This window comes from Cynocephalus volans, chromosome 2 (genome assembly GCF_027409185.1).
Source record: "Cynocephalus volans isolate mCynVol1 chromosome 2, mCynVol1.pri, whole genome shotgun sequence".
Taxonomy (NCBI): domain Eukaryota; kingdom Metazoa; phylum Chordata; class Mammalia; order Dermoptera; family Cynocephalidae; genus Cynocephalus; species Cynocephalus volans.
In genome coordinates, this window is record NC_084461.1 from 222,243,024 (window position 1) to 222,531,381 (window position 288,358).

Here is a 288,358-nt window from a genome sequence, read left to right on the forward strand (position 1 = left end):
CATCACAGCACCGTACAGGTGAGTGCTTTGTTTGTTTTCTTTAATCTAGTCTGACAATCTTGATCTTTTATTCTTTACTTAGAGCATATAGTTCATTTACATTTCGTGTAATTCCAGTTATAGTTGGGTTTGTAGCTATCACATTAATATCTGCTTTCTATTTGGTCTACCTGTTTTATATTCCTTCTGTCCCCCTACCTTGCCTTCCTTTGGATTAATCAAATATGTTTTATAACTCCACTTTTTTTCTATTGACTTGTTCTTTGTATGCTCTTGGCTGTTCTTTGAGTGGTTCCCCTAGATATAGCTCTAACCTGGCCATCTCCACACAGGCCAGCCTAACTTCCAGCTGCCAGGGCCTATGACTTCCTTCCTCACGTCTCTGTCCAGCTCTGGGGCCTGCTTTCCCATGCACTGGGCAGGTCGGAGGGACCTGGGCCTCACTGCTCCCCAGGAGCAGCCCTCACCCACTGACTGGGAGGGTCTGGTGGGTAAATAGCCCAGCGGCCTCTCCCCTCCTGTGGGATAGCTGCAGGTGGGTGCTGTGTACAGTCTCCCAGGGTACCCAGCAGGAGTGATCTCCCGGTGCACACAGTGGTAGCTTGCTCCATAGTGCGCTCTCTTCTGGCCCATCCCACCCCTGGACGCTTCCCCACCCTCCTCCAGTGTTTCCTGGGGCCAGATTCCACACTGCTTGTGTGGAGTTGTCATTCCAGGGTCTGCTTCTGGGGGACTGGAGACCAACACACAGTCTAACCTGACACTGCTTGAACCTGACCATTTTAAACCCCATTAACTCCCATCAAGTTCTGCATTAGTGTTGTCATGCATTTATATTTATTGTCATATTATATATATTTTTTCTTGTTCTTTTTAAACAGCTTTAGTGAGATCTAATTCACATACTACAATTCACTCATTTCACATGTACAAGTCAAGGGTTTTAGTATTTCCCAGATAATGACAATCATCACCGCAGTCTAATTTTACATTTTCATCATGTCAAAAAGAAACCCTGTAGCCTTTAGTATCACCTTTCTAAGCCCTCACCCTCCCAGCTCTAAACCATCACTGATCTATTCCTAACTCCGTAGATTTCCCTCTTCTGGACTTTGACACGAATACATCCTGTGTGTGGTCTTTTGTGACTGGCTTCTTCCTCATAGCTTAATGTTTTCAAGGTTCACCTATGACATAGCATGTATCATATTTCATTCCTTTTATGGCTGAATAATATTCTATTGTGTGCACATACCTCATTTTCTTTGCTCTTCATCCACTGATGGATATTTAGATTGTTTCCACCTTCTGGGTATTATGAACAATGCCGCTATAGACAGCCGTGTACATGTTTCGGTGTAGACGTATGTTTTCATTTTGAGGGGCGTATAGCTGTGAGCGGAATTGCGGGGTCATGTGGGTCTGTGTTTAATCTTTTGTATACCTGACAGACTGCTTCGTCAAGTGACTGTTCCATCTTACATTCCCATCAGAAGTGTATGAGGGCTCCAATTGCTTCACATCCTCCTCAACACTTGTCAGTAGCCACCTTTTTGATTCTGGTCATTCCGCTGGGTATATAGTGATTTCACTATGGATTTGATTTGTCTTTGTCTGATGACTAGTGTTGCTAGCATATTTTCATGTGCTTATTGGCTATTTGTATATGTTCCTTGGGAAAATATCTATTTTTTTTCACATCCTTTGCCCATTTTCAAGTTAGGTTGTCTTTTTAACTATTGAATTGTAAGAGTTCTTTGTATATTCTTCATATGAGTCCCTTATCAGACGTATGATCTGTGAGTATTTTTTCTCACTCTGTGGGTTGTCTTTTCCACATTTTCGCTGGTATCCTTTGAAGTACAAAAGTCTTTAATTTTTGTGAAGTGCAGTTTATTTGTTCACTTATTTTATTTGCTTGTGCTTTTAGCATCACACTTAAGCATTGTTTGCCAAATCCAAGAAGAATGAAATTCTGTCATTCACAGCAACGTGGATGAGCCTGGATATAATTGTGGTAAGTGAAATAAGCCAGGCACAGGAAGAGAAATACCACAAGTCCTCACTCATAAGTGGGAGCTAAGAGATAAAGAAAGAAAGAATGACTGTAATGAAATGTTGAACTTTCAAAAGGAGGGAACAGACCTATGGTTACTAGAGGTAACTTCTATAAGAACTACTTTTTTTTTTTTTTTTTTTTTTAGATTTCACATATGAGTGAGATCATCATGCAGTATTTGTCTTTCTGTGCCTGGCTTACTTCACTTAACATAATGGTCTCTAGTTCCAGCCATGTTGCTGCAAGTGACAGGATTTCATTTCTTAAAGAGCTGTATAGTATTCTATTGTGTATACACCACAGTTGTTTTTTTTTTTTTTTCTTTCTGGTCATCCATGGGCATCTCGGTTGATTCCATCTCTTGGCTATTGTGAACAGCGTTGCAGTGAACATGGGAGAAGAGGCGTCCCTTCAATATACTGATTTCATTTCCATTGAGTCTATACCCAGTAGGGGGATTGCTGGGTCATAGGGTGGGTCTATTTTAGTTCTATGAAGAATCTCCATACTGTTTCCCACAGTGGCTGCACCAATGTATATTGTCGCCAATGATAGGAGAATTCCCCCTTTCTCTGCATCCTCACCAGCATTTGTTATTTTCTTTGCTTTTGATAATAGCCATTCTAACTGGGTGAGATAATATCTCATTGTGGTTTTAATTTGCATTTCCCTGATGATTAGTGATGTTGAGCATTTTTGTATGGGCCTGTTGGCCATTTGTATATCTTCTTCTAAGAAATGTCAGTTTGGGTCCTTGGTCCATTTTTAAGTTTTGGTGGTTTTTTTTGTTTGTTTGTTTGTTTGTTTGTTTGCCATTGATGTGTTTGAGTTCTTTGTATATTCTGGATATTAGTCCCTTCTCCAATGTGTAGTTTCCCAACACTTCCTCCCATTCTGTAGGTTGTCTCTTCACTCTGTTGATTATGTGCCTTGCTGTGAAGAAGGTTTCTAGTTTGCTGCAGTCACATTTGTCTATTTCCCCTTAGTTCCCTGTGCCTTTGTGGTCTTGTTCAAGAAACCCCTGCCCACTCCTACTTTGTGTAGCATTTGACCTATGTTTTCATGTAGTAGTTTCATAGTTTCAGGTCTTAAATTTAGGTCTTTGATTCACTTTGTGTTGATTTTTGTCTATGATTTTTGAGAGACAAGGGTTTAGTTTCAATCTTCTGCAGGTACATATCCAGTTTTCCCAGCACCATTTATTGAAGAGACTGTTGTTTCCGCAGTGTATATTTTTGGACCGTTTGTTGAAAGTCCATTGTCTGTAAATGCAAGGTTTTTTTTTCTGGGATCTCTAATCTGTTGCATCAGTCAACTTGTCTGTTTTTATGCCAGTACCATGTTGTTTTGGTTACTATAGCTTTATACTATAGTTTGAAGTCAGATACTGTGATGTCTCCAACTTTGTTCTTTTTGTTTAAGATTGCTTTGGCTATACGTGGTCTTTTTTGGTTCCTCAGAAATTTTAAGATCATTTCTTCTATTTCTGTGATGAATGTCATTTTGATAGGGATAGCTTGAATCTATAGATTGCTTTGGGTAATAGGGACATTTTGATTATATTAACTCTTCCAATCAATTCACAGGAGATACCTTTCCATTATTTGTAACTTTAATTTCTTTCACCGGTGTTTTATTGATTTCATTGCAGTGGTCCTTCAAGTCCTTAAAATTTAATTCCTAGGTATTTCAGTTTTTTTGGTAGCTAGTGTAAATTGGATTACTTTCTTAATTTCACCTTCAGATATTTCATTATTGCCGTATAGGAATGCTATTGATTTTCATTCGTTCATTATGTGTCTTGCCAGTTTACCAAATTAGTTATCAGTTTTGCCCACTCCATGGTGGGGAGGGGGCGGGGTAGGGTGCCGTTTAGCCTCTAAAATTCTGACCTATGTAATTCTTTACAAAATCTTGCAATTGTCCCATAGACATCCAGCTCTCCAGAATATATTCTTTAACATCTGGCCCTTTTTGGGTTCCCAAATTAACAAGCACATTTTCCACTAATATTTGCAAATCTTCAAGCCTAGACACTTCCTCAAAGACATTTTTATTGTGTACCCTACTTCCTTGAAAAGAGGGTTTTATTCCTTTGGGTTTCTCTTCACTGTCTGACACGGTTTTAAGGAAGATTTTATTTCTTTCGCTTTTTAGCTCCATCTATCGTTCAGTTTTTTTGCCGTCTGCCTCCAATCTCCTTCCACCTCTGTAGAAAGGAGAACTCAGGAGAAAAGCGCCCCCAGTATTCCATGCTCAGCAGCCCCCCTGACAGACACAGCCCGGCTTCAGGTTTTTAGGTGAGGGGCCACTAGCGCCCTGTAGTCGAGTGACCACGAGAAGGGGGTACCCGAGGCAGCCCCCTATCCTGCCTGAGCCCTCGGGCCTTCCCTGTACTGACATCCTCTGCCCGTGGAAGGCTCCGGAGTCGGCTGCTGGGCCGTGACCTTCCCCGACATCCTTCACGGTCGCCTGCCATCCTGGTTGTCTTTGGGGCTCCATTTCCATATGTTTCCGTGAGTTTTAAAGAGTTTGGGAAGGTGTGGATGGGAGCTCAGGAGTGGCCAGTGGGAGGCACAACTTGGGCGTCAGTGACACTCGCAGGGGCAGCGTGCTTCAGACTCTTTCCTTGCCGTCTGCAGCCTCTTCCCTTTGTGTGGTGGGAGTGGCAAGAAGGGACCTGTGTCTCCGTCTGTGCCACGCCCCTGACTCTTACCCCCACGGCTCCCTTCCCGGCAGTCCCGCCTCCCCGTGGCCCCTGAGCCCCGCCCCTGCCTTCACTTCTCGGCCCCGCCCCGCGCCGAGACGGCCAATCAGAGGCGCCGCGCCAGGGACGTCACAAAGGCTGTTGCGACCGCGACCTCCGCAGCCCCGCCCAGGACGCGCTGTTTCCATGGAGACGGTATACAGCCTTGGCCGGGCCGCAGCGGCGGGGCTTTCTGGAGGAAGTGGCTGGCTCGGGACCCGCACAGGTACCCGAGGAGCAGGTGGGCGGCTGACGGGCTGCGACTGCGGGGAAGCGGGCGCTGCGAAGCCCTCCTTCAGCTCCTCGTCCCCGAAAACAAAGTCGTTTCTGCCCCCGTCTTTCCTTTCTTCCTCAAAGGAATGACATTTTTCCGGCGTCCTGAGCAAACTTCCCGAGCCACTGAGCCGTGAGATGTCCTTGCGCTCTGTCCGGAGGGTCCCGCAAGCCCTCGTCATTCCTGGCACAGCCGTGCAGGTGCTGTCAGCTGCTGCTGCTGGTCACCCACCTGCGGTTTCCCGCGGCGTCCTCGTCTGGGTGTCCCATCCGGTCCTCCCCACCCTGGCTTTGAGCCGGTCCCGGGTCGGAGGCAGAGTGTCTGCTTTTCGCTCTGAATGGGTCTTCAGGCGAACTCGCAGAAAAGCAGAAACCATCCACGATGGGTCGACCCCGTGGCGCACTGGGGAGAGTGCGGCGCTGGGAGCGCAGCAGTGCTCTCGCCGCGGGTTCGGATCCTATATAGGGATGGCCGGTGCGCTCACTGGCTGAGCGCAGTGCAGACGGTGGGTATTTCACAAAAATGACAAAAAAGAAAAAAAAAAAAAAGAAAGAAAGAAAGGAAGGAAGAAAGAAAGAAAGAAAGAAAGAAACCATCCAGGATGACAAGACGGACGGCCCGGCTCAGTGTGGGCGGTAACCAGCAAGAGAAGGGGCAGGAACAGGCCGCCACTGGGAGGACACCGACACAGCCCGCCCTTCCCACTCACCCCAAACAGTGGCCAGTTCTGCAACCCTTTTATTAAGGTAAAGTTTCCCTGATCTTTGTACATTTTGCGAATACTAAATCAACCTCCGAACGTCACGTTTAGATTTTAGAGCTTTCCCACCCTGTGGATGGGAAACCAGGCCAGCAGGTCAGCTCTCTAACGCTGTGCATATAAGAAATGTGGACCTCGTTCATGGAAAGGATGCCATCCCGCCTGTCGTCCCGGGGCCTCGCTTGCACGTGACTGCCCCGTCAGGGTGCAAAGGGGTGGGAACAAGCCTTTGGGGCTATTGGCTACCCAGGTGTGAACCATGCTGCCGGTCTGGGGTTTTTTCCGGGTGAGTGTCTGATCACAGGGAAGGCGACTTGGGAAAGTCTTGTCTGCAGAGAGATCCAAGAAGAAAAACAGAGAGGAAAGAAAGAAGGAAAAGGGGGACATGTGCCAGGTGACCACCGACCCAGTGTCTGTTTCTCGGGACCTTCAGATTGGGGACGGGGTCTGTTCTCTGGTGTAATCTGGAGCTGAGGGACCAACCTCACGCTCTGATCGTGGTCTGTGTCCCAGTGGTCAGTGATCTTCAGGGCCTCAAGTGCCGCTGTGTAGGTGCTGCCCCAAATGCTCCAACAAACAACTGTCCAGCAAAGGGAGCAGGAAAACTGCAGGGAGGCTGATGTGACCACCCCCAGGCGACACTCACCCTGTGTGGAGATCTGCAGGGACTACCCTGAGGAGTGCCAGGGCCACCTGCACAGCTCATCGTCTGCTCATGGAGGGTACTTTCAGGCCACCTTTATCGGCACAACCTTACTCTCGCAGGAGACAACTTCATTGTGGATTCTAGCAACTTCTGGGAAGACCTTCAACAGAAAACCCTTCAAGAGAAAGCGGGAAGCAAGTTGAAACCCTAGGGCTCTCCGACCCTCGACCTGACGAACTCACTGATCCCAAACTATCACACCTTGACCCTGACCCAGTGCTAAGGAGGCTCTGCATTGGGAGCCCCAGCCTAGACCAGATTCCAGAGCTCAGGATCCTCGCAGTCCGCCCTGTCCCAGCAACGTGCCCAGCCGCATTCGCTGCAGGCCGTGTCCTGCCTTCTCTCTTTCATCTTAGAGAGAGAAGGAAAGGAGGGAGAAACAGGGAAGGGAAGGAAAGAAGGACAAAAGACAGGAAGAAACAGAAGGAAAGAGGAAGGAGGAACGACGGTGGGTATTTCAGATGAGCTGCTTTCTACTCTTGCTCTTCTGTTTATCACGCAGCTAAGGAAGTGACGTCGAGGGAAAAATAATCATCCCAGAGAAAACCATTTGGAGGAATTCAGCGTCTTTTTTCTTCTCCTCTCCAGGGTCTGTTAAAACAGCTGACAATGTAAAATAATCTGAGGAGATGATAAGTAACTCCTTATATTCTCCCAATTTTTAAAAGAAATCAAGATGGAAAATCCTGAAAGCATGTCTGGCACAACAGGATGGACTGCAGGGATGTCCCCTGGTTCAGGAGGGTTGTGTCACCCCTCAGCTTAGTCTGGGAACACAGCGATGATTTCCGTGAAACCTGTGCGTCTACTCCAAACGTCTCCTTTCCAAGCCAGCGCTGGAGCACGGGGTTCATTCAGGGAGGGCTTCCTGATGTCAGTGCCTGGAGGACCCCAGAGGTGGACTCAGCGCGCAGCATCGCCACTCCCCGTGCAGGCGACCGTGGCGCGTGACTTCTCTTTAGGACCCATCCTGATGCTCTGAGGCACCGAGGCGCCACCTCCGCAGCACCTCTCCTCAGTGACAGCACAATGACTCTTGGTGGCGCATGTCCCCTCTTGGGCGTGCACCTGAGAACAACCTTCTGGAAGGCCCCAGTGAAACGTGGAACACGACGAAGCTCCGCATGGGTCCTCAGGCGACAGCTGCTTCTTCCTGTTGCTTCACTTGTTCTCTTTACTAATGTCCTGCAGTCAACAAGCTTTGCATAATCACAAAAAGGAAATTAAAAAGAAAATGACAAAGGGCATCCACAGACAGTTTACAGAACCAGAATGTACACATCGCTGCCATGAAAATAATGTTCACCTGCTTGGGTTATTAAATGCAAACCAACACACTGGGATTCTCTTTTTCAGTTCTCATGGGAACGATGTATGTTCACATGACAGCCAGGCCAGGAGAAGGCACGATATCCACCTGTCATAAATACATACAGAACCCTCCCAGGGAGACGCGGTACACACGGGCGTCAGAGGCAAGGGCTGGGCCTTGAGAACGTGCTCAGGTTCTTCCTGTGGGGAGAAAGAAATAGATACGCTTTAGCTTAAGAAACGAATAAACAGAAATATAGGTCTTAAGGACACTACCATAAAAATAAACGCAGAGTGCATTCCTTTTAAAGCACCAGGGGAAAAACCCCAAAACTTGATCTATCCAATAGATGCAAATAAAAAAATAAACAGACAAAATCTCTTAGCAAACTAGATCTGTAAGAGAACTTTCTTTTCTTGTTAAAGGTTATGAACCCAAACATGCACCTACACTGAAAACTTTAGGAGCATCCCCTTCAAATCCAAGCTCAAGATCAGATATCCACGTCACAGCTCCATAGTTCAACGTAATTCCAGAGCCTGGCCAGAGCCTAAGATGGGATTATCTCAGCTCCAAAAGACAGCTTTTCTATACATAATGTGTGTTTAATAATCTTTGTATCAGTACAAAATAGTATATATATATATATAATATGTGTGACACACACATGCGCTCTCCACACACACACACCCTGAGTGAAGAAGTGCGCACCGGAATCAGAAAAGTATGTGCGCCTGACATGTCGCGTAGTGGGCCGTCAGCTGTCTCTCAGGTTTTACAGTAGAAAGATTAGTAATTGTATAATTGTGTGTCCGCCCCAGAGGAGGGAAAATCAAATTTATGTACGTCACGAGGAAACAACGCCAAAAAGCCTACAACAGCCCAAGGAAACTGATTTGCCTTTTCTGGAGCCTATTCCAAGATTTGCTTTTGTGATTGGAAATTCTAGGCGCAACGCATGACGCGAGTGAGTGTGTCCAGGAACTGAGCCCAGAGGAAGCGAAGGCACTCGCGGTTACAGAAAACCTGGTTGTCGTTCCCGTCGTCAGGACTAGATTTCCTTCCGTTGCCACGTCCTGCTGGTCCACGATGAGCTGAGACACTCCGATGGCATCACAAGTGAGGCACTTACCCTGCGTCCATCAGTTCTCACAACCTCAGATGGCACGAGTGGCCACGTGCTCACGCGGCCAGCCCCTCCAGGACTCAAGGGCGGGAAACCACTGGGCTGTGCCGCTGGGGACAGGACTTTGGGATTTCATCCCGTCTACACGGTGAGCAAACAGACTCTGCTGTCAGTGAACAGGGAGATGAGAAAGAAGCCAAGTTGTTTACAGGCTAATTTACAGCATAAGCAGAATCACTGGAGGGAATAGGATGAAACGAATAGGCCCAGTTGTGAGACTGAGATATACACTTGCTAAAGGATTGTTTAATAAGTGACCCGTTTCATATCACAAGGAATAAAGATGGAGCAGAACTTGGGAATTTCTATATAACTTCATTATATTTTCTGACTTCTTAAGGGTTAGTTCTTATTTGAAAAAATAACAGGAAGGATAAGAAGTGGAAAGCAGGGTTTCCACGGCAATTTCACCTAACGTGGCTCTGTATTCAAATCACCCGGAGGGATTTTTGAACACGAGGACGCCCAGGGCCACATCTAGAAAGGCCAGTGCAGGGTCCTGGGACTGGGCTAGCAATGCATACTTTTAAGTCTCGGGGTCTTTCCATTTAAAGATAGTGACACAAGGTTGGCGTTTGCTTTTTTCCCCAAAATCAGATAAGAACAAGTACGACGATTCCAACAAACCAGGGCTGAGCTGAGACGTGGCGGAGGTGCAGCAGCTGGGCAGGGAGGGAGGACCCAGCAGGGGCTGCAGGAGGAGGCACCTGCTGCCAGCACGACGCACACGCCGTCTCTGCAAGCTCGGGGATGGGCGCAACCGCCTCCTCGCAGGGGAAGAGAACGTTCAGGATGAAACAGACCCTCTGCTGGTGCGTGCTGCAGCACGGACGGGCCCTTAACACGCCCCGTCACGCTAAGTGGGAGAAGCCAGACGCCAAAGGCCACGTCGTGTCTGATTCCCTTTCTATCAAGTGCTCAGAACGGGAAATCCACAGGACAGAAAGGAGATCAGCAGGTTCCCTGGGGACGGGGTGGAAACGGGAAGGAGCACAGATGGGGGATGGGCGTGTTCCAGCACTGGACTGTGCCCACGGTTGCTCAACTCTTCACATGAACTCAAAGCATTCAGTTTACACCCAAACTGGGTGACCCACCCCAGCCCAGAAAATCAGAACCGCTCCCTTCCCCAGGGTTTTGCTGTCATTGTCAATGCCTGTGGCTGTCTCTGTCCTCAGTGGCTCTTCCAAACTATTATTGTAAACACTGTGTCCTTGTAGCGTGTTGTCACTGAAGTCTCTTTTCCTTAGCTTCTGTTCAGCTAGTGTCCAAACAGATATTTCCTGGAATGCCAGACGAGGAAAACAAGCAAATGGGGTGGGAGGCTGGGGGTGGGGGGAGAGAGACAGAGAGAGAGAGAGAGACAGAGAGAGAGAGAAAGAGAGAGAAAGACAGAGAGAGACAGAGAGAGACAGAGAGAGAGACAGAGACAGAGAGAGAGAGAGACAAAGACAGAGAGAGACAGAGAGAGGGAGAGACAAAGACAGAGAGAGAGAGACAGAGACAGAGACAAAGACAGAGAGAGAGAGACAAAGAGAGACAAAGAGAGAAAGAGACAGAGAGGGAGACAGAAAGACAGAGACAAAGGGACAGATACAGAGAGAGAGAGACAAAGAGAGACAGAGATAGACAGAGACAACAGCGAGACAGACACATAGAGAAACAGAAAGAGACAGAGAGATAGAGACAGAGAGACAGAGAAAGAGACGGAGACAGAGAGACAGAAAGAGACAGACAGACACAGAGAAACAGAAACAGAGAAAGAGAGAGACAGAGAGAGCAAGACCTCTGCCAGTCCTTGCAGAGGCCTCTGTCTGGGGTCCTCCTTTGACACTGTTTCCAAAACTTTTTCAACACCCCAAGCAGAAACCCATTGATCAATTTCTCCGCATTCCACACTGTCTCCAGCCCCTGTGTTCTGTCTCCATGAATTTAACTGTTCTAGATATTTCACATATGTGGAATCACATGATATTCATCCTTTTGTGTCTGGCTTATTTCACGTAGCATGTTTTCAAGATTTATCCATGTTGTATCAGTTCATTCCTTTGAATCGCTGAATAATATTCTGTTGTATGCATATAACACAAGTTGTTTATTCATTCTCCTCTTCATGGACCCTTGGGTTGTTTCCACCTTTTGGCTATGATGAATAATGCTGCAGTGCACACAGCAATACAAATATCTGAGTCCCTGTTTTCAGTTCTTCTGGGTATGTACCTAGGATAAAGTTGCTGGCACATGGTAATTCTATGTTTAGCTTTCTGAGGAGCCACCATGCTGTCTACGGCATTGCCTGTATCATTTCAGATTCCATTCAGCAGTACACAAGGGTTCCAATTCGTATACATTCTCACAAATATTTGTCACTTGTCATTTTTCAAAGTTCTAGCCATCATGGTAGGTGTGAAGTGGTATCTCACAGTTTTGATTTGTATTTTGCCACTGACTAATGATATTGAGAAGAGCTTCATGTACTTATTAGCCATTTGTGTATCTTCTTTGAAGAAATGTCTATTTAAGTCCTTTACCCATTTTTAATTGGGTTCTGATAGAGTTTGGATGTGTTGTGCCCCCAAAACTCATGTGGAAATCTGATCCCCACTGTGGCAGTGTTGGAAACTGATTGAATCATGGGAGCAGATCCCTCAGGAGTGGATTAATGCTCTCCCTAGGTGGGGGGATTAATGAGTGAGTTCTCGCTCTATTAGTTCCCACAAAAGCTGGTTGTTTAAAAGGCACTGGCACTTCCCCTCTCTCTCTTGCTTCCTCTTGCCATGTGATCTGCTTGTAACCACCAGGAAAACTGCCTGCCGCTTTCCAGCATGAGTAGAAGCAGCCTGAGGCCCATGCCAGATGCAGCTGTCCCAGAATCATAAGCCAAATTAAACCTCTGTTCTTTATAAATTACCCAGTCTCAGGTATTTCTGTTATAGCAACACAAAACGGACTAAGACAGGAAATTGGTACTGAGGAATGGGGTGTTGCTATACAGACACCTGAAAAGGTGGATGCAGCTTTGGAACTGGGTGTTAGGCCAAGGTTGGGGGAGTTTGGAGGACTTAGAAGAAGACAAAAAGATGAGGGAAACTTTGGAACATTTTAGAGACTGGTTAAATGGTTGTGACCAGAATGCTGATAGAAATGTGGACAGTAAAGACAATGCAGAAGATGAGGTCTCAGATAGAAATGAGGAACTTATTGGGAATTGGACAAAAGGTCACACTTGCTACACCATAGCAAGGAACTTGGCTGCATTGTGTCCATGCCCTTGGACTTTGTGAAAGGTGGAACTTAAGAGCTGTGAATCAGAACACTTGGCCGAAGAAATTTCCAAGCAGCAAAGCATTAAAGAAGCTGCATGGTTACTTTTAACAACCCACTCTGAGTTACAGTGGCAAAGGCATGATGTAAAACCAGAATTTAAAAGGGAAGCAGAGCACAAAGATTTGGAAAATTTGCAGCCTAGCTATGTGGTAGAGAAGCCGAGAACCGGAGAAAAACGCAAGGGTGAAGCAGATAAACTGGTTGCTAAAGACATTAGCTTGGTGATGAGGCAGCCAGAGGCTAATAGGCAAGACAATGGCAGAAAAGCCCTGAAGACCATTTCAGAAGTCTGGAAGGGTGCTTCATCCATCACAGACCCTGAGGCCTAGAAGGACTGAGTTGTCCTGGAGGACAGACCTGGGGCACAGCTGCCCTGGGGAACCTGCTCCCTGCATCCCATCTGCTCTGGCTGGAACAGCCCTGCCTCAAGCAGCCCCAAGTGTGATTTGTGCAGCACCTCTGGAGACTAGAATCCTGAAACCTCGGTGGCGTCCACATTGTGTTAAGTCTGCAGGCCGGCAGGATGTGAGAGCAGTGGAGGCATGGCAGCCTCCACCTAGATTCCAGAGGATGTATGGAAAAGCCTGGGGGCCCAGGCAGAGACCTGCCACAGGAGCAGAGCCATTGCAGAGGCCATATACTAGAGCAATGCAGAGCAGGAAAGTGGGGTCTGAGCCTCCACAGAGAGCCCCCACCAGAGAAATGTCTAGTAGAGCCAAGGTAGCAGGACTGCCTCCAGGACCCCAGAACTGCAGGGCCACTGGGAATGTGCAATGCAGGCCTGGAAAAGCCACAGGCACCAGCATGGCCCACTGGGCTGCACCCAGTAGAGCCGTGGGGGTTGGGCTGCCCAAGGTTTTGGGGGCCCAGATGCCCAATTATGCCCAGGATGCAGGACTTGGAATCAAAGATTATTTTGGAGCTTTAAGACATAATGTCTGCCCTGTGGGTTTCAGACTTGTTTGGGGCCTGTTTCTCCATTCTTTTGGCCTATTCCTCCCTTTTGGAATGGGAATATATACCCAATGTCTGTTTCACCATTGTATCTTGGCAGTAGATAAATTTGGTTTTGTTTTTACAGGTTCACAGCTGGAAGGACTTTTGCTTTTAGTCTCAGATGAGACTTTGGACTTCGGACTTTTAAGTTGGTGCTGGAGCAAGCTAAGAATTTTTGGGAGTGCTGGGATGGAATGATTGTATTTTGTATGTGACAGTGACATGAGTTTTGGGGGTACAGGGGTGGAATGATGGAGTTTGGATGTGTTGTCCCCCCAAAACTCATGTGGAAATCTGATCCCCAATGTGGCAGTGTTGGAAACTGATTGAGTCATGGGGGTGGATCCCTCATGAATGGAATAATGCTCTCCTTAGGAGTGGGGATTAATGAGTGAGATCTCGCTCTATTAGTTCCCACAAAAGCTGGTTGTTTAAAAGACCCTGGCACTTCCTCTCTCTCTCTTGCTTCCTCTTGCCATGTGATCTGCTCATACCCACTGGCTACCTGCCACTTTCCAGCATGAGTAGAAGCAGCATGAGGCTTGTGCCAGATGCAGTTGTCCCAGAATCGTAAGCCAAATAAACCTCTGTTCTTTATACGTTACCCAATCTCTGGTATTTCTGTTACAGCAACACAAAACAGAATGATACAAGTCGTTTCTGTTTTTGTTGATTGTACAAGTTCTTTATATATTCAGTATCCTAGACACTTATCAGATTTGCAATTATTTTGGTTGTCTTTTCACTTTTTTGATGTCCTTTGATGCACAAAAGTTTTTAATTTTGATGGTTTGTTTACATTATATATATATATATTTTAACTGTCCGTGCTTTTGGTGTCATATCTGAGTTCATTGCCAATCCGAAGGTCATAAAGATTTACTTCGATATTTTCTTCTAAGAGTTTATGGTATTAGCTCCTATATTTAGGTCATTGACCTATTTTGAGTAAATTCTTTTTCTTCTCTCTTTTAAATAAAAAAAAATTGGATTACAGGGTACCAATTGTTTTGTAACTTTTTTATATGTCTATTGTGAACATCTTTTTACTTTTTTTGTTGTGCTGAATTACACATAAAAGATCTACCATCTCACCCATTTGTGAGTGTACAGTTTGGTGGTATTAAACACGGTAATAATATTGTGTAACCATCACCACCACCAATCTCCATAAGGCTTTTCATCTTCTTAAAGCTGAAACCGTAGCCACTAAATATAACTCTCCATCCTGCTCTGTCCAACCAGGCAGCCGGCATTCTTTCAGTTGTTAGAATCTCGACTACTAAATATATAAAAGTGAAATTATAAAGCATTTGTCTTTTTGTGACTGTATTATTTCACTGAGTATAATGTCCTTGACATTCATCATGTTGTAGCACATGTCAGAATTCCCTTCCTTTTTAAGGCTATATAATAGTCCATTGTATGTTTATACCACATTGTGCTTATCCATTCGTCCGTCAATGGACACGTGGGTTGCTTTCCAGTTTTAGCTCTTGTGAATATATACTCTGCTCTTGGTGGTGGAGACTTCTGTAAGTGTCTATTAGATTCTGATGGTCAATGCTGTTTTTCAGGTCTTCTACATCCTTGCTGATTTTTTGTTTAGTAGTTCTATCAATTGTTGAAAGAGGGGTGTTAAAGTACTGACTACGATTGGGGATTTGTCTATTTCTCATCTCAGTTCTATCAGTTTTTCTCTCCATGTATTTTGAAGTTCTTTTGTTAGGTGCATAAAATGTAGAAATGTCACGTCTCCTAATGTAGTGACCCTTTCATCATGTAATGTCTCTTTTTATCTCTATTTTCTTTGCTCTGGTGCTCATTTTATTTGATATTAATACAAGCATTCCTGCTTTTGTTTGTTTGTTTGTATGATATACCTTTTATATTCTTTCAATGTACATATATTGCTATACTGTTGATTTTGAAATGAATATCTCATATACACAACATCACTGATCATTTTTTAAATATCCTACACTACCAATCTGTTTTGATTGGTATGTTTGAACTATTAACATTTAAAGTAATTATGGGCATGTTAAAACTTAACACTGCCACCTTATTATTTTCTGTTTGTTCATTCTGTTTCTCCTTCCTGTTTTCCTTGTCTTGCCTTCTGTGGGTTACTCAACATTTTTAAGAATTCCGACTTTGAGTAAAGTGTAGAAAACTTACTTCCATTTAGAATCTTCTACCTTACCCTGCTGTCCCCCAGGGGTGGAGGACAAGGTTAGGGGTAACCCCCTTTTATTTCAACCTTTTAGGTCTGAGACAACTGAGTCCCCATTCTTGTTCTGCCACCTACAAGGCAAATGGCATTGGGCAAATGTCCTCATCTCCCAGGCATTGTTTGGTTTCATCATTTGGAAATTGTGGATGATATGTCTTTTTACCAAAGGAGTATTTATTGAGCTCTGACTGTGTGCCAGGCCTTGCTGCTGATGCTTGCATGCAGTGGCCAACAAGCCCTGCCCTCGTGGGGCCTGGTGTTCCAGGTGACTGTGCAGCCTCCTGAGCTGTGCAGAGGGTCTCACAAGACAACACTGGGGAAATAGATGCCTGCCCCACCGGGACCATGATGGCTGCTTGGGAATACAAATGTCATCTTCTGCATCCTCCTCCTCCTCCTCCTCTCCTCCATGTCATCCCTCCTGGGACACGTGGAATAAGCATGTTCCCACAAACAATGATGCCCATGAGTCCCTGAGACAGGGAACCTGAGCTTCAAAGCAAGAGTTTGAATCTGTTGGGACAAACAAAGAGAAGGATGAGCTGGGAAACAAGTAAGAGCATTTCCAGTGCACCATCACCAGTGCTATAACCACTTAAGGACAGTTAGGTCAACCATGAAATTAACAAGGAACAGAAATCCGTGTTCCTTCCACACAGTCACTTTGGGTATACCATTCTCATTGATGCTGTTCAGAGTGCAAGCTCCCATACAATCCTGCCCCAACAATCTGTGACTGAGTGACAGTACCCCCTCCTCCAGACCAAGGCCTCCCGATGCCTCCAAGTCTCCTGGCAAAGCTCAGCCTGGCTCTGGCCAGCATGCCCTGCTACCAGGACACCTGTGGAGGAGCCTGGGATAAGAGCAGGGATGCAGGTCTCCTCCTGTAGGTCTGCCCTTCTTCCAGCTCATCCTACCCACCACTGCCCAGTGCACCAGGTCTCTGGCCTCTGCCCTCTGCCCTCTGCCCATATCATCCCACAAGTGCTCTGGGACCTGCCTTCAGCCCTAGGCCTGGGATAGCTGGCTTGGCCTCCAGCTGCTCATCTATAATAGCGTGCTTGACCCCTGCCCCCAATAGACACCCACGGAATTCTATCATTACTGAAAGCCTTGGGAGATGAGGAATGGTACCACATTTACATGGAAACACGGCCACAAAGGCAGCATCACTGGGTCTTTCCAGGTTTTCACTCCACAGCCCCAGTGCCTCCAGACCACACCATTAACTCACTCCCGCTGCCAGGGATCAGAAGAGTTGCAGTGGCCCAAGCCTACAGGATACAGGCACAGCCCCAGGCTGACGTCCAGGCCCCTCTACTTGCCCCCATCAGCCGCTGCCCTCCCCACTGCTGCTCCCAACAGGGCTTTGCCCCTCCTGCCTCTGCACCTTGGAGGATTCTTCTTTCTAATTCCTTTTACCGAGCACGAAGAACTCTGCATCTCTAAGGGGAGATGGCGAAGGACCCACAGGTCCCAATGGACCTCTGTGTGCTCACATCAGTCAGCGCAGGCTAAGGTGTATTGCTGTAACAAATGGGCCCAAATCTCAGTAGCTGTGACACGGAGGTGTTTCTTTCACCCACACCAAGAGTCCACTGGAAGCTGGCCTCAGCTCTGCTTTGTTTGCTCCAGATGGGGACCCAGGAGGGAGTGTGGTGATCACAGGAGTTGAATGGGGTGACCACAGATAGAATGGATTGACCTCAGGAATGGGAAGGGCAACTACAGGAGAAGTGCGGTGACTACAGGAGGGTATGGGGTGATCACAGAACACAATGGAGTGACCTCAGGAGGGAATGGAATGACCATAGGACCTCAGCTGAACTTTCATTGCCCTGCTGGCAGCAGCCTCTCATCTCTGGGAAGTCCACCTGTGCCCCCAAGCCTCTCACAGGAGTAGGTTGCAGGGACCTGCTCATCCCATTCCTGTGTCTCCCAGCATGATCTAGGGCTCTCAGAAGGTGGGCAGCTTCCCCCACGTAGGGACAGGACCAGCTCTCCCCAGGACAAAGGCTCTGGCTCACAGGTGTTCCCTGGACCCAGAGGACTGTAAGGCTACTTCCCCTGCTCAGGCAGGGTCACCTCAGTGGACTTCAGTCATTGGCCAGGCACCAAGTCCACTATCCTCAGTCTGGCCCCTCGAGCTCATCTCCAGGGAGAGGAAGATTCGCCTCACATGTTTTTTTCCCTGAAATTGCTCAGGCCCAGAGCTGTGGCCCTTCGGGACCTCTCAGACACCCTATAGCCCAGCATGATGTCTCTTAAAGTTTCGTCTCTCCGGCCCAGGCAGGAAAAGTTCCAGAGCAAGGTCGCAGCTGGTCAGGGCTCCAATGGGACCAAGCAGGCCTCCTGCAGCACAGCCTAGTGTTCAGGCCCAGGCCAGGCTCCTACTGGCCCCAACAGTGCCATTTCTTGGTCCTGGGAGCAGGGACAACCACGCTGTCCCTCTCAGGAATTCACAGGGAACTATGCACACAGCCCAAGCCCTCCAGAGAGGCTCCCTGGATGCACAGCACAATAGAGTGAGCACTGGGTGGAGAGCCACAGGTTCTGAGTTCAAGTCCTGCTTCTGCCATTCATCGACTGACCCCAGGGGATAGAGGACCCCTTTCAGCACCTGTGACATGGGGCTGGAGCTGCCGCCACCCGTTGAGGGGTGACGGGAAGACTGCACTGCCCTCCCCTACACACTGCTGACTTCACTGGGCGTTGGAGCCGATGGGAGAGAAGCAGCACGTTTCATCAGTTCTGAACAGCACGTTTTCACATCTCACCGTCTCAGAAACCAGGACACTGCTCTCCATCGATAGAGTCTTACCTTTCCGTTGGCAGGTGGCAGCCCTGAAGGTAGTGTTACTTCCTGCATGTCTCATTCCTTGGAGCTCGGCTGGACGACCAAAGCCCTCAATGTTCCCATCAACAAACCACTGAAGGATCTTGAGGAAGAAGCCAGAGTCCAGGATGGTGTCTGAAACATTCTGCTGACACCTTCTGGTAAGATCAAGAAAGTGCCAGCATCAGCCCTTGCAGAATGGACATGGAAGAGAATCTGGATAAGGATGTTCACTTTACATATTCTGCCCCTTCCACGCTCCTGCTGGATCAGAGGACATCGTATGCGAAGATCTGGACGTTGATGTCTCAGTCAGAAAGAGGACATCAGCTCCTCTCTCTCCCACTCCCTCACACACACACGCGTGCACACGCACACGCACTCACACACGCGCGCGCGCGCACACACACACACGAGTCTCTCTCCATTGATATTTCTAAGGAAGAGAAACATGTCTTTGGGGAAAGACGAGGCAACTATGTCTTCTGCCCCAGGGGCAAGGTACCTCCCTTGACTGGGCAGAGCACTTGAGTTCTCGCCTTTTCTTTCTGCCTCCAGGGGATTTCGTGACCTGGGCAAACAACCCAGGAATCCCTGTTGAACAGCACTGAGACCCAGCAGGGGCTTTCAAATGTACACCTGTTCTTTGCTTTGAACCAAAGCAAATCGTTTCTATTCACATTTAACTATATTCCAACTCTAACTGCACAAATAACACACAAACACGTTCTGTCATTTAAAGCAAGGAAACCTTACAGATGCAGCAGAAGTCCTCCTGCTGGCCACCGACCCCAAGACCCTCCCCAAAGGTGACATGGTAACTGCTCGGGGTGTGTTTCCCTCCTGACAGTTTCTGCCTAGTGGGCTTTTGCGTACTCTGGCCTTCATCTGTGAGTTAATGCAAATGGTTAGCATAAGTGGTGCCCAGTGTATCCATGCCTCTGCAACATGCGTTCTCTACTTAATTGGGAGAACATTCCTTATTAATACACAGAGGATGTCTTCATTGCCAAATAGTGATCACTTATGCACACTTTCCATGTTGATTGACATTGCAGTTGTGTAATTTATTTTACACGTTTGCATTGCTATTATAAGTAATGCTAAATAAACATCCTTTTACAGCCCATTGATGCACATGTGTAGGAAGTGCAATTTTTGGTCTGAGGGATTGTAGACATTTTAATTTTAGTAGTTATGGCCAAACTGTCCTGCAAAAATGCTGTACCTGCTTACACTCCTGTCACTCCTAAATATGACCAGTATTTACAGTTTTGCTAAAGTAATGAGTGAAAACGTCCCATGCATCTCAGGGCTGCACGTGTCTCGTGCCTCGCGTCTCTTGGCTGTTAGTCTTTCTTCCCCTCGGGCTTGCTGGTTCGCATCTTCTCACCGCTGAGTTGTTGAATTTTCCTTACTAGCGCATCACAGACCACTTTGCCAGTTATGGATGTGGCGTATGTTGTCTCCACACTGTAACTTGCCTTTGAAGTTTGCAAAGAGTGTCTTTTATGCTAGAGAAAGATTTTGTTTTCAATACGATGGGTCAAACTTATTACTCCTTTATTTTGTAGATTTTGTAAGTTACGTTTTTTTGTTGTTGTTGTTTGTTTTTTTTGTCTTTTTCGTGACCGGCACTCAGCCAGTGAGTGCACTGGCCAGTCCTATACAGGGTCCGAACTCGCGGCGGGAGCGTCGCTGCGCTCCCAGCGCTGCACTCTCCCGAGTGCGCCACGGGCTCGGCCCTGTAAGTTACATTTTAAGAATGACTTTCCTACCTCAATATATATTCTTTTATATTTTCTTCGCTTATAAATATATTTTTAAGTATTTTCTTAAAACTTTATAATTTTGTTGGTATAGTTTAGATAAATGTATCCTCTGGATTTGTTTTAGTGTTATGAGATAGCTATCTTCCTTCAGTATGTTACAAACGTAGTCAGTCAACCCAGTACTATGTTTTGAATATTTTACACCCATTTAGTTTATAGGAAGTGACTAAGTGCATGGGCCAGTTCCAGAACACTATTCTCTTTCAGAGTGAATATCTTTGTTTGTTTATTCTTACATATTGTTTCCATTAAAATAGCTTATTATATATTTTTGTATATCACAGAGAATTTCTACCTCATTGCTTTCCTTTTTCATTATTGTCTTAACTATTCTTGTATATTTTCTCCTTCGAATATTAGAGGCTGTTTATCAATTTCATAGGGAAAACCTTGTTTGATTGTAGTTGATGCTGAATTTAAATTCTACACTAATTTGGAGGAAAAACTGACATTTGTACCATATTTAATCTTCCCATCAAGAAACATAGTATGTTTATTTATTCATGCAATTTTTAATTAATGGCACATTTATTGGGCTGGCTGGTTAGCTCAGTTGGTTAGAGCATGTTGCTGGTAACACCAAGGTCCGGGGTTCAATCCCTGTACCAGCCAGACACCCCTGCCAAAAGAAAAAAAAAAAAAAGCATTCATAGACACTGTACCTTGTAATTTTCTCCATCTAGGTCCTGCCTATTTTCTGTGGGGCTTATCCCTAGCTGTGTTGTAACAGCTTTGCTACCATGAATGACATTGCTCTTTTGTATGTCCTAATTCATCATTGCTGATAGCTAGGAGGGCTTGGTGTAGACAGGTGGGTCTTGTCAAGTATTAGATCATATTCTGTTGCATATAACAGAATACATGAAACTTGGTAATTTATAAAAATACGAAATTTACTTCTTATAGTATTAGAGGCTGGGAAGTCCAAGGTCCAAGGGGGAACACTGGTGAGGGCCTTCTTAGCGGGAACTTTCCTCACAGTCTGTTGCAACACAGGTTATCATGTGGTGAGAAGGAAGAACGTCATGATTTTTATTTATTTATTCATTTATTTTTGTCTATCTCTGCAATTCAAAGAAGCATTTACTAATCTGCTCACTTGCTCTCCTTATAAAACCACCAGTCCACACCCACGATAAGCCATTAATCCATAACCTATTGATGGTTTAATCCATTCAGGAGAGAATAGTCCTCACATGATCCAATCACCTCTAAAAGCCCCACTTTTAAAATACCATATTAGAGATTAAGTTCCAACATGACCTAGGAGAGGCATTCAAAGCAAAGCATGCTATTTACTCATATTTCTCCTAATTATTCTTCTAATGTGTTAATTCAATTTCCAAGGTAAAAAGTCACATTGTATGAAAAAATGACTCAGTGTTTTAGGGTAAACCTTGTACACTCTTGTCCATTTCCTTCCCTTTAGTTCATAGTGTATGGAGATTTTATCCCTCTTCGTGGTAATTCATATTTTCCTATATATGTATATGGTACTGCGAGAGCTGGATAGCCACACTGCACACGAAAAAATATATCCGTGTATATGTTTGTGTAAAATAATTAGAGAAGGATCAGAGACTGAAATGTGAAAGCTAAAACAACAATTCAAGCATTTAGTAGAAAACATACGGGGGCCAGCCCATGGCTCACTTGGGACAGTGTGGTGCTGACAACATCAAGTCAAGGGTTAAGATCGCCTTACCGGTCATCCTTTAAAAGAAAAGAAGAAAACATAGGAGAATTCCTTTATGAGTTTGGGATAAACAATGATATTTTTAAACAAGACACAGAGAACACTAACTATAAAAGAAAATGATAAAAATTCAGAAGAAAGCTCAGGCTCAAAAAGATATGTGCAGTACATATATCTGACAGAGGACTCATATCTAAAACACAGAAAGAATTCCTGTAACACAATATGGCAGAGACAAATTACCATTTTATTTTTAATGAGCAAGACTGAAACATACACTTTGAAAAAGATATCAAAATTATCAGGAAGCATGAAAAGATGCTCTACATCATCAGTCAATACAGCGATGCAAATTATAACCTCCGTGAGACGACACTACACTCACCTGCTTAATACTAAAAAAGCAAAAAAAATACAACATCACTAACAATATAAGTGCGGATCGGGCTGTGGTGTAACAGGACCTCGCACACCCGGCTGCCAGAGTCTCAAGGGGTGCAACTGCTTTGCAAAACTGTTTGGCAGGATCTATCGAACTTAAACACATGCACGTACTACACCCCACTGATTCCACTCCCGGATTTCTACCCCTCAGAAATCAAGTGTGCACATACACCAAAAGGCATGTACAAAAGCCAGAATTAGAAACAGCCCAAATGTGCACATAGAACACAAAGGGCAAACCGTAGCATATTTCATACAGAGGGAAAAAAAGCAAATTACCACTACACACAACAGCACGAGGGATCTCACAGACATAATGTTGAGTAAAAGAAGTCAGACACAAAAGAATATAGATTGCATGTTTCTATGTACATGAAGTTTAAAATCAGACAACACTAATATATTTTAACAGAGATCAACATAATGGCTAGAGAGAACATAAGGCAGACTCTGGCAATGAAAAAAAATGCCCCCATCTTGATCGGGATGATAGTAATTCACGTACTTAGGATATGAAAATTCATCAAGCTGTGCACTTAGGATTTGTCTCTTAGGTTGGGTGACAACTGGGTAGGGGATACAGGGTACAAAAGTAATTTCTGTTAGTGCGTATGTCCACACTATGAATCTGGCCCTCACATCATGAGCACAAGAGGCGACAAATACCTTTGTATTTCACGAATATTCACAATAAATAAATCAATAAATAAACAAACAAATAAAAGGATTGGTGCTCTTTACCTCAACTGCAAAGACAGACAAACATATTAACAATTCAAAAGTCCCAACACTTAAAGGACAGCAGTGACGAGCTGGATGATGATAATATTCCATGGGAGGACTGTAAATAAAAACGCTCCCTTGGGACCTGTGGAGTTTGAGGGGCCTTTGGAAAAGATGTCAAGCAGAGGGCTGGCGATTAGGGTCTAAGGTAAGGGAAAGGTACGGGCTGGAGCAAAAGGGACAAGCACCCCAGCAAATAGTGCATCCACAGACAGGAGAGGAGAGGTGCAACCCCAGAGAGGAGAGGAGAGCCAGCAAGAGCACGAGAGTGAGGACAATAAGAGAGCAAGAATGGACACCCGGGAAACAGCGATGACGACAGGCAGGAAGACGACGGCGACTCCGTGGAGAAGACAGAACAGAAATCATCACCGAGGGAGGAACAGACCAGAAGCCAACCCAGAAGACATTCTAGGAGAGACTGGACATTGTCAGCTGGATAGAATGCTCACGGAAGGCAAGCACTAAAGATCCACGGCATTTGCCATAATAAGATCACTGGAGTCCCTGACCAGACAGATCCAGCAAGTGATGTGGTAGGAACAGTGAAAGGGAAATGGGGAGACATTTGCCAGAAAATACAACTTTAACCTATTAGCCGTACGTACCATTTATACACAATCTTTAAGGACATTATCTGAGCGTGATACAGTCTATTCTTTCTTACAGATATCCCAGGTTTGACGCCTGGATCAAGCGGGACCATCAGAAAGGGGTCTAGGGGACCAGGCTGTTTCGGTCTCCTTTGGCACAAATGGTCTGCTTCCCCTGACGAGCGCTTACACGCAGCAGGCCGCACTGATTTCCGGGAGTCGCGGAAGGACGACTTACTATGGCACCTACAGGAAGATCAGGAAGATCAGAGTTTTAGACTCGGTTGCTAAGAACTCTTAATGTCTCATGAGGAATTCTTGATGGTTTCTTTCACAGGCCAGTGCACATCACATAACAGAGAACATCTGAATTTTTGCTATGACCATCAGAAAGATCAGACAAATTTACTGAAAGATCACAGAACCTACCTATTTCTCGATGTGCTCTTGTATATTTTCCCCGAGCTTGATTTTCATCTATTTCTACATTTCCATTCCAACCTAACACATTATAAACAGAGTAGGAAATAAAAAGTAAACAATTCACCTGAGATCGGCTTATTTTCTGCTGCTCTAGGAAATCTGTAGAGAACCAGGGAGGTGGAGCTGGGGGAGAAGAAAGAAAGAAAGGATCACAAGAGACCTGACCTGCCTTGGACCTCCTGCCTATGAACTTCTACAGGACAGGTGCATAAAATGTCCTCCTGTAGGAGACTGTCCTTTGGCTCTTAACTACCTTGGCAGTGGTTTCTCAGGTTTTCGATAGAAACCGGTTTTGACTTAACTACGTCCGAAAATCCAACTACTGGCCAGAGCACTGATGAATAGGGCGACCGGGACATTCACCCTCTGGAGCTCAGTGGTTTTCATCTGTCATGTTAGGCACAAACAGGCAATCCAGGAAGCTCCTTCCTGCCCTTCTTTCTGAGTTTGCACATGGGATGCAAGAAGCGCCCCCATCTCTCAAGACCACCCGCGCGGTAAGGGGCATGGTCTGAGCGCAACTTGGGATCCGGACACAGTGCAGACCGGTCAACGGAGTCCCCAGCTGTTAGCGGGCTCGAGATACAATCTGTCTCAGCGGTGGGGGCATTTCTCTGCCCCAGACTAGACTCTCAAACCCTCCACTGAACTGACACTTCCGGGGCAGAGCCGGCCCTCGCCTCGGCCCCAGCTCACCTCGCTCCCCTGAAGCTTGGCGCAGGCTGGCCGCTGTCCCAGTCGGGGCGGCCGGCTCAGCGCAAGGATCCCGCGGGGGCCCTCGGGCCGGCGCCCCGGCTCGGACGCTCCGCGGAGAGGTCCCCGTTGACGCGGGCCGTCCTGCGGGTGGGATTCCTCTCTGCCTCACCACAGCGGCTCCGTCCTTAGGAGCCAGGATCGGGGCCCAGGGGACAAGATCATGTAGTTACCATGGAGACCTTGGAACTCCCTGCGCCTCACAATCTGGGGCTGGCCCCTCCAGAAACCCCAGTCAGGACAACTGAGGACACCCAGGCTGGACGGTCGCGAAGTGGGACCGAGAGCCATGAAGAGACACCACAGCTGTGACCGCCAAGTGCCCCAGGACACAAAGGGGGTCCACGTCGCGCTTGGCAACGCCGGGCGTGGGCGACACCGGCCCTGCGCAGGAGGCAGAGTGGCGTGGCCCGTGGCCCCCGGGAGTTCACCGCAGACCCGCCCCGCCTCCGCGCCTCGGCTCCCTCCAGGCCCGCCGCGCGCGGACCTGGGCCGCGCATGCGCGAGGGCGACCGCCCGACCCAGGCTCCCGCGCGGCGCGGACCCGCACCGGCCCCGACCAGCGGGGGCCCTTCCCGTCAGGCGCCGCGGCGGTAGTCTCGCCCCCCGAGCGGGCGGGGGTCCGGGCGGCGTCCGCCGGCCCGCAAGGGTGCGTCAGGCGCTTCTCTGCGAGCGCAGAAGCGCACGCGCGCCGGGCACGCGGAGGACGCCAGCCACGCAGCCCTCGCAGAGGAGGACACCCGGGAACGACAGGGCTGCTCCCCCCAAATCAGAGACTCTCGGTGCTGGCGGTCTTGATCGTACTAGTGACGGTGACAGGAACAGGCGACAGGGCTAGCTCCTGGAGGTGAATGAAAGTTCACACGAACCGAAAAAGGAGCGACCGTGCCCCGCGGCCTCACCTCCCTTTCTGACCGACCCTTGCAGGAGCGGGGGTGAAGCGGCGGAACTGCGATCGCGAGTTTTCACGGGACACTCCGAACGGTCTCCCTGTCAATGTGTGTGCCAGCTCTTTCTTTCTCACTGAAAATTTCCAAGAAATAGAAACCAAGAATTCAGTGAGCAGGCAGTTACGCCCCGCCCCGAGCCAGCAACGGTTCATATTTTGCCATGATTGCTTTATCCGTATGTATTTATTTGTGCTAAACCGTTTGAAAGTAAATTACAGACGTGACCACGCTTCAGCCCTAAATATGTCGTCGTGTATCGTCCAAAAACACACTCCTACCTGATCACGACACCGCTGTCACACTTATAAAACTTGACAGTAATTCCGTACAAGCCATCTAAGATCAAGCCCATATTCAAATCTCCCCACTTCTCCCAAGAACGTCTAATATGGAGGTTTAGTTAAGATGTTTGAATCCGTATATCTTTTTAACCAGGATGCAACAAAACCCACCTACTACAGTACACCGCAGTGATGTGAGGAATGTCTAAGTGAAGACTTGGCAAGATTCACTCCCTACATAATCCAGGACTACTTCTCCCATTGGAATAAATGTAGACAGAAGGTGTTCTTAGCGTAAGTCTACAAACCGGTTAGAGAAATCTTGTTTTAATTCTGCTTTGTATTTTCTCAGCATGTCACTGACTATTCTCTACCAATGTGATTGCACAGTGCATCAAAATAAAATTTTATTAAAAACCAAAATTGTATTCCAGAGTTACCGATTTTCAGGCATCTTTTACAACACAAGCATCAACACCATGCTAGATGAAGACTTGGGTTACATAGTCAAAAAAAAAGACTGACTTTTAACAATGCTGAATATTAAAATAGCGCAAGTCAGCAGATCTTTCACAAAAGTTTCAAAGCACATAGAAAGCATTTCTGGGAGACCGACAACTGGTGGAGTTGAATTTTGTGTGCCAGTGAGTAGGGACTCTGTACAGTAATAACAGACACTGCCCCCAATTTACTGTCACTGACAATGTCTTAAAATATTAAGAGAATTGCATTATTTCAAACTTTGTGTGTGATGTACAAATGTTAAATATTTATTCACATTATTCAAATTTGCAGGATTTATACTCCCACAAAGTGTGACAGTGCTGCACTCGGCAGGCAGCCCTTGCTTTCCACGGTTCTCATGTGCATGAACTTCTGTCAGCATGGTTTAGTAAAACACCAGTCCCCCAACAACATAATTCAAACTTCAGTTACCACACACAGTATGTTAACCATGAGTAACGCATCAGGTACAAACTTGGCCGCAGGCTCTCCAGTCTATGCATCACTACCTCAATAGCAGATGCACATCATGATCCGCTCACATCACTTCCTTCAAGGTCTCTTGGCGATTGGTCACCGTAACTCTGTTATTTAATTCACGCAGAGACAGCAAGATGTGTGGTTGTGCGGGCTTCCTGTCTCCCAGTGGTAGACTGTTGTGGTTACCGAGAGCTGCAGAACTCTTGGCACATTACACATTACAACTCTGACAGAGAGACAAATCCTGGCATGGCTTCCAGCCTGTGCCCCTCAGATGACCCCGCGTCCCATTAGAATGCCTGCCTGAGAAGGCTCAGTGCTGCCTGGAGGACATACTCCTGATGGTAGGTCCCCGGCCTCCCTTCTCACAGCACTTGCTAAACGGGACTTACGATTAGGAATCCTTACTCTGTTCCTTTGAGGTGTGTGTGCGTGCGCGTGCATGTGTGTGTGTGTACATATATACACACACATGTATATATTCATATATATGCACACACACATATATATGCAGAAATGTCTTTCCCAAGGAGAGCCATTCCTTTGAAATATAATCGGCAGGAAGGACAAGGCCCCAGTGTCCTCCTTCAGAGCCAGAGGAGGGAGCCGCTGGGCTTTCCTATGAGCTGTCCAGATGGGGGCCAGAAGGGAAGGGGAGGTGGAGCTTGAAAGCTGTCAGCAGTCAAAGGATAGGTGTGTGTCAGGTTCTCTGACACATGAACCCACAAGACATGTTACAAAAATTGGGTCCCTGAAAGAAGGAACTGGCCAGCAAAGTTGAAATTGCAGCAAAGAAAGAAAAGTGCCGTGACACAGGAAGTGACATTCAAATTAAACTGATGGGGGACATGCTGACACTGCCACCGCTCACCGCTCCAGAGACTCTAGAGCTGCAGCAGGAGGGACTCAGTGAACGGGCCTCATCCACATGGAGGAGGAAAGTGGTTGTGGTGAAAAGGACGTCCCAGAGGAAGGGATGCCGTTTTCCTCTTTTGTTTCCTTCTAAATTAACCGTGTTACTCCTGTATCAGATCTTCTAATAATAGTCTGAGGTCCAAAACCTCAGGAGTGTCCAGCAAACTGTTTCGGCATCTGTCAAAACAGTGGCACCAGCTGTCCTTCTCCAATTCAGTTCTTAGGAAATTGGTAGTCACAACTTTTGCCAGTGTTTTTGTAGTTAACTATTGCTGCATGACAAATTAGGCATAATTTAGTGTCTTAAAACAACACAGATTTATTGCCTCGCACCATTTCTGAGAGTCAGGACCAGCTCGGCTGGATGGTTCCGGCTCAGAGTCTCTCACGAGGCTGCACTTTGACTCTCAGCCGGGAGTGCAGTCATCTCAAGGCTCGATCGGGGCTGTGGATCTGCATCCAGGACAGCTCCCTCACATGGCTCTTCCCAGCGGCCTCCATTCCTTGCCACGTGGGCCTCTCAACATGGCAACTAGCTTCCCTCAGGGCAAGCAATCGGAGAGAGAGACACAGACACAGAGACAGAGAGAGAGGGAGAGATACAGACAGACAGACAGAGACAGAGACAGACAGAGAGAGAGAGAGAGACAGACACAGAGAGGCAGAAGCCACAATGTCTGTCATAGTCTGGCCCAAAAGTGATGTGCCATCACTAATATCCTGTGGATAGAATCGGCGACCTGACACAGTGTGGGAGAGGACTATCCAAGGATGTAAACACCAGGGGGTGGGGTCAGCGAGGGCGGCAAATTACCCAGAAGGGAGATGACAGCGGTGGTGTCCTCTGTAAGACACAGCTGGGGCCCCGTGTGTGTGAGGTGCTTCGCACCCAACCGTACTACTTTTCTTTCCTGTATGTCTTCCTGCGTCTTTCTTTCATTCATACACTCTTTCCTTCTATTCCAGTTTTGCTCTTTATCGTTGAAAAACTGGTTCAGACACGTTTTTATAGTTGAGAGGATTTTAAATGAGTTCGAGTTCCAGGTTTGGTGGGTTTTGCTAATTTTTGTTCGCACTACCAGTGGGAGGGAGGCAGGCTTTGTGAGAGATCAAATGCGGGAACTCTGTTTTTAAACACAGCAGGGGGAAAGGGTGAGGGTGCCCACATGTCACCACCAGCATAAGGCACATGGGAGGATGGAGGGAGGGATTCTTTGTCCCAGTCATAGGATGGGAGGTCACATGCTCCCTGCCCTCTGCTCTTAGAGGTCGTCAGGGGACCACACGTTTTGGCTGGACCCATCACTGGTAAACATGGATATTACCACCTAATGCGGCACAAAAGCCCATGATTTATATTATGTGAGACTCTAAGGTCCTCTCATTTCCAGTACATATTTAAGCAAGTATTTTAAATGGGAGGTTATGCCCCTAGTCATCTATACAATGTAGTGTCTGCATATTTCAGACACTACCCAGATGCCTAGCCCTGAATACGACGGGAGAAGATCAAATTCAGAAACAGAAGTCCAGGTAGGAGGCCACGGCAATGACTCATGTACGAAATGGTGGTGGTGGTTGGGGTCACGTTAGTGGACAGTGAGAAGTGGTCAGGATCGCAATATATTTGAGGGTAGAACTGAGAGGATCTTCTGACAGAGTGCGTGAGAGGTGTGAGAGAAAGACAGGAGTCAAAAAATGATGACGTTTGGAGCCTGAGGAACCGGACGGATGGAACTGTCACTACCACGGGGAAAAGTCAAGAGGACAGGTCGATGGGGGAAGATGAGCGATGGAGTTTGGATATGTTGTACCCTCCAAAATTCAGGTGGAAATTTGATCCCCAATGTGACAGTGTTGGAAACTGGCAGAGTCGTGGGTGTTGGTCCCTCATGAATGGATTAATGCTCTCCCTGGGGGAAGGGGGGATTACTGAGTGAGTTCTTGCTCTGTTAGTTCCTGCGAGAGCTCATTGCTTAAAAAGACCCTGGCACCTTCTCTCTCTCTCTCTTGCTTCCTCTCGACATGTGATCTCCTTGTACCCGGCGGCTGCCTGCTGTTTGTCCGCCATGAGTAGAAGCAGCCTGAGGCCCGTGCCAGATGCAGCTGTCCCAGAATCGTAAGCCAAATAAACCTCTTTCCTTTATAAATTACCCAGTCTCAGGTATTTCTGTCATAGCAACAAAAAACGGACTAAAACAAGGAGTAATGTACTGGCCATACTGATTTTACAATGCCTGCTGGACCGACAAAAGGGGCTGTGCAAATGTTTGGATATTTGAGTTCTGGATATCAGAGTAGAGGTCTGGATTGGAGATCTGAGTCTGGATTCTTTAGAGATAGAGGTCTTCTCTAATGCCATGTGATTGGATAAGATCACCTAAGTAAGCAGAGACAGGGAAGAGAAAAAGGTCCAAGCACGCACCCTGATCTAAAGGTTTCGTTACACACTAAGCATAGGATGACTGATTTGTCATCCAAAGATGAACACTTTTGCAAATAAAAGTGAGCGCCACTTATCTTTAGGCCTGCACAGCAGGAGGAGACTGAGACTATCCCTTTCAAACCACTAGGTGCAGCCTCCCTAGCTCAGAGGCAAGGGGAGCACATATTGGACGTTGAAATACTTCAGGCATGAAATCATCGTCGGAAGCAATGCAAGAGTAATTAGACCACACACATGGTATGACTGAGGGAACACGTGAAGTGGTCCTGAGTTGGAACAGTGAACCAGCGGAATGCTGGTGTGTTCACCCGAGTCAAGCGGCATGGGCAGAGGTACATCACAGGGAAAGTTAGACAGGTTTGGGTTTGACCACGAGGTGAAGCAAGAGTGGAGGGATTAGTAATGGTCAAGCATCCACATTAAGCGGAGCAAGCAGGGAAGGGGGCTGTGAGGGATGAAGTCAGTAAGGACCAGGTCCCAGACAAGACAGTGACTGTGAGCAGCACACACGGGAGGTGGGGCAGAGGAGGGCAATGGGATGAGCATTCAGAGCGTGCGACTCGCCCTCTACTTGGGTACTGAGACCGCCCAGAGTTCTCACCCGGTGGGTGGGGGAGAGGGAGCCAGCAAGCCTGAAGTTTGCAAAGAAGGAGAAATGACCAAAGACGCACTCGGCACTTGTCAAAGATCCCTTTACAACTTGACAAACTAAGGTTTAAGAATCTATTGTCGCCGATTTATTCCAGTTCAGGGTTGCTCTTTCAACTCCAAGCTCTGTTCGTCACGTCAGCTGCATCTCTTCCAGCTCTGTGCCTTTCTGAGCACTGCCACACTTAACAGCAGTGCTAGGCAAAATAAGACTCAACTGGAAATGTATGATATTTTCTACTTTTGTCATTTTCCTGCTGGCCATGAACATCAGGTGAAAGCAGGGCAGTTTTTCCTTCATGGATTGTCCCTAAGTTAGGAGGAGATGGAGTGGACCTCTGCACTTAAAGAGATTTATTGGACAAATTTTCATTGTGAATACATACTTTTGAAAGGTCCATATCTATCATGAATAGACGGACGCACTGGCGCAGCCTGTAGTCCCTGCTACTCAGGAGGCTGAGGCTGGAGGATCGCTTGAGCCCAGGAGTTCTGGCTGTAGCACCATGCCGATCGGGTGCCCGCACTAAATTCGGCGTCTAATCTCCGGAGGGTAAAATCTCCGGAGGGGGGACCACTAGGTTGCCTAAGACGGGGTGAAGTGGCCCAGGTCAGAAATGGAACAAGTCAAAACTCTCGTTCGTTTCAGCGGTGAGATCGTGCCTGTGAATAACCACTGAGATCCAGCCTGGGCAACACAGCAAGACCCTGTCTCCAAAGAAATAAAGGGATCAAGCAGATACACAGGGCTGACTGACTGTACAAGTGTCTGAGGTTTTTGTGTCTTTTGTTGAGATCAGACGAGGATAATGTTAAAGGCATCACTCTCATTCATGTCTCCAGTGCCTGACACAACTCCTGATACAAGGAGGGGCTTGGGCAAGTTGCAAATTTAGTGATAAGACAAGTACTGCAGTGGGATGCCCGAGTCTTAAATCGTGAAACCTGTGAAGGTGACTTTACTTGGAATAAAACTCTTTTTGCAGATGTAATTAAAGTAAGGATCTCAAGATGAGATTACCCTGGATTAGAGTGGGCCCTAGATCCCATAAGGGTGTCCTTATAAGAGACAGAAAAGGAGAAGACATACAGACAGACAGAGGAAAAGACCAAGGGAAGATGGAGGCAGGGACTGGAGGGCAGCCATAAGCCCAGGAGGGCAAGGATTGCCACTAGCTGCCAGAAGCTGGGAGAGGCATGGAATGGACTACCCCTCAGAGCCTCCAGAGGGAGCCAACCCTGCCAACACCCGGACGCCGGATCTGGCCTCTAGAACTGTGACAGAATAAGTTGCTGTTGTTTAAACCCACCAGGTTTGTGGTAATTTGTACAGCAGCCCTGGCAAACTAACACAAATAGTCTGTATCACTACCATGGATCATGGATCATGCCAGGAGGCAGAAATTCTCAGTCGAGGTGACTGAAATGGTAAATCTCCTCCCCAGATATTATTAAGGTGACCAAAAAAAAGGGCTTTTGTGACTGGAACACAGACAGTACGCCATGACGTTCTGTACGTGATTTTAGAAAAGAGGCAGGGACATAATAAAATCTTGTAACAGAACTAAAGGTTTTAAATCATCCACATAAAACATTTCACCTGATGATGTAACACAAAAAAACTTCACCAAATTAAGTTTGCTAACAAGGGTACTTAATATCACTGTTATTATTTAATATGGCCCCCAAATTCTTATCAATATAATAAATAATTCAAGAAACAATAGTGGAATCTCTATTAAAAAATATTACGTTTACAAAAACTTAATTGAGGACCAAGAAAACCAAAAATATACATATATACACATATAGATGGGATATTTGAAATATTTAAGCAAATCACCTGAACTCCAGAAACATGCAAAATCAGTAACTCTCCTGTTCACCGATAAAAAATTTCGTATGATCCAATTCAATTCATATGGCAACATATAGATATCAAGGTATAACTTTAATGAGAAAAGTATGACTTTCTAGAGACAAACAAGAAATGGTTGTATAGAAATATAAAACAGAACTTGTTAAATGGGGACACCTTCCAGACAACTCACTCTTTGGCTCCCCCAGCAGCAGGTGAGGGCAGGGCAGGGCACCTGAGCAGGGGGCAGTCTAGCAGGGTCCAACCCCAGGACAGCTGACACAGGCCCCAGGGAGGGTAGAACTTTTCACCTTCCCAGTCCATGTATCCTGGTTTCTCTTTCTAGGCAGTGATGCCAAGGAATGGAATAGGCAATACCATACGGATGGGCAACTATGTGATTTATAAACAGAATCAGCAGTTCCCAATATCCAGACATTCTCTTGAGAAAAAGAGAGTCTCCTAAAACATTTGCTTCTTACCACATTCTGGATCATGTTTTTGCTCACACAAATTCCTCATAAACCATTACTGCAAGGCACATCTATTAGCTGTGTGCCCTTCAGCTACTGATCTTCTATCTCCCTGTTTTCTCACTTGTAAAAGAGCGGTGGTGACAATACGAAGGTTATACACGCACCAGGAGGGAGGTATTCTTAGGATATGTTTCAGTTGCTGTCACTTTGGCATGGTCCTAAGGGAATTAGCCAATAAAAAATTTCATAGCTTTATATTTGCATCTGTGATGCATTCTGAGAAAACATGCAAGGTGTGAAGTTTCATTTCGGCCACAATTTATTTGCATAGGGATATCAAATTGTTCTAGCATGTATTTGTTGAAGACTATCCTTTTTCCACTCCGTGCCTCTGTGAATGACCCCCAATAAAGACCCTGGACTCCTAGCCTCAGGTGAGCTTCCTGGGTAGACAACACTTCACAAATTGGCCATTATCTGTTGCTAGGGAAACTGACTGAGTCCTGTGTAAATCCACTGGGAGAGGACTCTGGAAATCTTCTCTCTGGTTTCCTTTGGATTTCACCCCATGAAACTTTTTCCTTTGCTGTCGCTGCTCTGCATCCTTAGGTGGTAATAAATCTCAGCAGTAAGTCCAACTATATCCTGATTCCTTCTGTGAAAAAGAACTTATTTCATTTTTTAAAAAATTGAGTTAAAATTTCCATTTAGCAAACAAAACACAGCACACCCTTCAACAACACGGGTTTGAATTGCACAGGTACAATTCTACGTGAATTTTCTTCAATAAATATATTAGAAAGCTTTTTGTGAATGGATGACAAACCTAACAGTTAAGTGGCCTACCTAACACTACACTATTAGTAGGCTACTAGTAGTTAAGTAGCTAAAACTGAAGTAATGACAAGATATGGGGGCTGGGGCCGCACAACCCCCACGCTGTTCAAGGGTCAACTGTACATGTCAAATTAAATAACAGTGATAACAGGGTTTTAAATCAGGCTTCAAAACGTCATATAATTACAAAGACCAAAACCCTACAGTATGATGATGATAATGTTTCAATTTCCAAATTTAATGTTTTAAACTCTTTAACTTACCTTAAAGAAGGATTAATTTTAAAGGAAGGTTAGAGGCCGGCCCATGGCTCACTCGGTAGAGTGCGGTGCTGATAACACCAAGGCCATGGGTTCGGATCTTATATAGGGATGGCCGGTTTGCTCACTGGCTGAGTGTGGTGCTGACAATACCAAGTCAAGGGTTGAGATCCCCTTACCAGTCATCTTATATAGGAAATAAATAAATAAATAAATAAATAAAGGAAGGTTAGAATGAAAAAATGTAAAATATTTTAAAAATCATGAATCTAACACCTTTAACCAAATTTTTCAAAAAACCATGCCTCTCAAATGTGTTCAGTGCAACATGGTACAAATTATTTCACATAATTGAAATTACTTCAACGCTTGTACGTATATAACTGCTGAGGTCCACTACTACACTATAAATGGAAATAAGATCAGGATGCAAGAAGCATTTTGAGGTATTACAATATACTGAAAAGGAATTTTTTTTAAAAAAAAACTGATTTCACAAGCTCAGAGTTCTACTTCTGTAACAACAGCTGTTCACTGTTTCTTGGTTACATATACAGTGTCAGACTAAAATTAGTTAAGTTGGTAGAGAGCACTAACACTTATAAAACAAATGTATTTCACAGGGCCTAGCCTCCAAAGCCCTGTACGTTCAGGTTTAGCCTCCCTTTTTAAAATTACATATAGAAATGTTAACCTTGCAAAAGACAGGAAACTTTCCCCAGGCTAAAGTCTCTGATATAGATAAAGAATTGCACCACAGCACAGTTGCTGGCTCAAGGACAGATATCCTTGGAGCGGGTTAACCTACTGATTGATATGTTAAGTTGCTTTACTGTTAGGTAAACATACTAAGAAAATTGCAGTAGGGAAAGAAAATGTCTGCTAAGAACAAGCTTTTGTTGGTGGATCGATTTAACCTTTTGCAAATTGCATTATAGAATGTCACTCTGTTATCTCACTGATTTTACCAGCTTCTACTATTAAACTAAACTTAGCCATAACTCCACCTGTGTTCCTTTTCTGTAACTTTCTGTCCTGGAGAATAAACACTGAGACAGAACTCCAGTTCAGGGTTAATTTTTCCAAGGAGGAATGCGTCTCTCTTGAGGGTTTCTGGAAAATTAACCCCTTCGGGGTGTCTCACTGCTCAGAAGAAATGGGCTTTGAGTAATCCTTTTTGCATCTCCGTCACCCCGTGTGAGGCAAAGCAACAAAGTTTTCCTATTAAACTAGCTTCAAAACTTGAGCCGTTTGGACTAATACTGACGGCACCACTGTGCTTTAACATCCAATCATTGTGGTTCTATGTGACTTGACCGTGTCAACATACCTATGTCCCATGGTTTCTCTGTCGTTTTTTATGGCTATTCATATACTCTTAAGATTAGAGTTCAACAGAAGATGAAATGAAAGTCTGGTGCCCGTCTCTAATTTCCACTTTTGGGTAAGATGGATTGCGTATCAGGGACCAGATTAACCTTCCCACCTGAAACCATAAACAAAAGCAACAAAATGTAAGGAAACAATGGTCTCCAAGACCCTGGACATCAGGCAACAATGGAGGGTATTCCCCAAGAGATAGGAAACAAATGAGATGAGCCCCCCAAGTGCCCCTGCTTACCCCTTGGAGAAGTTTTTAGAGAGTGCTGCAGGAGAAAACAATGGAGCCGGATCCTGGTGGACTTCCTGAGTTGAAGAGTAAAATCTGAGAGTCTGCGAAGACCAAGTCAACTAGAGTTCATAGAACACAGTACCAGAGAGGAGCTGCGTGGAGAGAAGACCCCATGGATCGGCAGTGACCCCCTTCAGGGTCCAGGAGAGTACTGATAAGCACATGAGTGTTAAGGAAATTACCCACGTTTGTGAAAAGAGCCATACCAAAGGATGAGAGGAACAGTGCCCAGTGCTTACACGGGGCCCGGAATAGTGGCTATTCCTACCAGGCAGAATTAAAAAAATGTCATAACTCATGGTTCACTGGGAAGAGTACTCAGAAAGATCTTTCCTCAGTAGTGGGGAACTATCAGCCCTACACTGAGCAGTGCCCTGGACATGCCTAAGAAATCCTAAAAAGAAGTCAAAGACCAAAAAGGAGTAAACTGCTTTCGAGTCACTTAACTATATCTCTGAATAAAGCTCATGAAGATTTATATGAATACAAAAATGCCCAGCATCAAACAAAATAAAATTCACAATGCCTCACATCCAGTAAAAGATTACCAAGCATGCAAACACACAAGAACACATGACCTATACTAAGGCAGAATGATCAAAACTGATCAAGCACCAGCACAGATATTAGTATACCAGAAAAGGCCATAGAAATGGTTACTATAACTACATTCTACATGTTCAAAAAGTTAGGTATAAGCATAAAGGATATAAAAAGACCCAAACAAACCTCTGAGAACAAAAACTGTAACGTCTGAGATGAAAAATACATTGGATGGGATGGAACATCAGCTTAGGCCTTAGGAGGAAAAGATTACTAAACTTGAAGGCAAGCAAGTTTGAGTTCATTCCTAAAAAAAAAAATCCAAAGAAAGGTAAAGAACATCGGCGAGCTACGTGATAACTTGAAGCAACCTAAAATATACATAATTGGGTCCCGGAGCCTCCAGCCCTCCTTTGCTCCACACGCCCCGCTCTCAGCCTAAGCCCCAGGGCGGCCACCTGCCCACCAGGGCACCTCCGGGGGACTGTGCGGCTCTGCGCCACAGGCTAGCTGTGTGATTTTGGGGAAGTTACTTCTCTTCTAGGAGCTTCAGTTTCCGTATCTGTACAGTGGGAAGCCCGATGCCCACTTAGCGAGGAAAAAACCTAACAGGTCATTTCTTTAAGGCGAGAGGGCAAGCCGAGCCTGACCTGTCCGTAACAGGACAGCTTCCAGAAGGAAGTTATCCAAGTTGAGACTGCTGGGGTCACCTCAGGCTGGTGAAAACTTCCACGTAAGGACAATACTCCTCTCCAGCCTTTGAAACTCCATTTCGCCAGCGGTAGCGGCAGCAGCAGGGGAAGCGGCACCAGCGGTAGCGGCAGCAGTGGCAGGAGCGGGGGAAGCGGCGGCAGCGGAGCCGGCGGCAGTGGTGCCAGTGGCAGCGGCGAGAGCGGCGGCAGCAGCGGGGGAAGCAGCAGCGGCAGGAGCGACACCCTGCGGTACCAGCCAATAACCCAGCAGCCCGGCAGGGTCCAAGCGGACCAGAGAGGTGGCTCCCCAGAGAGGCCCAATACCCCAGGCAACCACACACGCAAGGCACTACTGGCCAACTGAGTAGTCACTGAGGTAGCCATACCAAATTGGCAACCACAGCAACATCTTAGTCAGTCAATAGTGTCAAACCTGTGGACTGTGAAACTCCCTGCCACAATGAATAAACATCAAAGAAAAGATACCAGAAATACGAAAAATCAAGAAAGTACACCACCAAAAGATAATAAATCTCAAGCTCTAGATCCTATAGAACAAGAAGCCCTTGAAATGACTGACAAGGAATTTCGAGTGATAATTCTAAGGAAACTGAATGAGATACAAGAAAACTTAGCTAGACATCATGATGAAATGAGGAAAAGTATACAGGACCTGAAAGAGGAAATGTACAAGGAAATCAATGCCCTGAAAAAAAATGTAGCAGAACTTGCCGAACTGAAGAAGTTACTCAGCGAAATAAAAAACACAACGAACAGTTTAACCAGCAGGCTTGTGGAAGTTGAAGAGAGAACCTCTGAACTTGAAGATGGGCTGTTTGAAATAACACAAGCAGACAAAAAAAAAGAAAAAAGAATCAAAGGCATTGAAGAAAATCTGAGAGAGATATCAGACAACCATAAGCGCTCAAATATCGGAGTCATGGGTATTCCAGAAGGGGAGGAAAAAGGAGATTGCATTGAAAACATATTCAACAAAATAGTGGCAGAAAACTTCCCAGGTATAGGAAAAATCACAGATCTTCAGATCCAGGAAGCTAAATGATCTCCAAACGTATTCAACCCAAAAAAGTCTTCTCCAAGACATATTATAGTCAAATTGGCAAAACTCAAAGACAAAGAGAGAATCTTAAAAGCTGCAAGAGAGAAGCGTCAAATCACCAATAAGGGAGCCCCAATCAGGCTAACATCAGACTTTTCATCACAAACCCTAAAAGCCAGAAAGGAATGGGATGATATATTCAAAATACTAAAAGACAGAGATTGTCAGCCAAGAATACTCTACCCTGCAAGGCTATCCTTCTGAAATGAAGGGCAAATAGTATATTTCTCAGACAGACAAAAACTGCAGGAGTTCACCATCACACAACCACCCTTACAAGAAATTCTCAAGGGAGTACTGGGTTTGGTTCCTGAAAAATAACTACCACTGCCATAAAAACCCAAGAAAAATCTAAACCCACTAGTATAATAAAAATGGCATTCATGAAGAGAAAACAAACAAACAAAAAGGCTATCTACAACCTAAGGAACCAACAAACACAGAAAACAAACAGTAAATCAGAAAGCAAGGAACAAAAGACACCTAAGACAACCAAACAACAATCAATAAAATGCTAGGAATAAATCAACACTTTTCAATAACAACTCTTAATGTAAAAGGCTTAAATTTCCCAATCAAAAGACACAGACTGGCTGACTGGATTAAAAAGGAGGCCCCAACTATATGCTGCCTTCAAGAGACCCACCTCACCCATAAAGACTCACAGACACTAAGAATGAAAGGATGGAAAAAGATTTACCATGCAAACAGAAAAGAAAAACAAGCTGGAGTAGCTATTTTTATATCAGACAAAATAGACTTTAAACTAAACACCATAAAAAGAGACAATGAGGGACACTACATAATGATAAAAGGACTGATCCATGAAGAAGACATAACAATCATAAATATGTATGCACCCAATGTTGGAGCAGCCACAGTTATAAAACAAACTCTACTAGACCTAAAGAAGGAAATAGACACTAATACCATAATAGCAGGGGACCTGAACACCCCACTGTCAATATTGGACAGATCATCTAGGCAAAGAATAAGTAGAGAAACACAAGATCTAAACAATACTCTAGACCAATTGGACTTGGCAAATATCTATAGAACATTATATCCAACAACCTCACAATATTCATTCTTCTCATCAGCACATGGATCATTCTCCAGGATAGATCACATATTAGGTCACAAATCAAGTCTCAACAAATTCAATAAAATTGGAATTATCCCATGTATTTTCTCAGACCATAATGGATTAAAACTAGAAATCAATAACAAATGAAATTCTGGAAACTATACAAACACATGGAAATTAAACAGCATTCTACTTAATGACATATGGGTCCAAGAAGAAATCAAGCAGGAAATCAAAAAATTTATTGAATCTAATGAAAATAATGATACATCATACCAAAACCTGTGGGATACTGCAAAAGCAGTATTAAGGGGGAAATTTATTGCATTAAATGCTCACCTCAGAAGAATGGGAAGATGGCAAGTGAACAACCTAACACTTCACCTTAAAGATCTAGAGAAAAAAAAACAATCCAAACCTAAAGTTAGCAGACGGAAAGAAATCATTAAGATCAGAGCAGAACTGAATGAAATTGAAACCCAAAAAACAATACAAAAGATCAATGAATCAAAAAGTTGGTTTTTTGAAAAGATAAATAAAATTGACAAACCATTAGCACGGCTAACTAAAAAAAGAAGAGAGAAGATCCAAATAACGAAAAGTAGAAAAGAAAAAGGTGATATTACAACTGATACCTCTGAAATACAAGGAATCATTAGAGACTACTATAAACAACTATATGCCAACAAATTTGAAAATCTGGAGGAAATGGCATTTCTATTCTCCAATAGTGAACATGCAGAAAGAGAAATCAAGAAAGCCTGCCCATTTACAATAGCCACCAAAAAAATAAAATACTGAGGAATTGAGTTAACCAAGGATGTAAAAATCTCTATCATGAGAACTACAAACCACTGCTGACAGAAATTAGAGAGGATACAAGAAGATGGAAAGATATCCCATGCTCATGGATTGGAAGAATCAAAATAGTCAAAATGTCCACACTACCCAAAGTGATATACAAATTCAATGCAATCGCCATCAAAATTCCAGTGACATTTTTCTCAGAAATGGAAAGAACTATCCAGACATTTATATGGAATAACAAAAGACCACGCAGAGCCAAAGCAATGCTGAGCAAAAAAAGTAAAGCTGGAGGTACAACACTACCTGACTTTAAACTATACTCCAAAGCTATAATAACCAAAACAATATGGTACTGGCATAAAAACAGACACACTGATCAATGGAATAGAATAGAGAATCCAGAAATCAAACCACACACCTACAGCCATCTGATCTTTGACAAAGGCACCAAGCCTACACACTGGCGAAGAAACTGCCTCTTTAGCAAATGGTGCTGGGAGAACTGGATATCAATATGCAGGAGAATGAAACTAGACCCATACCTTTCACCGTACACTTAACTCAACTCAAAATGGATTAAAGAATTCAATATACACCCTGAAACAATAAAACTTCTTAAAGAAAACATAGGAGAGACACTTTAGGCAATAAGACTGGACACAGACTTCATGAATACGACCCCAAAACCACGGGCAACCAAAGAAAAAATAAACAAATGGGATTATATCAAACTAAAGAGCTTCTGCACAGCAAAAGAAACAATTAACAGAGTTAAAAGACAACCAACAGAGTGGGAGAAAATATCTGCAAAATATACATCTGACAAAGGATTAATATCCAGAATATACAAGGAATTCAAACACCTTTACAAGAAAAAAAAAAGCAACCCAATTAAAAAATGGGCAAAAGAGCTAAGTAGGCATTTCTCTAAGGAAGATATACAAATGGCCAACAGACATATGAAAAAATGCTCAACATCACTCAGCATCCAGGAAATGCAAATCAAAACTACACTGAGATACCATCTCACCCCAGTTAGGATGGCTAAAATCCAAAAGACTCTGAACGATAAATGCTGGCGAGGTTGCGGAGAAAAAGGAACTCTCATACATTGTTGGTGGGACTGCAAAATGGTGCAGCCTCTATGGAAAATGGTATGGAGGTTCTTCAAAGAATTGCAGATAGATCTGCCATATGACCCAGCTATCCCACTGCTGGGAATATACCCAGAGGAATGGAAATCATCAAGTCGAAGGTATACCTGTTCCCCAATGATCATCGCAGCACTCTTTACAATAGCCAAGAGTTGGAACCAACCCAAATGTCCATCATCGGATGAGTGGATACGGAAAATGTGGTATATCTACACAATGGAATACTACTCGGCTATAAAAACGAATGAAATACTGCCATTTGCAACAACATGGATGGACCTTGAGAGAATTATATTAAGTGAAACAAGTCAGGCACAGAAAGAGAAATACCACATGTTCTCACTTATTGGTGGGAGCTAAAAATAAATAAATAAATTCACACACACACAAAAAAAAACAGGGGGGGGCGGGGAAGAAGACATAACAACTACATTTCCTTGAAGTTGATACGACAAGCAAACAGAAAGGACATTGTTGCCTGGAAGGAGGGAGAGGGAGGAGGGAGGGGGGTTTCGGTAAAGGGCCACAATAATTAACCACATTGTGTATCGACAAAATAAAATTAAGGGAAAAAAAATAAAAACAAAAATAAGGACATTTGTCATTACATTTAGGGCCCACCAAGATAATCCAGGAAAAAAAATAAAATTAAATTAAAAAAAATATATATATATATATATATACACATACATAATTGGAGGGATGTCGGGAGAACAGAAAAAAATATTTCAAGAAATAATGGCCTAAAACTTTCCACACTTAAAAAGAGAAAGTATGGGCAGGACCGCGGCTCACTCGGGAGAGTGTGGTGCTGATAACACCAAGGCCACGGGTTCGGATCCCGTATAGGGATGGCCAGTTAGCTCACTGGGTGAGCGTGGTGCTGACAACACCAAGTCAAGGGTTAAGAACCCCTTACTGGTCATCATTAAAAAAAAAAAAAAAAAAAAGAAAGTATGAACATACAGTCCCAAAAAGCTCAATGAAACCTAAACAAAACAATGGTGAAAACAACACCAAGGAACATCATAATCAAATTGCTTAAAACAAGTGATTTTTTAAAAAATCTGAAATCTGCCAGGAAGAAGCAGACATGCTACATAAAGCACATGGATTAGGATGACCCCAGATTTTTCACTGGAAGCAATGCGTGCAAGGAGACAGTGGGTTAACATCTTTAAAGCACTGAAAGAAAAACTACCAAACTCCAATTCTAGAGATAGCAAAACTCTTTTTCAAAACTGAAGCCAAGACCTCCGGATCCGGACAAGACAGAGCAGACACTACGTCATATTCCTCCCACTAAGTACAACTAAATACCCTGGACATTATATAAAGATAACACAACACACAGGGAAAGGTGGAGAGAAAATGGCAGATTGGCAAAACACCTTGGATCCCAAAGAATGGCACAGTGCTGGGTTCCCTGGGTTTTCTTTTGGCCTCAAGTATCTCAGACTGGGCGTTACAGAAGCCAGCCATCTGATGAAAACGTCAATGGGTACAGATTTTAAAAGCCTAGAGAAGCCTGCTCTTCCTAGTCAAAGGACAAGGGGTGGGGCAGCCTTGGAAGACAGAAAACTTTTACACAACCACCACCCTACTCCAGCCAAACTCCACGGGGAAGAAACTGTGAGGCTACCCACGGCCATGTCGGCAAAGGCCTCATGTGAAACCCTGAGTTCCGCCCTCATTTGGTTGCCCTCATCCTCCCAGCCAAGGTGCTGTCATTGAAGATCCAGAGAAGAGAGCCTGAACAGCCACCCCTGCCCACTAGTAACAAGGCACCTCTTCCAATCCCCATCCCAGACTGTCAACGGAGGCAGAGTTACCTGGACTTCTACCCTTACTCGGCAGTAACGAGGTGACAGCTCCCCTTTCCAACACACACAGTATCAGAGAGGACTTACCAAAACTAGGAGCTGTCAATAAGAGCCAGAGTCTCATAACACAATGCTCAAAATGTGCAGAATCCAATCAGAAAACCAATAAATAAACATGCACATCATACCAACAACCAGAAAAACATCCACTTGAATGACAAAATAAAATCAATATACATCAACACCAAATGCTGGAATATCCCACAAGGATTTTAAGGCAGCTATCGCAAAAAATGCTTCAGTGAGCCATTACGAACATGCTTGAAACAACTGAAGAAAACAGAACAACTCACCAAAGAAACAGAAAATTTAAAGAGGAACCAAGCAGAAATTCTGGAACTGAAATATAAAATTCCCACTGGATGGGCTCAGAAGCAGAATGGAGCCATCAGAGGCTAGAACAAGAGAAATTACCCAATCCGAGCAACAGAGAGAAATATAAAATAAATACAGCCTCACTAACCTCTGGCACTATAACAAAAGATTTAATTTCATCTTACTGGAGTTCCAGAAAGGAAGGAGAAAGAATACGGGGCTGGAAAGTACACTATTCAAAGAAATAATGCCTGAAAATATCCCGATTTTGATGAAATGACAATAAAGAACTCTGTGCACATAAATTTGGCAAATTAAACGAAATATACCAATTCTTCTAAATACTGCCACAACTCACCCAACATGAAATAATTTGAACAGTTCTATAACTATTAACAAACCTGAATTTGTAACTTAAAAACTCCCTGAACATCTCCAGACCCAGACGGTTTCACTGGAAAATTATACCAAGTGTTTAAGAAAGAATTAAAACCAATTTTATAAATCTCTTCTAGAAAATGCAAGAGGAAACACTTCCCAATTCATTTAATGAGGTCGGTATTCTACGGAGATACCAAACCCAGACAAAGATAGATTAAAGGGAAAAAAAAAATTTTTTTTAAATAAAACCCTAGATCTATATCTGTCATAAATATATAAGGGTACTTCAAAAAGTTCACGGGAAAATTCATCTTATCTTTCAATTGCATTTTCCCACAAACTCTTTAATGTGCCCTCATAGATGCCAATAATTACACAGCATGACCAAATGGAGTTTAGAATAAGAAAGGCTGGTTCAACATCTGAAAATCAATCAATGTAAAGCAGCACACCGACAGGCTAAAGAGGAAAAATCATATGATCACGTGAACTGACGCAGCAAAGACCTTTAACAAAAGCCCACACTAGTCCTTTGTGATAAAAACTCTCAGCAAGTTAGAAACAGACGGGAGGGGAACCACCTCAACTTCATGAAGAGCATCTACGAAAACTACATCTATCGTCACACTTGATGGTGAAAAACTGCATGTTTCTCCCAGACACTGAGAACAAGGTAAGGATGTCCCCTTCACCATCGTATTGTCTGAGTCGGCAAAGTGAGACAAGAAAAGGAAATAAAGGGCATACAGATTGTGACAGAGCTTGGACATGTTGTCCCCCAGAGCTCATGTCCAAATCTGATCCCGGGCTGGCCAGGCAGTTCAGTTGGTTAGAGCACGGCACTGGTAACACCAAGGTCAAGGGTTCAGATCCCCAAACAGGCCAGCCACCAACAACAACAACAAAAAAGAGTAAATTTAAGGCTGCCCAGTTAGCTCAGTTGGTTAGAGCACAGTGTTGTAACAACAAGGTCAAAGAGTTTGGTTCCACTTACCGGCCAGCCACCAAAAAATAAAAAAGTAATCTGATCCCCAGTGTGGCAGTGTTGGGAGACTTTTGGGTCTCGGGGGCCAGTGCCCTCATGAATAGATTAACGACTTCCCTGAGGGGACAGGGGGAAGTGGGTGAGTTCTCACTCTGTTAGTTCCCTCCAGAGCTGGCTGTTTAAAGGACATTGGCACCTCCTCTCCTTCTCCCTCTCGCTTCTACTTGCCATGTGATCTTGCACCTGCTGGCTGCCCTGCCAATTCCCACCATAAGTAGAAGCAGCCTGCGGCCTGCACCAGGTGAAGCTATGTATGCCAGAATCGTGACCTGAATAAACTGTTTTTCTTTATAAATTACCCAGTCTCAGGTATTCCCTCACAGCAATGCATAAACGGACTAATTCGGAAAATTCGTACTGAGGAGTGGGGTGTTGCTACACAGATACCTGAAAATGTGGAAGCGGCTTTGGAACTGGGTAATGCGCAAAGTATGGAGGAGGCGTTCGGAGGACTCTGAAAGACACAGAAGACGACAAAAAGACTAGGGAAAGTTTGGAACTTCTTAGAGATTGGTTGAATGGTTGTGATCACAATGCTGATAGAAATGTGGACACTAAAGGCCATGCTGATGAGGTCTCGGACAGAAATGAGGAAATTTCTACAAGGAACTGGACAAAAGATCGCCCTTGCTACACCATAGCAATGGACGTGGCTGCATTGTGTCCATGCCCTAGGACTTTGTGGAAGGTGGGACTTAAGAGTTGTGAACCAGAAAGTTCTGCGGAAGAAATTTCTAAGCAGCAAAGCATTCAGACAGCTGGCTGCAAGGCTACTTGCAACAGCCTACGCTCAGTTATGGCAACAAAGCCATGACCGTGATGAAAAGCCGGAATTAATAATTAAAAGGGAAGCAGAGAGTAAGGATCTGGATGACGTGCAGCCTGGCAAGGTGGTTGGTAATGAGAGAGCACTCTCAGGAGAAGAATCCAAGGGTACAGCCACGGGACTGGTTGCAAAAGACATCAGCATGGCTATGAGGCAACAGGAGTGCTAATAGCCAGGAGGATGAGAAGAAGGCCCTGAAGGCATTTCAGAGGTCTTCCCAGCTGCGCTGCCCATCACAGGCACAGAGGCCTAGGAGGACAGAATTGTTCAGGGGGACAGACCCGGGTGCGGCTGCCCTGTGCTGCCTCAGGACACTGCTCCCTGCATCCTGGCCCCTCCGGCTGGAGCTGCCTTACCTCAAGGCACCCCAAGTCTGGTTCCTGACACAGCTCTAGAGAGCGTGGCGAGTCAGAAACTTGGCTGTGTCCACGTGGTATTAAGCCTGCAAGCACGCACGAGCAGCCCTCCACCCAGATTTCAGAGGATGTATGGAAAAGCCTGCGGGCCCAGGCAGAGACCTGAAGAGGGCATCCACTAGAGCAATGCCAAACAGAAATGTGGAACTGCAGCCCCCACCAGGGCAATGTCTGGCAGAGTCATGAGAGTGGGGCCAACGCCAGGACCTCAGAACTGTAGGGCCACTGGCAAGGAGCAATGCCCGCCTGGAAAAGCCACAGGCACTAGTGCAGCCCAGCCCAGAGGGCTGTTCCTGGCAGAGGCGTGGGGATGGGGCTGCCTGACGCTTTCGGGGCCCAAATACCCCACTACGCACAGGACGCAGGACTTGGAGTCGAGGGAGATTATTTTGGAGCTTTAAGATTTAATGTCTGCCCTGCTGGGTTTTGACCTTGTTTGGGGTCTGTTCCTCCTTTCTTCTGGCCTATTCCTCGTTTCTGGAATGGGAATGTGTACCCAATATCTGTTCCACCATTGTATCTTGGAAGTAGAGAAATTTGCTTTTGATTTTTACAGGTTCACAGCTGGAAGGAGTTTTGCCGTGAGTCTCAGGTAAGACTTTGGACTTTAAAGTTGGTGCTGGAACAAACTATGACTTTTGGGACTGTTGGGATGGAATGACTTTATGGTGTACTCGAGAGGGACGTGAGTTTGGGGGGCCAGGGGCAGAATGATAATAGTTTGGATATGTCATCCCCCAAAGCTCATGTCGAAACCTGATCCAAAATGCTGGCAGTGTTGGGAGCTGTTTTGGTCATGGGTGCGGAGCCCTCACGAATAGGTTACAGCCTTCCCTGTGGATGGGGGATGGGCAGTGAGTGAGTTCTCACGCTATTAGTTCCCACGAGAGCTGGATGTTTAAAGGACCCTGGCACCTCCCGTCTCTCTCTTGCTTCCTCTTGCCATGTGATCTTACACCTGCTGGCTGCCCTGATGTTTTCCACCATGGGTAGAAGCAGACTGAGGCCCTCACCAGATGCAGCTGAGCCAGAATCGCAAGCCAAATAAACCTTTTCTTTCTTCTTCTTTTTTTTTTTTTTAAATAAATTACTCAGTCTCAATATTCTATTATACCAACACAAAAACGGACTAATACACATTGGAACAGAAGTAAAACTACCCCTATCTGCAGGTGGCATGATGTGCCGCTAGAAGAAAAATCTCAAGAAATTTACCAAATAGATGAATAAATAAATAAATAAAACTACCCTCCTAGAACTAATAAGTTTAGCAAGGTCGGAGACTATAAGATCAACTACGAAAATCAAATCTATTTCTGTAGAATACCGACAAAATATGTAGAAACCTAAATGAAACATACACCACCATTTATAATAGATCCAAAAAATCAAATACTTAGGTACAAACTTAACAAACACATACAAGACTTCTATGCTGAACACTACAAAATGCTATGAAAGAAATTCAAGAAAATCTAGCAAATGAAGAGATGAACTATGTAAGTGGATTGGAAGACTGAACACAGTAAAGATGCCGATTCTCTCCAAAATGATACATAGGTTTAACGTATTTCCTATCAAAATCCCAGCAACATAAACAACCTTATTCTAAAATTTCTATGGACAGGCAAAGGAAACTAGAATAGCCAAACAATTTTGAAACAGGTGAATGAATAAGTTTGGAGAGCTCACACTACCCAACTTTAGGAATTGGCATAAAGTTAAAATAATGAAGCTGGAACAGTACTGGTAAAAGGGTATACATATAAATCAACGGAACAGAGAGTCCAGATTTAGACCCACACACATATGGCCCTATGAGTTTTCACAATGGTGCAAAGGCAATTCAGTGCACAGAGTACTCTTCAACAAACGACGCTGGAACAACTGGATATCCATATGCAAAAAATCAAAAAGGAAAACAGAACCCAAAACAAAACAGTGACTTAAACCTCACACCTTTGTTTCATAAAAAACTCAAAATGAATCTATGTCTACATGTAAAACATGAAAATGTAAAACATTTAGAAGAAAATATAGGAGAAGCTCTTCAACACCCAGCTTATACAAAGAGTTCTGAGATATGACACCAAAGGCACGATCCATTTTTGACTTCAGCAAAATTAAAAACTTCTGGGCCGGCCGGTGGCTCACTCGGGAGAGTGCGGTGCTGATAACACCAAGGCCGCGGGTTCGGATCCTATATAGGGATGGCCGGTTTGCTCACTGGCTGAGCGTGGTGCTGACAACACCAAGCCAAGGGTTGAGATCCCCTTACCAGTCATTTAAAAAAAAAAAAAAAAAAATTAAAAACTTCTGCTCTATCACACTGTTAAAAGAAGGTAAAGATAAATTACAAAACAGAAGAAACTATTTGCAAACCACACATCTAAATTTGTATTCAGAAACTGTAAAGAATTGTCAAAACTCACCAGGAGACCACCCAATTTTCTTATGGGCAAACCACTTGAACAGATAAGCTCATGAAAAGATAACGAACATCACTAGCTAGCCATTAGCAAAATGCAATTTAAAGCTATGATGAAATATGGGTATACAGCCCAATGGAATGGCTGAAATAAAATTCAGATATTTAAAATACTGACAATACCAAGTGCTGACAAAGATACAAAGCAGCTGGAACTCTTTTACATTGCTAATGGAATGCAAAACAAAAATGGTACAGACGCTCTGGAAAACTTGGGCAGTTTCTTATAAAGCTGAACATACACTTTACTATGATGCAGCAAGACCACTGCAGTTGGGGAGATAAACTGGTACAACTATTTTGGAAAATATCCTCACGTTGTGAAGATGAAAGTGGGCCAACCCTATGACCCAGCGATTCCACCGTAGGTGTAGAGCCTGAAGTGAGTCTGGTATAGGTGCCACAGGAGACACGTGCTTGTTCAAAGCACCACTGTTAACATCCCAAACTAAAAACAACCCATACATCCTTAACACAATAGTGCAGAAATAACGTGTGGTCTGCTTACAAAATGGCATACTATGAAACAGCAAAAAATACTAGTTTTATGATTGTACTTCGAATAGTCCTTTGAAGATAACATTGATTAACAAAAGCAACGCACTCAGGAAAACATATTATGAAGACAACTTATACATAAAACCCAAGGTCATGCAAAACTATTCAATACGTCTTTTTCTGGGATACACTTTTAGCCAAATTACAAAGAAAAGCCAGCAACTGACAAGCATAAAATTGAGGACAGGGATTACCCGCGGGTGAAGGAGGGAGTTCTAACGGGGACTACGCAAAGGGCCATAAAGATGAGGGTAGAGTTTTATTTCTCAAGATGAGTGATGGAGACACAGATCTTGATTTTAGCAGTAGTCTTTATACCTTCCACATCAGGCTTACCATACAGCTGTCGTGTGTCATGTTTCTTGTTTATTCAAGTCTTTTGAGATTAAATACATCTAAAACATAAAATTTACCAGTTAACCATTTTCACGTGACAGTTGAAATCTTCAGTACATTCACATCGCTGTGAAAAAGATATCCAGAACTTTCTCGTCTTGCAACTCTGAAACTCTGGACCCATTACACAACGACTCCCCATTTTCTCCTCCCCACTCCCCAGTCCCTGGCAACCACCATTCTACTTTCTATTTATATGAATCTGACTACTTTAGATCCTCATATAAGTGGACTCACACAATATCTGTCTTTCTGTGACTGGACTCCCTCACTTAACACAACATCCTCAAAATTCATCCATGTTGAAGCCTGTACCAGGATCTCCTTCCTTCGGAAGGCTGAATATTCCATTTCTATATGTGAATATATGACACATTGTCTTTATCCACCCATCTATCAACTGGACACTTGGGTTACTTCCACATTTTGACTATCGCGAATAAAGCTGCGAGGAATATGCGTGTAGAAATATCTGTTCATGTCTCTGCTTTCAGATCTTTTGAATATATACCCAGTGGTACTGCCAGGTCATATGTTAACTCTACCTTCAATTTTTTGAGAACCGCCATAACTATTTTCCCATAGTGTCTGTATCATTTTACATTCCTCACAACTGTCCAAAGGGGGCATATTTCTTACTTTTAAGATGGGGGGGGGGAACCTACGTACGAAAATCTTGATCATAAAGAAGATAATGGCCAGTGAGGTCAGCTGGTTACAGCGCAGCCTTATAACATCACGATCACGGGTTCCGATCCCCGTACACTCCACCCACGACAAAAAAAAAAGAAAGAAAGAAAGAGAAAGGAAGGAAGGAAGGAAGGAAGGAAAAAAAGAAAAGAAAATACATGGATCCCGAGACAAAGTCCTAGACCAACCCCAAACGTACTAAATTCAGGTTCTTTCTAAGGTGAGTTGTCAAAAGGAAACAGTGCAAACTGTATTGAAGGGTATGACTAGAAAAAGGGAAAGAACAATGGCTGACTACACACCCAACAAAAAACTCAGACCAGGAGGCAAAGGAAATCAAAGGAAAACTATTTCAGACCAAAGTCTACAAATTAAGCGAAGGTGATCAAGGAAGCAGCACAGGGAAGAGATGCCGATATGAGCGGAAGAAATAAAATTTCTAGAGAACAAAGTTCAAAGGTTTAAAATGATCTCCTCAAGAAGTAATAAAAAAGGGGAAGATGAAGTTTTGAGTAATAAGGCCATGTGCAAGATTCTGACACTTTAAGCATGTGAATGTATAAAAATAAAACAAACTGCAGGAAAAGGAACCTCTTTGCTCACCACAACTCAAAACCCATGAAGGTGTCCCTGCAGGTGGTGCAGACCTCTCAAGCCTGCAGGTCCTGGGATGTCCACCCGACCAGGACTTCCCCAATATCCCTGCCCTGAGGAAGCCCTTCCTCAGACTCAGTCTCTTCTGGCTCCCCTTGTCTCCCCCTCCCCAGGTTGGGCTAGCCGCTCCCCGCTGTGGCCAAGCTGGGCCCCCTATGCCACGACTCGCCCTGATCCCAAATGTCACCTCCGTGGTCCCCACCCTCCACTGGGCACACTCCCGGCTCGAGCCAGGGTGTGAAGCCGCTCCCCTCGGACCCCGCCTCCCCAGCCCCAAATCCCAGTCCTTTGGACCCCACCCCCACAGGGCCCAGTGCCCGCTCGGTCCCGGATGTGAAGCCCTCCACCGTGAACCCCACCTGCCTTTCCCCACATCCCAGCCCCTCGGTCCCCACCCACGGTGGGCCCAGTCCCCGCTCGGTCCTTGGTGTGAAGACATCCACTCTACCTCACACCCCGCCTCCTCCCTTTCTCCTAATCCCAGCCCCGCGGTACCCACCCTCGGGGGACCCAGTCCCCGCTCGGTCCCGAGTGTGCGGACCTCCACCTGGGACCCCACCCCCCGTGCCCCAGTACCCGCTCGGTCCCACATGTGCGACCCTCCACCTCACACCCGCCGCCCGCCAGCCCGGCCGCCCCCCGCCTGGGGTCCGAGTCGCCACGCTCCCGCTCTCACACCCGCCACCTCGGTCGTCCCTCCGAGCAGCTAGAGGACGGCGGAAGGCGGGGGACTCGGCAGTGGTCCTGAGGCACTTCAGCCTTCTCCGCCATCACGGTGGAAACCCCCCACAGCGCGTCCCGGGCGGGGCTTCCGAGGGCGTGGTCAGGCCCGCGGCGGACCCACTACTGAGTTCGGACCCGCGGAGCGCACGCGGCGTTGACGGAACCGCGCCCACTCCCGGCGCGCCGGGACCCGACTCAGCCCCGCGCCCCGGGAACCCCGCCCCACTGCGATCCCCGCCTCCTTCGGGTAAACGCGGCTCAGGCCGGCCTCCACGCCGGAACCGGATACACGCAAAGTGGCGGAGCGGCCGCGCCTCGGCGGCGGCGTCTGGGAGCGGAGTCTCGACGGCGCCATTGTGACGCGCCAAGGCGGGGCGGGGCCGGCGGCGACCGGAGGTTCGCGATTCGCCCAGAGGGACTCGGGGGGGCGGGGGGGGTTGCCTTGGTGTTTGCCCAAGGGACGCCCGGTTTGAAGGCCAGCCTGCCGGAAGACTGTGAGAGTGCTTTCCCTCGCAGGAAGAAACGGGAGACCGAGAACCCCGGGGCCTGAGGACGCGCCTTGGCGGGACAGAGACGACCGGGTCTCCACTCAGCACCGTCCATACGCTTCACGAGGCCCCCGGTTCCTCCAGGAGGCAGACCTGGCTGTCGTCAGGCCTGTTCCTCAGGGTCATAGTGCAGGGGCAGAGGGTGTCACCACCGTGACCTTCGCTGCTGGAGAAACGCGCGTCCGTTTCAGTATCGTTTGAGTTCCTGCCGCATCCAGGCCTGCCGTGTTTGCGCTTAACACCGCAGACAACTTCCCAGCCCTTCGTGAGGAGTTTTTGTTAAGCACGTGCACACATTCGGAACTAGCAGTATCGAGGGACCAAGAGTTGTCATTTCTGTAGCAGAGCTGCTTTCCCTCTAAACTTGATCGGGTGCGGCACTGGTAAGAAACAAAGCAGTCCTGAGAACACACGGTCGGTAGCTGGCCTCGATGCCCTAGTGAACGTACGCAGTTTCCCGGAATAGTAGCATCAGATGAGGTTTCGCTGTGACGTGACGGAGGAAGAAGAAAATATAAGACCACTCAGTAATGGTGCCTGAACAGCTAAAAACAGGCACTGGGCAACCAGGACAACTCTAGCCCTGCTCCATTCCTTTTACTTGCCAGAGAAAAAAATACTACGGTAGTCACAGAACTGCATTGCCCCTGCTTTGCACAACAGACCCCTGCTTCCTTGGACTCTCCCCAAAATCACCAACCACAAGCTCAGGTACTATAACAGCCCCCCTTAACACGATCGCCTGAGACACCCCGTGGTTCCCTGTGGTGTGAGGTCTCCCTCAAGGCAGCAACGAATCACCCTGAATAACTAATACACGGGGTGGGGAATACATCCATTCACTGAAATATCAAACAAACCGTTGTTTGACCATAAGTGTGTGGACATCTCGAATATGAATAAACTTCTACATTTCCATATCAACTATATATAACACATATATACACACAAAGTAAAACTTCAGAGCCTATGCTCTAATGACAAATCAAACATTTCTAATGTGAATGGTAAATAGGATTGGCGTCTTGGTATATAAAAAGCTTGTATGCTAAAGGCAATGCGGGATTCTGGATTGGATTCTAAAACAGCAGAAGGACATTAGTAGAAAACCTGGTGAAATAAGGTTAAAGTCTGTAGTCTGATTGAGAATATTGTACCAATGTTAACTTCTAAGTTTTAACAAATATGCCAGCCACAGTTATATAAGATGTTAACTATAAAAGAAACCGGGTGAAAGGTATACAAGAGCAGCTCCCTGTGATATCTTTGCAAATTTTCTGCAGATCTAAAATTATTCCAAAACCGAAATTTTACAAAAAACAAACTCTTATGCACAATTTTCTCTCCAGAGAAGTGTCTTCGTGTTTGCTTTTGACAGGGGGTGGGGGGGGTGATTGCATCATAAATGATTGGTATGAGTGACAGAAATATAGTTGTCACACCTCTCTTTCCTCATTCTCAAGCCCCTGGCTCCTTCCTACCTGCCATGTCCCCCCTCACCCCCTCAAAAGGGCATACAGCCTTCAGTCACTGAAAGCGACCACACCTGGTCTAGGTCCCATCCCACTGTCACATACACCCAAATGAGCCCAGGATCCCAACAGCTTTCAGAGTGAAAATCACTCACGCTGTAAGAGGGTAAAAACCAAAATGTACAGAAGTTGTGGCAAGGCAGCCTTGCCAAATCCGAGAAGGAAGGAGTCTCTTTCTGCCGTGCACACATACTAAGACATCTCCTGAGCTTTCCTTGGTGGTATCAAAGTCTGGTGGTATCCCAGACTTCCCAAGGAATGGGAATTAATCAGCACTTCAAGGGAAGGCATTGGGCTCTGATACACCAATAAAATACAGAAATCAGGATGCCCCAGCCTGGACACCAGACGGTCACCATGGGATAGCCCGGCCTTTCCACTGTGGAAAGAAGTGGAAAGAAGTTTCCATTCAGGGAAACCTCCTGTAATAAAAAAAATAAAATAATAAAATTTTAAAAAGACGGATAAGCATGTTCTTTTGACTTACAACAATTGTGACTCAGAGAAGAGTTCCAGAAACTGGTGGCTCTCATTATGTGGTGGGAGTGGAGGCTACCTCTATAGCAATGCTGACCAATAGAAATTTGTGAGCCACATAGGTGCTAGGCACTTCTAAATTTTTCTTTTTTTTTTTCTTGCCACCCCCTACACTTTTCTAGTAGCCACACTGACAAAAGTAAAAAGAAACAGGCTAAATGAATTTTAATTTTTTTATTTGATTCACTATATCTAAAATATCATTTCACATGTAATTAATATAGAAAATTATCAATAAGACATTTTACATTCTTTTTTTTTTTTCTGTATTAAGTGTTTGAAACCTGGTGTGTATTTTCCACTTACAGCACATCTCGATGAAGATGCTAAATTTTCATTGGGAATACTTAGTGTACATATAGATTTCATAGAATTTACTGTTGAAAAGGTAGACTCACATGCCCAGGTTCTTCTCCAATAACAGAACCGAGTCTCAGTTTTTAAATTTAAATTAAAGCAGGGATGTGGGGAAATTTGAGCTGTTGTGTACTGTTGCTGGGAATGCAAAACGGTGCAGTTGCTGTGGAAAACTTCTGGCAAATCCTCAAAAAGTAAAAACTAGAATTACCATATGACCCAGCAGTACCACTTCTGGGCATATAGCCAAAAGAATTGAAAGTGGGGGTTCAAATAGATATTTATACACCCATCTTCACGGCAGCCTAACTGACGGTAGTCAAAAGGTGTTAAGTAACCCAAGTGTCCATTGATAGATGAAAGGATAAGCCAAACGTGCTATAGCCATACAATGGAATAGTATTCAGCCTTAAAAAGGAAAGAAATTCTGGGCCGGCCCGTGGCTCACTCGGTAGAGTGCGGTGCTGATAACACCAAGGCCACGGGTTCGGATCCTATATAGGGATGGCCGGTTTGCTCACTGGCTGAGCGTGGTGCTGACAACACCAAGCCAAGGGTTGAGATCCCCTTACCGGTCATCTTTTAAAAAAAAAAAAAAAAAAAAAAAAAAAAAAAAGGAAAGAAATTCTGACAGAGGCCTACGCCATGCATGAAGTAAACTAAGCCAGTAACAGAAGGACAAATACTGTATGATTGTACTTCTACGAGGCACCTAGACTAGTCAAATTCATAGAGACAGAAAGTAGAACGGTGTTTCTCAGGGGCTGGGAGGAAAGAGTTATTGTTTAATGGGCACAGAGTTTCAGTTTTGTAAGATGAAAAGAGTTCCGGAGATTGGTTGCGCAACCATATGAAGGTAATTATCACTACTGAACTGGACATTTAAAAATGGTTCAGATGGTAAATTTTCTGTGTATTTTACAACTGCAGAGAAATTTTTGTAAAAAACTAAACCAAATAAAAACTCAGGACCTCAGTGCCACTGACCACATTTCCAGTGCTCACCAATGGCTAGAAGGCCCCAGTATCACACAGTGCAGCTTCAGACCAAGAGAATGGAGGATGGAAATCCTCCTATCTTCCACCTGTGGCTCTGTCTCTGCTCTAAGCCACTGCCTTTCTTGACTTAGCCCGGAGGGTTAGGACCCTGTATTAGTCCTTTTTGTGTTGCTCTAACAGAATACCTGGGACTGGATGATTTATAAAGGAAAACAAAATTTATTGCTTACCGTTTCTGAGGCTGGGAAGTCCAAAGTCCATCTGGTGGTGGTGACAGAGACCCAGGGGTCTCGCGTTGCAATATGGTGGAAGCAGAGACAACACAGAACACACAGAGAGACAGACAGACTCCCCTCTTCTTTTAAAGCCCTCAGAACCATGCCCCTGACCACCATTTTTAATCCATTCACTACTGCACACTCCTACAATCCAATCACCTCTTCAAGGCCCCACCTTTCAATTACCATAATAGGATTCCCCACCCTTTTAACTGTCACAGTGAGGGCTAAGTTTCTAATACATAAAACTTGAGGGACACAATTCAAGCTGTGGGGAGTTTTGGGGGTACATAATTCAGTCCACTACGGACGACTTTATCTGATATTCTTGCTTGTTATTCTAATTACTTCATGATAAGCTTCAGTTTGCTGGGGGGAGTTTCACTTGTGTGTATAGAAGAAAGTGCAGCCTTCTAATATATTATCCATCCATTCTCACTCTGTGGATGTAATATTTCTTTTTTCTTTCTTTTTTTTTTTTTTAAAGATGACCGGTAAGGGGATCTTAACCCTTGACTTGGTGTTGTCAGCACCACGCTCTCCCAAGTGAGCTAACCAGCCATCCCTACATAGGGATGCGAACCTGCGGTCTTGGTGTTATCAACACCACACTCTCCCAAGTGAGCCATAGGCCAGCCCTGTGGATGTAATATTTCTCAGAATGGAGGCACAGGGGACCTACTCTAACTCCATTTGTCACCCCATGAACTGGGACCCTGAAATGGATGATTTCACTCCAAAGTCACTGGTTCAACGTTTATATGAGTTTATAGTTCGCATTTTCAGGAAATACCAAATTGCCTTTCATTGCTTTTACAGATATCGATAGACTTTTTTATAGATTCAACATCCATGACTTCATGCTGGTAACACCAAGGTCACAGGTACAGATCCCAGTACCAGCCAGCTGCCAAACAAACAAACAAACCATGTTCAGGACTTCATTGTAGATTGAGTCAGGTGGCCCTCTCAGAGAAGGCAGGCCTGCTGACAGGAGTCAGACTGGCTAGGACACAAGAGGAAGAGTCACACTTAAGACTCCTTATCTCTCTCTAGAAAACTCACCCAGAGAGGAGACGCGACTTTTCCAAAGCTACCCAAACAGTGAATGGTTGCACGGAAAGCCAGTGTGTGTGGGTCCCATTCTAATGATCTTCCCGCCGAGCCAGACTGATTCTTGCCATGTGTGTCTGTGTCCCCTTGCTTTGGACTGTAGTGTAACACTGTAATAATGAACATGCAAGGTGAGACTGTACAAAGCCATTTTAACAATCAACGGGAAAACTTATGATTATTATGGGACCTTCGAAATTTTTTCCTAAAACATTAAAAACTGTCAGTTCTATGCGTATAGGGAAGTGAAACAATAGTAAAATTAACATTTCTTTAGTACTATGTAACTTAATTACATTAGGAATATTGAGAATTAAAAGATTTGTAAAAACTTACCAAGAGCAGTTTAAACAATCCTTGCCTCTTCTTTTTGTCACTTAACTTAAAATACAGAGTGAGCATCTCTGCTTGCCTTGATGAACTATCCTATGCCTGTATAAATTTAAGTTAACTTCCACCATTTTCTTTCCATTGTGAACATCATGGAATATCTCTGAGAATCCTTCATTGTGAATTTTTTGCTGGCTTCACTCCCCCTGGGACACCTTCATCCTTTCTGTCACAAACACTTTCGTCATTTATTGTTATTAAGTTGCCCTTCATCAAGTTCCATTGGTTGCAGATCTACAGTCTCTTGAATAGTGGCAGTGTTAACACGTTCTCAGTCAGTATTTCTTCTATTACTCCCTCTACATTCTATTTGAATTTCACTCTCAGCATTGTCAGTTTTCTCTTATTTGATGCACTTTCATCTTAATTCGATCATCCATTTTTGCAAATGTCACGTGGGTTAATTACTGGGAGACAAGAAGCAACACAACAACATGCTTTTCCTCTCCGCAAGTTAACTGACTAACAGGTGCACAGTGACCAGTCAGTGACAGACTCTCAAAGAAATTACGTGGCTGGTCACTAATCATGGTATGCTTGTATTATTTACACCATGACTTGTGCCCTGAAGAGCCAGCAGCCAAATTTACATTATTTGAAATTGCTCACAGTTAACCTACTGGAGTAACTGAAATTTGAATCATGCTGTTGGGGGACTGGTGTTACTTAAAACCATGGTGAGTGAAATCTGTGCATACCAAGGCCCTCTGAATCCAGGCCTGGCTGTGTCCGGGTGCAATCTAGTAGTGTTTAAGAGGAACACAGGCTTGAGGCTTCCAAAGACTGGTTAAAATCCAGGACCTGCCACTTCCTATCTGCGTGACATTGGCCACATCCCTCACCTGTAAAACTGAGACAGAACTACCCATCTTTAGGACCGAGCCCGTGGCGCACTCAGGAGAGTGTGGCGCTGGGAGCGTGGTGACGCTCCCACCGCGGGTTCGGATCCTATATAGGAATGGCCATGCACTCACTGGCTGAGTGCCGGTCATGAAAAAGACAGAAAAAAAAAAAAAAAAAACTACCCATCTCTTAAGGTTACTATCGAAGTAGTGATCACATAAAGATCTTGTTCCACGCAGCACTGGGCAGACTGCTGCCAGGCATGTGTGGAGGAATAGTAGTGCCTATGGCAACAGAAACAGAACCTACATTTTCTAGGGCCGGCCCGTGGCTCACTCGGTAGAGTGCGGTGCTGATAACACCAAGGCCCCGGGTTCGGATCCCATATACGGATGGCCGGTTTGCTCACTGGCTGAGTGTGGTGCTGACAACACCAAGTCAAGGGTTAAGATCCCCTTACCGGTCATCTTTTAAAAAAAAAAAAAAAAAAAGAACCTACATTTTCTATAGACAATTCCAAAATTGCTTTTCGATTCTGACTGATGTAATTAAACAGAGGAAGATAAAATACTTTATGGAAACGTATCTATTCACCTTCTTGAAACATATCTAATCACCCTCTTAACACCACCAAAGTGTCTAGTTTTGAGGGGATGGGGGGGAAGTTGGAATGTCTAGAGCAAGGTACTGTGTAAGCACCGAAGGAGACTATTGCCTTGTTTCCCAGGAGGAAAGACGTGGACTAGGGGTGTAAGGTGAGGAAACGGATGGGGTTCTGCCAATGTGCTGTGTTTTTCTGAGCCAAACCTGCACGGGAGCTTCATTATTAGGCTCACAATAATGTCTAAATCATTAGCGAGTCTATTTCCAAGTGCGAGAATAAACATATTCCCAAGTGCAAGGATAAACATACTCTGGTAACAAGTTACAGATTACTGTTCAGACATCTGTCATTTTAGTTGTCTATAGCACTGTTCTTTCCTAACAGGGTTCTTTCTTGCCCCCACCCCACACTGTTTGGTTTGTTTTTCGGTTTTTGTTTTTCTTTTTTTCTGGCTGCTGGGCTGGCACAGGGACGGAACCCTGGGCCTTGGTGCCTAACAGTGTTCTTCCTTTGTGGAAGCATACATACAGTAATGAGTCATATGCATAAGGATGACAAAGTCAATGACTCATAGTCTTTTTTTTTTCTTTTTAAAAGATGACCGGTAAGGGGATCTTAACCCTTGACTTGGTGTTGTCAGCACCACACTCAGCCAGTGAGCGAACCGGCCATCCATATATGGGATCCGAACCCGGGGCCTTGGTGTTATCAGCACCGGACTCTACCGAGTGAGCCACGGGCCGGCCCCAATGACTCATAGTCTTTATGATCATTTTTTCCCCGGTGTCTGTAGACGTTCAGGAGGGTGTAAGAACTGCTTGTCTGCAAGTGGGTTTCCAGTCAGATTCTGCTGGTAGCCAGTGAAATTGACACGGGTAAGAGGCAGGGAGACCTGTAGGAGCAAAGAGAGACCATTTATTTCAGGACGGTGCCCAGATGACCCGCAATGACTTTGCTGCAATGAGGCCCCTGAGTATGGAGAAACAGTGAAGGAAGGAGACAGGGCTGGAATAACACATGGTGAGTTGTCCCAATTTTTCCAACAACAGAACCGTAGAGGGTTGGAAATCTCTATTCTAATTTGATTTTTAGAGTAGGGTTCTTATGTAATGCAGGTATGAGGCAATGGGTCTCCAGCCAGGGGGCAAAAGCCCACAGTTAGCATGGCAACAGCCCATCTAATCAACTCTAATCACTGCTTGGGTATGGGATTGTATACTTTAATGATTTCAGAGCTAACAGATGGGTGTCATACCGATCCTGTTAAGAGATTTTAAGAATTGCTGAAGGGAAAGATATGAAAAAATGATAATAGCTAAGGGCAAGCTGTCTGTTGGTGGAAACTTTAGAGACAATTATACTTAGATGTAATCATGACTTTAAGTTTTACTTAAATCATTTGAGGAGAGGTAATATTTTAGATAATGATCGCAGTTGGACCAACTTAGCTTTTCACAAACTGTACTTTGGAATGTCACGTTGTTTATTTTACTGATGTTACTAGTTTCCATTGTTTAAGCTATACTTAGCCTTAGATAACTTTTGTCACAGTGCCCATGTCTTTGTGTCCTTTTGAAATGATTGAATCAACTGATTTTACTTGTGAAACTTCTTTGCCTTTACAATAAAAAACAGAAGCTGACTTTGAATTGGGGCTGTACCCAGTTTTTTCTTTCTAACAGAGGAGTTGCTGAGGTGCAGTCCCTTCCGGCTTCTCATTGCATTCATGCTGCTTTGAGTAATCATTTTCTCATCTCTCTCACACAGTGAGAAGTGTAACACAGAACAGTGGAGGAAACCCACTGTTAACATTTTTAGGTACATCCTTCTAGAACCATTTAATGCATATGGATATATATCGTATACTAAATCACGATAGTGTAATACATTAGGTGAGGAAAATGTACACTGGACTCCTTTCTTGAGAGGTCTAGGTTCTCTCTCCCTCACCCCGCTCCCAAGTCTTCCACATATCAGGAAAGTGGCAGAGTTAACCACGTGTCCCATCCGGAGGTTTACCAGCCAGTGGGTGCTGAGCTCAGTGGTGTTGCTAAGCACCCAGTTAGCAAAGTGTGGAGTAGTACGTAAGTACAACTACTTAACTAGGTTAGCGGCCTTCGGCATCTGTCAAGGTTCAAAGGGAGAAGCAGAATCCCCAGCTGACGAGCACATATGGTTTGTTACAGGGATGGGAGATGGTTAAGCGGTCCCAGTCGGGAAGGGAAGTGGGGGACAGCAAGAACCCGCTGGAACTCACCTCCCATCTCCTTGATCTCCTGGCCTCTGACCTTGGTGGCTCAGGCATCCTGTTGAAAGCGGGTCCTTTCCTCACGGAGCGACACACACCCCAGGCTCAGGAGTCACGCCTGGCCCACGAGTCGGAGAAGTGCAAGGAGGAGCCGGAGCAGGCAGCCCCCTGGCGAGGCCAGTGGCTGTCACACGTCCCCGAGGACGACGAAGGGCGCGTTCCTGCCTCCCCACCTCCGCAGGGTCTCTGGCGGCACAGTCCCCAGTGCAACCTGAAAGCTGCAGGCAGGGACTCGTGGGCAACATGGTTCAGCGCAGCCGGCCCGCGCACCAAGCAGCGGGGCGGCCTGCTGCGGGAAGGCCCTGAGACGAGCCCGGCTTCAGCGGCCTCGGTGGTCCCTGAGTTGAGGCGATGTGAGATGCACACGGGGTTTATGGAGGAAAGTTTTGGTTTCTTCTTCTTTGTCCACGAGGAGTCAGCCCTAGTCCTTCTTTCTCTTTTTTGCCCTGTCTCTCTCATTGCCACCCACACTGCAAACCACTTTTTTCAACGGATCTTCTTTATTTTACGAACCACCCTTTTAAAATTTTTCTGTCCTAGATCAGAAAACTTCAAAGTCCACGCGGTTAAGAACCATTACTATAGAGATATTATAAAGATCTCAAATTCGGTCCAATTTTCCAGGATAAAACTCGGGATCTTTTTTGCATAGAGCGGTTACAAGTAAATGCCAGCAGGACACATTGCTGCTTAACAAATTGCAAGTGATTAAAAAAAAAAAAAAAAAGGAAACTTTTGACAAGCCTAGATAATAGGAAACGCTTAGATTATAGTCAGCTCTCGGAGGGATGCCCGCACCCTAACCCGTCTAGTGCGAACCCTTGCTCTCAGGTGAGGCGAGGCTCAGGAACCATTGGTGGCCCTGGGCTCCTAGCTCGCTTGTCCCCTGCGCCCCAGTGCTCATTGAGGAATGTGGGCCTACTCAGGGACCTCAGTGCCAGGTTCCCTCCCACCCCTCCAGCAGCCATGGTGGTTTTGTTTTGTTTTGTTTGTCTTTTTCGTGACCGGCACTCAGCCAGTGAGTGTGCCATGGTGGTTTTGAAATAGAAGCTGCAGTGGGAAGGAATCGTCTTAACCATATTACCTTGGGTGAGGTACGGTGAGGGCAGATGCAGATCAAGGGAGAGAAACCGGAACGAGTTTTACTTTTGTGGCAGTCACAGCTCCCTAAGGAGAACACAGCACTCGTTGCACGGCCACTGAGGGGGAGCACCCGGTCAGTGGTGAGGCAGAGGGAGGGGAGAAGGGTGGGCAAGCACCTTTATTGTGGCTTGTGCAACAAGGAGAGGGGTAGGCCGGTAAGTAGGTTTAGGATTGGCTAATTTGAGTAATTTCGGGGGGCTCTGGGGCCTCGGGGCTGTCCCTGGCTGTCTGGTACCTGGTCCTGGGGTGATTAGGGTGGGTGTACAATGGCCCACAGTGTGGGAGTCCGATAAGGGAGCCGGTTGCGGGTGTGGACTTAATGGGCTGCTCAAGAAGAGGAACTGACTGGGTCCAGCCAGGGCGTAAAACCTGGGTCAAGACAGCACACACACACATCCTCACACACTATGTCACAGGACACAATATTCTTTAGAGAAATTTCTGTAAGTGGACCACAGATTTTGTTACTTCCCTGATCCTAAAACTTCAATAAAAAGAGTTGAAAAGCACCACAGAGCTGGCTTATCAGCAACCTTTAGTCCAAAAACAGTGACAGGAAATAGGGCAAAATGGCAGCATCTGTTAAATTTGTTATACTACAATCTGTCATTTTCTGTCTGTTTAAAATAGTCCATAATTTTTTTAAAAAAACAATGGAACTTCCTGGGAGAGAAAGAGAGGCTCAGAGAAAGAGAGGATGCAAGCTGCCCCGCCCACCAGCACACGTGGATCCACCTGAAGTTCTCTGACTCTCCCGAGGCTCCACAGAACTGAAGGTATCTAACTGTACATACTTTCTGGTGGGAAAACGCATGACCAGGCTGAAAGCTGATGACTCAGCATGGAGGCGGAGCTAGCGCTCAGCTCACTAACATCCAAGCCCGGGCTTCCGTTGCTGGTCCAGCCTGCTGGGGAAATGGGCAAAGTAAGGACAGCCCCTCTGCCTGCACTGCCCACACCCACCCAACCCAGTGTGGTCTGCTGGGCAAGGGAACCAATTCGAGCAAGAAACCAGCAAGGTCAGCGGGTGACATAACCCCTCTTTCACTATTTAACACATCGTAAAGTGCTGTTTGAAAGAACTGCAAGTAACACAGAGGTCCAGGCCTTCCTGGTGGTGGCTCACTTCCAGAGCAAGCATCGGTGCTGCTTCAAAGGTGCACTTTTCTATATGGGTCAAGGACATTAACCAGACAAGGCTGTGACTGCTGAATTTGCCTGCTTCCCACCTGGGTTATCATATCCCTCGTGTCCGCCTGCTAGAGTACCTAGCCTCGAGGAGGAAAAAGACATTTGGACAGGACCTATATGTGGCTGGACAGTTCAGTTGGCTTCCTCACTTCTTCCAGTCTCTCCTCCTCCCAGATGGGAAAATGAGGCACAGAAAAAGCCTGCAAGCCAGCCTGAAAGATCTGCATCTCACCAGGATCCAGAGTGAGCAGTTAAGAGCACAGACCTTGGAACCAGACGGTCTCAGCCCAATGCCCAGACCTGGCATCGAGAAGCTGAGTGACTTTAGGCAAGTTCCTATAACAACTCCGTACCTGTTTTCTTTCACTAAATGGTGATGAGATAATATAACATGTACTGCCGGGCTGTTATGAGATTTAAAAGAGATTAAGTATTTAGAATAGTGCAAAGCACGATGAAGGTGCAATATGTATTAGCTACTGTTATTGCTATTTAAGATACCATGCTTTTGAGCAAGAGACTTCTCTGAGCCTTGGTGATCCCTGCCTACCTACAGCCACTCTCCTGGGGAAGCGGGGGTGAGGTGGGGTGGGTGGCAAAGCTTAATAGGTAAAGTGATTTTTCAAGGGCTGTGAACTGGAAGATTTACTAGCCTCCAGATGCTCCAAACCTCTGTACCATCTGTTACGGATGAGTGGTCCCTAGAGAGGAGCATATTTTTTTCAAAGTGGAAATATGTATTGAAAGGTATTAGATTTGTGATAATGGTCAATGTAAATAAAAGGAAATAGGCAGCTCGGTCTGTAAGAGGCAACATCTTGGAATGATCTTCATTTGCGGAGAATTCAATTGTTCTTAAACCACGGATCTTAAAGGGGCACCTCTGTATGCGTACTCTGTCAAAAAAAAGAATAACCTGCCTCCTTACATTTCTGAGCTTAGGTGAGAGACGTTTGTGGACACAGAGGTGAAATAAAGGGACACAGCTAAGAAGGTGGACCACGTGTGAGAGAACATTCACCCACTGGAGAGGTGAGACCAGACATTTGTGGAAAAGGCCTGGGACACCAGTTTGAGCGGTGCCGGCCCCCGCTGTGGGAGAAGAGAGCCTACCTGTGACTGCTGTGCTCAATGCCAAAGAGACATCAAAGTGGGAACCTGAGATACTGTCTAGGGCCAGCAGGAGGCTCCTGACAAGGACAAGTCTCTAGTCTTGCCTTCAGAGAAGACCACCTCAAAGACTATTGCATGACTGCCAAGAAAGGGAGAACTGTCAGACGTGAGAGAGGGGATCAGAGGGCCCGCTCGGCTCAGAGGCCCTCTGAATGGAAAGACGGCGCGAACGTGTCTTCTTGGAGCTGGTTTCACGGTCCCTAAGCTCTGAAGCATTGCTATTTCCTGCTATAATTTTCCTAACATTTGACTCAGACCGGCTACTCGCATTGTCTCTCCACAAACACGTCTTTCGACAGCAGGGGCTGTGGAGTCACTGTAGGGTTTCTGATTAAGAATACCTATCCGACTTTTGTAGGCCCTGCTTCCTGTAATTCTGCCTCAGATTATTTAATTTTCTCCTTGGACATTTTCAGCTCCTCTCACAGCTCCTGCTTTTTGCTCTTCCCATTCCCTCTTTCCTGGAAGCAGCTTTTCTTCCCCACAAACTGCTCCTTCCTTCATCATGCTCGTCCACGTCTCACAACCTGACACTACTCTCAGCACTCCTTTCATGTCTCTGGTGATATTTTTAGATAATCCTCGGCTCAACCTGTGATGGCTGCCCCGACATCTTCTCTTCAGGAACGGAGTCCCCCCAAATAAAATGGGAACAACGATCGGCCCTACAACGCGTTAAGAAAACCCGTTCCTCCGCCTCGGGCGGTGTAGCCACTAGCCCCAAGTCTGTGGGCTCGGGGGCTCCGTGACTGAAAACCCCGCACTACTCCTGGGTCTCCCGGGTCACTTTCTGAGGTAACACGTGAGCAACTTCAACCCTCCTCAGCCCCGCCGCCCCGCCTGGGGGCCTTTAGGCGTCCCGCGAGGCTGGCGGTCTCCCCTTTCTTCCTCCGCGGGAAGCCACGCCCACTTTCTCCTCTCACGCTGGCCTTGGAACCAGGCGTCCTGTGGCCTCAGGTTTCGGTGTTCAGCGACGCTTCTCCCGCCAGTGCCACTCAGGGTCCCAGGGGCAGCCATGGTGACCTTCCTCCCCCAGCCCCACCCCTGAGAGGGCTCGCGCCCGCCGAGCCACCGCCCTCCCCGCTGCCCCGCCCCGCGCGCGGCCGTCCAATCCCCGGCTGCGCCTTGTGCGCGTCACAATGGCCTCTTTGCGGCCCCGCCCTCGGATACCCGCCTGCAAGGTCCCGCCGCGCTGCGTCCAGGTTTTGCGTATTTCCGGCTCCGGTGTGGAAGTCGGCCTGCCCTGCTTGTTGGTGAGGAAGGTGGCCTTCTGTGTTTTGGCTCGTGCTCAAGTTGGCCGGTGGACGCTTTCAGCGTGGTTGGGGTGTCGGTTGGTTGGGCTACTGTTTTGGGGGTCAGTGGGCGTGAGGCCGAGGAGGTACGGGAGCTCGGAGCAGCGACGGTTCCGCAAGCGCCGCGTGCGCTGCACGGGCCCAACTCAGGACTGGGTCGGCCTCGCGCCGTACTCCGCCCCGCGGAAGCCCCGCCCGGGGCGCGCTGTGGCTGGTTTCCACGGTGATGGTAAACAAGCCCCAACTGCCTGAGTACAACTGCCAAGTACCCCACGTCCTACCTTCCTCTAGGGGCTCCGAGAGACCACCGAGGTTTTGGATGTGAGAGTGGGAGTGTGGAGCCTCGCACCCCAGGTGAGGGGCGGCCGGGCTGGCGGACCTTGGGTCTTAGATGTATGACCTCACACCCGGGACCGAGCTAGTCCGTAGCCCTCTGGGGGCCGGGACAGATTGGCTGGAATTTGGAGTAAGGGAGGTGGTGTCCGCGGTGCAGGTCTTATTCTGGTCGGAGCAGGATTAGACCCACTGGAGGAGGGGACCGCGTGGCTGAGATTTGGGTCCATGGAGGCCGGTCGCAGCGGAGCGCCACACACCCGAGACCGAGCGGAGACTGGGCGCACTGGGCGAGGGGACCGCCCAGCTGGGATTTTGGGCAAGGGAGGCGGGGTGGGCCGCCACTCGCCACCGAGCGGGGACTGGGCCCAGTGGGCGAGGGGACCGCGTGGCTGGGACTTTGGGGCAATGGACGTGGGATCCGAGGACAAGGGCCGCAAACCAGGGATTGAGTAGGAACTGGTCTCAATGGGATGTAGAGGAGGCACCCAGGAAGTGTTCCTACGTGGGTGCGGACTGCGGGATGATATTTGGAGTTGGGAGCGTCGTGGTTCACGGTTCCAGCTGCCGGGCTATTTCTTGGGGGAGGTTGGTTCGGAGGGTCGTGTGCGGTTGACAGTACTCTAGGCAAGACAGCACGCGATCTGAGGGCTCTTTTGAAATGAAAGCAGCGCGCTCACGTGGCTGCGGGCGGCGGAGCGTTGCTCAAGCCTCGCTGGAGGGAAGCTGACTCCGCCCTCCTCCCACGTCCGGCTCCGCCCTTGGGGCCATTTCTTCCTCAGCGTGGCGGCGCGCGCCCTCCGAGCGCTGGTGTCCTGGTCCTAGAGGTATGATGCTTGCGTTTTGGGTGAAAAACTTCGCCTCGGGAGCACTCTTCGGCTGAGTGAGCTTAGTCGGTTCTTTCCGTCTTTACTTCTTTGTGTCTTTGAACGTATTTTCGCTGGTTGCTCCGTGTTCCTAGGAAACTTGCCGACGCGGCCCGGGCTCGCGCTGCGCCCATTCTCGCCCGCCACGCGGATTCGCGGACTAGGGCTCTGAGGAGCCTTCAGCGGGCTGGCTGGCCGGTCGGGGACTCACCCACCGTCCCCGCAGGCCCGTGGCCTAATGGGGCTCTTAGAGATTCCCGGCCAGACAATCCCCTTCCGCCGGAGGCTCCCCAGCCCGGGCATCCGCGAGAAGCTCGTCCAGGCCCGCCGCCCGCGGGGCGTTCTGTGCTGCGGCGTTTCCTGCCCCAGGCAGCCCTAGCAGGAACGAATGTGAGGCCCCCTAGTTTTCGCAACTACTCGCGGGGCGCCGGCGGCTCCGGCGTGGCTGGACGAGCGCCGCGCGCTGGCAGCTGCGCACGACGGACGGCGCGGGCTTCCCGGAACCGCCCGGAGCTCCCGCGCGCGGGGCGGGGGGGGGGGCGAGCGCCCGGGGCCAGGAACGGCCTCAGGCGGCGCCGACTGGTGGAGCAGACAAGGTCAGCGGAACTGTACTGATTTTACTTTTAATTTTTACTACTATTTTCCTTAGCCCTGTTCTTTAAAAGTTAACTAATTGTTTCTAAATTTGAATTAAGAATGAAAACACCTCGAGTTTTTTGGTTAGACAAAAAACATATTAGGATTTGTCACAGAAAGCTATGTTTTCTGTGTCAATTTCTAGATAGGATTTCTTCATTTTTAAATAAATAGCGTACCATGTGTCCAGCCGCCAAAAAAAAAACAAAACCCAAAATAGATAAGTGTGTAAATTTCTGCTTTTAATGATCATTGGAAGAAATTGCTTTATCGCTAATGCTAAGCAAGTCCATCTTTTACCTTGAAGATCTGGTGTTCCTGTGTACATTTATGTAATTTCATCGGATTTTGTAGTATTTGCTTTTTTGTTAGTTTTTTTTAAGTTGGCAGGTAACTCTGGTTTTCACTTAAGGGTAGTGTTACAAAGCTTTCCTTTAAACATAAAATATTCAAGTAAAAGTGAGACTTGATTTAAGGGGAAATGTCGAGTAAATAGGATAGTGAATTCTCCCTTGTGGCCAAAACCGTGGAGAGCCTCGAGATGGATGGGAGCACAGTTGGGACCCTCTCTCTAAAGGTGACGTCCCTCCACCACGCCTCACCCCTCAATCTGGCTCTGGCATGGCACTCTTCCTAAAAGCACAGTTGATCCAGACACAGAGCTACGTTTACCCCATTTTCTAATCACATGTTCATGATCATCCTGAAATGAGGTTATTACTGTTATCTCCATGGTACAGATGAGAAAATGGAGGCTGGTAGAGGACACAATTGGAACTGGGGACTCAGGTCTTTCATGAACAGCCCGCCTCTGCCATTACCTGGTTGCCCTGAGCCAGGGTTTTGGGGGAGGATAACAGGGTAGGCAGAGGAATAACTGAGCTCAGCCCAAGACCAACCTGGTTTATGTTACAGCAGATCCCAAATCAATAAGATTTCTATTCATAAGGGTTTCTGCTTGTATTTCTACAGACTTAAGTAAAATATAACCTCAAGCTGGCCAGTTACACAGTTGGTTAGAGCTCAGTGTTACAACCCCAAGATCCAGGATTTGGATCCTGTTACCGGTTAGCCACAAAAGACAGAAAAAAATAAATAACCACACCATTGTCCCACCTTAAAAAAAAAAAAAAATCTCCCTTGATGGTATCAAGTACTCAGTGGTCGAATGTCACTATAATTATGAATTAAATATTTTTATATAGCTAGTTGGTTTGAATCAGAATCCCAACAATGTCACACCTTATATTTGGTGGATATATATATCTTATATTTTTAATTCAGAGCAGCACTGTCCAGTGAAATATAATGCAAGCCACATATGTAATTTTATACTCTTCAGTAGTAAAAAATAGATGTGGTTCACTTTAATAATTTTATATATTCAGAATATTGTTTTGCATGTAAAAGTAATTTTAAAATTTTATATTTCATACAAAGCCTTCAAAATCCAGAGTGAGTTTTACACTCAGTAACACATCTCAATCTGTACCAACCACATTTTAAGTGTGGCAAGAGGCCACAGTATTAAACACTAATGATCTGGATGGTCTGCTTTAAAGTGGTAGTTACAGTTTCTAGAGGCTGTTCTGACTCATTCAGAGTTTTTGGAAAGAATACTTCATTTGGGTTGCTGTGCTACCAAAGGCATAGATTGGTTGGTGTTCTCTCAAGTGATGTTGGCAGATGCCTTAGATCCATCATTTTGTTAATGGTTTCCAAATTAGTGATATTTTAATATGTTCTTTTTCATTTATTAACAGGAATACTTCTATGGAGAGGAAATGTCCTTCATAAGTCATTTTATTACTCTAAGATGTACTTTATATGTTAAAGGCAGGTTAAGTTTTTGCTTTATGTTCACCAATATCCAGAATAATGAGTTAGATTCCTGCCATGTGCCAGCGATAGCCAATGATATTTTTCCTGAAGTTGTGGGTTTTAACATGTAAGGTATATTTTAATCCCCTGCCTCTTTTGTTCTCTCAGATACTCAAACTGTCTAATTTTTGGTACTCAAACTGTCTAATTTTTGGCCAGTGGGAGCCCTTCAGACAGGTTCCCCATTCTTTGTTGACACACTCCATCTTAGCATTACTTGTAAAACATTTAAAAATTTTTTCTTACCTCATATATTTTCTGCATCGAGAAATTTCAATCATTGACTTTGAAATGATTGGACTACTGTTGTATTCCTGAAATCCAACTTGGTCATGATGTTGTTACTGCTTTGTGAGTTGCTGGATTTCGTTGGCTAATGTTTGTTTAAGATATTTGCATCTGAGTTCATGAATGAAATTAGCCTGTGAAACTTGATAAACTATTCTAAAACTTTTTGAAATGAAAAATCAATTCTAGGTTGATTGTAGATCAAAATGGAAAAGTACAAATCAAAACAGAGCTTTAGGGGTTGGCCAGCTTGATGTTATGTTTTAGTTAAGTCTGTAGAAATACAAGCTCAGTTGGTTAGAGCACAATGTTATAACACTGAGGTCAAGGGTTTGGATCCCCACAGCTGCCAAAAAAAAAGACCAAAAACACCCCTAAAACTAGAACTTTGTAAGTTAAAAAAATATTCATATGACACAGGGGGAGGGCTAGGAAAAAGATCTCTTAAGCAGAACACACACAGCAATGCAGTGACTTTTTTTCTTGTCATTATTCCCAAAGCAATATAGTATAACAACCATTTATGCAGCACTTAAATTGTATTAGGTATTATAGGTAATCCAGAGATGATTTAAAGTATATGGGAGTATGTACATAGGTTATTTGCAAAATCTATGTCATTTTATATCAGGGACATCCACACATTTTGGTATCCCAGTGAGGTGTTGGGAACCAATCCCCCATGGATGGATATCCAGGGACAACTAATCAGTCATTAAGGAAAAGAATCCCACTTGGTTATGGTGTATAACCCTTTTTATATGCTGCCAGATTTGCTTTGGTATTTTGCAGTATTTTGTTTGGAATTTTGCATATGTATTCATAAGTCTCTAGTTTTCTTGTGCTGTTTTTCTCTGCTTTTGGTTTCAGGGTGTAATAGTTTGCCAGAGCTGCCATACAAAGTCCCACAGATTGGTGGCTTAAATTTATTTTCTCACAGTTTTGGAGGCTAGAAGTTAAAGATCAAGGTGTCAACAGGGTTGGTTCCTTCTGAGACAGGAGAAATAGCAAAGAATAGGAATTTCAGAAGGAAAAAAAGACATGGAGGCAAGAAAAGAGGTGAAGGGGATTTTTCTGGCTTAAGATAAGCTCAATTCTGTATAGTGAAAACTGCTTTGGAAAGAGTATGTCTTTCATATTCTGTTATCTTTCCTCCATTGTTGCTTCTGTTTTTTTCTTTTTAAGATGTTCTTCCCCTTGATTTTCCAGGTGACTATCTTTTCTTTCACTACTAACTTAGAAATTCAAAGCTCAATAGTTTGTAGTACCACAAAGTTGTTATTCTATAATGGAGTATCCGAAAGTGCCCATTTTTTTTCCCTGTTAAATATTTGTGGTTCTGTCGAGCACTTGTTCCCTGAAATCTTCCTAAGTCTGAGGAGTGGTAGATTAACTCTGGGTACTGGAGCCCCTTTCCTCTGAGCTCCGTTCTCAACTTCTCCAGGACAGAATTTTGTGATCCTCTGAGCAGCAAACATGGCCAGCTATGTGGAACCTGAAAAGGTGACAGTACTCCATGGAGACCTCCTGAGGGGGCTATGGGCGTGGACTGCCAAGGTCTCCCTGGAGACCGTGAGTAGAAGGCCTCCTGAGCCCTTCTGCCCAGGCCAAGGGTGTGACTGTGTCCACCCAGGGGCTGCTTGGTCAGGGGAGGGAGGTACAGCAAAGTTGGTACCAGAGGTGGTCTGGGAGTCTTACCTTCCTATCAGTTGTACTGTCTACCATAACACACACACACACTCACACACTCACACACTCACACACTACCACCACCACCTTCCCTCTGCCCCCCAGGCTGGGATCTTATTTTCTACTATGAGAATAGAGCTACTATTAATCCAAATGATAAAATTTTCCCCAGTTGAGGAGAATAGATTTAAAGAAACCCATCTGATATGTAATCTTTTTATGTTTTGTTTTCTGTTGTGACCTTTAGATATCTTGATTCTTGTGTCATTTGTAAAATGCTATCAATATCATGAGCCAACCTATGTTGGGTAAAAATTTGTCTCATGTTAATTTCAGTACAAGCATTATAGATATAATTTACCTAATATTACATTACAGTATTTTTGCTGTTTAGTAACACAGCTTTTGAGAAATGAACACTGAGGAAAACAGTGGGTTATTGCCCTAGACTTAGCTACAGTAAGTAAAGGGCCTAATAGTTAAAAGATAGTGGGGGGGGGGGGGCGTGCTGTCCGGTTAGCTCAACTGGTTAGAGTGTGGAGTTGATAACACCAAAGCCTGGGGTTCAATCCCTGTATCGGCCAGCTGACAAAGAAAAAGTGGAAAGTAGATTTCCTGTTGCATACAGATCTCAGGACATATCCATTTGGTGGATTAAAATGTAGTAATGGAATAGAGTAGATATTTAAAATGTTAATAATGTGTAATGATCCATCTACAGCTTCTCAGTCCTTAATAGCTCTTAGGTATTGAACTTAGCATGTTGTGCAAAAGGGGTGAGAATTCTCACACTTCAGATCCATAAGCCCCCTGAAAAGTTAAGTACAATTGTGTTGGTGCATTTTTTAAAAATAACATTGGTCCAGACTTGCATCATATTCTCAAGCGCTAGTCTTTGTCAGCAAGCTATGTTTAAGAGTGACTGAAAATTACTGAGTTGGAAGAGACTTTTGAGGCCATTAAATCCAATTTCTGATACAATTTCTAGCAGAATGGGAAAACATCCATACTGTACCACCACAGTAAATTTTTCCTCCCCAGACCTATCCGTACTCCTCATGTGGAAAACAGACATGAGCAGCAGAAACTATCCAGATTCTCTTTAGTGAATTTAATGAAAACTGAATATAAAGATTAAAAGAATTCAGCACAAAATAAAAATACTAATACATCACAGGTTCAGATTCTCGTACTGGCCAGCTGCAAAAAAAACCCCAGAAGGAATACTAATACAAAGCAACCAACACCAAAACACATTCTAGCAAGGGCTGCATTAAAAAATGTAAGAAATTTTAATAAAATGGGGTGAGGGGGGAGGAAGACACAAATAGGTAATGTACTTTTGCATTCCACTTTTTATTTAGGTTTTTTTTTTTTTAAGTTTATTTTTGGTGGATGGCCAGCATGGGGATCCAAACCCTTGACCTTGGTGGTGGTATAACAACACACTAACCAACTAAGCTCACTGGCCAGCCCTAGGTTCTATTTTTAAGCCCTAGCTATTTACCTGGGGGGGGGGGGAGGAGTTCCCGATCTTAATACATGGGATTCCGTGAGTCTCAGTTCCTACCCCTCACACATGCACTCCCACCCCCTGCTCAAGCTTACCATCTGTTTGAATGTCACCCCCAATCTAAGCTAATCCCCATTTTCTTTTTTAAAGATGACCGGTAAGGGAATCTTAACCCTTGACTTGGTGTTTTCAGCACCATGCTCACCCAGTGAGCTAACCAGCCATCCCTATATGGGATCTGAACCTGGGGCCTTGGTGTTATCAGCACCACACTCTCCCTAGTGAGCCACCGGCCAGCCCTCTAATCCCCATTTTCTATTTTTAGTTCATATCAAAATTTGTCATCATACGTTTGTGCATTTCTTTTCTTTTTTTTTTTTTTGTTGTTGTTGTTGTCTTTTTCGTGACCGGTACTCAGCCAGTGAGTGCACAGGCCATTCCTATATAGGATCCGAACCTGCGGCGGGAGCGTTGCTGCGCTCCCAGCGCCGCACTCTCCCGGGTGCGCCATGGGCTCTGCCCCGTTTGTGCATTTCTTTATTGACTTCCTAGTCCACTGTTCTGTGGACCCACAAAGGCAGGAACTGCTGGTATTTCCCACTAAGCCCAGCCCCTAGCACAGTTCTTGTCTTATGAGTGTACAATATTTATTGGTGAATGAATGATCTCCAAGTTTGGTAACTTCTTTTGCACATCACCACCTCTTCCTGGAGTTGTCTGATTCCATCTTGTCTTTTCTCCATGCATCTGTTTCCACCATTCATTTTCTAGAAAGCATGTAAGCTGTTTTGTTAAAAAGCTCAAATCACACCACATTCCATTTGAAACAATTAAGTGACTTCCCATTGGCCTTAGAATTCAGTCCAAAACACCAAACCTGGCCTTGAAAACTATGAAGGCTTCTGCCTCCTCCTTCCATTGATCTCAGACTTACCTGCAGTTGTTTTCTGTCTAAGCACAACACATTCTGCTGGCTCAAGTGTTATGCACATATTGTTCCCTTGGTGGCAGAAACCGTATCATGACTGATTAATAATTAACACGTGCCTTGCCTGAGTCACAAACCAGTTCGTCAAAGGAGGCATGCCTAAAACTACTTAAGTGCAACAAACACAAGTGATAAAAGGCATGACAATCACATAAATTACCAAGAATATATCTTTGAAGATTTTAAGCAAAGTAAATGCTTATGAAGCAGTTAAGACCATTTCTGTAGAGCATCTTAACTTTCTGAAAACAAGCCAATTTTGTGGCTAATTTTCCTTCAGAATATTGTTTTGTTTCTTGAATGCATGAGTTTTTTACTGTCTTTCTCACTTCTCGGGATGGCTGGATTTTGAATCTTCTGAGAATCCTCATAAGAACAAGCAAGGGGGTACAATTGGTAGCATTTTTATTATGGACTATTTTAAACAAATACAAAAAGCTTCAGCAATTAACAACGTTGAACAGTTTTTCTCTATATCCCTAACTACTCCCCTTGTGGATAATTTCCAAACAAATCCCAACCGTCACACCATTTCATCCACAAATATTTCAGGATGTATTTCTAAAAATTTAATTCTTTATTTTAAAACGTAACCACAATATGGTCACACCTAAAATAAATTTCTAATCACTGTTGAAGTATCTCCTATAGTTTTCTGTTTACCAGTTTGTTAGAATCATAGAATCGAGAGCCAAATACATCCCACGCATTATGAATCCTTCACAAGATAATCTTAAATTTCTTCTCATCAGTAAGTGGTGCCACCTCAGTCTTTCTTGAAACAGATTCGGGACATCAGATATCCGTAAATATTTCTATAAGTATCTAAATAATAACGGTCTTAGGATTTTTTTTACGATAAAACTTACAGTTCCTTAATGTAAAATATTCAGTTACTGCTCACATTACTGCAATTGTATTTTGTAGTTCTCCAGTTCACTTTAATTAGGATTCAGAGGCTCACAAAATGTAATTGCTTTTTAAGGCATTAATTTTAGAAATTGCGTTTTTAAAGTTTTTTGGTTTTGGGGGGGGTTGGCGGCTGGCCGATATGGGGATCCGAACCCTTGACCTTTAAAGATGATTTTTTAAATATGCAAAATATTTACATGAATCCATGGTCAAAGCGTACAAAACAAGATATTGTATGTCCACTCGTTTCCATTCTAGACTCCCTCCTGCAAAGGTGACTTGTTTTTAGTTTGCGAGTTTCTCCTCCACATTGCACTGCCCGCCGTTCCCAACACGGCGGGTCCCCTGGAAGTTGCCAGTCGCCGCTCGCTCCCTGGCCGGCTGCGTGCGAGACGAGTCGCTCAGCGCGGCCTTCCTGCCGCCCTTCTCTCCTCCCCCACTTCCTGCCGGGCGGCCACGGGCCGCACCTGCAGGAGCGCCCTCCCCATTGGTGACATCTTGGCGGGCCCAGCGGAGGCACTTCCTCTTCTGCACCCCGTGACCCGCGTCCGCTGCCGGCCTCGGTCACGCGGCTCCCCTTCCCGGACTCCGGACCCTGCGCCCCTTCGCCCAACGGCCTTCCCGACGTGGTGAGCCGCCGCGCGGGGCCCCGAAACCCTCTCCACCCGGCCCAGGCAACTCTCGCCCTAATCCCGGAAAGGGCCCCGACCTTAGGGGCTCCGTGCGTGGGTCCCGGGGAGCTCCCGCCCAGGCAGCTCCTCCGCGGCCCCAACGCCCTGTGCCCAGGCGACTCGTCTCAGCTCCACCCAATCCTTGTACTCCCTGCACCCCATCCCTACGCCTACCCGCACCCCCGCCGCCAGCCGGGCAGCCCGCCCAGCCCCGCCCCCACCCCCATCCCCGCGGAGGCCCAGCAGCCCGCCCTTACCGCTCCCGCCCCGCCCCACCCGGAAGCGCCCGCTCACTCCCCGGGGCCGTTCTTCCTGCAGGCCGCGATTGCCCCGGCGGTTGCATCGCCAGGTGGATGCCGAGGAGCGCCGTTCCCTCGTTCCCGGATCTCAGCTGTGCTTCCCGCCAAAACGCTAGCGGCGCGCCTCCCGCTTCCACCCTCCGGGAGAGCTTCGCCCGGCCACTCGAATTTTCGTTTCAGGTGCAGAACAAACGGAGCACGCACTTGGACTTTCCCCGGAGCCCTCTGCGTTGTTAAGCCTCGGGTGGAATTGGGGGCTGTGTGGCTGTGAGCCGCGGCGCCTGCTGGATGAAAATAGAAACCAGTCCTGCTCTCCGTGGTGGTAAGTCTTAGAGCGAAAAAGTCCACGGCAAAGTCCCGAGGCCGCGGCCCCTGTGTACTTTGGTTTCAGGGTGGAACTTTGTGAGCAATTAAGACACTTCCTGGCTGTATGCCTTAAAATACACTTACAAAACGAAGGGAGGAGCGGGCTCCTGGTGAAAATGCTTGAGGGGCATCTTCAGACCACAGAGATGTGTAGAGGAGGGTGAAGCCCTGGTCCCACCCTAGCTCTTGTCCTGAACAAAAAAGATAGGTGGTGCTTTTAAACCGCCCTGTTTACTGTTCGTATAAAACCGAGCTAGTCCTAGCACTCAGAGACACGCCCTGTTTATCTTGATGGGATCTACCTGAAGGCAAGGTAAATCCCGTCTAACTAGTCTCACGGTGGTGGAGAGCATATTCTATTGAGCTTGTTAGAAAGGCAGACTGTCAGCCCCATCCCAGGTCTATGGTTTTGGAGTCTGCATCTTAATAAATTCCCTTGGTGATCGTTGTGCACACGTTTGGCAACTGCTTATCTAAAACTTGGCTGGCTACACAGTCAAGTCACCTGGGGATGTTGTGCAAAGTCCTCCCAGCTGCTCCCAATACTGTTAAGGCAGACTCAGTGGGGCAGGACCCGGGAGCAGTATTTTTTTTAGCGCTCTCCAGCAATTGCAAGATGTGTCAGCAGTGAGACCGGGCTGTTCACAGGTGTCTCTTTTACGGTTAGTGTGCCCACAGTTCACAGGTCTTGTCTGAATGGGGTAAGGTGTGTCCGGCTGCCAGTTTGCCTGACCTCAGAGACGCCCCAGGTCTTGGTCTTCGGAGCACACAGGAAGGTGCTGGGCGCTGTATAACCGAGGACAGATGTGGATCAGATCATTCAGATGTCTGGGTTCCATCCTTTAGATTCTGTTTACCGGGAGGCAGAGGCGAGGAAATAGGAGTGGTTGAAGCCTCTTGATCTTGAAAACGTGGTTCAGGGTGTTTTAAACCAGATCAGTGGGTTTCCTCATAACTAATGCCTTCCGTTTGTACAGGGCCCTCCTCACCCACCGAACCGTTAAGTATCTCAGGTAGTATCAGGAAGTTTGTAAGAGTAGATATAATTATTATTAAATCTATTTTAAGACAACAGGTTCAGCACAAGAAACTGACTTTCTCAGTTTGATATTTCCAAAACTAAGAAGGTAGCTTACACTGAAGTATTCCAAAGACTCCAGCCCGTGTTAGGACTGGGTCCTTTAAGGACAGCTATATCACGTGGCTGTTTGTGATGGTAGTGACTATGGTTTTTCCTGCCAAAAAACGTATTTGAACATTTCCTCCCCTTATCCTCTGTAAACTAATTGTGAGATCAAATAATGTTCAGGAGAAATGTTACTAAATAAAACTGGGAGTGTCTCCACACTGCCCCCTGAGGGGTTTTGTAAATTGTAGGTCAGGCAGAACAAACACCCTTGCCCCCTTGCCCAACACAGTGAAGTCCTAGCCACCACCACCACCCCTCCTGCTCTGCCCTGCCCCCACCCTCAAGATTTAAATTTCCTCCCCTCAGAGTTCTTTGTGTAGAATACAGACTCAGAAAATCAGTAAGTCTCATCAAGGCAGATTGGGTGTTTCCCTCCTGTTGTCTGCTGTATTACCCTATGAAAAGATTTAGTATAGACTGGGTATGATATTTTAATTATTTTAACCCAGGGGCGTTTGGAAGGGATTTCCAGCAGCTGGATCCACTCCTTTCCTGGAGGAGATCCCAGCCCATCCCAGCCCAGCCCAGTCCTGGGGATCCACCCTCTCCTGCCACTTCAATGAATGCTGGAGAGCTTATGTCGTTAAGTCAGTATTGCTATGTTTTTTAGGACAATTCGTTACCTACCAGAGTGTCCCCTACTGAAGGCATCCGTGGTGGTTTTTCAAGGTAAGCTATTTTAACAGAAGTCATTTTTTCCCTTATTTATTTTTGATTTGTTACATTCAAACAGATGGGAATTTTCTTTGGAGCCTGAATTTCCAAAAAAATAAAATAAAATAGCACTAGCTTTAAATATAACTTTGAGCAGGACTGCACAGCACTCTTCAACTGTGTTTTAGTTAATGAAACTTCTGATAAATGGAAGAGAAAACTAATTCTGAAGTAAAAATAAGCAATAAATGTTTTCAGTGTAGACATGTGTTTGACAAAGAGTGTTCTTTTCACCTTACATTTAGAAAACCACTTTGTTTCTGAAACTTTTTGGGGGGGGGGAAGCTGGCAGGGATGAAACATTTTCTCAAACAGAGCAGTTCTGGTATGTATGTTGTTAGTAGCAGGGATTTTGAGTATTTCTCAGACAAAGCATTTGTTTCATACTTCTTACATGTTCTTTTCAACCAAGCTAGGCTGCTGCATTCTTAAGGAAGATGTTGAGGTGTTGACCCCACATGGCCAGCTGTTAATCCCTTGCTAATCTTGTGCCTGTCCTGTGCTGAGGGTGGGGTCTCAGTGGCCAACAAAACAGTAACCCCAGTGGGCTCCCAGTGTAGTTTTGAGGACTTTTTTTTTCCTTATTTGAAGACAACTTTTAAACAAATCACAGCAGGAGTGCTGTGCGGGTGTAGAACCAAGAGATTTCCTTTGTGAGGAAAGGGAAGACCTTTTGGAGAGGTGGTGTATTGATCTGAGACTTAAAGGATTAGCAGGATTTAGCTAGATGGAAGGTTGGGCAGAGTATATTTAGAGAGAGAGAATTACCATGTATGTCAGCCATGTGTGTTAAACGTGTGTGTGTCACATCCCAGAGAGAGCAAAGAGCCTGGCCCATTCCAGGCACCCAGGAGAAAAAAGAACAAAGGAAGTGATGTGAGCTAGACAGGAGTGTTACAGCCTAAAGTCAGCCAGGTCTAAGGACCCTGTTAGTCCTGTGGTCCTTGTTCTGAGGCCAGTGGGAAGCCACAGAGCACTTGAGAGAGGACAATGACACATTTCACAAGAACAGTTACTTGAGCTGTGGATCAGGTAGCAATAAGAGCTAGCCTTTACGCTTGGAGAACTTTAAACATGAGATAAAGGTAACCTGGAATAGACTGTTTGCACTAGAATTAGAAAGAAACGTGGGGAAGTAAAAAGGACCTGAGAAATAGGTTATGAGAGAAACACAGAAGGAAACGACAGTTAGCTAATTCACATTACAGAGGAAGGAATTGTGTTCCTACTCTGCCAGGCAGTGTGTTGGGGACTGAGTTTAGGACTGTGAGAAACCTCTATTGTTGAGGAAGTCAAGAGGCAATGAATAGGACTTAGGAGTAAGGGCCCTGTAGAGAATGGCATCACCCCAGAGAGTTGATGATTTGATTGGATTTGAGGGAGCAGTTCAGGGATTACTTCAGTTTTCTTCTAGAGCCTCCGGGTGCAGGTGAGGCCTTTCATGTTGCAATTGGAAAGCTGTAAGAAGAAAAGTGCCCAGTTTATTGCGGTACAGAGGAGGAGCTGTGGAGTAGAGTTGTATATACCAGTCTAGGCCTCAGGGAACCTGAGGTTGGGAACATGGGTGTCCTGAGCCCAGAGATGATTATAGAACGCCAGGGAACAGGTGGGGTGACCTTGAAGAGGACTGGGCCCAAGCCCAGTGATTCCCTACAGGGAGTGGTTGAGGAAGGACTAAGGAATTCACAGGAAAACAAAGAGAGAGTTGCATCATGGGAGAGAAGTGGGGAGAGGGTTTCTGAGAAGGAATGGTTCAATCCTGTTGTGGGAACAAGTAAGATGAAAGTAAGAAAACTTTTGCTCTCTTCTAAGTGGAGGAGCAGCTGGAGGTGAGGCTGGCCAGACATCTGAAGGGCTGTGGTAGGATTGTAGGTGTCATTGACAGCTTGCTCTAAGGTTGGTAACTGTGATTTTCTACAGTAGTTCCTAACTCCGAACAGCTTTATTTGCATGTGTGACCGTGTCGTCGTCCCCCGCCCCCCCCCCGCCCCGAACATTTGAGAATATCTGGAAGCATTTTTGGTTGTCACCATGGGGTTGGGGGTGCTACTGGCATCTAGTGAGTAGAAACCGGGGATGCTGCTAAATTTTAGAATTTGTTGGCATATCCCACACAACAGAGTTGTTTCTGGTCCAAAATGTCACCGGTGCTGAGGCTGAGAAACCCTAGCACCATTTTGCCTGACTGTATAGCTGAGCCACTCAGTACAGCCATGGAACAGTCAGATACTTGAAATCTTCCAGAGCTTTAATTTTACTGATACTACAATAAAGAGAAGTATATACAAGTTCCACTTATTGTGAGGGAGGACTGAAATGATACATGAGGCCTGTGCTGGATCCTGAGAAAAGAGGAGGGAAAGGGGCTGTCGATAAGAATGTTGAGGTCTCTGTGAAGGAGGATAGCAGTTGTGGTGGAGGCAGGAGGATGTGATTACACGGGGGGATTTCCGTAGTGTCGCTCTTAGACTTTAGGAAGTTATTGGTGACAGCATTGCCCAAGGAGGCTCATGGGGAATGGTGAGGTCATTGGAGTTTGAAAGGAGTCCAGGAGAAAATGGTAGGTAGATTATAGTTTATGCTCATGGGCATTGACCTCCCCATCCAGAAGGACAGCTGGACCTAATTCTGGTAACAAAACTTGAATGAAGTTTCTATGAGTGAAGAGCATGACCAGGATGTTGGGCAAAAACAATACAACAAATAGTGCCTGGCCTGACTGGGCATTGGGAGTGGAGAAGCCCAGGAAGCCCCCGCCCTGATCCTAGGATCCTAGACCCATCACCCAGAGAGACATAATAAAAATTTGGCCTGGTGCCCCAGGAGGAGATTCTGAGCTGTTAGCTCATACTAAAATAATTCTACTCATCTGGGTCTACACCAGACCATAGAGATAACAAGAGTGTCATTTGTACACCTGGTTAGAATTAGTATACTAAAGAATTAAAAGACATCTGCATGTCCCCCAGTTAACCGTGTAACGGCACAAATGAGACAGGTCCAAGTTAAGGTCTCCTTCCTTTTATGTTACTGATATGTTAGTACATCCCAACTGTTTTCCAATTCTGAGAAATTCTTGCTCCTTTTGAATATTGCGTCCAAATTCTTCCCCCCTCCCTTCTAAAACCTATGATAATTAGCCACTAGAACTTAGAGTTGCCTTTTTTTGTTTGTTTATTTTTGTTTTGTTTTGTTTTCTGTTTTTTTGGTGGCTAGTGTATTCAGGTTTCTGAACCTTTGAGAATTTATAGTTTCTAGTTTGTGGACTGGCCCTTCCAGATCATTATTTTCCTTTCCAAATTTTATTCTCCATTTTATTTGTCTTTTTTCTTAAGACCCCTAATTCCCTCTAATTGTTATTCAGTCCATGGGTTATATCATATCATTTTTTATAAGAGACTTTGGATTGAATCTTTGCTCTCAAATATATTTGGTATGTTTCTCAGTGTCTTATTTTATTCATTCTTACCTTCCTCACCTGTAAATAGGGAAAACAATATTTACTGCATATTCTTGCTTTTCATATTAAATGAAAAATTATGTAATGTTCACTTTCTTTGCAGCCACGAAAAACTGCACCCAGACTTGTCTGACATCTGCCCTGTCACGTGTCCATGATGCTGGGCCCTGAGGGAGGTGAAGGCTTTGTGGTCAAGCTCCGTGGCCTGCCCTGGTCCTGCTCTATTGAAGATGTGCAGAACTTCCTATCTGACTGCACAATTCGTGATGGGACTGCAGGTGTCCATTTCATCTATACTAGAGAAGGCAGGCAGAGTGGTGAGGCTTTTGTTGAACTTGAAACAGAAGATGATGTAAAAATGGCCCTGAAAAAAGACAGAGAAAGCATGGGACACCGGTACATTGAGGTATTCAAGTCCCACAGAACCGAGATGGACTGGGTGTTGAAGCACAGCGGTCCCAACAGCGCTGACACTGCCAACGATGGCTTCGTCCGCCTTCGGGGACTCCCATTTGGATGCACAAAGGAAGAAATTGTTCAGTTCTTCTCAGGGTTAGAAATCGTGCCAAATGGGATCACTTTGCCTGTGGACCCCGAGGGCAAGATTACAGGGGAAGCTTTTGTGCAGTTTGCCTCGCAGGAGTTAGCTGAGAAGGCTCTCGGGAAGCACAAGGAGAGAATAGGGCACAGGTATATTGAAGTGTTCAAGAGCAGTCAGGAGGAGGTTAGGTCATACTCAGATCCCCCTCTGAAGTTCATGTCTGTGCAGCGGCCAGGCCCCTATGACCGGCCTGGCACAGCCAGGAGGTACATTGGTATCGTGAAGCAAGCAGGCCTGGAGAGGATGAGGCCTGGTGCTTACAGTGCGGGCTATGGAGGGTACGAGGAGTACAGTGGCCTCAGCGATGGCTATGGCTTCACCACTGACCTGTTTGGGAGAGACCTCAGTTATTGTCTCTCAGGCATGTATGACCACAGATATGGAGACAGCGAGTTCACGGTGCAGGGCACCACCGGCCACTGCGTTCACATGAGGGGGCTACCATACAAAGCGACCGAGAACGACATTTACAACTTCTTCTCTCCACTCAACCCTGTGAGAGTCCACATTGAGATCGGCCCTGATGGAAGAGTGACGGGTGAAGCAGACGTTGAGTTTGCCACTCACGAAGAAGCCGTGGCAGCTATGTCCAAAGACAGGGCCAACATGCAGCACAGATACATAGAACTCTTTTTGAATTCGACGACAACAGGGGCCAGCAACGGGGCTTACAGTAGCCAGGTGATGCAAGGTATGGGGGTGTCCGCAGCCCAGGCCTCCTACAGTGCCCTGGAGAGCCCGGCGGTGAGTGGCTGTTACGGGACCAGCTACAGTGGTCAGAACAGCATGGGTGGATACGACTAGCTTTGTAGGGGCGTTGAAGTTATTTCAGTCAAATTTTCACAGGCAGCCAATGAGCAGTGAAGAGCAGTTCTAACTCTAGAGGAAGCTGGGGGACCCATTTCGCACCGAGTTTGTGAAATCTGGATTAAAAGATTACCTCTTCAGTGTTTTCTCATGCAGGCTTTTCTTCTAGCATGTGATAGTGCGTAAGCTAAAACTATTTTCAGCTTTTCTCAATTAACATTTTGGTAGTAGTCTTCAGTGATGTTATCTGAGTTAAAAAAGTTTTAAGTATGTTAAATGTGGATCTTTCACACCGCATCACAGTGAACACTTTGGGGAGATGTGCTTTTTTGGAAAACTCAAAGGTGCTAGATCCCCAGTTCAAAGACAAACTTTTCTCATGTTGGTTCATTCTCGTTTATATTTTCATTTAAAATCTTTTAGGTTAAGTTTAAGCTTTTAAAAGTTAGATTTGAGAATTGAGACACAATACTAATACTGTAGGAATTGGTGAGGCCTTGACTTAATAGCTTTCTTTGTACTGTGATTTCTTTTGGGTGTATTTTGCTAAGTGAAACTTGTTAAACTTTTTGTTAACTAAATTTTTTCTTAAAATAAAGAGTTTTTCACGATGACTGGCGTAGACTGTCTACTCAGCAAAAGGTAGCAAAACGAGTGGGTGGTGGCCGAGAATTCATTTTAATTCTACTGTACTTAGTATGAACTTGAAAATGATTTAACCTTTCATTACTTATTAAAAAGAAAGTGATTTAATACATCAGATCTATTATCTCCCTTGTATTCACATAATGAAGCTTAAGTAAAAGACTAGAAAGAGTCAAATATATGAATGGTGGAAATGGTGGCCAAAAGTGCATCCTGGGAAGTATGAAATAGAAGCACACAGCCCCAGCCACCTGTGACTTCTGTGCACTGTGGTCATAAGCCATTGGCGATGTCCTGCTGGTCAGTTCCTTAATGCTGGAGCCACATCCATTGTTCATAGGAGAGCTTTAGTTTTGAGTGCTGTGCATATGTTGTGAGTTCAATAGTCACAGTTTGTTGTTTTTTATAAAATGTGTCGACTTGAAGTTTTTTTTGTTTTTTGTTTTTGGAACATATGTATATTGCTATCTGATGCATTGCTGCATTAGTGGTGATAGGGTATTGAGACTCATTTCCAAATTGATCTAAAAATTGCTGTTCACCTAGCAGGGAAAACCAAATTCCAAGCACCTCTACACATAGCATATTACCATAATTTGACCTTATAATGTGCACTAAATAAAACCACCAAGACTTGTGAATGAAGATTATTTAAAAAGCATCTTTATTTTCCCACCATCTTTGATAGCCATACAGTGTAAACTATATTTCTAGTCTCACCAGTTTAAGGCTCTTCATCTGGTTAGCTTCTGCTTTCACAGAGAAAATGTTCTTGGATAAACCTGAGGGTTTTATTAAAAGTTAGTCCTAGATAGACTAGTCTTACTCCAGCCTTTTGTGGCTTCACTGGGCTTCATGTACCCTGCTTACCTGCCACCTTACCTCCAGGGTTTTGCATCCACATATGGTTTGACGCAAGGACAGCAAGTTGCCCAAGGGATGCCGGAGGTGCAGGGACACAGGTAGGATGCAGATGTGCTGGGAAGACTGGGCATCTCAGGGAATTCTGGGGAGAATGGCAGGAACCATGCCCAGTTTCAGACCATGTGTGCAGGATCTCTGCTGATCCCTTGGGCCCCCAAGCTCTGAGTTTCCAGCAACAGAGGGAAGCGGAGGCCCACACGTTGTGAGGGAGACCCAGAAATACAGGTCCACTTTTACCCAAGAGTTTAGAAAACTACACTGCGGGGCAAAATGCCGTGGCCATCAGACTCGGGGTGGAGGAGTAGAGGACTACACCCACCCCCTGGAAGTCTTCTGTGCTGTAGTGGGCTCCGGGAACGTGGAATGGGAGATGGGGGGGCGTGTGCTAGAAGACCTGAACTCCCAAGGTGACCCTGAAATCTCTGGGCCAGCTACAGTGGGCCCCTCTTTTGACCACGCCAAGTCCTCTCTTGAGGTGGTGGTTCCTGAGACGATGGGTGCCCTGCTCACAGTTGGCACCAAGTCTTACCTATGAGCCAGATCCATCCTGCCACTAGTTTTTGTATGACCCACAAGCTGAGAATGGTCTTTGCAGATGCATCAGTTTGCAGACAGAACTCCAATTAAACAACACATAATTTCCTGCAAAAGAACTGCATTATCAATAGCCCCGTTCTACAAAAAGTTGTACTTATTTCAAAAAATGTTTTACCAATAAAAAATGTGAAAACATGAATTTTGCCTCTTGGCCTGCAGCACCTGAAATATTTATCTGGCCCCTTAAAAGTTTGCTGGCCCCTGTTGCAGAAAACTAGTTTTAGGACTGAGCAGGGCACAGAGGAGGAGTACCTATTACAAGAGGAATGGATTTGTTACCAAAAAAGCTTTGGTGCCTGATTAATCTTTATGGACAGGACCTGTACTGCATGAGGGGGTCTTGAGGATCCTGCAGGAAGGTTGAGTATAAAACTGGGCAATATTGGGCATCTCCTGTGAGTCAAGATTGCAATTCTGAGCAAAATGCTCAGTGTGTCCTAGTCTGGAGTCAACTGGAAGCTTGGAAACCAGGGCCCATGGGAAGGGGATGGTAGGTGCTGAGAAGGGTTGGAGGACTCAGGTGGGCATGCGAGCAAAGATGGAGAGTGTAAGGCCAGAGCAAACACCAGCTGCAAATGTCCCCTGGAAGGGCCCCAGTACACTAAGCTAAATTGTGGAGGAATGTGCTAGTGTGAGTCCCAGCATCTAGGGAAGCTTCACAGAAGTTGTCCTCTCTCAGCCAGGGTTGGCAATTGGGAAAAAGGGTTGAAAGGATTCCAGAAGATAAGACCAGGTGATGGCACTCACTAGAGGCCAAGAAAGCGAGCTTGCTGTGATGGGCAGCGAGGGTCCTGGGCCAGCCTGGATCTATGGTGAAAGCAACACAGGACAACTACCGAGACTATGGCTAGGCTCAGGTAGCCAAAGAGGGGTAAGAGCCGGAAACAGGAAGGTGATGTTGGCCGTTTTTTATTGACCGTCAGGATCTCATTTATTTCCAGGACAGAACCAGGTCTCAGACCCAGAGGCCAAAGGAAGGGCCCGACAGCGTTACAGTTGTACACAAGAAATACTCTATAAACCTTGCCCTACAGGGCCAGCAGAGAGGGAATGACCCAAGTCTCTTGAGGGCTGTTGGATACCAGGGGACACAGAGTACCATGGTGGCCTCTCTTAAAGTGGGAGCACAGGAAGGCTGGGAGACAAATGGATTCTGGGCCAAGTTGGTCTCCCTGTGGGTCACATGGGATTGCAGACTCTCAGGTTATCTCTGAGTTAATGGGAAAGGGGTACCCTAGGCAGCTGACCCCACACTGGGTGCCTGGCTCGTGAAGTAAGAACTACACAGATAGGAAAGGCCGAGAGGAACCCCTCAGATGGCGCTCCCCATCCAAGACAGCAAATGAGGACAGGTGCTGTAAAGTGTGTGCATCCTCTGAGGTTAGGGCCACACATGGAGACAAAAGGCAAGTGTCCTATGCCCTGTTAAGTTGCCCATCTGCCCATTAAAAACCACAGGGATCCTGACAGATGATAGTGGATGACCCGGAATGTAACCAAGCCTTCGCCCCAGTCATGGCTGCAGTCATTACCAGCATAGATTCACAAGACTGGGATGGTTAGGAAGCTACTGACCTAGAGAACACATTCTTTTCAATCAGCACAAGTAGATTAAAAAACCTTTTATCTCCTCATTACTAGGACAGAAAATCACACTCCCTGTCCTTCTCCAGTGTTCTGTGAACTCTCCCGTTCTCTGTTATGGCAGAGTCTAAGGGACATTGATTACCTGGCGATGATCCACTCTACCAGTGACCTGCTAATTGGACTTGGTGGAGAGGAAGCAATAGGGACTCTGGATGCCCTAGGAAGACACGCTAGAGGGAGGAAGGAGGCAAGGTATTGCATCTTGCATCTCTTGTCACTAAGAAAGAGGCATAATTTTTGGTAGGACGTTTTGGGTTTTGGAAAAAGCTTCTTCAAAATTTGAAAATACTCCTGCCCAATCATCAGGTGACCAGGAGTTTGCAGGGTTCTGCCTGCTGCACTGCCATGTGCTACAAATGACAGAGCAGGTCCCATCATACAGGTGCCTGTGTTCCTAAATGATTTCATATGGGTCTCTGAGAAGGCTCAACAAACATGGTGATGGAGTGTGGATGTTTTGTCCCCTCCAAAACTCATGTGGAAATTTGATCTCCAATGTAGCAGTGTTGGAAACTGATTGAGTCATGGGGTTGGATCCCTCATGAATGGATTAATGCTCTCCCTAGGGGAAGAGGGGCAGTGAGTGAGTTCTCGCTCTATTAGTTCCCAAGAGAGCTGCTGGTTTATAAAACCCTGGGAGCTCCTCCATCTCTCCAGCTTCCTCTGGCCATGTGATCTGTTCGTACCCACCAGCTGCTGCCGCTTTCCATCATGAGTAGAAGCAGCCTGAGGCCCGTGCCAGATGTGGGTGTCCCAGAATCATAAGCCAAATAAACCTCTGTTCTTTGTAAGTTACCCAGTCTCAGGTATTTCTGTCATAGCAACACAAGATGGACTAATACACATGGTGTTCTGAATCAAGGCCATGGCTTCTGCAGGAGAGAGCTAATTTCTGTTCAAGTAGCAGCTCCTGAGCACTAGTGAGCTGAGCAGACACTGGCCCAGAGCCTGAGAGATGAGGCCACCCTGGACTAAGACTGCCCTTGTGGTCTGGGCTGGGAGGTGCACCCAGTCAGGAGGCCGTCTCAGGCTTTTCCACTGTGCTTTCAGTTTGTGTGTGAAAATTCTTACACATGTCATTAGATTGGTTTCTAGATATTTGATTGTGTTATACTGTATATGGCGTCTCTTATTTCACTTAATGAGAGTTTGTTGCTGGGAATAGAAGTAGAAGAGAATTTTTAATAATGACCTTTATGGCTTTCTCAGGTTCACTTATCTCTTCTAATAATTTATACATAGGTTCTATGTATTTTCTACATACAAAAGAATGTCATTTGCAAATAATGACAGTTTTATTAATTTCTGTCTAATCCTAATGTGTATACTTCTTTCTTGCCTTATTGCTCACTCTTAGATGAGTTTACTTTTTATCATTAGAAAATGTGGTGAACAAGGTTGGGGTCAGAGGCATCCTTCCTTGTGTTGTTCCCCACTTCAGCGAGAAAGCTTTCAGTAGTTAATGTGCTTATTGGGGCTGGCCAGTTAGCTCAGTTACAGCACAGCCTTATATCCCCACGGTCATGGGTTCTGATCCCTGACCAGCCACACACACACACACACACACTCTCTCAATGTATATATATGCTTATTGTTTTTAAAGTAGAAAAGTTTGTTTACTTCAGGTTTAGTATGCTTATTTTTTAAAACATTAATGGAAATTGAATTTTATTTAATGCATTTTCTTCCTTATATTGTCTTGATATTTCTCCTTTTCTTTCAGTTCAGTAATTCTCTTCAGCTAAGTCTAATTTATCGTTAAGCATCAGGTATGTTCATATCTTCAGTTAAGAACTTCTAGTTCTGAAAGTTCCATTTAATTATTTTATATGATACAGTAGTATTTTTAATTGAGAATATTTTACCACTTATTTGTACACAGGTAAGGGGTACAGCATGTTGTTTTAATACATGCCTATGCTGCGCAATAATTCACTCAGGGCAGACAGCATGGTTTTGTACCTGTTAGTCCACCACTTTTCCTCCTTCTTCCCTCCCCTTCCATCTCTGGGAACCATTATTCTACTCTCTACTTCAATGAGAACCACGTTTTCTCTTTTTTTTTTAGATTCCACCTATGAGTGATGTCATGTGGTATTTGTCTTTTTGTCCTTGTCTTACACTGCACTAGTTTCTTAGGGCACTGTTACTACTAACTGGGTGGCTTAAAACGACAGAAATTTATTTTCTCACTTATGGAAGCAAGAAGTCAAAATCGAGGTGTCAGCAGGCCTTCCTGTCTCTGAAGTCTCTGGAGAAGACTCTATCCTCGCCTCTTCCTAGCTCCTGGTGGCTGCCAGCAATCCCTAACGTTCTTTGCCTTACGGTGGCATCATTCCAGTCTCTTCCTCCATTGTCACATGACCTTCTCCCCCGTCCAAATTTCCTTCTTCTAAGGACACCAATCAGTGGATTAGGGCCGATCCAAATCCAGTATGACCTCATCTTAACATGATTATATCTGCAAAGTCTCTATTTCCAAATCAGGTTACGTTCACAGGTACTGGGCTATGATTTCAAGTCAGAAAAAAAAAGACCTTTCCTCAGTCCTCTCCTTCAGGTTCCAAAACAACAGCCTGAGTTCTGGTCCCAAACTCAGGAGGCCAACTCCCAGGTACAAGAGGGAAAAGATGGGCTGAATGACTATCAAACTTTCAGCCTTGACTGTTTCTGAGTGCTGGATTAGAAATTATTCTGCTTTCTGCGTGAGATTTCTCTGTATGTTCAACTTTTCTGTAACAAGCATGAAAGATGTTTGCAATCAGAAAAAATATATGACTTTTTTTAAGTAAAACTGGGGGCAGGGATATATAACCACTGAACAGGCATCACTGGGCTCTCTTGGATAGTGCCAAATACCAAAAAAGCACCAGAGCCCAGCCCTTCAACAACATGGCTGAGGAGCAAGACGACCTGGTTTGAGGCTGTCCGTGTACCTTGTTAGCCTGCGAGAATTTGTGGGCACCTCTGCCTCCTCTCATGCACAGAGGGGATAATAAGAGTCCCCATCTCATAGGTTGCTGAGAAAATGAATTGGCTTAACATGTGTGAAATGTTTATAATGGTGTATTGTCACATAAGTGCTCCAGTATGTGGAAATTATCCTTTGCTTCTCTACTTTTTTCACTGGACAGCCTGCATCTGGGAGGATGACAAGGGGAGGAATTGTCACTGATATCATCCTTGGCGGGGGCAAGGGGGGGACTTAAGGACCAGAGAAGGGGTCCTTGAGACACAGGGAGTAATCCCAGAAAGGGAAGTCTGGAAAGACACTTCATCCCATGGCTCCCTATCCCTGTCTGTACTCCGAGGAGGGAAAGAGAGGAGAGCTTGTCACCTTAGGGATCCGGAACTCACCTCCAGGGCTTAGTCTCATCTGTCTGGGGCTGACACTGACTCCATTCTGCAGCGTCCCATGCCCCAGGCGCTGCCCCCATCACGGTCCCTGACTTCTCCCACCCCCCAATTAACCCAGGTCCCGAGACGTCCTCCACACCACAGGGCCAAGCCTGTAATCAATTGGACGTCAGGCTTATTGACTCATGGCGACGAGGAAGCCGCATACCGGGCACTGTGGGGTGTCCCAACCCCGGGTGGTCGCTTATAGGACGGGGGAACTGTGGGATCCCTTCAGGAGGAGTTCACAGGAAGCAGCGTTCTCAGCCTGGAAACAGAGCAGGGCTGCGTGTAACAGGCTGCAGCACGCCGCGGACGCGCTGTGTCCAGATCCACTCCTCCCATGCTGGGCGCCCAGGGCGGAAGTCGAGGCGGCATCTGGTGCCAGTGACTTACGTCGGCCAGGCAAGGGTGGGCTTTCATGCTTACTGATGGGATTTCAAACAGCACAGCTCCGACAGTCTGCCATTGCGGAGCCCGGGTTTCCCAGCAAGTCAGAAGGCAGCACACTGCTTCCTGTCACCTTTGCGGCTGGCTTCCTCCATGTCTGTCACTCCGGACTTCACTTCTTAGGTGGAGCTCAGTTTTTACTTTCTCAAAAGCAGCCACTCACAGCAGCGTCCTCCCTTGTCCAACGAGGAGGGGGACTGTGCACCCCACTGCCCGGGACGGAAAAGCTTGTTGGGATGCCACCTTGTGCAGCAGTGCCGGGTGGCCTCCCCTGTGCACGTGGCTCTGGTGTAAACACAACAGCCTCACAGAGGGGAAAATGGTTGTCCCTGCAGTGCCCGCACCAGCCGCCTCTTTGATTCTATCGCCTACATTCCAATCACGCTGACTTTCCTGGGGTCCTCACCAAGCAGCGAGGCCACTGTCCCCTCGGGTCCACGGCATGCACCGTTCCCTCTACCAGGGCCATGAGTGGCTGCCTCCTCTCACCGTTTGCCTTTGAGGACTGGGCTCAGATCCCACCTCTCGACCTGACCACCCCACCCAGTGCTACCCAGGCACTGGCCACGACAGCATGTTCTGCTGCAAATGCTGGGGCCTTACAGGTCTTACGTCACCAGCGGACAGGTGATAAGTCCCTGAGGCTCCCCGACTACAGCGGCTGGACTTTCACTCTCACTCGACCCCAGCCTGCACCCTCCCTCATGCCCACCTGTAAGTGTCCTGCTTCAAAGACCGCGAGCAGACAGTTGAGTCTGATTTTTACCCTCAGGGTCCCTGCTCTGACCTCTGACCCACCCCACAAGTCCAGACAAGTGCAGGTGGGGGTTTCCAGACCGGAAGATAGGACACATCATACCGCTCAAGGAGCACACTCGGGCCTTCGGAAGCCCTCAAACTCCTACAGCTACCTGTACAGACTGTGATCCACGACAACTGAACAAGTAAGGGGCAGCCCGAACGCCCCGCCCCGGTGTAACCATTCCTAACCGGAAGACGCAGCCCACACAAACTTCTACGCCAGAGAAATAAACACGCAAGGTCGCCGCCTGCGGGGCGGGGCCGCAAAGAGGCCATTGTGACGCGCACAAGGCGCAGCCGGGGATTGGACGGCCGCGCGCGGGGCGGGGCAGCGGGGAGGGCGGTGGCTCGGCGGGCGCGAGCCCCCTCAGGGGTGGGGCTGGGGGAGGAAGGTCGCCGTGGCTGTTCCTGGGACCCTGGGTGGCACTGGCGGGAGAAGCGTCGCTGAACACCGAAACCTGAGGCCACAGGACGCCTGGTTCCAAGGCCAGCGTGAGAGGAGAAAGTGGGCGTGGCTTCCCGCGGAGGAAGAAAGGGGAGACCGCCAGCCTCGGGGGACGCCTAAAGGCCTCCGGGCGGGGCGGCGGGGCTGAGGAGGGTTAGAGTTGCTCACGTGTTACCTCAGAAAGTGACCCGGGAGACCCAGGAGTAGTGCGGGGTTTTCAGTCACGGAGCCCCCGAGCCCACAGACTTGGGGCTGGTGGCTACACCGCCCGAGGCGGAGGAACGGGTTTTCTTAACGCGTTGTAGGGCCGATCGTTGTTCCCATTTTATTTGGGGGACTCCGTTCCTGAAGAGAAGATGTCGGGGCAGCCATCACAGGTTGAGCCGAGGATTATCTAAAAATATCACCAGAGACATGAAAGGAGTGCTGAGAGTAGTGTCAGGTTGTGAGACGTGGACGAGCATGATGAAGGAAGGAGCAGTTTGTGGGGAAGAAAAGCTGCTTCCAGGAAAGAGGGAATGGGAAGAGCAAAAAGCAGGAGCTGTGAGAGGAGCTGAAAATGTCCAAGGAGAAAATTAAATAATCTGAGGCAGAATTACAGGAAGCAGGGCCTACAAAAGTCGGATAGGTATTCTTAATCAGAAACCCTACAGTGACTCCACAGCCCCTGCTGTCGAAAGACGTGTTTGTGGAGAGACAATGCGAGTAGCCGGTCTGAGTCAAATGTTAGGAAAATTATAGCAGGAAATAGCAATGCTTCAGAGCTTAGGGACCGTGAAACCAGCTCCAAGAAGACACGTTCGCGCCGTCTGTCCATTAAGAGGGCCTCTGAGCCGAGCGGGCCCTCTGATCCCCTCTCTCACGTCTGACAGTTCTCCCTTTCTTGGCAGTCATGCAATAGTCTTTGAGGTGGTCTTCTCTGAAGGCAAGTCTAGAGACTTGTCCTTGTCAGGAGCCTCCTGCTGGCCCTAGACAGTATCTCAGGTTCCCACTTTGATGTCTCTTTGGCATTGAGCACAGCAGTCACAGGTAGGCTCTCTTCTCCCACAGCGGGGGCCGGCACCGCTCAAACTGGTGTCCCAGGCCTTTTCCACAAATGTCTGGTCTCACCTCTCCAGTGGGTGAATGTTCTCTCACACGTGGTCCACCTTCTTAGCTGTGTCCCTTTATTTCACCTCTGTGTCCACAAACGTCTCTCACCTAAGCTCAGAAATGTAAGGAGGCAGGTTATTCTTTTTTTTGACAGAGTACGCATACAGAGGTGCCCCTTTAAGATCCGTGGTTTAAGAACAATTGAATTCTCCGCAAATGAAGATCATTCCAAGATGTTGCCTCTTACAGACCGAGCTGCCTATTTCCTTTTATTTACATTGACCATTATCACAAATCTAATACCTTTCAATACATATTTCCACTTTGAAAAAAATATGCTCCTCTCTAGGGACCACTCATCCGTAACAGATGGTACAGAGGTTTGGAGCATCTGGAGGCTAGTAAATCTTCCAGTTCACAGCCCTTGAAAAATCACTTTACCTATTAAGCTTTGCCACCCACCCCACCTCACCCCCGCTTCCCCAGGAGAGTGGCTGTAGGTAGGCAGGGATCACCAAGGCTCAGAGAAGTCTCTTGCTCAAAAGCATGGTATCTTAAATAGCAATAACAGTAGCTAATACATATTGCACCTTCATCGTGCTTTGCACTATTCTAAATACTTAATCTCTTTTAAATCTCATAACAGCCCGGCAGTACATGTTATATTATCTCATCACCATTTAGTGAAAGAAAACAGGTACGGAGTTGTTATAGGAACTTGCCTAAAGTCACTCAGCTTCTCGATGCCAGGTCTGGGCATTGGGCTGAGACCGTCTGGTTCCAAGGTCTGTGCTCTTAACTGCTCACTCTGGATCCTGGTGAGATGCAGATCTTTCAGGCTGGCTTGCAGGCTTTTTCTGTGCCTCATTTTCCCATCTGGGAGGAGGAGAGACTGGAAGAAGTGAGGAAGCCAACTGAACTGTCCAGCCACATATAGGTCCTGTCCAAATGTCTTTTTCCTCCTCGAGGCTAGGTACTCTAGCAGGCGGACACGAGGGATATGATAACCCAGGTGGGAAGCAGGCAAATTCAGCAGTCACAGCCTTGTCTGGTTAATGTCCTTGACCCATATAGAAAAGTGCACCTTTGAAGCAGCACCGATGCTTGCTCTGGAAGTGAGCCACCACCAGGAAGGCCTGGACCTCTGTGTTACTTGCAGTTCTTTCAAACAGCACTTTACTGATGTGTTAAATAGTGAAAGAGGGGTTATGTCACCCGCTGACCTTGCTGGTTTCTTGCTCGAATTGGTTCCCTTGCCCAGCAGACCACACTGGGTTGGGTGGGTGTGGGCAGTGCAGGCAGAGGGGCTGTCCTTACTTTGCCCATTTCCCCAGCAGGCTGGACCAGCAACGGAAGCCCGGGCTTGGATGTTAGTGAGCTGAGCGCTAGCTCCGCCTCCATGCTGAGTCATCAGCTTTCAGCCTGGTCTTGCGTTTTCCCACCAGAAAGTATGTACAGTTAGATAGATACCTTCAGTTCTGTGGAGCCTCGGGAGAGTCAGAGAACTTCAGGTGGATCCACGTGTGCTGGTGGGCGGGGCAGCTTGCATCCTCTCTTTCTCTGAGCCTCTCTTTCTCTCCCAGGAAGTTCCATTGTTTTTTTAAAAAAATTATGGACTATTTTAAACAGACAGAAAATGACAGATTGTAGTATAACAAATTTAACAGATGCTGCCATTTTGCCCTATTTCCTGTCACTGTTTTTGGACTAAAGGTTGCTGATAAGCCAGCTCTGTGGTGCTTTTCAACTCTTTTTATTGAAGTTTTAGGATCAGGGAAGTAACAAAATCTGTGGTCCACTTACAGAAATTTCTCTAAAGAATATTGTGTCCTGTGACATAGTGTGTGAGGATGTGTGTGTGTGCTGTCTTGACCCAGGTTTTACGCCCTGGCTGGACCCAGTCAGTTCCTCTTCTTGAGCAGCCCATTAAGTCCACACCCGCAACCGGCTCCCTTATCGGACTCCCACACTGTGGGCCATTGTACACCCACCCTAATCACCCCAGGACCAGGTACCAGACAGCCAGGGACAGCCCCGAGGCCCCAGAGCCCCCCGAAATTACTCAAATTAGCCAATCCTAAACCTACTTACCGGCCTACCCCTCTCCTTGTTGCACAAGCCACAATAAAGGTGCTTGCCCACCCTTCTCCCCTCCCTCTGCCTCACCACTGACCGGGTGCTCCCCCTCAGTGGCCGTGCAACGAGTGCTGTGTTCTCCTTAGGGAGCTGTGACTGCCACAAAAGTAAAACTCGTTCCGGTTTCTCTCCCTTGATCTGCATCTGCCCTCACCGTACCTCACCCAAGGTAATATGGTTAAGACGATTCCTTCCCACTGCAGCTTCTATTTCAAAACCACCATGGCACACTCACTGGCTGAGTGCCGGTCACGAAAAAGACAAACAAAACAAAACAAAACCACCATGGCTGCTGGAGGGGTGGGAGGGAACCTGGCACTGAGGTCCCTGAGTAGGCCCACATTCCTCAATGAGCACTGGGGCGCAGGGGACAAGCGAGCTAGGAGCCCAGGGCCACCAATGGTTCCTGAGCCTCGCCTCACCTGAGAGCAAGGGTTCGCACTAGACGGGTTAGGGTGCGGGCATCCCTCCGAGAGCTGACTATAATCTAAGCGTTTCCTATTATCTAGGCTTGTCAAAAGTTTCCTTTTTTTTTTTTTTTTTAATCACTTGCAATTTGTTAAGCAGCAATGTGTCCTGCTGGCATTTACTTGTAACCGCTCTATGCAAAAAAGATCCCGAGTTTTATCCTGGAAAATTGGACCGAATTTGAGATCTTTATAATATCTCTATAGTAATGGTTCTTAACCGCGTGGACTTTGAAGTTTTCTGATCTAGGACAGAAAAATTTTAAAAGGGTGGTTCGTAAAATAAAGAAGATCCGTTGAAAAAAGTGGTTTGCAGTGTGGGTGGCAATGAGAGAGACAGGGCAAAAAAGAGAAAGAAGGACTAGGGCTGACTCCTCGTGGACAAAGAAGAAGAAACCAAAACTTTCCTCCATAAACCCCGTGTGCATCTCACATCGCCTCAACTCAGGGACCACCGAGGCCGCTGAAGCCGGGCTCGTCTCAGGGCCTTCCCGCAGCAGGCCGCCCCGCTGCTTGGTGCGCGGGCCGGCTGCGCTGAACCATGTTGCCCACGAGTCCCTGCCTGCAGCTTTCAGGTTGCACTGGGGACTGTGCCGCCAGAGACCCTGCGGAGGTGGGGAGGCAGGAACGCGCCCTTCGTCGTCCTCGGGGACGTGTGACAGCCACTGGCCTCGCCAGGGGGCTGCCTGCTCCGGCTCCTCCTTGCACTTCTCCGACTCGTGGGCCAGGCGTGACTCCTGAGCCTGGGGTGTGTGTCGCTCCGTGAGGAAAGGACCCGCTTTCAACAGGATGCCTGAGCCACCAAGGTCAGAGGCCAGGAGATCAAGGAGATGGGAGGTGAGTTCCAGCGGGTTCTTGCTGTCCCCCACTTCCCTTCCCGACTGGGACCGCTTAACCATCTCCCATCCCTGTAACAAACCATATGTGCTCGTCAGCTGGGGATTCTGCTTCTCCCTTTGAACCTTGACAGATGCCGAAGGCCGCTAACCTAGTTAAGTAGTTGTACTTACGTACTACTCCACACTTTGCTAACTGGGTGCTTAGCAACACCACTGAGCTCAGCACCCACTGGCTGGTAAACCTCCGGATGGGACACGTGGTTAACTCTGCCACTTTCCTGATATGTGGAAGACTTGGGAGCGGGGTGAGGGAGAGAGAACCTAGACCTCTCAAGAAAGGAGTCCAGTGTACATTTTCCTCACCTCATGTATTACACTATCGTGATTTAGTATACGATATATACCCATATGCATTAAATGGTTCTAGAAGGATGTACCTAAAAATGTTAACAGTGGGTTTCCTCCACTGTTCTGTGTTACACTTCTCACTGTGTGAGAGAGATGAGAAAATGATTACTCAAAGCAGCATGAATGCAATGAGAAGCCGGAAGGGACTGCACCTCAGCAACTCCTCTGTTAGAAAGAAAAAACTGGGTACAGCCCAATTCAAAGTCAGCTTCTGTTTTTTATTGTAAAGGCAAAGAAGTTTCACAAGTAAAATCAGTTGATTCAATCATTTCAAAAGGACACAAAGACATGGGCACTGTGACAAAAGTTATCTAAGGCTAAGTATAGCTTAAACAATGGAAACTAGTAACATCAGTAAAATAAACAACGTGACATTCCAAAGTACAGTTTGTGAAAAGCTAAGTTGGTCCAACTGCGATCATTATCTAAAATATTACCTCTCCTCAAATGATTTAAGTAAAACTTAAAGTCATGATTACATCTAAGTATAATTGTCTCTAACGTTTCCACCGACAGACAGCTTGCCGTTAGCCATTATCATTTTTTCATATCTTTCCCTTCAGCAATTCTTAAAATCTCTTAACAGGATAGGTATGACACCCATCTGTTAGCTCTGAAATCATTAAAGTATACAATCCCATACCCAAGCAGTGATTAGAGTTGATTAGATGGGCTGTTGCCATGCTAACTGTGGGCTTTTGCCCCCTGGCTGGAGACCCATTGCCTCATACCTGCATTACGTAAGAACCCTACTCTAAAAATCAAATTAGGGGCCGAGCCCGTGGCGCACTTGGTAGAGTGCTGCGCTGGGAGCGTGGCAACGCTCCCGCCGCGGGTTCGGATCCTATATGGGACTGACCAGTGCACTCACTGGCTGAGTGCCGGTCACGAAAAAACGACAAAAAAAAAAAAAATAAATAAATAAATAAAAAATAAAAATCAAATTAGAATCGAGATTTCCAACCCTCTACGGTTCTGTTGTTGGAAAAATTGGGACAACTCACCATGTGTTATTCCAGCCCTGTCTCCTTCCTTCACTGTTTCTCCATACTCAGGGGCCTCATTGCAGCAAAGTCATTGCGAGTCATCTGGGCACCGTCCTGAAATAAATGGTCTCTCTTTGCTCCTACAGGTCTCCCTGCCTCTTACCCGTGTCAATTTCACTGGCTACCAGCAGAATCTGACTGGAAACCCACTTGCAGACAAGCAGTTCTTACACCCTCCTGAACGTCTACAGACACCGGGGAAAAAATGATCATAAAGACTATGAGTCATTGACTTTGTCATCCTTATGCATATGACTCATTACTGTATGTATGCTTCCACAAAGGAAGAACACTGTTAGGCACCAAGGCCCAGGGTTCCGTCCCTGTGCCAGCCCAGCAGCCAGAAAAAAAGAAAAACAAAAACCGAAAAACAAACCAAACAGTGTGGGGTGGGGGCAAGAAAGAACCCTGTTAGGAAAGAACAGTGCTATAGACAACTAAAATGACAGATGTCTGAACAGTAATCTGTAACTTGTTACCAGAGTATGTTTATCCTTGCACTTGGGAATATGTTTATTCTCGCACTTGGAAATAGACTCGCTAATGATTTAGACATTATTGTGAGCCTAATAATGAAGCTCCCGTGCAGGTTTGGCTCAGAAAAACACAGCACATTGGCAGAACCCCATCCGTTTCCTCACCTTACACCCCTAGTCCACGTCTTTCCTCCTGGGAAACAAGGCAATAGTCTCCTTCGGTGCTTACACAGTACCTTGCTCTAGACATTCCAACTTCCCCCCCATCCCCTCAAAACTAGACACTTTGGTGGTGTTAAGAGGGTGATTAGATATGTTTCAAGAAGGTGAATAGATACGTTTCCATAAAGTATTTTATCTTCCTCTGTTTAATTACATCAGTCAGAATCGAAAAGCAATTTTGGAATTGTCTATAGAAAATGTAGGTTCTTTTTTTTTTTTTTTTTTTAAAAGATGACCGGTAAGGGGATCTTAACCCTTGACTTGGTGTTGTCAGCACCACACTCAGCCAGTGAGCAAACCGGCCATCCGTATATGGGATCCGAACCCGGGGCCTTGGTGTTATCAGCACCGCACTCTACCGAGTGAGCCACGGGCCGGCCCTAGAAAATGTAGGTTCTGTTTCTGTTGCCATAGGCACTACTATTCCTCCACACATGCCTGGCAGCAGTCTGCCCAGTGCTGCGTGGAACAAGATCTTTATGTGATCACTACTTCGATAGTAACCTTAAGAGATGGGTAGTTTTTTTTTTTTTTTTTCTGTCTTTTTCATGACCGGCACTCAGCCAGTGAGTGCATGGCCATTCCTATATAGGATCCGAACCCGCGGTGGGAGCGTCACCACGCTCCCAGCGCCACACTCTCCTGAGTGCGCCACGGGCTCGGTCCTAAAGATGGGTAGTTCTGTCTCAGTTTTACAGGTGAGGGATGTGGCCAATGTCACGCAGATAGGAAGTGGCAGGTCCTGGATTTTAACCAGTCTTTGGAAGCCTCAAGCCTGTGTTCCTCTTAAACACTACTAGATTGCACCCGGACACAGCCAGGCCTGGATTCAGAGGGCCTTGGTATGCACAGATTTCACTCACCATGGTTTTAAGTAACACCAGTCCCCCAACAGCATGATTCAAATTTCAGTTACTCCAGTAGGTTAACTGTGAGCAATTTCAAATAATGTAAATTTGGCTGCTGGCTCTTCAGGGCACAAGTCATGGTGTAAATAATACAAGCATACCATGATTAGTGACCAGCCACGTAATTTCTTTGAGAGTCTGTCACTGACTGGTCACTGTGCACCTGTTAGTCAGTTAACTTGCGGAGAGGAAAAGCATGTTGTTGTGTTGCTTCTTGTCTCCCAGTAATTAACCCACGTGACATTTGCAAAAATGGATGATCGAATTAAGATGAAAGTGCATCAAATAAGAGAAAACTGACAATGCTGAGAGTGAAATTCAAATAGAATGTAGAGGGAGTAATAGAAGAAATACTGACTGAGAACGTGTTAACACTGCCACTATTCAAGAGACTGTAGATCTGCAACCAATGGAACTTGATGAAGGGCAACTTAATAACAATAAATGACGAAAGTGTTTGTGACAGAAAGGATGAAGGTGTCCCAGGGGGAGTGAAGCCAGCAAAAAATTCACAATGAAGGATTCTCAGAGATATTCCATGATGTTCACAATGGAAAGAAAATGGTGGAAGTTAACTTAAATTTATACAGGCATAGGATAGTTCATCAAGGCAAGCAGAGATGCTCACTCTGTATTTTAAGTTAAGTGACAAAAAGAAGAGGCAAGGATTGTTTAAACTGCTCTTGGTAAGTTTTTACAAATCTTTTAATTCTCAATATTCCTAATGTAATTAAGTTACATAGTACTAAAGAAATGTTAATTTTACTATTGTTTCACTTCCCTATACGCATAGAACTGACAGTTTTTAATGTTTTAGGAAAAAATTTCGAAGGTCCCATAATAATCATAAGTTTTCCCGTTGATTGTTAAAATGGCTTTGTACAGTCTCACCTTGCATGTTCATTATTACAGTGTTACACTACAGTCCAAAGCAAGGGGACACAGACACACATGGCAAGAATCAGTCTGGCTCGGCGGGAAGATCATTAGAATGGGACCCACACACACTGGCTTTCCGTGCAACCATTCACTGTTTGGGTAGCTTTGGAAAAGTCGCGTCTCCTCTCTGGGTGAGTTTTCTAGAGAGAGATAAGGAGTCTTAAGTGTGACTCTTCCTCTTGTGTCCTAGCCAGTCTGACTCCTGTCAGCAGGCCTGCCTTCTCTGAGAGGGCCACCTGACTCAATCTACAATGAAGTCCTGAACATGGTTTGTTTGTTTGTTTGGCAGCTGGCTGGTACTGGGATCTGTACCTGTGACCTTGGTGTTACCAGCATGAAGTCATGGATGTTGAATCTATAAAAAAGTCTATCGATATCTGTAAAAGCAATGAAAGGCAATTTGGTATTTCCTGAAAATGCGAACTATAAACTCATATAAACGTTGAACCAGTGACTTTGGAGTGAAATCATCCATTTCAGGGTCCCAGTTCATGGGGTGACAAATGGAGTTAGAGTAGGTCCCCTGTGCCTCCATTCTGAGAAATATTACATCCACAGGGCTGGCCTATGGCTCACTTGGGAGAGTGTGGTGTTGATAACACCAAGACCGCAGGTTCGCATCCCTATGTAGGGATGGCTGGTTAGCTCACTTGGGAGAGCGTGGTGCTGACAACACCAAGTCAAGGGTTAAGATCCCCTTACCGGTCATCTTTAAAAAAAAAAAAAAGAAAGAAAAAAGAAATATTACATCCACAGAGTGAGAATGGATGGATAATATATTAGAAGGCTGCACTTTCTTCTATACACACAAGTGAAACTCCCCCCAGCAAACTGAAGCTTATCATGAAGTAATTAGAATAACAAGCAAGAATATCAGATAAAGTCGTCCGTAGTGGACTGAATTATGTACCCCCAAAACTCCCCACAGCTTGAATTGTGTCCCTCAAGTTTTATGTATTAGAAACTTAGCCCTCACTGTGACAGTTAAAAGGGTGGGGAATCCTATTATGGTAATTGAAAGGTGGGGCCTTGAAGAGGTGATTGGATTGTAGGAGTGTGCAGTAGTGAATGGATTAAAAATGGTGGTCAGGGGCATGGTTCTGAGGGCTTTAAAAGAAGAGGGGAGTCTGTCTGTCTCTCTGTGTGTTCTGTGTTGTCTCTGCTTCCACCATATTGCAACGCGAGACCCCTGGGTCTCTGTCACCACCACCAGATGGACTTTGGACTTCCCAGCCTCAGAAACGGTAAGCAATAAATTTTGTTTTCCTTTATAAATCATCCAGTCCCAGGTATTCTGTTAGAGCAACACAAAAAGGACTAATACAGGGTCCTAACCCTCCGGGCTAAGTCAAGAAAGGCAGTGGCTTAGAGCAGAGACAGAGCCACAGGTGGAAGATAGGAGGATTTCCATCCTCCATTCTCTTGGTCTGAAGCTGCACTGTGTGATACTGGGGCCTTCTAGCCATTGGTGAGCACTGGAAATGTGGTCAGTGGCACTGAGGTCCTGAGTTTTTATTTGGTTTAGTTTTTTACAAAAATTTCTCTGCAGTTGTAAAATACACAGAAAATTTACCATCTGAACCATTTTTAAATGTCCAGTTCAGTAGTGATAATTACCTTCATATGGTTGCGCAACCAATCTCCGGAACTCTTTTCATCTTACAAAACTGAAACTCTGTGCCCATTAAACAATAACTCTTTCCTCCCAGCCCCTGAGAAACACCGTTCTACTTTCTGTCTCTATGAATTTGACTAGTCTAGGTGCCTCGTAGAAGTACAATCATACAGTATTTGTCCTTCTGTTACTGGCTTAGTTTACTTCATGCATGGCGTAGGCCTCTGTCAGAATTTCTTTCCTTTTTTTTTTTTTTTTTTTTTTTTTTTTTTTTAAAAGATGACCGGTAAGGGGATCTCAACCCTTGGCTTGGTGTTGTCAGCACCACGCTCAGCCAGTGAGCAAACCGGCCATCCCTATATAGGATCCGAACCCGTGGCCTTGGTGTTATCAGCACCGCACTCTACCGAGTGAGCCACGGGCCGGCCCAGAATTTCTTTCCTTTTTAAGGCTGAATACTATTCCATTGTATGGCTATAGCACGTTTGGCTTATCCTTTCATCTATCAATGGACACTTGGGTTACTTAACACCTTTTGACTACCGTCAGTTAGGCTGCCGTGAAGATGGGTGTATAAATATCTATTTGAACCCCCACTTTCAATTCTTTTGGCTATATGCCCAGAAGTGGTACTGCTGGGTCATATGGTAATTCTAGTTTTTACTTTTTGAGGATTTGCCAGAAGTTTTCCACAGCAACTGCACCGTTTTGCATTCCCAGCAACAGTACACAACAGCTCAAATTTCCCCACATCCCTGCTTTAATTTAAATTTAAAAACTGAGACTCGGTTCTGTTATTGGAGAAGAACCTGGGCATGTGAGTCTACCTTTTCAACAGTAAATTCTATGAAATCTATATGTACACTAAGTATTCCCAATGAAAATTTAGCATCTTCATCGAGATGTGCTGTAAGTGGAAAATACACACCAGGTTTCAAACACTTAATACAGAAAAAAAAAAAAGAATGTAAAATGTCTTATTGATAATTTTCTATATTAATTACATGTGAAATGATATTTTAGATATAGTGAATCAAATAAAAAAATTAAAATTCATTTAGCCTGTTTCTTTTTACTTTTGTCAGTGTGGCTACTAGAAAAGTGTAGGGGGTGGCAAGAAAAAAAAAAAGAAAAATTTAGAAGTGCCTAGCACCTATGTGGCTCACAAATTTCTATTGGTCAGCATTGCTATAGAGGTAGCCTCCACTCCCACCACATAATGAGAGCCACCAGTTTCTGGAACTCTTCTCTGAGTCACAATTGTTGTAAGTCAAAAGAACATGCTTATCCGTCTTTTTAAAATTTTATTATTTTATTTTTTTTATTACAGGAGGTTTCCCTGAATGGAAACTTCTTTCCACTTCTTTCCACAGTGGAAAGGCCGGGCTATCCCATGGTGACCGTCTGGTGTCCAGGCTGGGGCATCCTGATTTCTGTATTTTATTGGTGTATCAGAGCCCAATGCCTTCCCTTGAAGTGCTGATTAATTCCCATTCCTTGGGAAGTCTGGGATACCACCAGACTTTGATACCACCAAGGAAAGCTCAGGAGATGTCTTAGTATGTGTGCACGGCAGAAAGAGACTCCTTCCTTCTCGGATTTGGCAAGGCTGCCTTGCCACAACTTCTGTACATTTTGGTTTTTACCCTCTTACAGCGTGAGTGATTTTCACTCTGAAAGCTGTTGGGATCCTGGGCTCATTTGGGTGTATGTGACAGTGGGATGGGACCTAGACCAGGTGTGGTCGCTTTCAGTGACTGAAGGCTGTATGCCCTTTTGAGGGGGTGAGGGGGGACATGGCAGGTAGGAAGGAGCCAGGGGCTTGAGAATGAGGAAAGAGAGGTGTGACAACTATATTTCTGTCACTCATACCAATCATTTATGATGCAATCACCCCCCCCACCCCCTGTCAAAAGCAAACACGAAGACACTTCTCTGGAGAGAAAATTGTGCATAAGAGTTTGTTTTTTGTAAAATTTCGGTTTTGGAATAATTTTAGATCTGCAGAAAATTTGCAAAGATATCACAGGGAGCTGCTCTTGTATACCTTTCACCCGGTTTCTTTTATAGTTAACATCTTATATAACTGTGGCTGGCATATTTGTTAAAACTTAGAAGTTAACATTGGTACAATATTCTCAATCAGACTACAGACTTTAACCTTATTTCACCAGGTTTTCTACTAATGTCCTTCTGCTGTTTTAGAATCCAATCCAGAATCCCGCATTGCCTTTAGCATACAAGCTTTTTATATACCAAGACGCCAATCCTATTTACCATTCACATTAGAAATGTTTGATTTGTCATTAGAGCATAGGCTCTGAAGTTTTACTTTGTGTGTATATATGTGTTATATATAGTTGATATGGAAATGTAGAAGTTTATTCATATTCGAGATGTCCACACACTTATGGTCAAACAACGGTTTGTTTGATATTTCAGTGAATGGATGTATTCCCCACCCCGTGTATTAGTTATTCAGGGTGATTCGTTGCTGCCTTGAGGGAGACCTCACACCACAGGGAACCACGGGGTGTCTCAGGCGATCGTGTTAAGGGGGGCTGTTATAGTACCTGAGCTTGTGGTTGGTGATTTTGGGGAGAGTCCAAGGAAGCAGGGGTCTGTTGTGCAAAGCAGGGGCAATGCAGTTCTGTGACTACCGTAGTATTTTTTTCTCTGGCAAGTAAAAGGAATGGAGCAGGGCTAGAGTTGTCCTGGTTGCCCAGTGCCTGTTTTTAGCTGTTCAGGCACCATTACTGAGTGGTCTTATATTTTCTTCTTCCTCCGTCACGTCACAGCGAAACCTCATCTGATGCTACTATTCCGGGAAACTGCGTACGTTCACTAGGGCATCGAGGCCAGCTACCGACCGTGTGTTCTCAGGACTGCTTTGTTTCTTACCAGTGCCGCACCCGATCAAGTTTAGAGGGAAAGCAGCTCTGCTACAGAAATGACAACTCTTGGTCCCTCGATACTGCTAGTTCCGAATGTGTGCACGTGCTTAACAAAAACTCCTCACGAAGGGCTGGGAAGTTGTCTGCGGTGTTAAGCGCAAACACGGCAGGCCTGGATGCGGCAGGAACTCAAACGATACTGAAACGGACGCGCGTTTCTCCAGCAGCGAAGGTCACGGTGGTGACACCCTCTGCCCCTGCACTATGACCCTGAGGAACAGGCCTGACGACAGCCAGGTCTGCCTCCTGGAGGAACCGGGGGCCTCGTGAAGCGTATGGACGGTGCTGAGTGGAGACCCGGTCGTCTCTGTCCCGCCAAGGCGCGTCCTCAGGCCCCGGGGTTCTCGGTCTCCCGTTTCTTCCTGCGAGGGAAAGCACTCTCACAGTCTTCCGGCAGGCTGGCCTTCAAACCGGGCGTCCCTTGGGCAAACACCAAGGCAACCCACTCCCCCACAGTCCCTCTGGGCGATTCACGAACCTCCGGTCGCCGCCGGCCCCGCCCCGCCTTGTGCGCGTCACAATGGCGCCGTCGAGACCCCGCCCCCAGACGCCGCCGCCGAGGCGCGGCCGCTCCGCCACTTTGCGTGTATCCGGTTCCGGCGTGGAGGCCGGCCTGAGCCGCGTTTACCCGAAGAAGGCGGGGATCGCAGTGGGGCGGGGTTCCCGGGGCGCGGGGCGGAGTCGGGTCCCGGCGCGCCGGGAGTGGGCGCGGTTCCGTCAAGGCCGCGTGCGCTCCGCGGGTCCGAACTCAGTAGTGGGTCCGCCGCGGGCCTGACCACGCCCTCGGAAGCCCCGCCCGGGACGCGCTGTGGGGGGTTTCCACCGTGATGGCGGAGAAGGCTGAAGTGCCTCAGGACCACTGCCGAGTCCCCCGCCTTCCGCCGTCCTCTAGCTGCTCGGAGGGACGACCGAGGTGGCGGGTGTGAGAGCGGGAGCGTGGCGACTCGGACCCCAGGCGGGGGGCGGCCGGGCTGGCGGGCGGCGGGTGTGAGGTGGAGGGTCGCACATGTGGGACCGAGCGGGTACTGGGGCACGGGGGGTGGGGTCCCAGGTGGAGGTCCGCACACTCGGGACCGAGCGGGGACTGGGTCCCCCGAGGGTGGGTACCGCGGGGCTGGGATTAGGAGAAAGGGAGGAGGCGGGGTGTGAGGTAGAGTGGATGTCTTCACACCAAGGACCGAGCGGGGACTGGGCCCACCGTGGGTGGGGACCGAGGGTCTGGGATGTGGGGAAAGGCAGGTGGGGTTCAAGGTGGAGGGCTTCACATCCGGGACCGAGCGGGCACTGGGCCCTGTGGGGGTGGGGTCCAAAGGACTGGGATTTGGGGCTGGGGAGGCGGGGTCCGAGGGGAGCGGCTTCACACCCTGGCTCGAGCCGGGAGTGGGCCCAGTGGGGGGTGGGGACCACGGAGGTGACATTTGGGATCAGGGCGAGTCGTGGCATAGGGGGCCCAGCTTGGCCACAGCGGGGAGCGGCTAGCCCAACCTGGGGAGAGGGAGACAAGGGGAGCCAGAAGAGACTGAGTCTGAGGAAGGGCTTCCTCAGGGCAGGGATATTGGGGAAGTCCTGGTCGGGTGGACATCCCAGGACCTGCAGGCTTGAGAGGTCTGCACCACCTGCAGGGACACCTTCATGGGTTTTGAGTTGTGGTGAGCAAAGAGGTTCCTTTTCCTGCAGTTTGTTTTATTTTTATACATTCACATGCTTAAAGTGTCAGAATCTTGCACATGGCCTTATTACTCAAAACTTCATCTTCCCCTTTTTTATTACTTCTTGAGGAGATCATTTTAAACCTTTGAACTTTGTTCTCTAGAAATTTTATTTCTTCCGCTCATATCGGCATCTCTTCCCTGTGCTGCTTCCTTGATCACCTTCGCTTAATTTGTAGACTTTGGTCTGAAATAGTTTTCCTTTGATTTCCTTTGCCTCCTGGTCTGAGTTTTTTGTTGGGTGTGTAGTCAGCCATTGTTCTTTCCCTTTTTCTAGTCATACCCTTCAATACAGTTTGCACTGTTTCCTTTTGACAACTCACCTTAGAAAGAACCTGAATTTAGTACGTTTGGGGTTGGTCTAGGACTTTGTCTCGGGATCCATGTATTTTCTTTTCTTTTTTTCCTTCCTTCCTTCCTTCCTTCCTTTCTCTTTCTTTCTTTCTTTTTTTTTTGTCGTGGGTGGAGTGTACGGGGATCGGAACCCGTGATCGTGATGTTATAAGGCTGCGCTGTAACCAGCTGACCTCACTGGCCATTATCTTCTTTATGATCAAGATTTTCGTACGTAGGTTCCCCCCCCATCTTAAAAGTAAGAAATATGCCCCCTTTGGACAGTTGTGAGGAATGTAAAATGATACAGACACTATGGGAAAATAGTTATGGCGGTTCTCAAAAAATTGAAGGTAGAGTTAACATATGACCTGGCAGTACCACTGGGTATATATTCAAAAGATCTGAAAGCAGAGACATGAACAGATATTTCTACACGCATATTCCTCGCAGCTTTATTCGCGATAGTCAAAATGTGGAAGTAACCCAAGTGTCCAGTTGATAGATGGGTGGATAAAGACAATGTGTCATATATTCACATATAGAAATGGAATATTCAGCCTTCCGAAGGAAGGAGATCCTGGTACAGGCTTCAACATGGATGAATTTTGAGGATGTTGTGTTAAGTGAGGGAGTCCAGTCACAGAAAGACAGATATTGTGTGAGTCCACTTATATGAGGATCTAAAGTAGTCAGATTCATATAAATAGAAAGTAGAATGGTGGTTGCCAGGGACTGGGGAGTGGGGAGGAGGAAATGGGGAGTCGTTGTGTAATGGGTCCAGAGTTTCAGAGTTGCAAGACGAGAAAGTTCTGGATATCTTTTTCACAGCGATGTGAATGTACTGAAGATTTCAACTGTCACGTGAAAATGGTTAACTGGTAAATTTTATGTTTTAGATGTATTTAATCTCAAAAGACTTGAATAAATAAGAAACATGACACACGACAGCTGTATGGTAAGCCTGATGTGGAAGGTATAAAGACTACTGCTAAAATCAAGATCTGTGTCTCCATCACTCATCTTGAGAAATAAAACTCTACCCTCATCTTTATGGCCCTTTGCGTAGTCCCAGTTAGAACTCCCTCCTTCACCCGCGGGTAATCCCTGTCCTCAATTTTATGCTTGTCAGTTGCTGGCTTTTCTTTGTAATTTGGCTAAAAGTGTATCCCAGAAAAAGACGTATTGAATAGTTTTGCATGACCTTGGGTTTTATGTATAAGTTGTCTTCATAATATGTTTTCCTGAGTGCGTTGCTTTTGTTAATCAATGTTATCTTCAAAGGACTATTCGAAGTACAATCATAAAACTAGTATTTTTTGCTGTTTCATAGTATGCCATTTTGTAAGCAGACCACACGTTATTTCTGCACTATTGTGTTAAGGATGTATGGGTTGTTTTTAGTTTGGGATGTTAACAGTGGTGCTTTGAACAAGCACGTGTCTCCTGTGGCACCTATACCAGACTCACTTCAGGCTCTACACCTACGGTGGAATCGCTGGGTCATAGGGTTGGCCCACTTTCATCTTCACAACGTGAGGATATTTTCCAAAATAGTTGTACCAGTTTATCTCCCCAACTGCAGTGGTCTTGCTGCATCATAGTAAAGTGTATGTTCAGCTTTATAAGAAACTGCCCAAGTTTTCCAGAGCGTCTGTACCATTTTTGTTTTGCATTCCATTAGCAATGTAAAAGAGTTCCAGCTGCTTTGTATCTTTGTCAGCACTTGGTATTGTCAGTATTTTAAATATCTGAATTTTATTTCAGCCATTCCATTGGGCTGTATACCCATATTTCATCATAGCTTTAATTTGCATTTTGCTAATGGCTAGCTAGTGATGTTCGTTATCTTTTCATGAGCTTATCTGTTCAAGTGGTTTGCCCATAAGAAAATTGGGTGGTCTCCTGGTGAGTTTTGACAATTCTTTACAGTTTCTGAATACAAATTTAGATGTGTGGTTTGCAAATAGTTTCTTCTGTTTTGTAATTTATCTTTACCTTCTTTTAACAGTGTGATAGAGCAGAAGTTTTTAATTTTTTTTTTTTTTTTTTTTAAATGACTGGTAAGGGGATCTCAACCCTTGGCTTGGTGTTGTCAGCACCACGCTCAGCCAGTGAGCAAACCGGCCATCCCTATATAGGATCCGAACCTGCGGCCTTGGTGTTATCAGCACCGCACTCTCGCGAGTGAGCCACCGGCCGGCCCAGAAGTTTTTAATTTTGCTGAAGTCAAAAATGGATCGTGCCTTTGGTGTCATATCTCAGAACTCTTTGTATAAGCTGGGTGTTGAAGAGCTTCTCCTATATTTTCTTCTAAATGTTTTACATTTTCATGTTTTACATGTAGACATAGATTCATTTTGAGTTTTTTATGAAACAAAGGTGTGAGGTTTAAGTCACTGTTTTGTTTTGGGTTCTGTTTTCCTTTTTGATTTTTTGCATATGGATATCCAGTTGTTCCAGCGTCGTTTGTTGAAGAGTACTCTGTGCACTGAATTGCCTTTGCACCATTCTGAAAACTCATAGGGCCATATGTGTGTGGGTCTAAATCTGGACTCTCTGTTCCATTGATTTATATGTATACCCTTTTACCAGTACTGTTCCAGCTTCATTATTTTAACTTTATGCCAATTCCTAAAGTTGGGTAGTGTGAGCTCTCCAAACTTATTCATTCACCTGTTTCAAAATTGTTTGGCTATTCTAGTTTCCTTTGCCTGTCCATAGAAATTTTAGAATAAGGTTGTTTATGTTGCTGGGATTTTGATAGGAAATACGTTAAACCTATGTATCATTTTGGAGAGAATCGGCATCTTTACTGTGTTCAGTCTTCCAATCCACTTACATAGTTCATCTCTCTTCATTTGCTAGATTTTCTTGAATTTCTTTCATAGCATTTTGTAGTGTTCAGCATACAAGTCTTGTATGTGTTTGTTAAGTTTGTACCTAAGTATTTGATTTTTTGGATCTATTATAAATGGTGGTGTATGTTTCATTTAGGTTTCTACATATTTTGTCGGTATTCTACAGAAATAGAATTGATTTTCGTAGTTGATCTTATAGTCTCCGACCTTGCTAAACTTATTAGTTCTAGGAGGGTAGTTTTATTTATTTATTTATTCATCTATTTGGTAAATTTCTTGAGATTTTTCTTCTAGCGGCACATCATGCCACCTGCAGATAGGGGTAGTTTTACTTCTGTTCCAATGTGTATTAGTCCGTTTTTGTGTTGGTATAATAGAATATTGAGACTGAGTAATTTATTTAAAAAAAAAAAAAGAAGAAGAAAGAAAAGGTTTATTTGGCTTGCGATTCTGGCTCAGCTGCATCTGGTGAGGGCCTCAGTCTGCTTCTACCCATGGTGGAAAACATCAGGGCAGCCAGCAGGTGTAAGATCACATGGCAAGAGGAAGCAAGAGAGAGACGGGAGGTGCCAGGGTCCTTTAAACATCCAGCTCTCGTGGGAACTAATAGCGTGAGAACTCACTCACTGCCCATCCCCCATCCACAGGGAAGGCTGTAACCTATTCGTGAGGGCTCCGCACCCATGACCAAAACAGCTCCCAACACTGCCAGCATTTTGGATCAGGTTTCGACATGAGCTTTGGGGGATGACATATCCAAACTATTATCATTCTGCCCCTGGCCCCCCAAACTCACGTCCCTCTCGAGTACACCATAAAGTCATTCCATCCCAACAGTCCCAAAAGTCATAGTTTGTTCCAGCACCAACTTTAAAGTCCAAAGTCTTACCTGAGACTCACGGCAAAACTCCTTCCAGCTGTGAACCTGTAAAAATCAAAAGCAAATTTCTCTACTTCCAAGATACAATGGTGGAACAGATATTGGGTACACATTCCCATTCCAGAAACGAGGAATAGGCCAGAAGAAAGGAGGAACAGACCCCAAACAAGGTCAAAACCCAGCAGGGCAGACATTAAATCTTAAAGCTCCAAAATAATCTCCCTCGACTCCAAGTCCTGCGTCCTGTGCGTAGTGGGGTATTTGGGCCCCGAAAGCGTCAGGCAGCACCATCCCCACGCCTCTGCCAGGAACAGCCCTCTGGGCTGGGCTGCACTAGTGCCTGTGGCTTTTCCAGGCGGGCATTGCTCCTTGCCAGTGGCCCTACAGTTCTGAGGTCCTGGCGTTGGCCCCACTCCCATGACTCTGCCAGACATTGCCCTGGTGGGGGCTGCAGTTCCACATTTCTGTTTGGCATTGCTCTAGTGGATGCCCTCTTCAGGTCTCTGCCTGGGCCCGCAGGCTTTTCCATACATCCTCTGAAATCTGGGTGGAGGGCTGCTCGTGCGTGCTTGCAGGCTTAATACCACGTGGACACAGCCAAGTTTCTGACTCGCCACGCTCTCTAGAGCTGTGTCAGGAACCAGACTTGGGGTGCCTTGAGGTAAGGCAGCTCCAGCCGGAGGGGCCAGGATGCAGGGAGCAGTGTCCTGAGGCAGCACAGGGCAGCCGCACCCGGGTCTGTCCCCCTGAACAATTCTGTCCTCCTAGGCCTCTGTGCCTGTGATGGGCACCGCAGCTGGGAAGACCTCTGAAGTGCCTTCAGGGCCTTCTTCTCATCCTCCTGGCTATTAGCACTCCTGTTGCCTCATAGCCATGCTGATGTCTTTTGCAACCAGTCCCGTGGCTGTACCCTTGGATTCTTCTCCTGAGAGTGCTCTCTCATTACCAACCACCTTGCCAGGCTGCACGCCATCCAGATCCTTACTCTCTGCTTCCCTTTTAATTATTAATTCCGGCTTCTCATCACGGTCATGGCTTTGTTGCCATAACTGAGCGTAGGCTGTTGCAAGTAGCCTTGCAGCCAGCTGTCTGAATGCTTTGCTGCTTAGAAATTTCTTCCGCAGAACTTTCTGGTTCACAACTCTTAAGTCCCACCTTCCACAAAGTCCTAGGGCATGGACACAATGCAGCCACGTCCATTGCTATGGTGTAGGAAGGGCGATCTTTTGTCCAGTTCCTTGTAGAAATTTCCTCATTTCTGTCCGAGACCTCATCAGCATGGCCTTTAGTGTCCACATTTCTATCAGCATTGTGATCACAACCATTCAACCAATCTCTAAGAAGTTCCAAACTTTCCCTAGTCTTTTTGTCGTCTTCTGTGTCTTTCAGAGTCCTCCGAACACCTCCTCCATACTTTGCGCATTACCCAGTTCCAAAGCCGCTTCCACATTTTCAGGTATCTGTGTAGCAACACCCCACTCCTCAGTACGAATTTTCCGAATTAGTCCGTTTATGCATTGCTGTGAGGGAATACCTGAGACTGGGTAATTTATAAAGAAAAACAGTTTATTCAGGTCACGATTCTGGCATACATAGCTTCACCTGGTGCAGGCCGCAGGCTGCTTCTACTTATGGTGGGAATTGGCAGGGCAGCCAGCAGGTGCAAGATCACATGGCAAGTAGAAGCGAGAGGGAGAAGGAGAGGAGGTGCCAATGTCCTTTAAACAGCCAGCTCTGGAGGGAACTAACAGAGTGAGAACTCACCCACTTCCCCCTGTCCCCTCAGGGAAGTCGTTAATCTATTCATGAGGGCACTGGCCCCCGAGACCCAAAAGTCTCCCAACACTGCCACACTGGGGATCAGATTACTTTTTTATTTTTTGGTGGCTGGCCGGTAAGTGGAACCAAACTCTTTGACCTTGTTGTTACAACACTGTGCTCTAACCAACTGAGCTAACTGGGCAGCCTTAAATTTACTCTTTTTTGTTGTTGTTGTTGGTGGCTGGCCTGTTTGGGGATCTGAACCCTTGACCTTGGTGTTACCAGTGCCGTGCTCTAACCAACTGAACTGCCTGGCCAGCCCGGGATCAGATTTGGACATGAGCTCTGGGGGACAACATGTCCAAGCTCTGTCACAATCTGTATGCCCTTTATTTCCTTTTCTTGTCTCACTTTGCCGACTCAGACAATACGATGGTGAAGGGGACATCCTTACCTTGTTCTCAGTGTCTGGGAGAAACATGCAGTTTTTCACCATCAAGTGTGACGATAGATGTAGTTTTCGTAGATGCTCTTCATGAAGTTGAGGTGGTTCCCCTCCCGTCTGTTTCTAACTTGCTGAGAGTTTTTATCACAAAGGACTAGTGTGGGCTTTTGTTAAAGGTCTTTGCTGCGTCAGTTCACGTGATCATATGATTTTTCCTCTTTAGCCTGTCGGTGTGCTGCTTTACATTGATTGATTTTCAGATGTTGAACCAGCCTTTCTTATTCTAAACTCCATTTGGTCATGCTGTGTAATTATTGGCATCTATGAGGGCACATTAAAGAGTTTGTGGGAAAATGCAATTGAAAGATAAGATGAATTTTCCCGTGAACTTTTTGAAGTACCCTTATATATTTATGACAGATATAGATCTAGGGTTTTATTTAAAAAAAATTTTTTTTTTCCCTTTAATCTATCTTTGTCTGGGTTTGGTATCTCCGTAGAATACCGACCTCATTAAATGAATTGGGAAGTGTTTCCTCTTGCATTTTCTAGAAGAGATTTATAAAATTGGTTTTAATTCTTTCTTAAACACTTGGTATAATTTTCCAGTGAAACCGTCTGGGTCTGGAGATGTTCAGGGAGTTTTTAAGTTACAAATTCAGGTTTGTTAATAGTTATAGAACTGTTCAAATTATTTCATGTTGGGTGAGTTGTGGCAGTATTTAGAAGAATTGGTATATTTCGTTTAATTTGCCAAATTTATGTGCACAGAGTTCTTTATTGTCATTTCATCAAAATCGGGATATTTTCAGGCATTATTTCTTTGAATAGTGTACTTTCCAGCCCCGTATTCTTTCTCCTTCCTTTCTGGAACTCCAGTAAGATGAAATTAAATCTTTTGTTATAGTGCCAGAGGTTAGTGAGGCTGTATTTATTTTATATTTCTCTCTGTTGCTCGGATTGGGTAATTTCTCTTGTTCTAGCCTCTGATGGCTCCATTCTGCTTCTGAGCCCATCCAGTGGGAATTTTATATTTCAGTTCCAGAATTTCTGCTTGGTTCCTCTTTAAATTTTCTGTTTCTTTGGTGAGTTGTTCTGTTTTCTTCAGTTGTTTCAAGCATGTTCGTAATGGCTCACTGAAGCATTTTTTGCGATAGCTGCCTTAAAATCCTTGTGGGATATTCCAGCATTTGGTGTTGATGTATATTGATTTTATTTTGTCATTCAAGTGGATGTTTTTCTGGTTGTTGGTATGATGTGCATGTTTATTTATTGGTTTTCTGATTGGATTCTGCACATTTTGAGCATTGTGTTATGAGACTCTGGCTCTTATTGACAGCTCCTAGTTTTGGTAAGTCCTCTCTGATACTGTGTGTGTTGGAAAGGGGAGCTGTCACCTCGTTACTGCCGAGTAAGGGTAGAAGTCCAGGTAACTCTGCCTCCGTTGACAGTCTGGGATGGGGATTGGAAGAGGTGCCTTGTTACTAGTGGGCAGGGGTGGCTGTTCAGGCTCTCTTCTCTGGATCTTCAATGACAGCACCTTGGCTGGGAGGATGAGGGCAACCAAATGAGGGCGGAACTCAGGGTTTCACATGAGGCCTTTGCCGACATGGCCGTGGGTAGCCTCACAGTTTCTTCCCCGTGGAGTTTGGCTGGAGTAGGGTGGTGGTTGTGTAAAAGTTTTCTGTCTTCCAAGGCTGCCCCACCCCTTGTCCTTTGACTAGGAAGAGCAGGCTTCTCTAGGCTTTTAAAATCTGTACCCATTGACGTTTTCATCAGATGGCTGGCTTCTGTAACGCCCAGTCTGAGATACTTGAGGCCAAAAGAAAACCCAGGGAACCCAGCACCGTGCCATTCTTTGGGATCCAAGGTGTTTTGCCAATCTGCCATTTTCTCTCCACCTTTCCCTGTGTGTTGTGTTATCTTTATATAATGTCCAGGGTATTTAGTTGTACTTAGTGGGAGGAATATGACGTAGTGTCTGCTCTGTCTTGTCCGGATCCGGAGGTCTTGGCTTCAGTTTTGAAAAAGAGTTTTGCTATCTCTAGAATTGGAGTTTGGTAGTTTTTCTTTCAGTGCTTTAAAGATGTTAACCCACTGTCTCCTTGCACGCATTGCTTCCAGTGAAAAATCTGGGGTCATCCTAATCCATGTGCTTTATGTAGCATGTCTGCTTCTTCCTGGCAGATTTCAGATTTTTTAAAAAATCACTTGTTTTAAGCAATTTGATTATGATGTTCCTTGGTGTTGTTTTCACCATTGTTTTGTTTAGGTTTCATTGAGCTTTTTGGGACTGTATGTTCATACTTTCTTTTTTTTTTTTTTTTTTTTAATGATGACCAGTAAGGGGTTCTTAACCCTTGACTTGGTGTTGTCAGCACCACGCTCACCCAGTGAGCTAACTGGCCATCCCTATACGGGATCCGAACCCGTGGCCTTGGTGTTATCAGCACCACACTCTCCCAAGTGAGCCGCGGTCCTGCCCATACTTTCTCTTTTTAAGTGTGGAAAGTTTTAGGCCATTATTTCTTGAAATATTTTTTTCTGTTCTCCCGACATCCCTCCAATTATGTATATGTATATGTATATATATATATATATATATATATATATATTTTTTTTTTAAATTTAATTTTATTTTTTTTCCTGGATTATCTTGGTGGGCCCTAAATGTAATGACAAATGTCCTTATTTTTGTTTTTATTTTTTTTCCCTTAATTTTATTTTGTCGATACACAATGTGGTTAATTATTGTGGCCCTTTACCGAAACCCCCCTCCCTCCTCCCTCTCCCTCCTCCCAGGCAACAATGTCCTTTCTGTTTGCTTGTCGTATCAACTTCAAGGAAATGTAGTTGTTATGTCTTCTTCCCCGTCCCCCCGGTTTTTTTTTTGTGTGTGTGTGAATTTATTTATTTATTTTTAGCTCCCACCAATAAGTGAGAACATGTGGTATTTCTCTTTCTGTGCCTGGCTTGTTTCACTTAATATAATTCTCTCAAGGTCCATCCATGTTGTTGCAAATGGCAGTATTTCATTCGTTTTTATAGCCGAGTAGTATTCCATTGTGTAGATATACCACATTTTCCGTATCCACTCATCCGATGATGGACATTTGGGTTGGTTCCAACTCTTGGCTATTGTAAAGAGTGCTGCGATGATCATTGGGGAACAGGTATACCTTCGACTTGATGATTTCCATTCCTCTGGGTATATTCCCAGCAGTGGGATAGCTGGGTCATATGGCAGATCTATCTGCAATTCTTTGAAGAACCTCCATACCATTTTCCATAGAGGCTGCACCATTTTGCAGTCCCACCAACAATGTATGAGAGTTCCTTTTTCTCCGCAACCTCGCCAGCATTTATCGTTCAGAGTCTTTTGGATTTTAGCCATCCTAACTGGGGTGAGATGGTATCTCAGTGTAGTTTTGATTTGCATTTCCTGGATGCTGAGTGATGTTGAGCATTTTTTCATATGTCTGTTGGCCATTTGTATATCTTCCTTAGAGAAATGCCTACTTAGCTCTTTTGCCCATTTTTTAATTGGGTTGCTTGTTTTTTTCTTGTAAAGTTGTTTGAATTCCTTGTATATTCTGGATATTAATCCTTTGTCAGATGTATATTTTGCAGATATTTTCTCCCACTCTGTTTGTTGTCTTTTAACTCTGTTAATTGTTTCTTTTGCTGTGCAGAAGCTCTTTAGTTTGATATAATCCCATTTGTTTATTTTTCCTTTGGTTGCCCGTGGTTTTGGGGTCGTATTCATGAAGTCTGTGTCCAGTCTTATTTCCTAAAGTGTCTCTCCTATGTTTTCTTTAAGAAGTTTTATTGTTTCAGGGTGTATATTGAATTCTTTAATCCATTTTGAGTTGAGTTAAGTGTACGGTGAAAGGTATGGGTCTAGTTTCATTCTCCTGCATATTGATATCCAGTTCTCCCAGCACCATTTGCTAAAGAGGCAGTTTCTTCGCCAGTGTGTAGGCTTGGTGCCTTTGTCAAAGATCAGATGGCTGTTGGTGTGTGGTTTGATTTCTGGATTCTCTATTCTATTCCATTGATCAGTGTGTCTGTTTTTATGCCAGTACCATATTGTTTTGGTTATTATAGCTTTGGAGTATAGTTTAAAGTCAGGTAGTGTTATACCTCCAGCTTTACTTTTTTTGCTCAGCATTGCTTTGGCTATGCGTGGTCTTTTGTTATTCCATATAAATGTCTGGATAGTTCTTTCCATTTCTGAGAAAAATGTCACTGGAATTTTGATGGCGATTGCATTGAATTTGTATATCACTTTGGGTAGTGTGGACATTTTGACTATGTTGATTCTTCCAATCCAAGAGCATGGGATATCTTTCCATCTTCTTGTATCCTCTCTAATTTCTGTCAGCAGTGGTTTGTAGTTCTCATGATAGAGATTTTTACATCCTTGGTTAACTCAATTCCTCAGTATTTTATTTTTTTGGTGGCTATTGTAAATGGGCAGGCTTTCTTGATTTCTCTTTCTGCATGTTCACTATTGGAGAATAGAAATGCCATTTCCTCCAGATTTTCAAATTTGTTGGCATATAGTTGTTTATAGTAGTCTCTAATGATTCCTTGTATTTCAGAGGTATCAGTTGTAATATCACCTTTTTCTTTTCTACTTTTCGTTATTTGGATCTTCTCTCTTCTTTTTTTAGTTAGCCGTGCTAATGGTTTGTCAATTTTATTTATCTTTTCAAAAAACCAACTTTTTGATTCATTGATCTTTTGTATTGTTGTTTGGGTTTCAATTTCATTCAGTTCTGCTCTGATCTTAATGATTTCTTTCCATCTGCTAACTTTAGGTTTGGATTGTTTTTTTTTCTCTAGATCTTTAAGGTGAAGTGTTAGGTTGTTCACTTGCCATCTTCCCATTCTTCTGAGGTGAGCATTTAATGCAATAAATTTCCCCGTTAATACTGCTTTTGCAGTATCCCACAGGTTTTGGTATGATGTATCATTATTTTCATTAGATTCAATAAATTTTTTGATTTCCTGCTTGATTTCTTCTTGGACCCATATGTCATTAAGTAGAATGCTGTTTAATTTCCATGTGTTTGTATAGTTTCCAGAATTTCATTTGTTATTGATTTCTAGTTTTAATCCATTATGGTCTGAGAAAATACATGGGATAATTCCAATTTTATTGAATTTGTTGAGACTTGATTTGTGACCTAATATGTGATCTATCCTGGAGAATGATCCATGTGCTGATGAGAAGAATGAATATTGTGAGGTTGTTGGATATAATCTTCTATAGATATCTGCCAAGTCCAATTGGTCTAGAGTATTGTTTAGATCTTGTGTTTCTCTACTTATTCTTTGCCTAGATGATCTGTCCAATATTGACAGTGGGGTGTTCAGGTCCCCTGCTATTATGGTATTAGTGTCTATTTCCTTCTTTAGGTCTAGTAGAGTTTGTTTTATAACTGTGGCTGCTCCAACATTGGGTGCATACATATTTATGATTGTTATGTCTTCTTCATGGATCAGTCCTTTTATCATTATGTAGTGTCCCTCATTGTCTCTTTTTATGGTGTTTAGTTTAAAGTCTATTTTGTCTGATATAAGAATAGCTACTCCAGCTTGTTTTTCTTTTCTGTTTGCATGGTAAATCTTTTTCCATCCTTTCATTCTTAGTGTCTGTGAGTCTTTATGGGTGAGGTGGGTCTCTTGAAGGCAGCATATAGTTGGGGCCTCCTTTTTAATCCAGTCAGCCAGTCTGTGTCTTTTGATTGGGAAATTTAAGCCTTTTACATTAAGAGTTGTTATTGAAAAGTGTTGATTTATTCCTAGCATTTTATTGATTGTTGTTTGGTTGTCTTAGGTGTCTTTTGTTCCTTGCTTTCTGATTTACTGTTTGTTTTCTGTGTTTGTTGGTTCCTTAGGTTGTAGATAGCCTTTTTGTTTGTTTGTTTTCTCTTCATGAATGCCATTTTTATTATACTAGTGGGTTTAGATTTTTCTTGGGTTTTTATGGCAGTGGTAGTTATTTTTCAGGAACCAAACCCAGTACTCCCTTGAGAATTTCTTGTAAGGGTGGTCGTGTGATGGTGAACTCCTGCAGTTTTTGTCTGTCTGAGAAATATACTATTTGCCCTTCATTTCAGAAGGATAGCCTTGCAGGGTAGAGTATTCTTGGCTGACAATCTCTGTCTTTTAGTATTTTGAATATATCATCCCATTCCTTTCTGGCTTTTAGGGTTTGTGATGAAAAGTCTGATGTTAGCCTGATTGGGGCTCCCTTATTGGTGATTTGACGCTTCTCTCTTGCAGCTTTTAAGATTCTCTCTTTGTCTTTGAGTTTTGCCAATTTGACTATAATATGTCTTGGAGAAGACTTTTTTGGGTTGAATACGTTTGGAGACCATTGAGCTTCCTGGATCTGAAGATCTGTGATTTTTCCTATACCTGGGAAGTTTTCTGCCACTATTTTGTTGAATATGTTTTCAATGCAATCTCCTTTTTCCTCCCCTTCTGGAATACCCATGACTCCGATATTTGAGCGCTTAAGGTTGTCTGATATCTCTCTCAGATTTTCTTCAATGCCTTTGATTCTTTTTTCTTTTTTTTTGTCTGCTTGTGTTATTTCAAACAGCCCATCTTCAAGTTCAGAGGTTCTCTCTTCAACTTCCACAAGCCTGCTGGTTAAACTGTTCGTTGTGTTTTTTATTTCGCTGAGTAACTTCTTCAGTTCGGCAAGTTCTGCTACATTTTTTTTCAGGGCATTGATTTCCTTGTACATTTCCTCTTTCAGGTCCTGTATACTTTTCCTCGTTTCATCATGATGTCTAGCTAAGTTTTCTTGTATCTCATTCAGTTTCCTTAGAATTATGACTCGAAATTCCTTGTCAGTCATTTCAAGGGCTTCTTGTTCTATAGGATCTAGAGCTTGAGATTTATTATCTTTTGGTGGTGTACTTTCTTGATTTTTCGTATTTCTGGTATCTTTTCTTTGATGTTTATTCATTGTGGCAGGGAGTTTCACAGTCCACAGGTTTGACACTATTGACTGACTAAGATGTTGCTGTGGTTGCCAATTTGGTATGTCTACCTCAGTGACTACTCAGTTGGCCAGTAGTGCCTTGCGTGTGTGGTTGCCTGGGGTATTGGGCCTCTCTGGGGAGCCACCTCTCTGGTCCGCTTGGACCCTGCCGGGCTGCTGGGTTATTGGCTGGTACCGCAGGGTTTCGCTCCTGCCGCTGCTGCTTCCCCCGCTGCTGCCGCCGCTCTCGCCGCTGCCACTGGCACCACTGCCGTCGGCTCTGCTGCCGCCGCTTCCCCCGCTCCTGCCACTGCTGCCGCTACCGCTGGTGCCGCTTCCCCTGCTGCTGCCGCTACCGCTGGCGAAATGGAGTTTCAAAGGCTTGAGAGGAGTATTGTCCTTACCTGGAAGTTTTCACCAGCCTGAGGTGACCCCAGCAGTCTCAACTTGGATAACTTCCTTCTGGAAGCTGTCCTGTTACGGACAGGTCAGGCTCGGCTTGCCCTCTCGCCTTAAAGAAATGACCTGTTAGGTTTTTTCCTCGCTAAGTGGGCATCGGGCTTCCCACTGTACAGATACGGAAACTGAAGCTCCTAGAAGAGAAGTAACTTCCCCAAAATCACACAGCTAGCCTGTGGCGCAGAGCCGCACAGTCCCCCGGAGGTGCCCTGGTGGGCAGGTGTTCGCCCTGGGGCTTACGCTGAGAGCTGGGCGTGTGGAGCAAAGGAGGGCTGGAGGCTCCGGGACCCAATTACGAATATTTTAGGTTGCTTCAAGTTATCACGTAGCTCGCCGATGTTCTTTACCTTTCTTTGGATTTTTTTTTTAGGAATGAACTCAAACTTGCTTACCTTCAAGTTTAGTAATCTTTTCCTCCTAAGGCCTAAGCTGATGTTCCATCCCATCCAATGTATTTTTCATCTCAGACGTTACAGTTTTTGTTCTCAGAGGTTTGTTTGGGTCTTTTTATATCCTTTATGCTTATACCTAACTTTTTGAACATGTAGAATGTAGTTATAGTAACCATTTCTATGGCCTTTTCTGGTATTCTAATATCTGTGCTGGTGCTTGATCAGTTTTGATCATTCTGCCTTGGTATAGGTCATGTGTTCTTGTGTGTTTGCATGCTTGGTAATCTTTTACTGGATGTGAGGCATTGTGAATTTTATTTTGTTTGATGCTGGGCATTTTTGTATTCATATAAATCTTCATGAGCTTTATTCAGAGATATAGTTAAGTGACTCGAAAGCAGTTTACTCCTTTTTGGTCTTTGACTTCTTTTTAGGATTTCTTAGGCATGTCCAGGGCACTGCTCAGTGTAGGGCTGATAGTTCCCCACTACTGAGGAAAGATCTTTCTGAGTACTCTTCCCAGTGAACCATGAGTTATGACATTTTTTTCATTCTGCCTGGTAGGAATAGCCACTATTCCGGGCCCCGTGTAAGCACTGGGCACTGTTCCTCTCATCCTTTGGTATGGCTCTTTTCACAAACGTGGGTAATTTCCTTAACACTCATGTGCTTATCAGTACTCTCCTGAACCCTGAAGGGGGTCACTGCCGATCCATGGGGTCTTCTCTCCACGCAGCTCCTCTCTGGTACTGTGTTCTATGAACTCTAGTTGACTTGGTCTTCGCAGACTCTCAGATTTTACTCTTCAACTCAGGAAGTCCACCAGGATCCGGCTCCATTGTTTTCTCCTGCAGCACTCTCTAAAAACTTCTCCAAGGGGTAAGCAGGGGCACTTGGGGGGCTCATCTCATTTGTTTCCTATCTCTTGGGGAATACCCTCCATTGTTGCCTGATGTCCAGGGTCTTGGAGACCATTGTTTCCTTACATTTTGTTGCTTTTGTTTATGGTTTCAGGTGGGAAGGTTAATCTGGTCCCTGATACGCAATCCATCTTACCCAAAAGTGGAAATTAGAGACGGGCACCAGACTTTCATTTCATCTTCTGTTGAACTCTAATCTTAAGAGTATATGAATAGCCATAAAAAACGACAGAGAAACCATGGGACATAGGTATGTTGACACGGTCAAGTCACATAGAACCACAATGATTGGATGTTAAAGCACAGTGGTGCCGTCAGTATTAGTCCAAACGGCTCAAGTTTTGAAGCTAGTTTAATAGGAAAACTTTGTTGCTTTGCCTCACACGGGGTGACGGAGATGCAAAAAGGATTACTCAAAGCCCATTTCTTCTGAGCAGTGAGACACCCCGAAGGGGTTAATTTTCCAGAAACCCTCAAGAGAGACGCATTCCTCCTTGGAAAAATTAACCCTGAACTGGAGTTCTGTCTCAGTGTTTATTCTCCAGGACAGAAAGTTACAGAAAAGGAACACAGGTGGAGTTATGGCTAAGTTTAGTTTAATAGTAGAAGCTGGTAAAATCAGTGAGATAACAGAGTGACATTCCATAATGCAATTTGCAAAAGGTTAAATTGATCCACCAACAAAAGCTTGTTCTTAGCAGACATTTTCTTTCCCTACTGCAATTTTCTTAGTATGTTTACCTAACAGTAAAGCAACTTAACATATCAATCAGTAGGTTAACCCGCTCCAAGGATATCTGTCCTTGAGCCAGCAACTGTGCTGTGGTGCAATTCTTTATCTATATCAGAGACTTTAGCCTGGGGAAAGTTTCCTGTCTTTTGCAAGGTTAACATTTCTATATGTAATTTTAAAAAGGGAGGCTAAACCTGAACGTACAGGGCTTTGGAGGCTAGGCCCTGTGAAATACATTTGTTTTATAAGTGTTAGTGCTCTCTACCAACTTAACTAATTTTAGTCTGACACTGTATATGTAACCAAGAAACAGTGAACAGCTGTTGTTACAGAAGTAGAACTCTGAGCTTGTGAAATCAGTTTTTTTTTTTTAAAAATTCCTTTTCAGTATATTGTAATACCTCAAAATGCTTCTTGCATCCTGATCTTATTTCCATTTATAGTGTAGTAGTGGACCTCAGCAGTTATATACGTACAAGCGTTGAAGTAATTTCAATTATGTGAAATAATTTGTACCATGTTGCACTGAACACATTTGAGAGGCATGGTTTTTTGAAAAATTTGGCTAAAGGTGTTAGATTCATGATTTTTAAAATATTTTACATTTTTTCATTCTAACCTTCCTTTATTTATTTATTTATTTATTTCCTATATAAGATGACTGGTAAGGGGATCTCAACCCTTGACTTGGTATTGTCAGCACCACACTCAGCCAGTGAGCAAACCGGCCATCCCTATATAAGATCCGAACCCATGGCCTTGGTGTTATCAGCACCGCACTCTACCGAGTGAGCCATGGGCCGGCCTCTAACCTTCCTTTAAAATTAATCCTTCTTTAAGGTAAGTTAAAGAGTTTAAAACATTAAATTTGGAAATTGAAACATTATCATCATCATACTGTAGGGTTTTGGTCTTTGTAATTATATGACGTTTTGAAGCCTGATTTAAAACCCTGTTATCACTGTTATTTAATTTGACATGTACAGTTGACCCTTGAACAGCGTGGGGGTTGTGCGGCCCCAGCCCCCATATCTTGTCATTACTTCAGTTTTAGCTACTTAACTACTAGTAGCCTACTAATAGTGTAGTGTTAGGTAGGCTACTTAACTGTTAGGTTTGTCATCCATTCACAAAAAGCTTTCTAATGTATTTATTGAAGAAAATTCACGTAGAATTGTACCTGTGCAATTCAAACCCATGTTGTTGAAGGGTGTGCTGTGTTTTGTTTGCTAAATGGAAATTTTAACTCAATTTTTTAAAAAATGAAATAAGTTCTTTTTCACAGAAGGAATCAGGATATAGTTGGACTTACTGCTGAGATTTATTACCACCTAAGGATGCAGAGCAGCGACAGCAAAGGAAAAAGTTTCATGGGGTGAAATCCAAAGGAAACCAGAGAGAAGATTTCCAGAGTCCTCTCCCAGTGGATTTACACAGGACTCAGTCAGTTTCCCTAGCAACAGATAATGGCCAATTTGTGAAGTGTTGTCTACCCAGGAAGCTCACCTGAGGCTAGGAGTCCAGGGTCTTTATTGGGGGTCATTCACAGAGGCACGGAGTGGAAAAAGGATAGTCTTCAACAAATACATGCTAGAACAATTTGATATCCCTATGCAAATAAATTGTGGCCGAAATGAAACTTCACACCTTGCATGTTTTCTCAGAATGCATCACAGATGCAAATATAAAGCTATGAAATTTTTTATTGGCTAATTCCCTTAGGACCATGCCAAAGTGACAGCAACTGAAACATATCCTAAGAATACCTCCCTCCTGGTGCGTGTATAACCTTCGTATTGTCACCACCGCTCTTTTACAAGTGAGAAAACAGGGAGATAGAAGATCAGTAGCTGAAGGGCACACAGCTAATAGATGTGCCTTGCAGTAATGGTTTATGAGGAATTTGTGTGAGCAAAAACATGATCCAGAATGTGGTAAGAAGCAAATGTTTTAGGAGACTCTCTTTTTCTCAAGAGAATGTCTGGATATTGGGAACTGCTGATTCTGTTTATAAATCACATAGTTGCCCATCCGTATGGTATTGCCTATTCCATTCCTTGGCATCACTGCCTAGAAAGAGAAACCAGGATACATGGACTGGGAAGGTGAAAAGTTCTACCCTCCCTGGGGCCTGTGTCAGCTGTCCTGGGGTTGGACCCTGCTAGACTGCCCCCTGCTCAGGTGCCCTGCCCTGCCCTCACCTGCTGCTGGGGGAGCCAAAGAGTGAGTTGTCTGGAAGGTGTCCCCATTTAACAAGTTCTGTTTTATATTTCTATACAACCATTTCTTGTTTGTCTCTAGAAAGTCATACTTTTCTCATTAAAGTTATACCTTGATATCTATATGTTGCCATATGAATTGAATTGGATCATACGAAATTTTTTATCGGTGAACCAGGAGAGTTACTGATTTTGCATGTTTCTGGAGTTCAGGTGATTTGCTTAAATATTTCAAATATCCCATCTATATGTGTATATATGTATATTTTTGGTTTTCTTGGTCCTCAATTAAGTTTTTGTAAACGTAATATTTTTTAATAGAGATTCCACTATTGTTTCTTGAATTATTTATTATATTGATAAGAATTTGGGGGCCATATTAAATAATAACAGTGATATTAAGTACCCTTGTTAGCAAACTTAATTTGGTGAAGTTTTTTTGTGTTACATCATCAGGTGAAATGTTTTATGTGGATGATTTAAAACCTTTAGTTCTGTTACAAGATTTTATTATGTCCCTGCCTCTTTTCTAAAATCACGTACAGAACGTCATGGCGTACTGTCTGTGTTCCCGTCACAAAAGCCCTTTTTTTTGGTCACCTTAATAATATCTGGGGAGGAGATTTACCATTTCAGTCACCTCGACTGAGAATTTCTGCCTCCTGGCATGATCCATGATCCATGGTAGTGATACAGACTATTTGTGTTAGTTTGCCAGGGCTGCTGTACAAATTACCACAAACCTGGTGGGTTTAAACAACAGCAACTTATTCTGTCACAGTTCTAGAGGCCAGATCCGGCGTCCGGGTGTTGGCAGGGTTGGCTCCCTCTGGAGGCTCTGAGGGGTAGTCCATTCCATGCCTCTCCCAGCTTCTGGCAGCTAGTGGCAATCCTTGCCCTCCTGGGCTTATGGCTGCCCTCCAGTCCCTGCCTCCATCTTCCCTTGGTCTTTTCCTCTGTCTGTCTGTATGTCTTCTCCTTTTCTGTCTCTTATAAGGACACCCTTATGGGATCTAGGGCCCACTCTAATCCAGGGTAATCTCATCTTGAGATCCTTACTTTAATTACATCTGCAAAAAGAGTTTTATTCCAAGTAAAGTCACCTTCACAGGTTTCACGATTTAAGACTCGGGCATCCCACTGCAGTACTTGTCTTATCACTAAATTTGCAACTTGCCCAAGCCCCTCCTTGTATCAGGAGTTGTGTCAGGCACTGGAGACATGAATGAGAGTGATGCCTTTAACATTATCCTCGTCTGATCTCAACAAAAGACACAAAAACCTCAGACACTTGTACAGTCAGTCAGCCCTGTGTATCTGCTTGATCCCTTTATTTCTTTGGAGACAGGGTCTTGCTGTGTTGCCCAGGCTGGATCTCAGTGGTTATTCACAGGCACGATCTCACCGCTGAAACGAACGAGAGTTTTGACTTGTTCCGTTTCTGACCTGGGCCACTTCACCCCGTCTTAGGCAACCTAGTGGTCCCCCCTCCGGAGATTTTACCCTCCGGAGATTAGACGCCGAATTTAGTGCGGGCACCCGATCGGCATGGTGCTACAGCCAGAACTCCTGGGCTCAAGCGATCCTCCAGCCTCAGCCTCCTGAGTAGCAGGGACTACAGGCTGCGCCAGTGCGTCCGTCTATTCATGATAGATATGGACCTTTCAAAAGTATGTATTCACAATGAAAATTTGTCCAATAAATCTCTTTAAGAACTCTGGGCGGTCTCAGTACCCAAGTAGAGGGCGAGTCGCACGCTCTGAATGCTCATCCCATTGCCCTCCTCTGCCCCACCTCCCGTGTGTGCTGCTCACAGTCACTGTCTTGTCTGGGACCTGGTCCTTACTGACTTCATCCCTCACAGCCCCCTTCCCTGCTTGCTCCGCTTAATGTGGATGCTTGACCATTACTAATCCCTCCACTCTTGCTTCACCTCGTGGTCAAACCCAAACCTGTCTAACTTTCCCTGTGATGTACCTCTGCCCATGCTGCTTGACTCGGGTGAACACACCAGCATTCCGCTGGTTTACTGTTCCAACTCAGGACCACTTCACGTGTTCCCTCAGTCATACCATGTGTGTGGTCTAATTACTCTTGCATTGCTTCCGACGATGATTTCATGCCTGAAGTATTTCAACGTCCAATATGTGCTCCCCTTCCCTCTGAGGTAGGGAGGCTGCACCTAGTGGTTTGAAAGGGATAGTCTCAGTCTCCTCCTGCTGTGCAGGCCTAAAGATAAGTGGCGCTCACTTTTATTTGCAAAAGTGTTCATCTTTGGATGACAAATCAGTCATCCTATGCTTAGTGTGTAACGAAACCTTTAGATCAGGGTGCGTGCTTGGACCTTTTTCTCTTCCCTGTCTCTCTGCTTACTTAGGTGATCTTATCCAATCACATGGCATTAGTGAAGACCTCTATCTCTAAAGAATCCAGACTCAGATCTCCAATCCAGACCTCTACTCTGATATCCAGAACTCAAATATCCAAACATTTGCACAGCCCCTTTTGTCGGTCCAGCAGGCATTGTAAAATCAGTATGGCCAGTACATTACTCCTTGTTTTAGTCCGTTTTTTGTTGCTATGACAGAAATACCTGAGACTGGGTAATTTATAAAGGAAAGAGGTTTATTTGGCTTACGATTCTGGGACAGCTGCATCTGGCACGGGCCTCAGGCTGCTTCTACTCATGGCGGACAAACAGCAGGCAGCCGCTGGGTACAAGGAGATCACATGTCGAGAGGAAGCAAGAGAGAGAGAGAGAAGGTGCCAGGGTCTTTTTAAGCAATGAGCTCTCGCAGGAACTAACAGAGCAAGAACTCACTCAGTAATCCCCCCTTCCCCCAGGGAGAGCATTAATCCATTCATGAGGGACCAACGCCCACGACTCTGCCAGTTTCCAACACTGTCACATTGGGGATCAAATTTCCACCTGAATTTTGGAGGGTACAACATATCCAAACTCCATCGCTCATCTTCCCCCATCGACCTGTCCTCTTGACTTTTCCCCGTGGTAGTGACAGTTCCATCCGTCCGGTTCCTCAGGCTCCAAACGTCATCATTTTTTGACTCCTGTCTTTCTCTCACACCTCTCACGCACTCTGTCAGAAGATCCTCTCAGTTCTACCCTCAAATATATTGCGATCCTGACCACTTCTCACTGTCCACTAACGTGACCCCAACCACCACCACCATTTCGTACATGAGTCATTGCCGTGGCCTCCTACCTGGACTTCTGTTTCTGAATTTGATCTTCTCCCGTCGTATTCAGGGCTAGGCATCTGGGTAGTGTCTGAAATATGCAGACACTACATTGTATAGATGACTAGGGGCATAACCTCCCATTTAAAATACTTGCTTAAATATGTACCGGAAATGAGAGGACCTTAGAGTCTCACATAATATAAATCATGGGCTTTTGTGCCGCATTAGGTGGTAATATCCATGTTTACCAGTGATGGGTCCAGCCAAAACGTGTGGTCCCCTGACGACCTCTAAGAGCAGAGGGCAGGGAGCATGTGACCTCCCATCCTATGACTGGGACAAAGAATCCCTCCCTCCATCCTCCCATGTGCCTTATGCTGGTGGTGACATGTGGGCACCCTCACCCTTTCCCCCTGCTGTGTTTAAAAACAGAGTTCCCGCATTTGATCTCTCACAAAGCCTGCCTCCCTCCCACTGGTAGTGCGAACAAAAATTAGCAAAACCCACCAAACCTGGAACTCGAACTCATTTAAAATCCTCTCAACTATAAAAACGTGTCTGAACCAGTTTTTCAACGATAAAGAGCAAAACTGGAATAGAAGGAAAGAGTGTATGAATGAAAGAAAGACGCAGGAAGACATACAGGAAAGAAAAGTAGTACGGTTGGGTGCGAAGCACCTCACACACACGGGGCCCCAGCTGTGTCTTACAGAGGACACCACCGCTGTCATCTCCCTTCTGGGTAATTTGCCGCCCTCGCTGACCCCACCCCCTGGTGTTTACATCCTTGGATAGTCCTCTCCCACACTGTGTCAGGTCGCCGATTCTATCCACAGGATATTAGTGATGGCACATCACTTTTGGGCCAGACTATGACAGACATTGTGGCTTCTGCCTCTCTGTGTCTGTCTGTCTGTCTCTCTCTGTCTGTCTCTGTCTCTGTCTGTCTGTCTGTCTGTATCTCTCCCTCTCTCTCTGTCTCTGTGTCTGTGTCTCTCTCTCCGATTGCTTGCCCTGAAGGAAGCTAGTTGCCATGTTGAGAGGCCCACGTGGCAAGGAATGGAGGCCGCTGGGAAGAGCCATGTGAGGGAGCTGTCCTGGATGCAGATCCACAGCCCCGATCGAGCCTTGAGATGACTGCGCTCCCGGCTGAGAGTCAAAGTGCAGCCTCGTGAGAGACTCTGAGCCGGAACCATCCAGCCGAGCTGGTCCTGACTCTCAGAAATGGTGCGAGGTAATAAATCTGTGTTGTTTTAATTTTTTTTTTTTTTTTTTTTTTTTTTTTTTTTTTAAAAGATGACCGGTAAGGGGATCTTAACCCTTGACTTGGTGTTGTGAGCACCACGCTCAGCCAGTGAGCAAACCGGCCATCCGTATATGGGATCCGAACCCGGGGCCTTGGTGTTATCAGCACCGCACTCTCCCGAGTGAGCCACGGGCCGGCCCTCTGTGTTGTTTTAAGACACTAAATTATGCCTAATTTGTCATGCAGCAATAGTTAACTACAAAAACACTGGCCAAAGTTGTGACTACCAATTTCCTAAGAACTGAATTGGAGAAGGACAGCTGGTGCCACTGTTTTGACAGATGCCGAAACAGTTTGCTGGACACTCCTGAGGTTTTGGACCTCAGACTATTATTAGAAGATCTGATACAGGAGTAACACGGTTAATTTAGAAGGAAACAAAAGAGGAAAACGGCATCCCTTCCTCTGGGACGTCCTTTTCACCACAACCACTTTCCTCCTCCATGTGGATGAGGCCCGTTCACTGAGTCCCTCCTGCTGCAGCTCTAGAGTCTCTGGAGCGGTGAGCGGTGGCAGTGTCAGCATGTCCCCCATCAGTTTAATTTGAATGTCACTTCCTGTGTCACGGCACTTTTCTTTCTTTGCTGCAATTTCAACTTTGCTGGCCAGTTCCTTCTTTCAGGGACCCAATTTTTGTAACATGTCTTGTGGGTTCATGTGTCAGAGAACCTGACACACACCTATCCTTTGACTGCTGACAGCTTTCAAGCTCCACCTCCCCTTCCCTTCTGGCCCCCATCTGGACAGCTCATAGGAAAGCCCAGCGGCTCCCTCCTCTGGCTCTGAAGGAGGACACTGGGGCCTTGTCCTTCTTGCCGATTATATTTCAAAGGAATGGCTCTCCTTGGGAAAGACATTTCTGCATATATATGTGTGTGTGCATATATATGAATATATACATGTGTGTGTATATATGTACACACACACACATGCACGCGCACGCACACACACCTCAAAGGAACAGAGTAAGGATTCCTAATCGTAAGTCCCGTTTAGCAAGTGCTGTGAGAAGGGAGGCCGGGGACCTACCATCAGGAGTATGTCCTCCAGGCAGCACTGAGCCTTCTCAGGCAGGCATTCTAATGGGACGCGGGGTCATCTGAGGGGCACAGGCTGGAAGCCATGCCAGGATTTGTCTCTCTGTCAGAGTTGTAATGTGTAATGTGCCAAGAGTTCTGCAGCTCTCGGTAACCACAACAGTCTACCACTGGGAGACAGGAAGCCCGCACAACCACACATCTTGCTGTCTCTGCGTGAATTAAATAACAGAGTTACGGTGACCAATCGCCAAGAGACCTTGAAGGAAGTGATGTGAGCGGATCATGATGTGCATCTGCTATTGAGGTAGTGATGCATAGACTGGAGAGCCTGCGGCCAAGTTTGTACCTGATGCGTTACTCATGGTTAACATACTGTGTGTGGTAACTGAAGTTTGAATTATGTTGTTGGGGGACTGGTGTTTTACTAAACCATGCTGACAGAAGTTCATGCACATGAGAACCGTGGAAAGCAAGGGCTGCCTGCCGAGTGCAGCACTGTCACACTTTGTGGGAGTATAAATCCTGCAAATTTGAATAATGTGAATAAATATTTAACATTTGTACATCACACACAAAGTTTGAAATAATGCAGTTCTCTTAATATTTTAAGACATTGTCAGTGACAGTAAATTGGGGGCAGTGTCTGTTATTACTGTACAGAGTCCCTACTCACTGGCACACAAAATTCAACTCCACCAGTTGTCGGTCTCCCAGAAATGCTTTCTATGTGCTTTGAAACTTTTGTGAAAGATCTGCTGACTTGCGCTATTTTAATATTCAGCATTGTTAAAAGTCAGTCTTTTTTTTTGACTATGTAACCCAAGTCTTCATCTAGCATGGTGTTGATGCTTGTGTTGTAAAAGATGCCTGAAAATCAGTAACTCTGGAATACAATTTTGGTTTTTAATAAAATTTTATTTTGATGCACTGTGCAATCACATTGGTAGAGAATAGTCAGTGACATGCTGAGAAAATACAAAGCAGAATTAAAACAAGATTTCTCTAACCGGTTTGTAGACTTACGCTAAGAACACCTTCTGTCTACATTTATTCCAATGGGAGAAGTAGTCCTGGATTATGTAGGGAGTGAATCTTGCCAAGTCTTCACTTAGACATTCCTCACATCACTGCGGTGTACTGTAGTAGGTGGGTTTTGTTGCATCCTGGTTAAAAAGATATACGGATTCAAACATCTTAACAAAACCTCCATATTAGACGTTCTTGGGAGAAGTGGGGAGATTTGAATATGGGCTTGATCTTAGATGGCTTGTACGGAATTACTGTCAAGTTTTATAAGTGTGACAGCGGTGTCGTGATCAGGTAGGAGTGTGTTTTTGGACGATACACGACGACATATTTAGGGCTGAAGCGTGGTCACGTCTGTAATTTACTTTCAAACGGTTTAGCACAAATAAATACATACGGATAAAGCAATCATGGCAAAATATGAACCGTTGCTGGCTCGGGGCGGGGCGTAACTGCCTGCTCACTGAATTCTTGGTTTCTATTTCTTGGAAATTTTCAGTGAGAAAGAAAGAGCTGGCACACACATTGACAGGGAGACCGTTCGGAGTGTCCCGTGAAAACTCGCGATCGCAGTTCCGCCGCTTCACCCCCGCTCCTGCAAGGGTCTGTCAGAAAGGGAGGTGAGGCCGCGGGGCACGGTCGCTCCTTTTTCGGTTCGTGTGAACTTTCATTCACCTCCAGGAGCTAGCCCTGTCGCCTGTTCCTGTCACCGTCACTAGTACGATCAAGACCGCCAGCACCGAGAGTCTCTGATTTGGGGGGAGCAGCCCTGTCGTTCCCGGGTGTCCTCCTCTGCGAGGGCTGCGTGGCTGGCGTCCTCCGCGTGCCCGGCGCGCGTGCGCTTCTGCGCTCGCAGAGAAGCGCCTGACGCACCCTTGCGGGCCGGCGGACGCCGCCCGGACCCCCGCCCGCTCGGGGGGCGAGACTACCGCCGCGGCGCCTGACGGGAAGGGCCCCCGCTGGTCGGGGCCGGTGCGGGTCCGCGCCGCGCGGGAGCCTGGGTCGGGCGGTCGCCCTCGCGCATGCGCGGCCCAGGTCCGCGCGCGGCGGGCCTGGAGGGAGCCGAGGCGCGGAGGCGGGGCGGGTCTGCGGTGAACTCCCGGGGGCCACGGGCCACGCCACTCTGCCTCCTGCGCAGGGCCGGTGTCGCCCACGCCCGGCGTTGCCAAGCGCGACGTGGACCCCCTTTGTGTCCTGGGGCACTTGGCGGTCACAGCTGTGGTGTCTCTTCATGGCTCTCGGTCCCACTTCGCGACCGTCCAGCCTGGGTGTCCTCAGTTGTCCTGACTGGGGTTTCTGGAGGGGCCAGCCCCAGATTGTGAGGCGCAGGGAGTTCCAAGGTCTCCATGGTAACTACATGATCTTGTCCCCTGGGCCCCGATCCTGGCTCCTAAGGACGGAGCCGCTGTGGTGAGGCAGAGAGGAATCCCACCCGCAGGACGGCCCGCGTCAACGGGGACCTCTCCGCGGAGCGTCCGAGCCGGGGCGCCGGCCCGAGGGCCCCCGCGGGATCCTTGCGCTGAGCCGGCCGCCCCGACTGGGACAGCGGCCAGCCTGCGCCAAGCTTCAGGGGAGCGAGGTGAGCTGGGGCCGAGGCGAGGGCCGGCTCTGCCCCGGAAGTGTCAGTTCAGTGGAGGGTTTGAGAGTCTAGTCTGGGGCAGAGAAATGCCCCCACCGCTGAGACAGATTGTATCTCGAGCCCGCTAACAGCTGGGGACTCCGTTGACCGGTCTGCACTGTGTCCGGATCCCAAGTTGCGCTCAGACCATGCCCCTTACCGCGCGGGTGGTCTTGAGAGATGGGGGCGCTTCTTGCATCCCATGTGCAAACTCAGAAAGAAGGGCAGGAAGGAGCTTCCTGGATTGCCTGTTTGTGCCTAACATGACAGATGAAAACCACTGAGCTCCAGAGGGTGAATGTCCTGGTCGCCCTATTCATCAGTGCTCTGGCCAGTAGTTGGATTTTCGGACGTAGTTAAGTCAAAACCGGTTTCTATCGAAAACCTGAGAAACCACTGCCAAGGTAGTTAAGAGCCAAAGGACAGTCTCCTACAGGAGGACATTTTATGCACCTGTCCTGTAGAAGTTCATAGGCAGGAGGTCCAAGGCAGGTCAGGTCTCTTGTGATCCTTTCTTTCTTTCTTCTCCCCCAGCTCCACCTCCCTGGTTCTCTACAGATTTCCTAGAGCAGCAGAAAATAAGCCGATCTCAGGTGAATTGTTTACTTTTTATTTCCTACTCTGTTTATAATGTGTTAGGTTGGAATGGAAATGTAGAAATAGATGAAAATCAAGCTCGGGGAAAATATACAAGAGCACATCGAGAAATAGGTAGGTTCTGTGATCTTTCAGTAAATTTGTCTGATCTTTCTGATGGTCATAGCAAAAATTCAGATGTTCTCTGTTATGTGATGTGCACTGGCCTGTGAAAGAAACCATCAAGAATTCCTCATGAGGGGCCGGCCCGTGGCTCACTCGGGAGAGTGCGGTGCTGATAACACCAAGGCCGCGCGGGTTCGGATCCCATATAGGGATGGCCGGTTGGCTCGCTGGGTGAGCGTGGTGCTGACAACACCAAGTCAAGGGTTAAGATCCCCTTACCGGTCATCTTTAAAAAAAAAAAAAAAAAAAAAAGAATTCCTCATGAGACATTAAGAGTTCTTAGCAACCGAGTCTAAAACTCTGATCTTCCTGATCTTCCTGTAGGTGCCATAGTAAGTCGTCCTTCCGCGACTCCCGGAAATCAGTGCGGCCTGCTGCGTGTAAGCGCTCGTCAGGGGAAGCAGACCATTTGTGCCAAAGGAGACCGAAACAGCCTGGTCCCCTAGACCCCTTTCTGATGGTCCCGCTTGATCCAGGCGTCAAACCTGGGATATCTGTAAGAAAGAATAGACTGTATCACGCTCAGATAGTGTCCTTAAAGATTGTGTATAAATGGTACGTACGGCTGATAGGTTAAAGTTGTATTTTCTGGCAAATGTCTCCCCATTTCCCTTTCACATTTCCTACCACATCACTTGCTGGATCTGTCTGGTCAGGGACTCCAGTGATCTTATTATGGCAAATGCCGTGGATCTTTAGTGCTTGCCTTCCGTGAGCATTCTATCCAGCTGACAATGTCCAGTCTCTCCTAGAATGTCTTCTGGGTTGGCTTCTGGTCTGTTCCTCCCTCGGTGATGATTTCTGTTCTATCTTCTCCACAGAGTCGCCGTCGTCTTCCTGCCTGCCGTCATCGCTGTTTCCCGGGTGTCCATTCTTGCTCTCTTATTGTCCTCACTCTCGTGCTCTTGCTGGCTCTCCTCTCCTCTCTGGGGTTGCACCTCTCCTCTCCTTTCTGTGGATGCACTATTTGCTGGGGTGCTTGTCCCTTTTGCTCCAGCCCGTACCTTTCCCTTACCTTAGACCCTAATCGCCAGCCCTCTGCTTGACATCTTTTCCAAAGGCCCCTCAAACTCCACAGGTCCCAAAGGAGAGTTGTTATTTACAGCCCTCCCATGGAATATTATCATCATCCAGCTCGTCACTGCTGTCCTTTAAGTGTTGGGACTTTCGAATTGTTAATATTTCTGTCTGCCTTTGCAGTTGAGGTAAAGAGCACAAATCCTAAGTGCACTGCTTGATGAATTTTTATATGCTACGTACCTGAATAGCTATCACTGTGATCAAGATAGGGGCATTTTTTTAACTGCTAGAGACTGTCTTGTGTTCTCTCCAAGCCTATACTTGTCCACTCTAACCAGGGGTAACCATTATTTTGATTTCTATTGTCATATATTAGTTTTGTCTGATTTTAAACTTCATGTACATAGAATCATGCAATGTGTATTCTTTTGTGCCTGACTTCATTTACTCAACATTATGTCTGTGAGATCACCCATGCTGTTGCATGTAGCGGTAATTTGCTTTTTTTCCCATCGCATGAAATATGTGACAGTTTACCATTTCTGCTCTGTGTGCACATTTGGGCTGTTTCTAATTCTGGCTTTTGTACATGCCTTTTGGTGTATGTGCACAATTGATTTCTGAGGGGTAGAAATCCGGGAGTGGAATGAATGGGGCATAGCACGTGAGTGTGTATAGATTTGATAGATCCTGCCAAACAGTTTTGCAAAGTAGTTGTACCCCTTGACACTCCGGCAGCCAGGTGTGTGAGGTCCTGTTCCACCACAGCCCGGTCATCACTTGTATTGTTATTGATGTTGTATTTTGTTTTGCTTTTTTAGTATTATGTGGGTGAGTGTTGTGGTGTCTCATTGTATATGTGTGTGTTGTTTTTTCTTTGGTGGCTGTCCGGTAAGGCATCCCAGTCCCTGACCATGATGTTGTAACACTGCACTGCAAGCAGATGAGCTAATCAAGCTAACTGAACTCCCTCGCTGTGGTTTTGATTTGCGTTTCTCTATTGACTGACAATGTTGAGCATCTTTTCATTTTCCTGACCATTTTAGTATCTTTTTTTTGAAGTGCATCGTTCAGTCTTGCTCAGTAAAATAAAAAGTAAGTTTGCCTCTGCCATATTATCTTGTAGGAATTCTTTCTGTTTTATGTATGAGACCTTTTTCAGATATATGTACTGCAAATATCTTTGTGATTCTGAGGCTTCTTCTGAATTTAATGAAGTCCAATTTATCAACATTTTCTTTTATAGTTAGTGTTCTCTGTGTTTATCTTTGCTTATCTCAGAGTCATAAAGGAATTCCCTATGTGTCCTTCAAAAAGCTTGAATTGTTTTAGATTTCACATTTCAGTCCATAATTCATCTCAAATTATTTTATACAGACATACACACACATATACTTTTTGATATGAGCTGTCCAGTTCCCTCAGTACCATTTATTGAAAAGACCTTTCTTTTCCAACTAAATTGCAGTCTCTTTGTTGAAACTAAGGTGACCAAATATGAGGATGTTTCAAAAAGTTTGTAGCAAAATTGAATTAAAAGTTAATCCAAATCATTCCATGAACTTTTGAAGATGCCTTGAATGTGAATATGTCTTTTGGGATTCTCAGTTCTGTTGCAGTTGTTTCTTTGTCAAGCCTTGTGCCAATACCAACTCTGTACCTATTATTGTAGCTTTATAAAACGTAGTTATATCTTTGGGTGTAAGTTCTCTACCCTTGTCCTTCTAGATTGCCTTGGCTACCTTAAGTCCTTTATATTCTGTATGAATTTTATAATCATCCTGTCAACCCCCTTCCCTGCGCCTATCCCCAATCTGCTGGAATTTGCTAATGCATTGAATCTATAGATTGATTTTGGAGAATGGTGATATTAATACTAACTTTTTCAGCTCACAAACATGGCATTTCTCTCAATTTACTTAGGTGTTGTTTAACTTTTCTCAGCAATGTTGGATAATTTTCTGTTTGGATGTCTTATACTTCTTTTGTTAGATTTATCTCTGGGTATTTGACAATTTTTCTCCATTTGGGTGTTGCTAGTATGTAGAAATATAGTTGGCTATTGTATATTGAACTCGTATCCATTGACCTCACCATTTATTAACTATAATATTTTATATGTAGATTATTTTAGATTTTTTATCTACAGAACTATGTTTATGGAAATTTCTTCCTTCTTAGTCCTTAAACTTTTCTTTCTTTTTTTCTTTGTCGCAGTCGCTAGGAGGTTAATGTTCCACTAAGTACAGGTTGAGTATTTCTTATCTGAAATACTAGGACAAGAAATGTTTTTGATTTGGTATTTTTTCTGATTTTGGAATATTTGTATTACAGGTTTAGCACATAAAAAATTCTGAAATCTGAAATGCTCTGTATTAGTCAGGGTTCTCCAGAGAGACAGAATCAATAGGATATGTTATAATTACATGAGAGAGATTTATTAGGGGAATTAGCTCATGTGATTATGAATAAAAGTCCCACGATAGGCTGTCTATAAACTGGATGCCAATAGCTTGTCCCAGTCCAAGTCCAAAGGTCTCAAAACTAGGGAAGCTGATGGTATTCTTGGTGTAAGTTCTGGAACCCAAAAGCTGAAGAGTCTTAAGCTCCGATGTCCATGGACAGGAGAGAAGAGTGTATCCCAGCTCCAGCAGATCGAGAGAGAGCTTCACCTTTTTCCTCTGTCTTTTGTTCTCTCTGGAACTCCAGTGGATTGGATGGTTCCCATCCACGTTGAGGGTAGGTCTTTCCCACCCAGTCCACTCAGACTCTCATACTAATCTCTGCTGAAACACCCTCATGAACACACTTAAAAGATAGCTTTACCAGGTTTCTCAGCATTCCTTCATATAACCAAGTTGACACCTAGAATTAACCTTCATATGCTCCAATGAGTATTTTCAAATTTGGGATGCTCAATCTGTAGAAGTCGTACATGCATGTTTTCTTCCCATTCTCAAGGGAAAACTTTCAGTATTTTATCATTTATGATGCTGTTTGCTATAAGTTTTTTGATAGATATTCTTTGGAAGTTTTATTCTGTTCCTTGTTTGCAGAGAATTTTTATCATCCATGGGGCATTGAATTTAATTATTATTGAGATGATTGCATGATTTTCTTTTTTATTCTTTGAATGGATTGATTGATATTAACATATTGATTGAGGTAATTCTATTAATGTTTTGATTTTCAAATGTGAAACCAGACTCTTTTCCAGGGGAAAAAGTCACATTTTTTATTGATATTCTATCCTTTATAAATTCATGATAAATTGTTTAGGAGTTTTGTGTCTTTGTTCTTGAGAGCGACTGTTACTTTCCTTTCCAATGATGTCTTTGGCAGGTTTTATATTTTATGCTGGCCTCAAAAAACCTGTTAAGTGTTTCTTCTTTGTCTGTTCTCTGGAAGTGTTTGTGTAAGATTGGTATTATTTATTCCTTAATTCTCTAGTAAAAAATCCACCAGTGAATTTATCTAGGGTCTGGATTTTCTTCATGGAAAGTTTTTTAATTATTGCTTTAATTTCTTTGTGTTAGGGAAATTATTCTTTAGAACACGATACAAATTATAGTTGTTTCTTCCTAGTTTATCATTTGTCATCCTCAGGTGGGTGGCATGTGGTGTGTGTTTTAGGGCAAAGTCATGTTCATATGTACCACTTCAAATAACCTCAGTCACACTGAAGGTTTTTCATAGTTGGCTTTGCTTTCTATCTCTGTATCTCCAAGGTCAATCTACAGGGAGGGAGCTAGAGATCAGCATCTTGGTCGGAACTAAAAGCCTTAACCCTGTCCTACTCTTAATATATTGTCAAGTTTAGTTAGCAGTGACCTCCAGTGGTGAAGCCTCCCTCTTCATCTTACATGACATAGCCACATTTGACAACATTTTCCTTCGATTCATTTTCTTCATTTGGCTTCTAGGACACTACAATTCTTAACTTTCCATCTCTGTCATTGTTTGCTGGTTTCTACTTTCCTTTGTACTTCTCAAAGTTTGTGTGCTGTCCTTGGTCTTGGTTCTTCCTCTGAGGCCCCTCCCTTGGCGATGTTGTCGGTTCTCATCAGTACTCTGTGGGGCCTGATCATTCCTGATAAACTTGCTAGCACAGATTTCTTCCTGCATTTGAGATGTATATCTGACTGTCTACTCTGTGTCTCCACTTGAGTGTTCAGTAGACTCAAGCTCAACGTGACTAACACCAGACTCCTGGCCTCTCTCCAAACCTGCTCCTTTTGGAGTCTTTCCTTCCCCTTCTTATTTGATACCAGACCCTTGGAATCATCTTTGACCATTTTTTTCTCCTCCTCTACATCTCATTTGTCAGCAAAACCTCTGGGCCCTATGTCCAAGATACAGCCACAGAATTGGACCTCTTCCGATTCTCTCATCCCATGTCTTGTTGCCTGGATTACAGCAACAGTCGCATAGCAGGTCTCGCTGCTCCTTGGCTTGGACTCCTGGGGTAGCATCCAGAGTGCCTTATAGTATGAGTCAGGTTACTCTATGACACTCCTCTGCTCAATTTCTCCATTTTTCTCAGAGTACAATCCAAGTTTTTACAGTGGGTTATGTGGCCCATTACTTCTCTGACTTCACCTCCTCCTCAGCCTCTTGATCACTCTGCTCGAGCCCTACTTGCCTTCTTGCTGTTCTAGAAACATACCAGACAAATACCACCTTTGTCCTTGTGCCAAACATGCTGTCTTCCTGGAGTGTGCTTTCTCTAGGGAGCCTTGATGCTCACTTCTCCCCCTTCTCGTCAGGACCCTGCTCAGTGAGGTTTATACAAATTCCCACTGCCTTGCTTTGGTTCACTTTATATTTTTCACATAGCACTTGTCATCCAACAACATATTCTGCAGTTTTTTTATTACTATGTTTATTTTTTATAGTCTGTTTCCCCACTATTGAATCAATGTCATCCTCCTGCAGGTATGCCAGGGTAGGGGGCAATGTCTTTGTTTTTCACTGTTGTCTCCCGAGTGCCTAGGACAGTGACTGGTGCATAGGGAGTGTTCAAAAGTCATTAAATGGGGCTGGCCAGTTAGCTCAGTTTGTTAGAGTGTGGTGCTGGTAACACTAAGGTCAAGGGTTCAGATCCCCATACTGGCCAGCTGCACAAAAGAAGTTATTAAATGAATGAACTTTTATGTGCTGTTTTGTTTTACATGTCTCCTTTCTAAGTGCCATCTGGCTCTTTTTTTTTTTTTTTGTCTTTTTTCGTGACCGGCACTCAGCCAGTGAGTGCACCGGCCATTCCTATATATAGGATCCGAGCCCGCCGCGGGAGCGTCGCCGCACTCCCAGCGCCGCACTCTCCCGAGTGCGCCACGGGCTCGGCCCCATCTGGCTCATTTTAAAAAATCTAACCTAATGTTTTCTGCCTTTTTATAACATACGTAATATGTGTTTGATTGAATGTTTCCCTGCTTTGTGTTTTATATGGTGAAAGTTGATTATACAAATTGGTCATTCCTGTCATATCCAAAGTAAAATTGGAATCAAGGAGCCAGGAAGAAAAACCACTTGGGGCATACAGCACCTGCTCCAAGAAGAATTTTCTACAACCCCCCCTGTTGAAATAGCCTGCTGTAACCCTAAGACTAGTTTTTACCTGCTAGCTTCCGAAATGACCTTCCTTGAGTCTAAGACTAATTTAACCTGACCCCATCACTCACCAAATGAAAGCCTGCCAATTCCCAACAACTTGCTGGTGCCAGTGAGCTTTTCTTTCAAAACAGTATGTAACATTCCTCTCTCTAATAAAACTCTCAGATTTGTCTTTGTTCTTTGGACATACTGGAGACCACCCTGGTCTGTGTGTGTTCCCCGGATTACAGTCCTGTTTTCCCAAGTAAAACGTTATCTTATAGATTCATCTATTTTTTTTTTTTTTTTACTGTAACAATACTTATTTACTCAAATACATTTTTAATATAGTGTGAGGTCTAGTTTGTTTTTTTGACAAATAGATAACCTCATTTATAGTTGTGTCAAGCTCATTTAATAAGTTGATCATCCTTTGCCTCATAATATTGAAATTGTGACCTTATCATATAGTAAGACTTTTTCCTTTCCACTAGCATATCTTTCTTTTGATCAGAGGAGCTTTGTAATAAATAATAATGTCTAGCAAGGCAAGTCCTCTTTATAGTTTTTGTTTGGACATACCTTTTTTCCCCTTTGAATTAAAAAGATCATATCCAGTGGAGTGGACCTCCTCTCAGCTCTTAAAAAACAATTTAAGAACAACCACCAAAAAATTGGTTTGCTAAATGAAATTGTCTTAAGGTTTTATGTTAATTTTGATGACTCAATATTTTGATAAGTCTTAGCTCTCAGAAACATTGTTTTATGTCTTTATAAAGCATTTTTAAAAATAATAGCTTTATTGAGATATAACTCATATACTGTATGACTTACCCTTTTAAAGTATACATTTTATACCTGGTTGATCCTGCCAGTAAAAAAAATAAAAAAAATAAAAAAATACATTTCAGTGATTTTCAGAATTTTTACAGAATTGATCAATACAAATTCCATAAGTTCTTTATTGCCTGCAAAAGAAACCTCTACTCATTAGCAGTCATTCTCCATTCTCTCCTCCCCTGTCCCTTGGCAATATTAACCTATTTTCTGTCTCTATGGACTTGCCTATTTTGGACATTTGATATAAATCGAATCATACAGTATTTGGCTTTTGTGTGACTAACTTCTTTCGCTTAGCGTACTGTGTTCAAGGTTCATCCACGCTGTAGCATGTGCCAGTACATCTTTCCTCTTTATGGTCAAATAATATTCCATTGCATAAATATGCCACACTTTGTTTTCCAATCATCAGTTGAAGTACATTTGAGTTATTTCCACTCTTTTAAAGCTATTATCAACAATGCTGCTATGAGCACTTGTGTACAAGGTTTTGTTGTAGACATGTTTTCAGTTCTTTTGTGTATATTCCTATGAGTAGAATGGCTCATATGGTAACTCTATTTTTATCATTTTGAGAAACTGTGAAAGTGTTTCCCGTGTGGCTGCACTTTCACATGTTCACCAGCTGTGGAGGAGGGCGTCAGTTTCTCCTCATTCTTGCCTGGGCTTGTCTATTTTTTCGATTCTAGCCATTCTTGTGAGTGCAGCATGGTATCTCATTGTGGTTTTGATTTGCATTTTCCTGGTGAGTAATGATGTGGAGCATCTTTTCATGTGCTTGTTGGCCATTTGTGTATCTTCTTTGAAGAATTGTCTACTAAAATCCTTTGCCCATTTTTATTTATCTATTATTATTTAAAAAAAATTTTTTTGGTGGCTGGCCCGTTTGGGGATCTGAACCCTTGACCTTGGTGTTATCAGCACAGTGCTCTCCCAGGTGAGCCACTGGCCAGCCCCGAAATTGGCTTTTTATTATTGAGTTGTGAGAGATCTTTAGGTATTCTGGTTACATAGTCCCATACCAGATATATGATTTCTTCCCTAACATTTTAAATGGTTTCTGATCTGGATCATATACTTTTCTAGTTATTTATTTTTTTTGCATGATATATTTATTTATTTTTTGGTGGCTGGTTGGTAAGGGGATCTGAACCCTTGACTTTGGTGTCATCAACACCACACTCTAACAAACTGGGCTAACCTTTATTTATTTATTATTTTTGACATTACTTCCAAAATGTCTTTCTTCTTCCATTTCCATTACTAAATGGCTGTTGGTAACATATAATTAAAAATTTGTATCTAATTGCCCATTAACTAGTGATTTTCATCTTGTTACTGAAATTATTGCATTGATATAATGACTCATGTTAATGTTTCCTGTTGTTGAACTGGCCTTACATTATTAGAATAAATTCTACTTGGTCTTTCATTCATTTAAACAAATATATCGAGAAACTACTATGTTTTAGGTGGAAAGTACACTGTGAACAAAAGAAAGCCACTACTTTCATAGACAGCATATTCCAGTGGGTCATGATATATTATGGTTATTATTATTTTTATTTTATTCATTTTGAAAATTTTATTATTTTTTTAAGTTTATTTATTTATTAATTTTTTTTACATTCTATGATGTTGTGGAGCAGTTGGGGGGGTGGGGTGGGGGTAAGGGGAAGGAAGTAGGGTGGTAGAAGGAGGAAGGAGGAGGGGCACGGTTGAGGCCTGTGGCACCCCCCTCATTCCTGCATGGGAGACTAGGGGGCTTCCAGCGGTGGCTTGGTCATTGCTGAGCTGGGTGCAGATTCAGAAGAGTGTGGCTAAAGCCTTCACTCACCCCCTACCACCCCAGCTTGGGAGCCTGGGGCATTTCCTGCAGCGGCTCAGTGGTCCTTGCTGGCTGGTTGTGGGTGTTGGTGGGGTGTGGCTGAGTCCCTTGAACCCACACCCTCGGGACTGGTTGCAGGTGTTGGGGGGCATGGCTGAGGCCCCTCACCCTCCCCTCTCCCTGGCTTGGCAGCCAGGGGACTTCTAATCCTTCTAGGTTTTATAGGTGTTCTTTGGTGATGTGAAACCTTTAGTAGTTAATATCAAACTGTCTCTGGTGTGTGGGATTTTTGTTTTATCTTTCAGTTTTGTTTTGGATTATCTGCTGCTGTTCCCATCACTTAAACTCTGCACTGGAACTAATTTGTTGTCCTTTGCTTACTTCTAAAATGGGGGAGCTTCCTGTGGGAACCAGCACTTGAACCCTGTGGTTGAGCTAAATTGCTGCTTTGCTGCTGATTCCCTGGGGAAGGCTTTTTGTGCAGCTCAGGTTTTAATTTTTTTCTTGTAGGCACTTCGGGGTTCTATGAGGTCCAGTACACCTGGGTTGTGTGGAAATTCTTGTCTGGGCCTGAGTCTTTTCAGCAAACTGCACCCCCTTCAGTTCTATATTCCTGATCAATCTCTGAGTGGTCCTATGCTAATTGGGGGACAGAGTAGCTGTCCTTGCTGTGCCCCAATGTTCCCCTGGTGGGCCTGTCTCTCGCACCACCTGCATTACAAACACCTCCCATGGGATGGGCTGTGGGCTGGTCCCATGTGATGACTCACCAGGCTCTGAGTGGCTCCTTATTTTCAGTTATTGTGGTTCCTTACTCCGATATGGGTCCATGGGAACCCTATTAGTTGTCTTGCTGGCCTGGGGGTCACCAACGCCCTCTTCTCCCTTGCAGCCCCCAGGGAACTTCATCCAAAGGGCACAGCTGTGGCTTTTGCCAACTCCTGCTCCGTGTGCTCACCAGCTCCAGACTTGAAGCGGCTGGGGCTTGAAATGGTCAGAGCGGTTCTTTCTTTCTCTCATCGTGGCTTCTCCTGCCTTCGTGAACTATGTAGGTCTCTCCTCCTCTTCCCCTGAGCTCCGGCAGCCCCAGCTTGGCTGTTGTTGCTTTTTTACAGTTGTAAATTGGTTGATTTGTGGGAGAGAGTGACGCTGGGGCTGTCTGTTCTGCCATCTTGACTGGAAGCCTCCAGGATCCTCTTGATGGAGGCGGTGAGCCTCATCATTTGCCTCGTGTGTGACAAGTCACTTCTCATTAGCAGTTAATAAAATGTTCTATAAGGCTGCACATCTGCCCACATGGGTCAATGAGTGTTAAAAACGCTGGCAAAGAAATCAGCCATTTTTTGAGGATCATCTCTATATGGAGGACTTGAATGTTTCCAGTTTTATAAGTCTGAGGTAGGGAAAGGTGTCTATGCTCAGTAAAATCCTGCAGGTGGGCTGTGCACATTCAGTCCACCAACTGGGAATTGGCAGAGTGGAAATTTCTTTTCTATGGCTGGGTATGCACCCAGGCTGAAATGAGTGCCCTAACAGGTCTTGGAGGAGAGCTTGTCCTGGGGCCCTGATTATATAGGAGAGGGGCTGATGCCCTAATTAACTCATCTTCATCAGGAAGCTCTGGGGCCACCATTTGAGGCTGAGGTGCCTTAGGCAGTGGCTCAGGAAGGGGTGTTGCTGCAGCCACACCAGGTCCCACAGGATTCAAAGCCTCTAACAACTGTTGATTTTCCATTTCATTATCCCCTTTTATTCCCACTGTCTGGCAAAAGGGGATAACAAGGTGGCTTATCAGATAGTTTGGCGGAGCCGCCTTGTTGTACCATTAATTTGGACCCTAGTCCTCCTCTTGAAGAGTCCTGGTTATGTAAAAGCATGAAATACTGAACATAAGGTATTTCATCCTATTTGCCTTGTCTTTGGCAAAACAATTCCAATTGTACCAAGGTATGATGATTAAGAAATCCATTTAGTGGCCACTGTTCTCTAGAGTCTTAACACATACATAGGCCACACACCTTTCCCATTCATGCTCAGTAAGTGAACAACTTTTTGTCTCGTGTAGGCTACTGATTTTATTTTTTCTTTCAGAGACATTTTTTCTCATTCTTCATGACCTGTTCTTCTCCAGGCTCCTCTGTGGGGTCCTGCTCAGTCTCTTTCCTTGGGAGCCATCTGATTGCTGGTTTCAGCAACCAGGAAGATGCAGGCAAATCCCCAGTCCTCACTTTCATCATGGGTTTCTCACCTGAGCTCCAGAACCACACGGCCAGCTGCTCTCTGGAGAACTCTCCTGCCTGTTTCATAGAAACTTCAAGCACAGCATGTTAAAACCTCTCTAACTCTTACCCTCTGCCTAACCTCTTTATTTCCATCTCACATTTTTTGCAAATGACACCTAGATTTACCTGGATGCTTGTAAAGATACCCTGGGAGATAATCTCCCTTTCTTTCCTTCTGTACCATGAATCAAGGACCTGATTTTCTTGGAGCTTTTTCTGTTGGATCAAGTCTCTGTTCTACCTACTCATTACCACTTGAATTAGGTGGTCAATTTTCATCTTGGTCTTTTCCCTGTATTCCCCTTAAGCCATTATCCACCATTTGCTGACCAGTGGAAATATAATGCAAGCCACATAAGTAATTTTAAGTTTTCTAGTAGCCAATTTTTTTTTAAAAAGTGAAAAAGAAGCAGGTGAAATTAATTTTAATAATGTATTAATTTAACTGAGTGTATCCAAAATACCATAATTTCAATTTGAAATCAGTATTTAAAAACACTATGAATAAAATCTTTCACATCTTTTTTTTGTTTGTTTTCACTGTTTGAAATTTGGTGTATATTTTATAATTGTAGCACACCTTAGCTTGGCCTAGCTACATTTACAGTGCTCAGGAACACATGCAGTTAGGTGCTACTGTATCGGTTAACACAACTCTGCATCATTGCTCCTAAATAACTTAATCTGGAGTGCAAAACCTGAAATGAGAAATTGAACATGTAACTCTAGTGTTTATTCCACCTCTTTGTTGACTCTGTATCATTTGCATATGTGATTTCAAATGGTGGACTAGGACTGGCCGGTTAGCTCAGTTGGTTGCTGTGTGGTATTGGTAACATCATGGTAAAGGGTTCTGTCTGATTTAAAAATAATAATAATAACAACAAATTGTGGATCAAATGGTGGGCTAAAAGCATGATTTTGGACCACCAGCAGCATGAGCATCATCTGGGAACTTGTTAGAAATGCAGATTAAGTTATTTAAGAGGCAATCCCTCTTATATTTAGGATGTATTTTATGAGTTTGATTTTGATATTACCATATGTTACTTTTCTTGCCTCTTTTCTAGATCAGGGATTAGCAAATTGTGGCACATAGGCCAAATCCGACCTGCCACTTTTTTTTTTTTTCTTTCGCAGCTGGCTGGTGCCACTTGTTTTTGTAAATAAAGTTTTGTTGGAAAACAGACAAGCCCATATGTTTGCATATTATCTGTGACTGATTTCACATTACAGTGGCAGAGCTGAGTAGTTGCAACAGGGACTGAATGGTTTTCAAAGTCTAAGTTATTTACTGTCTAGCTCTTTAAAGAGAAGTTTTCCATCTGTTGCTCTAGATCACTGTTTTTCAGGCTTTAATGTCTATCAGAGTCACTTGGAGGACTTGTTAAAGCATTGTTTGCTGGGCCTCACACCTACAGTGTTTATGTAGATATATTAGTTAACTAATGCTGTGTAAGAAATTGCCCCCAAACTTAGTGGCTTAAGCCAACAACAGACATTTATTATCTCACGTCATTTTTTTTTAATTTTTAAAATTTTTATCTCATGTAGTTTTTGTTGGTCAGATATTACCAATGGGTTAGCAGGGTGGTTCTAGCTTGGGTGTCCTGGGGCTGTAGCCATCCGTAGGCTTAGCTGGAGCTGGAGGATTGACTTCTGTGATGGCTCACTCACATGGCTGGCAAGTTAGTGCTAATGTTTGGCAGGAGGCCTCATTTTCTGGCCATGTGGATCTTGCCATAGGGTGCTTGAGCATCCTGCTGACATGGCAGCTAGCTTTTCCTGGAGATGGTGATTCAAGAAGGAGTAAGGAACACCAGTGTATCTTATGAACTAGCCTCAGAAATCACACTCTGTCATATCTGCAGCATTCTATTGGTTACAAAGGTTGACCTTATTTAAAATGGAAAGGGAAGGCACAAAGGCGTGAATACTAGGAAGTGAGCATCACTGGGGATCATCTTGGAAGCTGCTATCACAGTAGGTCTGGGGTGTGGCCTGAGAATTTGCATTGACCTGGGGACCACACTTTGAGAACACTGTCTCGGGGAGTGCCCAAGGAAAGGTATTGGAGTGTAGGAAAGAAATACTAGCATATTTATATTAAAAAAACCAACCAACTAAGAATGATATATACATATAAATGTGTAAATAGCTATGCTGGGTGAGTGCTCAATTTTAGTTAAGGAGCAAATGATCAAATATTTTGGAACCCCTAGCCTGTAAGAATATGTCCCTAATTACTTACAGTCTTGCTCCTGATTATGTCTTGTGAGGTTTTATCTTAATACATCTGAAACCCTATTCTCCTGTCGTATAGTTCCATTAACTTACCAAGTGTTCTTTATCTCTCTGTGCCTTTGTTTGTGTAGCTGGCTCGTATTTATAAAGAACACATGATTTATGTATCAAGACTTAAAGCTTTACTCCTCAATCATGCTCAACCTGATAATAAAAAATGGAACTTTTCTGTTTGCAACTACCTGTCTACTATTCAGAGACTCTAGCATCACTACTGTAATACTTAGTGTGGGTATTTATGTTTAAATATGCCTCTGACCTGATTATACTTGAAAACAGGATTATTATTTTATTCATCTTTATATCTTCAGAAATTGGAATCGTTCCTGGCACACTGGCAGGACCTTATATACTTTTTGTATGAATTAAGAAATAAATACACTGATTTCTCACTTTCCCACAATGTCTAATACTAATAATAGGCATCCTATGTAGCCTTCAGCTATCAACATGACAAGGTGTTAGATCCCAAACATGTTGGATGCTATCCACTCTGGTTACTGTAGATGAACACAAATGTGCTATTCTAGGGGTCAGTGTCATTTGGGGACGTGGCTGTGGACTTCACCCAGGAGCAGTGGTGGTACCCGGACACTTCTCAGAGGACCCTGTACAGGGATGTGATGCTGGAGAGCTACAGCCACCTCGTCTCAGTGGGTAAGGACTGTGTTACTTGTCACTCTAAATTACATTTATTTCCTTTTTAGCTGCTGATGACAGGTGGTTTCTTTGTAGAACGCATGATTTAAAGTCTTCAGTTTCAGGAGTCAAAGCTGATTGTTCCCTTTTGGGCACTATAAGGAACATTTGCTTTCTTTTCTCCAGTGAAATGTTCCAGTAGACCTATTTTTGTGTAGGTGCACCTTTGTCCTCCTTTAAAGATTCTGAACCTCAGGTTACCTGGCCCATGTCTTGTGTCATTTGCATTCACAGGGTATTGCATTACCAAACCGGAGGTGATTTTCAGGTTGGAGCAAGGAGAGGAGCCACTCATGTTAGAGGAAGAGCCCCCAAGCCAGCGACATCCAGGTGAGTTAGAGAGTATATAGGAAACTGTAAACAAGGGAGAAATGGATCCCGGTGACGTAGTTCACATATTGCCGTCTTTGAAATTTTTCAGAAATCATTTTTTAGAGTTACCAGAACTTTGAAAGTGAGAGAATAATTGGCCTGCATGTCTCAGATGTATATATCACAGTGGCAGATAATAGCTAAATGGCATTTGTTTTCTTCCAAAAATCCAATCCTATCTCATTTTACACATTTGACTATCTTTCTGTATCAATTTTAGTTATCTTCTTTTCATCATATATTATGTATTCATTCACCAAGTATTGATTTAACATCTACTATATGCCAGTTTTGTTTGCGTGCAGAAGATACAGCTCTGACAATATAACGACTCTGTGTTCTAGTGGTCGAAGAGAAGGAGATGCTGTGTGCTGTTTATGAAAGTGTGATCAGGAAAGGACCTCTTTGAAGTCAGTATTTTAATGAATGCAAATTTGAATGAAGTCCGGCAGTGCATTCTGAATATTCTGGCCAGGTGGTGTACCCTGTACCGTGAACCTGAGACTGAAGTCTTTAGTGTGTGCAGGACAGCAGTGAGCCAGGCTTGAAGGAGGTTGGCGGGGGAGCTCCTTGAGAGAGGCTGTGAGAGAGGGAGCTGGGCCAGGCTGTGTTTGGCCTTGTTTGTCATGGTAAGCTCAATAATTTTATTCTAATTGAGATGGAGTCATAGGTGGGTTTTGAGCAAAGGAGCACATGTTCTGATTCATGTTTATCTCTGGCTGCTGTACAGGGGAATGCTGGCAGAGGGGTGGGGGAAGGAATTAAGTCAGGGAAGGCAGGTAGCAGTAGTCAGTGTGGGCAGTGATGGCTTATACTGCTGGGAAGTCCTGAAAGTTGAAGGACATGTGGAACTGTTGATATATTTTGAAGTTGTAGCCAAAACAGGATTTGCTGTTAAATTGGATTATGGGTAGAAGAAAAAGATAATAATCAAGCATTATCTCAAAGGTTTTATCCTAAGGCACTGGCTATGTGGTGATACCATTAACTGAGATGGGAGAAAGTGGGAGAAGCAGTTTCAAGAGGAAACAAGTAAAGATATAGATGAATATAAACAAATATTGTCTGTATAAAATAGTAGTAGTATTTGCTCTGTTGAGAATAAATGTTACAAAAATAAAATATTGAAAAATGATAGCACGTACGTCAGTTATCATTTGATCAGAATTGTGTTCTAAAGTCTTTTAGTTGTTTAAAAGAAAATTTGTTGAGTTAAATGTGAATGGTAGAAGTTAATGAATGAATGCTAAAAGGTAATAATATGTGTAGCTTCTAAACTTATGAAGGGAAGAAAATGGAAAAGAAAAAAATCAAATATATTGGATTAGACCAAAAAGGAGCAGTGAAAGAGTGGGAAAGCAAGTAAAAATTAGGACAAGTTGGAACTGTGAGTGAAAAAGAGGACACCAGTTCGCATATTTTGGTAATTATAATTTACTCAAAGGGATGAAACCCTCTTATTAAAAGACAGATATTGTCATATTGGATTTTTAAAAATCTGGATAGATGGTGCTTGAGAATCACATACGAAATATGAGCAGGAAACCTTGGAATGTAAAAGAAACAATGATATACAGTCAAATATTAAACAAAATATAACCCTTGGTATGCCATCAGGATTCCAGTGTACCCAATTTTAATTTTTGAGTTTCTTTTTGAAGAATTTCTCACTATTTGCAAGGATTTATAGTTCATGTCTTTCATAATTTCTTATAAATTATAAAAAATTTTAACTTGAATGAACAAAAAAAATCTACTTTTTTTTTTTTTTTTACTTATTTTTTAATTGAATACTACTCATTCTATTTTGTAGTTCACATATGGATGAATTAGTCTCATTTATAAGTCTGTGAAACATTACAGGATTGTAATGATATATTTTTCCTAAGTTTGAAATGTTTTGCTATTCTATCACCTTAGCAGTTATTTCAGCATTACTCATCAATTTTGTCCAACTGTGATAAAGTAGACTAAAATAGTAAGATAATAGAGGAATGATGGAATTGCCTAGAAGGGTAATGCAATAATGACATAAATGGCTACTGTTATATCATCCATCAGTTTTCTCATTGAAATATTGCATCATTTGTGATGAAGATAGAGTAGAGGACTGGCATTTCTTTCTTTTTTGTAGTTTCTTTCTTTTTTTAGCTTTCATTAGGCACTGTTGAGATTCAGAATTTTTATTTTCTTCCCTTAACTGCAAAGAGTAGACAATTGGCAGGAGAAATATGTTTCACAATTATTAGACAAATCAGAAGATGAAGATAGAGAGACAGGTAGAAGCACTGTAGACTTAATGATTATGTTATAATTGATTGTGTAAGTGAACTCTCAGACTATGAGTTCTATCCTGGATGAATAAAGGTGTGCATCTGATCCTATTATAAGAACAACCTGAACGTGTACTTCCTTTGGGCATTATGAATCCGAGCTAGAATGCAAATATGCTCAGACAATGTTGTAGTTTTTTTTGGTGGCTGGCTGGTACGGGGATCCAAACCCATGACCTTGCTATTATAAAGCTGCACTCTAACCAGCTGAGCTAAACAGACTTTCCTTTGAACATGTGGAAATTGGTACCTTCTGTAATTAAATTTAGTAGTGGTATGTAGAATAGAAAAGAGGGGGATGGGATTGGAAGCATGTACATTAGTGAGGCTCTTGCTTCAGATAAGAACTAGATCCTGACCTAATTTTTCCAAATCTAAGTGATCCTTTAAATCTCTCCTCATCACCATTACCTGTTGATTTTCCTTATAATTTTACTTTCTATTTGTTGAGTTGTTGGGCTGATCCTTTTCCCTGTGAGGTTCCTCATCCCAGGATCAGTCATCCAAACATCTTTTGTTTATTTATTGTTTGTGTTTATTTCAAATTTTCTATTCGTTTTTTTGAAGATCACATTTTTGAAATGCCAAATTATGTGTTTTGTTGCCACATGTCCCAGTCATTTTTCAATACTGTCAGTTGTTTTTTCAAAACCTGTGAAGTGAAGAAGTATACCCTTGGGATTGCTTTCACACCGAAATACTGGGCTGTAATATGGCATGTGACTATATCTTTTCATGAGAAGTGTGTTAACATTTATAAGGTATGGCAAATTATTCTCATTTCTAGAATTCTGGAATATTGATGTCCTGATGGAGAAGAGCCAGGAAAACCAAGACCAGCATTTGTGGAATGTGGATTTTGTCAACAAAAAAACACTGACTAAGGAGAGAAATGGTGTATTAGGAAAAACATTTAATGTGGGTACAAACCCTGTTCTATCAAGAAAAATAACTGGTAACCGTGATTCATATGGAATGAGTTTGAATTACATTTCAGAATTAATTATTAGTAATAGAAACTCTTGTTTAAGGAAGCCCAATGTGTTCAGTGCACATGAGAAATTGCTCCTCTGTACGAGGCATGAGCATCCTCATTCCAGAGAGGAACCTTTTCAATATAATAGAAATTGGAAAGCCATTGGTCAAAATGAGGACATACATCAGCATCAGGATATTCAAACTCTAAAGCAATTTTTTGAATGTAATGAATGCGGGGAAGCTTTCCAGGAGGAGGCAGCCTTCATTACCCATAAGAAAGCATGCTCATGGGAGAAGGACTGTGAATATAATGAACATGTGAAAACCTTTTCTGATGATTCGAACCTTCTTGTCCATCAGAGAACTCACACAAGGGAGAATCACTGTGAATGTAATGACTGTGGGAGGAGGACTGTTGATGAGAAGCCAACTCTAAATAAGCACCACAAAGTTATCTGGGGGAAGGAATACTATGGGTGTAATGAGAGGGAGAATGGTTTTGGGAAGAAGTCACTCCTCATTCATACTCAGCAAACTTATAAAGGGGAGAAAAACTTTGACTGTAATGGAGATTGGGAAGTATTTTGCAAGAAGCCAAATTTCACTCAGCATCAGGAAACACATATAGGAAACAAAGCTTATAAAATTAATCAATATGCTAGTGCACTTTGCAATGAGCCAAAGCTCCCTGTATGTCAGAAAACAGATATAGGAGAAAAACTCTATGAATGTAGTGAATGTGGGAAAACCTTCAGCCATAAATCCTCTCTCATCCTACATCATAGGATACACAGAGGGGAAAAACCTTATGAATGTACTAAATGTGGGAAAGCCTTCAGATACAGGTCAGGCCTTGCAGTACATCAGAGAACACACACAGGGGAGAAACCCTATGAATGTAGTGAATGTGGAAAAAATTTCTGTGAGAAGTCAAATTTTCGTGTGCATCAGAGAACACACACAGGGGAGAAACCCTATGCATGTAATGAATGTCAGAAAACCTTCAGTGATAGGTCAGCTCTCACTGTACATCAGAGAATACATACTGGGGAGAAACCCTATGAGTGTAAGGAATGTAGGAAAACCTTCTCCCAGAAGCCAAACTTCATTAATCATCAGAGAACTCATACAGGAGAGAAACCCTATGAATGTAGTGAATGTGGAAAATCCTTCTCAGTGAAGTCAAAACTTAGAGAACATCAGAGAACTCACACAGGAGAGAAACCCTATGAGTGTAATGAGTGTGAGAAAACTTTCTACCACAAGTCATCCCTCACAGTACATCAGAGAACCCATACGGGGGAGAAACCCTATGAATGTACTGAATGTGGGAAAACCTTCTACCAGAAGTCATCTCTCACAACACATCAGAGAACACACACTAGAGAGAAACTTTATGCATATAATGAAAACTTTCACCAGAATTCTGACTCCCCTAAACATCAGAGACAACACACAGGAAAACCCTGTCAACATCCTGAAGACTCAGCAACTTTCACCCTCATTGTATAGCAGAAACAACCCAGGGTGAGGTTGGGGGACCCAATAAATATGAGAAGTCTTTTGCCCAAAAGTGACTTTTATTGAACATCAACTAATTGATATTTGAAAACCTTATTAATATTTTGAAGATGTTACAGTGTCAACAAAAGTTTAAACTACACCCTATATTGGTGAGTTTGTACTGAATAGAACTGTATCATTTTGGGACTTGTGAATTTAAAATTTTATCTTAAAATATAGTAGAATTTAAAAAGCATTAATGAATAATTACTGATATTAAAAATATGAAAAGGGTTTTTCTTTTTCAAGATACTTTTCTTTTTCAATATAAAAGATACTTGTACTTTATAAATCATCCTTAAGATACTTATAAGTGTGCTATATAAGAAAAATCTTGCATGTTAGGCTTCCCAATTGGAATTCAATATTATAGTAGGAAATATATGTTTGCTTAATAACTTTTATGATGTTTTTATTTTATAGTTTTTAATATGAATATGAAATGTATAAGGTATACCATACTTAATACCTTTATAATTCTTTATATTAATTGAAGTTTTTATTTAGATAATTGTGGATTGTAATATGGAGTTGTAAGAAGTAATACAGAGAGATCCCCAGTTTCCCCATTTGGTAACACCTTGGAAAACTATGGTACAGTGTCAGCCAGGATAATGACAGTTATGCAATCCACCAATCATGTTCAGATTTTCCCAATTTTATTTGTATACATTTATGTAGTATATGTGCATTTAATTCTATGTAATGTATCACACGTAGGTTCTTATATCCACCACCACAGTCAAGCCTCAGAACAGCTCCGTCACCACAAGAATTCTGTTTGTTGCCCTTTTGTAACAACACTGACCTCCCTGCTGCATCCCCTTCAGTCCTTTCTGACTTCTGGCAACAAGTAATGTGTTCTCCACTTCTAAAATTGTGTCATTTAAAATATGTTAATGTGAATGGAATTACACAGTATGTTATTGTTTAGAATTGGCTTTTTTTTTTTTTTTAACTCAGCATAATTCCCTGGAGTTTCACTCATCTGCATTTTTGCATATCAATAATTCCTTTGTTTTTGTTGTTGAGTATTATTCCATGGTATGGGCATACCACAGTTTGTTTATCCATTCACCCATCGAAGGACGTTTGAGCTGTTTCCATTTTTGAGTATTATAAATAAAGCTGCTATGAACATTTGTATGCAGATTTTTGTGTGAACATATTCTCATTTCTCTGGGATGGATACCTAAGAGGGCAGTTCCTGGGTTATATAGTTGTTGCATGTTTAGTTTTTTAAGAAACTGCCAAACTATTTTCCAGAGGGGCTGTACCATTTCACATTCCCACCAATAATGTATGAGTGACCCAGTTTGTCCACATTCTTACCAATATTTGGTTTTCCACTTTTTAATTTTAGCCATTCCGGTAGGTGTATAATGATATATCATTGTGCTTTTAATTTACATTTTCTTGATGGCTAATGTTAAACATCTTCCCATGTTCTTATTTGCCACCTGTATGTCCTCTTCAGTGAAATGTCTGTTCCTGCCTTTCATCCATTTTTATTTGATTTAATTATTTTGGTGGCTGGCCAATATCGGGATCTGAACCCTTGACCTTGGTGTTAGCAGTGCTGCACTCTAAGCATTGTCCATTTTAAAACTGGATTGTTTTTCACTGTTGAGTTTTTTTTTGTTGTTGTTGGCTGGCCAGTGTGGGGAGCCAAACCTATGACTTTGGTGTTATAACACTGCACTGTAACCAACTGAGCTAACTGGCCAGCCCTCAGTTTTCAGTTTTGAGAATTACATATTTTAGATACTAGTTTTTTGTCAGATATGTGGTTTGCAAATGCTTTTTCTCTGTCTATAGCTTGTCTTTTCATTCTCTTCTCATGGTCTTTTGCAGAGTGAAAGTTTTTAATTTTATGAAGTCCAATTTATTAATTTTTCTTTTTATGGATCATGCTTTTGGTGTTGTCTAAGAATTTTTTGCCTAGCCCTATTTTTTTCTAAAAGTTTTATAGTTTACTTTTTTGCATGTAATCCACAAACAGTTTGAATTAATTTATTTATAAGGTCTGAGGTTTAGGTCAAGGTTCATTTTTTGGCTTATGGATATCCACCTGTTCCAGTACTATTTGTGGAGAATGCTACCCTTCATCTATTGAGTTAATTTTGCACTTTGTAAAAAGTTAGTTAGCATATTTGTGTGGCCTTATGTCTGGATTCTTTATTCTCTTCCACTGATCTGTGTCTATCTCTACCACCACCATGTTGTCTGGTTACTGTAGCAATATATAGTAAGCTTTAATATCAGGTAGAGTGATTTCTCCCACTTTATTCTTTTTCAAGATTGTTTTAGCTATTTCAGATAGGGCCTGTGCTTTTTCATATAAAGTTTAGAATAAGCTGTTTGTGTGTACAAAAACCTTGCTGGGATTTTGATAGGAATTGTATTAAACGTATAGATCAACTTGGGGACAGTTGATATGTTAACTATATTGAGTCTTCTAATCCATGAACATGGTATATTACTCCATTGATTTTGATCTTTGATTTCTTTCAGCGGCACTTTATAATTTTCAGCATGCATGGATCTACATGTTTTGTTAAATGTACTCCTAGGTATTTAATTTTCTTTGGAGCAGTTATAAGTGGTACTGTGTTTTCAATGTTTGTCTCTGTATGTTTTTTGTTGGTTTCTAGAAATGTGATTGATTTTTGAATGTTTATCTTACACCCTGTGATCTTGAGGAATTCACTAGTTTTAGGAGTTTCTTTTGGTAGATTTCTTGGGATTTTTTAGGTACACTGTCATGACATCTGCAAATAGGGATAGTTTTATTTCTTCCTTTATACTCTGCATGCCCTTTTTTTCCTTACTCATTGCAGGACTAGAACATCTGACACTATGCTGAATGAGAATGGTTAGAGTAGACATATTTGCTTGTTTCCAATCTTAGGGGGAAAACATTCAGTCTTTCAACATTAAGTATGACATTATCTATAGATTTTTTAATTCTCTTTATCAAATTGAGGTAATTTTCTTCTGTGTTGGGTGTTCCCAAGCCCATCCCCAGGTTTGGTGATTTGCTTGGAAGACTTAGAGGACTCAACATAACTGTCACACTCATGGCTAAGATTTATTACAGTGAAAGGATTTCTACAAAGCAAAATCAGCAAAGTCAATAGGTACATGGGTAGAGTCCAGAGGAAAACAGGGACAAGCTTCCAAGAATACTCTCCTGATGGAATCACAAAGAATGCACTTAATTCTTTCAGCGTCAAATTGTGACAATATATGTGAAGAGGTGTCTATCAGGAAAACTCATTAGAGACTCACTGTCCAAAGTGCTCTGCCAAGCATGTACCAAAATTCCAGATTCCCAAAAGGAAGGAGATTTCAGACTGAATTATTTGTTTGCACAAACAGTTTAGGCACAGTGAGCCATTCTTATCAGGGAATTGTGTTAACAATCTCGAAATCCAAGTTCCCACGGACCAACAAGAGTCCAACCTTATAAGTGGGTCATTCTAAGGGTGCCCGTCTCAGATTTGCTATGTTAATTTTTTTCTGCATGCTTTTTATTCCTAACTTACTGGGAGTTTGTCCTGGTGTTGGATTTTGTCAAATGCTTCTTCTGCATTTGATATGATCATTTGATTTTTCTCCATTATTCTGTTTATATGGTCTATTACATTATGGCTGTTCTAATGCTTAACTAACCTTGCTACTTGGTATAAATCCCTCTTGATCATGGTGTACAATTCTTTTTATACACTGGTGATTTGGGTTGTTGAATATCTGTTACATATTTTTGTGTGTGAATTCATGTCAGTGATTGATCTATAGTTTTCCTTTCTTGTGCTGTCTTTGGTTTTGGTATTAGGCTAATACTAGCCACAGAATGAGTTGGGAAGTTTCCCTCCTCTTCCGTTTTCTGGAAGAGAATGTCTAATTGGTGTTAATTGGTCTTTAAATGGTTGATATATTGTCCAGTGAATCTGAATCTGGAGATTTTTTTGTGAAGCTTGATAACTGAATTCAACTTTTTTAATGGTTGTAGGACTAATTATTCTTGGTTGAGTTTTGGTAATTTGTGGTTTTTGAGGAATTGGTCTATTTTTTTTTCAAGTTGTTAAATTTATGAGAATAAAGTTTTTTGTAGTATTCCCTTATTGTCTTTTTAATGGCTGCAGAATCTGTAGTGACATTCCTAATATTGGTGATTTGTGTCTTCTTTTTGTCAGTCTTGTTAGAATTTTATCAATTTTATTGATTTTTTAAAGTAACCAGCTTTTTGTTTATTTATTTTTTCTATTATTTTCATGTTTTTAATTTTATTGATTTCTAAGCTTTTTATTTTTATTATTTCCTTTTTTCTTGCATTGAGTTTATTTTGATCTTCTTTTTGTTGTTTTTTGAGGTAGGATCCTAGGTTATTGATTTGAGACCATTCCTTGTTTCTCAGGTAAGCATTTCTTGCTATAAATTTCTCTTTGCTTCCTGCATTTTTGATATATTGTATTTTTATTTTATTTGGTCTGTATATTTTAAAAATTTCCCTTGAGACTTCTACTTTGACCCATGAATTAGTTATAACTGTGTTGTTTAATTTCTTTGTGTTTAAAGAATTTCCTGTTCTGTTTTTGATTTTTAGTTTGATATCATAATCAGAGAACATACTGATTTCAGTATAAACATGTGATTTCAGTTCTTTTAAATTTGTTGAGGTTTGTTTTATATGTGGGTACGGTCTATCCTGGTGAATATTCCATGGGCACCTGAAAAAAATACTTGTGTTTTGCTGTTATTGGTTGGAATGTCAGTTAGATCCCATTGGCTGCTTGTGTTGCTGAGATTTTCTATATACTTGGTGATATTTTGTCTATCCTTTCATTTGTTGAGAGTAGGATGTTGAAATTCCCAATTATAATTGTGGGTTTGTTTTTTAGATTTATTATATTGTTCACATTTTGTCATATTTTTATGCTTTATATATTTTGAGACTCTCCTGGTTGGTGCATGTACATTAATGATTGTTATGTCTTCCTAGTGTATTGCTCCTTTTAGCATTATGTAATATCTCTCATTGTGTCCAGTAATTTTCTTTGTTCTGAAGTCTACTGTATTAGTCTGTTTCTGTTGCTTATAAGAGAAGTACTTGAAACTGGGTAATTTGTAAGGAAACAATATTTATTGCTTACAATTTTGGAGGCTGGGAAGTCCAAAGCCCAGAGAACATATCTGGTGAGGGTCTTGTTGGTGGGTGGTGACTTTTCACAGCAACACAGAATGTCACATGGCAGATGGCAGGAGCAGAGAAAGAGAGAGCTTCTCATGTGCTCTTCTTTTAAAGCCATCAGAACCATGCCATGGGCACCGTTAAACCGTCAAAGGATTAATCCATTCTCTAAGGCATGGTCCTCAGAATCTAATCGCCTCTTCAAGGTGCCCACCTTTCAATTACCATAATAGGATTTCCTACTCTCCCAATAGTCACAGTGGGGATCAAGCCTCAATGAGTCTTGGGGGAGGGGAACATTCAATCCACAGCAGATACTATACTGGATGTTGTACTTTTTGTAATTTTCCCACAGTTTTTGGATATTCTGTTGCTTTTTGCTCTTTACATTTTAGTTTTGGCAGTTTCTGTTGACATGCCTTCAAGCTCACTGATTCTTTCTTCAGCCATCTCTAGTCTATTGATGAACTCATCAAAAGCATTCTTTGTTTCTGTTAGTGTTTTTGATTTCTAACATTTCCTTTTTGATACTTTCTTAGAATTTCTGTTTCTCTGCTAATTGCCCATCTGCTCTTGCATGTTGTCCATTTTTTATTAGAGCCTTTAGCATATTAATCATAGTTTTTAAAAATTAAGTCTGATAATCCAACATCTCTGCCATATCTAAGTCTTATTTTGATGCTCACTCTGTCTCTTCAAACTGTCTTTTTTGTCTTTCAGTAGGCATTACAATTTTTTTGTTGAAAACTGACACGATGTGCTTGGTAAAAGGAGCTGAGGTAAATAGGCTGCAAATCAGACATAAGGAAAAAACACCTTAAAAACAGATAAAAAAGACACATTACAGAACAACAAAGGTAGTATCCACAGACTCCCTTCCCCACCCCCCAGCAATGAGAATACAATAGGAAGGCATATTTAAAATGCTGAAAGAAAAAAAAAATTGGGTCAACCTAGAATTCTGTATCTAGTAAAAATATCTTTTAAAAATGAAGGTGAAATACTTTTTCAGATGAAAAAAATTTGAGAGAATTAGTTGACAACAGATGTGCAGTATAAGACTTGTGAAAGGAAGTTTTTCAGAAAGATGAAAAATGATACCAGATGGAAACTTGGATCTTCACAAAGAGTTGTTGAATTCTGGAAATGTTGAATATGAAGGTAAACAATTAAAAACATTTTTTAAAAAAGTAGTTGACAGAAACTGGGAAGAAGGATGAATCAAGTCCAGGTGGTGGTGGAAAGGCTGGGGAAACACCTGAACATGTGGAATCCTAATTGCAGGCAGCCAAGGCCAAATCCATATCCCCCCAATGTCGGGTACCCTGGAGGTCCCAATCCTGCCCATCCCCCACCTGTCAATCTGGCCTTTCCTCCATGCCCCTTTCCCACTCCAGGAACTCCCAGGGAAATCCAGCTTTTACCCCAGGTGGGCCCCCTCATCCTGTGCCACAGCCAGGATGCCAACCCTCAGGTCCCTTCCCTCCTACATATCCACCACCTACCCCCAGCATGCCTCCTGTGAATCCCTTGGCTGTTGGCATGGTAGCACCAAGAATGATGACGGATAAGACGATGAGGAAGAAAATGAAGAAAGCCCATAAAAAGATGCACAAAGGCCACAAGCGTGGCAAGCATTCCTCCTCTTCCTCCTCCTCTTCCAGCAGTGTCTCTGACTGAATACAGAGCCTAGACTCTTCCCTCAAGTCTCAAGTCTCACCAGTTCTGCTCTTCTCATTAAGCTTCAGATGCCATGTTGCACTGGGGGAAATTAGCCCTTGTGCCCCCCCCCCCTCGCCCCCACCCGAGCCTTACCCTGCTGTTCAGTCTTGACTCCCTAGAGAAAATGGGAAGAATATTATCATGGGCTAGCAAAAGTCATCTTATTGCTGCTTGGATAGATCTTACAGCTGATGAGCTTAGCAGGGGAGTTGTTTTTTGAAGATGGTGAGATTTTTGAGCTAAATGCTGAAGACAAATCTGTAAAATGTGATTTTTTTTTTTACTTCCTTTTGTAATGTTTGTGGTTTGGGGGTTTTGTGGGAACTTAATTATGAAGAAAAACCTTTGCCTATTTTGTAATGGTGGCACACTTGGGTGATTTACTGGCAAATACATTTCCCAGCAGGCTTTTTTTTTTTTGGCACTATGCTCTAACCAACTGAGCTAACCAGCCACTGGCTAGCAGGACTTTTATTGATTGCAACCAAAAATGTATCACATACTTCATCTGTGAGTCTGGTCTGGATCTGAATTCTGAATCCATAATTACTAGTTTTGGGACTTGACACCTCCTATGCCCTTAAAGTATTGCTGTTCAAGGTTCTTTGGCCACGGTCTGTTTAGGTGGCACAAAAGACCCCAAGATCTGTGTGTTCCACCCATTCCCACTTCACGGTGGAAAAAGAATCAGGTGATAAAGAAACAGAGAAGAATATAAATGAAGGACTTATAAGGAAAGAATATGAGCTTGTAATCAAGATTTTGAATCCTAGAAAAATATATGCAAACTTAAAATAACTTAGCCATTTTCTAACAGTTAACTTGTAATAATATGAGGCAAATTACTTCGCACAAATTCACAGCCAGAATGTCACCAATGAAGTGGCATTGGAAATCTAGTTTTTGGAAAATAACAGTCCAAAATATTCTGTATGCCTCAGCACTTACAGTAGGGTTAAGCAGAGAACCCACAACCAATTAAGTAAATACTGATAAAGCTAAAATAGCAGCAAGGTATCATTCCAGAGCAAGAAAATAGTGACAGAAATTGTCAATTCAAGGTAAAGGAACCAATACCTGAAAATAAAGAGCTGTGACAATGCGGGGCTACCAAGTCTCTGTGTGTGCTTGGGGACAGGGGAGGCAATTTAGCATCGCCCAGCCTTTTAACTCTCAGTAGAATATTGAATTAGAGTGTGTGATAAACTCCAGCAATGAGCTAATTTTAGTGTATGAAAACAAAATTGTAGTTATCCTTAATAATACAGCTATGGGATTGTTAGTAAGCAGCCCTTAATTGTTTGAAAAAATGAAAGTCTAAAGAATTTTGCTTCATTTATACATCAGAATAGTACAAAGGCTTTACATTTTGGGATCAGTTCCCGGCCCATGTGTAGGACCCCCACTGCCCACTATTGGGTGGTGGACTGGCCAGACTTTAGGAATTCTCATTCTAAGATTCACTTTTCCTATTTGTGAAATGGAGATGATGGTAACGATATGTGTGTCATAGGGTTGTGAGACACTAATGAAACCATGCTTGCAAAATTCTTAGCACAGTGACTGGTAAATGGAAGATGGTCAATAAATAATGGTCGTTAGGACAATGATCATTATCATTTTGAACATGATAGGACTGTGCAGAGGCCCGAAACCATCTGAGACAAGGACTTGCTCCTACTCAAGGACAAGCTAGGCTCAGAGGGGCCTGAGGGGTGAGCCAAGTGGGCAGTCAGACCTGTTCCCTGGGCTCTGCTCCTGCTCTGCCCTCAGGACAGGCGCTGCTCAGGCCTGGGAGGGAAGGAAAAGGCACAGGCTGGGTGATAGCTGCTGGAAGAGGTGGGCTGCTCTGGGAGGAGAACCTTGATGGGGAAAAGAGAAGGCGGTCAGAGGAAGCTTGCTCGGCCTACACACACACACACACACACGCACGCATGCACACACACACACACATATCACCCCTACCAGGTTCTCCTTCCTCCTCTCTGAATTGGCTGTGGCCCAGGGAACAGGCTGTAGGCTCCTTTTTTCAGGAAGGGTCTACAGAACCTGACGACATTCGCTTTTGTGTGCAGCAGAAAGACCAACAAATTTCTCCCTTGTTGTTTTTGGGAGGGCTCTTTGGTTTCATTCCTCTCTTCTCTACCCTATTTGGCTAACTTTGCAGGGTATACAAAGGCTGAAAAAGACTCAGCTTTGTTAATTAAAGGAAAAAAAAAAAAAAAAGAGAGAGAGAGCAGAAAGCCCTACTTGATATTCAGGTTAAATAAAGTCTGTCTTGGTGATCGGTATTTCTTGTCTGTAGCAAGAAAAATGGCACAGGAGGAGCTAGAAAAATGGCAGAAAGTTTAATATAAAGTTCTTCATGTGAGAACTGTGTGAGGTAATGAATCCAGCTTCAGAACTAGGCTGGGAAGGCGGCAGGAGGTCTGGTGGGGGCTATGAAGCCTCCTCTTCTGCTCCCCTCGGAGTCTATGAAACGAGCCTAATTCAGACCTTCCCTGTGTCCTCTGCTGAGTTGAGTGCCTGTCTTAGGCTGCCATAACAAAATGCTGCAGACTAGGGGGGCTTAAACAACAGGATTTATTTTCTCAATGTTCTGGATGCTGGAAGTCTGAGATCAGGGTGCCAGCAGGGTTAGGTTCTAGAGAGGACTCTTCCTGTCTTGTGTCCTCACATGGCAGGGAGAGAGAGGGAGGGTGAGGGGAGAGGGGAAGAGAGAGACAGATCTCCCTCTTCCTTTTCTTATAATGCCACAGTCCTAACAGATGAGGGCCCCGCTCTTCTGACCTCTTTTAACCTTAATTACCGCCTAAAGACCCTATCTCCAGATACAATCACATTGTGTGTGGGGGGATTAGAGACTTTTGTGAATTTGGGGGAACACAATTCAGGCCACAGCAGTGACCCAGTAACTCTCCTGGCCCCACTGTGTTTTTCAGGGAGTATGCAGATCAAAGGGGAATCAGGGCATATCAACAAGGACCTTGGAGAGGAGGTGCAGGGTGCCAGCAAACAAGAAAAAAATGACACAGCAACACCTAACAGTGCTGAGCACATGAACATTATTTGAGTTAATGTAAAGATAATGAGGGCTCCTTAATGGCAGAAATGCCTTCGATAGCACTAAGACATACTAAAACGTCTTAGCAGTGTCTTTGATCTTCCAGAACCTAGTGCCAGGACTGGCACATAGTAGATATTCAATAAACTTCTTGTGAGTGTTGGCAGAATGAATATCACATATCAGCTATTTTCACGTGAGTTCTGTGGAGTAGAAACTTGATGAAATGCTCCACAAATAACAGATTGCAAAGTCAAATTATTTTGTAAAATATTTCATATTGAATAGTCTCTATGGAGATTCACAAAAGGCTCCAAGAAGTCCTTCAATAAAGAAACTTAAGTTTGCTTCCAGTGTTTCACACTTATAACCAGCAGTCTTTTTATTGAAGAATTTTTATTAACATACCACGGAAAATACATACATAAGTTGAATCACTACAGAACATTCTGACTCAAGTTCTCATTCTGCCCCTTATTAGCCATATAATCCTGAGGGAGTTTTCTAGGCAATCAGCACCTCAGTCTCCTCTTCTGTCATATGGGCACAATGATACTTTGTTGAACAATCAAATGAGAAAATATGTGGGAAGAGATTTAAACTGTAAAGCATTATACAAAGATACTAATTATCATTTATTTCTCTGACTCTAATCTTGTCCTAATCTTTCTTGCCTTTCTCCCACTCAGAAATGAATAGTTTTAAGAATACACAGGTGGATTATCTAAATTACTTCTGCCTGGACACAGGCCAAGGGCACTTTTTGTCCCAGTTTCCCCTTTCCCCCCACCATATGTTTACATGAAAATTCACCAGCTGGATTCAATAACAATAGGATATTTAGGAAAAACCTAAATATTTGAAATTAAACACATTTCTTAATAATTCCAGTCAAAGATGATATTATGAGTGAAATAAGAAAACCCAAAATAAGTAGAAGGAAGTAAGTAATAAAGACAAGAGCAGAAATAATAAGATAGAAAACAAATGGTAAAGAAAATTAGCAAAGCAAAAATCTAGTGAACCTGATAAAGGAGAAAAGAGAACATAAATCACCAATATCATCATTGATAAAGGGGTTATCACCATACATCCTATAGACATTAAAGAGCTAATAAGAGAATATTATGAACAACCTAATGCCAATGAATCTAAATTATATGAAATGGATAAATTTCTTTAAAAATATAATTTTCCAAAGTCTAAACAAGAGAAAACAGAAAATCTTAATATCCCAGTATCTATTAAAGAAATTGAATTTGCTATATCAAAAGCTTTCAAAAAAAGAAACTCCTAGGCCCAGATGGTTTCACTGATGAATTCTATTGCACCTTCAAGGACAAAGTAACACCAATCTTACACAAGCTTCTACAGAAAATAGAGAAGAGAAATATTAGTAAACTTATTTTATCAGTTCAGCATAACACTAATGACAAAACCTCATGAAGAAATCTCCTTGGGAAAAAAATATTACAGAACAATATTCTTCATTAATAGAGATGGAAAGATCCTTAACAAAAATTTAGCAAATCAAATCCAACAATGTAAAGATAAATAAAGATACTACATCAGAACCAAGTTTGGTTTGTTACAAGAATGTAAGATTGGTTTACATTTAAATCAGTCTGCAATTCACTATAGGAAAAGACTACAAGGAAATACATTTATTATAAAAACTCTAAGGAAACTAGAAATATGAGGGTACTTTTAAAAGTTCACTGAAAAAATAAATTGAAAGGTAATATGAATCTTTCCATGAACTTTTTGAAGTACACTTAGAGTAGGTAACATCCACAAACTGAAGAAGAACATCTGTGAAAAATCTACAGCTAAATCACACTTGATAGGAGAGTGCATTTTGGAATTAAGACAAATATGCACACTGTCACTTCAGTTGACCCTTGAACAACAGGGGTTTGAACTGGGCAGGTTCACTTATACACAAATTTTTTTCAATAAATACAGGCAGCCATCCATATCTATGGGTTCCACATCCATGGATTCAATCAGCCACGGATTGAAATATGCAGGTCATTGAGCAGGAAAGGTCTAACACCACCAAAGAACACTTATAAAACCTGGAAGAGATAGTCAACTCCTCAAATGCCCAGGCAGTAATGGAAAGACACAAAAATAGAGAAAGAACTGAGAAATATGACACCATGAAAGGAAATAAATGAAGTACCAGAAATAGACCCAGAAGACTGAACAGTGGATTTATGAAGTGTCTGACAGAGAATTCAGAATAATCCCCTTAAAGATGTTCAGGAAGTCACAAGAAAATACAGAAAGAAAATTAAGTAGTATTTGGAAAACAATCAAGGAGTAGAATGAGAAAATTGACAAAGAAATAGAATCAATGAAAAAAGATAGAAATTTAAAGAATAAAGAATATGTTATCTGAACTGAAAAATTTGGTAAAAAGCTCCAACAGCAGACTTCATAAAGAGAGGGAAGAATCAGTGAACTTGAAGCAAGAACATGAGAAATTATCCAATCAGAGGAGCAAAAAGAAAAAAGAATAATAATTTAAAAAATGAAACAATTGCAGCAATTATGGGACTCCTTCAAGTGAAATAAACTCTATTTAATTGGTGTACCCAAAGGAGATGAAAAAGGAAGAGACCTAGAGAGCATATTTAAGGAAATAATGTCTGAAAAATTTCCAAATATGGAGAAAGATGACAGCATCCAGGTACAGGAAGCTCAGAGGTCATCAATTAAATTCAGTTCAAAGAGGAACACCACAAAGCACATCAAAATCAAATTATCAAAAATGAAGGACAAAGAAAGAATACTGGAAGTAGCAAGATAAAAGAAACACATAACATTCAGCAGAGCTCCATTATATCTCTCAGTGGATTTCTCTGTAGAAACTCTATAGGCCAGGAGAGAGTGGGATGATATATTCAAAGTGCTGAAGAAAAAATACTGTCAACCAAGAATTCCATATCCACAAAAACCTAACCTTCTAATATGAAGGAGAAGTAAAGTCTTTCCCAGACAAACAAAAGCTAAGTGAATTTATCAATACTAGACCTACCTAACAAGAAATGCTAAAGAGAGTTCTTCAAGCTGAAAGAAGATGACACTAAAGTGAATGTACAAAACTCACTAGTAAAGTAAGTACACAGATAATTTCAGAATACTCAATGTTGTAAGGTTGGTGAATAAACCACTTGTATCATTACTATGAAGACTAAAGGACATAGCCAACAAGATAATAACAAACTCAATAACTGTATAAAAGAATGGCAATATTAAAAGGTATGACTTGAAACAACAAAATATCAAAGTGGGAGAAAAGGACACCAAAACATAGAGTTGGCTTTTTTCCCCTTCTTTTTCCTCAGTGATCAAAGTTAAGTTGTTATTAGTTTAAAACAATCTGTTATAATTGTAACATGCTTTTGGCAAGCCTCATGGTAACCATAGCACAAAAACCTATAATAGACATACTAAATATAACTAGCAAGAAATCAAAATATACTACTAGAGAAAAACCACTTAATAACAAAGGAAGACAGTAACTCTGGAAAAAAGGATCTACAAATCAACCAGAAAAAAAAAAGTAACAAAATGGCAGTAACAAACCCCTATATATCAATAATTACTCTAAATGTTAGTGGATTAAATTCCTCAGTTAAAAGACACATAGTGGCTGATAGGAGTATAAAACAAGAACCCCAAAATATGCACCTGCAAGAAACTCACTTCACCAATAAGGACACACATTGGCTGTAAGTGAAGGGAAGGAAAAAGATATTTCATGCAAATGGAAACCAAAAAAAGGGCAAAAGTAGCTAGACTTACATCAGGTAAAATAGATTTCAAGCCAAGAAAACTAACAAAAGATAAGGAAGGTCATTATGTAAGATAAAGGGATGAATGCAAGAAGAAGATATAACAATTCTAAATATATACACATCCAACACCGGAGAACCCGGATATATAAAGCACATGCTACTAGACCTAATGGGAGAATCAGACTCAACACAATAATACCTGGGGGCTTAATGCCCCACTTTCAGCAAAGGACATACCCAGACAAAAAATTAAAGAAGAAATTGTCAGAGTTACTCTCCACTCTAGACCAATAGACCTAACAGACATTTATAAAACATTTCATCCAACAGCTGCAGAATAAACATTTTTCTCAGCAACACACAGAATATTCTCTAGAATAGACCATATGTTAGATCTTAACAAACTTAAAAATACTGAAACCATACCAACTATCTTGTTTGAACACAATGGAATAAAACTAGAAGTCAATAACAGAAAAGACATTGGAAACTGTACAAAAGCATATAAATTAAACATCATGCTCTTAAATGATGAATGAGGCAAGGAATAAATTTATAAGGAAATTAAAAAATTTCTGGGGACAAATGAAAATGAAAACATAACATACCAAAACCTGTGGGATACAGCAAAAGCAGTTATAAAAGGAAAGTTTATGTCAATAAATATCTACATCAAAAAAGTAGAAAGGCTTTAAATAAACAACCTAATGTTACACCTCAAGGAACTAGAAAAACAAGAACAAACCAAACCCAGAATTAGTAGGAGAGAAACAAGAAAGGTAAGAGCAGAATTAAATGAATTAGTGATTTAAAAAACTATACAAAAAATCGATGGAACAGAGTTTTTCTAAAAGATAAAATTGATAAACCTTTAGATAGAGTGATGAAGAAAACAAGATGACATAAATAAATAAAATCAGAAATTAAAAAGGAGATATTACAACTAATATCACAGAAATACCAAGGATCGTAAAAGACAATTACAAACAACTGTATGCTAACAAAGTGAAAAACCTAGAAGAAATAGATTAATTCCTATACACATACAACTCACAAAGATTGAATCATGAAGAATTAGAAAACCTAAACAGGCCAGTAATGAGTAATGAGATTGAAGCAGCAATAAACAGTCTTCCAACAAAGAAAACCCCAGGACTGGATGGCTTCACTGTCAAATTCTACCAAATTTTTAAAGAACTAATACCAATTCTTCTCAAACTCTTCCAGAAAACTGAAGAGGACGGAATACTTCCAAACTCATTTTACAAAATCAGCATTACCCTCATACCAAAATTGGAAAGAGACAAAACAAAAAAACAAAACTACAGACCAATATTTAGACATAGATATCTAAGTCCTCAACAAAATACTAGGAAACAGAACGAAACAAGACATTAAAAGATGATTCACCATGATCAAGTAGGATTCATTCCAGGGATGCAAGGGTGGTTTAACATATGCAAATCCATAAATGTGATACATCACATCAAGAAAATGAAGAAAAAACATCATATGATTATATCAATAGATGCAGAAAAAGCATTTGATAAAATCCAATATGCCTCATAATAAAAACACTCAACAAATTAGGTATAGAAGGAATATACCTAAACACAATAAAAGCCATATATGCCAAAACCACAGCTAATATCATATTGAATGGACAAATATTGAAGGCCTTTCCTCTAAGATCTGGAACAAGACAAGGATGGCCACTTTCCCCACTCTTATTCAACATAGTGCTGGAAGTTCTAGTCAGTGCAATAGGCAAGAAAAGCAATAAAAGGCATCCAGATTGGAAAGGAGGAAGTCACACTATCCCTATTTGCAGATGACACGATCACATACATAGAAAACCCTAAAGACGCCACCAAAAAGTTACTAGAACTAAGAAATGAATTCAGGAAAAGTGTCAGGATACAGAAACAACACACAAATCAATAGCATTCCTATATGCCAATAACAAAATATCTGAAGAAGAAATCAAGAAAGTGATCCCATTCACAATAGCTACCAAAAAATGAGATACATAAAAGTAAATTTAACCAATGAGGTCAAGGTCCTCTACAACAAAAACTATAAAACACTAGTGAAAGAAGTTGAAGAAAACACAAATAAATGCAAAAATATCCTTTGTTCATTGGTTGAAAATGTCCATATTATCCAAATTGATCTACAGATTCAATGCAATCCTTATCAAAATGCCAATGATATTCCTCACAGAGAAAAAAACAATCATAAAATTTGTATGGAATCACAAAAGATATCCAAAGCAACCTTGAAAAAAAAAGAAGTGGGATGCATCACACTACCTGACAAGCAAAGAAGAGAGCAGTTGACTCTTCCTTACAGAGCATTGTCTTCTAACATTTGATTTTTGTGCTGAAGAACACATGAATTCACTGATGGGGAGGAGGGGGCCATCATTTAGCATATATTCAGCTGCAAGTAACAGAACCCCCAGTTCTAATTTGCTTAAAAAATATAGAAATTTGTTCGTTCCTTTAAATGGATAGTCTATAAGTAAAGTGAACTTCAGAGTCATTTTTACCAAGCAATTGGTGATGTCAAGGACACAGGTTCTTTCTGTTTGCTCTGTCTACAGTATTGTTGAGTTCTCTACGAGGTCACAGAAACAGGGATATAGTACTTCTTTGCGAACATATGGCAGAAGAGATAGACTTTGTGTGACTCTTTTTCAAGTAGAAGTAAGAAGCTTGCCATCAGTCTCCAGCAAATCGTTCCTCAAGAATAACTGAACAATAACATTAAATATGAATGGATTAAACAACCCAATGAAAAGTCAGGGATTGCCGTAGAGGGAAAACAAACGACATTGAACTCTATGCTGACTACAGAAGATACATTTTAGATTTAAAGATACAAAGAAATTGAAAGTAAAATTATGGAAAAAGATATATCACGTAAATGGCAACCACAGAATGCTTGAGTGGTTATACTGATATCAGACAAAACAGACTTTAATAAAATAAAATTACTAAAAATAAACAGAACATTTTATAATGATAAAGGGGTTCATCCATCTGGAAGATATAACAATTAAAAACATACATGCATCAAATAACAGCCCAAAAATACATGAAGCAACAACTGATAGAAATTTAAAAAGAAATAGAAAACTCAAAAATAATAGTTGAAGATTTCAATAATCCACTTTCAGTAATGTATTGTTATGGATTTCATGTTGTGTCCCTTCAAAATTCATACGTTGAAATCCTAACCTGCAGTGGGATGTTATTAGAAGGTAGGGCCTTTGGAAGGTAATAAGGTCATAAGGGTGGAGCCCCTGTGACAGGATTAGTGCCCTTATAAGAAGAGACACAAGAGCACTTGCTTTCTATCTCTCTGCCATGTGAGGACACAGCAAGAAGACAGCCACCTGCAAACTAGGGAGAGGGCCTTCACCAGAACCTAGCCATGCTGGCATCCTGTTTTCTGACTTCCTAGCCTCCAGAACTGTCAGAAATAAATTTCTGTTGTTTAAGCAACCAAGTCTATGATAATTTCTTATAGCAGCTTGAAATGATGAAGATATGTATAGAAAAACTGGGCAGAAGAACAGCAAGGAAATAGAAAAGACCTCAACAATAATATAATCAACTAGACCTAATAGACATCAATAGAGAACACTCTATTTAATAACAGCAGAATAAACATCCTTCTCAAGTACAAGTGGATCACTTTTCAGGGTAGACCATATATTAAGCCATAAAGTAAACCTCAATAAATATATTAAGCCATAAAGTAAACCTCAATAAATTTGAAAAAATTGAAATAATACAAAGTATCTTTTTCCATAACAGAAAGATTTGGGAAACTCACAACTATGTGGAAATTAAATAACACAATCCTAAATAGCCAATAAGTGAATGAAAAAATCAAAAGTGAAAATAGAATATACTTTGAGATGACTGAAATAAAGACCCTAACAACATATCAAAGCTTATGAGATGAGGGTTTGGATCCCCATACTGGCCAGCCACGGACAAAAAAGGAAACAAACAACTTATGGGATGAAGCTAACACAGTACATAGAAGGAAATTTATAGCTGCAAATGCCTATATTAAAAAAAAGCCTCAAATCAGTAACCTAACCTTTCAACTTAGGATACCAGAAAGAGAAGAACAAACTAAACCTAAGTCCAGCAGAAGGAAGGAAATAATAATGATCAATGTGGAGATTAATGAAATAAAGAATACAAAGACAATAGAGAAAATTCCTAAAACCAAAAGCTGAACCTTTGAAAAAAAATCAACAGAATTTATAAAACTTAGGCTAGATTGGCCAATAAAAAACCCCTAAATTTCTAGAACCAGAAATGAAAGAGGAGATAGTACTACCAATTTTACATAAATAAAAAGGACTACAAAGGAATAGTACAAACAATTGTATGTCAATAAATTGTATAACTTAGGGAAATGGACAAATTCCCAGAAAGAAACAAACTATTGAAACTAACTCAATAAGAAGTAGATGATCTGAAATAGTCCTATAATAAATGAAGAGACTGAATTAGTAATAAAAAAAAACTATGCACAATAAAAGCCCAGGCCCAGATGGCTTCAATGCTGATTCAACCAAATATTTAAGGAATAATTAATACCAGTTATTTACAAACTCTTCCAAAAAATAGAATAGGTGGCTGGAACACTTCCCAGCTCATTCTACAAGGCCAGCAATACCCTGATATCAAAACCAGACAAAGATATCACAAGAAACAACAACAACTTCCACTGATATCTCTCATGAATCCTCAAGAAAATATTAGCAATCTCAATTCAGCAACATATAAAAAGAATTATACACCTTGATCAAGTGGGATTTATCATAGGAGTGCAAGGTTGGTTTAACATCCAAATACCAATTAATGTATTGTATTTGTTTTGGACTGAATGTTTGCATCCCTGCCCATATGTTGAAACCCTTCTCCCAATGTGATAGTATTAGGAGGTGGGGCCTTCGGGAGGTAATTAGAATTAGATGAGATCATGAATGCTTCCCTCATAAATGGGATTAGTGCCATTATAAGAATCCTGAGATCTTGCTTCTCTCTGCTCTCCATCATGTAAGGATACAATGAGAAGTCAGTACTCTGCAACCTGGAAGCAGGCCCTCACCAGAACCTGATCATGAACCCCGATCTCAGATTGCCAGTCTCCAGACTGTGAGAAATGAATATGTTTTTGTTTATAAGCCACCCAGTCTATGGTAATTTGTTATAGCAGCCCAAACTTATGAAGACAATTTTATACCACATAAACAGAATAAAAACCAAAAACCATATGATCATCTCAATAGGTGCAGAAAATCATTGGACAAAATCCAACACCCTTTCATGATAAAACTATTTAACAAACTAGGACTAGAAGGGAACTTCCTCAACTTGATAAAGGGCATCCATAAAAAACCCACAGGTAACATCATATTTAATGGTGAAAGACAATGCTTTCCCCTAAAATCAGGAACAAGACAAAGATGTTTGCTTTTGTCACTTTTGTTCAACATTTTACTGGAGGTTCTAGCCCACACAAGTAGGTAAAAAAAATACATTCAGATTGGGAAGGAAAAAATAAAATTAGATTTTCAGATGATATGATCTTGTATATAAAAAGCCCCAAGAATTAACTAAAAACCTGCTGGAACTAAAAACTGAGTTCAGTAAAGTTGCAGGATACAAGAACAATATAGAAAAATTGACTGTATTCTATACACTTTCAATGGATAATTCAAAGATTAAATTAAGAAATAATTTCCTTTACAATAGCATCAAAAAGAATAAAATACTTACGAATAAATTTAACAAAAGAAGTGCAAAACTTATATTCGGAAAAACTACAAGGCACTGTTGAAAGAGATGAAAGATCTAAACAAATGAAAAAACATCCAATGTTCATGGATCAAAAAATTTAATTTTGTGAAGATGGTGATACTCCCCAAATTTATCTACAGATTTAACACAATTCCTATTAGAATCCGAGCTGACTTCTTTGTCAAAATTGATGAATAAATTCTAAAATTCATAAGGAACTTTACTCCAGCTCAGCCACCCCAAATATAAGCATGAGTGAGCAGGAGGAGGGCACCAACATTACCAACATACCCACTGCAAAGATCTCCAGCTCACTGGAGGCCATCAGCACAGGCCAAAGGCAGCAATCTGGAGTTTCACTGAAGTAGTTGATGTGGTTTGTTCCACAGGACACATGCCACGTGTGTGAAGGGGAGCAAGAAGCCTTTGTCCTAGCTTCCCCCGCAACCCCAGCACACAGGCCAGTTCATCAGAATGGGGCTGCAGAGGGGGAAGCAGGTGGCCCAGGAGCAATCTACAGCCAGGATGGCAGGAAGGTCCAGAGCCAGCCAAGTGCTGATTTGTGCAGCACGGTCCAGGAAGCCATGCCCAAGAGTCCATGCCCAGGAGGTCACGCCAGATCTGGGTCTGGATGCTGCAGGTATAGAAAATCTCAAGGAGTGAAATGTTCCCCAGGAAGAGAAGTTCATGGGTGTCTGTAGGTTGGGTCCAGCCACGTCAAGGCAATAGTGAGCCCAGTGGCCAAAAGTACGGCCAGATACAGTAGCAATGTGGCCCCAAAGAGAGTAGACTCCAGCTGAGGCTGCCAGACACCCCAGAGGGCACAAAGTGTGTTGCCACAGTGCCATTCCTGAGCCCAAGTCAAAGGGACAGTGGCTGTGGAAAAGCTGCAGACCGAGTTGATGGAAGACAATGACAGGTGGGGTGATGTCCCTGAAGAATGCCTTATTCCTCACACATATAGGGCCTTGGGCATTACAAATCCTGTTCTATGTTTGTAATTTTATTTAATTCTCACAAATAGTTTGACATAGATAAGGAAAATGAAATTTAGAATGAATGAGTGATAAACTCAGCTAAACAGTACTAATAAGTTACTAATACAAGATTAAAACCAAGGTTTTCTATTTCCACCAAAGCACCACATTTTCCCCAGGGCTGGGCACATGTAAAGATGCTTATTTGGAAGGTTTCCGTTGGTTTGGAGGATTCTTCACCTCTCCTTTTACCTTCCTCCAACATAGGATCAAAATTAAGGCAAAGAAAATCCCAGCACTGGCAAATCAATTTGCTATCCCCCACCCCACCCCTGTACTCTCTGCATCTCCTCCTCTTGGGCCAAGATCCAGGAAAGGAAATGTTTCGTGAAAAAGTCAGAAGGAAAGCATTGGGCCAAGGTTACCACATCTTGAATATACCTTCCTTGTAAGTAATGTCCTTCTTGTAAGTAGTAACTTCATTAATACTTTACTTTTATTTTATTCTTGATTCCATGAGTGCAAAACGGGGCCTCCTTTTCCCCTGCAAACATCCCCATTGTGCCGCACCTGTCATGCTGTGTGGACCTAGTGGACATGGTGTGTGAACACATGCGATGCCAAGGGTCCTTGTCAATAACGGCCATTGTCTCCACATTTTTTTTAGAGGTAAGGTGTGTGAAATCTGAGACTCCTCTAATGGGACCCTTAGCTGAGCACAGTTGCTGATTGCTCAGTCCCACAATTACTGGAGATGGGAAAACAACATTTATTCAAGCAAAAGGCACGTAGAGAATAAGATGTGGTAGTGGGCAGTGAGAGAGATCAGTGGTGAATATCCAAATAAATTTATTCTCCTAGGTAGCTCCCAACTCTTTCTTCTCCCATCTCCCAATACACCACACCACCACCACCACCGCCACCACAAAGTATTAGCAAATAATTGTAACCAGTTTATCTTCATTTTCCAACACGTCATTCAATTTCTCCTGACTCTTCTGAGCAGATGGTACAGTAGCTGAGAAATGAAATTAAGTAAAACCAAAAAGGAGGATAGGTGTATTTATTTTTCTAATGTGAGCTGAAATAGTCCTGAATGTTAAAGTAAATTTACATATTTTGGGTTACGCATGGTGATCATTTCTTTTTCTTTTTTTTTTTTTTTTTAATAGATGACCGGTAAGGGGATCTTAACCCTTGACTTGGTGTTGTCAGCACCACGCTCACCCAGTGAGCGAACCGGCCATCCGTATATGGGATCTGAACCCGGGGCCTTGGTGTTATCAGCACCACACTCTCCCGAGTGAGCCACGGGCCGGCCCCCGCATTGTGATCATTTCAATGAATGTGTTGAAGCCACCACTAGCATTCAGATCCTGCTTTATATTTTACAAAGCCTTTTCACCTGTGTTATCTTATTTGCTCCTCCGATCCTCGGAGCAATACTGAGAGGCAGGTTGTGGTTATTATAATCCCAGTCTTACTGGTGAGGACTTTGGGGCTGTGTTTCTCTTGAGCCCACCCTAGTTAGGATTTCATGCCCAGCCTTCCACTGAGCCAGGTCTTGTCCAGGCATCAGTGATCAATGCACAGTGACCTAGGGGTGGCCAAATAAAATGGCCAATCCAACCGACTTTAAGAGTAGGCATAATTTGCCAGTGTTGGTTATTTCTTCTGCTGCCAAACACCTTCTTCTGTTGGCTCCCAGGACTCCACCCTCTTCCGGGTTTCACTGGCTGTGGCAGTCACTGTCACGTTTGGTTCCTCATTTCTTTTCCTTCTAATCACTGGAGCTCCCAAGACTCAGTCCTTCTTGTTAAATCTACACTCACTTGCTAGGAAATCTCAGCCAGTTCATGGGTTCAAATATCACCTGTATGCTAACAGCACTCGAATTTACGTATTTGGCCCAGAACCCTCCCCTGAACTTCAGACTTGATCCTACTGCCAACCTGACTTCTCCACTTGGATGTCTCTTCCCATCATATTGTTTCAAGTCCTTTTTTTTATTATTTTAACAAAGCCCAGGGAATCATGTTATACTTATTAATGAACAACCAAGCAAAGAGAGAAAGAACAGAAAATCTCACATGCATCTCCTACCACAACACATAGAAACTACCAACAAAGAGGGACACACAGCACAGCTCTCTTTGGAGCTGGTGTGAAATGCCCCCATCTGACTTAGGTAAGTGAGGTTCTCCAGAAAGATCTTCAAAGCCCACCTACTGTTAAAATCTCTGACAGGACAAAACAGGAAGGTAGGTTGTCGAAAATTAATAGGCAATCGGTAAGAGAGAGAACTGTGGGAACAAGATATAGTGGGTAGAATGGAACAGAGAAAAGAAAGACCCTGGTAGGCGAGATTTTTCTCCCCTTGTGGATTTCCCTCCTGCACTTAAAGGAAAAAAAATCTAATGAAGAAATTATGGCTAATGGAAAGAGTGCCAAATACAAAAGCCTTCATTATAATAGAAAGAGATGAAAACACTAACAGACTTGACCAAACCACACACAGGAATGTCCTGAAGCCCTGGATGCAGGATGGATCTCTGAGGTCAGGGGAAATCCCCGCTGAGCTCTGGGGCAGTGCATGTGTAGTCTGCACCCCCTGGTTGGCCCCTCATTATTTGCGTGGGTTTCAATATCGGACTGAGATATGCTATTTTGTCTTCCACTTACCCGTCCCTGGTTTTTTGGATGATTATTTCTGGGATACAACCCCTGGCCTTCCCAAACCACCTGGATTTGATGTGGCCATTTTGCTATATATTTGATTCCCATGCACCTGAATACTCTTCTGTTGAAATGTAATGTGAGTGCTTTTTGAAAGAGAAATGAACAGATCTGTCTGTATTCTCTGCGTAAGACAGGGACCATCTCTTTCCCCACTGCTGCCCTGCAGACCTTGCCTAGCTGGAGAGAACACCGCCTTTCCCATAGAGCAGCAAAGTCTGTCTGCTTTAGATCTGGGGCTCTTATAGCATCCTAAGGCAGAGGCTAAATGTTTTCGTTTATTCTTCAAACATTTACTGATGTTCTAGTCACTGTCCCAGGTACTGGGGATTCAGTGGACAAGAGGTATTGTGAGCAGTGGCCATTCTCACTCCTGTTTGCTAAGGACCTTAGACTGAGATGTGATTTGTCAGTGGTGGTGAAAATTCTACATCTTTCAGAGATCCACCAACATATATTCTTTCTCTCTTTTATATATGTGTGTGAATACACATATACATATACACATACACCTACATATATACACATTCCTACATGTACAAAAAGAGAGACATACATACACATTCACATTCACACACACTCAGTGCTTGGCACAAAGCATGTGTTCAATTGTTACTGTGACAATGTCAATGGTGGTAAATAAAAAGCCCTATATTCCTAGATAGGATTCAAAGATTAGGCATTCAAGTTTGGGTTAGGGTTACAGCAGGGTTTCTCAGCTGGAGTAATTTTGCCTCTCTCTCCCCCGGCCCTGCTAGGCAACACTTAGAAATATCTGGATGTCACACTGATGGGGAGGGAGGTGGGTGTTCTACTGGCATCTAGTGGGTAGAGGTTAGGGATGTGCTAAACATCCTATAACATATAGGACAGCTCCACAGAACAAAGAATTTTTCAGCCTAAAGTGTCAATGGGGTTGAGGTTGAGAAACTCTGGATTAGAATTTTAACCAGGGCTGATCATTGTTCCTTTTAAATTATTCTGACCACCTAAAGGTACCTAAAGGTATTTGATTAAAAAAAAAAGAAAAGGAACATGCAAGTTGAGACTCTTCTAAGCCTGGGACAGTACAGATTAGAGGTTCAGAGCATGGATTCTGGAGCCAGGAGGCCTGGGTAGAATTCCAGTTCTCCCACTTACCTGCACGTGACCTTGAACAAGCCACCTGCTCACTCTCCATGTGTCAGATTGCTCCATTGTAAAATGGAGATAACAGCAACGGTCCTTCCCTCATAGGATTGATGAAAATGTAACAAACACATTCACTTATGTCAAGAGTGGACATCAGGCCCAATCTAGAATATACATGACACACATAATAGCTACCAGTCTCACTAACCATTGACTTTGTCAAGTCACAGATTTCTGGCCATCTCAGTGTTTTTAATTTCCAAATCTACGTAATGAGAATTTCTGTCTCACAGGGTGGTTGATGAGGTTAAATAAAATAACATTAACAACTGAAAATTGACAAATCACAGAAAAATAAGTGGATGTAATTCTGGGGAGTTCTGCTGCCACTTCTCGGACCATAAATACTTAAAAAGCCTGTCCTGCAATGAATGGGAGCGCTCTCCGTTGTGTGGAATAAAATTATGTGACAATTTGCTTAAGTAAACTTTTTTCTTAAAACCCAAACTGCCCATTCTCTGGGGTCATCAGGAGGTTGGGAGACTCCCAGAGACCGAGGAGAAGGCTCAGTCTGTGAGGTCCTCTCTGTCTCTGTCTCTGCTCCCACTGCCTGCAATTCAGTTTTAACACCTAGAGCCTTGTCAGCGGTGGTCAGAGAAGACGAGGGGCTGAAATCCCAGAGCCCAGGCACAATAAGATTAAAGTCCTTTTGATATGATTTTAGGATGAGAATGTTTCCTCTGATCTCAGTTCTACTTCCTATCAGTATTGGTATCTTTGCAGCCCACAGGAAACAGCGAGGAGGAGCACTGACACTGGGTTCTGCTTAGGTTAATGCCAGGGGCAAGGAGGGAAGGGACGACGAGATCGGGAGGGTCTTTTCACACCTTGCATGACCATACCTCTTCCTCCTCCCTGGCCGTACCCCCTCTGCAATCTAACATGCTCTCCCCTCTTAGCATCTGCATGATTCCAGAATGTTGACCGGTTTCAAGCAGATTCCCCAAAGCGAGGAGTGAGTGGTGGATGCTCAAGAGGAAAAAGGGGGAAAGGACTTTTACAAATCAAGATTTTGACTCTTGTGAAGTCCTGAGAGTCATGTAGGCTCATAACTATGGGAAGAAAATTCATGTAAATGAATCACAGTGTTCTCAGGGAAACAGATCAGTTGGTGATTCAAGAAAACTCCAGGTAAAAATTCTGTGGGGAGAATGCTGCCCTGAGTTCAGAGAAACCCACGGCTAACATTGTCTGATAGCGGAGTGTGTAACTCTAGTCTTCAACTACAAAACAATCTGCCAACACTGCCAATGGAGAGATCCTGTGAGAAAACCAGTGTTTCCACACTCCCAAATGATGTGCTCTGGTGTGTGCATGTGTCTGCATATGTGTATGTGTCGAATAGTTTTACTGAGGAAGAATTTATATACAATGAAATCCACCCATTTATATAAACAGCTCAATGAGTGTGGCCATGTAACTGCTACCACAGATGAGATGGAACATTTCCATCCCTCATGCACTTTGCAGCCAGCCACCTCCCTCCTATCCCTTAATAACCACCGAACTTCTTTCTCTAGTATAGATTTTCCTTTGTCTAGAGTTTCCTTACACTGTGCAGCATTTTGAGCCTGACTTCTTTCATTTCGCATAATGCTTTCGAGATACATCTCTGTTGTATCAGGAGTTTCTTTTTATTGCTAAAAAAGTATTCTATTGAATGGATGTTCCACAATGTGTTTACTCTTTCATCTGTTGATGGACACTTAGGTTGTCTCCATCATGAATATTATGCTTATTTTAAGTAAATGCTGTAAACATTCATGTAAAGGCTATGGATGAACCTGTTTTCACTACTTTTGAGTAAACACCTAGGAGTAGAATTGCCACTTAATAAAGTGCTCATTCAAATCTTCTGTCCACTTCTTAAATAGGTTGCATGTCTTATGATGGAGTTTGGATGTGCTGTCCCCTCCAAAATTCATGTGGAAATTTGATCTCCAATGTGGCAGTGTTGGAAGCTGATTGAGTCATGGGGGTGAATCTCTCATGAATGGATTAATGCTCTCCCTGGGGGAGGGGGGATTAATGAGTGAGTTCTCGCTCTATTAGTTCCCGTGAGAACTTGTTGCTTAAAAAGACCCTGGCACCTCCTCTCTCTTGCTTTCTCTCACCATGTGATCTGCTTGTACCTGCTGGCTGCTTGCCACTTTCCGCCATGAGTAGAAGCAGCCTGAGGCCCATGCCAGATGCAGCTGTCCCAGAATCATAAGCCAAATAAACCTTTTCCTTATAAATTACCCCGTCTCAGGTGTTTCTGTTATAGCAACACAAAATGGACTAAAACAGAAAATTGGTACTGAGGAGAGGGGTTTTGCTATACGGATACTTGAAAATGTGGATGCAGCTTTGGAACTGGGTAATGGGCAAAGGTTGGAGAAGTTTGGAGGACTTAGAAGAAGAGAAAAAGATGAGGGAAAGTTTGGAATGTCTTAGAGACTTATGTGGTGGTGAGCAGAAAGCTGATAGAAATGCAGACAGTAAAGGCCATGCAGATGATGAGCTGTCAGATAGAAATGAGAGACTTATTGGGAATTGGACAAAAGATAACCCTTGCTACACCATAGCAAGGAACCTGGCTGCATTGTGTCCATGCCCTTGGACTTTGTGGAAGTTGGAACTTAAGAGTTGTGAACCAGAGCATTTGGCCAAAGAAATTTCTAAGCATTAAAGCATTAAGGACACTGCATGGCTACTTCTAACAGCCTATTGAGTTATGGCAGCAAAGGCATAACATAAAACCAGAATTTAAAAGGGAAGCACAGCATAAAGATTTGGAAAATTTGCAGCCTGGCCATGAGGTAAAGAAGTGGCGCACAGTAGAACAATGCAAGGGTGAAGCAGATAAACTGTTTGCTAAAGACGTTTTCTTGGCAGTGAGGCAGCCAGATGCTAAGAACAAGGACAATGGGAAAAAATGCCCTAAGGGTATTTGAGAAGTCTAGAAGGGTACCCCACCCATCACAGGCCCTGAGGTCTAGAAGGACTGAGTTGTCCCAAAGGAAAGACCTGGGGCGCAGCTGCCCTCGGGAACCTGCTCCCTGCATCCCAGCTGCTCTGGCTGGAGCGGCCCCAAGTGTGGCTCATGCAGCAGCTCTGGAGAGTAGAGGCCCGAAACCTTGGTGGCGTCCCTGTCGTGTTAAGGCTGCAGGCCGGCAGGATGTGAGAGCAGTGGAGGCATGGCAGCCTCCACCCAGATTCCAGAGGATGTATGGAAAAGCCTGGGGGCCCAGGCAGAGACCTGCTACAGGGGCAGAGCCACCACAGAGACCATCTACTAGAGCAATGCCAAGCAGGAAAGTGGGGTCAGAGCCCCTACAGAGAGCTCCCACCAGGGAAATATCTAGTACAGCCAATGCAGCAGGGCTGCCCCCAGGACCCCAGAACTTCGGGGCCACTGGTAACGTGCAATGCAGGCCTGGAAAAGGTACAGACAGCAGCATGGTGCACTGGGCTGTGCCTGGCAGAGCTGTGGCAACAAGGCTGCCTGATGTTTTGGGGGCCCAGATGCCCAATTGTGCCCAGGATGCAGGACTTGGAGTCAAAGAACATTATTTTGGAGCTTTAAGATTTAATGTCTGTCCTGCTGGGTTTCAGACTTGTTTGGGGCCTGTTTTTCCTTTCTTTTGGGCTATTCCTCCCTTTTGGAATGGGAATGTATACCCAATGTCTGTTCCACCATTGTATCTTGGCAGTACATAAATTTGGTTTGTTTTTCAGGTTCACAGCTGGAAGGACTTTTGCTTTTGGTCTCAGATGAGACTTTGGACTTTGGTGCTGGAGCAAGCTAACACTTTTGGGACTCTTGGGATAGAATGATTACATTTTGTATATGAGAGGAACATGAGTTTTGGGGGGCCAGGGGTGGAATGATGGAGTTTGGGTGTGTTGTCCCCTCCAAAACTCATGTGGAAATTTGATCTCCAATGTGGCAGTGTTGGAAGCTGATTGAGTCATGGGGGCGGATCCCTCATGAATGGATTAATGCTCTCCCTGGGGGAGGGGGGATTAATGAGTGAGTTTTCACTCTATTAGTTCCTGTGAGAACTCGTTGCTTAAAAAGACCCTGACACCTCCTCTCTCTTGCTTCCTCTAGCCATGTGATCTGCTTGTACCTGCTGGCTGCTGCCACTTTCTGCCATGAGTAGAAGCAGCCCGAGGCCCGTGCCAGATGCAGCTGTCCCAGAATCGTAAGCCAAATAAACCTCTTTCCTTTATAAATTACCCAGTCTCAGGTATTTCTGTCATAGCAACACAAAATGGACTAAAACATCTTATTACTGGGTTGTAAGAGTTCTTTATACATCCTGGATACAAATCCTCCTTCATCAGATATATGTTCTCCAAATATTTTCTCTCAGTCCATAACTGTCCTTTTCTTAATATGAAGTTTCAACTAACAGACGTTTTACAATGGAAGAAGTCCAGCTTATTGTTTTCTTTTTATAATTTGTTTTTTGTTTCCTATGTAACAAATATTCTCTTCTAGGCAACTTATGGTTTTTGTGCTTATTCATTTTTTCCCTGTACAAACATTCAGGTGTCCCAGAACTATGTGTTGAAAACCCTACCCTCTCCCCATTAAATTATCATTGCATCGTTGTCAAAAGCCAACTGAAAATACATGGTGGGCCTAATTCTGTGTCATTTATCTTTATGTCTATCATAACTCCAATCCCATACTATCTTGATTACTATAGCTTTACAGTTAGTCTTGAAAAAAAGTAAAAGTCTTTTTAAAAGCTGTTTTGACTTTCTTGAAAAAAGTCTTCTTAAAAAGTTGCTTTGACTTTCTAGGTTTTTGAGTTTTATAATTCACGAATATGGTGTACCTATTTAGGACTTCTTTACTTACTTTTGGCATTGTTTCATAGTTTTTGGAGTATAGGTCATGCACATATCCTGACATTTTTATCCCTAAATATGTCATGATTTTAATGCTACTGTAAATGGCATTCTTTTACTAATTTTAACTTCTAAATGTTTGATGCTAATATATTGAGCTTGTATCCTGTGACCTTACTAAACTCACTTATGAGTTTTAAAAACATTTTCATAGACTTTGAATTCTTTACTATATAGATGATCATGTCACAGCACATGGAAATATTACGTTGTCTTTCAGTCTGTATCTTTTATTGCCTTATTGCAACGATTAGGATATCTGGTACAATGTTGACTAGAAGTGGTGAGAGTAGACATCTTTTCCTTGTTCCTAATCTGAGGAAAATGCTCTTTATTTCACTGTTAAATATAAAGTCAATTGTAGGTTCTAACACAGATGCCCTTTACTAGATGGCGGAAGTTCCCTTTAATTCCTAATCAACTGAGGTTTCCATTGTGAATGAGTATTGAACTCTTTCAAACGTTATATAATTTTTCTTTTTTAGCATATTAATATGATAAAATACATTGCTTTTGAATGTTGAAGCAACCTTGCATTTCTAGGTAATCCTTACTTGACCATGATGTACTACCATTCTTTTACACATTGCTGTTTTCAAGTTGCTATTTTCAAAAAGAATTTTTGCATCCACAGTTGATCCTTGAACAATGCAGAGGTTAGGGGAACCGACCTCCTGTGTTGAAAATGTCTCTCCCCACATCATTGTTACTTAAATAGTTAAGTAACTTAAGTAGTTTAGTTCTTAAGTAGTTGGGCCTGTGGAATCTGTGCATCTGAAAAGTTGACCCTCCATTTACATGGGTTCTGCTGAGTGGACCCACACAGCTCAAACCTGTGTTCTTTAGGGGTCAACTGTGTATTCATGAGATATTCATCTATGATTTTGTTTTCTTGTGATGTCTTCTCTGGCTTTTTAAAATGGGTAATATTGGTCTCATAAAATGAATTTGGAAGTGTTTCTTCTGGGAATAGTTTGTATTTAATTATATCTTCCTTAAAAGTTTGGTAGAATTCACTTGTGCAATGTGGGCCTTGGCTTTACTTTATGGGAAGGTTGTCAGCTACAAATCCAGTTTAATAGGGCTATTCATGTTATCTTTTTCCTCTGAGTGAGCTTTGGTAGTATGTGCCTTTCAAGGAATTTTTTCATTTCATCTAAGTTGAATTTATTTTCATAAAGTTAATAAAATTCCTTTATTGCCCTCTTAATGTCTATAGGATCTGTTGTGATGTTTCCTCTTTTATCAATCTTTCCAAAGAGCCAGGGTTGAGTCCATTGACTTTTGTTTGTCCATTTGCTATTTCATCGATTTTAAGCTCTTATCTTTTTCTTTCTGCTTACTTTGGGTTAGATTTGCTCTTTTTTTAGTTTCTTAAGGTGGGATTTTAAATTACTGATTTGAAATCTGTCTTATCTAAGTATTTAATGCTATAATTTTCCCTCTAAGTTCTGCTTCAGCTGCATCCCACACATTTTGATATATTCATTCATTTCAAAATATTTTCAAGTTTTCCTTTTTACTTTCTCTTCAACCTACTGCTTATTTAGGAATGTGTTGTTTAATTTCCAAATATTTGGGGATTCTTCAGATATCTCTGGCCCCTACTTTAGGCATGTTGCTCTGGACCGTTCTTGCTTTCACTCTGGAAGTTCCCCAATAAACCAGCTGCACTCAGGAAAAAGAGCTACCAGTGGCCCTCCAAATCCTCTGGCTCTGCACCTGTGGATTCAACTAATGCTGGATCAAAAATATTCAGGAAAATAAAATTCCAGTTTCAAAAAGCAAACTTGAATTTGTCACATGCCCAAGTACTATACTGGGCCCATGAAAATGAAGTGATATGTAGGCATTGTGTTAGGCATTAAGTAATCTAGAGATGATTAAAATATATAAAAGGATATGCAAGTATGCCATTTTATATAGGGGACTTGAATATCTGTGGATTTCTGTATCTGAGACAGTCCTAGGAGTAATCCCTCCTGGATACCCAAGGACAACTATACTTATATTCCTGGACAGTTGGGGAAAGGGGAGAGGGGTTGTTCAATTTCTTGCCAAAATAGTATATGGGAGTGTACTACATGATTAACTCTTCTCCACCTCCTTGTTGTGTGGCCACAACCTATTGTACATTTTTGCAATAAACACAAGAGATTTCCATATCCATTGTATCTCCAACTACCACCTCAGCTTAAAATGACTTATTGTACAATCATAGTTTAAGAGAGTGCTATGATTTGAATGTTTGTCCCCTCTAAAGCTCATGTTGAAGCTTAATGCCCAAAATAGTATTTGAAGATGAGGCCTTTAAGAGGTGACTGCCCTCATGAATGGATTATGGATTAATGGGTGGTTGTGGGAGAAGACTGGTGGCTTTATAAGGAGAGGAAGGGAGAATATGAACTTGCCCTTGCCCTCTTGCCATGTGATGCCCAGGGACTCTGCAAAGTCTCCCCTCTGGGAAGAAGGCCCTCACCAGATGTGCACTCTCAACCTTGGACTTCCCAGTCTCTGGAACTGTAAGATATGAATTTTGCTTCTTTTTAAATGATCCAGTTTCAGGTATTCTGTGATAAGCAACAGAAAACTAAGGCAGAGGGCTGCTCACGACTGAAAGGAAATAATGAAAAACACAAGGCCCATCATTTGAAGAGAAACCAGAGTTCTAATTTCTCAGAGAATGTGAACAAAGGCAAACACGTCCTGCTTAGACAAATATAAAGTTACTGCAGTTGACAATGCTGGGTAGGACATGTAGTTCCAGTAACACCAGCTGAATTGCAAAGTACAGATGTTGTCACTCTACCCATCTGAGGAACCAGAATAATCCATTCATTGTATAGCATAACAAAGTACTTGTACTTAAATACTTTTAAAAGGATGAATAATTTTTCAATGAGAGAACATATCTGAATAATTATTATCTGTTCTTCATAGATCATAAAGGTAAGGGTGATCTTAAAAATATTTAAGTCTTTATAGTAGGAGCACTTTGAAGACCCGAGTGGGCTCAGGTCACTTAATGGGGATCTTTCCTGTGAACCCGCTGGTGGATATGAAGGTTGGAGCTCTGGCTGAAGCCCTTTCCACATTTGCTGCACTCATAGGGCTTCTCCCCAGTATGCACTCTCTGGTGGATAAGGAGTTTGGAACTCTGGCTAAATCCCTTCCCACACTTGCCACAGTGATAGGGCTTCTCTCCAGTGTGGACTCGGAGATGGATGCGAAGATCCGAGCTCTGGCTGAAGCCCTTCCCACACTCATAGCATTGGTAAGGCTTCTCTCCTGTGTGGATGCACCGGTGAATGTGAAGGTTCGAGCTCTGACTGAAGCCCTTCCCGCACTCTCCACACTTATAGGGCCTTTCTCCTGTGTGGACTCGCTGGTGGATGTGTAGATTTGAGCGCTGACTGAAGCTCATACCGCACTCCCCACACTCATAGGGCTTCTCTCCAGTGTGGACTCGCTGATGGATGTGCAGTTTGGAGCTCTGACTAAAGCCTTTTCCACACTTGTCACATTTATAAGGTTTCTCGCCTGTGTGAACGGCATGATGAATGAGCAGACTTGAGCTCCTGGTGAAGCCCTTCCCACACTTGTCACACTTATATGGTTTCTCATCCATGTGAACTGCTTGATGGATGAGCAGACTCGAGCTCCTCGTGAAGCCCTTCCCACACTGCTCACATCTGTAGGGTTTCTCTTCTGTGTGGTCTCTCTGATGAAGTTGTAGTTCTGAGCTTTGACTGAAGTCCTTACCACACCGATCACATTTGTATAGTTTCTCTGCAGTGTGGATATTCTCATATGGATGAACATCTGGGCTGGTATTACACATTTTCCCACAGTCATTATGGTTACAGAGTTTCTCCTCTGTCTGAGCTCTCCGATGACTACAAGTGACCAACCGTGATTTCCATCCATAAACGTCTTTGCAGTTACAGTCAAAGGGATCCAACGATTCTTTTGACTGGCCATTCTGGCAAGTTGCCTTGCCACTGAGCACTGGCGAGACCAGTTCCGTTACATCAGACACAAGTTTAACCTGAAGGTTGTCTGAACAATGGTCTATGAGAGGACTTCCCCCACTTATCACTTTTCTCTCAGTTCCTTCTCTAGTTACAAAGAGACCTTTGCTTTCCTGAGGATCCTGAGGCTCATTCTTACAGAACGTCACTGAAGAGTCTTGTGTCATCACTTGGCTTGGGACTTTCAAAGACAAGTAGTTTTCACTTCCATTATTTTTGAAATCATCACTTTGAAGAGTCACCACAATGTTCTTGTTTCTGGAAATATGAGATGATTCTCCCCACTTTTGACAAGAGGAAAGATCTAGTTCAGGGTCTCTATACACTTCCCCTTGAAGGTTCACAGTATAATCCTGACTCCCAGTTATTACACTGGCCATCTCTTCCAAAATTAGCCAGCAGGAAAGCTCATGTAAGAGATCTTGAAGTCCTTTCTCTTTGAAGATTCTCCACAGAATTTTCATTCAAGTCTCCTAGGGAACAAAGAGAATTCAGGGATAAAAACAAAGGGTAGATTATAAGTTTTCAGAACAGGAGTGCCTAAGTCCTGAAGACTTAGTAAGTAAGAAAAAGTTTAGCTTGTTCTTACAGTCATGTTAGAAGGAGAGAAGACCTGGGTACAGAAGATAGAAATTCTCTCTCTGCTTTTAAGCATAGCCAATAATAGTATTTCTTCATGAATTGTGCAGAAAGCTATGAATCCTAAATCCTTGTCACAAATAACATTTCATTTCACTTCATTTTAATTAAATCTGCATTTAATTGATTTCTACTTTCATGGAAGATACAAGGAGGAGAAAAAAAATCCTTTTGCTTAACATGGTAAAGCATCCTGGGAAGAAAGAAAACACAGCAACAATGATACCACCATGTAAGCAGCACAGATGTATGCACAACACAACACAACAGCTGTGTGCACAAATGGTCATGAGAGCACAGAGTAGGAATGCCTTGGGGCCTTGGGAAGATTTCTGGGAGAAAATGACAGGGGGAAAAAAAGGGAAAGGTGGAGAGAAAATATAACATGTTCAGGAAAACTACAAGCAGCTTTTTGTGAAGCAGATGAGACAGGAAGAGATTTATTCTGGATCACATGATGACAAACTATACCTGGAAGGTAAGGGAAAGGAGGTATCAAGCATGCCGGGTTCCTGCCTGAGTGACCAGATGTGGTGGTGCCACACAGTCTAACATAGGAAAGGGGGACAGGTGACAAACTCAAAACCTGACTTGTTTAATTTGTGGTGCTGGTGGCATGCCCTTGCAGCACTGTTCATTAAGCAGTGAGATATATGAGTCTGGAACTCTTGAGAGAGAACTGTGCTAGGAATACAGATTTAAGACTTACTAGTATGTATGTGGTTAAGGCAGTTAGACTGAATAACATAACAAACTGAAATGACAAAAGAGAAAGGAAAGGTTGCCATCATGAGAATAAAAATGTGGAGGAATTCCTAGGTGATGAAGAGCACATGAATTAGGGATGACGGAGAAACTAGGAAAAGAGATGCACAGCTCAAATCACACACAAGAGAAAGCTTTTGCAGGAGTAAGAGATCTTCTCAAGAAGTCCTAAAAATTCAAATTCCAAACTTAGAACCAACAGTTATAAGGTAAGACACTGATTAACTTGTTATGCATTCCTAATGGCTGGGTTAGTTGTGGCCATTAGCAGCACCACTCTCCCAACCCCCACCCCCCACCCTGAAATATTGGGTGGCTAACAGCTGTGGCCCCATGTAAAGCTTCAGGAACAAAATAAATGATCTGCCAAAGATGAATCCCTAATAGTATTTCTGGGGCTGAAGAGAGAAACAGAGGTTGAGGTGATGCTGAACCTACACAGTAACAGGGTTGGTTAAGATACAAAAGCAACTGACTCCACACGTGCACAGGATAAAGCCCCAAGGAAACCTCTGAGTGGGAATTCTGATAAGGCAGACAGCCCAGAGCTGCCGGTGAAGCAGCAGGGCATGGCCTGGGTAACTTATTGTCACGAAGAAGCTGCCTTAAAAAGTGGCCTACGCTGCCCACCATCTGGATTTTTACTACCTCCCTCCCAAGCCCAATTGGCAGAGGTGTCCCCTAAGGTAGAACATGCATGTGCCAAAGTGGGTCAATTTCAGCTGAGGACCTGCACTCCAGGATCTTATGCTGGGAACATGAGACTTTTGAAAAAATATGAGGCTACTTCAAAAAATTCATGGAAAGAGTCTTATTAGCCATTAATTCTATGTTTACACGAACTTTTTGAAGTATCCTCTTATAAGGAGATAGTTAAAAAATAAACGAGCAGACAAAACAAACAAAAAACAAGAGATACAAACTCAAGAAATAACGGAGGAAACAGAATTTAAAGGGTACATAATTAGAATCCCAAACAAACTGAAGAGGATATAATTATTAAGCATAATCTAATAATAAAATATAAACACACTGCTATGAAAAAAATCATAATTCTTCTAAATGAATAAGATGATTGAAAAAGATGATAACAAGAAACACCTACTGTGTGTGACTGGGGCACTCAGGCACAGCTGCAGAATCTCACATGAGGTAAATAACTTGTCTCATAGCTAAGTGTCAGGCCACCTTATTCTAAGGCCTGCAGTCAGGAGTTTGGATAGCAAAATGAAAACATGGCTAAGATGGAAGATTGAGGGATTCTCCTAGAAAGCATATTAAAAGGATAGACAAATGGAAAGATAAAAGCCCATCCCAAAGGAGTTCCATGAGGACAGTGAAGACAGAATGAAGGGAGAGAAAATGATGAAAGAAATAACAGAAAAAAAAAAGTTTTCCAGAACTCAAGATACAGGGCACATTGAATACTAAAAATAGTATGTGAAAAAAAAAAAAAATCCCAGAAAACACCAAAAACATCAGACAGAAAAGTCAGATTATATACAAATAAATGAGAATTATATCAACACAACTACTAATCAGGAATATTGGATACTTGAAGATAATAGAGCACTATCTCCAAATTTGGGAGGAAAAGTGATTGTGAAATTAGAATTCTATACCCAGCCAATCAATTGTTTCACTGGGAGGAAAAAATTAGACACTTTTTCAGACAAGAAAAACCTCAATTACTGAAACAGTTACTCACTCAGCAGTGTACTGTAGATGTAAAAGAAATAAAATAATTAACCAAAACCCTACAACAACAGTATGGAATGAAAATCCCCCCAAATAAGATATATTCTTAAAAAGCAAGTATTAGCTTCAGGGGGAAAAAAAGAGACCGTAATCATAATATACTACTTGACTCTACAGTGAACGATAATTACAAAGTCAAAGCAATGTAAGCATTAATTACTGATATGACTCTGACAAACTCTTGGGAAGATGAACATGTTGGGGGAAGTAATGTAAAAAAGCTATATCATCATCTATGATATGAAAAAGTCAACAGAAAATATCAAATATTGATAAATTGAGAAACAGCAGTATATCACCACATAATAAATTCAAATTAAAACAATTCTGAGGTACCACCTTCCACTTGTTACACCAGCATGAAAGCTGAAGTCCGAAGACACACATTGTTCATGAGTGTAAATCATTATCACCATCATGAAGACAGATATTTTGATAATTATCTATCAAAACCACAAATGTGTGCACTCAGCATTCCAGCTTGGAGGCTTTACTCTTCAGATTCCCAGGCATAATTGTGAAATGATATTTATATGAGATTACTTACTGCAGATGGTCTGTAAAAACCAATGGCCAGAATGTGGGTAGACACGAGTAAAAGGCATGAAAGAAACTTCATCATGCACTTTCTACACTTCTTAAAATAATTTTAAAAAATGCATTTGAATGCACTATTCTTCAAAAGAGAGGGAGAGAGAAAGGGAATAACTGTATAAGCATATTGTTTGGATCCATCAAGACAGATCTAGTAAGGAACAGCTAAAAGGATTAAAACTGAGTGCCTTCAAGCAGACACCTTGTGGCCCATGGAGCAGGAGAGTAGGGTGAATGTGGAGTATGCATGGAGCAAATGTACTGCACAGGGCCTGGTTTTCCAAAGCCTTGCAGTTTCAAATACTGACCTTGCAAAGGACAGGAAATTTTCCCCAGGCTATAAAGTCTCTGTTGAAAGATAAAAAACTGTAACACAGCAAAGTTGCTGGCTCAAAGACAGACAGGTTACTGATTGATATGTAAAGATACTGGGAAATTGCTGTAAGAAGAGAATGTTTGCTAAAATCAAGCTTCTGTTAGTGGATCGACTCAATTGCATGTTACCAGCTTCTATTGTTAAAATCTGTTAAACTGTACTTAGCAAAAACCCCACCTATGTTCTCTTCCTGTAACTTGCTGGTCTGGAGAATAAATGCAGGAAGAGAACCCCAATTCGTGGTTAATTTCCCAAATGGAAGAATGCCTCTCTCTTGAGGGTTCTGGGAGATTAACCCTGGGGTTTCTCACTGCTCAGAAGAAACAGGCTTTGAGTAATCTTTGGCGGCTCCATCAAGTGAACAGTTTTTATTATAAGCCTTTCCATACAAATTGCTTTACCTAGGTTAATGTACCACTTTGTTTGCAAATGTTAAAAGTAATGGCAAAAAGAAAAAGGAGAAATGATAAAAGAAAAAGTGCAGTTTTGATCAGTTAAATCAAGAGATGGGCCAAAATTAGTAAATGGTCAAAGGTTATTCAACATCCTCATTGTACAATACTTGAAAATGGCTAGGGGCTGCAGAAATTATAGGTGTATGAAAACCAATGGGGAAGAAATTTTACTGATGGTAGGTTTTTTATAAGGAGTAATAAAACTTTGTGATATTAAGCTTTTAATAAAATATTTACTATAATATGAACAGTGGGTGTGTGACATTAGGAGAAAATGTTGACATGAGAAAAGGGGTCATGGGTTTGACCCTGATACTGGCCAGTCACCCAAGAAAAAAAGAGACAAGGGGTCCTTTTGTAGTGGGCTAACATGACATAAAAAAGCTAACACGTACCACAGTAGAACAGCAAAATGAAAAATACATACAGTATAATCTCATAAAAATTTAATACATTTGTAATATACATACATATAGAGTACATAGAAAAAAATAAGACACAAACTATTAGTGATTTCATTTCATATTACACTTGTGTTGACTGAATTGACACATGAAACAAAAATGTTGGACAACTATGTTCAATTTTATATCAATAAAAATAGAAACCTAGAGCACAGCTTGAAACTGGAAGTCCATATCCTACTTCATTTTTGCCCTTCTGCTGACCATTCTGTACAAAGCAGTCACAGTAATACTGGTTAAGTCAGAGACCACCACTCCATTGACCCAATGGCTCCCCACTGTAGTTAGCATAATCCCACATTCTACCAATACCTTCAGTGCCACCAGTGAGCCAGGGCCTGCCCACCACTTCTTCCCACTCTGTTCTTTCCAGATGCACTCTGTGTTCTAGCAACATTCCTCCTGCTGAGTCTCTGGGTCTCCCTTTGCACAGTTCTCCCTGCATGGAAGATTCTTTTCCTCCCCAGTCTGCTGTTTAAACTATTACTCTTTTAGCTCTCAGTTTAAATGTCACTTCAGAGGCTTTCCCTGAAACTCTTAACGATATGCACACTACCCTCATCCTATCACATACCTTCATTCTCTCAGAGTGCTCTTCTATCGTTTGTAGGACTTGTCGAATTTATAGTAATACGTTGTCCTTACTTAATATTGCTTGCACAGGCCCGACCAGTTAGTTCACTTGGTTAGAGCCAGTTATAACACCAAGATCAAAAGTTCAGATCCCCGTAACAGCCAGCCGCCACATATATATACTTCTTGTACAAAAGACTGTAAAAATTATTTCTTTTCTGCTAAACTCTGCAGTAGTCAATCATTAAATAGTGGCTATGTACACACAGCAATGGAAATATTAAATACATTGCTTTCCCTCCAGGAACCTGGCTGGAAACAAGGAAAATAAATCAGACTCACAGATCTAATGGTTAAAAGCATACAAAACATTATGTAATCTGAGACTATGAGATAAAAATGGAAATTTCTGAGAAGGAGGTGGTCAAGTAGAAGGGATGGTCAAAGGTCTCACACAGATAATGCATTTCAGATAAAATTTTAAAGGACAAAATTAGTCAGGAATTAGAACATGGTATAATCAAGGTTCCAGAGGAAGGAGTCACGGAAGAGCTCCAGGAAAACAGACTCAGTTGCACAGGAGGGTAAACGTGGGGGCAGCAGAGAACCATGCTCTATAGCAAAGACCAGGGTACGAAGGGCCTTGGAAGCCAGGCAGCAAGTTTAGGGGCTGTACACCAGTGACTAAGGGTAATTCTGTTTTTTGTTTATTTGTTTGTTTTAATCCAAAGAGTGATATAGTAAGTTATGTGTTTGAGACAGGTCTACTTGCAACATCTAACTTGAGCTTGAATAATGATGTCAACAATCTGGCTAATTTTTGCCATAATTCAAACATTAAATGGACACATTTTAGGGTGTTATCTCTGGGACTGATGAGTGTTACTAAATTTAAAAGAAGTTAAATTCAGGTAAGAATTGGTGAGAAATTCATAGGTATTGAAGATGGGGAAAAATAATGGCCCATTTCTAAACTAGGGAACTGGAAGAACTTTAACACTGACAAAAGTGGAAATATAGGAAAGGAAGTTAAGAAGGAAAAGAATTTTTCAAATTCTCAACACATTGAATTTGAAGTAGTGTTGAATAGTCAAGTGTACACAGGAATAGAGATTAATAGGACAGGAAACAGACACTAGGGTGATCAAAATAGAAAGGAGAGTTGAAGCCATTAAGTATGCAGTAGCTCTTTGAACAAGTGTACATATACAGCATGTCGCTTGGATTGAGTGTCCCCCCAAAACTTGACCCCCACTATGACAGTGTACAGAGAATGGGAAATCCTATTACGGTAACTGAAAGGTGGGGCCTTGAAGAAATGATTAGATTGTAGGACCATGTTATAGTGAAGGGATTAAAAATGGCGGTCATGGGAATGGTTTGGAGGGCTTTAAAAGGAGAGTGAATGAGGAGGATAGTCTTTCTGCTCCACCATTTTTGCCACTAAGGCTCTCACCAAATGTGTTTCCTGGACTTTGGACTTCCCAGCCTCAGAAACTGTAAGCAATAAATTTCATTTTTAAAAATAAACCACCTAGTTCTGTGTATTTTGTTATAAGCAACAGAAATGGACTAATACAGCATGCATTCCCAACAACAAGGGCAATGTTGCCCCTCAGGAGAACTGGTTCTTGGGGGTGGGGGGAAGAGGTGAAAAATCTTACATAATACACCTGTTTGTGGCCCACAAAAACTTAATCTTACCTGGTGAAATCTTATTCCTTAGTATTTAACTTCTCTAAAGGAGAAATTTAATTTAATTTGTCTCCTTTTGGTGGGGGGAGAGTGATGATAAAAAAGGTTGAAGAATACTGATGTACAGTGTACAGTAATTGAAAAGCAAAGAGCCCTTTGGGATTTCCAAAGTTAGAGGAAAGACAGACAAGCCAGTGAATGCACAGAGAAAAAGAATGAGAGAAGCTGGAGAAACAGGAAAACTACACTTCCACACAAGACAAGAATTTCAAGAGAAGGCCAACACTATGAAACCACCAGTAAAACTGATAACGGTAAATATTCTGAAAGGGATAAAAGTTCGGCGGTGACCTCCAAGTGAGTGATCGTGGTACAAGGACAGAGCACAGCACTGGGTTTGCTTAAAGAAAGTGGAAATGCACAACTCCTGCCACCTGCTTACCAGCCTTCAGGAGAGAGAACCAGGGCTGTCACGGGGACCCAGGCAGGAAAAACCCTGGAAGCCACCATGCTTTTCAGTCATTTTTGTAGAATGTCTGCATTCTACAAAATTGTCATACAAAATGGCAATTTCACATGGTTAAGCTAGTTAGGTATACACACAAATCTTCCCATCTAATTAGAAATTCTTTATCAACATATTTTTAATGGCTATATATTTTTCTTTTCTGTAATCCACAATACTTTGTCTGACTAATCTTTTTGATAAATTTAGTAAATAACTAATTTTTTCACTATTTTAAATACTTCTCTAATGACTCTCTGTTCACGATTTTCTTTCTTTTTTTTTAAAAGATGACCGGTAAGGGGATCTTAACCCTTGACTTGGTGTTGTGAGCACCACGCTCAGCCAGTGAGCGAACCGGCCATCCGTATATGGGATCCGAACCCGGGGCCTTGGTGTTCTCAGCACCACACTCTCCCGAGTGAGCCACAGGCCGGCCCTGTTCACGATTTTCAGTTGGAGTTCCTGATTGTTTCCTTAGGACAGACACCTAAAAATGAATTACTACATCTGAAAATGTTTAAGGCTCTTAGTTTCAAGCAAAGTGTTTTCCAGAAAAACTGTACCAATTATACCCTTGTCTATCTCTAGGGTATGAGAATGTCTCACCACAAGTTTTGATCATTTTCAGGAGGGGAGATGCATGAATTCCTGAATGTGTAAGGAAAGAAACAATGGAAATTGGATCGCAAGGTAGAGGGATATTCAATGAAAATAAAGCTCAAGCAAAGATGATACAAGACCAATGTGGAAATACGTGAGAAAAGATAAGAGTACAGATAAGGAGGCAACGTGAATGGGAAAGACACAACTTCCTGCAGAGGTACAAGGGAGGATAAGTGACTAGGGCCAGGTGGAGGAGTACACAGAAAGTACCCAGAAGTCCCCACTACCTGCAGAGACCAGAGAACCTCAGAGAACTCCAGCAACACTGACAAAGGGACTGCTCTGTCATGGATTAGCCTGGGCTTGTAACCTGCCATGATGCCTGATGCTCTTTAGAGTTCATTCTCCATTACATAATGATCATTTTGTTCCAACTGAGAGACTGTATCTGGGAAACACACAGGGATTGGATGATTGTGCAGAAAGCAAAATCAGTCCCAAGCCCTGGCTTATCACAGATGGAACAGGGATGGTTTCTGAAACAACCCAGTAGAGTTACCATTCTCCCCAATTCTTATCAAGTAAAGTTCTTTAGTGGCTTAGAATAGTCAGAAAACATCCTTTTGTGCCAAAAAGGAGTTAGGAAACAAAGGCTCCAGTGGGTCGGTGTCCAGGTTCATGTGCTCTTAACCTGCTGAGACCAAGTTCCTTTGGTTTTCCAGCATCACAGCTCTGTTGAGCTTCCTCTGAGCAGGGTCCAGTCCACCCCACTCCTCCTTGGTGAAGTCCACAGAGACATCCTTGAATGTTATTCATTCCTAAAACATTAAGCACATTCCTCCTCAACTGACAACCATCTGCCCAAGAGCCCTGGAAGGAGGTGCAGGTGGCAGCACTAGAAAAGGTGAGGACATAGAAGTAGTCTGCAGTGCAGGATCTGAGTAAGTCAAGCTTTGTTGGAAAACCTTTCCTTTCTCCTCTACATTGCTACTTCTGTCCAAATCCTTCCCTCCTGCCCACAACCCATCCCAGCTCAAGCTGTAAGCAACTGAATCTTCCCTTGTCACCACCCACCATTATCCTGACAACCTCAATGCTGCAAGAACAATCGACCCAACACTCTGACCTCACATTTCTTTACCTCCATAGTGCCAATGATCTCTGACTCATTTCATCAAGCCCAGTGACCATGATCAGGGCTATTCACTGCTTAGACCCTCTGCTCTTGAAATATTAATCTCTCAACACCCTACACCATAAACATCTTCCTCTTCCTCCTCTCCTCCCTCTTCCCTTACAACTGCTTTATCAAGATGACAACCCTCTAACTTTTCCTCTTTTTCTTTCTCTTGGCCAAAGCACAATTCTGATTAAGTTTTTCCCTAGCCATATCAATCATGTCCTTTCTTCTTCTAAGCTAAGTAGTTGAATATTACTGGGAAAAAAAAAAAGGCACTTATAAACATAACCATAAAATATTTCCCTTAGGCATCCCACCTAGTCTCTTGGTTTAAATACCATTAACTGTAGACAGCACTAACATTTATAAAGCAGATGTATTTCACAGGGCCTAGTTCCCAAAGCCCTGTAGTTTCAGGTTGAGCCTAACCTTTTAAAATTACGTATAGAAATGTTAACCTTGCAAAAGACATGAAACTTTCCCCAGGCTAAAGTCTTTGATGTAGATAAAGAATTGTAACACAGCAAAGTTGCTGGCTCAAGGACAGACAAATTACTTGACTGTTATGTAAACAAACTAAGGAAACTGCTGTAGGGAAAGAAAACGTTTGCTAAGAACAAGCTTTTGTTGGTGGATTGACTTAACCTTTTGCAAATTGCATTATGGAATGTCACTTTGTTATTTCACTGATGTTACCAGCTTCTGTTGTTAAACTATACTTAGCCATAACTCCACTTATGTTCCTTTTCTGTAATTTCATGGTCTGGAGAATAAATACGGGGAGAGAACCCCAGTTTGTGGTTAATTTCCCAAGGAAGGAATGCCTCTCTCTTGAGGATTCCAGGAAATTAACCCCTTTGGGGTCTCTCACTGCTCAGAAGAAATGGGCATTGAGTAATCCTTTTTGCATCTCTGTCATCCTGTGTGAGGCAAAGCAACAATCAACTGCCAAATATTCACCTCTAGCCCTGGCCTTTCCCCTTGGCTTTCCACGTACCATCTACACTGGGATGTCTAAAAGGCACTTAAAACCTCACAGGCCCTAACCTAACAGAACGCTTGCCCCCAACAATCCCCATCACCTGCTCTTCCCTGGTGCCCCCATTTTAATAAACAGCACATGACCCACCCAACTGCTCAAACCCAAGTCCTAGGAATCATTTTGGTCCTCTTCCTCACATTTCCCTCATCACCAAGTCCCAGCACCACTACCTCTGGCCCACCTGAGTCTACTCAATCTCTCCTCCTTCCACTGTTACTGCCACAGTCCTGGTCGTTACCATCTCCACCTGCACCAACCTCTTAACCGGTCTCTCTGCTTCTCCTCTTGATCTCTGCACAGTGAGAATTGCACACAGCAGCCAGGGTGACCTTTTAAAACACAAACCAGGTCAGGCATAAAATCCTCCAAAGGCTTTTCAATGGACATGGAGTAAAATGCAGACTCCTCACCCCGACCTGCAAGGCTCTGTAGACCTGGTTCCTGTCATCTCCCTAACCTCAGTCTGACTTGCTCCCCACTCACGAGCCCCAGGGATGCTGCAGTTCCTTGAACCTCATCAAACTGGTTCTCCACTTAGGGTCTTTGCACCAGCTGTCCCCTCTGTCCAGAATGTTCTTTCTCCACATCCTTGCATGCCTGGTTCCTTATCACTCAGGCCTCAGCCCACTGTCCCCTCTTCAGAGAAGCATTTCCTTGACTGTCTAATCCACATTATCACCCAGTAACTATCATTCTCGGGGTTTTAATTTCTTCCTACTACCCATGCCTTGCCTCATTCCCATGTTTATTCATTTACTTTCTCATTTACTGTGCTGCTTGCCTTTCTCCACTAAGGTCTAAGTTCCCAGAGAGTGCACAGGCTGTCTCACTTGCTTGCTACCCATCTCCAAAGCCCCAAGCAGCGCTGCTCCATGAACAGAGGCCAAGTATTGACTCAGTTAACTTCAGTGAGTCTGACTCCCTTGAGTTCTGTCTGATGGAGCAACACTTTTCTCAAACTACCTGTGGTGAAAAACCGGTTTGTTCTGTATGTGTATGTTTTGGCGGCTGGCCAGTATGGAGATCCAAACCCTTGACCCTGATGTTGTCAGCACCATGCTCTCCCAGGTGAGCTAACCGGTCAGCCCTGATATATATGTGTGTTTAACAAACACTCTCAATTTCAGTACTTATGCCTACATGGTTCATGGGTTGGCTGTTCATGACCAGTCCCTAAGCCACACTTTGGGAAACAGAGTCATAGACTATATAAAATATAAGAGCCATATGAAGCCCAAAGTTCAATTATGGGCCAGGGAAGTACCCAGAACCTTCAGAAGGCAGGGGTGTCTCATGAAGTGGATTAGCTAAGACAGCTTTGGCCTGAGCTGAAGAGGCACCACTCTCACCCTCCTCAGGGAAACTGAGGACAAGCAGGCCTGCCCTGAAGGAGTGTCATGACTCATTCAACTAGTGACCAGTGGAGAAGGTACCAAGGGAGGGAGAGCAGCAGCACTCTCCTAGCTCTCCCTTCAAGGTGACCAGTTTCTCTCTGCCTGAGGAAGGGAGGGAAAGGCCAGCCACAGAGCCTGTGCATGGGGGACAAGGAAGCAGAAGTGGAGGGCACTGCTGCAGACAGTGCCACCCTCCAGCCTTGCCAGGCACGGCTGAGCGAGTGTCCAGCAAGGGTCAGCCATTCCTCCCAACCAGGCCTCTCTTCCCACCTCAGAGAAGAAGGCTTCTTCCTGTCCCAGGCTAATCTCCCGTGTGCTCCACAGTCCCTTCCGCTCTCTTCCGAGACTCAAGCCCATCAGTGATCTCTTCTCCCTTTATTTGTCCATCTTCCACTCAGTTGTCTGGACTGTCCAAGCCCCCTTCTCTATTTCAGCACTACTCAGACCACTTCAGATCTGACCAATTCCGCCTCCCAAATGTCCCTCCAGTGTGTTCCTAGACCACAAGAACTCCCTACCAAGTCTTCATAGTACAAGTCATGTCTTCCTTCAAGCCATAGATGGGACAATCAGTTGTTAATTTTTTTAACATCCTGCAGGTAATAGGGGGGCAGGGGGAGATTCCATGCCAAGAATGGAAAGGATATGTTGATGGACCACTAACTTTGAAAATTCCAGGAAGATAAATGCAGCAAGAGCAGGACAAATAAGAGGAGTCATTGTGACAGGGGAAGGGAGAAAGAGAAAGAAAACAGTGCTCCTGTTAAAGCAAGATGAAGATGGGACTGAAAGAATCTGAATGACTGCAGTGCACTGAATGGCCCCCAACGTCATTAAAGCTTGATCCCCATTGTAACTGTTGAGGGTGAGAAATCCTATTATGGTAATTAAAAGGTGGGACCTTAAAGAGGTGATTGGATTCTGATGACCATGCCCTAATGAACTGATTAATAATGGTAGTCGTGGGAGAGGTTCTGAGGGCTTTAAAAGGAGAGCAGATGATAGTCTCTCTCTCCTCTGCCATTTTCTGCCACGAGACACCTGCATTGCTGTAAAGCCACCACCAAAGAAGACCCTCACCAGATGTGTTCCCTGGACTTTGGACTTCCCAGCTTCTGAAACTGTAAGCAATAAATTTCATTTTCTTACAAATTACCTAGTCCCACGTATTTTGTTATCAGCAATAGAAACAGACAACGCAATGATGAATAGTCTCCCCTGGTACAAAGAAAACACTCAGGAAGGACTGGTGGAATAAAGTCCTTTCTTTAAATTCAAAAAGTTATCATTTAACATATACCAGAATATCAAATTTCACTATACTAGCAATCCCCAACTGTATCAGCAGTGAATAATCATCAGGGAACAGGTAGAAGAGAAGGAAGAAAAAGACATTGAACATAAGCTCTTACTCATGTTAATCTCTCTTGAAGTCGAAGTCCTCAATTACGTTTCAAGGCACAGAGATGCCATGCTCTCTGTACCCTGAGGCAGCTTCCGTCCTCTAAACAAACAGATTTTTACAAGAGCTCATGGTCTCTTCCTATGTACGTGAAAATTGTATTTGCCAAGCAAAAAGATGGCCTTTGCTGGTGGCATTGTTAAGAACCCATCTTTCCCCTTAAAATTCAGCCTGATATTTTATTCAAATAACTTGTGGTATGAAGTCCTGTTTAGTTATGGAGGAAGAACAGGCTGGAGTTAGACAACACGGGCTTACTCTGGCTCTACTGCTCTCTGCAGCTAAGGACAGGGCATGTCCCTTCCACTCCTCGAGCTGGAGCTTGCCTCTGCCTCTGGAAAATGCCAGCACAGGGATGGGAGGTGTTGGGCTGACCCCTTCCAGCTCAAATGCTTGACGAGTCTAAGCATCAATCCTGAGGTAACTTTCCACAAACGATTTTATGAAGTCAAATGAGAAACCATTTTCTAAAAAGTGCTACCTTCATTTAGAGGAGTGATGTCATCGAGATGGCAGAATAGACAATTCCCAGTGTCCCACACTCCCAGAAGTAACCAGTTGACAGCTATTAAAAAGCAAAGACTGCCAAGCTGGAACAGATGGAGCTTGGGGAGGGGAGGTGGAGAGATATAGGGATGGTGCCTATTATTCTGAGCCAGCCTGGTATGGAGGTGGGGACTACCTGTCACACAAGCTGGAAAAAGCTGCAGTGGCACCCTCTGAGTAAACCTGCTTGGAGTCTGCAGGGGAGAGGGGGGCTTTGGAGCACACCATACCAACCCACAGGCCATAAAGTCCACTGGCAGGATTCCCATGGCCTGTGTAGGAGCAGATAGCTGCAACCAACTGGAGAGGACAGCTGTGTACAGCTTTTGTCCCATGGGAAGCAGCTGGAGTGTGGGCAAAAGGCTGGCCCACTGGGGGAACACTGGGTGCAGCATGGGCAGCTGGTCTCAGAGGAAATTGGTCAGGGCAACAGAACTGCAGGGGGCTCGATCTGCAGGAAAGATCTTGTCCCAGGCCAGAATTTCCACACAGCCCAGACCCAGAAGTGATTAACAATCCTCATAAAAAGCCTTCCTTAGAGAACCAGAAGCACATAGCAGTCTCCTCAAATACCTAGACATCAACATAAAGATACAAAGAAAGAACAGAGAAATATGTTACCACCAAAGGAAACAAACAAAGCACAAGGAATGGATGCAGAGGAACGGCAGATCTACAAAATGTCTGACAGAGAATTCAGAATAACTCTTAAGGATGTTCAGGGAGTTATAAGAAAATACACAGAGAAGATAAAATTATATCTGGAAAATAATTCAGGAGCAGAATGAGAAATGTGACAAAGGAATAGAATCAATTAAAAAAAAATTTCCAGAAATAAAGAATACATTATCTGAACTGAAAAGCTTGGCAGAAAGCTCCAACAGCAGACTTAATCAAATGGAGGAAAGACTCAGTGGACCCAAAGAAAAAATACATGAAATTATCCAATCAGAGGAGAAAAAGAAAAAAGACTAAGAAAAAAATGAAACAGAAATACCGCAAATATGGGACTCCCTCAAGAAAAATAACCTCTGCCATCACTGGCATACCTGAATAAGAGGAAAAAGGAAGAAATGCAAAAAGCGTATTCAAGAAAATAATGGCTGAAAATTTCCCAAGCATGGAGAAAGATGACAGCATCCAGGTACAGGAAGTTCAAAGGTCACCAGTCAAATTCAAACCAAGGAAGAACAACCCAGGGCACATCATAATCAAATTATCAGAAGCCAAAGACAAAGAGAGAATACTGAAAGCAGCAAGAGAAAAGAAATCCATAACATTCAAAGGAGCCCCAATATGTCTCTTAGCGGGTTTCTCAGTAGAAACCCTACAGGCCAGAAGAGAACAGGATGATATATTCAGGGTGCTGAAGGAAAAAGACTGTCAGCCAAGAGTTCTGTATCCAGCAAAAGTAACCTTCAATATGAATGAGAAATAGTCTTTCCCAGACAAACAAAAGCTAAAAAATTTATCAACACTAAACCTGCCTTACAAGAAATGCTAAAAGGAATTCTTATATCTGAAAGAAGACAATGCTAAGGAGCAGCAAGAAAACATTGGAAAGAACATAACTCATTAGTAAAGTAAGTTCACAGACAACCTCACAATACTCCAATGTTGTTGAATAAACTGTTTATATCCTTGGTATGAAGACTAAGGGACAAACCTAACAAGACACCAACAAATACAACAACCATATAAGAGATAGGTAATATTAAAACATATATCTTGGAACAACAAATTGTCACAAAGTGGAGCAGAATGATGCCAAAGCATAGAATTGGCTTTGTTTTTTTCCTTAGATATCAAAGTTAAATTGTTCAGTATAACAAAAGCTAACTATAACATGGTTTTTGTAAGCCTCATGGTAACCATAACTCAAAAATTTAGAAGAGACATACTAAAAATAAATATCAAGAAAGTAAAGTGTAAAGCTGGAGAAAATCACTCAATCACAAAGACAGTAAGACTAAAAAAAAGGAAAACAAGATCTACAACTAAAAAAAAAAAAATCCCAAAAAGCAGAATGGCAGTAATGATTCCCTACATGTCAATAATAACCCTAAATGTAAACAGATTAAATGCCCCAATTAAAAGACAAAGAGTAGCTGAATGAATTATAAAACAAGATCAACAATATGCTGCCTACAAGAAACTCACCTAACCAATAAAGACACACACTGACTGAAAGTGAAGGAATGGAAAAAGGTATTTCATGAAAATGGAAGCCAAAAAGAACAGGAGTTGCTATACTTAGATAAAATAGACTTCAAGACAAGGGAAGTAAAAAAAAGATAAGGAAGGTCATTATATAATGATAAAGGGATCAATTCAACAAGAGGACATAACAATTCTAAATATATACACACCTAACTCTGGAGCACCCACTTGTTTAAAGCAATTACTAATGGACCTAATGGGACAGATTAACTCCAACACAATAATAGTTGGGGACTATATAATACCCCACTTTTATCAAAGGACAGATCACCCAAACAAAAAATTAACCAGGAAACATGAGAATTAATCTCTACTATAGGCTGACCTGACTTAATAGATACATACAGACATTTCACCCAATAGCTGCAGAACACACATTCTCAGTAGCACATGGGACATTATGTAGAATAGACCATATGTTAGGTCACAAAACAACTCTGAACAAATTTTTAAAAACTGAAATAATATCAACTACCTTGTCTGACCACAATGGAATAAAACTAGAAATCCACAACAAAAGGGACACTAGAAAACTTACAAATACATAGATATTAAACAATATGCTCCTAAACAATGAATGAGTCAAAGAAGAAATTAATGAGGAGCTAGGAAAACGTGAACAAACCAAACCCCAAATCAGTAGAGAGAAATAACAAAGATTGGAGCAGAAATAAATGAATTAAAAAATTTAAAAAACAATACAAAAGATTGATGAAACAAAGAGTTGGATTTTCAAAAAGATAAATAAAATTGATAAACCTTTAGCTACACTAATGAAGAAAAAAAAGGCTCAAATAAAATCAGAAATGACAAAAGGGGACATTACAACTGATACCACAGAAATACAAATGATCATAAAAGACTACTACAAACAACTATATGTGAGCAAACTGGAAAACCCAGAAGAAATGAATAAATTCCTGGACACATACAGCTTACCAAGGTTAAGTCATGAAAAAACCAGAAAACCTAAACAGGCTAATAATGAGTAATGAGATTGAAGCAGTAATAAGAAGTCTCCCAACAAAGAAAACTCCAGGACCAGATGTTTTCACTGCTGAATTCTACCAAACACCTAAAGAATAGTACCAATTCTCAAACTCCTCCAAAACACTGAAGAGGAGGGAATATTACAAACCCATTCTATGAGGCCAGCATTACCCTCATACTAAAACCAGAAAAAGACACAACAAAAAAGAGAAAACTACAGACCAATATCCCTGATGAACACACACACAATAATCCTCAAGAAAATACTAGCAAACAGAATGCAGCAACACATTAAAAGGATAATACACCATGATCAAGTGGAAATCATCCCAGGGATGCAAGGATAGTTCAGCATATGCAAATCTATAACCGAGATACATCACATCAACAGAATAAAGGGAAAAAAACCCCATATGATCATTTCAACAGATGCAGAAAAAGCATCTGATAAAATCCAACCCTCTTCATGATAAAAGCACTCAACAAATAAGTTACAGAAGGAATGTACCTCAACACAATAAAGGCCATCTACAACAAACCCACAGCCAATACCACATTGAATGTACAAAACTTGGAGGCTTTTCCTCTAAGATCTGGAACAAGACAAGGATGCCCACTTTCTCCACTCTTATCCAACATAGTAGTAGAAGTTCTAGCCTGTGTAATAAGGCAAGAGAAAGCAATAAAGGGCATTCAAATTGGACAGGAGGAAGTCAGGCTATCCCTATTTGCAGATGACATGATCCTATACATGGAAAACCCTAAAGACCCCATCAAAAAACTATTGGAATAAATGAAATCAGTAAAGTGGCAGGATACAAAATTACACACAAAAATCAATAGCCTTTCTATATGCCAACAATGAAACAGCTGAAGAAGAAATCAAGAAAGGAATCCCATTCACAATAGCTACCAAAAAAATGAAATACCTAGGAGTAAATTTAACTAAGGAGGTGAAAGACCTCTACACAGAGAACTATAAAACAGTGATAGAAAAAACTGAAGACACAAATAAATGGAAAGATATCCCAAGTTCAAGGGTTGGAAGAATTAACATAATCAAAATTTACATATTACCCAAAGCAATCTACACATTCAATGCAATCCCTATGAAAATACAAATGACATTCTTCACAGAAATAGAAAAAAAAAAGAAAAAAGATCTTAAGACTTGTAGGGAACCAAAAAAGACCCAGAATAGCCAAAGTAATCCTGAACAAAAGGAACAAAGTGGAGACATCACACTTCCTGACTTCAAAATATACTATAAAGCTATAGTAACCAAAACAGCATGATAGTGGCATAAAAACAAACAAATCAACCAGTGGAATAGAATAGAGAGCTCTGAAATAAACCCACACATTTACAGTCAACTGATTTCAACAAAGGTGCCAAAAATATACAATGGGGAAAGGACAGCCTCTTCAACAAACGGTGTTGGGAAAACTGGATAGCCACATGCAGAAGACTGAAACTAGACCTCTATTTCTCACCACATACAAAAATCAACTCAAAACAGATCAAAGACCTAAATTTAAGACCGAAAGCTATGAAACTACTAGAAGAAAACATAGCAGAAATGCTACAGGAAATGGGAGCGGGTAGTGCTTTTTTGAGCAAGACTACAAAGGCACAGGCAACTAAGGCAAAAATACATAAATGGGACTACATCAAACTAAAAAGCTTCTGCACAGAAAGGAACACTATCAACAAAATGAAGGGACAACCAAAAGGATGGGAGAAAGTGTTTACCAATTACACATCAGACAAGGGGCTGACATCCAGAACATACAGGGAACTTAAACTACTCAACAGCAAAAAAAAAAAAACCCATTAAAAAATGGGCAAAGGACCTGAACAGACATTTCTTAAAAGATATATAAATAGCCAACAGGCATATGAAAAAATATTCAACGTCACTAACCATCAGAGAAAAGCAAATTAAAACCACTGTGAGATATCATCTCAACCCAGTCAGAATGGCTATTATCAACAACAGAAAAAATAACAGATGGTGCCGAGGATGCAGAGAAAAAGGAACTCTCCTATACTGCTCATGGGAGTGTAAATTGGTAGAGCCACTGTGGGAAACAGTATGGAGGTTCCTCAGAGAAATGAAATAGATCTACCTCACCACGCAGCTATCCCACTACTGGGTATATGTTTGGTATATATTTCAAGGGAAATGAAATCAATATATTTAAGAGACACCTGCACTCCAAGTTTACAGCAGCACTACTCACAATAGCTAAGAGATGGCATCAACCTAAATGTCCAACAATGGATAAAAAAGTATGCGGTCTATATACACAATGGAACACTACTCAGTTATTAAAAAAAAGATATCCTATCATGTGCAGCAATACGGATGGAAATGGAAACCATCATATTAAGTGAAGTAAGTCAAGCACAAAAGACAAATGCCACATGGTAGATGTCACTCATATGTGAAATCTAAAAAAACAAACAAACAAAAAACAGTGGTTCTCATAGAAGTAGAAAGTAGAATAATGGTTAACAGAGGCTGGAGAGTGGAGGAAGGAGGAAAAGTGGTGGACTAATAGGTACGAAACTGTGCTATCTACCCAAAATGAATTATTGTGCAGTATATGCACATATTGAAACAACACGCTGTATGTACCCCACAACTGTGTACAAATAAATGTTAAAAAATATATACTTTATGTACTAAAAAATTTTTTTTCAGGTAAATTTGAGCATTTTGTCATATGCATTTGGCCATTTGAATTTTGTCATCCGTGAACTGCACTTTAATGTCAATATTCAATTTTTTTTACTGGGTTTTATTATTATTTTTTTTTTTTTTACTGATTTTCAAAAGTTCCTAATATAGCTTGAGAATTAGCTCTTTATCTCTCATGCATCACATATTTTCCTTCAGTTTATCTTCTGACTTAATTATCATTTTGTTGTTGTTGTAATGCAGCTATTTACAAAAATCTGTGTACTCTAATTTGCTGATATTTTACCTTTTGGTTTCTGAATTTCATGATGTGCTTATAAAACTCCAAGACTATCTATAATCTATACATATTCCTAAAGTGCTTTTGTTCCACTTTTTTAGTTCAACTTTTTTAATCCCTCAAGAATTTATTTTAGAATAAGTGAATTAGGAATCCAGCCTTATTGTTTTAATCCATTTTTAATTTATCTTTATTGCCTAATAAATTCTAATACACACACACAAAAAGCAATGTTACTTGGTAATTTAAAATTTATTGTTTCAATTACATATGGAGAAATGTTGCTGAAAGGGAGCAGAGCAAGCATAGCTTACAAGAGGAATAACTCACCTTACCCAGCTTAGAGACACATCAAGTATGCAGAGAGATATTTCACAAGAAATGCAATAAATCTTTGGATGTCCAAAGATGAATGGGATAAAAAAGGAGTGAAATTCTCCTCTCAGTATGTCTGGAGAGAAGAGCTAGGAACCTTAATTCTTCAAAAAAAACACCGCAGATAATTCTGATGCATATCCTGGTACAGCAGCATTTCTAGGAGTGATTTTGTAACCACCGTGCTGCCATTTAACAAATGTTCTCATGTTTTTAACTCTTTCGTGGTTAAAAAATGATCACCATAAATATGCATACTTTTTGTGTATGCATAATCTGTTCATCAAGGCGTAAACTCCTTGAAGAAAAGCACCATAGTTTATCATTCTGTTTTCCTGAGACCACTTAGCACTGGACTGAACACGCAAGAGCCTTGAATGACTCCATGTTAGTGAAATGTCAGGCAGAAAAAGGCAAGCTTTGAGAGGACCAGGCAAAGATGCTCTGTGGTCTTTCCATCAAAGAGCATAGTCCAGTGCTCTGAGGAGTGCACCAAATTCATGGATGCAGGGTGGAACAGTGAAAGCTAACCTGGAAACTTAAGTTAGCAGATAACTGTGCAGAGCCTGGTAACATCATTTGCTAGCTATATACCCTTAGTATCTTAATGTCCTTACACCCCTATCTATAAAATACCACGTTTCACACTGAAGGCTGACAATAAAGAGGATTACAAGGCACGGTACAGAGACAGAACCTGACAACAGATGGGCGCTCAATGATCGCTGATGCCTACCTTTTGTCCCAAGAGAGGTTACGTCTATTTTCAGAGATGGCATTTTAGGAGAAGAGAAACTCAACTCACCTGGAATTTGGTTATTTCCTCCACTCAGGGAAGGCCAGATTCCTGGGAAGGCCGAGTTAGGGAAAGAGAAAAAGCCATGAAAATCAAGCCCACTTTGCAAGATGCAGACTAGCCTGTCCAGCAAGACTGTAGGAAAAAAGTTACTCAGCTCCAACGACCGATCCCTTTTCAGTTAACCCTTCTCCAGCACTCTCTCTCTTGAGGTGCCTTTCCAGTCTCCCTAAAGGGCTTTGGACCAAACAGGCCAAGTCTCCTCCAAAACCCATGAGGGTAAGTAAATTCCGCGGCCCCCAGCTGCTCTAAGACGCTCTCATTTCCTCTGATTTTCCGATTTCTGCCTAAAGTTCTAGAGTGGGAGCTCTCGAGTGTTATGTGTCGCCTGTCGGGATAGATTTCAGCTGCCCAAGACGCCTTCCTCGACCTCATTCTCAGGGGCCCGTTTCTGGGGCGCAGAGGCTCCAATGCAACCTCTTTCAAGCGACCCTAGGTCCCTCCCAGGAGCTTCTCTCGGTCGCCAACGCCCACCGAAAACCTCCTGGGAATAAGGCCACTCACTAGCGTGGTGCCTCCAGGCCGGCCCAGCCCAGAGCTCCGTCAGGCGGGAGCAGGGGCCCTGGGAGCCGCGGCCGCCCAGCGGTAGGGACCGCCTAGCCTCGGCCGGGCCGCGGTGGGGCCGAGGACACGACAGCTCGGCAACGCGGCGCGCGGACACACGTGCGGCCCTGGTCGCGCCCTCCCACAGCCACCCCGCCCTGCCTACGCATCCAGCTCTCGCGGCGCCTCCCCCGCGGCGCACCCACATCCTGACCCCGGGATGCAGCTGCCAGCGGCGCGGGCGCCCGACCCGTCTCACCTCCCACGTGGACTCCCCCACCTGGAAGCGCTGGATTCCGGATACCGACCCGCGCCCGCCCCAAGGGCCACGAACTACAAGTCCCGGCAGGCCACGGGCGGCCACGCCCCTTCCGGCGCCAACTTCCGGCGCCGGCCTCGCGCTTCCAGTTGGTGGCGCTGAGGCCGATTTCCCTGTTCTTTGAGGGCAGCGACGAGTTCACGCTTCATCTTCCTGGTTTTTTTTATTACAAACGCGTAAGAATTATTTTAGGAATAACGGTTAAAGTGTATTTTATTCGTTAAAATGCTACTGAGGGAGAAGGATGTAAATACCCCCCATAATTTCGTCTTTACCTTTAAAAATATTCTGAAATGAATACCACTGGGCGTCTTCCATCTTCCCTCCGAAGTTGGTTCATTTAACATATTATTAGAGGGCCAGCTGTGTGCCAGGAGCTGTTCTAGACGCTTACACAAAAATCACTGCCCTCCTGGGTGTTAAATCCTTGTGGGGTGTTAGGTTCGGCCAGATGGAGAAAAGGGAGAGAGAGAAACCCAGCCCGGCGCCACTTCAGCCAAGAAGCTTTACTCCACCAACGTGGGGGGGAAACTGAGTCAGATCAGTTCCTCCCAACAAAGGGAAGCAGGAGGTTTATAAGCCTTTGAGGGTTCTGGCACAGTAATGGGCAATTTCGAAATCAATAGTACGCAAGGCGATGGAGTTTGGATGTGTCGTCCCTTCCAAAACTCATGCGGAAATTTGATCCCCAATGTGGCAGTGTTGGAAACTGACTGAGTCATGAGGGCGGATCCCTCATGAATGGATTAATGCTCTCCCTGGGGGAGGGGGGAGTAATGAGTGAGTTCTCCCTCTATTAGTTCCCGCGAGAGCTCGAGAGCTCGTTGCTTAAGAAGACCCTGGCATCTTCTCTCTCTTTCTTGCTTCCTCTCGCCATGTGATCTGCTTGTACTGGCTGGCTCCCTACCACTTTCCACCATGAGTAGAAGCAGCCTGAGGCCCATGCCAGATGCAGCTGTCCCAGAATCGTAAGCCAGATAAACCTCTTTTCCTTATAAATTACCCAGCCTCAGGTATTTCTATTATAGCAACACAAAACGGACTAATATACAAGGTGACACAGCCCTTGTGGTCCGCTAACACCTGGTCTGTTAGGGCATAGGCTTCTAATTAGTGTCGTTACTATATCAGTGCAAAGTGCTCCAGCCCAAAGCCAGCTACCGCAGCCCACAAGAAGCTGCTTTGATGATAACGGTGATGTTTACCCCTTCCCAGGAGAGGAATTTCACCGTCCAGTTCCTGCAGCAGAAAGGGAACGCGGGGGGGGGGGGGGGGGGGGGGGGGGAGAGTGTGAAAAGTTGTTTAACATGGCTGTGCTGGTGTTAAGCCAGCCATGAGACCTAATATGGGGAAACAAGCATCCAAAAATATAAGTAGATGGCATACTACGTTGTAAGGTGATATATGTTTTGGAAAACATAAGGCTGGGTGGGAGGACTGAGGGGTGCTCGCGTGGCAGCGTGTTGGTGGGGGTGCGATTCACGATTTTCAATTGGGGATATTGGAGCAAAGACTGAAGACGAGGGAATTATTCGTGCGGCACTCAATGGCAAACGTACACAGACATAACTGTTTACACGTCCAGATACACTTTTTAAACAAAAACGGGCTCATACCATATATATGAGCCTGCAGTTTGCTTTTTAAAATTCAGTAGTGCTGTATAGCAGATTTATGGGAGAAGCAGAAACCTTGCCTACCTGAGACCCCTTTCGCCGTTTATGCTTTCAAGGGGTGGCACCAGTGTTATCCCAGGCTGCGCCTCTGTTTCCTTCATCTCTCACTGAGTGACACAGAACTGCCCTTTTGGTCTCTTTCCAGTTCCTTTCCTTTAGATTTATTTGGGGGGTGTTAAAGAGTTGTTGCCCAGACCTCTTCCCCTGTATTCTCTTCCCTCTGTGTTATGTTAGTTTGCAGGTGCTCCTGTAACAAATTACCACAAACAGATTTATTCTTTTACAGCTGATGGTCAGAAGTCAAATCAGTTTCACTGGGCTAAAGGCAAGGTGTGAGGAGGGCTTGTTCCTTCTGGAGGCTCCTGGGAGAGTGTTTCTTTGCCTTTTTCAGCTTCTGCTGACTGCTTGTATTTCTTGGCTTGTGGCCCCTTCCTCTATCTTCAAAGTACATGACTCCAATCTCTGCTTCTGTCATCACATCACTTTCTTGGGGACCAACTCCTCCTGTGTCCCTCTTATAAGGACTGTTGTGATCACATTAGGCCCAGCTGGATAACCTGGGATAATATCTGCATCACGATCCTCACTTTAACCACATTTTCAAAATCTCTTTACCATGTAAATTAACATTCACAGCTTTTGGAGATTAAGACATGGATACATTTGGGCAACCATTGTTTTCAGCTTGAAGAGGCCCATTTCCCGGCTGAGCTCCTCCTCAGAGCTGTTCTCCTACCTTTTGTCTGGGGAACACAAAATAGCTCCCACGGACCTTACCCCTCTCCTCAGTCTTCAGTGGAAAACCACAGAGCTCTTCCCTGATCCATTGATTCTACCACCCTTGCCCTAATCCTTACCCCTTCATGTCCCCATTTCCCTCCCACTTCCATCCGTCTTGGAGGCCATGGCCCATCGTTATGATTGGTCCTTTGCATATGCCACTAACTCTCTTGCCTCTGTCTCAGTTTTTTTTTTTTCTCCTGGTAAAACCAGCAAACCTGGTTTAATCCAACTCCCTGCCTGTTCCCTGCCTGTGCCTGTGGGGCACATGTAGCCTGAGAAAAACACATGTCCCTGATGATTGCTGTCACTTTCAGATTATGGCCACTACCTTCAAGTGTGTCCTTTCTGCCCATTTATCCTTCTACATTTTCGTAGTCCATCCATTCTCCTAAATGACTGTTTCACAACTTCTCCTCTCTCTTCAAGCCACTAACAAGTTCTCCCGTCTCACTAACAGCTGATGACTTTGCTTTCTATGTTACTGAGAAAAGAGAACTTCTGTACCCTCTCACAATCGTATCTGCCCTCTTTGCATTAATAAGTAGATGGCAACCTGTGTGCTCTACTTTCCATTCTGAATGAATGGCCCCAGTTCCCGTTCAAGAAAACTCCTGTCTTGCACCTGGATCTTATCCTCTTTCTCATGCATGAAGGCATTCTCCTCTCTCTTCTGTATTACTAGTTTTTCATTCTGTACTTAATTGTCATACTAATGAATATGCTGTAATATCTTATATAATTTTATTTCCCTTCCCATTTTTTCCCATTTCTCTGCTTCTTTTTACAGCAAAAATCCTCAAAATATTGTCTCTAGGAGATGTCTCCAATTCCTCTTTTATATTCACTTGAACCCTCTTCAATTTGTTTTTCTTACCAATCCAATGGAAAAGTCACCATTAACTTTCAACAGTGTAGGTTCAAAATATATGTCAAAAACGTTTATAATGGGAGAAGTTGACAGATTACTATTATAGCCATGGATTTTGATACACCTCTTACAGAAGAAAAGTCAAATCAACAAAAATATGCTGGGAATATAGAAAATCAGAAAAACATAGTTAACATAGTGTTTTAGTCCATTTTGTGTTGCTATAACAGAAATACCTGAGACTGGGTAATTTATAAAGAACAGAGGTTTATTTGGCTTACGATTCTGGGACAGCTGCATCTGGCACGAGCCTCAGGCTGCTTCTATTCATGGTGGAAAGTGGCAGGGAGCCAGTGGGTACAAGCAGATCACATGGCAAGAGGAAGCAAGAGAGAGAGAGAGAAGGTGCCAGGGTCTTTTTAAGCAACAAGTTCTCAAGGAAACTAATAGAGCGAGAACTCATTCATTAATATCCCCCCCTCCCCCGGCGAGCATTAATCCATTCATGAGAGATCCGCCCCTATGACTCAGTCAGTTTCCAACACTGCCACATTGGAGATCAAATTTCCACATGAGTTTTGGAGGGGACAACACATCCAAACTCCATCACATAGTTAACAGGCTTTAACAGAATTTAATTGATACATACAGAATAGTGGTTGCCCAAATCAGAAAATGTCTGTATTTCTGAACATGAAACAGTCACAAAAATTAATCCCGTTAAGTCTGAAAATGTCAGCAAGTTCTAAGGAGCTGATATATAGTCAACTTTCACTTATCAAAGGGGATTTCAGACAGACATTGTCTCTAGATACTAGCCCACGAATCTGCTGCCCACAGGGTTTCTGACATCACCCACCAAAGTGCTGAACTTTTTTCTGCACTCAGATTCTGACATGGCAACCTTCTGAGAAAGGCCTACAGTTGGAAAAATGCTATTTGCAATATTTAAACTATATATGAGGGTACTTCAAAAAGTCCGTGGAAAAATAGTATTGAAAGGTAATGCGAATATTTCCACAAACTATTTGAAGTACCCTCATTTTGTGCTTTCAGATCAAAATAAAGCATTTAAACGTATTATTTATGGCTCCAATTCCTACTTGCCAGGAATCCAAGACTGTATGTCATCTGTATTATTTTGATTATTTGTAATGTACAAATCAACTTGAGGATCTTGTCTTCTCAACACTAACCATTTTATAGACGAAGAAAACTTAAAAAAGTGAAGTTTTCTTGAAGTCACTCAATTTGTTATTGGCAAAGCCCAGTAAAGCCAAAACATTGCCTCTTTTTGGGACAGTGCTTTTCTGCAAGATCTTCATCCCAGGGAATAGAGTTGCGATGGATGGGACTATCCAGAGTTCCATCCTAATGTTCTAGGGAGGGAAGTATAGTCAGATGGTAAACAAAAGGGCAGGGAGAGAGACCTGGGGCTCACACCCTGATTAACAGGGTAACAGCTTTTCTTGAGTCTGTTGATTGCTAGGAAAACAACTGATTGCTTGCAATAGGAAAAGGCCCACTTGGAAAAAAAACATGTTCTTGATCTAGTGAGGAAGAAGGAACACTATACCTTTATCTCATGTAGTCATCCTCCACACCCTAATAAGGGAGGCAGTGCCACCCATTTATAGCTTTTACTTTTTAAAAGCCTTTAGAAGCATATCCAGAAAAAAGGAAAAGAAAAAACATATCTAATATCTCATAATTAATAAGGGGTAGAGGATAGATTCAAATCCAGTTTTGATTTTTTTTTTTTAAATCCATAGCACATGTTCTTCACAGATGGTTCCTTTTATTATTTTTCTGCTTCTTCTAGTCATTCATCTCTCCAAGACTTGGTTTTCTCATTTATAAAAGGGTCTCAGTGACCACAGTCCCTTTCACTGAAATCTCCAGAAAGGTAAAGGAGGTTAAAGTGTATTTAGGAACTTTCCAGGGCTCTATGGGTTTGGAGATGATTTTCTCTCCCTGAAATGTGGTGCTTTGTACTTAGAAAGTGCCAGGTGGTGTTTGTGGGGATAAATTAAGGGGCCTTAGCAAGGGACTTTTTGGGCACAAAGACATTCACATTCACATTGTGTTCTGTGCAATTCAGAATCCCTGGAGAATGATCACATTTCCTCACTGTAACAGGGTGGTGGTGGGACCTGTGATGTGTGCTGAACTGCATTCTGCTGACACTGATAAACCTGCCACAAATATATACCCCATACTCATTCACACAATCTGTATTCACACATGCAATCTGTAACCCTCACAGCATTTTCCCACACAACCCTATTCATACACAGAATGTATTCTCACTTTGGCCCATTGTTGTCTGTGGTAGATTGCATTATTATTTCTAATTTGTTTCAGTTCATAGTTTTAAAACACTTAATTTTGAATAATTATAGATTCACAGGAAGTTGGAAAAAATGTACAAGGAAGTCCCATTACCATTCACCTGGTATCTCCCAATGGTAACATCTTGCATAACTAAATTTTGTGATTTTCAGGATATAGATTCTGTACATGTTTTTGTTAAGTCTCTTAAGGTTTTAATTTTCTTTGGAAATATTCTAAATGGCATTGTGTTTTACATTTTAAGTTTCATGTGTTTGTTGTTTACTACGTAGAAAAGTTATTGTTTTTTGTTTCTTTCTTTGTTTTTTTGGCTGCTGGTCGGTATAGGGATCGAACCCTGGACCTTGGTGTTATCAGCACCTTGCTCTAACTAACCAACTGAGCTAAACGGCCAGCCCTAAAAAGCTATTGATTTTTGTATGTTGATCTTGGTTCTGTGACCTCTGTGGTTATAGGAGTTTTTGTTTTGTTTTAGCTTCCTTGACATTTTCTACATAGACAATTATGTCATCTACAGAGACAGTTTTATTTACTTCTTTCCAATTTATATCCCCTTAATGTCTTTTATTGCACTAAAACTTCCAGCAGTATGTTGAATGAAAGTGATGACAGCAGACATCCTTGCTTTGTTACCAAACATAGAGGGAAAGCAGTCAGTCTTTTAACATTAAGTATAATGTTACCTTAGGTCTTTATCAATTTGAGGAAGTTCCTTTCAATTCAAAGTTTGCTGAGCATTGTTATGAATAATTGTTGGATTTTGTCAAATGCTTTTTCTCTTTCAGTTGATATAATCTTATGATTTTTCTTTTTCAGCTTGTTGATATGATAGATTATACTAGTGGATTTTCAAATATTGAACTAGCCTTGCATATGTGAAATAAATCCCATTGGGTTGTGGTGTATAATCCTTTTTACACTTTGCTAGGTTTGATTTGATAATATTTTGTTGAGGATTTTTGGATCTAAGTTCATTAGAGATATTGGTTTGTAGTTTTGTTGCTGTTATTGTTTTGTTTATTGTTTTGTTTTTTGTTTTGGTACTGTCTTTGATTTTGGTATCAGGGTACTACTGGCCTCAGGAATACGAGTTGGGAAGTGTTTCTTCCTCTTATTTTTTAGAAGAGACTGTGTAGAATTTATGTTAAATCTACTTTAAATGTTTGGTAGAATTCTCCAGTGAAACAACCAGAGCTTGGACATTTCTTTTTTATTTTTAATTACAAATTCAATTTCTTTAATGGTTATAGTACTATTCAGATGATCTATTTTATTTTGGTTTGTTTTTGGTAGCTTGTGGTTTTTAAAGAACTGGTCTATTCCTTCTAAGTTGTCAAATTTATGAATGTAGAGTTTTTTGTAGTATTTCCATTTTTTTCCTCTTTCTGGCTGCAAGTTCTGTGGTGATATGAACTGTTTTGCTCCTGATATTGGTGATTTATGTCTTCTCTCTTTTCATGTTTGTCAGTCTTGCTAGAGTTTTATTAAATTTATTGATTTTTTGAAAAGAACTTTGTGTTTCATTGGTTTTCTCTTTTGTTTGTCTGTTTTCAGTTTCATTTGCTTCTGTTCCTTCTGTTTTATTTGGGTGCATTTCTCTCTTCCTTTTTAGTTTCTGGAGATAGGATCATAAATTTCTGATTTGAGACTTTCCCTCTTTTTTAATAAAAGCATTAAATGCTAAAGAGTTCTCTCTCAGTACTACTTGATCACAAATTTTGATGTGTTGCATTCTCATTGTCATTCAGTTCTCTCTACCTATTTCTGTTCATTTGCCATCTTTTTGTTTCAGTTTTTTTTACTGTGGTTAAATATACATAACACAAAAGTTACCATCTTAATCATTTTTAAGTGTACAGTTCAGTGGAATTAAATACATTCATAAAGTAGTGCAACCATCACCATTATCCATCTGCATAACTCTGCTCGTCTTGTAAAACAAACTCTGTGCTCATTGAACAATAACTCCCCACTCTTCCCTCCCCCAACCCCAGCCCCGGGCAACCACCATTCTACTTTTTGTCTCTATGATTTTGACTATTCTAAGTACTCATATATAAGTGGAATCATATAGTGTTTGTCTTTTTTTGTGACTGGCTTATTTCACTTAGCATAATGTCTTCAAGTTTTCATCTATGTTGTAGCATATTGCAGAATTTCCTTCCTTTTTAAGGCAGAGTAATATTTCATTGTATGGATATACCACATTTTGCTTGACCATTCATTTGTTCATGGACACTTAGATTGCTTCCATGTTTTAGATATTGTGAATAATGCTGCTATAAACATGGGCGTGCAATCCATGTATTGTTTTTAAATTTCATTTAAGATTTCCTCTTTGCCAGTCACCAAAAAAAAAAGAAAAAAAAAAAAGATTTCCTCTTTGATCCGTGGATTATTTAGAAGTGAGTAGTGTAATTTCCTAGTGTTTGGAGAATTTCCTGTTGGTCCTTCTGTGATTGATTCCTATTTTGATCTTATCTCAGAGAATGTACTTTGTGTGATTTCAATTCTTTAAAATTTGTTGCGGTGGTTTTATGACCCAGGATATGGTCTAATAAGGGGAATATTCCATGGGTACTTGAAAAGAATGTATATTGTGCTGTTGTTGGATGGAATAGTCCATAATGCCAAGTAGATCTTATTGGTTTATGGTGTTCAGTTCTATATCTTTGCTGATTTCTGTCTTGTAATTTTATCAATTGCTGAGAGTAGGTTGTTGAAATCCCCAAGTTAATTGTGGATTTTTCTATTTTTCCTTCCACCTCAATCAGTTTTGCTCCTTGTATTTCAAAGCTCTTTTATTTGACGCATACACATTTAGGATCACTGTCTTCCTGACAGATTGATCCTTTTATCATTATGTAATTTGTATGATATATCTTTTTCCATTCTTTCACTTTCAACTTACCTATGTCATTATGTTTGAAGTGAATTTCTTGAAGACATAGTTCGACATGTTTTTAATCCATTCAGTGGGAGGAGGAGGAATGCCAACTAGCCCCCACTTCCCACCATCTCATCCCACCTTGTTGATGTTGGATGGGGTTGGAGACTCAGCTCCGGGCTGGGTCCTGTGGATACTAGCATGAGTAGAAAGTGAAGTATGGACTAGCCCTGTCTCACACACCCTTGTTCCACCTCACTGATGCTGGATGAAGATTAAGACTTGCTATTCACTCAGCCTCCTGACATGGGGTAGTAGTAAGTTGCCTTTGGAGAAGTCCTTTTACCCAAACAGTGGGTAGGAATGAGGTTTGTATCTGTTTTCCAAGGTGAACGATCTACTGTGTGGATGATCTTTCCAACCCAATCCTAGTCTTCCCCGACTCCCATCCAGTACCCTTTTGCCATCCCTCCTCTACTGATTCCAGCCCTGGCCCTGAGAACAGCAGTCGTGGTGCAGCCTCCGAGGCCATGGAGCCCAGCCCCTCCACTCCAGGGTGCTCTCCAGGTTGCCAGGGACAGCTGCTCTGAGGTCTTGGGACTGGAAGAGTGCTAGTCAGGGATTGCCTGGGTCTTGAAGCCTCAGCTGGGGAGCTCCTGGGACACATGGAAGGAAAGGCAGAGGGACCTCCAGTTACTGATTTCCTCCTCGGTGCCCTGCACTGGGCTCAGTGCCCAGCATTCATCCTCACCTGTTGACAGCACTGCAGAGCAGAGGTTGTTATTCTCATGTCTTAAAATGAAGGCACAGAGGGTGAGAGAGAGGCAGTGACTTGCCCACTGATGGAAAATGGCAGGGCTGGGATTCAAACTCAGTACCTTGGATGGTGACTGGGAGTGCGTTTGCTATATCACATTCTCTTGTCACTTCTTCTCAGGTGATATCACAAATGGAACAGGCCAGTTAGAGATGAGGAGGATATGGCTTCTGTTGGGCCCTTTGGGCTCCCCTACCAGTCCAGCCTATGGGAGGATCACTCTGACACAGAAAGTGTCTACACCAGGCCAAGTATGGGTGGTGACAGATGCAGGTCCAGCCATAGTGGACTCCTAGGAAAGCTGGAGAAATCATAGTAGTCAGAGCTAGGAAAAGGAGGCCAAGGTCCCTGGCCCAGGCCTGAGACTCCTGCTCCTCCTGGCTCTCCTATGTGGATTCCAGCCCTGTTCCCAACCCAGCTGGCTCCTGGCTGGAGAAGGGGAACACAGGGCTCCCTCTTTCCAGATCCCTGTGAATTCTAAGGTTGCTCTCAGCTGTGTCCCAAACTGTCCTTAGGATGCCCACACATGCCACGACACACTATGGAGATAGACAGGGCGACAGGATGGCCTCATCCTGCCCTCTTCACTCTTCAGAGGGCTGAGGCTCAGAGAAAAGAGACTTGTTCATGTGCACCCAGGCCAGCAGGGGAGAAGGGAGAAGAAAAATGAGTCCAGCCGGTGCACGCAGCAGCAGCACTCCCGCACTGATGTGGTCCAGGGACTGTGGCCGCTGTCCCACACAATGCTCCTACTCCACAGGGCCCCACCAGCACTGGGCACGAGGGGAGTGCTGGGGGTCTCGGCACCTCCCCCTGGTCCTGAGTTGCGGCAGTGCTTCCCTGCCTGTCTTCAAACTCTACCCACCTGCTTTCTTAAAGTTCGGATGTTGGGCCCCGCCAGCTAAGGACACTAGTGAGTAGAGACCAACTTAAGGCCCCCCTGACCCCAATCCAGGGTTAAATGAATTTCCACAGGGTATCCCTGGAGATTTAGAAATCTTTAAACCAAAGAATTGTGGCTTTTTAGATGTTGTATTTGGGTAATAGAAATGTTAAAAAAAAAAAATCTGTGGCATGAGAAGAGCTGGGATGCCAGATTTAGCAAATAAATATACAGTATGCCCAGCTAAGTTTGATTTTCAGATAAACAATGAATACTTTTTTTAAGAAGAAAATGTATGTCCCATGCAATGTTTGCTTATCTGAAATTCAATGTAACTGGGTGTCCTGTGTCTTACCAGGCAACCCTAGAAGAGGGACACGCTTCCAAGAACTCCTCAAAAGACTGGAAGTTACTTGTCCTTCGCTGTCTAACCCACAGGATGGCTAAGCCCTGCCTTCAACTCAGTCACCTCCCATGGAAAAAGAGGACACTGAGAGCAGCTGCTGGGTCAGACCCCATCCTGCCCGAAGCCTCTCAGCAGACAGTGTCCTAACCAGCCCTCCTCCTGCTCCCTTCTCTCTCCTGCATCTTCTGCAAAAACTTGCACCTTCCCAGCTCTAGAAAAGGCAGGGATTGTGGTGTGACACAGCCTGGGTTTGAATACACGCTATGCTCCTAGAAAGCTGTGCTGCCTTGAGCAGGTTTATCAGTGTCACTGAGTCCTGATTTCCTCCTCTGTAAGGTGAAGCTCACAGTCCCTACTCCTTCAGGTCATCCTGAGGACCACATGAAATAATCACAGTGCCTGACAGTAGAAGGTAGCTGTTGTCATTATCGTTATTGACCCTTACGTGGCGCTTGTCAGAGGGTGGCCCTGGGGCCGTGAAGGAATTGCAAGAGCATGTTTTGTGTCTGCTGCAAGTCTTGCTCTCCCCAGGCTCTGACTTTCCATTGCTTTTGCCTCAGTTAATTCTCACAGCGCCCCTGGGAAGGAGGTGAGCAGAGATTATTAACTGTATTGCAGACGAGCAAATTGAGACCATGTTAGCCTTTCCAAATCTTTTTCATCTGTTAAAAAAAAGGCGGGGAGGGGGGAAGGGGAGAGCAAGATAAGATCCTGGTGGCAGCAGAGCTTTTGAATCTCCACAAATTGCTCATAAAAATGGCTGAGTCATGAGGACAGCAGAGGATACATCCCACTGGACAGCGCTCAACAGAACCAGGGGTCAGGTGTATCCACAGCCCAAGAACAAAAGGGTGAGGCCCAACCATCACCAGGGTTAGCAGCTGTGCCAAGACAGTGAGGGTCCCAGAACCCACAACACAGAAGTTGCCAGCAAATAATGCAGCCCCAAAGAAGAGAGCCCTACTCTGAGTGGAATCATCAGCAAGCAGCCCTGAGAGCGCCTTTGGAAGTGGCCTAAGTTTCCACAGACTCTTCTACAAACTCCATCACAGGCTCCAATTTGCAGGCAAGTCCAAACAGGACTGCAGGGAACTGAAAAAGCCAGGGCTCTTCGGAGAAATGACTGATTCATGGCAAAGTATGGCGTGATCCTGGGACACCTTGTTCTGCTGGAGAGCAAGGAAGCACCAAGTACTGATAACCTCATGCCGTGAGGACCCGGGACAAGTTGAAGGGCTTCACTATTTGATTCATACAAATCAGCTATCAAATAAATATTCAAGGCACTGAGGAAATTTGAATATGTACTAGATATTAGATATTAAAGAGTCTGTGGAGATACACAAAGACCAAACAAATACAGGAAGACCAACCTGTTTATTCAGAGTTAGAGCAAGGGAGTTAGCCACTACCACTTGTGTTTTGGCAGAGATTCAAAGGCAAGCAGAGGAGTGGGAAAACTTTACAGTGAAAAAAGGGGATAGCTTTAGGTGCACACTGATTGGAGGCTGTTGGCTTGAAGAAGCTGGAGGCAGCTAGCTAGAAGCATGACATCCCATGTAATTGTTTAGAGGGCGTATTTGACTTTCTCTGGTTGGTCCTAAGTTGAAAATGGGGACAAAGATTACAGAAGCTGCTATGGTGTGAATGTCCCCTCCAAATCTCCTGTTGAAACTTAATCCCTATTCCTGTGGTTACTAGATGCAGGAAAGGGGGAGGAAGAGGAGGAATAGTGAAAAATTGGTTAACGGACATAAAACAGCTAGTTACGAAATGTAAGTTCTATTGGTGTACATTTGAGCCAGGCATCTATAGTTAACATTAATTTATTGCATGTTATCAGATGGCTAGAAGAGAGGAGATCAAATGTCCTCACAAAGAAATGATTAAATTTTACAATGGCAAATATCTAATTATCCTGATTTGATTATCACACATTGCATACAGCTGTTGATATTCAACTGTGTACTCCACAAATATGTATACTCAATTACATTTCAATAAAAAATAAATTTTTAAAAATGAAACTTAGTCTCTATTGTGACAGTATTAAGAAGGTAGGAAATCTGACTGTGGTATATAGAAATCTGACTATGGCATGGCCCTCATGAATGAGTTAATCCATTCATGGAGTAAATGGGCTAATGGGTTAGTGGCTTAATGGCTTAATGGGTTATCATGGGAGTAGACTCATGGTTTTATAAGGAGAGGAAGGGAGCACCTGAACTTGCTCTTGCTGTTTTGCCACGTGATGCCCTGAAATGCCTTGGGATTCTGCAGAGTCTCCCCTTCAGGAAGAAGGCATTCTCCAGATGTGCATCCTCAACCTTGGACTTCCCAGCCTCTGGAACTTTAAGAAATAATTTTTTTTCTTTTTAAATTATCCAGTTTCAGGTATTCTGTTATAAGCAACAGAAGACTAATTCAGAAGCCATCAGTTATTAATCAAGGTATGGCTGTTTGTGGGTGCTTGTTAGAGGGATTATTGTGTGGCTTCCTGGACTGGATGCTAGAGGTGGTGGTCTGACTTCCTACATGTCTGATTTATAAGCTGATTTCCTGGGCTGGTCACTGCAGACGATGAGTTGGCCTCCTGGGCTGATTACTGCATGTTGTTTATATATGGTCTCACCACTGCACATTTGCATATTCAGTCTCTCAAATTATTATTTTTCTAAGTGTGACAATGCCACATGTAAAAAAATAAAAGACTGTTAAGCAAGATGTATACCTGAATATTTACAGCTGAAATGAGGAATTCATTTAAAATAATCCAGAAAAAGGGTGTGTGTGGGAGGAGAGAGTGATAGATAAAATTGGTACAATCTTGATATTTGTTGAGGCTGGGTTATGGATACATAGAGATTCACTATATTACTCCATGCTGTAAATGTTTGTAGTTTTCCATAACAACAAGTTTTGCTATTGGTGTGGGGATTGTACCTTCCTCACAGGGTTGCATGTGAGGGTTAAATGAGACAATTCAAGTAGACGTCTTAGCACAAGGCTTGGCATGAGGTGAGTTGTACCTTGCAGCAGGTGTCTGCTGAACACTCTTATGACATTTATTTGTTCTTACGTGGGAGTGTGAGGAAAATAGAGTAGTTTAGTCAGGCCCCCTCACCTCAGGTACGGTTGGAGGTGGTGCAGCACATTCTTTGTAAAGTTGTGAGGGGGTGGAGATAGTGCACATGTGTGCCAGGTACTTTTAGCTTGTTGCTATTCTTATGTGTTCTTCAGTGTGTGAAGCAGAGGCTTGGCAGAGCTCGTATCTAAAAATAGAGCATGTTTTCTTTGCTGGCAGCTGCTCAGTTTCTCTTTGGACTGCCTAGCTCTTAGACATGTGTGTGCTGAATAAAGACTATTCTTTCTTCAACCAAGGCTCCAAGGACCTTTTCCTGTTACCTAGCTCATGGAACTGCATGTGAAGGGTTTGTGAACAGGCTCGAGGGGTCTGTAAGCTCCAGACCCTAGCCCTAGCTCTACAGGGATACTATATGGGATTATACTACATGGGAATATACTACACAGGCTGTTTTGTAAACTGATTTTTTTTCACCCAACAATATTTTGTGGGGGCTGGCCTGTGGCTCACTCGGCAGAGTGTGGTGCTGATAACAAGGCCACGGATTCGGATCCCATATAGGGATGGCCAGTTTGCTCACTGGGTGAGCATGGTGCTGACAACACCAAGTCAAGGGTTAAGATCTCCTTACCAGTCATCTTTAAAAAACAAAACAAAACAATATTTTGTGAGCATATTTATGCAACAAATATCTATATCTGCTTTAATATTTTTAATGGCTGCCCAGTATTCCATCATATGGGTTTACTATAATTTATTAAACCTGTTCCTTATTAATAGTGACAATGTTGAACTTCACCTGAGCCTTTTGCTTCTGGAAAACAGCACAGGTTAAGAAATTTCCCCAAACTTTGGTTTTCTGAAATCTCCTCACCTTTCATGTTTCAGAAAAGGGCTTATGACAAAGAAGCTCCCTCCGCATGTGACGAAGGTGTGACCCACCGCACTCTTCCTGCCCATTCCCTTATTTACTTGCCTCTCTAAACCCTGGCCCCTCCTTTCCCTGAGACCTTGTTTCTCCCTGTTGCAGTAGCCCAAGTACGGTCAGCTCGGGCATGCCTGGTGCATGGTCCATTTTTATACACAACATAATCAATGTACTCACACGTGGTGCCGTCGGACAGTGGGATGATTACCTCCTTAGGACAAACTAGAAGTGAAGTCGCTGGCCCACAAATGTGGTCACAATATGCTCTTTACTTATCTTCCAGCCTCCAGTCCCTTCACTATCCCAGATCCCCCAGGTGATCTTTTGAGAAACACACCTGCTCATGTCTCATCCTGTATAAAACCTTCCAAGGCTACCCATTGCCTGCAAGGAGAGGCCAGACTTTTCATTTTGGCCCTCTGGGCCTCGTCACCTGGCCCAGCCTGTTCCCAGCCTTGGTGCTGCCCACTGGCCAGAGAGCTGCATCTCCACTTGGCCCTGAGCTTATCTGAAGAACAGGGATGGATAACACCATCCACTTCATAACGCCAAGAAGCTAAAAAGGGAAAAGTTTTACCATTTAGCAAAAAGCTTGTCTCAGTAAATTTTAGCTGGTAGTAACTGAAACAGTGAAGTCTCCATTTTGAGTCTGTAATCTCTATTATCAGTAAGTAACTTGCTGTTCAAATGATTGACTTACTGCCTGCAGGCTCTGTCCCATCTGCTCGCTGGCAACAGACGCCAGCCAAGCCCCACATGGGAGCACTTGCTGTGGAGTGTGCTAAAAAAGGGTGTGTTTTGGTCTTGGGTCATAAGAGGTGAATGATATTTCAGTTCAGACAGGAGGAGTCGGCCAGGACAAGAGTGAGGGCCCAGGTGGGCCAAGCAGAAGAAAGAGCTCAAGGTAGTGTCCCAGGTGCAGCAAACCTTCTTAGCTGGGGTGAAGCTGGGGTGAGCAAGGGGCTAAGGGAAGCAGGTGAGCAGGGCAGATGTGGGAAGAGAGAGAAGGTGAGGCAGGTGGGGAGGAATGATAGAAAGCCAGTGGAGGCAGTTGTGCTTTGGGGTCCACAGATGAGTGTTTCTACCCCAGCTCTGCTGTTTCCTAGCAAAGTTAAGTTCTCTGAACCAGTTTCCTCATCTGAAAAATGAGAATAATAGTGTACAGTTCCTCCTTGGGTGGTGGTGAGGATTCAGTGCGATGATGTATGTAAAGGGCTTTGCCTGTCCTCTGGTGTATAATAACTCAGTAAATATTAGCCATACATAAATGCAGGTCCCTGATCGGGTCCCCCAAATAAGGAAAGGCTAGTTCTCAGGTGCCCTTGCTGGAAAGAGAGGAATGGTCCAATGGTGTGGTCCCCTTGGGACCTGTTAAAATTATGGTAGTAGTTATCATTAGTGTCATAACCACATTCACAGGCCCATCTTATAATCAGGTCTCCTGGTTTCTGGATGGTGGGTCCATCAACAATGTCTTTGGTTACATAGCCTCCATTTCAGTCAACACTAGGCCATGACTCACTTCCGCAGCATGTCCCCCTCTCCACCATCACCCCCTTCACTCTTCCTCTTGAGCCCTTCTCCACCTCAGAGGCTGGGAGAGGATCCCACAGGTCACACAGTCTGAGGAGCGAAGGAGGCCAGTGGACAGGAGATGCCCAGAGCACTTGATCAGCACTAACTCTGTGTCTCCTCAGCAGATTAGATATGTTGTTTTTGACAATAATAATCTCTCTTCTGACTTGATGAGATGGTGTAGTGTGGCATAAGATAACAATGCCATTGTAGTTTAGTGGAGGAATGAATAGACTTTTCAATCAGTGGTGCTGGGAAGATTGTCTGTTCATCTGAGACACACTTAGATCCTACCAGTTATATGATGTGAGCATCATACAAATAAATGACAGAGTATTAAAGGCAAAATGTTAAAGAACAGAACAAAACACAAAACTAAGTGTTTTGGGTTGAATTGTGTCCCCTATAGATTTACATATTGAAATCTAAGCTCCAGTACCACAGAGCACAACCTTATTTGGAAATTGAGTCTGCAGGTGTAATGAAGTTAAGATGGGATCATTATGGTGGGCTCTAACCCAATATAACTGGTGTCCTTATAAGAGGAGGAAATACCATATGAAGTCAGAGACACAGGAAGGGTACTATGTGATAACAGAGGCAGAGATTGGAGTGATACAGTGGCAAGCCAAGGAGTGCCAAGGATTGACAGCAACCACCAGCTGCTAGGAAGATTCAGGGAAGAATCCTACCCAGAGTCTCAGAAGGAACCAGCCCTGCTGACACATTGGCTTTGGACTTCTAGCCTCTGGAACATGAGAAAATTAATTTTTGTTGTTTAAGTTTGTGGTACGTTGTTACTGCAGCCCAAGGAAACTAATACAATCACTATCTAATTTTAGAACATTTCATCACCCCCAAAAGAAACTACGTACACATTAGCAGTCATTTCCCATTCCCTGTACCACCCTTCTTCTGTCTTCCCACCCCCAGCCACTGGTAATTTTCTGTCTCTATGGAATTGTCTTTTTTAGATATTTCATATACATGGAATTATATAATATGTGGTATTTTGTGACTATCTTCTTTCACTTACCAATATGTTTTCAAAGTTCATATTGTAGCATGTATTAGTACTTCATTTTTTTAATCGACAAATATTATTCCATTGTTTGTCTATCCCACATTTGTTTATCCATTACCAGTTGATGAACATATGTGTATTTCTATTTTTTGGCTCCTATGAATAGTGTTGCTATGAATATTCATGTACAAGTTTTTGTGTGGATGTATGTTTTCATTCCTCTTCAGTGGAAAGAATTATTTTCCTAGGAATGGCATCACTGGATGATAATGTAACACTATGTTTAACATTTTGAGGAACTGCCAAACTGTTTTCCAAAGTGGCTGCACCATTTTACAATCCCACCAACAATGAAGGAGGATTCCAATTTTTCCATATTCTGATGGCTTCTTTTTGTTGTTGTTTATTAATATTATTTTTTTATATTCTAAGATGTGGAGCATTTGCAGGGGAGTGGGAGGGGAAGGGAGAAGTAAATAGGGTGGGAGGAGGAAGGAGAAGGAGCATGGTTGAGGCCTGGGGCACCCCCCTCATTCCTGCAGGGGAGACCCGGGGGCTTCCAGTGGTGGCTTGGTCATTCAGGGCTGAATGCAAATGTCAGGGGTGTGTGGCCAAAGCGCTTGGCTGCCCCCTCCAACCTGGCTCGGGAGCCCTGGGCACTTCCTGCAGCAGCTTGGTGGTTGTCGCTGGGCTGGTTGTGGGTGTTGGTGGCATGGCTGAGGCCTCCAGCCTTCCCCTGTCCCTGGCTTGGGAGCCCAGGGGGCTTCTGTTCCTTCTAAGTTTTATAGATGTCCCTTGGTGGTGTGAGACCTTTACTAGTTAACATCAAACTTTGTCTCTGGACTGTGGGTATTTTGTTTTTTCTTTCATTTCTGTGTTGGATTATTCACTGTTCCTACCACTTAAACTGCACACTGGAACTAATTTGTTGTCCTTTGCTTACTTCTGAAATGGGAGAACTTCCTGTGGGGACCAGCACTTGAGCCCTGTGGTTGAACTAAATTGCTGCTTTCCTGCCAATTCCCTGGGGAAGGCTTTTTGTGCAGCTCAGGTTTTCATGGTTGACTTTATAGGTACTTCTGGGTCTTGTGAGGTCTGGTACACCTGGTTTGTGTAGAAACTTTGGTCTGGGCCTGAGTGTTTTCAGCAAACTGCTCCTCCTGCAATTCTGTATTCCTGACCAGTCTCCTCTGAGTGGGCCTGTGCTGATTGGGGTGCAGATCAGCTGTCCTTGTTGTGTCCAATGTTCCCCCAGTGGGCCTGTCTTTCCCACCACCCACACTCCAAACACTCCCCATGGGACAGACCATGTGCCAGTCCCTTGTGATTACTCACTGGCCTCAGTGGCTCCTTTTTCAGTTGTCTCTGGCCCCTTACTCCTATGTGGGCCCATGGGAACCCTGGTAGTGGTCTTCCTGGCCTGGGGGCCACCAAGGCCGTCTTCTCCCTTGCTGCCTCCAAGCAACTTCATACAAAGGGCACAGCTGCAGCTTTTGCCAGCTCTTGCTCCTTGTCCTCACCAGCTCCAGCCTTGAAGCAGCCAGAATTCGAAATGGTGGGAGTGGTTCTTTCTTTCTTCATTGTGGCTTCTCCTGCCTTCATGAACTCTGTAGGTCTCTCCTTCTCTTCTGAGATCTAGTGGCCCCAGCTTGGCTGTCGTTGCTTTTTAATAGTTGTAAATTGGTTGATTGTGAGAGAGAGTGATGCCGGGGACCATCTATTCTGCCATCTTGACCAGAAGCCCCTGTGATGGCTTCTTATCTTATTCAAAATAAAAGACAATGTCCTTCCAGTGACTAAGTGGACCAACGTCTTTTCCTATGTCCTTAGTGTCCTAATCACATTGACCTTTTGCTCTTTCTCAGATAAACAAAACACGCTCTTTAGTGGCTTTTCATTTGCTGTTTCATCTGTCTGAGGACTTCCCACAAATATACTCCTTCTATTACAGGTACCAAGTTCGCCTGCCTTTTCACCGGAAACAAGACTCGGAAGTCAGATGTTGATGCAAGGACTGGAAGCTTTTATTATCAGGTACCTGAGGGGACAGTCAGAATAAGGCTGTCTCAAAAGCTCAGGAGGCTTAGAAAGATTTTTAAAGGGAAAAATGTGGGAAACAAAGGGGGAGGTTATTCCCAGCAGGGGGCTGCTACAGGCAATCTTGCAGACTCTGGGCTGTTTATTATCTCATTGTCAGTCCTGTAACTCTTCAACTTATCCTTGAAATGTGGGTGTTATCTTGTTCCTGGACAGCTGTGAATTCAAGGGAAGAATGGTTAGTTCTTCAAGTTACCGATTAGTTTTTATGATTATGCTTTTCTTAAGCACCTAGTTCTGCAGCATCTTCCAATGGGCTATGCTGTCAGCCAAAGTTAGAAAAATTCTCTTTGGCTAGCATTCTGCTTATAGCTGTATTCTACAAAATGGCTCATCTAAAGCTAATTATCTACAACTATTTGCTGTGCTGGGCTCTTCCACTTCTTGTTACCTCACTTCTTTCAGACCTCTGTTCATATGATCTCATATCAAGGAGGCCATTCCTTACAGCTGTATATTAAATAACAATCCTCCTCCCACTTCTTCACTCTTTTTCTTTTGTTTAATCTTTCTCTTCCTGACCCCCCACTGAAATGTAAGTTCTTCGAGGAGAGGGACATTATTTTGTTCCCTGTATTTAAGAGTATTCTGACACTTGTTTAAAATGGCAAGGAAGACTTTATTCATTGCTATTGCAATAGGGGAAAGAGATTGAACTTAAGTCTGAATACGACAGAGACAAGCGTGAATTTATACCAGTGGTCAAGATGAGGGAGTAGATGGGAAATTATGAAGAGGAGCTTGATTAGGTATCAAGCATGGGGGAAGAGGAGCTTGATTGGATATCAAGGATGGGGGAATTCTTGATAAAGTGGCTTAGTAGGATTCTTTGCTAAAACTGGGCTCAGTGGGCCAAGGACAAGGTGTAGTTGAAAAGAGTGTTCAAAGGAGCGGACGAAAGCTCAGTCAAGGAGGGAGTCCTTATCAACTGCTCTATTCTTAGCATCTAGAAAATTGAATGGCATATAGTGGGGGCATTGGCCAATCATTGTTAAATCAGTAAATGAATGCCCTATCCTGAGAATTTTCTTTCAAACAGAAAGTCCTCATTGAACAAAAAAGATACATTTTCCTTCCTAAGCTGTCCAATTCCTGAAGTTTATTAAGTAGAAATACATACATACACACACATACATACACACACACACATATATATATATTTTTCCTGGAAAATAATACCTTTGTTAAAACAGGCTCAGTCTTGTTTTATTTTCTGTATCAGCAAAGTGTGAGGAAATAATTTTTAGTGTTCTGGGTACCATACTTTTCTAACATGCTTTTTCTTTGCTTGAAATTGTCAAAGTCAAATTAAAAAAAAAAAAAAAAAAGACAAATCCAAAAAATCGCTTTCATTTGGGAAAACAGAATTGCTATTTGGGGCATACACTCAGGCTGTGTTGGTCTCTGGTATGTCCAAAGAACAAAGAAAGGGTTGGGCGTTTTACTACAAAGAGAAATGCTACATATTCATATTGTATTTGAAAGAAAGCTCATTGGCGCTAGTGAAGTTTTGGGGAGTTGGCAAGCTCTAATTGGTGAGTGATGGCAGTATGTAGAGCTAGTTTTAGAGTCACTGGCAGGTCGTTTCAGCAGCTACTATATACACGTAGTCTTAGGGTTATAGCAAGCAGTTTCAGCAGCTGGGCTTGCAGAAGACTCTTGGAGCAGGTGCTGTGTGCCGCGGGTGTTCATTACCCCTCTCTTTCCGCCTTTCAACTCTGATTTAGTTTGGATATGACAAGAATGACACAATTTGTGTAACTAACTTTCATAAAGTCAAAACAGGATTATATGGAAACACACAAACATAAACAGCTATCCAAAGTAACATAAAACATATCTCATATCCTAATCAGTTTCTAGCAGCGGGTGCCAATCTTGGCTGCACATTAGGATAACTTGGGAGCTTTTAAAACTTCCTATGCCAGGACCACGCCCAGAGCAATTAATACAGAACCTCTGGAGCTGGACGCAGGTGCCTTTACCTTTCAAAGGTCCCCAGCTGCTGCCAACGTGCTCTCAGGATGGAGACCCGTAGGCTCAGGCTGGCCCAGACTACATTTCCCAGAGGCCTCCGGGGCCACTTCCAATTCCGGCCTGCTAGCCTCTGTAGAAGCGAGGGCGGCGGCGGCGGCGGTGGGACCGCGTGGTACCCCTTGCCGCTTGGTTCCCTCCGGGGGTGGACACCGCACGGCTGGGGCCTGCGGCTTCCGGACCCTGGCGGGTGCGCCCCTCCATCCCCCCCCCCGAGGGGAGCCGGGTTGGGAGGGGACAGCCATGTGGGCAGCCCCCACCCGCAGGGCTGTGCGGTGTGGAGCGATCGCCCGAGTTTGGCGCCCGGGCCAAGAGGCTGAGCCACCGACTGTCCATCCGTGCTGGTTCGCTGCAAGGCTGGACTCCAGGACGGGTCTCAGCCAGTTTGCAGAGGGCAGGCTCTAGCTAGAGTAGGACGTGGAGGGACTTCCTCATATTTCCTTTCTTCTTTCCCAGATTGGCTTACGCAGGATTCTCTGCTTTGCCCTGGAGAGCAGTTCAGGAGACAGATGGCCCCAAGAGCCCCGATCCAGGCAAGTTTGGCTTTTCCTTTTCCTGAGAAATGGCCATGCCTTTCAGAGTGAAGTGGCTTTATGCCTCTTGTCCTGAAGGTGCTCTGCCCCGTGTATGGACCGAGCTGCCCGAGCCAGTCCGGGATGGGTCCAGCTGTACCTCTAACTCTCTCCCCGCTGTTATCCCCTCATCTTCTCTACCCATTACATAGCCATTCACCAAATAGATATTGCTATCCATGCTTTCTAGAGTGCTAGAAACTGAAAAATACTTTGCAAACTTACAGAAGACGAAAAACGGAGACATTTAGCATACAAAGACATAGGCTGAAAGATCGAACGATGCACATGAGAGGAATGGCAGCGCTCTTGACCTTCAGGGTGGACGGTGGTCACTTTAGTTCTTCCAGAAGAGCAAATGAAATTTCCGTAGTCGCAGAGGGGTGGGGGGTGACTAGGGGAAGGCGCTGCAGCGTGAGTGAAGTTAAGATGGTGGAACCGTGAACAAACTGGCCGCCAGGAAATTTGGGAAACATTTGTAGTCTAGAATGCCAGGCTGGAGTTTGCCTTTATACTGGAGAAAATGGGTTTGAAGGATTTTGAAACGTTGATGTGAAGTAATCAGCATTCTGAAAGGAAGCGATAAATATTTGAATGTTTGTTACACAAGTTAAGAGTAACAAAGAAAATTTTAAAAGTTAAAGATCACTCACACTCTTACTACTCTAAAAAATGAGGTTATTTCATTTGAAACACCTTTGTATATATATTTTTTCAGCACTGCACTCTCCTGAGTGAGCCACAGGCCGGCCCTGTATATATATTTTTTAAGCTTACCTTTTTTCCATTTAATATGTCACAGTCATTTCTTTCAATTTGTTCCAGTCTTATTACCACTTTTTTATAGCTGCCTTTTATGCTGTACGCTCAACCAGCCCTGTGACCTTGACCAAATTCTTTCAACTCTCTGAGTGTTAGTATCCTTAGCCACAAAATAGATAGAACAGTACTTTATACAGTGTGGTGAAAATTTAGAGAGATGATGTGCATTTTAGGGCTTAGCACTGTGCCTGGTACATATTGAGTAGCTGCTGTTCAAATCCCCTTACCCACCAGCTGCCAAAGGGGAAAAATAACCAAGTTCCTGCTGTTATGAAAAGCAACTACATTTTTATTTCTTTTCTAAAAGTTCTGCCCCAGAGTCTGACCATACTCCCTGTGAATTCTAGGATAAGGCCTGCATCACTTTCCATGACTCTCAGAGTTTCTGTTCATTTGTCGATTGAACAAATCCCGTGAAGAGAAATGAAGCAGGTTGCAGGATAAAGAGTGCTGGAGGATGGGGTGGAGAGGAGAGAATACCTTTCTGATGAGGGGACATAGCAAAAGCCTGTGAAGGGAGGGATGAGCAAAGGCCAGTCCTGGAGGAGGGAGCATGACAGCCACTTCGGAAGAACATGAGCAGGGTGGCAGTGCTTGAGCGAGGGGTCACAACCTCCCCTCGCCCCCGCCGGGTTTTCCAGCTTCTCATCTTTCACTTTTTCATTACTGTGAACAGAATCAGAGCTATCAAATGCTGGTCTTGAACATCCATCTTTCCTTCTCTGGTGCAGCTTCTACGTCAGGGGTGAAGGTATAAACAGTGGTCCCTGGATGAGCAGAATGGGGTTTGGTTTTGCAGGAATCACTGACATTTGTGGATGTGGCTGTGGCCTTTACCCAGACCGAGTGGAGATACCTGGATGCTGCTCAGCAGGCTCTGTACAGGGATGTGATGCTGGAAAACTATGGGAATCTGGTGTCTGTGGGTAAGGATGTCTTCTTGACTCATAATTGGTCAGAAGGGCAATTTTGTGTTTTCACAGGGTAAATGTTTTGGGGTATTTAAAAATGTCGAATTATTTATTTATTTATTTATTTTGAGCATGGGCTTAGAGGCTGGAGTTAATGCTCCTTCCACCCTTTGGAAAGGTCAGAGCCATACAGAGTGTAAGGTGGGCTGCTTTATTGTGCAGGCTAGTGCAGTTCTCTAACATTTTCATGTCAGCATTCATCTGCCTCCCAAAGTAGGAGCTTCTTATTCTCAAAGAGGACCTGGTTTTCTAATCAACTCTCCCTCCTCCGTTTGTATTACTGCATGAGCTGGACATTCTCTGTACCACCCTCTAGGCTTCCCTGACCTATCCAGGTTCCCTGTCAATCTGCAAGTTGACATTGACGTCTGGGATAACTCTTTGTGCTCATATCACAGTCACGTTCTTTTTCTTTCTCTGTGAACAGGGCTTCTCTCTTCCAAACCAATACTAATCACTCAGTTGGAGCAAGGGGCAGAGCCCTGGATGGAGGTGCGAGAGGTTCCACCAGGTACTCGTGCAGGTGAGTGACGTGGGGACTGTTTCCAGCAATAGGGCAGCACCCGGCACATGAGGAGAGGTTTTTGGGCAGAAAGCTCGTTTTAGAGCACCCACATCTGTGTGGAAGGGCTGGGACATGCGACACTAGTTTCCTCTAACGGCATCCTCATGTCAAGTGACTTGCAAGTTTTCTTCTCATTCTTTCCACTGCTGTGGAGAGCTGCTGCCTTCACTAGGGCCTCAGGCCTGTGACTTCCTGCCCTGACTCCTCAATCTCTTCATGTTCTTTTTCCCTCTCTGTTTTCAGGCATTTATCAGGCAATCCTTTGTTTCTTTCTACCTTCTGTCCACTGTCAGCTCTTTCCAGATTCTCTCATAGTTAGTATGTTGAATTACTGTATACCACCTTCTAGTGGCCTTGGCAGATTCCAAACATAAGCAGCTTCCTAACTCAGGTAATTAATCTTTTTGGCAAACAAACTGATGGGGCAGTATTTTCTTCTCTTTTCTCATGGATCTTTTTATATTTCTCTTTTCTGCTATCCTTCACTCTTGGATCTCATTGTTTTCTATGTATACTTTGCATATATTTCTGTATGTAACTTTCTCTGTGTCATAGTTCATTTCTAAATCTTTAAACATGGAAGTTTCTCTCACCCAAAATATATATCCTGCCAGTATTCCTTCTTCTAAAATTCTAATTGTCATTTTCCTATTTCATCTTCAGGGAACTTTTATAACTATATTTCATAGAAAAGACCAGTGATACATAATCTTGCTTACCTAGGTCTTTTTGTGTTTTGTTTTGTTTTGTTTTGCACAGGGGTGGGGGGTACTTTTGAATGCTTTTCAAATAATTTCTTTTATTCTTATTATGTTTAACTTTTTCCTCCATAAATACTTGTGTTGATTCCTTATACAGTAACAATAGTAATTCAGCCTTCCTTATTCTTTGCTCTTTCTTGTTTTAATTTTGGTTGTTATTTTAAATGGAATGTTTAAAACTTAGATGTACTAAAAACTAACAGTGTTTCCTCTAGTGTTTTTTTCATCCATTTAAAGGATTAGTAAATCTTTCTGCAAGGACATTACAACTGTTAAATGTTTTGTGTGTTTTTTTCTTTTTTGTGTATTTTTCTCTGTTAGTGTCTAGAAATGCTTATGGTACAAAGTTCAGATGGTTCAAATGGTAAGCAGTCTCCTTCAAGTACCTTTCTGATCCTTGTGGAATCCTTGCGTAAGTTTCTTATGGAAACTTCCAGATATGATGTATGCTTTGCAAGAATATACATGTATTCCTTTTCTTAAGGGCATGAAAGCACACTATTCTGCATCTTACATTGGCACTTATATCTTGGAAATCATTTCATATAGCTACATCATTTAGAGCTGCTATTTTTCTGTTTAATGCCTGCGTAGTGTTCCATGGGTGTACTGTCTTTATGTAATCAGTTCTCTTTAGTGGGCCTAATAACTACGAACAGTGTTGCAGTGATTATCTTCATACACATCAATTCGCTCATGTACAAGTAAATCTATAGAATAAATTCCTAGGGGAAGGATTGTTAAGTTAAAGGGTAAGTGTATTTTCTAATTTGCTGGATACTGCCAATCTTCATAGAGATTATACATATTTATACTCCTAATGACAACGTCTGAATGCCAGTCTGTTCACAATTTATCAGTAGCGTCTCAAATACTTTTTGATTGTTGGCAATGTGAGAGGTGAAAATATTTATTTCATTGTAATTCTGATTTACACTTCTCTTATCAGGAGTGTGGTTGAGCATGTTTTAACATTTTCAGGAATCCTTGAATTTCTTTTTCTGAGAAATGCCTTTTTCTGTTTTTAACCCATTTTACTACTGGGTTGTTGGTCTTTTTATTATCAATGTAAAGGGCTTTTTATACATTGAGGAAATTAGCTCTATGTCATACACACTACAATTTTTAAAAAAATTTGTTTTGTATTGACTTTTTTTTGTATCGTCAATAATAATGGTAGTGATGGCTATGATTGATTTTTTGTCTTTAATCGGATTGTCTAGGGTTCTCCAACTGAGCTGGCTATTGGGTTGGGATACATATATGTTATTATGTTAAGGAAGTAGTTAATTCACATCTTTTATTAAGAATTTTTTTAAAAAATCAAACATGCTGATTTTATTAAATGCCTTTTCAACATATATGGAAATGATGTCTTTTCCCTTTTGATCTATTAGTATGGTAAATTTTATTGTCAGTTATATCATTGACTTTGCATTCTTAGCAGAACCCCACTTGGCTGTGGCAAATTATATTATTCTTTTAATATTTCAGTGGATGATTGCTAATCTTTTATTTAAATTTTTGCACTGATACTTAAAAGTGTTCACATTTTTTTCCTCTTATTTGGCCATTTTGATTTGGTTTTGATTTCAATTTTGTAATCCCTTTATAAAAAAATTTGGACCTTTTCTACTTTCATCCTTTAGTCTAATTTAACTCACATGATAGCTGTTCCCTAAAGGATTGGGTGCTTTGTCTTATTTTTACTTATTTATTGTGGTGGGGAGCAGGAAGGAGGACTAGGAGGTAGCTCTTTGACAATATTTTCTTTTATATAGTGACTTGTCCAGGTAGATTTTCTTTCTCTTCAGGAAACAGTTTTGGTAATTTAGTTTCCTAAAAAGCATCCAGTAATTAGGTTTTCAAATTTATTTACGTAGTGTTGAACAAAGTAGCCTTTTATGATTCCTTTTATAATATCCTCAGCATCTTTGGTTACTTTTCCCTGATTTCTTACTTTGTCTTTTCCCCTTTATTAGCTCTATCATATATTTTTTTAAAGAAGAGCTCTTGGATGTATTTATTAGTGTTACTTTTTTTTGTCTTTTAAATCTTTAATTCCTGTTCCCTTTGCTTTCCTTTAGATTTATTTACTTTTTCCCATTTTTAGTTATTTACTTAATTCATTGATTTTCCTTCTTTCTCACTTATGGCATATAAGTGTTTAGAGCCTTAAGCTTTTTGTTTCTGCAGTGTTTTATATTCATTAGGTTTCAATATGTAGTGTTTTCATTATCACGTTCAGATATTTTGCAATGTTTTGATTTCTGTGACCGAAGTATTGAGACTCATAAACTAGCTTTCTCTTTTCTTTCTTAAAGCCTTTTAAAATTTAATACATACATAGAAATGTTGATAAAATATATGTGTACAGCCTGAATTAATATTTTCATTAATTAATTGATCAATTAATTTTTTATTGGTTATGAATATTTGTGGGGTACAAAGCTGACTGTCAGCACTCGTGCCCAAGATGTGATGGCCAGATCCATACTGGTAGCATGCCCATTACCACAAATTGTGATTGTACCCTGTGTCCCCCACCCAATTAACCCCCGACCTCCCTCCCCATCCCCCTTTCCCCCACTCCACTTTGTATCCCTAGGTATGCTCTCTCCTTCTGCACATCCAACACACCAATGTGGTTGAATTAGTATTTTAAAAGTGAATACCTCTGTAACCAACACTTAGGGCAAGATATAGAATATTGGCAATACCCCAGGAAATCACATCTTGATCCTTCTCAATCATTATCAGTTTTTTTTGGTTACCTTCCTAAGTTACCAACTTCTTGGGTGCTCTTTGTATTCTTTAAGTACCATGTCTGTAATACACGTTTCTTCCGTTCCTTCAGACTCCTACTCCCTTCTCCTGTATTTAGTCTTGCCATCTTTTCTTACTTAGCAAGAAGCACAAATGGGACATATAAGTAACCCTTAGTTATGTAGAACAGAGCATTAACCAATCCTCGTGCAACTCTCATTTTCAATATTTCAACATAGAGAACATTTGAATTTTTTGAATTTTCTTTCAGTCAAGGAGTACTGGTTTGAAACAAAGATGCCAGCCCTAAAGCACAATGACTCTGAAGGATCTGTTCTGAGAGAGCAAACAAGACATGTGCTGATGAAGAGAGGCCTGGAGCGGGAGGGCAGAGGCACCACGGAGCGGCAGCACTGTAGGTGCGAGGAGCATGGGGAAGTCTTCCAGTACAGCTCCTTCCTTACTAGCCACCAGAGAAATCACTTTGGTGAGAAACTACATAAATGTACAGAATGTGGGATAGCCTTTATGAACAGCTCATCGCTTTTAAATCATCATAAAATTCATGTAGGCAAGCAACCTTATAGATGTATCGAATGTGGGAAATTCCTCAAGAAGCACTCAACATTTATTAATCATCAGAGAATTCATTCTAGAGAGAAACCCCACAAATGCAATGAATGTGGAAAAACTTTCAGAAAGAACTCTATCCTTTTGAATCATCAGAGAATTCATACTGGCCAGAAACCTTACATATGCAACACCTGTGGGAAAGCCTTTGCTCAGAATGTAGCCCTTACTCGTCATGAGAGAATACATAGTGGAGAGAAACCTTTTAAATGTAATGAATGTGTGAAAGCTTTCAGGGATAACTCAACTGTGTTGGAACATCAGAAGATCCATACGGGTGAGAAACCATATCAGTGTAATGAATGCAGAAAAGCCTTTAGGACGAGCTCCACTCTTAGAAGTCATCAGAGAATGCATACGGGAGAGAAACCCTATCATTGTAGTTAATGTGGAAAATATTTTAGGTATAGCTCATCCTTTGCTGGACATCAGAAAACTCATAGTGGAAATAAACCCTATCAGTGTAGTGACTGGGAAAGGCTTTACGAAGAGTTCAACCCTTCTTGGACATCAGAGAATTCATACTGGAGAACAACCCTATCACTGTAAGAAATGTGGGAAAGCCTTCCGGCACAGCTCAGGCTTTGTTGAGCATCAGAGACTCCATACTGGAGAAAAACCTTATAAATGTAATGAATGTGGGAAAGCCTTTCCCCAAAGTTCAGCCCTTAAACAACATAAGAAAATTCATAACAAAGAAAGAGCCGTCAAATGTAGTTAGTGTGGTAAATCATGCAGAAGTAGTTTATCCCTTCTAACCATGGATGTTCAATAAATTGCACATTTAACAAAAGTATTGTGTACCTCTATCTGGGAGAACTTCTTACTTGTGAGCATGTTCATTGTAGTGTGGTTTGTACTAGTGAAACATTTGAAGAGCCTAAATGTCTATCAATATGGAAGTGGTTACTATAGAATACTATGTACCAATTGAAGAGCATGAGGTAGAGCTGTAAATACTTTAGTCGAAATATCCCCAGATACCTTAAGAAAAAAAGTTATAGAAAATCTGTATATTATAGTCTTATTTATATTTTTAAAAAATGAAGCGTTTTTTTCTTATATAGTATCTATTCAGAAAGACTTGGAAAAATGAAGGTTAGACTTTAACAGTTATCTTTGAGAAGGATATGCTATTAGTATGATGAAGTGAAAATTTGACATTGCCTATGTTCTTTGAAATATTTGATCAAACATACATTCATGTATCTTCTATAATTTAATGAAGTTGTCTTTCTAAAGTACAAAACTCAGAAGCCATAAATAAAAGACATTAAAATTTTTAAAGCTTTTGTATGTCCAAAGGCTTCACAGTATTAAGACACAAAGGGTTAGAGTTGGAGAAAATATTACCACCATTATATTTAATGAATAACAGTTGGACTATCTAGAGAGTGCTTAAAAATACATGAGAAAAATATAAAAATCCCAGTGGAGAAATGGTCTTGGATATCAATGTACAGTTGGCAAGCAAAAACAGATGGCCAGCTTTAGAGACATGTGAATTAAAATCGTCAGGTTTTTTTTTTTTTGCCTATTTGACAAAAATTAATAAGAAAATATTTGGTTCTTTTGAGGGTGTGTGAATCTAGGCACACATATATTGTTGAAGGAATTGTGATTTAACATTTGCTTGGTGATGAGAAGCATAATTTGACTATAGAGATGCTCCTTGACTTATGATAGGGTTACATCCCAATAAACCCATTTTAAGTTGAAAATATAATTAAGTTGAAAATGTATTTAATACACCTAACCTACATCATAGTTTAGCCTAGCTTACCTTAAATGTGCTCAGAACATTTACATACAGTTGGGCAAAGTCATCTAACACTAAGCTGATTTTATAATAAAGTATTGACTATCTCATGTGCCGCATATTGCTAGCTGGAGAAAAGATTAAAATTCTAGATTTGAAGTACTTCAAAATTATGACAGTTTCAAACCATTGTAGAGTTGAAAAATTATGTTGAACCATCATAAGTTGGAGATTTTCTGTAGCTAAAAAATGGTCAAAAGATTTGAATGAATGATCAAGAAATTGTAAGGATAACCCATAGGGTGGTGGAAAATATTTGCAAATCATATATCTGATAAGGGACTTGAATGTATAAAGAACTCTTACAAGTCAGTAATAAAGACATTTCAAGCATGGGTATATCCCAGCACCATTTGCTGAAGAGGAAGTCTCTTTCCCAGTGTATAGGCTTGGTGCCTTTGTCGAAGATTAGATGGCTGTAGGTGGGTGGGTTGATTTCTGGATTCTCTATTCTATTCCATTGATCAGTGCATCTGTTTTTAATGCCAGTACCATGCTGTTTTGGTTATTATAGCTTTGGAGTATAAAGTCAGGAAGTGTTATGCCTCCAGCTTTATTTTTTTTGCTCGCAATTGCTTTGGCTATGTGTGGTCTTTTGTTATCCCATATAAATGTCTGGATAGTTTTTTCCATTTCTGAGAAAAATGTCATTGGAATTTTGATGAGGATTGCATTGAATCTGTAGATCACTTTGGGTAGTATGGACATTTTCATAACATTAATTCTTCCAATCCAAGAGCATGGGATATCCTTCCATCTTTTTGTATCCCTTTTAATTTCTGTCAGCAGTGGTTTGTAGTTCTCATTATAGAGATTTTTCACATCCTTGGTTAACTCAATTCCTAAGCATTTTATTCTTTTGGTGGCTATTGTAAATGGGCAAGCTTTCTTGATTTCTCTTTCTGCATGTTCACTATTGGAGAATAGAAATGCTACTGATTTTTGTGTGTTGATTTTGTATCCTGCTACTTTGCTGAAATCATCTATCAACTCCAAGAGTTTTTTTGTAGAGGCTTTAGGCTGTTTGATATATAGGATCATGTCATCTGCAAACAGGGACAGTTTGCCTTCATCTTTTCCAATCTGGATGCCCTTTATTTCCTTCTCTTCTCTGATTGCTCTGGCTAGTACTTCCAACACTATGTCGAATAGGAGTGGTGAGAGTAGGCATCCTTGTCTAGTTCCTGTTCTTAAAGGAAAAACTTTCAGCTTTTCCCCATTCAGGATGGTATTGGCAGTGGGTTTATCATATATCGCTTTAATTATGTTGAGATACTTTCCCTCTGTACCTAACTTATAGAGGGTCTTTGTCATGAATGAGTGCTGAACTTTATCAAATGCTTTTTCAGCATCTATAGAGATGATCATATGGTCCTTGTGTTTGATTTTATTGATATGGTGTGTCACATTTATTGATTTGCGTATGTTGAACCAACCTTGCATCCCTGGGATGAATCCCACTTGATCGTGGTGTGTAATTTTACGTATGTGTTGCTGTATTCTGTTAGCTAGTATTTTATTGAGGATTTTTGCATTTATATTCATCAAGGATGTCGGCCTGTAGTTTTCTTTTTTAGTTGTATCTTTACCTGTTTTTGGTATCAGGGTGATGTTTGCTTCATAGAATGAGTTTGGGAGAATTGCCTCTGTTTTGTTTCAATGTTTTGGAATAGTTTGTAGAGAATTGGTGTCAATTCCTCTTTGAATGTTTGGTAAAAGTCTGCTGTGAGTCCATCTGGTCCTGGGCTTTCTTTGTTGGGAGCTTTCTGATAACAGCTTCAATCTCCTTTATTGTTATTGGTCTGTTCAGATTTTCTACATCTTCTTGGCTCAGTTTTGGGAGCTTGTGTGTGTCTAGGAATTTATCCATTTCCTCCAGATTTTCAAATTTGTTGGCATATAGTTGTTTATAGTAGTCTCTAATGATTCCTTGTCTTTCAGATGAATCAGTTGTAATATCACCTTTTTCATTTCTACTTTTCGTTATTTGGATCTTCTCTCTTCTTTTTTTAGTTAGCCGTGCTAATGGTTTGTCAATTTTATTTATCTTTTCAAAAACCAACTTTTTGATTCATTGATCTTTTGTATTGTTTTTTGGGTTTCAATTTCATTAAGTTCTGCTCTGATCTTAATGATTTCTTTCCGTCTGCTAACTTTGGGTTTGGATTGTTCTTGTTTTTGTAGTCTTTAAAGTGAAGTGTTAAGTTGTTTACTTGCCATCTTTCCATTCTTCTGAAGTAAGCATTTAATGTGATAAATTTCCCCCTTAGTACTGCTTTTGCAGTATCCCACAGGTTTTGGTATGATGTATCATTATTTTCATTAGTTTCAATAAATTTTTTGATTTCCTGTTTGATTTCTTCTTGGACACATATATCATTAAGTAGAATGCTGTTTAATTTCCATGTGTTTGTATAGTTTCCAGAATTTCATTTGTTATTGATATCTAATTTTAATCCATTGTGGTCTGAAAAAATACATAATTGGATAATTCCAATTTTTTTGAATTTGTTGAGGCTTCATATGTGACCTAGCTGTGATCTATCCTGGAGAATGATCCTTGTGCTGATGAGAAGAACGAATCTTCTGAGGTTGTTGGATGGAATATTCTGTAGATATCTGCCAAGTCTAATTGGTCTAGAATGTTGTTTAGATCTTGTGTTTCTCTGCTGATTTTTTGCCTAGATGCTCTGTCCAATATTGACAGTGGGGTGTTCAGATCCCCTGCTGTTATGGTATTCGTGTCTATTTCCTTCTTTAGGTCTAATAGAGTTTGCTTTATAAATCTGGCTGCTCCAGCATTGGGTGCATATATATTTATGATTGTTATGTCTTCTTGATGGATCAATCCTTTTATCATTATGTAGTAGCCCTTGTTATCTCTTTTTGTGGTTGTTAGTTTAAAGTCTGTTATATCAGATATAAGAATAGCTACTCTGTCTCGTTTTTCATTTCTGTTTGCATCGTAAATCTTTTTCCATCCTTTCACTCTTAGTCTATGTGAGTCTTTATAGGTGAGGTGTGTCTCTTGAAGGCAGCATATAGTTGGGTCCTCCTTTTTAATCCAGCCAGCCAATCTGTTTCTTTTGAATGGGGAATTTAATTCTTTTACATTAAGAGTTGTTATTGAAAAGTGTTGATTTAATCCTAGCATTTTATTGATTTTTGTTTGGATGTCTTAAGTGTCTTTTGTTCCTTTCTTTCTGATTTACTGTTTGCTTTCTGTATTTGTTGGTTCCTTGGGTTGTAGATAACCTATTTTTTGTTGTTGTTTTCTCTTCATTGTTGCCATTTCTATTATACTAGTGGGTTTTGATTTTTCTTGGGTTTTTATGGCAGTGGTATTTGTTTTTCAGGTACCAAACCCAGTACTCCCTTGAGAATTTCTTGTAAGAGTGGTTGTGTGGTAATGAACTCCCACAGTTTTTGTTTGTCTGAGAAATAAACTATTTGCCTTTCATTTCAGAAGGATAGACTTGTGGAGTAGAGTATTCTTGGCTGGAAATCCCTGTCTTTTAGTATTTTGAATATATCTTCCCATTCCTTTCTGGCTTTTAGGGTTTGTGATGAAAAGTCTGATGTTAGTCTGATTGGGGCTCCCTTATATGTGATTTGGTGCTTCTCTCTTGCAGCTTTTAAGATTCTCTCTTTGTCTTTGAGTTTTGCTAATTTAACTATAGCATGTCTTGGAGAAGACCTTTTTGGGTTGAATACGTTTGGGGATCTTTGAGCTTCCTGAATCTGAAGATCTGTGTCGTTTCCTATACCTGGGAAGTTTTCTGCCACTGTTTTGTTGAATACGTTTTCAATGTAATCTCCTTTTTCCTCCTCTCTGGAATACCCATGACTCGGATATTTGAGCACTTAAGGTTGCCTGATATGTCTCTTAGATTTTCTTCAATTTTTAATTCTTTTTTTTTTTTGTCTGCCTGTGTTATTTCAAACAGCCCATCTTCAAGATCTGAAGTTCTCTCTTCTGCTTACGCAAGCCTGCTGGTTAAACTCTCTGTTGTGTTTTTTATTTCATTGAGTGAATTCTTCATCTCAGCAAGCTCTGCTACATTCTTTTTCAGGGCATTGATTTCTTTGTACATTTCTTCTTTCAGGTCCTGTATACTTTTCCTCATTTCATCGTGTTGTCTAGCTGAGTTTTCTTGTATCTCATTTAGTTTCCTTAGAATTATCACTCAAAATTCCTTGTCAGACATTTCAAGGGCTTCTTGTTCTATAGGGTCTAGAGCTTGAGAGTTATTACCCTTTGGTGGTGTACTTTCTTTATTTTTAATGTCTCTGGTATCTTTCCTTTGATGTTTAGTCATTGTGGCAGGGTATTTCACGGTCTACTGGTTTGACACTATTGTCTGGCTACGATGCTGCTGGGGCTGCCAATTTGGTATTGCTGTCTAAGTGTCTGCTTGGTTGGCCACTAGTGCCTTGGGTGCATGGTCACCTTGGGTCTTGGGCCTCTCCAGGGAGGTGCCTCTTTGGTCAGGAGGCACTCGACTGTGCTGGGGATGGAGTTGCGCTGCAGCAGCAAAGCCTACCTGCTGGGTCGCACGCCAGCACCTCAGGGCAGGTGGTCTCTGCAGATCTTCTGCTTCTCCAGCTGGACACCTCCCTTCTCTGTGTGCACTTGGCCGGGCTGGGGATGGAGTCGGGCGGCAGCAGAGAGGCCTACCTGCTGTGTCACATGTTGGCACCGCAGGGTGCCTGATCTCTGCAGATCTTCCTCTTCTCCGGCTGGATGCTCTGTGATCCACATGCACTCGGCTGGGAGTTTCTGAGGGTGGTAAGTGCAAAGTCCAGCAAAAACATATGGTGAAGTCCTTGGTGGTGAAAGACCCATGAGTCTCACATGGCAGAAATGGTGGAGCAGAGCGACACTTACTTCTAATGGACAGGATTGGCAGAGGTGATGGAATGTCACTCCTCTGATTGTTGTGTCATATAAGACTTTGTTCTTGGCAGACTGGAAACATAATATCTCTTCAGCTGGACTTGAGCAAACCACCATGTGGTGGCAGAGAACTTCAGGTGGCCTCTAGGACTTCAGGGCAAACTTCAGGCAATAGCCAGTCAGTAAGAAGCTGGGACTCTCAAGCCTACAACAGGGGATGCATTCTGCCGCCACCTGGATGGACATGGGAGGGTATCTTCTCTAGGTAAGACTCAGGATATAAACATAGGTTGGTGGACATCTTCATTGCAGCCTTGTGAGTCCCTTACCAGATTACAGCAAGACCACTCCTGAACTTCAGAACCACCAGAACTGAGATAATAAATGTGTATTGTTTAAACAGCTAGATATGTTACTTAATTAAGTATAAAGAAAGATATGTTTACTAACTAAAAAAAAAAAAACTTAAGGGTTGAGCAATGTGTATTGAGTGATTGTTTTTGGCTTAAAAAGAATGAAAGAAGAAAATATGCGCAAGTTTTATGGTTTGACATATTTGCCTGAGTATGGAGAAAGGTGTGTGATTTATATACACCAATCAGTAGATATACACATAAGCAGTATGCACTGTGTGCAGTGTCTGTGTGCGTAACTTTGGGGTCCATCATATCAAGTAATGGAATAAAACTAGAAATCAATAACAAGAGGAACTTTGGAAACAAATACATGAAAATTAAACAACATGCTCCTGAATGACCAATGGGGCAATGAAGATTTTTTTTTTAAAGTAGTAGAACTGGGATTTATTTACTTATATTTATTTATTTATATAGTTTTATTTTTGGCCATAAAACAAGTTTTAATACATTTAAAAAGACTATTATCATAGAAAATATGTTCTCTGACCACAATAACAGAAGGAAATTTAGAAAATTCACAAATGCTTGTAATGGATTGAATTATGTCCCCCCAAAACTCACTGAAGCTTGAATTGTGTCCCCAAGTTTCATATATTGAAGCTTAATCCCTACTGTGACTGTGAGGAGGGTGGGAATCCTATTATGGTAATTGAAAGGTGGAGCCTTGAAGAGGTGATCGGATTGTAGGTCTGTGCAGTAGTGAATGGATTAAAAATGGTGGTCAGGGGTGTGGTTCTGAGGGCTTCAAAGGAAGAGGAGAGTCTGTCTGTCTTTCTCTCTCTGCTCTCTCCACTACCATCATCTTGTAATATGAGACCCCCGGGGTCACAGTCTCAACCACCTGATGGATTTTGGACTTCCCAGCCTCAGAAACTGTAAGCAATAAATTTCATTTTCTCATAAATCACCCCATTCTGTGTATTCTGTTAAAAGGAACACAAGAGGACTAATACAGTGTGGAAATTAAACAACACTCTCCTAAATAAACCATGGGTAAAAAGAAAAATCATAGGGAAATCAGAGAGTACTTTGAGATAAAAATCAAAGCATAATATGTCAAAATTCAAAGGATGCAGGTTTCATGCAATGCTTAGAAGAACACTTATGCTTGTGAACACCTATATTAAAAATAAGAAAAATCTCAAATCAGGAATATAAACTTCTACCTTAAAAAAATAGAAAAATGTAGAGCAAACTAAAACCAAAGGCAAATATAAGTAGAAATAATAAAGATTATAACAGAAGTATATAAAATAGGGAACTGAAAAACGATGGAGAAAAATCAATAAAACCAAAAGTTGATTCTTTAAAAAGATCAACAAAATCTGCAAGGCTTTATCTAGATTGACCAAGAAAAAGGAAGACCAAAATTACTAAAATCAGAAATGGAATAGGTGCATTATTACCTTGCCATTATAGTTTTTTCTGTTGGTGAGATTTAGTTTCTTTCTTTTTCTTGTTCACATTTTTGTTCTGTCAGTGGGTTTGTTCTTTCTGTGTATTCGTGGTAGTGATTATTGTTTTTTGAATTCCAGATGCAGGACTCCCTTGAGGATTTCTTGCAGGGCTGGTTTTGTGGTGGTGAATTCCTACAGTTTTTGTTTGTCTGGAAAATGCACTATTTTCCCCTAAGTTCTGAAGGATAGCTTTGTTGGGTATAGTGTTCTTGGCTGGCAGTTTTTTTCTCTTAGTATTTTGAATATATCATCCCATTTTCTTGTGTCCTGTAGAGTTTCTGTTGAGAAGTCTGCTGTTAGTCAGATGGGGGCTCCCTTACAGGTGACTTGATGCTTTTCTCTTGCTTCTTTTTAAGATTCTGTCTTTGAGCTTTGACAGTTTGACTATGATGTGCCTTGGAGAGGATATTTTTTGGCTGAATCTGTTTGGGGATTGTAGTGGATTGAATTATGTCCCCCCCAAACTCACTGAAGCTTGAATTGTGTCCCCAAGTTTTATATATTAGAAACCTGGTCCCCACTGTCACTGTTGAGAGGATGAGAAATCCTATTACAGTAATTGAAAGGTGGAGCCTTGAAGAGGTGATTAGATTGTAGGATCATGCCTTAGGTAATGGATTAAAAATAGTGGTCAGGGATGGTTCAGAGGGTTTTAAAAAGAGTGTGAATGAGAAGCTCTCTCTGCTCTCTCTGCTTTCACCACCTTGCAATGTGAGACCTGTGGGTCACTGTTGCCACCACCAACTGGACTTAGGACTTCCCAGCCTTAGAAACTGTAAGCAATAAATTGCATTTTATTTATAAATTACCCAGTTCAAAGTATTTTGTTATAAGCAACACAAATGTACTGATACAGGAATCTTTGAGCCTCCTGGATCTGAAGGTCTGTGTCTCTTCCTGTAGCTGGGAAGTTTTCTGTTATTATTTCATTGAATAGGTTTTCCATGCCTTTTCCTTTCTCCTCCCCTTCTGGAACACTCATGATTTGGATGTTTGTGTGCTTAAGGTTGTCTGCTAGCTCTCTTAGATTTTCTTCATTTTTTAAAAATTCTTATTCCTTTATTTTTTTGTTTGCCTTGGTTATTTCTGGAAGACTCTCTTCAAGATCAGAAATTCTTTCATCTGCTTATTCTAGCCTGCAGCTCAAGCTATTGGTTGTTTTTTATTTTGTTGAGTGGATCTTTCATTCTGTAACTTTGGCTACATTCTTTTTTTAAGGTGTTAATCTCTTTATGAATTTCCTCCTTCATATCCTAGGTTTTTTTTCTTGATTCATTATATTGTCTAACTGAGTCTTCTTGTATCTAAGTGAGTTTCCTTAAGATTGTTGCTTGGAATTCCTTTTCAGTCATTTCAGGGGTTTCCTGGTCTATAGGATCTGGTATTTGAAAATTACTGTATTGTTTTGGTGGTGTCATATTTTCTTGGGTTCTCATATTTCTAGTATCTCTACATTGATGTCTGGTTATCTGGCAGAGCAATTGCTTCTTCTGTTACTCTGGAAGTGGGCTTTGAGGAGACTGTTTTTCTCTTTTTCTGGTTTCTGGTGACTCTCCTTGTGTCAAAGCAGTTGAGTGTCAGGCAGGCTACCTGAACAGTGGCTGTGGCTCCTGATGTGGCATAAAGCCACTTTTGCAGCAGCTATGGCTATGGCAGTGGCTGTTGTGAGCCACCCATGCAGAAGCGGTGTTTTTGGCATGCTCCTTGCCTGCTTTTGGGTGGGAGATGCTTCGCTTGGCTCCTGCCGTAGGACTTTAGGAGTGCTGTTACTTACCTGCTTCTGGATAGAGGGGGCAGCCCTGGGCCCAGTGAAGAAATTAAGATGCTCATAAAAAACTTATTGAAACAGGAGAGCTGCTGGGCCCACAGGGCCCTGGCCACCTGCACTGGAACAGGCAGGTGCCACAATGTGTGACCCCCAGCCCAGGCCAGTCCCTGCCACCCAGAGAGGCCCCAGAGCTGCCAGGCCCACAGTCCCTGAGACACCTGTGCCAAACAGGCAGGCTCTGTGCTGCAGGACCCCAAGCCCAGGCCAGTCCCCACCACTCAGAGAGGCCCAAGCCACCAGCCCGCACACCCGGAGGCAGCTGTGCTGAATTGGCAGTCCCTGTGGGATCTAGGTCAGACACAAGGGTGAAATGAGTAGACCATGAAACCCCTTGCCACAATGACTAAACACCAAAGGAGGGATATAAGAAATATGAAAAATCAGGAATGACACCACCAAAGGAAAACAATAACTCTCAAGCTCTAGATCCTATAGAAAAAAATCCTTGAAATGACTGACAAGGAATTTTGAGCAACAATTATAAGGAAACTAAATGAGATACAAGTAAATTCAGTTAGACAACACAATGAAATGAGAAAAAGTATACAGGACATGAAAGAAGAAATATACAAAGAAATTAATGCTGTGCAAAAGGATGCAGAAGAGCTTGTGGAGCTGAAGGATTCATTCAATGAAATAAAAAACATAAGAGTTTAACCAGCAGGCTATAACAAGCAGAAGAGAGAATTTCTGATTTTGAAGATGGGCTGCTTGAAATAAAACAGACAGACAAAAAAAAAAAAAAAAATTTAAAAAAATTGGAGAAAATCTAAGAGAGATAACCGACATCCTTAAGTGCTCAAATATCTGAAACATGAGTATTCTAGAAGGGGAGGAAATAGGAAATGGCATTGAAAACACATTCAATGAAATAATAGCAGAAAACTTCTCAGGTACAGGGAAAGACACAGCTCTTCAGATTCAGGAGAGTCAAAGATCCCCAAACATATTCAACCCAAAAAGGTCCTCTCCAAGACATGTTATAGTCAAACTGGCAAAACTCAAAGACCAAAAGGGAATCTTAAAAGCTGCAAGAGAGGAGCATCAAGTCACCTATAAGGGAGCCCCATCAGACTTTTCATCGGAAACCCTAAAAGCCAAAAAGAATGGGATGATATATTAAAAATACTAAAAGAAAAAAATTGCCAGCCAATAATACTTTACCCAGCAAGGGTATCCTGAAATGAAGGACAAATAGTATATTTCTCAGACAAACAAAAACTCTAGGAGTTTACTATCACACGACCAGCTTTACAAGAAATTCTCAAGGGAGTACTGGGTTTGGTAACTGAAAAACAACCATCACCACTATGAATACTCAAGAAAGAACAAAACCCACCAGTAAAATAAAAATGCCAACAATAAAGAGAAAAAATAGTTCATCTACCACCCCAAGAAACCAACAAACACAGAAGACAAACAGTAAATCAGAAAGAAAGGAACAAAAGACACTTAAGACATACAAACAAAAAAATCAGTAAAATGCTAGGAGTAAATCAACAACTTTCAATAATAACTCTTACTGTAAAAGAATTAAATTCCCCACTCAAAAGACACTGACTAACTGACTGGATTAAAAAGATGACCCAACCAAAATGCTGCCTTCAAGAGACTCACCTCACCTCTAAAGACACACAGAGACTAAGAGTGAAAAGATAGAAAAAGATATACCATGTAAATAGAAATGAAAAATGAGCTGGAGTAGTTATTCTGATATCAGATAAAATAGACTTTAAAGCAAAAACTATAAGACAAGGATGCCCACTCTCATCACTCCTATTCAACATAAAGTTGAAAGTACTATCCAGAGGAATTAGAGAAGAGAATGAAATAAAGGCACCTAGATTGGAGAAAAATAAGTCAAACTGTCCCTGTTTGCAGATGATGTGATCCTAGCCCAAAGCCTCTACAAAAAACCTCTTAGGGTTGATAAACAATTTCAGCAAAGTTGCAGGATGCGAAATCAGCACACAAAAATCAGTAGCATTTCTATACTCGAACAGTGAACATGCAGAAAAATAAATCAAGAATGCCATCCCATTTACAATATCCAACAAACAAACAAACTAGCAAGAAAATTGAGGAATAAAGTTAACCAAGGATGTGAAAAATCTCTATGATGAGAAGTACAATCCACTATTGAGAGAAATTAAAAGTGACAGAAAAAGATGGAAGGATATCCCATGCTCTTGGATTGGAAGAATTAACATTATGAAAATGTCCATACTACCCAAAGTGATCTACAGATTGAATGCAATCCCCATCAAAATTCCAATGACATTTTTCTCAGAAATGGAAAAAACTATCCAGGCATTTGTATGGAATAACAAAAGACCATAAATAGCCAAAGCAATCCTGAGCAAAAAAAAAAAAAAAAAAAAGCTAGAGGCATAACACTACTTGACTTTAAACTATACGACAAAGCTATAACAACCAAAACAGCATGGTACTGGCATAAAAACAGATACACAGATCAGTGGAATAGAATAGAGAACCCAGAAATCAATCCATACACCTATACCCATCTGATCTTTGACAAAGGCACCAAGTCTACACATTGGGGAAGAGACTGCCTCTTCAGCAAATGGTGCTGAGATAACTGGATATCAATATGCAGGAGCATGAAACTAGACCCATACCTCTCACCATATATCATAATCAACTCAAAATGGATTCAAGAATTAAATATACACCCTGAAACAATAAAACTTCTTAAAGAAAACATACAAGAAACACTTCAGGAAGTAGGACTGGACACAGACTTCATGAACATGACTCCAAACGCATGGGCAACGAAAGGAAAAATAAAAAAAATGGGATTATATCAAACTAAAAACTTCTGTATGGCAAAAGAAATAATTAACAAAGTGAAAACACAACCAACAGAGTGGGAGAAAATATTTGCAAAATATACATCTGACAAAGGATTAATATCCAGAATATACAAGGAACTCAAACAAATTTACTGCAAAAAAAACAAGGAACCTGATAAAAAATGGGCAAAGGAACTGAATAGGTATTTCCCAAAGGAAGATATATGAATAGCTAACAGATACATGAAAAAATGTTCAACATCACTCAGCATTCGGGAAATGCAAATCAAAAGCACACTGAGATACCATCTCACTCCAGTTAGGATGGCTAATATCCAAAAGACTGAGAATGATAAATGCTGATGAGTTTGCAGAGAAAAAGGAACCTTCATACACTATAGGTTGGACTGCAAAATGATGCAGCCTTTATGGAAAATGGTATGGAGTTTCCTCAAACAATTACAGATAGATCTACCATATGACCCAGCTATTCCACTGCTGGGTATATACCCAGAGGAATGGAAATCATCATGTTGTAGGGATACCTGTACTCCTATGTTTATTGCAGCTCTGTGTACAATAGCTAAGAGTTGGAACTAGCCCAAATGTTCATCATCAGATGAGTGGATAAGGAAATTGTGGTATATCTACACAATGGAATATTACTCTGCTATAAAAAAGAATAAAATACTACCATTCGCAGCAATGTGGTTGGACTTAGAGAAAATTATATTAAGTGAAATAAGTCAGGCACAGACAGAGAAATACCACATGTTGTTACTTATTTTGGGGAGCTAAAAACAAACAAACAAACAAGCAGTGGGGGAGGGGGGAAGAAGACACAACAATCACAACAATTCTTTGAACTTAAGATAAGTGAACAGATATGATGTTAATGGGGGAGGGGGAGAAGGGGGTGAAGAGGAATTGGTAAAGGGACACGAAATCAATTACATTGAATATTGATAAATTAAAATAAAAAAATTATTGAAACGAGTGAGAATAGAAACACAATATACAAAAACCTATGGGATAATGAAAAAGCAGTACTAGGAGGGAAATTTATAACAGTAAATACATCAAAAAAGTAGAAAGATTTCAAATAAATAACTTAAGGTTGTACCACAAGGAACTAGAAAAGCAAGAACAAACCAATCTCAGAATCAGTCAATGGAAATAAATAATAAAGATTGGAGCAGAACTAAACAAAGTAGAGACGTGTGTGTGTGTGTGTGTGTGTGTGTGTGTGTATATATAAATAAAATTGTTTATTTGTCAATTTTGTTTATCTTTTCATACACACACACAAAAGATCAATGAAATGAAAAGTTGTTTTTTTGAAAAGATGAACAAAATTGACGAATCATTAGCTAGACTAATAAGAAAAAAGAGAGATGACTCAAATAAAGAAAATCAAATGAAAAAGGTGACATTACAATTGATACCAGAGAAATACAAAGGATCATAAGAGACCATTATGAACAACTACACACACAAACATACAAAAGATCAATGAAATGAAAAGCTTTTTTCCATTTGATTCTTCTTTATTTCTCACCTCCTGTGTGACCTTGCACAAATTATTTAACCTCTCTAGATTTTAGTCCTCTGATAATTACAGTTAGTGCTTCTCCAAATATTATGTTGTGAGAGCTCAAGGATATAAAGCTTAGCTCAGTGTCTAGCAAAATGCAAGTATTCAATAAATATTAGCTGTCATTTAAAATTATTTTCCTGAGAATAATTTAATGTCAAATATTTCTGGCTTTTTGGTGTGTTATTTTTATTGTATGGTGGTCAGTCTCACTTTACAGGTACATTGATATTTAAAAATGAAAGTCACTGGGAGCATAAATGTTTGTCTTACCAGGGCAAAATTCTTCACTTCAATGGAATTTATTTATTCAATCTTAACTTTGAAAAAATATTGGGCACATTAGGAACTTTAGCCTAACTTCTCAATGTAATAGTTTGATACTTAATAATTTGTTTTAAATATATTTTACATATTATACATATTTATATGAATAAATGTATATATATATACACCTTTATATGTTTATTTACATATATATGCATACATATGTACATATATATAGTTGATTCTCACTATTGACGGTACTTATGTTCCATAAAGTCGCTGTGAAGGCTGATTAGCAAATACTAAACCATTGTTCGTAGGAGAAATACAGGGTTAGGTTTCTGCACACTCCTAGTCACAACATTTTCATCAACTTATCAACAAATAACCTTATTTTATGTAAGTTTCTGCTTAAAGATACCTTGTTTAGTATATATTGTTGATCAATTAACATTGGACGTATGGCCAACAGCAGTATAACTCATGACTGAACAAAGCATGTTAGCTGCATCACAGGCTCTTGTCCTTAGGAACATTAGACAGCACTTCAGCACTATACTTGCAGCCATTTTAAACAGCAAAATCATCAGCAAAAAGCACAAAATTGTGAAAAACATGGAAAACTAAATGTTCTGCAAAAAGGACACTTATTTACAGTATGAGAACCGAAACAAGAAGGCAGAATGATGCTTTGTTTGACCTTAGTTGGGCATGTGCATGTTATGTGACTCAGACTTTCCACTGTCCTGCTCTTGTCCATGAGTAACCACACAAGCACAGTGAGTATTGGTTTGGGGGTTACCAATAAATTTTGGTGAGTAGATGTAATTGCAAATAGGGAATTGATGAGTACTGAAGATCAAATATATACAGGCAACTGTATACAGACTCATACATAAATACGTTTCTTCAATTGTGGAAATTCCAGGTAGACCAAACAGATCTGGATCTCCACTTGAAACCCAGTGCTGTATTGGAGAAAAAAATATAGGTTTTTGCAATGTGCGTTAATTTTACAAACCACATTTTCTCATGATACGTTATGTTTTTTATGTTTTGTTGAACTCCATTTGCTAAAATATTAAGTATTTTTGTGTCTATGTTTATGAGGGATATTGATTTATAGTTTTCTTTTCTTGTGATGTCTTTGGTTTTGGGGTCAAACTAACTGATTTTACAATATGATATGGGGCATAATCTCTTCTTCATTTTCTGAAAAAAATGTAGAAATTATATAATTTTTTTACTAAAATATTTGATAGACTTTATCAATAAAGCCATTTGGCCTGGAGTTTTCTTTGTGTGAAGGTAATTACAAATTGAATTTCTTTAATGGTTATGGAGCTACCTAGATTTTCTATTTTTTCTTGTGTCAGTTTGCCAAGGTGTGACTTTTAAAGAATTTGACCATTTCATTTATGTTGTTGAATTTATTGCATAGTACTGTTAATAGTATACCTTTATTATCTCTTTAATATCCGTGTAATTTATAGTGATGTCCTCCTGTCTTTTATTTCTGACATTTGTAATTTGTGTTTTTCTCCTTTTTCCTTGATTAGTCTTATTAAGGGCTTATCAGTTTTGTTAATCTTTTCAGAGAGCTAACATCTGCTTTGTTGATGTCAGTTTCATTGATTTCCTCTATTATAATTTGTTTTATTCTTACTTCTTTCTCTTGCTTCTTAAATGGGTAACAGATCAGGATTTTACACTTTTTTCTTTTCTAACCTAGGCATTTTAAAGCTACAAAATTCCCCTAGGGAACTTCATTATCTACATCCCCCAAATTTTGACATGTATTTCATTATCACTCAGTTCACAATATTTTCCAACTGTTATTTATTCCTTAAACTATGGGTTATTAAGAAGTAGATAGTTTATTTTCCAAACAATTGGGGGGATTTTCTAGATATTTTATTATTATTGATTTTTAATTTAATGCTGTTGTTTTCAGAGAACATACTCTCTGCTTTAAATCTTTTAAATTTATTGAGATTTGTTTTGTGGCCTAGCATATGGTCTATTTTGGTGAAGGCTGCATGTACACTTGAGAAGAGTGTCTACTCTGCTTTCAGGGAGTGTAGTGTTCCATCAATATTAATGATATCAAGTTGATTGGTAATGCTGCTCAAATCTTCCATCTCCTTACTGATTGTTTTCCTACTTGTTTTACCGGTTATTGAGAGAGGGGTGTCAATATCTCCAACAAGAATTTTGGTGGTGTCTGTATACCTTCGTTCTCTCAGTGTTTGCTTTATGTATTTTGGCCCTGTGATATTGTGAAGTATATATTTGGTCTTCATCCCTGTTTCCTGACATACAGCCCCTAAAACCCTTGGAATCTACTGAGTGTCTTGTATGCTACTCAGATGACTTGTGGCTGAGGGCCCTAAGATAGCTTCGGGGTGGAGGCTGGTACCCTAAAGACCAAGGCATGATTAGAGCTTTGGGGCTTTTGTCCCCGCCCCCACCCCCTAACCTCTGAAGAGGGGAGAAGGGCTGAAGTTTAAGTTGGTTGCCAATGACCAAAGATGTAATCAATTATGCCTGTGTAATGAAGTCTCCAGTCAAATGAAAAGGACAGGGTTTGGGGAGATTCCAGATGGTTGAACATGAGGAGGTTCCTAGAAAGTGGTGCCTAGAGAGGGCACGGAAGCTCTGTACTCCTGCCCCCATACCTCGCCCTATGCATCTCTTCCATCTGGTTGTTTATCTGTCTACTTTAAAATATCCTTTGTAATAAGTGGGTAAACATAAGCAAAGTGTTTCACTGAGTTCTGTGATCTGCCATAGCAAATTAATCAAACCTGGGGGGGCCTAGTGGTAACGCCAATTTATACCTGATCAGTCAGAAGCACAGGTAAAACAACCTGGGGCTTGCAATTGGTATCTGAAGTGCGGGGATAGTATTGGGGACTGAGCGCTCAACCTGTGGGATCTGATGCTATCTTCAGGTAGATAGTGTCAGGATTGAATTAGAGGACACCCAGCTGGTGTTCACCAGAGAGTCATCTGCTGCAGAGTTGCTTGCCTTGCATGCTTGGTGTGTGGAGACAATCCCCCACCCGCACATTTAATCACAGAAGTGTTCTGTGTCATGAGAGTAAGGTAGGAGAAAAAAGCTTGCTTTTTCCAGTCAGGACCCTTATTATTAGGTGCATAAACATTTTGGATTCTTGTGTCTTTTTGATTAATTGACCCTGTTGTCGTTTTGAAGTGGCTGTCTTTATAGCAGTCATTCTTAGTCTCGAAGGGAAGCATATCTGATATTAAACACAAGAGGGCTCAACTTTCTTATGTTTAATGCTTGCATATGTTTTTCCATTTAAAATTTTTATGTTTGTGTCTTTACAACACAGTGTTATGTAATGGCATTTCTTGTAAACAATTCATATTTGGGTCTTAATTTTATATCCAACCTTAAAATCATTGTCTTCTAATTATAATACTCAGGCTGCTTACACCTAATGCTGATTATTGATATATTTGGATTTTCAGTCTATCACACTGGTGTTTGATTTCTGTTAGTACTGTCTGCTCTTTGTTTCCCTTTTTCTCCTTTCCTCCCCTCCCTTTTCTTGGGCAAATCAACTGTTTCTGAGTAAATCAAATATTTTTTAACATCTCACTCTGTCTCCTCTGTTGACTTTTTAGCTTTGTCCACGTGTATGTGTGTGCATATTTGCTCTGGAGATGATTACATGCATCTTTAGAATATCGGAATCTGTGTAGAATGTATTCTAATATTTCATTAACATTTTAAGATTTTTTGTGTGTTATATTTTCAGTTACTACTTTCTTACCTAATATTCTTGTGGTCATATATTTGACTTCTATGTTTTATGAACTCTACATTTTGTATTATTACTTAAATACAAGCTGCAACAGTTTTTAAAGATATTTAATAATATACGTATAAAAATAGGAATAATATTTTTAAAAGGTCCTTTATATTTTCTGACCTAATTACTCTTAATTTATTCATTCCTTTCTGAAGAACCAGGATTCTGAGATTTTATATATATATATATATTTACTTACATAATATATATATTTCTGAGATCTGAAATTCTAAATATATATATACGTTTCTTATAGTGTAGCATTGCAGGGGTCCAGTATCTTCTTCACTTTATAACTTGGATCTGGGTTTTGTCTTGGTGGCTGGCTGGTAAGGGGATAAATCTTAAGATTTCTGGTGAATCATAAATCATAATTTTCTGTTTTGATTTAACAAGTCAGATAATATCAAGTTGCTTCCCCATATTTTTTTCTTTTTAACAGTAGCTTATGCTTTTTTTTTTTTTTTTTTTAACTCGTTTTATTATTACTGTGTAACAAATCACCTGAAAATGTAGTGGTATGCAACCATAGTGTTTTATTTTTCTCGTGATGTTGTGTATTAGGAATTTGGTGAGGAGGTCTCTTTTGGAGGTCTTTCATGTAGTTTTTTCATGGGCTGCAGTCATCGGAAGGTTCTACTGCGCTGGACATCTACAGTGACTCATTCACATGGCTGGGTGTTGGTAGCTGGCTGTTGGGATCTCAGCTGAATCTGTCAACTGGAGCACTTATATGCATCTTGTCCATTACAATGGTTTCAGGATAGTTGGACTTTTTACATGGTGGCTAGTTTCCCCTGGAGCAAGTGTCCCAAAAGAACCAGTCAGAAACTTCAGACCTTTTAAGGGCTTTTTGGCTCTACCCCTGGGAGTCATGTAGCATCGCTTGTGTTCTACTGTTAGAGTCACAGCCTGTCCAGATTCTAGGGGAGGTGACTAGACCCCATCTTTTCATGGGATTTGTGACAAAGAACTTGTGGGCAATATTTTTAAACTACCTCATTGTTATTGAAGTATACTTTACATATAATAAAATGCACAGATCAATCTTAAGTGTTGAGCTAAATGAATTTTGACAATTGTATAGACCCATGCATCTGCCACCTGAAGTAAGGTATAGAACATTTTTTTTCCAATCTGTAAAGTTCCCTGTGTCCCTTTCAAGTAAATCCTCACATGCAGTCTTTCCTGTTCTGTGAAGTCATATTAACAGAATTATACACCATATTTGTGTGTGTGTATTCTGGGTTCTTTCACTCCACATAAGGCTTTGAGATCCACCCATGTTGCTGCGTGTGTTGGTTTTGTTTTTTGATTGCTGAGTTATTTCATTGTATGAATGTATCACAATTTGTTTATCCCTCATCCATTGTTGGATGTTTGAGTTATTTCCAGCATGTGGCTATTATAAATGAGGATGATGATGAACACTCTTGTATGTTTTCAGACGTTATTATGATATCTTTGGGAATAGTATTTTCTTACTATTCAAATCCATAGTGTTTCCAAAATGTTTCAATGCTCAAAGAACTTTGCTATCATTTACCTCTCTAGATAATAAAGGTTTGCTACCATATCATTTCAATTACATAAATGCTTAGCATGAAAAATGAGATGGCTAAGATAAAAAAAAAAAAAAGAATATTCCCCTCAAAATCACCTTCTCTCAAACTTTCTTCAAACCTCATCCTCTAGAGGTTAAAGAATATTAGAGAGGGTTATCTTTTCAAATTTCTTTCTGTGTGTAAGTGGAAGAGGATAACATTGTTAGGAGTGGAACTTCATTACTGATGACAAACTACAAGTCTGGGCTCATGAGCAAGGACACTTGACCTTTCTAGGTGACCCCAACCCCATGACATCACTGCTGTTGCCAAAGAGGCAGTGAAGGTCGTTGTGTCTCTCAGGGAGTAGGAGTCCTTTCAACAGAGCGCATAACAGGTTTAGGATTCTTAAGAAGTTGCAGATAGTAGTCATCTGCTCTTTGGCTATAGGCAAATACCTCAGCCCCAGTTAGGAGTGGAGGACCAAAGTAAATCTCAATGAGCAAACTCCAAACCTTTGTAGGTTTGGAAAGGATCCTACTTCTGTAAGAGAAGATTAGAGCTTCTGCTATGGACATGAATAGTTTGTTAGAATAGCTTATTGGGGATATAATCAAGATAATAAAATGTTCAATAAGAGGATTATTAAAGTAATTAGATTTGCCCCATAGATTCTTCCCAGTGGTCTTCAATGCAAAACAAAATTAATTTGAATATGTAGGGAAGAAAGGAAACTTGGGATTGATAAGGGGTTGTTTTTTTTTTAAATACTGATGTTATCAATTACAAATTTAAAATCTGTATCTGCTATACACAGAACAATCTCTAGCATGTCACTAGATTAATGGGGATAACATAGGAAATTAGGTCAAAATAAACTGACAGAAACTAAGAAACGTGATAATGATAATAAACAAGACTTTTATTTTTCATACGCATTTTGGGGAAAGGGGAAAAGTCAGTCTGCCCTACCCGATGGTCTTTCTGAAAGTCTCCATTCACTCCACAGAATTAGATAGGTTGCTTGATCTCAGAGAATTTTGTACTATTAATTCACAAAGAGAACTCCCTTTGAAGAGAATGGTCAAAAGGTGAGCCTTCGTGAGCAGCTTCGCTGGTGCACAGCCAGGCTCCCTCTCTGAGTGAAGCTTTTTCCACACTGGCCACACAGATAGGGCGTCTCTCCTGTGTGGACTTTGCCATGCAGAATACAATTCCCCCTTGTGTGGAAACTCTTCCTGCACTGGGTACAGGCATAAGGCTTCAGGCCTGTGTGGACTCTGATGTGAACAATCAAGCTTCCTTTCTGACTGAAGGCTTTTCCACACTGATCACATCTATAGGGCTTCTCACCGCTGTGAACTCTTCTGTGAACAGCAAGATTACTTTGATTCCTGAAGCTTCTCTGACAAATAGCACACTCATAGGGTTTTTGTCCAGTGTGGAGTCTCTCATGGACGGCCAGACTACCTCGCTGACTAAAGCTTTTCCCACACTCCTTGCACTGATAGGGTTTCTCTCCTGTGTGTATTCGCTGATGTGTAACAAGATTGCCTTTGGCTCTGAAGCTTTTTCCACAGTGGGTACACTCAAAAGGCTTTTGACCAGTGTGGATTCTCTCATGTAATGTTAGACTACCTTTCTGCCGGAAGGATTTTCCACATTCCTGGCACTCATAGACCTTCTGTCTCACTCCAGGTGAATCTTCCTGTAGTGTCTTAGAATCTGGGGATTTTTGTTCCAGCTTCTCTCTTCTGAAAGAATTCTGGAAATCCCAGCTTGAGGATCCTGTAGCCTCAGAATGATCATATTTGTGGTGGGCCTCTGTCATCACATCTGGTAAAATGAGAGGGAAGTCATGTAAGATGCACCAGTATGCTAAGTGAGAAGAATGGGGGAAAAGAAACATAACCCTTTGAGTGCTTACTGAGTGCCAGGCATTCTACTGTGAATTTTGCATAGATAATTTTTTTTTTTTTTTTTTTTTTTTTTTTTTTTTTTTTTTTTTTTTGTTTTTTTTTTTTTTTTTTTTTAAAAGATGACCGGTAAGGGGATCTTAACCCTTGACTTGGTGTTGTGAGCACCACGCTCAGCCAGTGAGCGAACCGGCCATCCGTATATGGGATCCGAACCCGGGGCCTTGGTGTTATCAGCACCGCACTCTCCCGAGTGAGCCACGGGCCGGCCCATTGCATAGATAATTTAACTCTGGAAACAATCCCATGAGAATGCTACAGATTATGAGAGCACAGGAGGTTGCCAAAGGTTGCATAGCTAGGTAAGTCAGAGCTGGAATTCAAACAGGCATGCAACTGGTGGACTAATGGGTATAAGACTATGCTGTCTACCATAAGTGAATTACTGTGCAGTATGTGCATGTACTGAAACAATACTGTGCACCACAAATATGTACAAGTAAATGTTAAAATAAAAAAAAGTAATAAAAGTGTAAAAAAACCCCCAAACTCAAACACAGCCAAGCTCTACGGCAGTGTACTACCTCTAAATTTAATGTAATTCAGCCTCCCAAATAATGTCATGAAGTAGATATGTTTATCTCTATTTCACAGGTAATAAAACAGGCTCAGAAAATTAAGAAAACTATACAGGATCATATAGAACCCCATACTAAAGTTTTATCTGACTCCAAAACAGATGTGGATCCTAAAATGCAGGGCCTAAAGCTTTAAAATTTTAGAGGCACCCCTTTAAGAAAAAGTATAAAATTAGGCACAGGTCTTTCTTGAACAGACAGTGGAAGTGAGGGAGCCTGAAGTGTAAGTTACATTAGCTTCATGAGAAACCCCTGAGCTTCATGATCTCAGAAAATATGTAGCAGAGTCCTAGATACTAACATCTATTATCTCTAATCCCTTCAACCCTACAGGATAGAGCTTATTGTCCCATTTGACAGATGAAGAGCCTAGAGCTTAAAGAAGGTAAGTAACTTGTCTGATATTGCAGATCTAGCTAGGGCAATTACAGCATGTGATCCAGGGACTTTCTTCCTTTACTATTCATGCTATTTTCAGTCTACTAAGCTATGGTGGAATTGAAATCAATTTTGGTTTGGAAGCTATTCTCAAACACTTCCTATGCAGATGTTGACAGTATTTTCCAATATTGCCCTGCATCTGCCCCTCCTAGTGCACTTTGAATATGGGTCCACTCATCACTAATAATAGTTTTCCTGGTGTCGTCCTATGGGAATTTTCTCCTCGTTCCTCTTCCTTATCCTTACTCAGTGATGGTGCTGGGATTTAAAGCTGTTCATTCATTCTCTCAGAGACCACCTCAAGACTACCTCCATTTCAAGACTGTTTTCTTGCTCAATTTCTAATATTATTTCTAACAGCAGGCTTTTCCTGTAACCCCCACGAATGGTGAGCTCCACCAAAGGATGTCTCCTCTGCTTCCTCAGACTGCCTGCCAGTGCTGGGGGCAGGGACACCAAATATCTGTGAGCTGAGGACATCCCAGTGGTCAACTGACTCACTCACTGAAAAAGGCTACATTCTGGGCATATCTTCCATGACAGTCCAGCAGGGTAGCTGTTGGAAATCCAAACATGTCCACTCCTGCTGTATGACCTAAGTCACCACCTCTTCATATGATTCTTCCATGGGCTGTTCTTGAGCACCTGAAGGCAGAGAAATATAAACAAACAAACAAACAAACAAACAAACAAACAGGAAAGGACAGGAGAACTGGTAAGTGAGAAGGATAAAGTCAACAGGAGCTCCAGTTTGGGGTGCGAATGAATGCAGGAAGCCTGGATTGCTTGATGTGAATCACCTAAAACATCATTGTAAAATGGCCCAAAGGTACCAGGACAACACACAATGAATCCAGGAGGAAATAGGAGGTGGGAAAGCAGAGAATATGTAAAAACATATCTCTTCCTGCCAATCCCAGATTAATGGTCACTCTGGTTTGTATTTCAGTCTTGGCACATGTTTGGGATCTTCCATTTCTTTTCTCCACCTAACCACCTGCTATTTTATCCTCCAACGCCTAGAGAATGGAAACAGCCTCAGCTCCCCTCTCTAGTACCCCTTAGGTTATAAGGACATAACAAGCGATTTCATGTCACCTTTTAACAATTCTTAGGAGGCTCCAGACTCAGACTCACCCCTCTCCTACTCTTGAAGATATGAGAATACCAATTCTGAGGAAGTGTAAACACTTATCACTTCTTGGAAAAGGAAGACCTACTCTGGACTCCAAAACCAAGCCCAAGACAGCACAACTGGGATAAGTAACTTGCCCAAAGTCCCATAGCCAGTAAGGAGTTGAGGTGGAGCAAGTGTTTAAAACCAAAGCCAGTGCTCTTACTCTAGACAATTCTCTAGCACCTCATGCTAAAAAGCTTATGAGAATTCTTATAAAATGGATCTAGTGTTTAACTAGACTGAATTACTCTTCTAGGGCCTAGGAATCTTGTTTGTGCTCTACATTATCTTTTTTTCTTTCCTGAATATTCCTTCTTACTTCAGGACCCTAATTACTGAATTCCTACACTTTATTTATGCAGTGGTTCACTGTGTAATCTTTGTTTCCCTCTAACCTGTCCTATCAAAATGCTGGCCTCCTGATTTAAGGAAATAGCAGTATGATGCCACAGTTCTTTGTTTTGTTAACTTAAACACTTGGTTCTTCTTGACAGCCACACATTCTGCTATGTGCTGTGATGACCAGGAGAGGCACTTTAATTTGGAGGACCCACTTCCAACCCGGAACACAAGCTGCAAAGGAACCCCTTGTTGGAGTGCCAGCACACCACCTGTTCAAGGTGCTGCTGCTCAACAACCACACAGGCACCAAGAGTCGGTGGAAGAGGACATGGCACCTGTGGCTGAGGCTGGACTCTGTCAGTGGAGACTCTAAAATAGAGTTTAGTCAGAACAAGTGGGTAGAATTTACAGCTCTGCCTCTCCACCTGCTGTGAGGTCTTCAACAGGAACATCTCGGCTGCTCTCAGGAACCTCCTTGATTAATAAGGGGAAACTGTCATGTTTTTCTCCCTAGATCACAAGTCTGAGGAATGAATTCCTTGAAGATTTTGCAGAACGTGGCTTTATAACAGAAAATATTGCTTTTCCTATCAGAATCCTTTGGGTAAAAGCTTAGAATTAGGCCCTGAGAGTCTTGGATTCTTGCCTTGGCTCCTCCCCCAGCATATGGGGACCTTGGGCAAGTAACTAGACAGGCTCACTCTGCTTCCTCACGTACTGAATAGGTTAATAGCATCGTCTTAGCAAGTAGCTCCTGGGGAACAAAAAACTAATACGAAGCGTCTCTGACACGACCTACAGATTGAAGGCCTAAAACCATGAGTCTTCAGAAGTTGAGTACTAGAAGAGGACTAAACTGCACCTTCGAGGAAACCTCTACGCGGACATGGCAGGATTAGGAGCTCCTGGGCAGCGGTGACGCGTCCCCACACGCCTGGCTGCAGCCGGTCCTCCCTCCCATTCTCCACCCTGGGGGTCTGCCTCTTCTCGCCGTCCCTGGGGAGCCTGCGCCGCCCTCCTGTCCCTCCTCTGCACCCTTCCCTGCAAGCCCGGGAGCCCCTGCCCGTGGCCCCCCGACGTCTCCGGGGTGCGGCGCGGCGGCCCCTCCCCTCCGTCTGGTCTCGGCCCGCCCCATCCTGGGCCTCGGCACCCGCTCTCCGGTCCAGTGGACCTTTCCCTGCGGGCCGCCGACCTCTCCCCTCGCGGCCGGCCTGCCTGGGGGCCCAGGCCGGCCGGGCGTGCTCAGGGCCGCGGGGACCGCAGGCTCAGGCGGCAGCGCGGAGGCCTGACGTCGCGGCCCCGCCTCGCCCGGGCGCACTGGCCGGCCAGCGAACTCACTCACCGCAGCGGCGCGCGCCCGCAGACAGACAAAGGCCGGCGCCCAGCCCGCAGCGGCGCCCGCGCCGCAGGGCCGGACTACAACTCCCAGGAGCCCCCGCGCGAGCCGGCGCGCCCGGCTTCCCGGAGCACTATGGGAAATGTGGGTCCTGGGGTCCCGGAAGTCCCGCGGTCGCGGCGCCTTTAGGCCGCCTGATCCTGGAACCCAAGAGCGCCCACTTGTCCCGGCGACAGCCGGAAGGGAGAGACCCTCAGACTCACAAGATGTGGCACGACAGCGTCGTGTAGCCGTCTGCAGTCTTGGGGAGAGAGCAGCTGGTAAAGCCTTGCGTGCTCGGAGGTTATGTGTTGAGCCACTGCAGGAGAAAAGACTAAGTGTTCCGAAGCAGGGAGCAAATTTCGAACAGAACATTTGGAACACCCTTCGGATCCACTTAATAAGAATCCTCACCAGGAGTGATGGTCGAGAGCTCAGTCCTCGGAGTTGTCTTGAACTTGCTGTAGGTTCCACCACCGACTCGCTGTCGCTGACGCACTGTGGGCGGGCTTCTCATCTGGTGGGAGTCCAGGCGTGGGGTCAGGTGACAGACAGCGACAGGAGCCAGGTGAAAGCTTCTTGACAGGGCTAGGGTCCAGGCCGGGCGACTTCTTAGCTTACAACTTCAGAGCAAAGGGAGGTATGTGAATGAAGGCAGAAAAAAATCCCTCAGCATGGGACTCTGCATTAAGGAGAGAAGACAGTATTTCCTAGGGTAATGATTAAATTTTTCTTAACTGAAGATGTTACTGAAGGGTTGGTAATTGTAAGCCCTGAAAATCACTGAGTCCATGGGGCAAGAGCCCCCTCTCATGGGGTTTCTTAGAAGCACAACACAGGCATCTGCCCTTGGCCCTGTTGTGTGATACCGGGAGGGGGCATGGTTGCTTTTGAACACCCGTGAAATAAAGGCTCTCTAAAATGCCTTAAGCCTCCTTCAAATCCTTTTATTGGATCCTGGCCTCATCCCGGAGCTCTGGCCGTGCCCCCCAGGATCCCACCTCCAGAGCTCCCTCCCCAGTAGACTTGTCTATCCTGTTGAAAAAGGACTTCATAAGGAATCTTTCCTCTTGCTGTCCTTGTTTTCTATTCAAAAGCCACACATCTATTAAACAAAACAAAACATTTAATTTCACACAGTATGCAAAAGAGTCATGTAAGTAATAAATTGATTGCTAAATGTTAGTTATTACTATTGCCAATAATACATTGTTACTTAATTTCATTCAACGTATATGTGTTGAGCCCATTTTAAGTGTCAGGTGTTGTGCTGTGTTGGCGACACAAATGTGAACAGGACACACTCCCTGCTCCTTAGGAAAGGAGCTGGCAGACCACTCAGGAAGACAAACACACCACCTTCTGTGGGGAAAATAGGATAATTTAGTCAGGCTCCCTCAGCTCAGGTCTGGTTGGGGGTGGAGCAGCACATTCTCATTTCTTTGTAAACAAGTTATGTGGGGTGGAGCTAGTGCGCATGTGCACCCTGTATCTTTTAGTTAATAGCTATTGTGTGTTCTTAAGTTAGCAGAGCTGGCCGGCAGAGTGCATGCATCTAAAAATAGAGCATGTTTACTCTGCTGGCAGCTGCTCAGTTTTTCTTTGGACTTTGCCCATAGCAGTTGAGTTTCTGAGTTTTCTCTGTACTGTTTAGCTATTAGACATCTGTGGGCTGAATGAAGATTATTCCTTCTTCAACCAAGACTCCAAGGACCTTTTTGCCGGTTAACTAGCTCATACACCTGCGTGTGAAGGGTTAGTGAACGGGCTCGAGGGGTCTGTGAGTTCCAGACCCTAGCCCTAGCTCCACACCTTCCTCACCTGGGCCAGGATTGATCGCACAGCCAAGTTTCAGTGTGTAAACTGCCCTGAAGTGGGCCACTCCTCAAGGGCCCCTTGGCACCACTGCAGAGCTCCCTAGAGTGCCTTCTCCCCTCACTCCTCTGGAGTCAGAGAAAGGGATGGGGCACAGGGTGAAGGGGCACAATAATTCTCTTTCTTTACCTCTGGAGCAATCACAACACTCATGTTCCATAGCCCAGGTGGTGCACAGCAAAGGCCCAGTCCTTGTGTCCGATTGGAGTGGTGTGGCCTGTCTCAGCCCCCTCCTCTCCCAAGACTGATCAACAGCGCCAGGTGAACTCATTCTAGGGTGTATCTCTGTTGAGGTTGGGACCACTTGTGGTTGTTAGGACAAGTTTCAGGTCCTGCAGAGAAATGCGACGACAAAGCTTTCATGGGAAAATGTGGCTGTGAAAGGGGACTGTAGTCGTTTCTCACATGAATCTGCGTAAATTCCCTAAACCCCACCCGGGTCTCAGGAAAGCGGATACATTGAACATAAAGTCGGGGAGCAGGCAGTTAGTATTGGGTTGATGAGACCCGGATGAGACCCAACTGTCCCCAGACAGACATTTGCTAGTCCTTACCCAGACCCTCAATGGGGCCCACCCATCCTTAGCCTTAAGGCAGATACTCGCCAGGAGGAAGGGCAACGTAGAGATCCTTGTCAACGGTGTAGAATTGCAGAGGGGCCAGAGAGCTGTCCCCCCCACTGCGCAGGCCTCTCAGAACATTAGGGGAAGGACAGATAATTCAGTAAATGGTGTTATGACAAAAGGCTAGCCATCTGGGGAAAAAAATAAACGTTCACCTAACTCCTGTGCTGAGTTAACCTCCAGATGGATTAAATGTAAAATGTATAACACAGATTCATAAAAGATCAAGAACACATGGACTAAAGTTTTTATGATCTTGGCATAGGAAAGGCCTTCCTAGCCATGGTAACAGATGCAGAAACAATAAAGAAAAAAGATTAAAATACAACACTTCTGTGTGGCCAGAACACCACTAGATGAAGATAACATACGACGAGTTGGGAAAATACACGTGCACTTCAAAAAGCTCATGGAAAGATTCATATTATCTTTTAGTTCTATTTTTTCACGACCTTTTTGAAGTACCCTGTATTAGTAGCTGTCATATTTTTGACACCAAACAAACCAATAGAAAAAGACAACATTTAAATAGAAATGTGGTAAAGGACAGCAACTCACAAACAAAAAAATTAAAGAAAAATTCTTGGATTCACTATTCGTTTTAAAAACTGCCAGTTGAAACAAAGATTGTCCCCTGACTACTGAATGGCAGAGACTGCAGAGGGGACTAGGGAGATGGCCATGCTTGTCCACATGGGCACTGAGACAATCATTCTGATTGCACGTTTGGCGATATGTTGCCTAAATATTGCTTTCTAAACGTGGAATGAAAGCTTTAGGGTCCAGGTTTCTGAGGTAGATTATTGACTAGGAAAGGACTCTTGGTTCCTTTGAAAGGAGTGGCTACCCCGGAAGCTCCCATGACATGGTGAGGCTCTAGGGCAGCTTGAGCCTGCACTTGCTGCTGTGGTTCTGAACAGTGTTTGGGCCTAGAGGGGTAGAATAAGGATCTGCCCTCCTGGAAGAGTTGATCAGAACAGTCTCTGCCATGCCTCAGGTCTGCTTTGACTCCAGTCACTTTTAGAATTGCATGCCTCTTTAGCACCTGATAACAACCGTGTTTACCACTCCCCCCACCCCCAACCAGTCTTCTCATCCCCTCCAAACTCTCTTCCCACTCTGTCCAGCATGGAGCCAGTACCTGGGAGAATGTTGGCTCTCTCTCAGGCCCCTCGTTGCTCAGAGGTGGGGCTTAGCCAGACCCACCAGTATAAAGGCATCTGTGCTTTCCTGCAATTGTCTGGACAAGTCGTTGGACCCTGGGCTAGCGCCATCCAAGTGTGTCTTGATTTGCCAGCTCTGTGGCCAGGTGTTCCTGCTCTCTGGAGCTGCCTCTGTGTCTTGTGTTTGATCTCACTTGATTCATAATCCACGGCACTAAGCATGTGGCCATCGTGAGCCCAGTGTGTACGCTGTCACTTTTGTCCCCTCATCACTCCCACAGCTATTTGAATTGAAATCATTCTTAAGAAAGCTGTTCGTGCTGGCTTTAGACAGATGTTTATTCTTGCCACTTATTTCTGCCATTTAGCTAGCTGTGTCCTTTAACGTTCTGAGGGAGTTGCTTGTAAACCAGAGTGGGAGGTGGGGCAGACGGCCCACACTCAGCATGTGTCTGTGTCTACTGCCAGTGCCGTGGGCCAGGCTGGCATTTCCTGCCGAGGCTCTGCTGTGCACAGCTCATGATCCTGTTTGCTGTCACTTAGTGGGGCTGCAGCTAGGATCCTGGAAGGATGTACTTATGGTTCTGCTTGGTTCCCGATGTGGAGGTTCTGCACTGCGGCCTGTGGACGGGCTCTGCATGGGCCTGTGAACACTTGACGGCAAAAGTTGACCTGGAGACTCTGCAGGGCACACGGTACACACTTTTCATCAAAGAGCTGGTTGACCTTCAAAAAGATTAAAACAACTGTCTTAGAAGTTCCTTGAATAAGCAGAGATAGATCACTTTAAACTTTTTTTTTGAAATGATTTTAGACTTACAGAAAAGTTTAAAAAACAACACAGAGTTCACGTGTATCTTTCACTCAGCTTCCCCTAATATTAACAACTTCCAGAATTATAATACTGTGTAATAATTAAAACCAGGAGATTAACATTGGTATAATACACAATGATAATAATTAATAGTGAATTACTGACCTTATTTGGGTTTCACCAGCTTGCCCCTTGTGTTCATTTTCTGGTCCAGCATCCAGTCCGAGATCCCATGTTGCATACGTTCTGTCTCTCCTTAATCTTTCAATCTGTGGCATCTTCCCGTTTTAAAGAAGAGAATAAGATCTGTTGGTAGCGATAATGTTAAAACTCAAGATGAATGTAGGAGCACACAGGTGACCTGCCTCCCTCTCTTCCTTCTTTCCCTCTTATTCATTTTCATCCCCAAGCAAAACTTAAAATGAGCTCTATTTTCATTTGCTATCACTGAAGGAAAAAAAAGTAATGATTTTTTATTTAAAAATAGGCAAAACATATAGTTCTTAGTTTTAAAGGCTAAAGGTTTCAAACATGTTCAGAGTAGTCAAACACATTTCTTGAAATATAAAAGACACAACTGTAATGATCATACAACTGATTTTATGACTGTGTAGTAAAGAACTTAACTTTGCTACAAAAAAGCTCTGACCTTTGTTCTCAGCTTCTGGGAGTTGATCTCTGAGACGCTGGGATGTCATGTTTGATAGGACTGTCTTCATCTGCCTGGGGCCCTGGCTCACAATGGGTAGTCTTAGGATGGGACCTGGACACTCCAGTAGTGACAGTATGATGAGCCAGTCCACGGGCCACAGTGCAGAACCTCCTTGTTGTGAGCTTTGGGTCACGTGGCATCGGTCGACCTCCTGAGGGCCTGGAGGCTAGAGACTGAGATCAGCCACGCAGACAATCATACCTCCATGATTTCCACATGTCGACGCTGGGAGAGCGATGCTATCCTAACTGCATGTGGAGAGGACAGTGGGAACTGCATGTGGTACTTTCCCGGACCCTGCCCTACATGCCTCCTCCCTCAGCGATTTTAATCAAGCCTTTCATTGTAATAAACAGTAGCCGTGAGTACAACAGCTCTCAATTTTATGAGTCTTTCTGGAAAATTATTAAACCTGAGTGAACCCCTCAAATTTGCAATTGGTGTTAAGTGGGGGTTGTCTTGTGGACTGTTCCCCTAACTTTGTAGTTAGCCTTAACTTTTGCGATGACTTTAAAAGTTAAATCTGAAGCCTACTAGTCTTTGCATTTGAAGATAAAAATCATTCTTCCAAGACAAACAAGAGATTGTTACTAGTAAAGGGTCAGTTTATATTTAGCAAGAGTATTTTAATGAAAGTTTCCTTGTTTATATTTCAACATGTTTCATTTATAAGAACACAACAGAACAGATCTGGTCAATTTCAGACCTGAAGTTATCTCAATTGCACTGAGGGGTTATAACAAGCATTAGGTTTTTTCTAAATATAATGGAGCTTATATTTATGATGGAGAACCACTCTCCTGAGAGACCCTGCCTGTGACCTGTGGCAGCCTTTATTGATAGGTCACACATGTCTGTCTAGAGTCCAGAGTGTTTAAAAATGTCTTGAATGTTCTGCCAAGATCTAAATTCTTTAATACTAAATAACAGCTTTATTGACTTGTTTTCTTTTAGAAATTTTCATCTTGGTGCTTAACACATTTATGTAATTCCAGTGGAAGGGGTGGTGGTGCAAAGTTTGGCAACAGGGTATCTTTCCACAGGGAAGTGTAACAAAGTGGTGCCCTGTGTGAGGAATTCTCCACAGATCAGAGACTGACTTGCCAAGCCTTGGAGAGGAAAAGGATGTCTGATGCATCCTGGCAAGGGAGTCCCTGGTAAGGGAGACGCATCCCGATGGGGGAGTCACAGGTGACTTCCGATTAATGATTGCATGCCTGTGGCAGTGTCTAGATAGAATTTTCACCTGGAGGTTTGGCTTTCTCTCTCTTGCAATTTTCTATCTACTCTTAGGCTACGGGTAACTTGCTGTCTAAAAAGGAAGTTCAATATAGGTCACAACTTTGATGTCTCCTTAAGGCAGCAGGTTATAAGGTAACTAAGCGTCAACTAACTGAATTATTACTGGTTATTAGACAACAATGCCCTCAGTACCTTAAAGAAGGAAATCTTGATATTGAGAATGGGGAACAAATTGTCGACGGTTAAAAAATGCAAAAGGTCCCACTAAGGCTTCACATCTAATGGTTTGGAATTTATGTTGAGTTGCTTTAAAATCTATTCAGGACCCTAACAAAAAACAAAGACATGTTTACGTCACTGAAAAAGGATAAAACTTAATCTTTGCCAGTGACTGAAAGAACTTTAAATTGGACAAACTAAAATAAAAGAAATTACTATTTCTTTGCGATGTTAGTTTTGCTTGAACATGTTTTCTTAACTGCATGTGCTACTCTTTTAGCTCAATAACCCACTTGAGAAACAAAAACTAGACTAAAATCTACCTGCCTAACTAGATGGTCTCAAATTTTATGGCATTCAGCTGGTGGTTATCTTGAGCAGACTTCTAAATTTTCTTCTAGGCTCATCTATGTATTTCTTCACAAAATCCTATGGTAGAGTTCTATGCCTTTTTTTTTTTTTTTTTTTTTTTAAAGAAAACTTTCTCTGCATCTCCTTGAAAAGACTTACATGCTTTGCTTTACAATGTAAAGTCATCTCCTGGAAAAGTCTCCCATACTTTGCTTTGCAATGTAAACTTGTTACCTTGCTTTCTCTAAAACAGGGTGAGGCCTCACAGATAAGCTTAACATTCTTTAGAAACACAATTTAAACCTGACTGTCCTTTTATACCAGTGAGTTTTCTATTTTATCTGTCTACATAAATGTATGTTATGTTTACATGTTCATGTCTGTATATGTGTTTGTTCTTGTCTGCATGATACCAAATTGGCTTATAATGAACGCACACTCATTAAATAAATAAGTATACTTTTCAAGTTCACATGACTTTAATTTTCTAAAATTGTTGATAAAATAGATACATTTTCAAAATTTGATTTAAATCTTTTGCCTAAATTTGTTTTTTGGTCAACGCATTTTGTGGTATGTTTGATACTTGTTTAGTTAGCTTAAGACTACAAGCTGTAAAAAATCTGGCTTCTGGGCTTCTCCCAAAGCCTTGCACATGTCTTGCTATTAGCTTGTTTTGGGTTTTAAGCCTCTAAATACACTCAGTTTTTGGCTGGGAAACCATAAACATCTTCTATTTGGTAAAAATAGCTGAGACTGAGGCCGACCCTGTGGCTCACTCGGGAGAGTGTGGTGCTGGGAGTGCTGAGGCCGTGGGTTCGGATCCTATACAGGGATGGCCGGTGTGCTCACTGGCTGAGCGTGGTGCGGGCGAACACACACACACACACACACACACACACACACACACACACACACACACGCTGAGACTGAAACTGGGCTTTGTATAGTTTGCTCTGACAAATGGACCTCTATTTACTAACCTAAATGTGTAAAAATGTTCTTATCCACACACATCGTTGCCTGGGTTTACTAATCAAACAGGATTATATTTGTCTTTGCTTAGAGGCTTTTAAATTGTGAGCGCAGCCAAAACCAGAAAAACCCTTTTATATATAATTTTTAGACAAATAAGGCCAATTTAACATTGACAGAGATGAAACAATTATGTAAAAAGGAGGTGATTTTAGGAAGGCTATGGATGTGGGATGTGGCTGTGGTTGGAGGGGCTAGAGAGAAGGAAAAATAATTTTGTTGTTGTGAGAAAGCATCTGGTACAGTGTATTTTTGTCCTAGAGTAAAATAATTGGCTATTTAAAAAGTAGAAAGTATAGGACAAAAACAGAATGTCTGAGTAAGTCATGATAATGGTTTATGTAGATAAATTTGTTAAAAGGGTTTTACAGTAGAAAAATTAACTGGATTTAAAAACAAATTATGTGTGAGTTTTTCTAAAAATTAATGTCAAAAGTATTCTGATGCAGGGTTAGAGTTTGCTCTACTGCAATGGGACAACCAGATTTCCTAAAAGCACTTAACTGCTCTTAATAGACAATTGTAAGCGGGTTTTCTTTATCTTTTAGATAACTAGCCTAGGAAGTTTATTTCATGTTTTATCATGATAATTTCTTGTGCTCTCTGCCTTTGAAATCATTTATCATTATAGTTTTATTTTTGTAGTGATTTCTGATCTTATTCAACTAAGTGTTTCAAGGCTTTGTTATTTGACAAACTTTCCAAAACCAAATTCTAAAAACTCAACCTTTTAACTTGAACTAACTTTGATAGGTTTCAAGGGCCCCGGAGCTTCTCAAAGGATATATATATATATAAAAGATATCTCAAAACCAATTGGCTTATTTGATAAATTAAACTATATGGGAAAGCATTGTCAGTACTGAGATGTTATAAATATATGTTCCAAAATTATGTAAGATTCTTAGAAATCTATGTCTTATAAAATGCTATCAGTCATAATCTTGGTTCAATAATAATGTTAAAATGTTATATCCTAAACTAACAGATACAGTTTATTCTAATAAAAAAAACTAATGGGTTTATAAAATTACAAACCAAGGTAAAAAAAACCCAAAAGCGTACTAATTACATAAAACTAAATTAACTAAAAAAGTTATGGGTTTTTACCATTTCTTTATTTTAAAACATTGGTGGCTCCTTTTAACAATTAAAACATTTACTTTTCTCTCTACTTTATCCCTCCTGAAAAAAAGACCTAAATACTTGGTTTTATACCACTGCCTACCGACGAGACTGCAATAGTTAAAACCTGTTAAATTGTTAATATGGGGAAGAGGGTCTTCTGTTCTTTCTCCTACAGGCACTTTGGATACCAGCAAAAGTTGTTTGCCCCTATTGTGCAGCACCAGGTGAGAACAAATCCAATTCCAGAACTCCAAAATCACATAACTATAAATTCCTAAGGTCCAGAGGTAGCTTACCTGTTTCATAACATATGGGCTTTTCCTTTTTATTCAGCCTGCCATAAGTAATAATATTTATCGGACCCATGTTTTAAATCCTCCCATTTTTAAACTACTTACTTGGGGTGATTCAGAGCCTCCTCTTTCATCTAATGATACTGCTTACACTGGAGGTCTCCTGGCCCATTACAAGTTTGCAGAATCAATTGTAGTACTAATTTTACTGCTAGCAACTTTTACATTCCCTTTCAACCACGATGGTACACAAATCATATTTTTACAGCTTTTAATTGTATTATAGCTGTGAAACATCAAAAATTTATTCAAACTAAAGCAGTTAGTAAAAATTCTACATGGAAAAACAATCATCCTAAACCCAATATTCCTGTTTATTCTCACCCCTGGATTGCTATTGGAAACAGTCTAAGCTTTAGTTGGGTCTCTTGCCGTTCAAATAATTTTACAAAAAATAAATTATATTAAATAGCTAGTGTTACCGTTGGCTAAGTTTTGATCCATATATATTTGCCATCTCCCCTACACTTTAATATCTCTCATCTTAATATTTCTCATATGTTTATAGTGATGCAGGATATCACTCCCTGTGTATAACTTCTATTCCTTTTAATTTCTCCACTGCATGGAAAGATGTACAAAAACTTTTACATGGAGCTTGTCATTCTAATTTACATGGAGATATTCAAAACTTAATAATCAAACTTCAACAACAAATAACACAGCTTCAAAAAGAAGCTCAAAAGATTACTATTAATCATTTAAATGATTTGGCTCATTGGCTTAATCCTACCCATTGGTTTTCCAGTTTACATATAAGAATTTGAATTATTGCTGGAATTAATGTCTTATGTATCTTATGTTTTCTTATAGTGATTAAACTGTTATGTTCCATGTTCCAACGGACTCGTCAAGCTAAAGTAATGCTGACTGTTCTTCATCAGAACACCTTTGACTCCAACTCCCTCATCGCTTCCAATTTTTATAATAATAATAAGGGGGGAAATGTAGTGGGTTAGAAATCTTGATTCTCCTTTGATCTTAGAATAAGATTTTTAGGTAATGCATGCATGGGGCTGTAGTCCTCAAGTAGAGGACAATAGTCCACAGATAAGTTTGGCAAAAGCCATCTAATCAATTCTAATCACTGTTTAGGGATGGGATTGTGTACTTGGACTATTTTAGGTTGCTGGTTTGATTCCGGCTCAAAGGACTGTTGACTATTTAACCTACTGATTGTTCTTAAGCTATGTTAAGGAAACTGCTTGAATGCTCTTTAAATATGCTAAGGAAATCGCTGTAGGAAAGTATGTGGAAAAGAAAATGTTTAATAAGGACAAGCTGTTTGTTTGGTGGATTGACTTAGCTTTTTACAAATTGCATTCTGGAATGTCACATTGTTAATTTTACTGCTGTTACTAGTTGAAGTTGTTTGTTTGTTTATTTATTTATTGCCCTTAAACAGTTTCTTTCTTTCTTTCTTTTTAAAATTTTTTTTTCCTTAATTTTATTTTGTCGATATACAATGTGGTTGATTATTGTGGCCCATTACCGAAACCCCCCTCCCTCCTCCCTCTCCCCCCTCCCACCCAACAATGTCCTTTCTGTTTGCTTGTCGTATAGTTGAAGTTGTTGAAAGCTATACTTAGCCATAATTCACTTTTGTAACACTGCCTGTTTTTCTGTCCTTCTTTGATGATTGAATCAACTGATGTTTCTTGTGAAACTTCCTTGTCTTGTCAATAAAAAGAAAGGCTGATTTTGAATTGGGGCAGCTCCCCTGGTGGGCTGCAGTCCCTCCAGGCCTCATTCATGGTACTTTGAGTGATTCTTTCCTTTTTCGTCTCGGTTACACAGAGGGTTATACAGAGGGAAGTGTAACATGCTATGAATTGAGTGCATCTTTTCATTTATGGGAACCAGACATATCAAGGGCAGAGTATTTTCCAGGCACTTGAACTTGCCTTGATGGTTAATGAGTTTCTGAAAACAGAAGTCCAAAAATTTACTTAAAAAGAGAAAAGATAAACCATAGCATGAAGGCTAAATTGTTACTTTACATTATCAAAGACTCCTGTTTTCAGAGCACTACAAAAATGGACTTGAACTGTGAAAATGGTTTACATTATGGCATTTTTGGAACATATTTTTTCATTTAAAAAGTTTAAATAAATGGCCAATGTGTCAATGTGCACACGTGCACACATCACTTTTTGTGCTGTTGTCCTCTATATTTCTGAAATCCTTCCAACTATTCAAAAATTCCAACTGTGAAAAAGTATTATAGTCTGTTAGCATTTCAAATGTTAGTAAACTTTTACTTGGGACATTTCCAGTATTTTTTTCTGAATTTAGCCAGTTTCTTAACTAGAATGCTTTTAAAATAAAATTTATTGTACTAGGAATTAAAATGAGTTGTTTTTAACTCATAAAATAAGCTGCCAGAAAGTATTTTCTTACATTTTTCTAAATAACATTTTCAGAAATGCCTCCAGTGATAAAAATTTAAAATAGTTAATTGGAAAACATTTTACATTTAAAAATATTACTAATAAAATTAGAGGCACGATATTTTCCTGTAATCTTTCTACAACTAAAGAAGTAGCTGTTTCAGTTTGGGAACCCCATTCTTGTTTACATACCTGGAGGTCTCACGGGAAGGTGTTCTTGTGACATAGGCTCTGAAGACGTTGCTAAAGTGGCACCGCGAGCAGTCATCCTCAGACAGATGGCAGAGCCCTGACGCTCCCTGTGGGACTTCGTAAACCACTACACCCAGCAGGGGCTGTCGGTGTCCCTCTCTATGCCCTGGGCTCACCTTGAGCCTCAGTGGACAGTCTCCCCACATGTTGAGGGCTCCCTCCCTCAAGAACCCAGTTCCTTGCTGGAGGGCTTCCTTTGGCCACAGAACTTGCTGAGTGGGGCAGGCTCAGGTGCTGTGGATTTAATGCTTCTGGGACCCACCTCCGACCAGTGAGGAGCAGTAGCTCGCCGTCCAGGAAAAGGAGCAGAACGATCCCACCCTGGCCCCTTCTCCATGAGACAGTTCTGAAGAGTCAATACTCTTGTACATTGTCTCCGAAAGCCCGGTGGGCTTGCACCCGGTTTGCCCACAGTGGTGACCACTCTCTCATGCACCTTGATCGTCCCCTTCTGCCCGGGCTCCACTCCCACCGCTTGACTGTGCTCCCCAAGCCACCTGCCCCAAACCTTTGTCTCGGAGCCCGCCGTCCCCACAGGAGACACCGTGTGAACAGGGAAATGCAACAGCCCCGTCAGTCTGGCTGGAAGGTAAAAAGTTTGCGGTGGGGGACCGAAGAAAATCACTGCACCCCTCCAGGAAGGGGATTTACTTTAAATCTGACGGGCCAGAGGGAAGCAAAACACACCACGCCACACACGTATGGAATGGGAGAGAAAGATCACAGACTAAATAAACTACAGGAAAGGGTGGGAAAGTGGACCAAGGGAAGCCACAAGTCTCACCCCTCCATAAAGGGCAAATAAAGTTGCGTGCGTTTGTCGCCGTTCTTAGATATATTATAAATGAGGACGTACTGCCTTAGGATGACGACTGTGCAATCAACACCGGGCTGATTTCCCGCTAACCCTCGGAGAAGACGGAAGCGAGCGGCAGGCGGCTCACTCTTAAAGACGACAGACGGGCAGGAGGTCATGAGGTCATGAGGTCATGAGGTCAGGAGGTGGGCCTGCACTGCGTCGTGCACCGTCCGTGTCCCCTGAGCCACCCGGGTGAAGAGCCTGCCGCCCCCGCATCCCCCTGCACCGACCTGCCGCCTCCACGTCTCTCCACGCCGTCTGCGGGGACTTCTACATTTCTGTGATCAGCTCCTAAAACTTGATTTGTTTAAAATATACAATTCATTGGGCCGACCCTGTGGCGTACTCGGGAGAGTGCGGCGCTGGGAGCTCAGCAGTGCTCCCACCGCGGGTTCGGATCCTATATAGGGATGGCCTGTGCGCTCACTGGCTGAGCGCGGTGCAGCCGGGCACAAAAAGACAAAAAACAAAACAAAACAATTCAATGTATCTATTAGGTACCCAGTAAATACCAAACCATAGTGAATACACAAAAGCTCCCAAGAATAAACTTGGGATCAGTTCATGTCTGTTGCTCTTGGAAATTGGTGTGTGTCTGCAGCCATTTACACACGTCGTCTATAAATTAATACTCGCAACAATGATTTGTAGTAGCATCGATAGTCCCTCCACAGTTTAGAGAGGTTCCATCACGGGTCCAGGGTCTCACAACCACTGGGTGGTCAGTCTGCGATTCTACCCAGCTCTGACTCCAGGGCCTTGCTCCTCCCAACGCACCAGGCTGTCTTGAGCGGCAGGCACCGAACTGCAGCAGGTACCTCTGAAACACAACAGCCCAGGAAGCCTTTACCACATATGAGCAGTGGCACTGACATCAGTGTTAATATGTTTAAAAAATCATCGTTTAGTCAATAGAAATTGGAAATATATATAAGCAGCATTGAACGAAAATTATGATCAATATTAAGGATAATGTTTTTGAAACTTTATAAATTTGGTTACTTTTTGACGTAAGGATATAACAGCGAGTTAAGGAAAATTTGGCAAAATACACTAGTTAGATACTGTAATTCGCCATTATTAGTTTATATTAAGTCAGCCTGGCAAAGGTAGGTATCCTGGGGATTTAATGCTTCCAGGAGTCACCTTTGACCAGTGAGGAACAGTAGCTCATAGAGAACTACCCCAGCTTGCCCCCTTTTCTGGACACAATTCTGAATTGTGTTCGACATTCTCTCTGACAGCCCCGTCTTACAAAACATCAACATAAAATTAATCAATAGATGCTGGACTTTGAATCCTTTCCAGTGCCTGAAATCTTTACAAATACTATAATTCATTATGACATAAAGAGAACTAATACTTTATTAAAAACCAAGAAAATCCTACAGCACTTTACGCTATATCGCAAAACCAGTAATGTTCCAGTAGGAATTACAAAACTGTGCCCCTTAAAATCTCCTGAATTCTCTCCCAAGTAATAGTTGGCTAAAGTGGGAAATTGAAGAATATAGCAACATACTGTTTAGTAAATGACAACAATTCATATAAAATTCTGTAATATTTATCAAAGTAAATTTGGAGAAAATTTACACGGAATGTTTTTGTCATCAATAAAGAAAAAAAAACACAAAAGAATAAAAAATGCAACAAAAAATGTAAAGGGGATACAATGAAGTCTAATACAAAAAATTAATATTAATAAAAAGAGAAATAGGTTAGAGAACACAAAAACTGAACATTATAAACCTCAGAAAAGACAACCCACTAAAAAATATAATAAAAAAAAGATACATATGTACAAGCCATGTTATAATTAAGAAAACATATGGACAAAATATATACTTTTTGTAATATTATAATTAAATATTATGATCAATTGTAACTCAAGTATTTTTGGGAAATAGTAATACTAAGTATTTTGGTGGTGTTGGTCTCAGTCATGACCACTAGAAGGCGTAGTAGTTTTAATTTCTTTTTCCCTTCCTGTCCTTCTCGGCCTCCTCTTGGGGTCTGGCTGTTTATTTTAGATCCTGGCGAGCAAGCCTGTTCAAGGCTCTAATGCTAGTGTTCGGAAGGGACCCTGGTTTGCCCACCCTCCATTGGAGGGCACATGTTAATGAGTATTGTAGGGTCCCAGCAGAAAAAGAAAAAGACATGGAGTTCATACGATGAATTGGTAAGTTTGTATATTTTCCTGAAAAAAAAAAAAAAAGATTTCTGAACAGGAAAAAGCTACTAGCCCAGGCTGTTGTTAGCACTCCGAGGGAAGGCCTTGCTGGCCCTGCATGTGTTGGAAGTACTTCTGAAACCCAGACTGGAAGCAGCAGAGCAGAAGTAACTGGCCCCTATCATGCTGTCCCTGCCTCAAGAGGGTAAACAACATCCCAGAATGCAGTGCTAAATTAGAAAAGAGGTTTGTCCTAGTCCCTTTCCAGCTTAAGGATTTTTATCATTAGCTTCCAAGAGCCATCTGTGGCTTTAGCCATCTTTAGCTTCCAAGAACTTCTTTGCCATGATATTAAGTATATCAATATAAAAATCATGCACCTGGCATAGGTTCAACACTTTGCAACTTTGGGCAGACCACTTAAATGCCTCAAATATGAACATAACCCTGCCTGTGTCATGAACTGTGAAGGTTAATTCTGGTAGCAATGTTTTGCTTTGTGAAAAACATAAAGCTCCTTGTGTATGTAGGAATTCCATGTCATCTGGTTGCCCTGGAAGTGGTCTCTCTCTCTTAGAAGTCCCACAGCACTTTCCCAATATGTAACTTATGATCTTGGGCCTTTCTGTACTGCATTAGCAATAATTAAATACATGTTTCCTCTTGACTATGATGGCAAGATCTTCATCCAGTGTACCTGTGAAACCCCTTCATTACCGAGCAGTATAATACATGTAGCAGGTATTTGAAGAGTATTTACCAAATGAGAAAATGAATATTTGTTTAACAATCCCATGGCCTCCCATCTTTATTCTAACCCTCAGAGTAGCCAAGCCATACAAATTAGAAAAGAAGTAGTGAACCTGCATTATTCACTGTATATATGGAAAATCGTATGGAATATAAAAATAAAACCATTAGAATAATAATTTACTTTGGTAAGGTTAAAAGTCAATAAACAATTGTATTTATACATAATGACAACAAACAATTAGAAGATGAAATAAAAGCGCTTTTTACAAGCATCAAAAACATCAAATGCCTAGGAGCGAAACTAACAAAAGATGTAGAAGATCTCTACACTAAAAGATATAAGATACTGCTAAGAGAAATTAAGGCAGACAAAAAAAAAAGTGGAAAGGCCTGCCATGTTTACAATTTGTAAGATTTAACATAGTTAAGATGGCATTTCTTCTGAAATGGATCTATCAGCTCAGTGGGAGTCCAATCTAAGTCCCAGGTGGACTTCTTGTAGACACAGACAAGCTGATTCTAAAATGTGTAGGGAAAGGCAAAGGATCTAGAATAAACAAAACCATCTTTAAGTACAGGAACAAAGTTAGAGGACTTACCTAACCTGATTTCAAGAGTTACTTGAAACTAAGTAACAAAGACAGTGCTTATTGGCATGAGAAGTAGAGCCACACATAAACATTCAACTGATTTTCTACAAAGGTACTAAATCAATCCAATGGGGAAAGAAAGCCTTTCTAACAAATGGTGCTCAAACACTGAATGTTCATGTGGGAAAAAAATGAACTTTGACCGCTGCCTCACTGCATACACAAAAATGAAGATGGGTCATAGACCTAAAAATAAAAGCTAGAACCGTAAGGCCTGTAGAAGATAAAATAGATTATTTTTGTGATTTTGGAGTAGGGAGACTTCTTAGGACACAAGCAACACCAATCATTAGAAAAATAAATTTACCTTCATGAAAATATTTCTAAAAGCCATGTGAGGACACAGTGAGAATGTGGCCACCCACAAACCAGGAAAACAATCCTCACCAGTAACTGAGTCGCACCCCAACCTCAGACTTCCAGCCTCCAGCAGTGTGAGAAACGAATCCTGCTGTCTAAGCCACCCATTCTGTGGCGTCTGCTTCGGCAGCCCCAGCACGCTGACGCAGGTGGACAGCAGAAGTGATCGAGTAAACAGAAGTAATAAACCACAGATACCAGGCAAATCGTTGCACGTTTTTTAAAAAAAATTTATTTCATTTATTGAATCAAAATTGATTATACATATTTTTGGGGTTCAACATTAAGATATGTTGATCAAACCAATATTACTAGCATATCTATTGTTACAAATCGTAATTATTCTTTATGCCCCTTGTCCAGTCTCTTCTCTTCCCCCTTTCCTCCCCCCACTCCTCTAGTCACCCTAGATTTCTTCTCTCTTTCTGAAAGAGCAATGGTTACTCTGTTGATTTGTTGCCTAGATGATCTGTCCAATGCTGAGAGGTGTGTTCAATTTCCCCAATATTATCTTCTGTCACTCTGGAATGGGCTTTGTGGAGAGAGACATCCTCTTCTTTTCTTTATCTCTGCTGGTGACTCCTTGTGTCAATGCACTCCAGTGGTTGGTGGACCATCTGTGTGGTGGTTGTGGCATCTAGCCACTTTCACAGCAGCCGTGGTTACTGTGGTGGCTGTGGTGGGCCACCCACATGGAGGTGATGTTTTTGGCATGCTCCTTGGTGCTGGCAGTGTGCCTGGTAGTGGGGTGTGTTTGGCTCCTTGGGTACCCGGGCAGGCCCCGAGGCACTGGCGCAGTATGCCTGCTTGTGGGGGGGGGGGTCCAGTCCCTGGATCCATGCCTCAGATCACTGGGCAGGCCCTGAGGCACTGGTACAGTGTGCCTGGGTGTGCGAGGGGGGTAGGATCCTGTTCTTCATGCCTTGGGTCCCCAGGCGGGCTCCAAGGCATGACACAGTGTGCCTGGTTTTGGGAGGGGGGTCTGGTCCCCAGCTCCATACCTCTGGTCACTGGACAGGCCCTGAGGTGCTGGTGTGCTGTGTCTGGATGTAGGAGTGGGGTCTGGTCCCCAGCTCCAAGCCTCTAGCTCCCAGGCAGGCCCTAAGGCACTGGTGGTGTGCCTGGTCTGGAACTAATTTTTTGCCCTTTGCTTACTTCTAACCCAGAGGAACTTCCTGTGGGAACCAGTACTTGAGCAGTGTGGTTGAGCTAAATTGCTGCTTTCCTGCTTTTTCCCTAGTGAAGGCTTTTTTAGCAGCTCAGGGCTTAATGGTTGACCTTATAGGTAATTCTGGCTCTCCAGAGACCCGGTGGATCTGGGTTGTGTAGAATCTCTAATCTGGGCCTGAGTTTTTTCATCAAACTGCACCCCATGCAATTCTGCTTTCCTGACTAGTCTTCTCTGAGTGGTCCTGTGCTGATTGGGGGGCAGATCAGCTGTCCTTGCTATGTCCCAGTGTTCCCCTGGTGGGCCCGTCTCCCCCACCACCTGTGCTCCAAACACTTCCCATGAGACAGGCCATGTGCCGGTCCCTTGCAATGTCCCACTGGCCTCTGAATGGCTCCCCTTTTTCAGCTGTTCTGGCTCCTTGCTCCTGTGTGAGTCCATGGGAACCCTATTAGTGGTCTTGCTGTCCTGGGGGCCACCAAGGCCCTCTTTTCCCCTGCTGCCTCCAAGCAACTCCATCTGAAGGGCACAGCTGTGGCTTCTGCCGGCTCCTGCTCCGTGCACTCAGCAGGTCTAGCATTAAAGCGGCTGTGGCCCGAAATGCTCAGAGCAGTTTTTTCTTTCTCTCATCATGGTTTTTCCCGCCTTCATGAACTCCGTAGGTCTCTCCTCCTCTTCCCCTGAGCTCCAGTGGCCCCAGGTTGGCTGTTGTTACATTTTTATAGTTGTAAATTGGTTGATTTGTGGGAGAGAGTGACACTGGGGACCGTCTATTCCGCCATCTTGACCAGAGCTCCTTGTGCGTTTTTAAAGAGCAAACAAACATCCCACATACACTTCACAAAACAGCCACAGGGGCGCAAGGATAAAAATCCTCCTTATTCATCTAGTAGAGCTAACAGAACCACAATAGCACAACCTGAATCACGCACATATATGGAGATATAGTACGTGTCTGCAGATGGAAAACAGTAACCAACATAAACAAAAAAAAATACACCAAAATACCCTCATTTACTGTTTATTGGGTACCTAATAAGCACAATGAAGTGTATATTTTAGATGAGTCAAGTTTTAGGAGCTGATCACAGAAATCCAGAAGTCCCTGGAGTGGAGGGCCGCGGAGGGCCACGTGGAGGTGGCAGGTCGGTGCAGGGCTGCCAGTGAGGCTGGGACGCGGAGGCGGCGGGCTCTTCACCTGCAGAGTGGCTTAGGGGACATGGACTGTGCACGTCGCAGTGCAGGCCCACCTCCTGACTTCCTGACCTCCTGTCCCTGTGTCATCTTTGGATGAGTGAGCCGCCTGCCGCTTGCTTCCGTCTTCTCTGAGGTTAAGCGGGAAATCAGCCCGGTATTGATTCCACAGTCGTTATCCTGAAACAGTACGTCCTCATTTATAATATATCTAAGAACGGCGACAAACGCACCCAACTTTATTTGCCCTTTATGGAAGGGTAAGACTTGTGGCTTCCCTTGGTCCACTTTCTCTCCCTTTCCTGTAATTTATTGTATGTAGTTTATTCCTGTAGTTTATTGTATATAGTTCAAGTCGGTGATCTCAAATCTTGGATGAAAACGTTACTATTCTCTCTCCCATTATATACGTGTGTGTTTTCACATCTTCTAGTCCATCGGATTTGTCAGCAACATACCCTCTTCTACTGGGGTTTAGTGATTTTCTTTAATTCCTCGTCCCTTTGGGGAAGTACTTTCATGGCCCACCTTAGGGCTTTTTTTTTTCTTTCTTTCATATCCATGTCCTTGTTTATTACTTGGCAATTCGTACATTCCACCGAGTAATTTTCACATACACACACAAATGCACTTGGGTGAATGTTGCCTGAGATGATTGATTGGGGTCTGTCATTGCTCTTAAAGGCTGGCTTTGCTGAAGACAGCACTGTTGATCGTTTCCTCCCCCGCCTGAGGGTCCCTCCCTGTCTCTTGGGGTTTACGACTGCAGAGCAGCGGCTTCATGCTACCTTGATAGAAATCTGTTTTAATCTGGCCTTTCCTACCAACCCGCTCCCAAACTCCTTCGAACAACAAAGACAGAATAGGAGTTTACGTTAGTGCTATAATTAGCGCTATGCTAAATTGTGTCTGAATATGAGGGAGGACAGAAGGTAAATATGAAAAAGTAAGAGATGATTTTAGAGCAGGGAGATTCATGATGGATGTTTAAACTTAAAATTTTACTTTTTGCTCTTCAAGTAATATTTATGCAGAAAAAAATGAGAGTACCATGAAAACCTTGAAAAAAGACTGAGAAAGAGGAGCAGGGAGAGAGGGAGAATTTCCATCTTTCCTCAACACTGTGTGTAGATTGAGCCTCTGCAGAGTTGTCATCCCAGAAGTTGTGAGGATGGACACTGACACAGCAGAGGCCACTGCATGTCTTTAACAGCACACCCCCAGCTTGTTCCAAAGCTCAGCCGAGGCACCTGCAAACCCACGTGGTCATCTGACACTTTCTTTCTGGGTGCTTGCTCCATGTGGGCCCCTTCCAAGTGCTCTATGGGTGCTGGTTTGTGTGCCCCTCTCCACAGCTCTAGGAGGTGGACAACAGCAATTAGCACCTTGAGAGAAGGGGAACTCATGGGAGCCACAGGAAAGAGCTTGCCCACAGCTCCAAAGCTAGGAAGTGGCACCCCCAGACCCAGGGTCCCTCTTTCACTCCCCAGGCTCTACTTTCAGGTATGGGCTGTCCCCTCCTCACGGACAGCGTCCTGCCTGTTTTAGAGGAAGCAAGGACCGTCAGGCAGGAGCCCCCATGCCTCACTCAAAAGCAGGTGAGTTTTCTTTCTGCACGAAGTTGGGCACTCTAACCTGCTTGTCTTCTTCAGGGAACTCGTTCTTTCATATGTCCTCTCTGGTTTCCAAATGTTCTTTCTTTTTTCTCTTTTAAAAACAAAAATGTTTTTAGGATTTAGGAGCAATACAACTTGTAATACAAGTATAGAGAAAAGTACAGAAAAAGACGGAAAAAATTGTAATTAATTGTTGCTTTGCCCCCCACAGATTTGTCACCCCACTTCTCCTGGGTGACGGAGATGCAAAGGATTACTCAAAGCCCATCTCTTCCAAGCAGTGAGAGACCCCGAAGTGGTTAATCTCCTGCCAAAACCCTCAAGCTAGAGGCATCGCTTCCTTGGGGAATTAACCCCGAATTGGGGTTCTCTTCCTGCATTTATTTTCCAGACCAGGAAGTTACAGGAAGAGAACATAGGTGGGATTATAGTTTAACAACATAGGCTGGTAACTTTCAGTGAAACAAGCCAGATGACATTCTAGTAGACAATTAAGCGATCCACCAACAAAAGCTTGATCTTAGCAAACACTCCTTCTTACAGCAATTTCTCAGTATCCTTACATATCAGTAACCTGTCTGTCCTTGAGCCAGCGATCTTGCTGTGCCACAAATCTTTATCTTACACCAGAGACTTTATAGCCTGAGGAAAATTTCCAGTCCTCCACAAGGTCAATATTTGAAACCGCAAGGCTTTGGAAAACCAGGCCCTGTGAAGCACATTTGCTTTATAGTATATTCCACAATTAATTCTATCCAACAGACAGAATAAAAGACCATAAAAGTGGCCATCTATTTTTGGATGCATTTTAAAGATACAAATATGGTCATATTAGTAAAGAAAAGTTGTCCTCTCAGTTAAATGAATGTTATTAATTATAACATAATTTCCCAAATTGTAACAAACACTAAAACATCATTTTATTTTATTTATTTATTTTTTTAAATTTTATTTTGTCGATATACATTGTGGCTGATTATTGCTCCCCATCACCAAAACCTCCCTCCCTTCTCCCTCCACCCCCCCCAACAATGTCCTTTCTGTTTGCTTGTCGTATCAACTTCAAGTAATTGTGGTTGTTATATCTTCTTCCCCCCTCCCCTGGTTTTGTGTGTGTGTGTGTGTGTGTGTGTGTGTGTGTGTGTGTGAATTTATATATTAATTTTTAGCCCCCACCAATAAGTGAGAACATGTGGTATTTCTCTTTCTGTGCCTGACTTGTTTCACTTAATATAATTCTCTCGAGGTCCATCCATGTTGTTGCAAATGGCAGTATTTCATTTGTTTTTATAGCTGAGTAGTATTCCATTGTGTAGATGTACCACATTTTCCATATCCACTCATCTGATGATGGACATTTCGGCTGGTTCCAACTCTTGGCTATTGTAAAGAGTGCTGTGATGAACATTGGGGAACAGGTATACCTTCGACTTGATGATTTCCATTCCTCTGGGTATATTCCCAACAGTGGGATAGCTGGGTCGTATGGTAGATCTATCTGCAATTGTTTGAGGAACCTCCATACCATTTTCCATAGAGGCTGCACCATTTTGCAGTCCCACCAACAATGTATGAGAGTTCCTTTTTCTCCGCAACCTCGCCAGCATTTATCGTTCAGAGTCTTTTGGATTTTAGCCATCCTAACTGGGGTGAGATGGTATCTCAGTGTGGTTTTGATTTGCATTTCCCGGATGCTGAGTGATGTTGAGCATTTTTTCATATGTCTGTTGGCCATTTGTATATCTTCCTTAGAGAAATGCCTACTTAGCTCTTTTGCCCATTTTTTAATTGGGTTGCTTGTTTTCTTCTTGTAAAGTTGTTTGAGTTCCTTATATATTCTGGATATTAATCCTTTGTCAGATGTATATTTTGCAAATATTTTCTCCCACTCTGTTGGTTGTCTTTTAACTCTGTTAATTGTTTCTTTTGCTGTGCAGAAGCTTTTTAGTTTGATATAATCCCATTTGTTTATTTTTCCTTTGGTTGCCCGTGCTTTTGGGGTCATATTCATGAAGTCTGTGTCCAGTCCTATTTCCTGAAGTGTTTCTCCTATGTTTTCTTTAAGAAGTTTTATTGTTTCAGGGTGTATATTTAAATCGTTAATCCATTTTGAGTTGATTTTAGTATACGGTGAGAGGTATGGATCTAGTTTCATTCTCCTGCATATGGATATCCAGTTATCCCAGCACCATTTGCTGAAGAGGCAGTCCCTTCCCCAGTGAATAGGCTTGGTGCCTTTGCCAAAGATTAGATGGAAGTAAGTGTGTGGGTTGATTTCTGGGTTCTCTATTCTATTCCATTGGTCAGTGTGTCTGTTTTTATGCCAGTACCATACTGTTTTGGTTATTATAGCTTTGTAGTATAGCTTAAAGTCAGGTAGTGTTATGCCTCCAGCTTTCTTTTTTTTTGCTCAGCATTGCTTTGGCTATGCGTGGTCTTTTATTGTTCCATATAAATGTCTGGAGAGTTTTTTCCATTTCTGAGAAAAATGTCTTTGGAATTTTGATGGGGATTGCATTGAATTTGGGTAGTATGGACATTTTCACTATGTTGATTCTTCCAATCCAAGAGCATGGGATATCTTTCCATCTTCTTGTATCCTCTCTAATTTCTCTCAGCAGTGGTTTG

General features: G+C 42.7%; 3 protein-coding genes and 3 long non-coding RNA genes across 17 annotated transcripts; 2 read left to right on the forward strand and 4 right to left on the reverse strand.

Moving 5' to 3' along the window:
* Positions 1 to 22,213: 22,213 nt before the first annotated feature.
* Positions 22,214 to 25,533, reverse strand: LOC134370026 (uncharacterized). Its single transcript, XR_010022639.1, has 3 exons — positions 24,966 to 25,533; positions 24,334 to 24,392; positions 22,214 to 24,032 (listed from the first exon to the last, which is right to left on the reverse strand). It is a non-coding gene; the product is annotated as an uncharacterized LOC134370026 (long non-coding RNA).
* A 10,772-nt stretch (positions 25,534 to 36,305) lies between these two features.
* Positions 36,306 to 52,312, reverse strand: LOC134370961 (uncharacterized). Its single transcript, XR_010022688.1, has 3 exons — positions 52,083 to 52,312; positions 37,079 to 37,199; positions 36,306 to 36,441 (listed from the first exon to the last, which is right to left on the reverse strand). It is a non-coding gene; the product is annotated as an uncharacterized LOC134370961 (long non-coding RNA).
* Positions 52,313 to 66,351: 14,039 nt separating this feature from the next.
* HNRNPF (heterogeneous nuclear ribonucleoprotein F) lies at positions 66,352 to 84,262 on the forward strand. 5 transcript variants are annotated; one of them, XM_063086266.1, is made up of 5 exons: positions 66,381 to 66,396; positions 66,727 to 66,789; positions 76,692 to 76,833; positions 78,677 to 78,735; positions 82,344 to 84,262. In XM_063086266.1, exon 5 carries the CDS (start codon positions 82,395 to 82,397, stop codon positions 83,643 to 83,645), a length of 1,251 nt encoding a protein of 416 aa, XP_062942336.1. In that variant the 5' UTR covers positions 66,381 to 66,396; positions 66,727 to 66,789; positions 76,692 to 76,833; positions 78,677 to 78,735; positions 82,344 to 82,394; the 3' UTR covers positions 83,646 to 84,262. The 5 variants fall into 5 exon arrangements, with proteins under 5 accessions (XP_062942338.1, XP_062942336.1, XP_062942333.1 ...); XM_063086268.1 differs by lacking the exon at positions 66,727 to 66,789 and having other exon boundaries at positions 66,352 to 66,396; XM_063086263.1 differs by lacking the exon at positions 66,381 to 66,396 and having other exon boundaries at positions 66,404 to 66,789.
* Positions 84,263 to 106,417: 22,155 nt separating this feature from the next.
* ZNF487 (zinc finger protein 487) lies at positions 106,418 to 182,847 on the forward strand. 5 transcript variants are annotated; one of them, XM_063085662.1, is made up of 6 exons: positions 133,502 to 133,522; positions 134,096 to 134,154; positions 134,648 to 134,878; positions 148,720 to 148,846; positions 149,123 to 149,218; positions 152,381 to 154,318. In XM_063085662.1, exons 3-6 carry the CDS (start codon positions 134,876 to 134,878, stop codon positions 154,081 to 154,083), a joined length of 1,929 nt encoding a protein of 642 aa, XP_062941732.1. In that variant the 5' UTR covers positions 133,502 to 133,522; positions 134,096 to 134,154; positions 134,648 to 134,875; the 3' UTR covers positions 154,084 to 154,318. The 5 variants fall into 5 exon arrangements, 4 of the variants coding, with proteins under 4 accessions (XP_062941734.1, XP_062941731.1, XP_062941733.1 ...); XR_010022605.1 differs by lacking the exons at positions 133,502 to 133,522; positions 134,096 to 134,154; positions 134,648 to 134,878 and adding exons at positions 106,418 to 106,575; positions 149,605 to 149,889 and having other exon boundaries at positions 152,381 to 152,450; XM_063085663.1 differs by lacking the exon at positions 134,648 to 134,878 and having other exon boundaries at positions 133,304 to 133,522.
* Positions 182,848 to 186,250: 3,403 nt separating this feature from the next.
* On the reverse strand, positions 186,251 to 209,927 carry ZNF239 (zinc finger protein 239). 3 transcript variants are annotated; one of them, XM_063085665.1, is made up of 3 exons: positions 209,873 to 209,927; positions 209,020 to 209,061; positions 186,251 to 188,064 (listed from the first exon to the last, which is right to left on the reverse strand). In XM_063085665.1, exon 3 carries the CDS (start codon positions 188,053 to 188,055, stop codon positions 186,583 to 186,585), a length of 1,473 nt encoding a protein of 490 aa, XP_062941735.1. In that variant the 5' UTR covers positions 188,056 to 188,064; positions 209,020 to 209,061; positions 209,873 to 209,927; the 3' UTR covers positions 186,251 to 186,582. The 3 variants fall into 3 exon arrangements, with proteins under 3 accessions (XP_062941735.1, XP_062941737.1, XP_062941736.1); XM_063085667.1 differs by lacking the exon at positions 209,020 to 209,061 and having other exon boundaries at positions 209,873 to 209,914; XM_063085666.1 differs by lacking the exon at positions 209,873 to 209,927 and having other exon boundaries at positions 209,020 to 209,692.
* A 49,888-nt stretch (positions 209,928 to 259,815) lies between these two features.
* On the reverse strand, positions 259,816 to 265,310 carry LOC134370189 (uncharacterized). Of its 2 annotated transcripts, none has more exons than XR_010022650.1 (3): positions 265,218 to 265,310; positions 262,415 to 262,554; positions 259,816 to 260,750 (listed from the first exon to the last, which is right to left on the reverse strand). It is a non-coding gene; the product is annotated as an uncharacterized LOC134370189 (long non-coding RNA). The 2 variants fall into 2 exon arrangements; XR_010022651.1 differs by lacking the exon at positions 265,218 to 265,310 and adding an exon at positions 264,771 to 264,846.
* Positions 265,311 to 288,358: the final 23,048 nt, after the last annotated feature.

Excerpts from the sequence above, each read along its gene's own strand:
- HNRNPF (XM_063086268.1), top strand. The coding sequence starts at position 82,395 with ATGATGCTGGGCCCTGAGGGAGGTGAAGGCTTTGTGGTCAAGCTCCGT.
- ZNF487 (XM_063085661.1), top strand. The coding sequence starts at position 106,483 with ATGGCGGAGAAGGCTGAAGTGCCTCAGGACCACTGCCGAGTCCCCCGC. Across the intron at positions 148,847-149,122 it reads CAGCCACCTCGTCTCAGTGG|GGTATTGCATTACCAAACCG; the intron begins GTAAGGACTGTG and ends TTGCATTCACAG. Across the intron at positions 149,219-152,380 it reads CCCAAGCCAGCGACATCCAG|AATTCTGGAATATTGATGTC; the intron begins GTGAGTTAGAGA and ends TCTCATTTCTAG.
- ZNF239 (XM_063085665.1), bottom strand. The coding sequence starts at position 188,055 with ATGAAAATTCTGTGGAGAATCTTCAAAGAGAAAGGACTTCAAGATCTC.